Source organism: Echeneis naucrates, chromosome 13 (assembly GCF_900963305.1).
Source record: "Echeneis naucrates chromosome 13, fEcheNa1.1, whole genome shotgun sequence".
In the NCBI taxonomy this organism is placed as follows: domain Eukaryota; kingdom Metazoa; phylum Chordata; class Actinopteri; order Carangiformes; family Echeneidae; genus Echeneis; species Echeneis naucrates.
Window position 1 is genome coordinate 17,434,615 of NC_042523.1, and position 288,358 is coordinate 17,722,972.

At 40.2% G+C, this 288,358-nt stretch overlaps 13 protein-coding genes and 5 non-coding genes across 29 annotated transcripts in view; 13 read left to right on the top strand and 5 right to left on the bottom strand.

The window, feature by feature from the left end:
* The window catches only part of alkbh8 (alkB homolog 8, tRNA methyltransferase), a 9,006-nt gene extending 246 nt beyond the window's left edge, over positions 1–8,760 (bottom strand). Inside the window, exons 1-12 of the mRNA XM_029517498.1 lie at positions 8,620–8,760; positions 7,835–7,968; positions 7,659–7,759; positions 7,357–7,488; positions 6,928–7,023; positions 6,455–6,559; positions 6,037–6,107; positions 3,677–3,783; positions 3,347–3,498; positions 2,608–2,888; positions 913–1,062; positions 1–734 (exon numbers count right to left, since the gene is read on the bottom strand). The exon at positions 1–734 is cut by the window's left edge and continues 246 nt beyond it. Of these exons, the coding sequence (XP_029373358.1) occupies positions 1–734; positions 913–1,062; positions 2,608–2,888; positions 3,347–3,498; positions 3,677–3,783; positions 6,037–6,107; positions 6,455–6,559; positions 6,928–7,023; positions 7,357–7,488; positions 7,659–7,759; positions 7,835–7,968; positions 8,620–8,757 (2,201 nt within the window). The 5' untranslated portion in view covers positions 8,758–8,760. The remainder of the gene's footprint in view (positions 735–912; positions 1,063–2,607; positions 2,889–3,346; positions 3,499–3,676; positions 3,784–6,036; positions 6,108–6,454; positions 6,560–6,927; positions 7,024–7,356; positions 7,489–7,658; positions 7,760–7,834; positions 7,969–8,619) is intronic.
* Positions 8,761–13,847: 5,087 nt separating this feature from the next.
* sln (sarcolipin) lies at positions 13,848–15,033 on the top strand. Its single transcript, XM_029518042.1, has 2 exons — positions 13,848–14,056; positions 14,527–15,033. The coding sequence occupies exon 2, from the start codon at positions 14,631–14,633 to the stop codon at positions 14,724–14,726; it is 96 nt and encodes a 31-aa protein (XP_029373902.1). The 5' UTR covers positions 13,848–14,056; positions 14,527–14,630; the 3' UTR covers positions 14,727–15,033.
* A 1,429-nt stretch (positions 15,034–16,462) lies between these two features.
* kbtbd3 (kelch repeat and BTB (POZ) domain containing 3) lies at positions 16,463–19,788 on the bottom strand. Its single transcript, XM_029518112.1, has 8 exons — positions 19,623–19,788; positions 18,878–19,060; positions 18,527–18,700; positions 18,132–18,422; positions 17,607–17,849; positions 17,230–17,520; positions 16,974–17,123; positions 16,463–16,585 (listed from the first exon to the last, which is right to left on the bottom strand). Exons 1-8 carry the CDS (start codon positions 19,782–19,784, stop codon positions 16,463–16,465), a joined length of 1,617 nt encoding a protein of 538 aa, XP_029373972.1. The 5' UTR covers positions 19,785–19,788.
* A 2,722-nt stretch (positions 19,789–22,510) lies between these two features.
* On the top strand, positions 22,511–48,179 carry fam168a (family with sequence similarity 168 member A). The gene is made up of 8 exons (XM_029517933.1): positions 22,511–22,677; positions 37,203–37,310; positions 37,946–38,037; positions 40,333–40,413; positions 44,284–44,429; positions 45,193–45,379; positions 46,031–46,157; positions 46,393–48,179. Exons 2-7 carry the CDS (start codon positions 37,249–37,251, stop codon positions 46,141–46,143), a joined length of 681 nt encoding a protein of 226 aa, XP_029373793.1. The 5' UTR covers positions 22,511–22,677; positions 37,203–37,248; the 3' UTR covers positions 46,144–46,157; positions 46,393–48,179.
* A 13,140-nt stretch (positions 48,180–61,319) lies between these two features.
* On the top strand, positions 61,320–74,463 carry p2ry6 (pyrimidinergic receptor P2Y6). 6 transcript variants are annotated; one of them, XM_029517342.1, is made up of 5 exons: positions 61,320–61,499; positions 62,012–62,303; positions 68,529–68,595; positions 71,101–71,513; positions 71,848–74,463. In XM_029517342.1, the coding sequence occupies exons 3-5, from the start codon at positions 68,590–68,592 to the stop codon at positions 72,512–72,514; spliced, it is 1,086 nt and encodes a 361-aa protein (XP_029373202.1). In that variant the 5' UTR covers positions 61,320–61,499; positions 62,012–62,303; positions 68,529–68,589; the 3' UTR covers positions 72,515–74,463. The 6 variants fall into 6 exon arrangements, with proteins under 6 accessions (XP_029373202.1, XP_029373203.1, XP_029373199.1 ...); XM_029517343.1 differs by lacking the exon at positions 68,529–68,595; XM_029517339.1 differs by lacking the exon at positions 62,012–62,303.
* On the top strand, positions 67,776–67,848 carry trnaa-agc (transfer RNA alanine (anticodon AGC)). The gene has a single exon. It is a non-coding gene; the product is annotated as a tRNA-Ala (tRNA).
* A 3,035-nt stretch (positions 74,464–77,498) lies between the features above and the next one.
* arhgef17 (Rho guanine nucleotide exchange factor (GEF) 17) lies at positions 77,499–131,985 on the top strand. Its single transcript, XM_029517156.1, has 25 exons — positions 77,499–77,784; positions 77,818–82,766; positions 114,038–114,115; positions 117,421–117,603; positions 120,862–120,978; positions 121,768–121,860; positions 121,967–122,143; positions 122,435–122,485; positions 122,727–122,836; positions 123,032–123,117; positions 123,296–123,414; positions 123,799–124,006; positions 124,215–124,288; positions 124,424–124,507; positions 124,625–124,728; positions 125,129–125,235; positions 125,319–125,432; positions 125,517–125,784; positions 125,945–126,031; positions 126,239–126,306; positions 126,630–126,778; positions 126,917–127,091; positions 127,315–127,410; positions 127,501–127,698; positions 127,839–131,985. Exons 1-25 carry the CDS (start codon positions 77,499–77,501, stop codon positions 128,039–128,041), a joined length of 8,184 nt encoding a protein of 2,727 aa, XP_029373016.1. The 3' UTR covers positions 128,042–131,985.
* Positions 119,272–119,344, top strand: trnam-cau (transfer RNA methionine (anticodon CAU)). Its single transcript has one exon. It is a non-coding gene; the product is annotated as a tRNA-Met (tRNA).
* A 1,360-nt stretch (positions 131,986–133,345) lies between the features above and the next one.
* Positions 133,346–156,708, top strand: relt (RELT TNF receptor). 4 transcript variants are annotated; one of them, XM_029518425.1, is made up of 12 exons: positions 144,664–144,682; positions 144,841–144,964; positions 146,188–146,262; positions 146,431–146,523; positions 147,056–147,240; positions 147,582–147,634; positions 147,742–147,996; positions 151,556–151,636; positions 152,287–152,365; positions 153,667–154,050; positions 154,572–154,657; positions 155,086–156,708. In XM_029518425.1, the coding sequence occupies exons 3-12, from the start codon at positions 146,221–146,223 to the stop codon at positions 155,208–155,210; spliced, it is 1,383 nt and encodes a 460-aa protein (XP_029374285.1). In that variant the 5' UTR covers positions 144,664–144,682; positions 144,841–144,964; positions 146,188–146,220; the 3' UTR covers positions 155,211–156,708. The 4 variants fall into 4 exon arrangements, with proteins under 4 accessions (XP_029374287.1, XP_029374285.1, XP_029374288.1 ...); XM_029518427.1 differs by lacking the exons at positions 144,664–144,682; positions 144,841–144,964 and adding an exon at positions 133,346–133,575; XM_029518428.1 differs by lacking the exon at positions 144,664–144,682 and having other exon boundaries at positions 144,691–144,964; positions 154,572–154,697.
* Positions 156,709–157,204: 496 nt separating this feature from the next.
* Positions 157,205–160,903, bottom strand: p2ry2.1 (purinergic receptor P2Y2, tandem duplicate 1). The gene is made up of 5 exons (XM_029517622.1): positions 160,798–160,903; positions 159,284–159,637; positions 158,671–158,839; positions 158,001–158,346; positions 157,205–157,927 (listed from the first exon to the last, which is right to left on the bottom strand). The coding sequence occupies exons 2-5, from the start codon at positions 159,618–159,620 to the stop codon at positions 157,748–157,750; spliced, it is 1,032 nt and encodes a 343-aa protein (XP_029373482.1). The 5' UTR covers positions 159,621–159,637; positions 160,798–160,903; the 3' UTR covers positions 157,205–157,747.
* A 2,415-nt stretch (positions 160,904–163,318) lies between these two features.
* On the top strand, positions 163,319–210,351 carry fchsd2 (FCH and double SH3 domains 2). Its single transcript, XM_029517247.1, has 21 exons — positions 163,319–163,339; positions 166,762–166,859; positions 175,428–175,473; positions 183,770–183,849; positions 184,040–184,184; positions 184,322–184,455; positions 185,008–185,062; positions 185,259–185,387; positions 189,454–189,576; positions 189,917–190,012; positions 194,581–194,697; positions 194,812–194,916; positions 199,776–199,865; positions 200,026–200,088; positions 206,060–206,194; positions 206,525–206,608; positions 206,702–206,879; positions 207,879–208,099; positions 208,827–209,019; positions 209,095–209,189; positions 209,735–210,351. Exons 1-21 carry the CDS (start codon positions 163,319–163,321, stop codon positions 209,825–209,827), a joined length of 2,301 nt encoding a protein of 766 aa, XP_029373107.1. The 3' UTR covers positions 209,828–210,351.
* trnat-agu (transfer RNA threonine (anticodon AGU)) lies at positions 172,896–172,969 on the top strand. The gene has a single exon. It is a non-coding gene; the product is annotated as a tRNA-Thr (tRNA).
* On the bottom strand, positions 173,394–173,466 carry trnam-cau (transfer RNA methionine (anticodon CAU)). Its single transcript has one exon. It is a non-coding gene; the product is annotated as a tRNA-Met (tRNA).
* trnat-agu (transfer RNA threonine (anticodon AGU)) lies at positions 174,296–174,369 on the top strand. The gene has a single exon. It is a non-coding gene; the product is annotated as a tRNA-Thr (tRNA).
* Positions 210,352–213,264: 2,913 nt separating the features above from the next.
* On the top strand, positions 213,265–221,993 carry LOC115053563 (NACHT and WD repeat domain-containing protein 2). Its single transcript, XM_029518379.1, has 10 exons — positions 213,265–213,508; positions 213,593–213,681; positions 214,623–214,730; positions 214,828–215,025; positions 215,536–215,674; positions 215,746–215,885; positions 216,312–216,635; positions 216,848–216,949; positions 217,070–217,802; positions 218,386–221,993. Exons 1-10 carry the CDS (start codon positions 213,415–213,417, stop codon positions 221,520–221,522), a joined length of 5,064 nt encoding a protein of 1,687 aa, XP_029374239.1. The 5' UTR covers positions 213,265–213,414; the 3' UTR covers positions 221,523–221,993.
* Positions 221,994–222,685: 692 nt separating this feature from the next.
* Positions 222,686–232,619, top strand: LOC115053392 (probable E3 ubiquitin-protein ligase HERC6). Of its 2 annotated transcripts, none has more exons than XM_029518045.1 (23): positions 222,686–222,938; positions 223,621–223,777; positions 223,921–224,003; positions 224,243–224,470; positions 225,112–225,203; positions 226,021–226,148; positions 226,235–226,389; positions 226,560–226,615; positions 226,765–226,856; positions 226,957–227,016; positions 227,103–227,199; positions 227,396–227,579; positions 227,832–227,983; positions 228,365–228,484; positions 228,631–228,729; positions 228,902–229,072; positions 229,624–229,764; positions 229,944–230,110; positions 230,288–230,354; positions 230,435–230,505; positions 230,833–231,016; positions 231,465–231,567; positions 231,711–232,619. In XM_029518045.1, exons 1-23 carry the CDS (start codon positions 222,719–222,721, stop codon positions 231,941–231,943), a joined length of 3,060 nt encoding a protein of 1,019 aa, XP_029373905.1. In that variant the 5' UTR covers positions 222,686–222,718; the 3' UTR covers positions 231,944–232,619. The 2 variants fall into 2 exon arrangements, with proteins under 2 accessions (XP_029373905.1, XP_029373906.1); XM_029518046.1 differs by having other exon boundaries at positions 227,402–227,579.
* yif1b (Yip1 interacting factor homolog B (S. cerevisiae)) lies at positions 232,419–237,487 on the bottom strand. Of its 3 annotated transcripts, none has more exons than XM_029518048.1 (8): positions 237,351–237,487; positions 236,213–236,315; positions 235,747–235,876; positions 235,536–235,640; positions 235,291–235,427; positions 234,920–235,075; positions 234,552–234,645; positions 232,419–233,858 (listed from the first exon to the last, which is right to left on the bottom strand). In XM_029518048.1, exons 1-8 carry the CDS (start codon positions 237,385–237,387, stop codon positions 233,703–233,705), a joined length of 918 nt encoding a protein of 305 aa, XP_029373908.1. In that variant the 5' UTR covers positions 237,388–237,487; the 3' UTR covers positions 232,419–233,702. The 3 variants fall into 3 exon arrangements, with proteins under 3 accessions (XP_029373908.1, XP_029373907.1, XP_029373909.1); XM_029518047.1 differs by having other exon boundaries at positions 237,342–237,479; XM_029518049.1 differs by having other exon boundaries at positions 235,747–235,885; positions 236,240–236,315; positions 237,342–237,402.
* Positions 237,488–263,327: 25,840 nt separating this feature from the next.
* LOC115053029 (HHIP-like protein 1) lies at positions 263,328–278,454 on the top strand. Its single transcript, XM_029517585.1, has 14 exons — positions 263,328–263,908; positions 269,098–269,362; positions 269,563–269,842; positions 269,928–270,053; positions 270,134–270,277; positions 272,000–272,112; positions 272,281–272,421; positions 272,844–272,918; positions 273,330–273,456; positions 273,614–273,759; positions 274,464–274,545; positions 274,933–275,015; positions 275,252–275,590; positions 277,626–278,454. Exons 1-14 carry the CDS (start codon positions 263,597–263,599, stop codon positions 278,357–278,359), a joined length of 2,967 nt encoding a protein of 988 aa, XP_029373445.1. The 5' UTR covers positions 263,328–263,596; the 3' UTR covers positions 278,360–278,454.
* The last annotated feature ends 9,904 nt before the right edge of the window (positions 278,455–288,358 follow it).

A 288,358-nucleotide genomic window follows, 5' to 3' on the forward strand; every position in this document is an offset into this window, starting at 1 on the left:
ATAACACACCAGTTTCCCTGGTCATGGTAGCTTCTGCATACTCTGACTCCAGCCACCTGACCACACAGCTGCTCCAGCTCTCCCTGCTGGAACACATGGTAGTAACGATGGAAGACAGGCACTTGGCCATTCTCAGGCTTGGCCTTCAGAATCGTGTTGGATGTCTTTGTAGTGTCATGGCTTGGCATGGACTTAAAATGTGGGCCATGAGTGGCATCACTGGTGTCAAGATCTGAGCCACAGGACATGCTTGGACTGGAGCCAGGGTTACAGTCTATTCTAGTTTTGGAACTCATACGACAGGGTGAACAAGAGTTTCCTGATGTCTTTTTGTCCTTTTTCGTGTTCTCTCCTGAGTCTTCCTCTCCTTGTTTTTTTCCCTCTTTCAAATGCCAGGGAACCAAAAGATCCTGGGTGTTAAAGGCTGTGCGGTTGGTGTGCACACTAAGTTTGCTATTGGTCCCTTTGCTAATATGTTGCATGCTGTCAACAGCCCTGCATTTGTCTTCTAAATGTTCACTGGTGTGGATTTGGGATTTCCCATGAGGCTCTTGTAGGTCATCTGATGTGTTGTTGATTGGGCTGAGGTTCTGACGATGCTCTTTGATCTGCTCTTTAAGGTATTTAGACCTCTGTTTGTTATATTCTTGTTCAAAAGCCCAAACGTAGATGAGTGCTTGACCTTTAGGCCTCAAAATCCTTGTCAGCTCTCTTACTGCTGCCAACCTCCGTTCCTACAGCACATAAACAAAAACAACCAAATGTCAAGAGATGCAAATGCTAGATCTGACTGAGATTGGGTGTTATAGCTTTTTAAAAAATCTGAGACAACATTTTTTGTCCTGTGACAGGGGTGATTGAATCAGTATTGGTTCCAGAGATGGAAAAGGAATCTCCTGAATGGCTACATACCGGTGTGGAAAAGTGGTGTATGACCGCTATGGAGATACATGCATCACAGGAGGCCGTTCGCAGTGGGACGCTGAGCGCATCAGATACAAACGCCTGGAAACCTCGCTCTACGCAGATTTGGACAAGAGCATTACTACGGTCACAGCCAACCTGAAGAGGCAAAACAAACACACACACAGTATCACAAAATTATCACACTACCGCAGAAACCAGCTGTCATTTTTTTCTTCAGTCTTTCAGATGAGGGTAAAAGTACAGAGACAGAAAAGGAAGCGATGAATAAAGAAGAAAGGGCTAAAATAGAGAAAAGAAATTAAGCAAATAGAAAAATGTACAAAATAGGGAAGCCGAGAAGAAATGTAAACAGAAGTGAAGAAAGGAGCAAGCAGCAGTTATTATATCTTTCAACACATTTTGTTCCAACCACTTCAATCAGGCTTCACAAGTTGCAACTACTTTTCCCAACGCAAATAGAGGTGATGAGAGCCTGTGAGACATACTACAGACATGCACAAGAAGACAAAACTCTGTTAGTGATGTGCAAACATGAAAAAGGTCAAGCCCTTTTCATTTCAGTTAACACAGGGAAGGTTAACAACGTTAATCTTCAATAAGAGAGGGAATGAGTGGGAGACAGAGAGGACAAACATAAGGGAAACTAAGTGCAGAGGGAAATAAATTTGAGGGAGAAAAACAGACAGACAACCCAGAAGACTCGGCTTGGAGAGTTTATGTGCAGCCTGATCACAGTGTTCTCAGTAATGATTTATCACGGTAACATTCAGAGTCAAGATAAGCTGCTTACACGCACCTCCAAATCCCAAACATGAATATCCAAGTGAGTATAAGTAAGCAGAAATGGGATATTACCATGAAAACTGAGCTGATGCAAATAAACAACCAAAATTAGAACAATTACCACAGCAACAATTATTCTTCCTTAGTACATTTGGTAGCTCATTTAATTTTGCTGAGTCTTTTTCACTGTAAGATTAAAGTAAACAATATGCTAAGGCACCAACCATGTTACTAGTCTAGTCTGTGCTAATGTCTAATGCAACGCCCAGAACAAGACTGAGAAATCAACTCAGCTACTTCTTTTCATTTTACATTTAGGAGCAAGCTAAGCATCGAAGGCTGTAACCTTTGCAATGTCGTTTTCACTGCAACTGATGGTTGTCAGCTAACAAACTGTTGCAGCAGGTAAACACCCCCTAAAACCATCAAACATAATTTTCATATTAGATAAAATAAAAAAGATAGACGGTTCATCATTTGTGTTTCCAACATGCTAAGTTTATTTTTCTTTTGTAAGAGCCAGGCTAGCTGTTGTGTCCCCATTTCTAATCTTTATCCTTGACTAGGATAAACGTTGTGGCTCCATCTCTGTACCTAATGAACAGAGCGCCTTGTCACAACAAATGGCCTTGGTTGGTTTGTGCTTCTGCCACTGTAGAGTGGCAGCAGAGTTGGTCTTCTGCAAATGATTCAGTTGTTTGCTATTTTTACCTGAAATTGTGTGTATGTGATTAGTGACTTCTGCATATAAATGCTATCAAAATGTGTGGCATTTCATAATGATGATATTCCAAATACGGTGACAATCAAAATGGAATTAAAAACTAAATTTCCCTACAGGGTTCACTTAAGCGTTGTAGAATTAAAGACATTTATATAATATATGATGGCACTCACAGTAATCAGCTCTGGGTTGACACCCAAGTATTTCCCATTTCCACAGCCCACATCAGCCAGCACACTGCCAGCAGGGAGCAGGGACAGGAAGTGGCAAACGCTTGGCCAAGGCGAGTGGCGAGTACTGCTGAAGTGGGAGGCGATGGCATTGTACACCCGATGCACATACTCCTCCTCCAGACGGGTTGCGTCGGCATGGCAACAGGGGAGTGAGGGGGGAGATGATGGAGAGGGTGAGAATGCTGAGGCAGCTCCCTGACTGTCACAGGTAGAGGGAAAGGCTGGAAACAGAGAGAGAGAGATTCATCTGAGGTGCAGCTGGAAATTTCCTTACAGTAGTCAGCCACTAAAATAGATTATTAATTTCAACAGTTCCCCAAGAAAAACCTCATCTTCGCTTTTATCGTGTTAGTCAAGCAAAAGAAGCAAACTGGTGACAATACTGTGGCTTCAGAGAAGATGTGGATGGATCACAATTAGTTCATATTATTTAAATGTGTCAAAACTAAAAACCACTATTTAAAAATTAAGTTGCAAAATATGTCACACATTCCTTCACACTGTATGTCTTTAACAATGTTACAATGTAGAAGCAGCTGTCCCACTCTGCAAATACCCTCAGGCAAGCTGCAGTTATTTAGACTTAAGATTGTGTCCGCAAAAATGTTTGTGTAAACAAACTCGACTAATGGTTGCAATGCTATATGTCTGTTTTTGTTTACATTTGCAAGATTCTCACCACAACAACAGGGTTCATGTCTGATCTTGCGGAAAGTGAACGAGGTGCGGGTGCCCCGCTTGCTCAAGGTGAGATTTCTGTTAGTCCCGAGGTCAGAAGCAGGAGAGTGTGGGCTGCAGGCTGGCACCATATCAAACTTCCGAGGAGTAATCCTAAGAAGTTAAGAGACCGTTGTTGTTGTAGTAGTTGGTTAGATACAAATTGACAAATTGTATGTAAGTTGAATAGCAGAAGATCTGAATGAAACCAATCCCTGAACCTGTCACTGGTCCTTTCTACTACTACAACAAAGGAAGAAAAGTGGTACTTATCTAACACTGTCAAGCTCACCCATGGGTCCAGAGGTATCTACTCTCTCCCCTCATCACCAGAAGGCTGCGCCCTGGCAGCACCACAGGAACAAGACGACCATCAGGATGGCGGAATTCCATCACAGTCTGTAATTAAATCACAAAAGCCATGATTTACCACAGCAACTTGATAAAAAGCTGTAAATCACAGAGAGGAAAAGAACTGAATTGTATAGATCATCATGGATGCGCCAATCTGACTTTCTCCAAAAGTACCAATTCTATGATCCCAGCACAGAAAGGAAAGGAATGAATTCATAAAAAATATAAATATAAGCAAATGAATGTGACTATGAGAGAAGCACAGAGTTACATAATGAAGCCAAAAAAAAAAAACCCCAAAAGTAAAAACAACTGTGGATTGGTCACATCTCAGCCACTATCCAATTTCATTTGACATCACCATTCAGCAGACTCAGCAGTGTGTGTTCATATTTAGTGATCTGTAGTTATTATAGCCATCGAACTGCTGATAATAATCACCAAGTCTTCGATTTCCAGTCATAAAGTGTCCAATCAAATTCTCACTCTTGCTCACTTAAATTCACCAGCATGACTTATTTCAGTTTTGCCAATTTTTTCTGTATTTCACTTGTGCTGTTTTTTTGCAGTTGTTTAACTTTAATAAAAATGTACTGATTCTTCATCTCAGTTTGATCCTAATGTTTCCTTACAATGCATAACAGCACGTGCTCTGCAGGGAAATTACTTGTACACAATTTCAAATTGCATCTCTCCAACCACTGACAGCAAGAAAATTGGATTTTGTGAACTAGAGAAGCGTGTTTTTCTGTAAAGCAGGCAGAGACAGAGATACAGATATATGTTTTTGTGTAACTGTGAGTGAGTAACGTACGGGTGAAAACCAGCAAATTATCAGATTCACCCTCCAACCAGAACTGAAATATCTCTCTCTCGCAAAAAGAAACACTAACCCACACACATATACACGGCAGCATTAGCCAATCAATGAAACCAGTAGAAAGTGATTAAATTGAATCTGTTGCTGGTGAACACAAGGTGAATACGTTCAGTAGTATTTTAGTGTTAACTTCTTAGTTGTTAATGGGGAGTCCCGTGTTTCTGTCATAAAATGGCTAAAAAGTGAAACCTTAAAGTGAGCCTTAAACCTGAATTCTACTAAATGTTATCAGGAGGAGATGCCATTGAAAATTGCTCTCACCTGATATATATCCTCATTAAACATTTACCTAACGAGATTATGGTCTCTAGTTTCAAGTCGTTGTCGTCTTCTTCAAAAAAGTAAATTTTTCCAAATTAAAAATAATAATAAACTTAAACTTACCCCCCTAAACATAATTTCTTCTGGTTTCAAAAGAATTGACATGGCAATGGTCAAATAACGAACTAGAGGTTCCAAAATGGCAGATCAAAACCCAATGGGGGACATGGGTCAATGGGACATGTCGTCCTCTTTTGTTTCACTTTTGCAAAAAGTATTTTAAACATAATTTATATTATTATTTTCACCATATTTATAGAAAATTACTTCTCAGTGCTAAAATATTTAATCCCATTGATAGATTTGTGGATCATAAAACCCTTTCTTCATAATATTGCTTTCACCTTTTCCCCTCAGCACCTTATAACATTCATTTTGCCATTTATGCAGCACAAAGCTAGATTGAAGTTCTGGGACGAAGAACACACTGCACTCCCTTGACACATGTATGTCAGTCAAACTGGCTGTGTGACAGATGCTGTGACAGATGCTGATAGATTGTTGCTAAAAGAGCCCCTGCATTTTGAGCAAGCTGGGACAGATGGGTGTTCATCTCCAGCAGGCACTCTGCAGAGACTAATAAACCATTTCAGCACCAGGCCACACCATCCAGTCACACCTAGAACAGTATAGGATTCAACAACACCTAGTGCACTAAAAAATGTATTGCAAGCAGGGTAAGGATGCTTCTAAATAAAATAAAAGGCCACCAGCAGCAAGAGAGGTGTGATAGAATACAAGTGTGTTAGAGAATAATGAAGCAAGCGAGGTGACTAAATGTTCTCAGTGAAAACACACACACACGAACCACATTGGTCAGTGAAGTGACCAGTATCGGGTCGATCAAAACAGAAAGTCTTTGGAAACACTTTTTTTTTTTTTCTGGTAAGTAGTTTTTTAATGCAACAAATAAAATAGTTTGATTAAGTCTTTTTCATATTCCCTGAGTCATGACTTTTCATTTCAAGTACTGATAAATGCACATTGAGTACCACTTGTGGTCATTGGTGACACAAGCTGATAGATTAGTTCTAAGTTTGGGTATATTAACAACTCTCAGACTATCTCAGGCAGCTTCAATATTTCTATGATCTGACCTTTGCCCCCAGGCTCAGTGATATGATGGTCTCCTCAAAGGCAGAGTGCGTGTCCACATGAGGAGGGATTCCTGAAATCATTACAAACACACATGTACGATGAAAATCACAAGAACAAAACCTCATCTTGTGTTTTGGGTTCAGCGGTTTTGAAAGAGGTCACTGGGACCAACTGAACCATTACTTCAAGTTAATGTGTGTGACCTTAGAAGCAAACGCATTGAATAATAACTCCTTTTTTAAAAAACCTTATTCCAGCCTGTAAAAGCTGTATGAAGCAAGGGTGTGTGCTGCCATCTTGTGATTGATATTAGTCATCTCCCATCATGTTGCCTTTTTAATTTGACAAATGTGAATTGTCTTGAGATCTTATATGTGATAAGGTAAAGTCACTGGAAACAGAAGTGGAATGACTCACCCTGCCCAGACTCATACTGGTTCACAGTGAGTTGGTCTGGCATGATGCTGATGAGACCGCTCTTCACACAGCGTTCCAAAACAGGCAGACACTCGTCAGGAAGACCTTAACACACACAAAAAGTAGGTTCTCTGTTAAATCTTTCCAATTTTCCTCTAAGATTATTTTGTTATTACAATGAGAAGCAGCTATAATGTGTCATTTAATGGTCCAGTCATGGAGGAAAATGGAAACACAGTGCACATTTATTATGAAGGGGGAAAATAAAATTCATAACTAATAATAAATAATTACATTTCCAAGCAGAAAAAAAAAATAAATCTAATCATGTCATGTATGCCATAGCAGGGTAACAATCAATATGCATGTTTTTTAACAACTACCACCAGCAACCCATATGAAACATGAAAATATAAATAAAAAAACTTAGAATCTAAGAAAAAACAATATCAGGTTTTAGGGAGTAAAATTACCTGCACGCAATGGTTTGTCCTTATCCACATTGTTGTTGTCGTAGCGAAATTCAAAGCCATAGTGTTTGACTCTTCTATGCTTCAACGATTTTTGGGCTAAATTAAAATGAAGTGAGACACCAGTAGAATAATTTGTAAATCAAGATGGTGCTAACTCAGACATGGTTATGACTCATTCAGACTGAAGGTGCAAAAGTTGACACCTACAAGAAGTTTTCAACATAACTGTACATGCCTGGTTTTAGAGATTATAGCCATGACATCAAATACATAAAATTTTCATGTTCAGTTTGTCCATTAAAACTGACGAACAGAAATTAAGTTCCGCCTTCAAGACAAAGCCTTGTGTTTTTGGAGAATTTTAATAAGTATTTAATTCAGAAATGAGTCGAACACAAACCACAGGAAACACGTGACACACGCCCTCACCAGTGACATCTTCATTAGAAGATAACCAGTCTATAGCAGCGAGCAACACAGCTTCTTCATCTGGAGACACAAACTCTTCCACCAGCACTAATCCCTCTGGTAAAGGAACAGACTTCTCCTCCTCAAAGGTCACTATACACAACACATACAGTAACGATCATACTTCTGGCTGCAAAAAGCTGCTATGCTAATACTTCTCATAAGACGTGCAAGCATGCCAAATCTTCCAAAGTTCTGCATAAATGTGGTTTAACTTTAGTATTGCAGTATTGTGTGCACAGGTCAGTGTTCATGGTAAGTACCTGAGTTAACATAGCTGAGGTAGAGCGTGATACTGTTCTCTTCAGACTGGAGCTTTTGTCCATTAAGCTGGGTGAGGGCTCTCCGAGCACTCTCCACAGACCTGGAAACAAAATGAAACAAAAATGTACTAGAGTGATAAAACAAGTTTGTGATTTGATCGATGCACTAACTGTACCTGTATGTGACAAAGGCGTAAGGCTTGTGTGGGGGCATGAACAGGGATTCCACCTCCTCCGCTTCTGTCAGCACTGACAAAAGCTCCTCTCGACTAACCCCGTTCCCCAAGCCACCGTTGGCCACCACCACGCTCTGCAGAGGAAAGATGGGTAGGTAGATTTTAAACATGAATGAAAGACTATGTCCTAATGAAGCAGTGCAAACATTACAGCTGGAGATCATTTATTAAATCCATCGCAGTGTACCAGCCATCCAACAATCAGCATTAACCTGAGTGAACTAAATGAGTTAGTTTATCTACCGCATCCCATACAGATCGATGAATATCCTAATTTCTAATATTTTACTTGTACCGCTTTTAAGTTTTACCGGTCATGATGCAGGGGAACTATTATTTCATTATCAACGTATTCTTTATTTTTAAACTTTTTTTTCCAGAAATGAATCAACTTATCATTAACATGAAACTTTGCTGACTCCAAATAGTCCAAGACAAATATACTCACATGACATTTTTTCCCTTTTTGTTTACTTTTCACTAAATGTTAGGTCCATGAAATAATTTGAACTTCCGCTTCATCACTAGCACATTGGATAAATTCAAACAGATTTGTATTTGACGTTTCATTAAACCCAACTATAAAAATTCAACCTTTAAATCACATTTCTGCGTATAAAAATGTGTTTAAAGAAGTACAGAAATGCACAGGCAGCTACAGCTTCTGAAACATGTCCTGTTTTGTTTTTCTGTTGTTTATTATTATTATTATTATTATTATTTACCTCGGTCGGGTGCGGTGTCGTGCTGATGCCTTCATGTTTCAGTAACGTGTGACTTGCTTTAATCTGTTTTCGGATAACTTTCTTCTCCTCTTTGCTCCTTTTAAAGGCCTTCACGTTGCGTTCCTCAGTCGGATCCATAGTTCGCCATTTTATTATGTCCGGGTGAAACAAACGCAAGAAAAACCGAGTTCCCACCTACCTTCCTAATGTGCCACGGCATTCTGAATACATCCACGTTTGTATATAAGAGAAATATATGAAAAAAACCAACAGATCAATTACGACTTATTATACTTTTACTCTATTTTGTGTTATGTATATGTTGACAAAAATATTTACTGCAGTCTAGTAATATATACTATTGAAAATAATGTGTAACCCATGTTGCCAGCTGAACAGTGCAGTGTCATACTCTAACGTGATGCACAAAAGGACAAAAATCATCTTTATATTTATCATAAACAGAAAATATATTTCATATATCTCCATGACAAGTTAAAAAACAAAATAATTCATTTCAAATTAATACCCCAAATATATAACGTTACATGAAAGTAGACACACCTAAAAAAAAATAAAAATAAAAAAATAAATAAATGAAAAAATTATAAATGAATCCTTAGTTGCGGCTACTTTGACTAACCATAGTAGAGGAAACACAGGTGAGGAAAATAACATTGACAATGGATGTGCTCCTACAATTCAAATACAATATAAGTCTAGTTTAGACTAATTACATTGCCAAAGGCAGTAACTGTGTTTGGCAATGTAACATGTTGAGTGTCTTTTCAGCTGTTCTGTTCGACATGTTCCCTCTGGTTATGTGTTTTTCCATAATATGTTTAAGGACCACTGAAATAGGGTGATATACTTTTGTTGCTCAGCTGCGTGTGTACTGTGAAATGGGTAATCTATGCTAGTTATTGTCTGTTGTAAAACATTCCTGCTGGGTCATATTCTTCTTCTGTGGTGTGTATCTATAGAATCATGCTTATCTCTTTGTCTAAGCGCTTCACTTTCTTGTTCTAATGTTTAATTCTTTCTGACGACTGCTGTTTTACCCCATGGCTCTGTTATATAGGATCTAAACCCTGATAGTTGATCCATGCCACATGCCTTCCTAATCTCCCAAGAATGGATTATTCTATGGGCTATGCTAACCTGATGCTAAGGGATAAAATGAAAGTCTGCATTGTGGAAACTATTTATAGGCTAGTTCTATTTTCATTCATCATACTCTCCTCAAAAGTCTGCAACTGAGGATAATCTTGTTTCATTACTCACATTGAAAATATTATCACAATTGTCAAGATTGTGTTTTTCCTCTCTATTATGTTCAACAAAACACAAACACAAGAAACAGGTCAGAACCAGATCAGGTTCAAGCACTCGCATTCATGGCATGAGTGTTAAATTGTGTTTGAGTAATACTGCGTATTGTGTTGTTAGTGCAGTACCCACTCTGGCTGCTGGTCTCTGTCTGCTCCGTCCCTCAAAGGAGCCAATTAGTTCAGATCCTGTATATGAATTCCTCTACAGCCGGATTAATGACTTTACAGCCCATTTGTGAAACAGTCTGTATGCGTCTGTATGTGTGTGTCTGTGGCTGTGTGTGTGTGTGTGTGTGTGTGTCTGTGTTTGTGTGTGTGTTTGCGTGTGTGTGTGTCTGTGTATGTGTATGTGTGTGTGTGTGTGTGTGTGTGTGTGTCTGTGTATGTGTGTGCGTGTGTCTGTGTGTGTGCGTATGTGTATGCGTGTGTGTGTGTGTATATGTGTTTGTGTGGATGTGTATGCGTGTGTGTGTATGTGTTTGTGTGTGTGTGTCTGTTTGTGTGTGTGGATGCGTGTGTATGTGTGTGTGTTTGCGTGTGTGTGTGTCTGTGTATGTGTATGTGCGTGTCTGTGTGTGTGTGTCTGTGTATGTGTGTGTGTGCGTGCGCGTGTGTGTGTGTCTGTGTGTGTGCGTGTGTGTATGCGTGTGTGTGTGTGTCTGTGTATGTGTGTCTGTGTGTGTGTGTGTGTGTGTGTGCGTGTGTGTATGCGTGTGTGTGTGTGTCTGTGTATGTGTGTCTGTGTGTGTGTGTGTGTGTGTGTGTGTGTGTGTGTATGTGTGTGCGTGTGTCTGTGTGTGTGCGTATGTGTATGCGTGTGTGTGTGTGTGCTGTGTGTGTCTGTGTATGTGTGTGTGTGTGTCTGTGTGTGTGCGTGTGTGTATGCGTGTGTGTGTCTGTGTGTGTGTCTGTGTGTGCTGTGTAATGAAGCCCTCACCTGTCCTCAGTCATCTCAGTAATCACATCAGCAGGCAGAGCTGCTGGCCAGTGGGAACTCTTCGTTGTCTTAGCAGCACGCTCACTTTAGTCCAAAAAACAACAGCTGGTCAGGAAGGAGAGAACACGGCCGCCCTCACTGACACGAAAACCACTCTCTGCTCCATGTTGTTTTTAATATAGACAAATTTAAACTTCACTCTTTTAAATATTTTGGTTGGCATGCCAGTTTTTGGCGGATACACATTTTTTTCTCAACACTTCCTTCTGCATGATTTTTGACAAGATGAACAAACTATCTGAACACAGTTGATTTAGTTGATGATAGGTGATCCAGCAGCTGATGACAACCATGTGATATCATCAAGAGCTGTACCTTGTGGTATGATTTGTTACTCAAGCGCTGTTTCCAGGGTGAAAGACTAATTTTGAACTTCTAATCACGATAATTATAAATATCCATCTCAAAATTGCTCAACCATTCATGAACCCATGAAGCATGACTGCAAAAACTCAATCCATGTTGCACCATGTGGAAATATCACTTCACGGCTATGAACTGAAGATTACAAAAATATTTCCCTTGCCAATACTCAAGGACAGCGTCACCTCACACATAAGCCAAGCTCTGTAGTGGCAGTATGGCGTTGAGAACCCTCTAAAATTCAAGGCCAGTTGCCAGACGCCAAACTCCTGTTGCTGGCATCTTTGTATTGTAATTGCCTGAGACAGCAGGACAGACGTGCAGATAAAGAAACCAGAACCTACTTTTCAAATCGTGGCTCTGAGCTCTGCTGCTCTCTTGGGTCAGATATCTGGCTGTTATTGGAGAAAGAAAAGAGCCATTAAATGTGTAGAGATGTGGCATCAGCGTGCCAGTGCTATTTATTTATTTATTTATTTATTTATTTATTTATTTATTTTTGGTGTTTTTTTCATGAAGATGAAGCAAGAAACAAGCTGAATTAAATGGTATAGTAAATATTCTCCTAAAGAGATATATATATTGGATTTCCAAAGTCTATTTACAGTTGAAGAGTGGTCTGACAACACAGATGCTCATATGAAATAATTCCTATTTCTTTCATATCTTCCTTCTAGAGACTGACATGTGAATTGATGTTCCCCCATTTGCAGTTTGATGATAAAATGGATTCAGCTCAAAAGTCTAAATATGTCAAAGATTTCCCTATCTTAGGACAACACCTAGAAGAAGCCACAATTTGTCTACTGTATGCACTCTGCTGTAAAAATGAAACAAATGTTTTATTAGTGAGCTTTAGTTGTGTTCATAGGCAGATTTATATTGTAAATCTAAGATAGTGCAAGCGAAAAGCTATTATAAGCTAAACACTTCACTTATTGGCATCACATGCCCCGTTTTATGTCTAAGATCAATTCCTCTTTGCTGAATATTTAATATTGGGTTACAGTGAGCAGCTGATCATCTTAGCTCAGGGGAGCATGATGGTTTGAAAAAGAAACTTTTTTCCTTTTCTTGTTTTGTTTTGTTTTGTTTTTTTGAACGTTAAACAAACAGAGTATAGATATTGCTGAACTTTAAAAGTGCTGGAGTGTATCGGTCTAATGACAGGCTTCTGAAGGGCAAGCTTCTCATCTTTCTTTTCTTAATAGTAAGCTAAGCTAGCACCTCGCTCAAAGCTAGCATCCAGACATCAGAATCATTGCTTATCTGAAGATTCATCATTTGCTTAGTATAGTATGTAAACTGCAGAGAAATGTTATTGATTATCTGTTTATTTGTTTTTTAATTTTGTTTGTTTATTTGTGCTGTATTACATTGTCATTACACTGTCGCTCTCACTGGGTGTAAAAGAGTATGGACACACACACACACGCACACACACACACACCCAGCTGTCTGATTGGGCCGTGATCCACCCTCAGACAGCAATGCCTGCACACCTCGCTCTGCTATATTCATTCAAGCGAGCACTGGATCTCAGTGATAATGGGAATTCGTGGGTGAAATAGCTTTTGATGAGACACTGGCAGAGCTGCGGGGTGATAGAATGGCATCCTTTTTGATCTGTAGTATCCCCTGGGAATGACCTTGGAATCCAGGGATGGAAAGGTACATTGCAGTTGTGGTCATACACACTTTGTCCTGTCACAACCCTTCTGTGGGTTCAAGAGAAAGTGTGTGTCAGGGGGGTTTCACACTTGTTCAGAGATAACACTGTTCTAAACAACTGTCAAGTTAGAGATGAGCTGACAGGGTCCCTGTCAAAACCTTTTGCATAGCACCAGATAAAGGAAAGCAATTTAAAAATGGGTGTGTACACTCACCACAAAGCTATGCAGCTACAAGAAGCAGTAAGTTAGGTCTCCTGTAGCCTATAAAGTATATTTGTCCACGGCCTCCCATCAGCTCGTTTGCACTCCTCTAAAGCCTGATTGTCTGTCATCCCAGTCTCTGACTGTTCTGGTAAATATCAGTCAACGGGATAAACCTTCATAAGAAGCCTAGTGTAGTGCGACAATGTACTGCATTGTGTCATCATACTTTTCTTTGGGTCATACAAGTCCCTGCACTCATAAAGAAGGCATGGAGTGACAGGGCATGATCAACTTTGGCATCAGGTGGTTTAAATCCATATATTATTTGTTTATGTGCATATGTGCTCTTTAGATATTGAAATTTACTGTTACAGTTTCTTATATTCAGCAAACAATAGAAATATATTGTAATGAATAACAGAGATCCAACTAAAATGTGCACTAATGTTTTAGAAATAGCCTGGACTCACTCCCTCTTGCTTGTTTGTGTATGAGAGAGACAGAGAGGGGGAGAGAGAGAAACAGAGAGATGCTTTTTATGGTTTTGGATGGGAAACTCTCCAGTGGGCAAGATTATGGAAAATAACACACTCTCTTGGTTGTTTAGTTGGTGTGTGACATCAGTCTGTGTCTATGTGAACCATGGGCGGTCCGCTGAGAATGGCTACTTTAGGAGTCATGCCCCCTGTGACCAGCCCAAGCTGGACAACAGAAAGACCAGATGCTCGGAGAAGAAGAGCCACAACAGGATACTTTCCAGTGAGAAGACAAAGTACCGAATCAGAGGTCAAGATTTTTTAAAAAGCGGACGAAAACATCTGATTCGGTATCTTCCAGTTCATCCTGAGATCACAGCCTAAAGAGGAAAGGTAACAACTGCCTGACAGGATGTGATTTGGACTCTCACTTTGACTAATGGTGTCATTACTTTTGTAATCATTTCGGTTACCAATACCAATCCAATTTTCTGCAACTTTAATTTGAGGAATGAGCTCGATGCATTTGATCTTTTTGTGGATGAGCTACTTTTACTGAAAGCAATTTCTCTGTCTTCATTGTTTGCATGTAGTGTATTATGGGGTTATGTTTGGGTTATGTCTGTGTGTGTGCGTGTGTGTGTGCGTGTGTGTGTGTGTAAGGGGATATATTGGGTTGGCTCCTTGTTGAGTGATGGCCGCAGTGAACAGATGCAGCAACCCAATTGAGAAGTGACTGATCCCTGTAATCCATGATAACAGAGTCAACATACATACTCATAGGCTTTTACCATTCCTACATCTATTGGCATGTGTTGACTTAAAATGTTGTGTGATTTCTCCCCCCTCTCTGCCCCCGCCAGGTTGTGGATTAAGAAGCCACATCCATCTGCTACGCTTCCACCTTCTTTCCCCTCCTTCAGTAGGTCCCTCTGCTTCTCACCAGGCTACCACCAGTGATACCACCATGGACCGCTCAGCACAGGAGCTGTTCCTCAACTTCATGATCGTCTTAATCACTGTGCTGCTTATGTGGCTGCTGGTGAAAACTTACCAGGACTGAACATGAAGCAAGAAGTAATGAGATCAATGGGAGGCAGAGAGGATGGAGATATGGATGTGGAGGGAAGCCAGCATGATTACTGTAGGACCTTGTCCAGACACAGTGTTTACATCTTTTCATTCTTTTAAACCACACTTACTGGTCTGATCCAGCGCTCTAGTATCTATCTGAGGTCAGAAAATGATTGTCCTGGAACCGAGCTCGTATTCTGAGATGTTGTTTGAATGCAGCCTTGAAATTCTGGCAAGAGCAAGATGATTAAAACAGATTAAAACAGATCATTAAACGGAAAGTGAATAAAAATGACCTTTGAGCGTCTAGTTTTTCACTGTGAAACCACCGTGAAAAGTAATTGCTATAAAACAAGCAATAAAATAAAACAATGCCAATATACCTATTAGTATAACAGTAACCCATGTCACTGTGTCAGTCATAAGACCTTCCATACATTGAACTATTGGTCTGTTTCTGCTAGAGTAATGAATATGTCAAATGTTGACACTGTATTTAGACATGGACACAAAAAAATGTATCATTATGTTTATGTTCACTTTTTGCCACAAAGCAGTCTTTCATTTGTTGACTTCTACCATTTTTTTCACAGCACCAAAACACATTCATTATTCACAATATGAATCCCATATTTTCCTCCTTGCATTTTCCTAAATACTTATGGTCATAGCATGCTTTGAAGCTGCAGCGTGTTTCGTTATGATTGGCAGGTACAGATAAAGCAGCACATTGGCATCAACCAAGCATTTACAGAATAAGATCAGGTGATTTATGTGTTTTGACAGCTGTTGCGCTGGTGTGTGTGATAACCCACGTGAGGAGAAACAAGGCATGCACGTAGACATGACAGTGAAACAGAACAAAGGCAAGTGAAAATCCATCCAGATAATTTGCACAGTATTGCTATGAAAGTATATCGCTGAGTTGAAAATTTTACATGCGCAGATCTCTATCCGATAGAAAAAAGAATTAACCATGAGTTAAGAATTAATAAATAACTTGCAAATAATTAAAATAATATGTAAAGAAATATCACAAATTGCAGTCTTTTCAAATCTTTGCTGTTAAATAAATGAAATGGCATTCAGATAGGCAGGTTAATAGTTTCCAGAGGTTTACAGAAAAAAAATAATCTTCTGAGTGGAATATGACCAAATTTGGTAAAAAAACAAAACAAAAAACAAACAGGCCAAATTCTTTGTGATGACTTTTAAATGTAGTCCAAAGCTGTTACATAATAATGTTTTTTGCTTTAAGAGAGCTGATAAATTTACATATACCGTGAGTTCTTCTTTGAGTGGATTCTCCACTTGAAACATTAATCGGACAAGAAAATACTTGTGTACTAAAATAGGATTTCTAAAATAGTTTTCTGCTCAATAGGGTTCCTCCATGGGAGTGACCATATTTAGATTGACACAAAAACAAGCTGATGACAGCAGGTGTTTCACATAAAACTATTTAAACGATCAAATCTTGAAATAAAAAAATAAATAATTTGGCTCAGATGGTCTGTGGTATGATGAGCTATAAGAGGAGATGTGATGTTAGTTGAAGACAAACTCTTGATTGTCATTCTCTCTTGAGGTGTTAGCTGTCCATCATGCGCACGGGTTGGAAAGGCAGGGGCGACTCGTGGGGAGTTGCACACAACATGTAACGCATGCACATCCACTCGCACTCATTTGGTGTGTGGTTGTGCATGATTGTGTCTCTGCTGTGCATCATGCTGTGTCACCCCACGGGTCTCGGTATCTATTGAAGCTGATCAGCTGGCAGTGGAACTCAGTGAGCGCCTTGGGCATGGGCGCCACTTCCTCCCATTGACTCCTCCCGCTGTAATACACCTGCACACAATACACACAATGAAGCACTGTAAGGTAATACAGCGTAAGGATAACGAATAAAGTGCTGCCCATTAGAGAAGAATAGTTAGAGTTACTTGACAAATTTTGTTTAAATTAAACTGAACTACAGTTACTATCGCTGTAAGCAGGATCTAATTTCAAATCTCTATTTTCACAACCATTTATCACGTGATATCATCATTTCCTGATTTTATTCAGGCCTGGGTTTCTCTCCAATATCACCTTTCTCAAAGCACACTCATGGACATCTAATAGGGCCCCATTAAATATCCAGTGTGAAAGGGATTCTGCTGCTTTAACAGAGCCCGATGGAAAATTAGATCACCACCAATTAACTTTTGTGGATGATAAAAACATTTTTTCCTACCTGAACTTCATCGGTGATCTCATCAGGGGAATAATCTCCACCCAGAATATAGATTCTGTCCCTCATACCAACAGCTCCGGCATTAAATCCTGCACACTCAAATGAACCTTCACCCTTCCACACACAGGTCTCTGGACAGAAACTGTATACCTGGATGGGCAAAAGGAAACGCTTAAATGACACTTAAATAACATGATCCTGGTTACTATCTTCAGAGAACAAACAACGGCTGATTAATGCCCCTCTAATGCTACACCTTATAAGTTGACAGGTCACAGAGATGCAGTGTGTTGTGAATGGACACCGCCTTGACGAGTGTCGCATGGAAGAACTGGCCAAACTCTGCCACCAGACGGCTCCACTGGTCCAGTTGAGCATCATAGCAGAAGAAGCAGTCCAATGAGGGATTGAAGGAGTCTGTGAGTTCCACCTCTGATCCAAGAGTATAGATAGCACTCCCACAAGCACTGGCCTCAGGGTAGAAGATGGCAGTAGGCAGGGCGCTAACTGAGCACCAGGTCTTGTTCAGGGGGTTATAATACTCCACCTGGAATAGAAGAAAAACACAGACTTTGTCCAGCACATTTCACACACAAATTTGGTCACAGTTGTATTTAAATGACGATTTATTACCTCCAGCAGACTGGGAGCCCCCCCTCTGGGCCCCTTGGAGCGTCCCCCGATGACATACACTCGGTCCAGACAGGCCACCGCTGTATGCATGGTGCGGGGCTTCAGCATGACCGGGGCAGGTGTGCAGGTAAGGGTCACAGGACAGAAACACCAAACCTCATCTGTGGCATCGTGAAATGGCTCTGCCACATGGAGACGTATCGCCCGGCAACAGTTTCCACGACAGCCACCTGTAACAAACATCTTATATCCAGAAGAAAGAGGGCAAGGTGGTGAAAATCAACAAACTCTCCTTGAACATCTCATTCTAATTTTAAGGATTTGAAGGTGTTCAATGTGATTTTTATTTTTATTAAAATAATTTTTATTTTATTTGTTTGTGAAGTTATGAAAATGACAATAGATTGCCTCTATTTTGTATCATCACATTTATTCATAGGAATGGTTCCAAAGAGGTTAGTGTTCCTTAATTTTAATGTGGGAACTCCTGTTCTAGAGAGAAGCCCTTGTAACCCCAAACCTTACCTTCTCACCATAGCTGGTCAGGTATGATCCCGGTGGATCTGGCAACGTCGTCGTCTCTTCCCCATTTCCCAATTCCAGCTCTTTCCACTGGTCTGTTTCCAGACAGTAACAGAAGGTGTGGCGGATCTCTCCGTTTTCCTCCGTCTTGTGGATATAGATGTAGCTCTGCACAGTTGCTGGCCTTGCATCAGTGAGGAGGCCATTGTACTGAGTGTGCCTATTCTGGGCCTCTGACAGGAGGACACGACAGGACTCATCATTGCAGATCAGGCTGTCTGAATCATGCAGAGTCTGAAAAACAAGGTAAGGGGGAAGCAGCATTCGGAAGGATTAGAGAATAATAAGACTGGAGCTGGTATGAAAGCCCAGCTCTGACAAATGTAGGGTGTTGATACCTTTAATGCAGATGCAGGTAGATGATGCAGTCTGGTTAGAGATAACAATCCATGAAACAAGTTCTGTCGTTCTGGGAGATCATGGTGTATCCATCTGAGAAGTGACAAAACCACTTCCTCCTCACTGGGCATATTTAAATTATCTGACTTTAGGCATGTCTCCAACACATTTATCTATAAGACACAAATAAGACACAGAATGAGTCCATCATACTCTTACTTTGAATTACTTTATCTAATCTTACACAACAGAAGAAGGGCCATATTTTATTAATTCAAAAATGTCATCTATAGTCATCATAGCAAACGTAGCTTCTGTAATAAAAAAGAGACTTTGCTCTGAAGCAGCACCTGCATATCCAGGAAGTCCTGAGTTTTGGAGAGTTCAGAGAAATTCTGAACCACAAACTCATTAGCACTTTTAAGGAGAGAAGCCGAGCCATAACCCTCAGCAAGCGACAACAGGGATAGACAGTTACAAAGATCCATGGTTCCTATCAGGAAGTCACTGCATGCTTTGGACAAGACTGATACCTGAAAAAAGCAACAGCATTGGGGAAAATATAGACATGAAATATTTGAAATATATATCGTACACAGATAAAATACCGCAAGTTTGGATTAATTCAATTCAGTGAATTAAAGTTGAGATCCGCTAAGACGAGAACCTGAGTACTACATTAAGCCTTGGTCTTTTTTTTTTTTTTTTTGCAAATATCTATCACTGTTAAGTAGAGTTTGTGCTATTATAATTCACAGTAGCCTCTCCTCATATATGAACTGAACTGATGACAAAATGGCTGCCAGTGGAGAGATGTGCTTGTAATTATACAAATAATGATTCACAATTTAAATGCAGGATATGGTCTAAAATTCATTGAGATATTAGCAGATATAGTGTGACAGCTTAATATGTAGGAATAGATTTCTGGGCTAGAGTTTGTAGTTTTGTGTATTCTGGTGTATTTCATTTCAAATCATTTCAAGTAGTTAGTCTTGACCATTTATCTGAGGCTGAAACCAATTTAGTTCTCTTATAGACATGATGCATGTTTGAGAGGAATAAAAGGGAAATTATATATGGTTTTATTTCTACCTGTAGAAAGGAGGCAAGCTGGAACAGCATATCTACATTGCTTTCAGTGATGAGTGCCTCTCCAGAGTACGCAAAGTCCAGGAATGAACCCACTGCAGCTGGACACAGATTACCCAGAGTAACTGAACCGTCACCACGTTCTCTCATGTCCACCTCAAACATAGCCCTAAACACAGAAAAATGACGCATTGATAGATCGATGAATAGTAAAATAGATAGATAGGTAGATAGATAGATGGATGGATAGACAAATAGATACCTGAAAAAATCACTGCATGCTGCAAGGACGCAGCGATGACAGAGAAAACTGCGTTCCTGAACCTTAATGGTGAAGTCAAACAGTAAGCCTCGCTCTCTCAAGGATCTTAACACACCCAGGAGCTGCAATCCGTGAGACTCAGACACCCGCAGCAGGGTCCGGTGCTCAGGGGCCCCGTTGCATTGTGGAGAACTGCCAGGTCCAATACTGGGAGGACTGTTGCTTGAGTTTTGGGTTGTGGTGGTGCAAGAGGATGACTCTTGATTTTCATCCATTTTCCCAAATTCTGACAAGAATAAATTAAATAAAAAATTTCTCTCTCTCTCTCTCTCTCTATATATATATATATATATAGAGAGAGAGAGAGAGAGAGAGAAAGAGAGAGAGATAAAATATATATATATATATATATATATATATAGTCATCATGCATTTCCAAAAAGTATAGTGAATCTTAGCCTATATATGTGTGTTCTTCTGTTACAGGGAGGTGAATAGCATAAATATGTTACTAAGCATATCTGTTGCCCAATTCCATGCTACAGTATAAGCATATTACTGAGAGCAGTTAAAGAAAAGAACATGATATCTGTCTAGGCATTATCAAGCAGTACTCTAGGATGATGCATCGCTGTTAGAAGTCAACCACATGCAAATATAAGAACAAGGGTAAGATATAACATACCGGTATGTTCAGATGCAGGGCAAGCACTACTCACAGTGTCAGCACCTCGGACAGCTCTCTTTCTCATGGCATTCCAACTTCCGGAAACGTAAAATCACGCGATGCTTCGGAAACCTTTTTGTTTTTTGTTTTGCTTTTAGCTAACGTCGTCTTCATCTCGAATTTTCTGTTTTGTCTTGTATAATTAAATTCTTCTTCTTCTTCCTCTTTTTTAACTCCGTGGAATTGAAGCATCGAATGAGCATACACACTTCTTTGTCTGTGATCAAGGCGCAATGGCCGCTGGGAAATGCAGTTCTTTCATATTGGTCAGCTGAACGCTCAGATCTCAGTGTCTGGGTTAATATAATAACTACTTTCACCACAAATAGGTTTTAATGAGGCTTCCCAAATATGCTGTAATAGGTTAAGTTTAAATTTATTGTTCAACTTGTTTTATACGTATCGTAATGACGGAATTAACTAAAGAGGGGCGGCATGGTGAGATGGTACATCACGGCAGGAAGATTCCAGGTTTGATTTTTGGGGCTCTCTGTGTGCAGTTTGCATGAAAAATACCCAATTTAGAGGAGTATGGACACTACAGGATACTAACCAGATGTGCTAAACATGGCAGTACAAGAACAGGCCTTTAACATAAGATCAATAGAGGTCACCAGGCAGGTCACCAGACAAGACCCTGCAAAGAAGCCCCTGAGACAATCCAACATATAACAGCAGAGGGTGTGATGTTAGCAGGCAAGGTGCACATCCAGTACAATGTTAGGACCATCATAACCAAGTAGCTGGCATAGAGCAAAGAGAAAAAAATGAGGCAAACATGGGCTGGAAGTCCCAAGGTCAAAATTAGATGTGGAATATGAAAGATCCAGACACAATATAACAAACGGGTGATAGCTGAGCATCACTGTGTGCCAACCATGGTCCAGACTGAAGGAACGTGAACAGAAAGAGAAAGGTTGTCAAAAGTAAAGGCTGTTGTGGTAATGGAGAAATGGAGAGTGAGTCTGCAAGAACAACATCCAAGATCCACTCTGTTCAGAAGACTCAAGTCCAAGAACGGTTAAAATAATGCGCAGAGCCGTCACACTTAATATATATCTATATATTAATATAGATATATATTTATAGCGTGTATGCTGCAAGAAACAACACATATTTTGAACTATGTTAACTCAGAAAATTCGAGGCAGCATGGTGTAATGCATGTTGTCACCACTGGGTGGCGCGGCATCGCTGTGAAGCACAATTTCTTTTTGAAATTGATTGAGCAAGTCTGAATTGGTGAAAACGAGCTTCTGGTTTTGCTGCAGTACCGTTTCACCACCACAGAGCCGCTGGCAGCTGCTGACCAAGGAGCACTCTCCTGCCTGGAAATGTTGATTATAAAAGAAGATGCATCGCAGCAGGCCTTCTTACACATGCGCCAATACTACTACAGTACGAAATAGCCCCGGGATTAACGAGAATAAAAATATCCACATATAGACAACAGCCTACTGGTGCTGATCTCTCCTCGACGCAACTAGGTAGTCAATTTTGGAGAAAAGTGTTCAAAACACACACACAAAGAACAAAGAACTAACATCGTGGGTACGCTACATTAGACAAATTAGACTATATTCCTTCATTTCAGTGGGAGACTCATCCATCAAGTCGATTTATACTGACAATAGATGCGTCATTACTGAGCGAATGAGAGGAGTCCATCTGAAAACAAAACCCGAGACCATTTTAAGTGATGCGTTGTTTTCCAACTGGTTGCACTTCAGTCTCCATTAATATTATTATCATTGCTATAATTATATCTTAGATATAGTATGTGATCGGTGGTCGGGCCCCCTTCTCTCTGCTTGCATCCCTGCATCTCTCCCTCCCTCTCTCCCTCCCTCTCCCTCCCTCCCGGCAGTGCATCCCCATCCCCCACACGGCGGCCGTCTCTTCGGGTGAAAGCTGTCTTCCCAGCGCTACTGGCCCGACAAAACGCCGCTGTAACAGAGCCAGTCCGCACCGACCTGAGCGCTGCAGACACAAGGGAGAGAGCACGTACACACACACACGCGCACGGACAGACGGGGAGTCTCGTATTTTACTTCGACCGAGTGGCTTTGGTGAGTCCCATTTGTTGTTTATTGCGGAGGACAGGGATTGTCCATGTGTCGACTTGCTAGTTGTTCGGGTTTTTTTTTCCCTTGTCTTTTTTTTTTCCTCCTCCTCCTCCTGTATCCCTTCAATTGTCCTCCGCGGTGGAGGCTACACTGGGTGAGCTAGCGGGCTAAGCTAATTGGGCTAGCTCAAATAGCGGAATCTAACCGATACTCGTTGTCCAGCCGGTGGTAGGGCTTTTCTCGCTTGTTGTTTGGAGGGAAAGTGGTGTAAAGTAGCCACCGCTGGCGTCGGTGCGGTCTCCTTTTGACCTTCTGCGTGTGTTTTCATTCCCGTTTGCTAATCTCGCCCCAGCTAGCTCGCTAATTAGCCATTTGAGCAGCGTGTGCAGAGGGATGCAGGGGATGCTACGGCGGGTTAGCTGGGGTAAATTTAGGCTAGCAGGTCGAGCTAAGCTAACGTTAGTATTGTGAGAGCCGCACCGGATTCCTACACGGCGGTGCTTGGGAACGGTTGAACGGCCGTGCTAACGGTGGCTAATCCGGTGATAATTGGCAAGATGGCATCTCGGAGTTGTTATGCAGAAAATCGGTGGATTTTCAAAATGGTGTCTTATGCTTGTTTGAGTGTGACCATTTTTGTCCAACCATGGCTGTTTTGGCTTTGCTGTCTATCTGAGGAATGCAGTGCACCGTCAGTGCATGCCGTACTCTGATGAACAAAACTACGTACTTCACCACCAATGTGATGGTAAACGCTTCCACACTGTCCTGATCCCTCACAGACTGCAGCTGTTTTGGAGTGGAGCTCTTTGGTTCTTAAGTTTTGCGAAACGTTTTGTTGACACGCACTTTCTGCTCAAAATGAGAGATGTCGAGTATTCTGTGTATACACACACACACACACACACACACACACACACACACACTTAGTTTGGGGTATTAATACTAGGTTCAAAACAAACATGTAGTTCTGCCAGGTCCACTCACACAAGGATCCCAGCTACTGCCAGGGGAACCACTGCACAGGGATTTACCTTGGGATGGTTAACGTTGAGACACAAATGATCAAGAAGCATAATTTTATGATTAATGAAGAAATCTGTTAGTCTGTCACATATCAGAAAACAGAATATTCTCACCTCAAGTTCACAGATTCTATGGTGACAATTTCAAATCCCACGGCATCCTAAACATGTATTCAATATAAAGTAGAAAAAATAGAAGACGCCAGCAGTGGTCGATAAGCTGCTAGGTTATCGAAATTCGTCATGGGTAATTTTATGTCACCTTATCTCAGCAGTACAGGAGATTTAATAGTCTGACAGGGTATCACTCCAGTATATCTAACTGTCATAATACAGGGGGCTAAATGCAGCCTTGCATAGTGCCAAAGAAAGGATTACACACTATGCTAAAGGCATATTTTCATCTTTTCCCCTTTTCCTTATTAATGAAATGAATCCTCTTTGCAGTCATCTCTTTTTGGGTTAGGGATTACTTGCTTTAGTCATTGACTACAAATCCCATTTAATTCAAGAAGCCTTATCACTCTAAAGGGATTTTAGATACTACTCTTCTTGGCCCTCAGCAGAGTGACACTGTAAGTAAACTGTGTACATTTCAGATAATGCTTCCACACTCGAAGTAGCGCACTGCTCCATGTATGGTGCACATTCGCTGATGTAATGTATTTTTAATTAAAAATTTTTGAATTATGTTAAAATTGGATTCAAAAAAGTGTATTGCATTTGATAATTACCTCTCCTTTCACCAAGCTGAATAACATAGTGTTTCCACTGGATGAAATAAGAATACAGTCTTGGCTGTGATGACACTGCTCAATCTTTGTCACACTTTTATCAAATCAAGAATTGCAAACAGTGCTACAGTGGTTCCCCTGGCAGGATTGCACCCCCATAATGAAATAATTAAATGCAAGGTCAATGGTCAACCTTGACAAAAAAAAAGGTCAAATTTGTATTTTGGTTGTATTACAAAAAAAAAAAGTACTTTTTTGTAGAACAGAGCTAATTGTAATAAAATTGGGTGATATTGAACTGAGCTTAATATTAGTTTTTAATAAATTGCTATTTTAATTAAATATTCAGTTTAAGGTGACCCCTTTCTGCCATGTTACAGAAAAAGGAGTGGGCATTTGGGTTTTGGCATGCGTTGAGTGTAGACTCAAGAGAATGGTGGGCTGCACAATGAAACCATAAAACTGTCATGCTATTGAAAGCTGGAGTCACTTAATGTTACGAGACTCGGTGGTTCTATAACAGACTGTCTTTCCACCACTTCATTCCCGCGTGGTTCAAGCCCACTTAATGAGTTTCTCATCACAGATAAGTGAACAAAACACATACAGACAACATCTTCCAGATTCCCCCTCCCCTCTTTAATCTTCTCTTTCAGTTAGTACCTCAATTTAATGACCAACTTGTTTTTGTGGAGGCTAGCAGATGGGAACATAATGTTGCTTCATTTAAAGGTTAATACTGATGAAACGCTTTAAATTACTATAGTTCATTAATCAAACCAGGGATGTAGCTAGTTATTGTTTCCATTTGCCAGTTCATCCATCTAATTATTATTTTGTTAATTGATTTGTAAATCATTTAAACTAAAATGCCAGGGTAAGCTACTCATATACTAATTTTGTTGTTATTAAAAAAGTAAAACTTTTCCCTTGATAAACAATGATGACTGAGCAATAGATTATCAGAATACTATCAGGTCCATTTTATGTTGATCAGCTAATTGATTACTTGACAGTTTAATGTTACCTTAAATTACTGTTATTATAGGGATGCACAAAAAAACTAGTAACATCAAAAATGGTAGATTGTGGTGTCAAAAGACCAGAAAAGTGATGCTTGGTGCCAGGATAGAAATTTAACAACGGCAATGGTTATTGTCAAGAGAGATATCACTAACGCATCAGTGTTGTTCTAATTAATTTCTATTTTTAGCTCTGCCTCCTTTATTTGCCCCTTGACAGTTGAAATAATAACTTTAATGTGCAAAAGGATTTATGTTAGTTCTCTGAAATGAAATGCATTTCAAGACTCTTGTAAATGAATACCTTACACTATCTTAATTAATGCACGATAACAGACTGCATTAAAAAAGTAAAAACTGTATTTTTCATATCATTTGTTAGATTACAGTTTTTTTTGTTCCCCTCCCCCCCCCATAAAGATTCATGCATCAAAGGCCAAATGGCCTTACCAGTAAAACGTGAACTTATACAATTTTTAAATACCACTTTTTTTTTTTTTTTTACGGCTGCTGTCCACACTCCTGCATGCACACACCACCATATGGTCAGCGTACCAGCAGTAGTTTAAATTGACTAACAATGTGGCTACTCCATGGTGTGAAAAGTACCATTTACCATTTAAAGTCACAGTACCAGTACCTCCAACATTTATTACTTTAGAAATAGTATCAGAATTAAACAAGTTTTCTGAATTTTGCTACCTAATTGTTCCTGAAGTATCAGATCCTGTGACATCCCCACTGGTGAACATTAAACATTAAATTAACTGGGATATTTGGGGTAGCAATTCTGTTATGCATACATTATTTTTCACCTCGCAGTCTACATCTATGCTGTGCTGTTGAAGGTGATATTTGTCTTGTTGCATCCGCCCCGTCAACTGAACTTATTGTGTTTAAATTGTCATCAGATCAGTTAATGAAATGCTCATGTTAATGTGTAATATCTTCTTTTTGTGATTGTAACCTTTTGACTGCATACCAATTATATGATTTCCGCAATTCAATAGATTCTCCATTGTCTTGCCGAACTTTGTATCTTGCCCAATAAAATGAAAGTACAGCTGTTGATGGAGTGATGATGTATATTCGTAGCGCTCTGTAGAACAGAGGAGATTTAGTTGGTTGTGTTTATTCTGCTGTTTGTACAGGAATGCTGCTGGAAATATTTTATGCTTACATGTTCCAAAGAAGGCAGTTTTCCTTCTTCGTCAATCTACCTTAAAAACTGTTGATGAACGTGATGGAGGAGCACAGTTTCCATAATCGCAGTAGGGGATTATAGAAATCAGATTTACTTAGGAAGATCTCTCCTTGAAATTTTATTTATGTATTTATTTTGCCTGCCAAGTAAGAGTTTCTGATCAGCCTTTTACAGGTATACATGTATATGATGGGAAAATTGTCATCACTGAAGATTTGAGTATATACTCGAGAGATAACGGTTACCTATGACCATGGGGACCAATTTATAGTATATTTATTTTATTTAATTTTTGTGATTTAGTGATCTGTAGTGCTACAAAATTAAGAGTGCTTTGCAGTGTTAGTCTACGCCATATTTGGATGAGATGAGTTCATTGTCTAGCTACATCTTGATTATTGAACGATTTCAGGTGTGTGTGTGTGTGTGTGTGTGTGTGTGTGTGGGTGTGTGTGTGTGTGTGTGTGTGTGTGTGTGTGTGTGTGTGTGTGTGTGTGTGTGCTCGTGCGTGCAGCTAAACATTTCATGGGGACATAAAAGAGTTGCAGTTTAGTTTGTGTTTTATGTTTTGGAAGATTAAGACTCTGCTTTCTTTATTTTATTTTTTTTACAACCTTGCTATATCTGATGAAAGGTTAGTTACTCATGGGGCCCAATTTGAAAAGGCTCTTGACACGTCACTGTAGAAAAATCATTATGAAAATAAAATGGATGATCGCCACACTTATTTATTAATTTATCTATTTATTTTCACTTACATGGCCATGCTATTATGCGTGCAGGTTTCCTGCTACACTGTGATGGCTTAATGGGACTAAGTCAATGTAATATCTTTGCTTTTCCAACTGTAGCTCTATGTAACAACAGTAGTGTAATATGATTTACTGTTGGTGTTGGCCTTACTTTTTTGATCACTAGAAGACAAAATGGCTTCAAAACATCATAAAGGACTGATGGGTCTCCCCCCTGCATATTTCTGCTGTCTACTCTTCCTTGACTTTCAGGCCTCCCACTTGTGATCCAATGATCAATACAGTAACCTTCACTATACTGCATACTACAGCAATGCCTGTTTTTCCCCTTTTCATCTTTTCACAAACTGTCTGTCCTTTGTCCTCCCCCTGCCCCCCCACCCCCTACATTAAGTGTCGTGTAGCACTGCATTGCCTCACAAAGTAAATTTCCCTCAAAGATTGATACACTAGTTTCCAGGGAGGGCTGGTGATGGTCACAGACGTGTATGTTTGGCTGAGACTAAAAGTGCATCAATCTCAATGCATATTTGCACTTTTAATCTTGGGGCCAAACATTTTATTTACCCTGCGGACAAATGCAAAGAAATAAAACATTTGGTTTATACATTGTGTTTTGTTTGGACACCTGCCTACTAGGTCAACAGCAGATCTACAGGCATTTATATAACTTCATTTCATTTTCAACCGCTTATTTGTCAGGATTGCACCCAGCTGGCCTTTTGGGCAAGGGTGGGTTCCACCCTGGATTCTCACACTCGCATATCAACAATTTAAGGGGTCACCAGTTACCCTATACGTGCATGTGTAGACTGTGGGAGACAACCCACTCAGGCACAGGGAGAATATGCATACTCCACACAGGAAGGCTCAGGAATCCAACCCACAAACTTTTTACTGTGGGGCAACAGTGCTAAGCATCATGTCGCCCTGCCCCTCCTGCTCAATATTTATGGTAAATTGTGCAAAGGAAAATCTTTCCTCTGGTGTTTGCTAAGGATGTAACGATGCATCCGGAGCCAAGTAGAAATTGATAGACTTGCTCCCCCCCCTCTTTTTTTTGTGCCACTACTCGATAGGACAGCTTGAAGAGTGACAGGAAATGGGGGCGAAATAAGAGGGGAATATCAATCGGCAAATGACGCTGGCCAGAACCAAACCAATGTCGCTAGGGTTAAATCCAGGATCCACAGACCAGTTACAAAACGGAGGTGTGGCAGTATTTTCTCTTGAATTTGTTGAAGATAAGAACATGTATTTTGTAGTATTCATATATTTAAATGCATATATGTTTTTTTTTGAACATGCAATCAAAATATACAAGTTTGTGTTTTGCAGCTACACCCAACCTCAGAAATGCAGTGGTCTTTGTTTGAGACATAATTAAAGGAATCTTTTCGGTCATAATTTGTCTGCAAGCTCATACCATTTATTAAAAAAGTGTAAACCCAGCATCTGAAGTCATATCAAAATGGAGTCGTGTATCATTGCATCCGTAGTGTTTGCCACAACCCACCTCCATAAGGGGACAATAATTTCTGTCTGCTCTTAATATCCCCTGGTATTATTAATTGTTTATTTTGAGTTTAACTGCCCAGATCTGGGTTATGAAGCTGTTTGCTTTTGTGTGTGTGTTTGTTAAGAGTTCAAGCACATTGCTTAGTGTATGGGGTTTTTTCTCCCTTTACTCTCCTTAGAATGGGCTAATTTACAGGAGCTAATTTTCGGTATATTTCTTCAATTAGTTGTTAAATTGTTGTTATGCCCAGACTAATGGCAGACTTATTACCTATTACCCTATTATTTTTTTTACAAAGCAATTTTAAAAATGTTTAAGTGATTATAAAAACTCAAAATCCAACTCATTATCAGTTTGTGCCTTAAAGTTATTTGCCCAAGTTATTTTCGTTAATGACATGGTAATTTGTTAGTTATCACTAATTTGGCCCACATTTTGAGTTTTATGCTTTCACTAAGTGTGCTCTGTGGTCAAACATACTGAAGGTTACTGCTTCCAGCCAGTACTACACAGAGTGGAGAAAAGTCTTACGCATATTGCTGCAATTACACAGTTTTTCCTATATGCAGCTGTGCCACTGTTGAAAATTTATTTGGCTCATTATTATTCCTCACCACCACCACCACCACCACCTCTACGGTCTATATTGTACACAGCTGAGTGGGGTATTGCAAAGCAAAGGGGGCCCCCACCTCATACCCAAAAATAATAAGCAAACAGCCCAGTAACCATTTATAAGGCCAAGATAGATTGTTCACCGGTCTTTGTGCAGCAGCTGGCCAATTCCTTCAGGAAAAACTGCATATGGTGACAAGGTGGAGTTCCTTACCTAACCCAAAGGAAAGTCGTTTACTTGAATAACCTCTTGGCAAGTAAGAAGATAACAGAGTTGCCAGACTTAAGTTAAACTGTTCAGTTTTTAGATGTACATGTATACTTGCAACATTTCATGTTAATTGCTCAGCTCATGAATCCAATGAAATGGATAGGATGCAGAAACATATGCCAAAGACAACATTGCACATCTGTGAAGCGAGCCACCCAAGGGATTGCATCTATAAATAAACCGTTTCAGTGTAAGGTAAACTAGAAAAAAATGTCATTGAGCCATTTTAATTGAAATCTAAAAATTGATTCACTACCCTATTATCATTCATTTGTGCAGAGAATTGCACATGAGATTTATGTTATGTTTGTTCAATAAGAATACAAGTTTTGTTTGAGGCATTTCTTTCTCTGACATTAATTGCTACTGCTATGTTGGCTTACACATGGGGTTGCCCTTGAAGTCTCAGAAGGTCCTGGTAAATTAAAAATTTACGAATTTTTCCACCTGTCCTGCAATATAATATTAGTCTGTAAAATAAACCACTGATAATCTTTAAAGTGCAAGTAGAGCTCCACTATTGATACAGACCGCTGTAGAAAATTCACCACATGCTATCAAGAACCCTTAACGGTTCATCTGGTTTTTTATACTCTACTCGTGCTCTGCCACATTTCTTACATAATGGGTCTTCAGGCTAATTTCAAGGACTCAAGGAGTTTTTATTGTCATTCCAGTTGCATTTACATGAAATGGGAGTGATATTTGTGACTTACGACCTGGCAATTGCCACAAAGACAAGCGTTGGTTAAGTTCAACCATTAATAAATAAAATCTAACAAGATAAATCGGGGAAAACTGAAAGATTCAAGAAAGAGAGGCTAATATTATTAAACTAAACGCAGTTAGAGAAAGTAGAGAATATTACTATTGCTAAACTAAACACAGAGAGAGACGAAAAAAGAAGGATGAGGAATTACTGAGGTAACCCAGTAAGTAACCAAAACACAGTACGTCACAGTATAACCTGTGAAGTGTACAGCAGCAGAGTGGTAATGTACGAAGAATGATAGTCTGCAAAATGGCTTTTAATAAGTACAGTGTACATTTGGGTGTTGTGAGTGAGGTAGAGGTTTATGGATTTTGTAATAGATACATTAGTCCAGTTTGTGTTGTTAGTGCACGCTATCCATACCCCAGTGGGGAGCAAACTAAAGAACACTACTAGAGCAGAGTTGGCAACAAGAACGGCAATAGTACTGGAAGCTAGAGAAGCCGCTGCACCGATGAGCATTACCATTTTACTGCACCTTTCATATGCTACCTGTAGGCATTTCTAGGCAAGCCTATATAGACTTTGCTAGAAAGAACAACTGTCTTGCTGCCATTTCTACTCCTTTTATCCTCAGTGAAGGTAATACTGGGATGTAAATAAAACTGTTTCAATGTTTGTTACTTTTACCCACTATAAATATCTGCAATTTTGGACTTCATTTTACACCAGATCATTCATGATAGCTCAAGGTCTATAAAAAATAGAAAAATTAAGTGCTCAATGCTTTAACCGAAATTATCACTACTCTTTAATTGCCCAATTATTTCTGAATTGGTTATTACGCTCATGAAGACCAACAGATGAACCTAAGAAAACTTGTTAAATTTATTTCATACATTTTATTCATCCTCATACATTGCCTCTAAATGTGTGTTGGTAACCAGGGACAACAGCACATTTGGAAATCTCAGTAAACGGATAATGTTGAAGGTATATCTTTGACGGTATAGGCACTCCATGTATGAGAAACATTCCCATTTTCACTGGGCTGGCACAGGGATGCAAACCCATGAGGTGTGCGACTGAGATGATTTTGGAAAGGAAAATAGAAGATGAAGTCAGCTCGGAGAAAAGGGGAGACGCTGTCCCAAAGTGTATAAAGCTGTCCTAGATCAAAAATAGCCCGGAGCTTTTTGAGGCTCATTGCTACAGGGCAGAACTGATTGTATAGAAGGGAGATTTCTGATTCTGATTCCATCACACTGGCTTTTGTAATTGTTGTAGGTTTGCGTGTGGTCCTTGTCTTTTTATAATTATGGATGTCAGGTCTGTTTGTCAGAGAAGGTACAATTAGTCTGTCATTTAGGCCTTGGGCATTTTTTTTTTTAAACTCAGCATCATGCTGTTAATAATGCCGTCCTATATAAGCACAAGAAAAAGTTCTAACAATGTCTGAAACACATTCACATTATTCCTGCTAGTTCGTCACAAAAGAAGCTGGTCAAACCAAAGGACAGGAAAAGTTTTGTTGGTTTTCATCTTTTTCTTTTTAATTGTAATGTGTTTAAATGCAATGCCACAAGGACACTGTCAGCCGAAGAAAATTTTTACCAGATTTTGGTATTTCCTATTAGCAGAAGTCAATGAAGATCTTCATGTAGGCCAGATCGTGGTCATCACATGTCAAAAACACGTTATAAAACTTTTAAGAGAATCCAATTACCTTCTCAATTGACTAATGTGATGTAAAATAACAGAAAATAATGAAAAATAGAGATCAGGATTTTTCCAAGGCCTCTTTTTTTCAGACTAATAGTCCAAAATCCTAAAATAAGTCGTCATTGTATGAGATAAATAAAACATTTTTATATTTGACAAGTGGGAAGCATTTCTGCTTCAAGTCTGACACTGTTAACCATTCCTGATTAAATTTTTTTTCAATCATTTCAGCCAATGCTAAAATAGTACGCTATAAAATGAAGTCCTTCCAATGCAAAAAAAAAAACAACCCAAAACACAATTCTTTCTCTAGATATTTCAAACATCAATTGGTCTGTAAGAAAAAAAATTCTAATCACACACCACTTCACACTCAGCAGTTAATTGTCTTACGTTTTTTCTTTCCACTTCCTTTTCATATGGCCCAAGTGAAATGCTGTCGTCCTGGAGGATTTTGTTCAGTTCTATTCTCTCCTGTGTGTGTGATAACGCCCACCAGATTTGATTTGTAGCTCAAAGAGTAGATGCCTGGTAAGGTATTATGTGGGAGGATAGTGTCGGCGTGGGGTTTGTGTTGCATTGTACATGTTCTCCAGGAATGGGGGCTCTTTGTGTGGTTGTGTGTGTGTGTGAGAGGGAGAGAGCAAGTGACTGAGAGGTCTATGCTTTCAAAAAGCATCCCTCCTCCCTCATTAATACCTCTTCTGCTCCCCCAAGGCTGCCTTCCATTAGAAGCAGATTAGAATGAAATCAACATGATTGTATTGAAACACATTATTATAAACACATAAATTAGATATGTTCCCATTAACTTGGATCTGATCTGAAACAATGCAAGGCTGTCACATTACTGCAGTCACACAAAAGTCCCCGCAATTCCTTTTAGTATGCAGGAAAGCAGTCTGTTTTTGTACCATATCCTTCAGGCTATAGCTTATTCGAGTTCAGCTTGAAATGAAGTCTCACTAATAGAGTTTAATCTTAACAAAGTCCAGGAAATAGCTTGGGTTAAACCAGAGAGCAGTAAGGTGTCCTTAATAATGTCAGTCAGTGGTGAGTAAATCTCTGCTGTGTGTGTGTGTTCACGTGTGAAAGTGAGTGAGGGAGCACCCAAGAGAAGTACTGGCAGTATTTGTTGGGTAGCAGTACATTTAAAATTTTTATTTGGTAACTTAAATAACAACTAGCAACTATATTTGAATAAGCCACATTTGTTTCGTTTTTTTTTTTTTTTTTTTACATTGGCTGCACTAGTTTTCAAGGTAGAGGAGATGATTTTTAAGATAATGTTTTTGTACAGTGATGAAAACTGGAGTTAACTATTTGTCAGCGACAAGGCTGCTATTAAAAGTACTACACTACTCAAAACTAAATTTCTCATCATCCTCTATACACTAGTGTACCGCACTCTTTGGTTGTGTAGCAGTGACGGTTTTCAATCCAAATCCAATTTTCTGATAAAGATGGATGCAGAAAAAAATGGATAACCAGCTCAACGTTAGGTTTGCAGGCTGTTATAGACCCTAAAATGGTCAGTGCTTTGATTGTCATGACCTACTGAGAGGTGTAATAACTGTCAGCAGAAGTGAAAACGTTTCACATCACATGCAGTTTTATCATCACTGCCAGAGTCCATGTAAGTAGCTGTCCTTTGACTGACGGGTCTGCTACACTGCTGCTAGCACTGCAGTCTTTGAAGTCAGGTATGTTTTGTGTCAACAGGAAAGTGTGAAAAGACAGATAAATCATTAATCAAAAAGTTGTAATAACATGGGCATGAATTCTAGTGCAGCTGATCTTAAAAAGAGCCTATTAATCTGTCCAGTGTTAAGTTATTTTGCTTTTGAAAATATAAATTCCCTAGTTTAAATACTGAAATTTTCTGGTTTCTTCTTGAATTTACGATATTCAACATTCGGTTTTGTACTGTTGCTGTGCCGAAATAAGACAGTTATGGCATCAGAGAAATAAGAATATAATAAAAAATGTGTCTTATTAGAAATGCAAATCAATAAATCAAGTAAGTGACAAATTACTCAATAATGAAAGTAACTGTACATAAAACAATACATTTTATTTAATTACATTTCAGATAATCAAAATATTATAAATATTAGTAGCATCGCCACATTTCATTGTTTTCATTGGTTTATTATTATATTTATGAAAATGGCAGATTGTTTCTTCTAATTGGCAAAAAGGATAATAAAAACCTGTAATTATTAATATATTGTAAGCACACAATCCAAACCCTCTGCTCCTGCCTGGCAACAGTCGCTGTTTGCTGATCTTTGTCAATGAGCAAGAGTGGATTTGTTTTTTGTATTTTCAGATATCCAGCATTGTAATGTGTGGTATATATTTCTTGTCTTTTTCTTATGAATGCTGCCAGACTTTTGAGTAGATATGTGGGCTGGCTGTTATCCTTCTTTACACTTTTCCCTGTAGCTAAATGCATCTTTTTCCCTGTCTCTGAATGATGAATATCCTCACAATCATAGAGTGCTCTGTTGAACAGAAGGTCTTCTGGTTAGAAAAGAGCTTTTTTTCTTTTTGAAAGCAGGAGAGCGTCTGAAGCGCCCCATCATCGCCTCCCCTGAAAACAAAGGGAGTCTGGGTTAGACACTCCTACCCGTCACATGCATTACTCTCTTTCTCTTTTCTATGTGCACACCTTCCTTTTACACGTTGTGGTGCCTCTCTTGTTCTCACCCATTTACTTCTGATCACGTTTGCATATATATATATATATATATATACACACACACACTCAAACTGTTGTTCAGGCTGAAACAGATGAACACATGTCTCTCTTTATTCAGTCACAGCTGTAATTGGGTATGTATGTGTTTGCAGCACAAGACCTCAGGGTTAGCTTAGCCACCTGTCTGTGTTAATAGGCATTTTCTCACTCCACTCATTATGGTAAAATTTTCTTAATGGTAATATGATTTCTTCATCTTAATGCTGACTTTAAAAGCTAATGTTACTTTTTATTCCTCACAGGAAATTCTTGACCTGACAATAGATTTTGTGCCTTGCACTTGATTGCGTTTCTGAATAAGGAAAAGCACTTTAATGTAATGTGATGCATGCAGACCACAGACCTCAGACGCACATGAAAATGTTATATCGGTGTCAGGTCTAAATATAAAGATCTGCAGATTGTATGTGATTGTCCAGATAATGAAACAAGAAAGAGATAACATGCAAATACCCGTAATAGTATTATTGTCCTGAAACAGATACAGGTCAGCTATGGTGAAATATTGAAACTCGTAATGTTAACTCCAAACGTCACGGTTTACATGAGATGTGGCATTTTATGTGGCATTTGCAGTAATCTTTTGGGTTTTGCCTTAATCTTGGTATTATCAAACAGCTAGTTTGCTTGTAGAGATCCCAATTAACTGAGGTGGAAAAAGCTAATGATAAATTAATTGAAGAAGAGCAGCAGAGAGGAATTAAAAGTGGGAGGCACAGAGGCTAGAGGGAGGAATTAAAGCATAGCAGATTAATGAGGAATGTACTGTGAGGTGTGTTCAACAATAGGTTAATCAATTCCTCTGGGACATTCTTTTGTTATGAGATATGAATTTGAGCAATGAATCACAGTCAACATATCTTCTTGTATTGCACAACCAAAGACACAAAGGTTTTCTTTTTTTTTTTTACAAATTTTTTGAGGCAGCCATATGAGTGTTTTAAAGGAATTCATGCACAAAATGACTCAAAAGCAACTGCACCCACGTGTTGGTGCTTGCATTCAGAGTCTTTGGGCATTTGACGTCACTGTTCCTGGACGATACATCGAAATGCTTCCCTGCCTAATTTGAAGTGTCAGTCGGTGCTGTTTGGCATCACCACTGTACAGTTTAAGCCTGGGCATTATGACAGTGAGGCTGTAATCATGTAAAGAATTTTAACTGGCTGTGAAATACAAACCCCGAATGGATCATTTCACATTTAAGCTGGAAATTTGTCCTTTCCTAACAATCCAGTTCACCAATGTGCATGGTACAATGTGTGGAATTGGACTATTGACTTATACACGGTGAATGGCTCTGTGATATCCTTTGCACAGATACCCTGCCACAACTTATTTATATACATGCATTAACATCAGCACTCCAGACCAGACAGAACTGGCCACTGCATCACACACGAAGTGCCATCTCTTTCAAAAGCTGAAGTAAAAAGCAGCACATCACTCTCACTCACACACACACACTCCCCCATTTAATTCCTCAGCTATTCTGCTGTTTGTGCAACACTCTTGTGGTTCTGACCCATGTATGTACTGGATCATGCTTCGCCATAGCTCAGCACAAGACCTTTTTTTTTTTTTTTTTTTTGCTTTTTGCTTCTCCCCCCCACTATATATATATTTTTTTTTAATTTTTTCTTTTATCCTGTTGCTTTACTCCGTTATTTGCCCACTTGCTGAGTGTGTGGAGCTTTCTCATTGGCTTGCTTTCCTGCTTGTATAGGATATTTTCTGCAGCACACCATATGTATCAATGAAAATTCATATGAATGCTTCACTTTCACTTGGCTATATCTGCATCATATGAATAAAATACAATTTATCAGCAGGTACTGCTAGAATACAGCTTGTCACATATACAGTTGATTGTATGAGATTTTTGAATTTAACAAAAATAACTAGTTGAACTGCTTTGTATTTAGCTTTTTTAATTGATTTTTGGTGGTTAAAGACACAGCATTTTCTGCAACCGCTCACACAGACATTCTGTCCTAATCACTGTCTGCCTGCTGCTATCACTAACCATTTGTTGTTGCACTGGTGCTTGCTTTTTTGCAGTTTTCAATTCTTCGTTTTTTTTTTTTTGTTTGTTTTGTTTTTTTTTTTTTTATTTCTCTTTTTTTTTCCCCTCCTTCTTTTTTCCTGTGTTCGTTGTAATCATGACCTCTCGCTGTTTTAATTTCAGATTTGCATATCCACTTCCACTTCTTCCTCATTTGCATACAGCAAGAATGGCGAGCGGGCATCCCACAGACAAATTCAGTTTCATGTATCAACCAGACACGCACAAGAGGTACGGGGCACGCATGCACACACACTCACACAAATATACAGTTTCCCATGCCCATATTCTCACCAATCAGGTAAGTCAAATAATAATGGCGCACTTGAGGTTGTTTCATCCATATTGTGAGGCTGGTGATGAAAGATGCCTAAAGGGGGATGTAGTATAGATCGCTCTGTTATCAGGCATCTTTGACCTAGCAATTTCCAGCCTTTGCTGGAAGCCACTCCTCTGTTCAGTCCTGCAGTTGAAACCAGCTGGTAATCTTTCTTTTATTTTTCTGTGCAGTAGCAAAAACAAGACAGATGTGCAACATTTGAATAGCTCTATTTAATGTCACAGAGGAAATAACACCCATTATTTTCTGTGGTTCTACGCGTTTTTGTGCTTTTGTCAGTATGGCTTTTGTTTATTCCAGCTCCACGAGGCTGGGTCTTTGTTGCATTATAGAAAAATTCTTCAACTGGATGTCGCACAAGAATCTTGAGTTTGAGATTTGTGTGTGATGAATGTGTGCATATGCTTGATAATCATAACAATTTTCGTTCCAATTTACAAGGCTTGTGTCTCTTTCCCCCTCCACTTTTCCTCCCACTCCTCTTACACCCATCCCCTTTCTGGCACATTTTCTATTTTTCTTCCAGTAAGAACAGGTTATCTTCAGCTATGAATCCAGTCTACAGCCCCGTTCAGCCTGGTACTCCATATGGAAACCCCAAGAACATGGCTTTTACAGGTAAAGCTATAGGCACAAGGTCATTTACTAACCTCTGTAACTTACATTTGTTCAACACTGCTGTTCCCAAATGTTACTGACTTGAGCAAATGAACAAATGCAAAAACAAAAAAGGCAATGTATGAATAAAAACTACTGTTATAGTGTCATACTCGGCAAGAAACCCCTTCTTTTTATAGATGGGTATAGACAGAAAATAGTTGTTCCAGTTGGAAAATAATAAGGTTAAAAGAGAGTATGCAGAGTGTGGTTACTTTGATTGACATGTCTCTCTTGCATCAGGTGCTGAAGATTCTGTTCATTTGTTCTCTTGTAGTCTGTACACATTGATTGAGGACTATTTTGTTCCTCTTCTTTTTCTTGGTATTATAATTAACGTCAAACAATGTAACCTAGCTCTAGTGTCACAAAACACTTACAACTAAATGTATCAGAAATCTGTTAAAATGGTAACAGAAAAATAGGCTAGCTAGGCTGCACCAAGTTAATGGCCACCCACTCACTTCACTTGCCAATGGTTGTGGGACACCTTATTCTTAGATAAAAGATTCCCATTTCTGGTATTTCCAGTAAAAAATTAGGTTTGATGCAGAATAGAGGGTTTAGGATAAAGCAAGAGGAAAGTCATAGATATTAGTCAATTTTATTCATTGGCCGAGGTTACTAGTTCTATGAGATGCACCAAGAAGCAGGAAGTACGAAGAGTAGCAAAGAGCTGGTCAATCACTAGTGAAGAGATATTTTACCTGACAGATTGCAGTCTACAAGTTGTGGAGGATGTAGATCAATCAACATTAGCTGTCAGTAGAGAGCAGGAAGATGGCAGGGAAGCGCAACAGCTTGGTAATTAAGTTTATAGTTTATGAAGACGTGCTGATATATCTCAGGGAAGACATCTTTTACAAATCCAGAGAAGCAAACCCAGATGGGTACATTTATTTGCAAGTGTTCCACATTTTGACATCCAAATAGTTTGGCTAGATTTGTTACACTATACTGTAATATGGAACAAAGGACAAAGGAGTTCCTATCTATTGGCATGTTTTTAACCTGAGGCCAAAGAATGACGCTGGGATAATTGATCTGCTCCCTAATGTCACTTTACCAGCTACTCTTTGTTTTTGTTAATATTTTCATATTTTCCTAACTCTACGCACACGGTGGCCTACTCTCTATCTGATACTGTTTCTCTTTTCTTTTTAGAAAAGAAAGTGCAGAGGTTAAGCTGGGGGCCAGAGATGGCACCAACAGTGATGTATATTTAGTTTCTAAAGTTTGGTCTCCTGGACCAATTGGATTTAAAAAAAGAGACATTCAATTAAAAAATGTTCGTCTGTCAACTTTATATTTCCATTCAAACTATCAGAGCAGAAGGTGTTTGTGGGAATGGTAGTAAACATTTCTCATAAATGACACTGAAATACACTGAAATAATAAATTTGTTGGGTGCCCTCTATCTCAAAGATGTGACTATTTAGTGTAGGGAAATGAGAATGAACTGAAATCAGTGGCAATAGTGAAATTAGATGATACGGGAAGAGGTAGTTTTTACCCATTTTAACATGGACTTGTTTAAAAAAAAAAAAAAAAAGTTAATTTACAAAATTAGTCATTACATTAAAATTAAATTGACTTGACTTTTAAACTTTTTAACCATTACAGCTTTTATCTCTGCTGTGGCGTCGATTGATGTGGATTTTTATTAGATCCGTTGCATCTAACTATAGCTGCACCTAAAGCAGCAGACAGCAGCCAAACCCACCTACAGCAAAGGCTCAAGGCTACGGAGGAGATAGTCAGAGAGACTGACTGCCAGTAATAGCGAGCAGTGAACATCACCTCACTCATATACACGCTTTCTCTTAGCACTGCTGACTGTCTCGTCTATTCCTCCCTCTTTACATCACTTTGTCGCACTTGCACTTGCACCCTTCGCTGTGAAAGCTTTTTCTCAGGTTAAAATCTACTTTGTTTGCTTGATGTGTAATTGGTGATGCAAAACAGCATGGGTGGTGAGAGCATTTGCCCCCTCGCATGAGTGTGTTGCTAATATTTCTGAAGTTGTTCTCCACCCTCTCCATATTGGCAGGTGTGTCCCGTCTGCTAAATTGGAGTATGTAAGGCGCATTCAACCGACTGTGTTATTGGTGCAGACATGTTTTTTAATGAGTACCATCTGTGCACACCTTACACTGAACTGAATATTGCTCTACCTGTGAGGGTTTAACTGTGTATCTGTGGGCCTCTGTTAAGCTGTGACTTCTAAAAATGTCTGTCTTTTCTGATGTCCTGTAGGCTATCCAGGAGGGTACCCTGCCACGGCCCCCACCTATACACCCAATCTCTATCAAACAGGCAGTCCTGGGTATCCACCTGGTGAGCCATCCCGTGCGCACACACACACACACACACACACACGCACACGCACACACACACACACACACACACACACACACACACACACTCTGTTTTATGAAACTGTTTGTGTGACACTATTTTTAAGGTAATACCAAGGGAGACATGCTGTCATAACAGCCCATTTTGTTTCATTTTGTCTCTTTGGAGTTAAATGGGTTTTATTTTTGTTTGTTTGTTTTTTTTGTTTGTTTTTTCCCCCAAAATTTTTCCAAGGAATTAAAATAGAGATAAATATACCACTAAATGGAAAGTTGTTTCTGGAAACTATTGCAGATGGTACATTTTATCTTTCTATGTGGAAATATGACTGGCATTATAAATATTACAGGTCTATAACTTGTTTAATGAAAGTACTGTGTTCGGCAATTTTCAAGACAAACGAGATTTTAATCACAGTAACAATTCATTGATTTTAGTTGTCTGGCAATGATGTCATGCGGTCCCTGTTCATCAGTGTCAGAAGCTGTGTTCATTTATTCATTAATTAATTCACCTTCTACCACTTATTGGTTTCCGGGTTGTGGGTGGACCCAATCCCAGCTCACATATGTGAGGGCGGGGTCACCCTGGACAGGTCACCAGTCCATCACAGGGCCAACACACGGAGTCAGAGAGAGACCAACAACCACTCACACTCAGACCTACAGAAAACTTAGTCACCACTTACACCAAACATGATGTCTTTGGACTGTGGGAGGAAACCCACACAAACACAGGGAGAACATGCAAACTCTTCACAGAAAGGGCCTGGGAACCAAACATGTGACCCTCTTGTTGTGGGGCAACAGTGCAAACCACTATGCTGCCGTGCTGCCCCCAGAAGCTGTGTGACCGTCAAAAACCCTCATCTAATTTCTGATTGTTTTATTAAGTGAAAACTGCTGTATTTGTTGATTTACTGTTTTTAATTCCCCGGTACATTTCTTATGGAGAAAAGGGAACCTCTTCATAAGTTTGCAAAAAAAAAAAAAATGTCTAAACAAGTGAAGACAGCAGTAAAACAAAAAAATCATCTGTGCAAACCTGGACAAACTTTTTTTTTTTATGTAAATTATTAAAAAAAAAAAAAAGTAGTTTTTCCAGTTTAACGACCCCACTAAATTTAATTTAAGAGGAATTCAAGTTTTTAAAAATGACGCTTCCTGTTGGATCAAATTTAAATCTTAAATCAGCTTAAATATGCAGAATGTTTCTCTTGAGTAATTAACAGAAATATTTTAATCTCACAAAGTAACCAGCTCACACTCTGAAGGAACACGCTGCGCTGATTAAATTGTGCACTGATAAAATTTTAATTTCGAGTCCGAGGATCCATTGCTGCTGTTGCTCTGTAGTGTTGCATTGCATGTATGTGTTTATTATGCACACTGAACCGAGAGCAAATGTTCTTTTCCTACATATTTAATAATTGTATCCGTCATGTTTAGTGAACATCTTGTTGTAAATCACATATTGGTAAAATTTAAGTCATATAATGACAAATGCAGTGAGATGGTTGTTTAGAGCTCAACATAGGTTGCAGTGATGTGACGGCAGTATAGATTAAATGGTTATCTCAGCCTAATGGGAGCTGTGATCAGAAGTAATGGGAAAATTGGCTGGGAACAGCTGCTAGCAGCCATGCAGCAGCAGATATGTACTTATTCATAGTCATTCAGCTTGTCCCCCACAACACATAAAAGTTGTCTCAGTGCTTTTCAGATATGATATAAAGATGGAATGTATTGATCCAAGTTAGTGTGTTGGCTTAAAGACGCAGTCCAGACTGGTCTCACCAAGGATTATTCTGTCAAACCAACATTGTCTGCATTGATTGGTGTTATCTAGAGAGAGATAAATGCATTACAATGAGAAGGTTTGATTATTTCATAATAAGTAAGCTAGAGACAGTTTACATAAAATAACAATTTTCAAGGACATTGCGAACATAAAAGGAGATTTTTGTAAGAATTTGAGGTACTATAATAATCTAGAGAAAGTGCATATTGAAGTGTTAAATTGTGATTTTAACAGTGATTATAGAGAGTGATGGTGACTTCGTTTTATTATTTCACTTACTAGAAAAAACAATGGCCTTTCAATGGTCTTCTGTTTGAGTATGAAAGGATGTCTTAACATCTTAAAAATGTTTTTTCTTAGAAAGCATTAAGTGCATTATGCTAAATAACACACTTGTAAAGTATCAATTCCTATAAATAGATAAAATAATACATTTTCTGAAAAGGAGACAAATTTCTGCTTCCATTGTTCCCTATTCTCTTTAATCTTAAATTTCTTAACAAGCACGGTGGGTTTGTGGAGTTCATTTGTACTGCTTTTGAAGCCCCTCTTCTCTGGCCCCCTCCCCCAGTTTGGTTGTGTCTTTTGGAAGTCTCATAAGTATCAGGTATTCACTGGAAAGCTTTGTTGCAGCAGACGACCTGATTATCATTATGGAGGCCATTGTTATTTGAACTTTTTTTTCTCCATGCATTCTGCAGTGTTTAATGTATGATGAAATTAAAACGTTTAGGTTTTTCGGACAAGCCGGCTTTGGTCTGATTAAAACCGTCTCTTGGTCAATGTCATTATGTCTCAGGACCATTGAAAAGACAAACTGTCTTCTATCAGCAGGGCTTTTGTGTAATTGTCACACACCATTGTCCTCTAATGCCCTGCATGCATGTTAGAGCAAAGAATGTGTGCGAGAGTATGTGCGCACACACTGAGACACACACACTTTTAGAAGCACACAGAGCAGCTCCAGCATCTCTTTGTTCCCTTGTCCTTGTGTGAGAGAAGCGCTTTCATAAGCGCTGCAGCAGCAGCAGCAGTTAGCTAGTAGCATGTTTGACCTTCAGGCTCCTCTGAGTGGCCATTCGAAGGTACTGCGCTCAGTCCAGTCAACAGCAGCCATGAATGCAGTTAGTCTGAACCAGATGCCTTTACTGCGTCTTTACATTCAACCTTTGTCGTCTAGTGTCAGTTGAACAATGGTTTTGAGAAATTGCCATTGAATGGTATCTTTCTGTGTCCCCGAGGTCCATTTGGTTGTCATCAATACAGCAGTACAAACAAATGTACTCCATATGCACCGACTATTTGCACAAGGCGAATGTGCTGCTTTCAGCTGCTTCCTCAGACAAGCTAAATGAAGCATTTTAAGACTCATAAACCCCTGGGCTGTATTGTCAGGAGACTTCCCCCAAAATGTGCCACCAGTCCCCCATCTGGTGGATCTTCTAGGAAATGCAAATAATAAACTAGATGATTGAAAGTCATCACAGTCAAAAGGATAGAAGAAGGACATTGGCGTGACTGTGTGTCCTAATCATTTGGTTGGTACTGCTCTGTGTTCACAGCTAACTCATATCAACAATGAATGCATTAATTAAATGTCGAGTATTGCTGCCTCACGTCCTCCACATGCTGTATTGCAAGAGAATTGCCTTTCAGCTCCTTACAGCTCATTGATTTGGCTTTCCTGCCATCAGTTTTAATAATTCAGTTCCCTCTTATGTCTATGATGATCTGTTTGTGACTGGGAGAAAAACTCAACAAACCATGTGCAATATGTAGTGCATATATGAGCTAATGAGCGAAATATTTTGGTTAAACAGAAGAAATTTTGGCTTTAAAACCATCATTTCCTCATTTCTGGCAGATGAGTCAAGAAACACTGTGTAAAACATGCATATAAATATAGTGGTATCTAAGCCAGTGTTGACCATTGCAAATTGAACACTGCGGCAAAAACAAATAATCTAATCTCAGCAATCACACAATATAATGTATTTCAATTCACTTCTAATGCCTTCTTTCTTCCTTGTATTTCTTTATTCGACCTAGGATATACTCCAGCAGGCACCCCATACAAAGTGCCACCCACTCAGTCAAATGGAGCACCCCCTCCTTACACCCCAAGCCCCACCCCATACCCGACAGCTATGTATCCCATCCGCAGTGCCTACCCTCAGCAGAACATATACGCACAGGTATGGACAGAGAAACCTGCATTAAAAAGTTGATCAGTTTGCATATTTTTCTGCTAGTTATTTTAGTAAATATGTTTGTGGTGCTTAGCCAATCAATGACACTTCACTGTACAGAAAATAGTTAATTGAGTTTATGAATATCCTGTCATGACGTAGTTTCAACGTGACAAATGTTTAAGCATTTAGCAAAAATCAGCATCTAATAATATTTTATGTTTTTATTTTAATATTTTATCATATTGCTGCTGTCCATTCTGTGAGTGACACCACCTGCCGAAACCAAATTCCTTGTCTGTTGTGAACGTACTTGGCCAGTAAAGCCGATTCTGATATTTCTAACTTGCAGGGAATTAGCTTTGATTATGAAGAGATTTAACATATGATGCTTCCATTTACCAAGTAAAACCCTGTTTTGACAAAAGATTATTAAGGTGTGTTTTTGTTTGAGATGCAGGTACACACAAGACAACAACAAGGCAAACAATTTTTCATGATTTGGTGCTGAACTGTTTTGTGCTGGTTAAAAGGCAATTTTAAAAAGTGCAGACATGAGGGAGAAAATGGCAGAAAGGAAATATGGTGCATGGTAGTATTGATCTGTTTTGTTTTCTCTGTGGAATGTGGAAATATAAAAGACATTTGGGGGGAGGGGGTGTAAAGAAAAAGCTTCAATTATCACACAAACAATCACATTTTCAGTTTCACCCTTTTTTTTTTTTTCTCCCCCCCTCTCTTTTTTCCCTCCATGTGTTCACCCTGACAGGGAGCATACTACACCCAGCCAGTGTATGCGGCCCAGCCACATGTGATCCATCACACCACTGTGGTGCAGCCCAACAGCATCCCCTCCACAGCCCTCTATCCTGCCCCTGTCCCTGTACCTGCCCCTCGCAACAACGGCATGGCTGCCATGGGAATGGTAGCCGGGACAACCATGGCTATGAGCGCAGGTAATACCAGAGCCAAGGACTCAGTTTCTATTTGCAAATGGCATGCTGAATTAAAGCATCAAAATCCAGACTACAAGTGTAGCTTCCTCAAATGGTACAAATATAGTTAGTCCCTGAATATGGGTTAAGTATTTGACATTAATATTTTAGACCTTGTGTGCCTGGCACGGTTTGGTCAGAAAATCATCAATCTACAGGTGATAAAAATTACAATTTCTTTATAAATTTCCTTTTTAAAAAACAAAGTTTAAAAAATGTTGTGACATATGAATCCACAGATGACATAAGCAAATGAAACAATTAACAAAAACAAAATACTCAAAAGTTTGAGTCTGACCGTTTATTCATCAAGCCAAAAACGCTGATTCTAGCATATGTGCGATGTGTTGACTTTTCCTGAATCAAAACAACAGTGAAGAAAATATTTAGCTGTTAACTTAGCAGAGAAGGATTTCTTATATTCATGCAGCCATGTCATTGGCTTTGTTCAGGGTTAACTTCAAGTGTACAAGGCAGGTAAAACTGTTATTTTATTTAAAGTCGGCATGAAAGCGTGTCCAATGACACATAACTAACAAGCCTTGGTAGCTGTTGAGCAGCTGTATCGATGAATAACAAAAGCTCATTAATGGCATTGTAAACTTCCTGCAGGGACCCTGCTCACAACGCCCCAGCACCCCCCGATCGGAGCACACCCTGTCACTGTGCCAACCTACAGGCCCCAAGGGACACCTGGGTACAGCTATGTACCACCTCACTGGTAGAGCCCACACATCATGTGAGTGTTGCCCTCGGGCTGTTTTTTTTTTTTTTTTTTTCCCCCTCCCTGTCCTCTTTCAGATGTGATCTGTTGGCCTCCATCTGCTTCCACCTTTGTCCTGCCCTCCTTTCAGTCCCCTGTCCGCCCTCTCGCACTGAAACAACTTGTGCCGGCTCATAGTTCTTCCTGTTGATTTGTTTGCCGTCTTTAAATCGCTCACAAATGTTTACGTCTGCTCCTCCTTTCCCACCAGATCTGGAGTCCACCATCGTATGCAACTGCTCAAATCTTACACGGGCTCCCACTGGTAACCATGGGAACTCTGCACCTGTCTGCAAGAACAAAACTAAAGTGCAACAGCCACTTTACTATTATTATTATTGTTATTATGCGACATTCTCTAACGTTTTTACAAGAGCTGCTTTTATTTTTTATTTTTTCTCTCTTCATTGCCAACCAGTCATTACTTTGTTTTGTATCTTTATTTTATTTTCGTTTAAATTTTTTTTTTTTTTTACTCATTTTCTTTTGCTGTGTCTGTCATTGGAACTCCAGAAGCACTCTTGACCAATCATGGGTGTCAGTCGCTCCTGTTTCTATGTTGTGCTGGTGTATGTGGTCCTGCCTGCTGCTGCTCAGTTGGCTGGAAAATATTGGGCACTTATTCCTCACTATCATCTCCATCATTCACCAAAAAGATTTACTGACTTATGCTGCCAAATTTTCTAACGACTAGATATCAGCACAAAGTTTTAACATGATTAGGATGTTTTGGGTTTTTTTGGGTTATTTAATTTTTTAACATTCTTATTACTACACAGGACTGAATTGCTTAACCTTTTCTTATAGATTTTTATCTACCTATGTTCTTCCTTTCTCTTCATTCTTTTTTCCTTTTTTTTTTTTTTTTTTTAATCTCCGTTGTATCATTTTGATTTAATCTCAATCGTCTTCCAGCACGTAGATGTCTGTCCAGCAGTAGTCTGTCAGTCATCCCTGTTTTTTCCATCTTTAAGTAAGTTGCTGTGTTGCTATGAGCAGAGCACTTGCAGACCATCACCCATCATGCTGCGTGTGCCACCATGTCCACATTAGGATAGCACACACTTAAAAGACAAAGTCATCTTCATGCCACATACTATGCAGGCTAGTATGTCGTGACACTATTGAAAGCTTAACCTAGCTAGAGAACATTTCAGGATCATTTGGGTCCTGTCAGCTTTTTTTATGTGGTTAACGTAGATCAATACATTAAGAAAATGTAAAAATATTTATACTAACCATGTCAACAGCATGGGTGCTCATGCACTCTTTCACACATAATCACATACTCACACATACATACAAAAATACAAACATGCTCCTGTGATCACTCAATGGCACTTACAGTACAGTAACGCCAGTTCTGTCGTGAACTGATCAACTCAGACTCATACAACCTATCAAACACACACATGGATTTCTAGGAGTGTGCATGGCAGACACAGCCAGCAGAGAAGGTGTTTAAAGGGATTGTGTTGGCACTAGGCCAGGATAGAAGTACAAGGCAGGGAGAGCCGATGGAAAGGGGAGGAGACGACATATTCACAGTTTTTCCATTTCATGTCAAGGTACAAGACATTTCAGTAAGTGACATCTTACTTGCAAGAAACTGCACTCGTACTCTGCTATTTTTGCACTACATGGATTGTACATTGATTTCTCTCTGTGATTATATCGTCTCGTCCTCGTTCTTTCTTCCAGGCCAGGACTAATAACCAACACTCTGCAAAAAGAAACCCAGTCTCTATACAGTTACAGTTGTATAATGGACCTGTCAAGTAGATGTGCTGATGGTTGATGATTCAGTGCTGTAGTCTATTTGAAAGTGCTGTGAGTGGTTTAAAAAAACCCAAACTAATGATGTAGATGGGTGCGCACCACTTCATGACAAAAATGTATTCAGTCAGAAGGTGACCTGGTCCATTTCTTAATAACACTTTGTAGTTCTGGTGATTTGGGCCAAAACTATAATCTATTTGGTAGTGCCACATCAAAGTTCAAGAGTAATCAAAAAAGTTACTTTTTTTTTTTTGCATTCATGGCAGTAGTGCAGACAGTGTCTCTTCACTACCTACTAGTGAAGCTCTCCTGATATAGGGAAGAAGAGCAGCATAACCTCCAAGGGCCGGTAAGAGACGTGTAGACTTTAAACCAGTATTAGGAAAAAGAAATCATCCATTTGTTTACTGAAATAAATTAACACACATCTCCTCAAAACAAGGAGAATAAACAGCAGTTTGTCATTGGCTATGCTTCCACCATATAATCCATCTTCATCAGAGTCTTCGTTTATTGGTCCTTGGCTGGAGAAAATTGGGTTTTGGGTTTGCAGTTGTGGTGAACAGAGTTCAATATTTAGGCTAACATCCATGGCATTTTTCAGGATTTAAAAAAAGAAAAAAAAATCACAACTTGATGATCTGTTGAATACAGATTGGTGTAACAAAAGCATTTACCGCACGGGTATGTAGTGGAAGTGATTTGATATTGCAATAAAACAAGAGGGAATGCCTCCAGCTGTTAACATACAGTAATTATTTTATCAGCGTTTTGAATTGATAAAAAAAAAAAAACAGCTTATCCTTGTAATCTAAATATGGAACACAGGCTCTATACGCAGCCTCCATTCAGTAATTATTACACTTACTGGTAAGAAGAGTAGGACATATCAAAAAATCCTGGGGTATTCAATAAATTTGAGGAAATATTGCACAACATAAGAAAACTTGATGACTACAATTTAATGCTAAGAAACAGGTACCTAGGCTTTGTAGTGCAAGAGGGAGGAAAAAGCAATTTATATTGTAATTAAAAATAAAAACAATAAGATCGAGTGTTTGAGGTATTCTTAGTTCAGATGTTTGTACTCCAGTAGGTTAATTCTCAAGAAAATATTGCATAATGCCGCTGTCGGATGAAAACCGTATATATCTTTGAGCCTTATTTTTAAACTGACCCCTGTATTTTAGATGAGACCAAGTGGATGTTCTTGGCATGAGGGTCATGAAATGTTCCCACCATGTAAGGATCTGGAAAAAAATACAGAAACAGGATTTTCTTACGACAGCAGTAATGTTACTTGTTATTAAGATTTATTTAACCAACCACTACTTCTGTCAGTATTTCTCAATGAAATCTTATGGGTATTTTTTTTTTTTTATCTTTTTTTTTTTTCCTTTTTTTTTTTCCTTTCCCTCTGGTCAATTAAGCATAATGGGTATGCATAATATTCAGGTGTATTTCAATATAGCATTGGATCTCTAAGTTAAAAAAAAAATGCAGTATATTTATACAGCAAGTGGTACAGTAATGTATTTCTAGCTAAGCATGGTTGCATCAGTGTGGCAGCTACTGTTTGTGCTTTTAATTTAATTTTTTCTTTTTCTTTTTTTCTTTTACCTCTTCTGCATCTCTGTCCTCTACATCTGTCAGTGAGGGGGGGGAGTTAACACAAGGTCTGTAAATACAGTTAGGACTTTACTCCCATCACCAGGTCCCCCCCCCCCCCCTTTTTTTTTTTTTTTTTTTGGGTTGTTTCCTGAAATTACAGGAGGTAAAGGATGAACGACAGAGCTGAAGAGAGAAAGGTTACCATGATGCTCCCAGAAGCCTCAGAAGCTGTCCCTGTCTTTTCTAGTGGGTGCAAAGATGTATCCAGTGATGTCTTGAAAACCTTCAGCTTCTATGCCCTTTGCTCTGTGCCATATTTCACCAACTGTTATTCAGTAAATATTAGTTTCCTCTCCTAAGTAACTGGTGAATTCTGAGTCCTTGTTATGTCTAGCTTCGTGTGAATCTGTGTTTTCCTATTGCTGTCCTGTTTCTCACATTGTTGTTAACTTAATGCATATTGTCTTTTTCACTTTTTTATCGTTCTTCCTGTATTCTCTGTTTATCCTGTTTTCACTTTGTGCCACAATTCCCTTTTAGAGGCCATTTTGCATCCCTTCCAACACCTATTTACTTGGGCTTCAATCGGGGATGCAAAATGATTTAAAGTTATTCGCTCTGCTCCCTCCCTTCTGCTCTTTCCTTCTCATTTAACCCTCCGCTCTCGCACCATGTTTCTGGACTTCATTCTCTTTTAGTCTGACCTTTGCTACCCTCACCACCCCATCTGAACAGCAGTAATATTGAATCACAGGATGGTGATTAATATTGTGTTATTAATAGTATGATAATCAACTTTCTTTTGGCATTTGTTATATTCCACTGAGCCTTTCTCAACACTAGATGTCACCAGTGACAAAGACTGCAAGTGGCAATCAAGCCAACATGATGAATGAGTCATTTATCACAATTGGGTGTCACATTTTCAGCACTGAGATTATTTTTGAGCAGGCATGTTTTGTTTTTGGTTTATTTTTGGGTTTTTTTTTCCCCAAACAAAATGTTTTTTGTTTTCCCTATTTTTCTTTTTGCTTTCTTTTTTGGGTGACATTTTCAGAAATGCCATTTTAAATAACAAAACAAGACACCAAATAAGATTTTATTTGTTGTCACAGGATAATTTTTATTACCTTTATGGGCTGTGGACCAATGCTCTCTAAAAAGTTAAAAAATAAAAAATAAAAAAAAAAATTTAACTAACACTGTTTTGATGTGGCAGCTCCTTAGATGAGCTGACACACAGAGCATTTGATAGTTGAATGAAAGACAACTCTCACAGAGCAGTTTTGTTTTTCATGGCGGTGAAACTGTTTGCTTATTTCACTTCATTCCTTGCCTCTCATGAAATTTCAATTTGCACTTAATTGAAAACAGTTGAACACTCAGATGTTATAGCGGGTGAAATGCAAAGTTGTCTTAATAATGGGTCTTTTATCATCCTTTTACTGACATTTCCATTTACAGACATTGAAAGGTGGTAACTTCACTGAAGATGACTCAGTACTTTCTATTGAACTCTTGCGCTTCTTCACCTCGATGGTGAAAAGGTGTCCCGAACCATTCACATCTCCACTACTCTCCTAATCTCTTCCCTCTCCCCCTCTCTTCTTTTTGCCTTGCAGTTGGTGAGTCTTAATTTTATTTTTAGTTTTATTTTTTATTTTTTCCCCATGAATATAAATCAAAACACTACTATCACAATGAATAGTAGGCTCTTAAATGTCTTCGGTGTACTGCTGCAGCTTTTTTCATTTTAAATCGTCAGAGATATCTTACTTTAATTTGACACTAAATGTGATGCAAAAAGTGGAAATTCCTTGTCTTCCAAAAACAAGCATACTTGTATCGTCCCCAGATCAAGTATTAGGAACAACCCCATCTTTGGAAGTTTTAGTTTGGTACCCAGTTTGCACATGCTATGGTATATCTGTTACCGTAAGGTTGTGTTTGAAACTGAAGCCCAACGTCTGTTCAGCGTTGAGAGAAGTGAATTGTATGTTAGCTATTTGGTCCAGAGTGAAGGACCTGCGTCAGGCTTGTGATATGAAGTGTAAATCTGTTTTTAATTTGTTTTGGTTTTTTTGTTTGTTTTTGTTTATTTGTTTTGGGTTTGGTTTTTGTTTTTTTGTTTTTTTTTTTTTGTTTTTTTTTTGGGAGGTTTTTTTTTTTTGTTTGTTTTTGTTTTTTTTTAAGATCAGTTAGTGATCTTAGTACTATAACTAAGCCAAGTTTGTAATTGTATATTTACTGTAAAATGTAGAACATTGAATAACTATTAAAATTTTCCTATAAAAGGAAGATTGTCGTGTGTGACCTTATTTTAGAATGATTGTATTTCTTTGTGTAGTGAATGTGATTATGAACAACCCCATCTTTGGAAGTTTTAGTTTGGTGCCCAGTTTGCACATGCTGTGGTATATCTGTGTTTGAAGCTGAAGCTGTTGCTGGACTAACACACTAATAAGTAACACTAATCTTGTCTGACAAACTGAAATGCCCTAAAAGCTGGGGTTCAGAAAATCTTTTACCTTCATGTACTTGGAGGAAGGTTGGAAAACATTTTCAATTTTCTGCAAGTTCACACTGATACTGTTTTATTCTGCTGTACAAAATTTACCACAACAAAGCGTTTACTGGAAGGCTGAAACACTAAACCAATACGTCAGAGCCTAACCTGTGACTGCAGGGTGAGTGGGTGAGATTGGTCATCTGAAAATGAGTCACAAAGCAGATTTCTAGTACAAAGGTGTAAAAAGATTTTTTTTTCTCTACAGTTCTTACAACTAAAGTAACTCCTCTTTTGAAAAATGACCCCCTCTCCCTCACAAAAAAAAAAAAACATGTAAGAGTGCAGTGACTGCCATGTGATCTAAACTTTGCACCACTTTTGTTGAGAATATTTTCTGGCTACAGCTGAAAACTTTCAGAATTGTGAAACTTTATCAAATGATGACTGTGCTGCATTTTCTGTATTAACACAACAAACATGGTCTACATTAAAAGAAAAACCCAACAGTTAAACTGACAACAGTCACACTTTCTATGCTGTCCATCAACAGTAATGTATATTTGAATATGAAACAATTAGTAAAGCATTTTAATGGTTAGTCAGCAGAACAACTGAACTTCAGCTACTAAGCTGCTGAAATGATACAAATGCTGTGTAATAACAAAATAAAACCAAAAAAAAAAACAATTTCACCTTGACTTATCAGATCAAGACATGTTTTACAGGGCCGAGTCTGGTACTGCTGCAGTGATTGTGATACTTTTTGCTCGCAGACCAAGTAGGACAGCACTTGCGCTTTGATTTCTCCCTGGATCCATCATGTTAGTGCTGTTGGTGAGAAGGAATAAAAACACTGAATCCCAACTAGAATTATGAATGCAAAACAAAGAAAGACATTTTGTATTTGAATTCTACATTACACAAACAAACTCCATCATTAGACAACTTTTCGTTCACGATAACTCAAGCCGTCTATTCATACATTCCAGATGTCCATCACAATGAGAACCAGGATTAATAAATCAGTGCTTGCTGAGGTAATTTTTGGCGTGTACCTGTGAGGTGTTTGAATAAAGAGAAACACAAATTTTCACAAAAAAGTGCATAAAAATTTTGAAACAGATTAGATAGAAATTACAATTTTTTTAACAAATAAAACAAAAAGTGTAAAATTAGGACAAGAAAACAGCAAAGACAGAAAAGATCAGTCTTTGTATGCGTTCCAGGTATACCAATATTTCACCTGACCATGAAAAAGTCACAGAACAGAGAAATGAAGGCATGTGAGGCAAGAATGGGTGTGTACCCACATACAACACAATAAAGACGATGTCCAAATATACACACACACACACATATATATATATATATATATATATATATATATACTTGGCTAAAAACGACACAATCATTTTCAGTTTTGTTATTGATGGATAGTAAATCCTTGAAATGCAAGAAATTGAATTATTGAGTGAGGGTACTTATATACATCTTTTGTTTGTCATGGTGTGAATCTTTGCTGTATTTTGTGTAACTCAAAAATTTGTATGGATGAGACTGAAATTTTGCTCCATATTTTTTTCCATTTCCATCTATATTGAATGGAAACAGTTCATTAGAGAAGGAAAACTGTGCAAACGTGCATGACCCTGTCATGCTGATCTACACATACATATGTAAATATAAATACATGCACATTTGGGCCAAATGAGCTCTCACAGATGAAGTGCATTACACTGAATGTGCGATAATTCAGACATTTAACATTTCCACAGGCTAATGTTTCACTGTATTTGTAAAACAATAAGTTTCTACGAAGGGTTTTCAATCAGTTAATAGACCTGTCTCTGTTGGCATTGTCATACTTTGAAGGATATGTGGGACCTTTTGGGATGCTGTATTATTTCAGCAGAACCACATAATTGCCATGACCGGATTTGTACAGGGAGCATTATTAGTCTTAGTTGGAAATGGATTACACAGCTACAAATGTTAGGAAAGTACCTGCAGGTAATCCACACACGCCCAGTTGCTCCACCTTGCTGTGATGCAACAGGGCCTGTGATCACCAAGTCTCCTCCAGAAGCAGGGAGAAGGGATGGGCCTGTGGGATGATCTAAAACAAGATGGTATGAAGCCTTTTGTGGCGGAATAAATGGTCCGTTATAGTGAAAGAGGTTGAGCCATATGTGGATACGTGTTTATTCGGGGACACAGACACAGGCTGCAAAGTAATTACATAAACATTTTTACTCACTCATCTTCTTTTTCCGTTTCCGGGTCACGGGGCTGCTGGAGCCAATCCCATGTCACATCGGGCGGGGTCACCCTGGACAGGTCACCAGTCCATCATTCACAGTATTCACACCTACGGACATGATGGAGAACACGCAACCTCCACAGAGAAAGTCCCCAGGCCAGGAACCGCACCAACGACCTTCTTATTGTGGGCGACAGCAACAGCACTAACCACTACACCGCCAAGCTGCCCCTTTTTTTTTTATTTTATTTCTTCATTTAATTTTACATTTTTACATTGTTTTCATTTTCTTTTTCTTCCTTTTATTTTTTTTTTGTTTTTGTTTTTTCTTTTTTTCTTTTCTTTTCTTTTTTTTCATTTAATGTATTTTTTTTATTTTTTTCATTTTATTTTTTATTTTTTTTATTTTTTATTCTTTATTTTTTCATTTTATTTTATTTTATTTTTTTTTTCATTTTATTTCATTTATTTATTTCATTTTATTTCATGTATTTATTTCATTTTATTTCATTTTATTTCATTTATTTATTTCATTTTATTTCATTTATTTATTTCATTTTATTTCATTTTATTTCATTTATTTATTTCATTTTATTTCATTTTATTTCATTTATTTATTTCATTTTATTTCATGTATTTATTTCATTTTATTTCATTTATTTATTTCATTTTATTTCATTTATTTATTTCATTTCATTTCATTTATTTATTTCATTTTATTTTATTTATTCCTAAAAAAAAGAACACACACACACACACACACACACACACACACAAACACAGAGAGACTATCCGTCTCTCAACTCAGCACCTGGGCCGGAGCGCTACACTCCCAGATACTTCCAAATACTCCTGTACTTGTTCTTCTGGGCGGCGCATCAGGACGGGCTCAGATCGCCTGGTATGATACTGAAGCCCCCACCGAGTGAAGCCTACCGATGAGGAGGTCCCTCACCGACAGACAGCCGTCGGTGACTCTCAGGTCCAGGGCTGTAGTCCGTACACGCCGGGACCCGAGCGTCCCCCCGGGGAACCAGAGCTTTCTCCTCAGCTAAGGGAGAGGAGAATGAAGAGGACAGAGCTCACGGCCCCTATTTATACTCCCTGAGGAGGGAGGGTGACGTCACTGCCCGTCAAAGTGATGTCTTTTTGGACGATCGCTTATGATTGGTCGAAAACATTGGAACTCGCACCTGATTGGCTGCTGCCTTAAATGCCCATCAAACCGGGATGGCGCGAGCTGTCGGAGGGAAGGAGGGAGGGTGACGTCACTGCCTCAAAGTGATGTCTTTTTGGACGATCGCTTATGATTGGTCGAAAACATTGGAACTCGCACCTGATTGGCTGCTGCCTTAAATGCCCATCAAACCGGGATGGCGCGAGCTGTCGGAGGGAAGGAGGGAGGGTGACGTCACTGCCTCAAAGTGATGTCTTTTTGGACGATCGCTAATGATTGGTCGAAAACATTGGAACTCGCACCTGATTGGCTGCTGCCTTAAATGCCTACCAAACTGTAATGGCGCGAGCTGTCGGAGGGAAGGAGGGTGACGTCACTGCCCGTCAAAGGGACGAGGGCGGGATGAGGGAGGTTACGTCATTGTGACTGCTGAGTGATGTCTTTTTGGACGATCGCTTATGATTGGTCGAAAACATTGGAACTCGCACCTGATTGGCTGCTGCCTTGCTGCACTGTACTAAAGGCAGGAGTGTTCACTACAAAAAATGAAAAATAAAACACAAATTAATTAAAAGTAAGCAAAGTCATCCAAAAATGCATCTCAATAAAATGATAATAATAATTTCAGTGCAACCTGCTGGGAGATCAGAGGAAAATGTTATCACGCAGCCTGAAAAGTTTGAAGTCAAACCTGCTAAACAGAACATAAACGATAGTGAAAGTATGTAAAACGTCCTGAGTCACTCGGAGAAAAACTACTTGTAGATTAAGTTTAATTGTTTGGAAGCGCTTTCAAAAAATGGGTCCGTTGACAGCAACAGCAGAGAGAGTTCTAGGAGTTTACAATGCTGTTGTAACGTGACAGTAAAATAAACTATATAGAAGCCTCTCAGTCTCCTGTATTCAATCATTAATCTGACTGGGTTGTGCAAGAATACCGCGCCCCACCAAACATACACAAAGCTTCATATCGTGATGTGCGGTGGCAGTGATATGTCTGAATAGGCTTCAGTCACACTTCAGGTTGGAAAACTCACATTTGTCATTAAATCTTGGTGGAGAGGTGAAGCTCGTTAGCCACCTAAATTCTCAGAACCATGCAGTTATTGAGCTTTGCCAGAAGAGCTCTGAAAGTAAAACTATTCATATCATTATCTGATGAAACTGTTTGTCCTGACTTTAGCCTTCTGCTTCTGTTGTAACAAAAGTTTCCGTTTCAGAGCTTTCAAATCCTGGCAACACATTTCGTTTACTCTTATCACCTTCACCCTTTCACCTGAATCTCTCAACAGGCAAAAGAGAGTTTGCACTAATAAGATAAAGTGAAAGGCATGGAAAATGTCAAAATGCAGTGACAGTAATGAACGCTCATGATAATGACCGCAGCAGTCCACAGAGGTCCATTACTAACTAACTAATGACTTAATTTGGCATCTTGTTTCCTTCGCCCTCTGCTGGGATCCTGCAGGACAGATCGCACAGTAACATGGGGACGTCTCACCTCGAGAGCAAACACTCGTTGAACAGAGGCATCAAGAAAGGAAAACCTTTGCCTCGTATCTGATGCCAGATCAGTTTCTTCACCGTTTTTCTCATCTAATGGTTAAGGACACATGCTCGGGGTTTTACTTCCTAGCTCCCAATAATAGGCTACGCATGAATGAACACCACATCCTGCAGATTCACACCTGGTATTTATAATGACAGAAAACGCAATTGCAGAAATTGAATCAGGCTGATATTATAATAAAATCTTCTGTGTCTTTCCCTTTTTGTTCTCCAATTTAAGATAATTCCCGGTCGTTAACTGGAGAGCAGAGGCTCCAAATGCGCACACTGTGGGAATATTCACTGTCACAAGCATTTGTATTTTCAGATGAGACGAACAAAATACATAACGCTTGAAGCAGGCATCAGCTGGGTTATGACATCCTGCTACAGATAACTTTCAAACGTGAACTCCTGGACCGCCTGTGCACACACATATAATCAAACACAAGTTCAGCTGACATTGTGTGGATTTACAAAAGAAATGCAAATAATAAAGCAAAAAATATTCTCAAACTATCAGTGACTTGAATTCTGAGGAACTTGCGCAGCCACACATCACAAAATCTGCCAGGAGGACAACTGTAGCTCAAGTGCCACACGTGGACTTTGAGGTCACAACTAATGTGTCGCTTTGGCGCAGATTGTTGGAATAAATTGCTGATAAACTGCGCCACTGCAGCCATCAAGACCAGTCCACTAGTGACTAATGCAAACAGATGCACATTTATGGGGTGGGCTCTCATCAAATACAAGTGTTGTGAAGCAGAGATACTTCGGTTTTCAGATTAGAGCTATATTGTTTATTTAATTAGCATTCCTGAAATGCTCAACAATGCTTTAGGTCTCTCTTTCCATTGGAAGTTAACACCTAACTAATCCCACTCCTGAAAAGGGCCCTTTGGATTTGACATATTGAAGCAACACCACTCATTGAGATGTCATTGAAAAGCTGTTGCAGAAGCAGGGGAAAAAATGGGTGGAGGCTGTAAATGGATGTTCTTGGATTAGAAAGGCTCTCACAATCATAATGAAATATGCTGATTAAGCTTTGAGCAACTTGTTTCTAAAGCCAAATCGACCCCACTTCCCTGTCTGCACATGTCTGTTTCAATATGACAAATGAGCTAATACAAAAAAAAGGTCTGCTGGATGTTGGTCAAGAGTCAGTCGGATCTTGCTGACTGTTTAGAAATGCAATCATCTAAGTGACTATATCCTCTTTCATTTTAGTTTTCTCTATCAGTGCCAGAGAGGCAGTTAGAAATGACATTCTGTACTTACACAACGCTCGTTACAGTTCTCATCTGGCATTATTTTTCCTTAAAATCAATTTTATTATCATCCTGACTATATTTATCTTATTTCTGTTTTGAACTTTTTTTTTTTTGAATTGTGTGTGGTCAGGAGTGAAGCCAGCCAATTTTCTGGCCCGGTGTTTACTGATGCTGTATAAGCACCAACAATCAATCAACTTTTGGTGTTTCTTTTCTAAACAGTGACTAAATCCTGCAAACACTAAAAATCTGTTAGAGGTGACTGTAATAAACACACTTTTTTTTTTATCCCACACAAGGATTCACACTCCTAAAAGGAACCTGATAGCTGGCAGCATTTTAAGATTTGTTAGTATATATGCTGAAATCCGGCTCATCAAACTCTCTGTATATATAAACACTCAGTCAGCTGCCAAAACACTGACAAGTTTATCTGCGGCTTTGATAACACAGTACTTTACAACAATCCAACATAATAATATTTGCAAATGACACGACTAAAAAGGTTCTAAATGATTTTCATTTCAACGCACATGCTACCAAAAAGCACTAGTCAGTTGTTGATAGTGTTACAGCTTGCGCTCAAATATTCAGGCTTAGCTCTGAAGTATTGTTTAAATTATTCATATTTGGGAAGTCATTAGTTAAACTGAGGTCCAGTGATTTTCTGATATTGATGTATTCAAAGGTATTAAATGATTATTCCAGACGTAACAAATGGATCGGAAAGGACAAGGCCATTACAAATTCATGGTCATCTGACATCTGGCATTAAGTTGATAAGATCTCTATGGAGGAGGATTCATGTAATCATCACTGACTGGCCACAACACTGAAGACAAAAACAGGAATACAGAACACAATATCATGTTTTGTGCGATTTCAAGACATGGCCTAGGAGAGTGGTTTCTTCAGACCACAGTTTTTAAATGTTCTTTTGCTGGAAAAGGGGAAACAAAATTTTTTTGGTGACATTTTTTCCGTATTTCTACTTGAAGAATCTGGATCATGGCATTGGCCAGGTTTAACAGCAAAACTAATCTTTGTCAAGAAAGAATGTAAGATGTCTGTTCTGTCGTGGGCACAGATTAGAATATGGAAACACTGATATTTCATTATTATTATATTTCATTTCATATAATAGCATGTTTCATGCTTTCAGTTTGTTCTGTCCTTTCAAATGAATAATTTGCCCAATGATGGATGTGAATGTAGGACAGGCAAAAACAGCTATTAACCCTTATTTACACACATTTCTAGAAGTTCAGCCTGACCCTTTATGAATGTCAGTGAAAGTATTTTCATTCATTAATCATTTGGTGCTGTCTCACACTGTATTTCTAGAATATGTGTCCAAAAATAGAGGAACTCTGTTGCGGCTACATCTTATCAGATGTATTTGAATGGAGACTGGACTCTGAACAGGAAATGCTATGTTGACTGATCAATTTAAGAGAGCAATTAACGTCTTACACAATCTCAATGACTGGGCATGTAAAGTCAGTACAGTTCAGTTCGGCTGCTCTCAGCAATGCAAACAAAAGTTTCCAGCATTTGATGAGACTGACACATATTATAACAAAGTTATAATGAGCAAAAGGTGGGAAAAAGCATGGCAGGTAGTGTTTTGTCTGATGGCCGTAGCAGTCAAACTTACAGCCACTCATGGCTTCAGGCTCAGTGACTACAGTGTTATATATTGAGGAGGCTGCATTGGGACAAGACCGCTGCTGCAAACTAACACGCATCAACAAAGGTATAACAAATACGTACAATCTTTTCATGTTGTTTACCGTGATTTTGTTTCTGTTGAAAGACTTCTCTGCAAGTTCATTTCACTACAAACTACCTGTTAACAAGATCGAAAATTCCCATGTGAAATGACCGCACCCAGACAGAAAACAACAACCAAGATAAACAAAATAGCTACAAAATGAGTCAAGGCATCAACAAAGAGATGCAATCCCACCCAGACATATTAAAAACAAGCACAGGCACAAAAATTAACATGAACAGATGCAAAACCAATGAGTAAAGATTCACAGCTACCACAAAATGATCTCGAGTGCAGCATGATAAAATACTACAAGAGGCACAAAACCACAAACCGACAGACATTCAAAACAACCAGAAATTACATAACACCAAAAAGAGAAGCCCTGAAGCAAAGGAGATGCTGAACCAGAAGAGGAAACAGGATGCAGGAGAGAAGACCTCAGGCTGGAGGCGATCCCAGCAGACCTCAGACTGCATACTAAAGATGGAGGTCGCCTAACAGGCACGTTTGACTTCAGTTCTCAGGAACTGTTTATTCCTTAGCCATATTGTCCAACAATAGACAGGAACAGAATCTTCTAGTTCCTAGTAACTTCACTTCAGCACCGACTGGCTCCACCAGTATGAGTGGAAACTGAGTGACTTCGACAGACGAGTGTTTATCTCACCTGTAAACGTGACAAGCTGTCAGTTTGTCATTTATACATGACACAAACAACGGTTCACACTAAAAGGGCATTTTTTCTTTAGAGTTTCCAAACTAATACTGAAATAAATTTCCAATAAAATTAAAATAACCCTTTTTTTCCCCAATTTGGCTAAAACACTAATTGGTTTTCTCTTTGCTTTTCATTTTTGCTTTTGCTTTTCATTTAGTCCATAAAGGGGAAGATGTGTGTGTGTGTGTGTGTGTGTGTGTGTGTGTATGGGGGGGGGTTATCATGTTGACCCCCCCCCCCCCCCCCCACCACCACCACCACCACTTTGCCTCCTCCTCAGTCTGTGGTTTGAAAAATGCACCTGCTTCATCACACCAACAACTATCGCTCATTATAAGTGGTATAACTGTTCCGATGTTAAAACTTCACAAACGAGCAGCTCCGACATCTTGGACTGTTCCGAAGAGTCACTGCGCGTGCGTCGCCAAGCTCAAACGCGAACGCGGTTGTGTTATGGCGCAACGTTGAGTGTGTGTGAAGTGTGTGTGTGAAGTGTGTGTCTAGCCGCTGCAGCTCGGACCGGGACAGTTTAAACTCCGTCCTCGGCGGGCTTGTTTTCCTGCTCCCCACGGCTCTTTGTTGTTTCTGGAGAAAGCAGACATCATGGCTCGGTCGCCAACGTGTTGATTTTGCCGCTGAATATCTGTCGCAGTCTTTTCGGGGTAAGTCTGATCAGTCTCTTTAATGCATTTGGCGGCTTGGCCGCGTGTTTTCTCGTCGAGCTCCGAGACGAGTGTATTTGAAGGTGTTTAAGTCAAACCAACAAACCTGACCGTCCTCTCAGCTCTGGAGTTTTTAGTCAAAGTAAACTTTACTGTCAGTCAGACCATACAAAAAGCAATTGCACAGCACAATGAAATTGCATTTCTCCACACTCCAATGTGCTGTTTCTTTCAGAAAAAAACAAAACCAAACAAACAAACAAACAAACAAACAAAAAAACAAAAAACAAAAAAACAAACAACAACACAACAACATTTACCTAGGCAATAATTTACCTAAAAAAAGTTCACATAGACATACAGTATGCATGACAGACAACAAAAAGCTGTTGCTGAGTCTGGCAGTCCTGCTCTGCATGCTGTGGTAGCGCTTGCCAGGCAGTAGGAGGGTGAACAGTTTGAGAGAAGGGCGGGTGGGGTCCTTCATGATATTAGTGGCTCTGTTTCTGCAGCGGGATGCATACAAGTCCTGGATGGATGTTTGGGCCCTTCAGATGATCTTCTCAGCTGTCCTCCTCACCACTCGCTGTAGGGCCTCAGTTTGCCATACCAAACTGAGAGGCTGCTGGTAAGGATGCTCTCAAAGGCACCCCTGTAGAAAGGTCAGCTCTCCTCATCCGTCGCAGGAAGTGTGGGCGTTGCTGTGCCTTCTTGACGAGGGAGGTGGTGTTGGTGGACCATGTCAGGTGGTCTGTGATATGCAACTCGGTGCTTTTCATTCACTACACAGCGCTGCTATTGATGGTGAGTGGGGACTGTGGTATGCTTTTCTTTTTTTCTTTTGGTTTGTCGACATTTAGGAGGAGATTGTTGTTATTGCACCCACTGATGAGTTGTGTCATCTGTGAACTTGATAATGTGGTTCGAGTTGTGTTTGGCATAACAATCATGGGTCATCAGCGTGAACAGCAGGGGGCTCAACACACGGCCCTGGGGGACACCAGTATTCATGATGGTGGTCTCAGAGGAGTTTTTTCTTACTCTTACTGTCAGTTCAGTAACCAGTTGATGCCCGTTGAGCCCAGTTAACTAAACAGGTGTTGGAGGATAATTGTGTTGAAGGTGGAGCTAAAGTCAATGAACAGCATACGCATGTGTGACCGTTTGTGTTTTCCAGATGAGCCAGCCTTAGTTGAAGTACAGTTGCTGTGCCATCGTCAATGGAGCATTTTGGGCAATATGCAAACTGTAATGGGTCAAGTGTGGTGGGGAGAATGGATGTTAGATGGGTCTTAACCAGCCTTTCAAAGTACTTCATCGTGATGGGAGTGAGTGCTATGGGCCGGTATTTGTTGAGTGACGTTGCTGGGGACTTCTTAGGTTAGTGGTATGATGGTGGTGGCTCTGAAGCATGTGGCTCAGGGAGATATAGATCTCCCAGAGGACATCTGCAAGTTGTTAAAGACATCTGGACCTTTATTATTATTACAGCCAACAAACATACGGTAAGATAATCATTTAATATGTCCTCAGATGAGGAGATTCTCAGGCACTGAATGAGATAAAGCAGATATACTGGATAAACCAGACAACTCAAACTGAAATAATAAACAAACACAACAAGTCAGCCAAATCTCTGTCCGTCATGACGGAGGCAGATGTGCGCCATGTGTGCAGTTGAAAAGAAGTTAATGCCCTTTTGCATCGAGCCAGCATGGAAATTTCACGTTAACCTTGGAGGATAAAATACTAGAGCCACACCTCCTGCAATGCACGAACTAGATGCAAATGAACCTAAGCCAGGCTGTGGACACAGTTCTTATGATGCATGTGTTGAGGTTTTGCAGAGCAGCTCAATAAAAATGATGCCAAACAACTGGGATTGCTGATGTGCTGAACATCTTGCACTTTAAAAACATTTCATCCTGAGAAACTATACACTACACTGTCATGTGCAGTTCTTGGACATATCTGAAATGTTAATAGTAGTACTATGACATCTTGTGATGCAACTGCAAAAATCAGTTTCTCTTTACCGGGATCAACCATTTGGGAATACTCTCAATAGATAGAAGACAAACATGTTTGTACTTCCCAGAGAACGAATACACCATCAAAGTGGATGGTACAGATAAAGAGATTCCACTTGTTCATGCACGAGAAACCACAAGTGAAGACAGTCAGTTTGCTGAAGTGAAAGTTACATGTTACAACAACTTCACTACTGAGTAGATACAGATACTTCTTGTCAAATATTACTCCAATACAAGTAAAAGTAGCCTTGTCAAAATATTGCTTAAGTAAACGTACATAAGTATTTGCTTAAAAAATTACTTAAGTAAAAGTATAAATTTATTTATTTATTTAAATTTATTGTCATAATACAATACACTCATGTGATTCTGCTACAGACATCTTTATAGCTCAAAAATGACTTCATTTAAAGAGGCCCTACAAGAACCGGTCTGTAGAGGGATCAGGTCTCTCGTCTGTACAAAACATATTTTATATGGGCACAATAAACAGTCTCAAACTCCGGCAGGTCTGTTGGGGCCAGTCACTGCTGGTTGTGCTGTGTGTTATCTCGTGTTGTTGTCTCTTCTAGTCACCTTGATTAATAGACTGTCCTGTGTGCTACATGTCTAGTTCCTCTTCTGCCTCCTTTTATGATCGTACTTCTTGTCATAGATTCAGGATGACGACAAAAATGGAGGCGAGAATTTGTGAGTTAGAGTCGCGGCTCCGCACTTTAGCTAGCTCATCTTATGCTAATGTAGCTAGCTATAAAGCTAAGTATGTTTCAACTTAGCTTGGCACGTTGATGCTGGTAACCATGGTAACTAGCACTCCGGGCTAATTTCACACACGGAAGAGGAGAGGCAGAGGAGTTGGACACATGGACCGGCTTCATTCAGCGCTTTTCTTCCTTCCAGCATCACAACACGGTACTTTTATGAGTTTCATCACACTGACAATAAATTTTACAGCAGCTACAGCTGGCGTTACTTCTCACACCATTCACTGTAGAGAGGGACAAACACGTCCACACAACACAATGTCACACATTACCCACAAGGCCACCTGCCAAAAGGGGAATGCTCAGGCCGGTCACACTGCGCACACTATTATTTTAATACCACAATAGTATAGTATCTTAAACCAGTGAGAACAAGTCGTGACATCACAGGATTACTAATTTAGAGTCAGAGTTTTCATGTGCTCTCAGATGTGAAGACTTTTGGCATATGTAGTGTGGATTTTAGAAGAAATTTCCTTTCTACCAGGCAAAGGTTGCGTTTTTATTTTCTCCCGTGTTGAGCAATGTAATTCTGGTTTCAGGGAGTCACTGAGCGAAAGAGAGCTGATAGCAGGGTAGAGACAGAAACAGAAACAAGGTCAAAGTTGTTTATAGGATGAAGTTAAGTGCACAGCATTATCTTACAGTGGCAGCTCACTCAGCACCTATCTCAAAACAACCGGCCTGGCTGTTAAATTGGTAATGTGGCTGTCTAAAATAAAGCTGCCTTCCCTAATCTGATTAGGATTCAGAGGCTAAAATGTAATGTATTGTCCTAATTGTAAACCAGAGCAACTACATAAAAAAAAAACCACTGCGAGACGCTTTGAGGAGTCCGTCAGTGAAGTGTCATCCTGTCTTTGCTCCATACTAACTCTGTCTTCATCAGAGCTGCATTCCCATCCCTCCTGCACCACAAAGCCAGGAGAGCAGCCACCACAGAGCACGTGCCACTTACTGCACTGTTAAGCTCTTGATTAGTTCTTTTTGCCTGACGAAAGGTGCATATCAAGCTGTTATGCTCATGTTTCACAAAACATGTTTGTTTTTCATTAACAAGTGGGAACCAGTACTAATTACCTCTCAAAAATAGAAACACAAGTACCTCAGCACAAACAAAACTTGAAAAATATTTGCGTGTGTCCCCAAGATATTCATGCGATATTAACAGACTAGATTAAGAAACTTCTATCATTGTAGTGATAGGCGTAGGACAGACATTCACAATAAAAACACTGCAAGAGAACAGATGCGGGACACAGACATGACAACAGCAGGTGCTCACAAGTTTGCTAAAAACAGAACTCAAAGGAACAACTAGAACCACTAAAACCTCAGCTCAAAAAGCACAAAAGACGAATAAATATTTTTTCATAAATATGTGCCAAACATTGCTAAGCTTTATTTATGTTAATGATAGCTGCTGAGTCAAACTTGTTCTATTTGAGAGTAATGCAGCTATAAAGCTTGTTGTAAATATATAGAAATAACAGCCATCCTCCAAGTGCAAGGTGCTGGCTCTGAAATACCCATGGTCCCTTTTTCGAGTCTACTCTATCTTTCTATTTTTTCACGTTTCATTTTTACTAAAAATAATATTTTCAAATTGAACACGCAGAGATATTATTAAGAATTGAGACGTCACCTTCTACCTGAAACAGAAATTAACTAATATTAAGCCAGGCGTCATTAATTACATTACATGGAACAACAATTCGGTTTGATAGTCATGCTAGAAGGAACCTTGTCTTATATCCGCTTTTAGTTTTCAGTAACCTACAGTCCTACTGGTCTGTCTGTTTTACTTATTTCATCCACATTCACTTCCCCTTTGTTCGGTAACCATCTGACAACAGCTTGGAGTGCTGTCCAATAGTCTGAAGTCCTCAGGCCAAATGCCTACAGCATCATGCATCCCTCATGTTTTTGTCCACAGATCACAGCAATTATTTCCAATAAAGCACTTCATATTGTCCCTGTCAGACGTGGTATGTGAACTATGAAACCTTTAAAGACATTCCTGTCCAGTTGTGTTTTAAATTCTATGCATGTTTTCTGTGGAAATCATATTTGAGTACAAACAAAATTTTTCAGGTGATCCAACTTGTTAGTTCAGATTGATGATGGACCATAGTCAGGTGCTTTGCAATGTGTAATAATTTTATTCCCCTCTTAAGCAGTGTACTTGTAATAAACGCTGGCCTTTCCCATCACCCTTGCATCTATTTATGGAGCACTTGATTGGTTTAAAATGTGCCATCCGTGTTGGCCACAGTCCATTTACCAAGGATTGATAGACTCATATTTGCCAGCCCCATAAGAGATAAATTAATTTTTAAAATGTTTTTTTTTTATGTTTAATTTTTTTATTAATTAGGAATAAAAGCTTTAATGTCTATAGGATGTAATTGTGTGTTTGCATGGGCACCTGCATCTGTCTCTGTTGGGAAAACATTTATTATTTATCCACACCAAAGAGGATGCGTATATGTTTATTGCTGATGTGTATATGTGTAGATACGTGAGAAACAAAAAACAAGTCTTTGTCCTTGTGTAGGTGCGATGTACACGTGGTAGTCTGTGTGTCTGCAGAAGTGCAGATAGTGAGGCGCAGTGGATATGAAACATTGATCAGCAGAAGGGATCAGAAATCAGAATGGAATTAGAGTTGAATTATTCCCTGCTGTGTCGTCTCAGCACAGCGTCTCTCTGTTCATACACATCTGCTGCTCTGTGTGCACAGACAGAAGGCAGTATTTGTCTTGATGGGCCCTGATCAGCCAGGTACCAGCACATCAGATTACCTAGTGGGGAAGAATATAGCCAAATATACAGTAGTGTCTGTCACTGGCACTGAATCCACATTATCTCGTTTCTCAGTCTCAGTATAGTAGGAGTGGTTTTGCAGAGGAGTGTTTATTATTTTTGGATGTGTGTTTAGTAATAGTGAAGAAATTAATTGGTGTATAATGATTGTGTTAAGTGCTCAAATAATTCAGTTGCTGAGGCAAAGAAAAGTGACTTTTATCAGTCGACTGTCAAACACTGAAGTGAGCATTTGATCATATCATATCTTTCAGGTCTTGGAAATTGTAAAGATTTAATGTTAAACTGTAGAGCTGAGTCTTGTTACATTTGTGGTTGGATTTCCAATAATCTGCTTTATTTCCATTTCTCTTATTGCTCTGTGGAATAATCAGAAAAAACATCTTGTGAGATTTGACATTTATGTTGAGTTGTTTTTTTTTTTTTCCTTCCCAAAAATATCCTGAGCTGCAGTCAAATTCTATCATGGTTTGTAAATAATCTTGAGTGATATTCAGCTGTGATTTCTGGCATGCTTGAGGGCAGAAAGTATGTGTCTGAGTGAGTGAGAGTGGAGAGGGAGTGATCATGCCACTGGCTTGTAATGTAACTCCTGACACAGGATCATGGGCGGGTAGTGTTGTTCTCAGTAGTCTGTCCATAAGAGGCAGGCAGGGGAATTAGCTCAAATGGTAGAGCGCTCGCTTAGCATGCGAGAGGTAGCGGGATCGATGCCCGCATTCTCCAATAGCCTTTTTGACCGTGGCTGCAGATGAGTGCAATGCTCTGAAAGGTAAGACAGTTTCTTAAGTCCATCAGTAGTTTCTGGTAAAGAGGAAGTATGTTGTTGAGCACATTACACAATAAATAACTGTTTCTTTTCAGAGCATCTAGATATAGTTATGGATAATAATCACTGCTCAGACAAATGCTTAGAAATAATTTGATATTCGTAGTGTCAGAACCAAACAGTTTGAAATGACAGAGAAATCAAGCTTTCCCACTGAGTAGATGTTAAAACTATGTATTTTGTACTATGTGTGCCACAACTTTTGAAATGCTACATTGAGATCAGGGTATGTTTTCCCACAGCGGGAAGGGGATGGAAAAGCAGAAGATGTATGGACATGTTTCAGGGCACCTGCCAAAATATCACAACTATGTGAGCAGATTAAGCCGCTCTGAGTCACAGGCCAAAAGTAAACTGATTTCTTCATGCCCACAATGCAATTTACTCGATTCATTGGCTGGTGAGGTCAGTGAGCTGTGTGTTGATTAGTGTTTGCCATCAGATGCTCAAAATGATTTCACATTCCCAGCCACATGTTTTACATGCCCAGTTGTTGTTATGTGTTCTAAAAGTATTTAAACTATCAACCAAACTTGCCAACCAGTGTGTCGCTAATTTGAGTCATTTGTCATTTCAGAAACACCAGGTATCTGAGACGTCTCTGTAAACAGAATAAATCCCAGTTGTCTGCACTGAGAATGAAGGCAAGCTCATTTTACTTGTTTAATTAAACACAGTGTAAATGAACCAAACAAGTTATGCCACAAATTTGCTGACAACAAATATGGAGGCTGGGGTCAGTTCTGGTAGTGAGACTCTTGTAATTTTGCATTGTTTTTTTGGGAGGAGTTGTTTGGTGTGGGTCTGATTTTATGTCCTTTACTATGTTTATTGCACATACTCTCTTGAGGGTGTCTGAAAGTTGAGAGCATGACCATTTAGAAACACCCAAACGCACACACACACACACACACACACACACAGAGCCCTATTTGTCATGTGTTTACTGTATACTGTTCACGTAACAGCAGGAAAAAAATATACTTGGTCACAATGAAAGTGCCAGGAAAATAACACATTGTATTACTGAAATAGGATTTAGGTGGGTATAGTTTCTTCTTTCTTTCCAAGTATTTAAATTAGAATCCACTCATTTTCAGATTTGATTCAGCACTAAATCTCTAGTATTTTCATAAAGTGTTTCTGAACAGAATGTGGTATATGACAACAGAGCAAATGACGGGTCGGCATTGCATCAAATAGACTGGAAATTTGTTTTGTGTTGTAATTGCCCGTCTTTTCAAGTTTATTTAAAAAAGAAATCTTCATTGATCTTCTTCATTGACATGTGAATAGCTCCACCACAGCACCAGTGCTAATGAGAATAAGCACTGTGCCTGTTCAAATTTGCAGATCTCAGTTGTTTGTCCTGTTGTTCTTTGGAAACCAATGATTTGCATGTCAGGGCAGGAGGAATCAACAATTTTCTTTAGCCTTTCACTGAATAACATGTGGTTTCATGCCATAACTTGTGCTTTGCTCTTTACAGCGCATACACTACAATTATGAATACTATCAAGCACAAAGTACTTTGACTTCACAAACAGGATGGTTAGGACACGAGGCCTTATTGTTCAAACTACACCGCACTGAAGACATACCCAAAAAATTATGTTGATGACACGAAGAACCTTGAAAATGGGCTTGGTAGTTCTTTTAAAGGCAGGCCTACACATGCAACTGCCTATTAGGGGAAAGAGTGCCTCCGCTTTTTATTTTTGACTGATGTTCCTGGGGTAAATCGGACATGATCCATTAACATGAAAAGCTAATTTGTTTGAATGAGGGGCGTTATATCAATGGGCTTTAAGACTGCCTAGAGAGTTGTGGTCATCCACTTTCTTGTGAATAAATCAGTGAGCCATTGGCAAATAAAGCAGACTGCGGTGCACATTTCAAAAAGCTCTGATGCCTACTGTTTGGTTTTACTGTGTACTGGCACTCTGCTCCCTCCACCCCCTCCTATCCTCTCCTATTACTCTATAGAAATGATGAAATCATGTGTCATTGTTGCTGGCAGACACTCTTAAAAGCACTCAGTTTTCTTTATAACAGAGCGTGTATATACACACACACACACACAGACACATGCACACAAATGTACACACCCGTGCACACACACAGAGGCTTTTTGGCTGATGGAGTGTTAGTTGTGAAATGCCATGAGTCACAGTCTGACAGGGGTATGGAGGACGTTGCTAAAGCCAATCACTCATTCACACGCCCACCACGAAGGAAATGAATAGGATTGATGTTGGCGGTGGGAGCAGTAATTAAGAATGTGGATTTATCTGTGTGTGTAAAAGCTTGTTCCAGACATTGCGAGTTGTGAGTGAGAGACCAGACAGTCTGTGGCATCTCAAAACTTAGATCAGCTCATCTTGTATGTATTAGCAAATGATGGAAGAATTAATTTACCATAATTTAATAGGCTCTTATTTAAGTGCTGTTGTGTATTTTATTGAGTTTTTTTTCTTGAAGCCACCACTACACTAATACGCAGAATCACAGATGGAGAATAAAAACGTACTGTATGGTACTCTAGCATTTTTATTTAGTACTTGCAACTTGTTTTCACAGGTAAGAAACACTAAATATTATACTAAAATGCTCAACTTCAATTCCTTACATCATGACAAGATTGTTTCCAGTTTATAGATGTGACAAGAATGTGAATATGCAGTCCTTTACTCCATTGGCCAATGCATATTTTTTACATAAATGCATATTGAAATGCTATCTGCTTTACTGGTTTTTCAGAGCGGGCCATGAACTGCTCCATTTTGGCTATTTCTATGCCAAAGTATTTAGGCTTTAACTGTGTTAGTCGTAAAAGAAAGTAACTCAACAGTTGGCCTTGGTGATGACAATTATGTCTTAATCTGTTTGAGTCTTGAATGAATCCGGTGTTTGCAGGGCTTAAAATGACTGTTTCACTGTGAATTTTGAGCTGTTGAGTGTATAAATCAAAGAATATTAATCTCTTGTGCCCTCTTGTGGAGAGGCTCTGTTTCGCTTGCTCTCATTTTCATCACCCAAGTATCCTAAATTTCATTTTTAATGGAAAGATCTTGCTGTTTTCGTTCAGTTAAAACAGTAATATTAATGTCGCCGTAACAATGGTCTGGTTTCTGTCCCCGTCTCTCCAGGATGTGAAGATGCCACTTTCTGTTTCTGAATCTCTGACCTTGTCCCTGGACCTCTTCTCCACCAGTGTGAACCCAACCGACCCTTACACAGTGGAGAGCGCAAGTAACACCAGCAACGTCAACGGGATCGGCCTCCTTCGCTGCACCTATAAGGAAGACTTTAAACGGATTTTACTCCCTGCTGTGTATACTTTCGTCTTCCTGCTCGGCCTTCCTCTCAACACTGCAGTCATTCTGAAGATATGGAGGAAAAGGCCCAACCTGTCCAAGAACAACATCTATATGCTTAATTTGGCTTTAGCTGATTTTTTCTATGTGATGTCGCTTCCCCTGCTCATCTATAACTACGGCAGTCATGATTACTGGCCTTTTGGAGAATTTGCCTGCAAACTGGTCAGGTTTCAGTTCTACAGGTGAGATACTTTAATGGGCATTGAAAGATCTATCTCTGCATGCAGCTGTGAGAAGTCGATCCTGTTTGAACTGTAGATAAATGAGCGGTCTTAAGTTCTCTTTACAATTTAAAGATGGGAAGTTTTTAGACCACAGATAGTGTTTACATTTGTCTTTACAGATATTATAAAAGCTGTCATGAGGGAAAGCCATTCATGATGACTCAAACACAAAATGTGGCTTAATTGTGAGAAAAATTAAAAGAGCGCTACAGAGTGAACTTCAAACTGTATAAAAATGGAAAAAAAGGAGCTGCCACTGTAATAATATTTCTCTTCTGTTTTCCTGTTTTAGTAATCTGCATGGAAGCATCCTCTTTCTCACCTGTATCAGCGTGCAGCGCTATGTGGGCATTTGCCATCCTCTCGCAATGTGGCACAAGCAAGGTGGTCGCAAGATGGCGTGGTATATCTGCGGAGGGGTTTGGCTGGTGGTCATCATCTTGTGTGCGCCAACGTTTCACTTTGCTGCAACAGGAATTCAGCGCAACCGCACAGTGTGTTATGATTTAAGTGAGCCAAAACGTTCAGTAGATTATTATCCTTACGGCATGACTCTAACCTGCCTTGGCTTCTTGTTGCCTTTTATGGGTGTGATGGTGTGCTACTGCCGGATGGCCCAGATCCTCTGCCGCCCAGTATCCTATAAGGGTGTCTCCAAGGCGACTGGGGAAAAACGGGACAAGGCGGTGAAAATGATCATTGTGGTGGCGACAGTCTTCTGCATAAGCTTCCTGCCATTTCACCTCACCAAGACATTGTACCTGGTGATCCGCACTCGCGCGTCCTGTCAGACGAAAAACTTGTTTTCAATTATCTACAAGAGCACCAGGCCATTCGCCAGCATGAACAGCTTTCTGGACCCTATTCTGTTTTACTTCACTCAGCCACGATACCGCAGGAGCACCAGAAAGTTTGTGCTTAGAGTTACCACTTTAAGGGACAAGGGCACCAGTGTGTGAGGAAACAAGAGGTCATAATCTGCAACAGTGTTTCTTACTGTCTCGTTGGTGCACCAGAAGTAGAATTTGCTGCAAAGTGGTATGTTGAGTATTTGTTGAGTACTTCTGACACTTCCTCGTGTTTTTGTATTTTTACTTGCAAGCTGTTCTTTAGGCTTTTAACTGCAGAACTGCACCTTACTTCCGATTTAACAGCACTGCTATATCTATAAGCCCTCTGAAATAGTAGGGAGAAATTTTGTTGAAGTTGAAAAGGAAATAATTACTTTCTTACTTTATCTTGAATTGGCGTCACCCAATAGAGACTGAGTTTATTTTCTTTTGGAAATTCTGGCATTTTTGACACGATTATATTTTATCTATATATAATCATTTTTTGGCTGAGAAATCCATGCATTGATTGTATCAGTTACAGATGCAGGAATTTACATTATGCATTGTTCTCCGTGAAATATTTGCTTTCAGTCACTGTTGTGCACTGGGGAGCACAGGAGAGGCATTTACCTTTTTTTTTTTTTAGAAAATGTATTTTTCTTTTCATTTTCGTTTCACACTGTGAAGTGTACAGAAAAAAAGAGGTTATGTATTACCTTGTATGGAAGATTAAGGTGATGCAGAGATATCGTTGAAAGAGAAAAGGAAAGCTCAAGTAGTTTATTATTTGGAAAAATATCCAACATATTTATAAAGAATGTTAATTGCTCCAAATGACTGTAAATGTTTATGGCTGCATCTTGGAAATGCAGTAAATACTTATGCATGGAAAATATTTGGACAGAAAAATTGTTCACAAACACAGAATTGCATATGTTTGTGCATTTTACTCAAAGGAAAGTTAAAATTTCATATGAAGGTTTTTATCCCCCTGCAAATGTGTTGTTTTCACATTATCCAAGCTTAAAGTCTTGTTGTTGCATGTTTTCACCGCTGGGAGGTGTGAGCACCCCAATGCTGGCAGCATACCACTGCTGACTTCTGATTTATTTACATCTTATCCATTAAGGATGAGATGTCCTCTGCAACAGTTACGGGTAAATGCCAACGAAACTGTTGAATGATCATAGCAAGTAAATTCAACCATGAAACCGTTTCACTGAATTCTCAAGTAAACAAAGAAAACCCATTTATTTTATTAGCTAACAACAACATTCATTTTATAAATCTGATCAAATGCATTAGATGCTCAGTAGGAATATTATAAAATATAAATTCTGAACCTTTGGTGGGTTCTTAATTGAGATACAGCTGTACTGTTTTCCACTTCCCATCAGGGTGTGAATCCAACTTATGACATAAGATTTCTTTTCCAAGAAGGCACCTCTGATGACAGATGTTCGTGTTACAGAGGTGATTGAATGGTGGAGAAATAACAGTGGGTGGAAACAGCTGTGAAAAGAAGCTCTGTGCTCTTCAACTGCGTTGTCCTGTTTTAACACCTCCGGGACTGTAGTTTGATAAACTTTAATATTCATGAAGTGAATATGTATATGGATATTGTTTGAAGATCTATTTTATTTGTATCTGTATTGTAATTTAATTGCATTCAGTTTTGTATGTCTTTTAAAGCACCTTACCCACCAACATTAGAAAAAACAATAGAATAGTTTTTATTGGTGCCTTCTCTGTTCCTGTAACCTGTTGATGAGGCCCAGACAAGGCAACCTTAGTTTGATTTGATTGCTGCATTCCCAAGTGCATGCCTCTGGGCTGCATGGACGCCGCAGAGACCTTAATCCCATAAGAATTAGGCATTTTTATTTTGAATTTAAGCTGGTTTTGCATTGCACTGATCAGTAATTGTAGCATTTAGATAATAGTTACTATTAATATAAATGAAACTTGCTCCTGAGCAGCAGGGTGGCATAGTGGTTAGCGCTGTTGACCCACAACAAGAAGGTCTGGTTCCCGGCCTGACGCCTTTCTGTGTAGAGTTTGTACGTTCTCCCCGTGCCTGCGTCCAAAGATGTTTAGGTTTATTGGTGACTCTAAACTGTCTGTAGGTCTGAGTGTGAGTGTGAGTGGTTGCTGGTCTCTCTCTGTGTGTTGGCCCTGTGTGACTGGTGACCTGTCCAGGGTGGCCCCCGCTCTCACATATGTGAGCTGGGATTGGCTCCAGCGATTGTGAAACGGATAAGCACCAGAAGATGAATGAAACCTGCTTTTAAAATGTTTATGAAGCGGATGGTTGACCGAAACTGTCTCAGATTTACAGCTGGATCTCCCACCCTGAGGATCAGGATGTCATGTTTATGTCAAAGATTAAATCATTTTAAGTTTCAAATTAAACTAAAATTACTAGAATTATATTCAGGCAACTTTACTGCCTAAACAGTACAACTTGTCAAGAGTTTTTTTTTTTTTTCCCCAGCCACGAGGGAAATATTGCTGTATATAATGGTTTAATGTAGACATGTAATTTCATTTTCATTTTAACCGCAGCATGAGGTCACATGCTTCTTACAGTGTGTATGTCTGTTCAGAGAGCATAGTCAGTGATGTAGTAAATAGTAAATTGTGGTCGTGGCTGCAGCAAAAAGGGACTGCACACATAGTGTTGTTGGTGTTACATCTGTTTGGTGATATTTTTGCGATATTTCATCTGATTTTTTTTTTTCCACTTTCTTTCCCACATACTGTAGTTCCCTGCAGTGTATTGCGCCTGTGTGATCAGTTTCGTTATCCAGATGTCTGTGTACTGTGCCAACATATTTTTATCAGTCAGTATTATTTAGAAGAATTCTTATTTTTGTAATACAGATATAGACTTTATTTTTGTTATGTACAGATAATTGTGTTGATGAAAAAGTGACTGTGTTTTACGTTTTTTTGCTCTCACCAAGCAGGCCCCACAATTTTGCTTGTGAAAAGGTTTTGGTTGTTGGCACAAAATAGAACCAAATGTAAGCAGCCATTAAAAAGTCTGAACCATCATGAATGCCTTTTCTTGCATTTCTTTCTCAACATGAACCCTCCGACCATTAGACTGAATTTGGAAAGAAACTAACAGCATTTTGAGGAGCCACAAAATGAAGCAAAGCTATTGGTTTTGTTGTACTAATTAATTCTGTCACATTTATGCTGTGCAGTTCAACAATGATAAAGGATTCTTCTGAATTGCAACATCCTACAATTCAAAGGCCTAACTTTCCCTTTTGCTGTTGGATTAGCAGGGGCAGCTGTTTACTTTCCAGTCTGAAGAGATCTTGCAAAATTTATTTCTTTACACTCCACAAGCTGTCTCTGGAGGAAAGCAACACCAGCATTTCCTTTTGGTTTCTATCATGTCTTCTAGTGAAGTCAGTATGTCAGCTAGCCCCAACCTGGCTCAGTTTCTGATGTTGTGACTCACTGTAGTTGTGAGCCCTGCTGGGAAAATGTAGTTCTGCTGAAAGGGCATGCAACAGTCTTTGTTTGTTTGTTGTTTATTCGTTGTGGTCTTGTATTATGAAGACAGCAATGGCTGAACTCATGTTAAGTGAAACACACCAACACTCACTTATAGCAAAAGAAAAAACCAACAACAACAACAACAATATGCTTGGTGGCAGAGGAAATTCCCTTTCAAGGGTATTATGTGCTATTTCTCCTGGCAAGATCAAATTAATTTGGCAAAATTCACATTACCCCAACACCTGAGTGTCAGTGTTAAAGCTGGATGAATATAGTAACAATATACGATATATATATATATATATAATTTTTTTTTAATGCTGCAGCAGTTACACTGGGTGAGACTTTCAGCCCAAAAGTCCCATCATACTAGAAAAAGCAGCTTCCTCTGAGCAGGACTGAGGGACAGATGCTGTCAGGAGCATGTGCAGCAGTTGCAGCCTGCGGAGGTCGCTGCTGTTTGCAGCTGCTCTTCTCTGGGAGACCAACACAGAATTCCCCTTTGGAACAAAAGGACCTGTTAAGCAGACGGCCACATGGGAAGCACCACAGAGGGGTTATTGTGTGTGAGTGAAAACTTTTTTTCTTTGCCCCCCCCCGCCCACTCCCCTTTTAATGCTGACACACTAACTCACCAACACCATCATAACACACTGTGGTAAAGAGGTATTGCTGAATGTGCAGTTACCAAAGCGGTGTGTCAGGCATGTAGGCCCAGATTAAATCAGTGTGTATCATTCTGTCAGTCTTTGCGCTAAAAACCGATACAAAATGACGTTTGTCCACATTATTCTGAGGTCATGTCTTCCTGGAGGTGTTTGTTAGTTTATTTTTTATTTACCTTTATGCCTGAAGTCTAAATTTAAGCATGTAGTGTCACCCCCACCCCCACTGTCTGTCTGTTTTTTTTTCGCAAGGGAAAGGACTATAATTGCATCCAGTTTGTCCACAGTATCTGCCTTCTCCTATCAAAACCAAAAAAAAAAAAAAAAAAAAAAAAACAACAAAAAACTTTTCCTCTCAACCCCCGAGGGGGCTATGACAGCCCCTACACCCCAAGTCCCGCCCACCCCCTCTGCCCTATCTCAGCCATTAACATGCAAAGAAAACCCAAAAAAACAAGATAAGTGAAGGAAAAGCATGATCATGTCAGAATCAGGGATCTCCAAACAGTCTTTGGGAATGAACAGAGGATGATGCGTTTTTCCCGAGCAGAGGGGACATCAGTGGGAATGCTGTGCTTGTGAACAGGTTGGGATTTTTTTTTTTTTTGGGTGGGGGGGCAAAAAAAAAAAAAAAAGAAAGAAAGACAGAAAAAACTCATTTCCTCTTTGAACGGATGAGGTTTCGGGGAATCGACCAGCATGTAAGTTTTGATAACAGCAACACTCGCCTACAATGTGAAGTAATTCCCTCAAACCAGAGCAGTTTGGTGCCAGCTTTTTTTTTTTTTTTTTTTAAATTATTATTATTATCATTGTTTTTGGGTTTTCATGCTGTTTGGGAGGAAGGCAGAGATGGACCACAGCTTTGGATCTGTAATGTCCATGGAGTAAAATGTGTGTGTGAAATTGGACAGAAAAAGACATGAACAATGGCCGGGAGGGAGAGGAACAATGCGGCTGTGTATCGCAGCGTCTCTTTCAAAAAGTTGGGCTCCTGGACTGAAGACCGGCAGCACAGCTCGGAGGATCTGCGGGCAGCTGGCGTCGCCCTTCCCCCGGAGCCCGGCACAGCGGAGCAGCCCTCCGCGGCGACCGATGTCAGTGTGTCAAGAAAAGTTTCCAAAATCTCCGCCGCCGCCACAGCGGGCCTCCCAACCGCAGAGCCAAAGCTCTCCATTTCTCCATCCATCCGCCAGCTCACGGAGAAGTTCAGCGGTGGAGGTGGAGGAGGTGGAGGTGGAGGAGGAGGAGGAGGAGGATCCGGCAGGACGCGCCGAGCTTCGCCGAGAGACGCTGCAGCAGTGACGCGGGGGCGCAGCGCTCTTCCCCGGGCCAGAGGCTCCAGGAGAGACGGCTCTCTGTCTCTGAAGTCTTCTCAGGAGGACATCAGTGGCGGAAATTTCCAGGATAGCTGTATTACTACTACTGCTGCTACTGCTGCTGCTGCTGCTGCTGCTGCAGAGACTCTCGTAATCAAAGTACAAAAGTTTCACTCCGGCACGGACTCTGTGTCCGGCTCCGACTCCGAGAAGACAGCTGACAAACGGATTTATGCTCGTTTATCGACCGACAGCAGCAGCAGCTCCGGTAAGAGAAATTTCTCTCACATCAATGTCTGTTCTTCCGATGCCAAAAAGACTTTGACTACAGATGAGGAAGAGGATGGTAGTAGTAGAGTGCTTCCCCCACCCTGTAAATCCCACAGAAGTTATATCTCCTCACACCACTCCGACTTTATTCCCCTGCACTCCGACAACTGGCCCAGTGTCACCAAAATTAGACAACTTTTTGATGAGAGACAAAGCAAAAGTTCAGAGCTGCACAGGGCTGACACTTATGAGAGTCTGAAAACAGCCTGCCACGGCTCCTCTGCTCATGATGCCAGCAGCTTGCTTTTACATGACAAATGCATGCATGAAGCGCAGAGCAGAGAAAGTAACACTTCCAGAGAGACATTTTGTTTTGGGATGGACTTTAATTCCAAAAGCGACCATCAGCGCTGCTCAAATGACGAGGAGGCTGACATAGAGGCGCAAAGTTCTAGTTCCAGCAAAGTTTCTGGAAGAAATACTTTACAAAGCTGCAGCTGTAGTAGTCGTAGTTGCCGCAGGACTAACTCATCGTCATTCAGATCTCATAGTCCCAGAACTGAGGCAGAGGCAGCCCATAAGACCCCTGGGACTTCAGGGTTGACATCTGACCCCAACCCTGACCTTCAACCCCCTGCCATTCTGTCTTGGAGTCAATCGCTGGGCTCAGACACCTCCTCCTGCTCCTCCTCTCTCCAGCAGTCGACAGTGAGGGAGAGAAGGGATAGACAGGGGGTCGGGCTGCCCAGGGATAGTTTACATTCCTCACATAGCTCCTCTAGAGCACTAGCCCCCACCTCCTCCTCCTCCTCCTCCCCCTCCTCTGCTCCAGCTCTAGATAAAGCCATTACCTCCTCCTTCTCAACTGTAGCTCCCTCCACTGAGCTAAGAGCTCCAGCCAGAGTTTCCTCTCCGCTCAGCTCCCGCTGGAGGTTTAGCTCTGGAGACGAAGAGGAGGAGCACACCAGGAGAAGAAGAGGAGGCGGAGGAGGCAGCCAGAGCGTTCCCTCCGGCCTTACTCACTCTCTCTCCTACAGAGGAGAAAAGAGTGCCGCAGAGCAAGGAGGCAGCTACTTTTCCCGAAGTAAAAATGGCTGGTGGGGAGCCAAGTGCATTGGTAGATCTTCAGGCAGCGAGGAGGACAGCCCTGGTTCTTTAGGCCCCCACAGTCGAGAGGCAGTGCGACGCCGCTCGCTGAGGAAGAAGAAGAAGGTCAGTGGAGCTGCTCCAGCAACAGGCCGTGATGATTATGACAATCATGATGGTGAATCAGAAGACAGTGATACTGCGATGGCCTTGACAATGGAGCACTTAGAGAGACACCAACGACAACGCACAGGCGGGGAATTTTCAGGGACAGTATCTCGGAGCCACTCGGCAAGAGAGCCCTGCAGTCACAGAGCAAGGGTGCAGCAATGGGAGCGCATCTCTGCACCTGTGACCTCTACAACACTCGCTGGGGTATCACGAGTGTCAAAGGTCAATATACCCTCACTTGTATCCAGCCCCGGCGGCTCACACTGCAGCAGCCGGTACTCCAGCACTGAGACGCTGAAGGAGGAAGGCCAGGCTAGCTGTGCCAATCGTGCAGGTCATGGGATTTTTAACACAGGTGAAACAGGAAGCAACACCAGCAGACCTGCGTCTTCATCCATGCTGAGTAAAACCTACCACGGAAATTTTACCATGTACCGCTCTCCAAGCTTTGGCCATGGTGATAACTTCTCTCGTACTCCTGTGTGGGTGCGCCCCAAAGTTTTACCCGTTGTAACCCCCTCACCTAGTGCACTTAGTAGAGAAGGTGGGCTTTGTGCAGGGGTTAGGGGTGGTGAGGCCAAGACATTAAGAAGGACAACAAACAGGGATGGGGTAGATGATAATAAAAACCGAATATCCATGTCCAACCCTGATATCACCTCAGAAACTATGACACTCCTGAACTTTCTGAAATCTGACCTGTCAGAGCTAAAAGTACGCAAAACAAGCGGAGGGGACAGATCTGGGGTCATGGAGGGGTCATCGGTGTACAGGATGGGCTCGCGGACTCACGGTGTGCCCCTTTCACCTTCTGGTCGCCGCCCATCACTGAAGGACCTCACTGCCACTTTGCGGCGCGCAAAATCCTTCACTTACTCAGAAAAACCCACACCAGCAGTCAGATGCTGCTTGGCAGGGGGGAACTCAAAGAGGAGCTCCTCTGAGCAGCAGCTTGACTTGGATGGAGAGCGGGATGGAGGGAGGGTGACAGTGTCAGACAGGGAAGTAGAAAGTGATGGAGGGGATTTTAGGGTTGGGAGAAGACAAAAAATGCACGATTATGGGTTTGATGATGATGAAGAAGTGATGCCAACTCCATTGCAGGAGAGATACGTACAGGAAGCCAGACAGGTCATCCGAGATATATGCCAAATGAGCAATAGAGAAGAAGAGGAGGATGATTTAAATGCAAAGAGAACTGTTGATAACTTGGAGGAGGAAAGCTTCCATGTCAAGAAAATAAATGAAGCAAAGGATAAGGCAGGAATGAGCATTAAGGATGAAGTAAGGACAGATCAAGAGGCTAAGTTTAAGAACACAAAAGACAGGGATAAACATGAGAGGGAGAGAGAGACCAGGGAGCGGGAGAGGAGCGAGAGGGATGGACCAAGTGTGCAGTCGGAGAAGCTAAACAGCAGAGGAACAGAGTACAGGGAGAAGGCAAAGAGACCGAGCAGAGAGACACAGACAGCCTTACTGAAGGAAGACTCGGAAGAAAGCATGTTCTGTGATCGCTCTGTGGATGAACTTTCAGGCCACGAGTCTAGTTTAACAGATGAAGGTATTGTGACTGAGCCAGAGACGGGCCCCAGTGAGCCCTCCGACAGGTCGTTCATGAGGTCAGCGGGGGTTAATTTGGGGTCTCAAGTACCTAGGGACGTGCTGGGGCAGCCGGTCACTGTATGGAAGCAGTCGGCTCTCCATGAGGTGGAAGGCTTTAAGCCGGAGAGAGAAGAGGTGAAAGAGAACAGTGTGGGAAGTACAGACCTGGATGAAGTCAGCATACCTCGCTCCTTGCCTCTTCCTGCTTGCATGGCTGAGAGTGACAGCATTATCATGGACATGGACTCTGCTGGGATGAACAATGTCACCTCAACCTGCGACAATATCAACACAGATATTTCAGTGTCGGTGGGGTCACCAGCCCCCGCAGGAGGAGGAGGAGGAGAAGGACTTGAAGCACCTCCAACACCAAGCGCTGTTCGGCGGAGGCGCAAGTTCTCCCCTTCTGGTAATAACAACACAGGCTCTGAATCCAGTAATGGCAGTAGTGCAGAGGCAACAATAGCAGCTGTTGGAAATGGGGAGTCCACAGTCTACCGCTCTCTCAGTGACCCCATGCCGCAGCGATGCTGTTCTGTGGCAGAAGAAGGAAATAACAAATTTTCCTCTGTAGATAGCAACCTGCTAGGATCCCTGTCTGTGAAAGGAGGAGCGGCCGTGGAGGCCTCTGCTGCGGCCACCTCGTTGGAATATAAGGGCAGTGTGGCGAGTGACTTGTCAGTTTACAGTGACGGTGGGCTTCGGGATGATGCCGTCGGTGACTACAGTGGGGTGATCAGGAGCATTGTAGCTGAACCAGGTGCAATGGACAGACTAATGACAGATGACCACAGTAATGGGAAAGTGCACAAGAAGAAATCATTCAGTGACCCCAGTCGCCGTAGTGATGCCCCTTTAATCTCCCAGATTGGCCCTCAATTTAAAAGTCAGTCCAGCAGCACTCAGCCAATCAGCGAGCTGGATCAGTCCAGCCAGATCCCACCTTCTAGCAGTGAGCCAATCCTGAGCGAGCAGAGAGAGGAACTGTGGAAACTAGAAACTAAGCCTAAATACGAACATGCACTGCCCACAGAGCCGCAACGCCTCGCAAACAACAGTAATAAAGTCAAGAAAGTTCGATCCAAGTCAGAGTGCACCCCCTTCTCTGATAACCATGATAATGATGATAACAACAGCACTGACCAAGGCAGAGAGGAGAGACAAGAGGAGGTAAGGAACTTTGACCTCAAGCTCGCTGAGGTTCTGTCTCCTAGAATGATACGTCGGCCATCCAGGAAGCGCCCAAACAGGCCGGTTCACTTTTTCCCTCACGAGGACCCCTTTGAGCCCCCGGAGCAGGCTTCAGAGGGTCAGGAAGATGACAGTGACCTCACCCCTCCTCTTCCCCCTCCCACACTCCAATCCAAACCCAAAAGCAGGCCTAAGCATGTCCGCCATGCCAGCGAACCCACCACTTTTATCCCCATTTACCCGCCTTCCCAACTCCAGCCCCTGAAGGAAGTTGACTGCGTTGTCTCAAAGCCTGCAAGGTCTCAAGCCTCAAGTAAGCCTTCAGGAGAGGAGGCCCCATCTCTGGAGGATGTAACCCAGAAGTATATTCTTGACCTGAGCACCCCTGAGGGCCTGGGGCCTTTTCCAGCACCCAGAGATGGAACTGGAGGTTCAGGGCCGGCTACAGAGGGTCCTGGCGAGACCAGCGCCAGTGGAATTACAGAAGCAGGAGCACAGAAGAAGGGCACAGAGGACACGGCATCTATAACCCCCCCCCAGAGGACCAAGCCCAGAGTGGTGAGTTCAGATTTTTATTCTGTCCTTTTAGCAATATCAATGTCATGAGTGATGAGAGTGCGAAGGCATTTAAAGTGCTCTCTTTTTTGAAGCCAGAGAAGTGAAGCTGCTGTAAAAGTTCCACCTTTTCTTAGTGACCGATATAGTCAGTGAAAAGTATTCAAAAAATACATGCTGTCAACGTGCTTCGTATGGTCGTAAGTTTGGTTTGTATTTGAGTGTAAAAGAAATTTGGACGGATGTTCCTTGTCATAATTGAAACACAGATGGGTTTTCAGTTCCAACTTGTTGTCTTAAAGCCGTCTTCTCCTGTACATCTGGCTTGCTCTTTGTGTTTCATACCTTCACATTGCATGGATCTGTCTGTGTTTTTATGAAGTGCTGGGAATCAGGACTCGTATGGTTACTTTCAGACTGCATTTGGGAGCAGCACTACAATACAGAAGCCATTAAAGGCTGAACAGTGTTAAACAAACATCAGAGGATGTTATTGGTTTGATTAAACAAATCTTAGACAAAGAGCATTAAGGAGTGGACCAAGGCTCTGTGTGTCTGTGTGTGTGTGTGTGTCTCTGGTTGTGTGTTTTCATTTATTTTTTTCATTCAATGTCAATTGCCTCCGTGCAGGATTATAGAGAGGGGCTATGATAAACAGTTCACCCAGAAACTGTTTGTGCGTGCGAGTGAGAGATGCTCCACTTACTCAGTAGTGTCTAAACACAGGCCCTGGCTTGTTATACAACAGTAAAAAGGTTAGCTCATTGCACCAACAAACTATATCACAAGTAAATGGGTAAAAACAAAGAACATCAGGCTCTCCAGTCCAGACATGAGCAGTGTCTTTCCACAAAAGTACAGAGGATACGATCTGACCCAACTCTTTCTCCATGCTCAGCGTGAGCTCTTCCCCGCTGACACTCGACAGCACCTAAATGCGAACTCAACCGTTTTAAGAACCTTTCTTTGCCCCCCTCACTCACAGAAAGATTGTGCAGTTTTTATCACTTCTGTGAATACCTCTGAGTGTGAGATTCTTTATTTTACCCAATACATTTCTATAATGGAATCATTTTTCTCAGCGTTTATTAACCTTGATGCTATATTTTAATATGCCGTTTTATGGAAGCAGAATATGTGGGATGGTTATATAGAAATGTATCTAACATTCAATACAGATAAAAACACACTCAAAATTTCTAGCCACTTCTGTAAAGTATGGCAGTGTTGTGTGTTTCCGTGTGGATATATTATTGCACTATACGCCTCTGAGCGTAATGAAAGACTGACAGACTGAAACTGGAAAAAAACTATTTCTTGATGATTTACTTCACATTGACCCCTTACTATTAAAACACCCCCTAGCGCAAATACACACATGGCCTCTCCTGTAGGTCTTTGCGTGAAATCCAAGTTGGTCACATAGTCAAGCCAGATGTGTGAAGAAAGTAAAAACAACCTGGCAATAACAGACACAACTAAGAGGCTTTGATTACATCACAACTGTTTCTTTTGCAGCGCAGTGACCATTTTCAGCCCTGGACTTTCTCAGATCTGGCATGGAGGCCAAATGGTGTGTGTGTGTGTGAAAGCGAGTGTGTGAAATATATATATATATTTCCTTTTGGGTTTTGTTCCTTTGCCCATTGTCCTGACTTACCGCCATAGTGACAGTAGTGGCAGCCATTAAGTGACCTCACAATGCAGGAAATGAGTTTAGGGTAATCGGAAGTATTTGATGATGTCCAGTACTGCCGGTTGGTGTGTGTGTGTATGTGTATTGCAGGCGCTCTGTTGTGTTTGCTATGTGTCTGTATGATAAACTGATTTCCTCTTTCTTTTTCTTTCTGTGTGTGTGTCTATGCATTTGTGTGCATATTGTTTGTCTGGAATATATCAGTGCCCTGTTCAAATGGTTAGGAGCCAAGGGTTTTGCCAACAAACTGTATTTGGAGCAGCAGTTCTAGTGCGGTGCGTGTGTGCAGGAGAAAGATTTGGACTGACTATAATAACACCTATGCCAAGCTAAAACAGAGTATAGAAAAGTTCTGAAGAAAGGAGATGTGAGTCAGTGAGTGAGAACTTTTTCCTTTTCAGGAGACAGCAGTTTGACTCACTTTGCTTTTTTGGCTCAAGCACTTGGTTTTCACTTTCTATTTTATTTTATTTTTTTTTAACTTTTCTTAAAATAACAAATTTTATCATTCATCCTTCTCTGGCAGCATGGCGCCAGAGTGGTTAGTGCTGTTGCCCCACAACATGAAAGGCGCAGGTTCGGTTCCCGGCCTGGGGCCTTTCTGTCCCGAGTTTGCATGTTCTCCCCGTGCCTGCGTGGGTTTCCTCCCACTGTCCAAAGACATGCATGTTTGGATTAATTAGTGGCTCTAAGTTGTCTGTAGGCCTGAGTGTGAGTGGTTGTTGGTCTCTGTCTGTCTCTGTGTGTTGGCCCTGTGATGGACTGGTGACCTGTCCAGGGTGACCTCGCCCAGTGTGAGTTGGGTTTGGCTCCAGTACCCCCTCAACCCGGGAAACGGATAAGCGGCAGAGAATGAATGAATGAATGAATGAATGAATATTTATTGTACTTTATTTCCCTTTGCCTGTTACCCCTCCCTGCCCCCTTATATATCTGAAACGCTACCAGTATGTTGGGTTTTCATTACGTTTTCACCCCATTTCCGTCTGTCTTTTCTGTCTCCTGCATTCCTCCTTATGTTGTCTTAATTGTTCTTTTTACTGTCTCTGTCTCTGTGTGTCTGGAACATTTCAGTGAAGTTAGGTCATAACGTTTGTCTTGGTGTGAGCTGTGCTGCCAAGCCAAATGTCAGGTAGAGAGAGAGAAAGAACGATGGGGACAAAAAAAGGAAAGAGCAGGAAGGAAACACTTGCTGGCCAAAAAAATTGTTACAGGATCGAAATAGAACACAGAGAGCTGAAGAATGAAGCGGTGATGGAGGGAGGGGCAGCGAGGGATCGAGGTGTGATGGTAGAAGTTGCTAGAAAATAGTTAGGTTTGTACTTCTTGACTCAAATTTTTTATTCCTGTTTCATTGTTTTGGGTTGATCGGAACAGTTAAGCTGCGTTTCAAACTTCACCAGGTTTGGTGTTTCTTGTGAAATTTCTGAAGTTATGTCCAAATTCTGAGGTTTCTGTCAAAATGTCACTATACAGAGTGACAGTTATCATCTTAACATGAGGATATTACAGGTGGAAAATATAGGCACTGTCTTTGATCATCTTTTCCTCAGCTAGTCTGCTAAATGTGTTAACTAGCTCAGTTTGTATTGTCAGAAAAAAACACCTGATAGAGACAGAACTGATTTCCATTCAGCTTCAGACAAATACTGCTGGAAAGTATCACTGAAAACCACCATGTCTGTTGGTTGAAAAAGACACATAAGATACAAATGTTCTTTCTTCTCTTGGACCTGGACGGTTTTGATTCTGTGTGTGAGTGTGCATGCGTGCATGTGCGTGCATGAACTGCCCCCACTGTTTCAATCGTTTTCACTTTAGCAGGCAGCAGGAATGTGGCCCGTCTTTCCTTCTCCTCTTGTTGCATAACAGACTTCAACTTCCCAAAAGAGATCTCATGCGTCCTTACTTTCATACGGCATCATTTGAGCCTCTTCATTCATAACACAGTAAAACGTTTCAGATATTCTTTAAAGCCTCTTTGTTTGATGCAAAACAATGAGCAAAACTGCTCAATTGCATCAGCGATTACGTTTATCTTAATAGAAGTAGCAGCACAATAACTTCACAAAAACTGGCACTTTCTATGGTGACAATTAAGTAAGCAAACTATGAATGTGTTCAGTCATCAGGCTGTGTACTCCTTTATATGTCGTAGACATAAACAAAGCTCAGGTGTCTCTGTACCACACTTTTTTCTGCCCTATGAAGTAATTCATAATCACGTGAAAAGTCCTTTGAGCTTTGATGCTATTGATGAAATCAGTACAGGTTTGGAGAGGATGAGGAACAGGACACCAGGAGAGCTGGAGAGAAGGAAGGAAAAGGGGCAAAAAGGTTGGTTTGTGCTCCTCTCTAAATGGATTAGGTCTAAAAGCACAGTGTTTATAGCTTCAGATTTATGACTGACATTGTTTTATCAGGCCACCCAAGTAGAATCAAATTCTTTCCCTCTGCCCAGTCTTTTCCTTTTACTCCCCTGTTGTAAGCCCCACTCCCCCCCAGATGTGGTCATGCTGTGGAGGAAAAGTAAAGGCAGAGATGTGTAGATATTGCAGCAGTAAGCTGGATTGATGTGGAGGTATAGGCTTCACTTCACTTTAAGAGGTAGAATTTTTGGTATTCTTTGCCCTTTACAACAAAGACAGCTCCAACAAAGGTAAACTTTTAGTTTTGACTGTTGTCTAAAGGTATGTCTGAAATACTCTATGGAGAGAGGGAGGACATTGATGCCTCCATGTTAACACGAATGATGTGGCATTGGTGAATGTCGACTCAGTCCAGAAAAGTAGCTTTAAAAAGTCTTGGTGGCTCTTTTTTTTTTTCCTTCTTCTTTTTTTGTTTGTTTGTGTTGTGGGCCAATTTTGTATGCCCTCAATCAAGTTAATGATGATAACATGAATTCAAGTGATCAGTTTCTGTCCAGACCTCATTAGTAACAGTGATTGCATGAGTTGCATGATTTAATGTCACTGATTAAAATAAAGTACTTAGGCATTGGTGGGCATGCGGGGCCATTAACCCTGATTATGGCATTTACTTACAAATTCACTGTGTGATTAAGCAAATATTCTAAATAAATAAGAATTGCGCGGGCCCCCCAAAAAAAAATCACTGAAGCTCAAACTAATGGACAGCCGTTCAGTTGAAGGGAAAAAAAAAAAAGCACCAGCACACCCTTTACTTTGATCTGTGGAGTGGAAGCAACTTAGCCCTTTAAAAGCAAACTTAAAAGTGAAATGAAAGGACATGTCACACGCAGGATACAGTGTCAAGGGTCTTTTTCAACATGTGAAGGTCAACACAGATTAGGTGAGGCCTGGAAAGTGAGAGATGCTGAGAGAGGAAACCTATAAAGGAGATAAAAGGATGAGGATGTGGCTTGTTTTGGTTGGAGGTCTCCATGACTCAGCAGATGAAAAAGAAAAGGTGGGATGAATCAGGAGATCAAAAAGCCACACTGCAGACACATCATTGCTGTCAGACTCTGGTGGTAGATTTTTCTACTTTATCTTATGATGGTAGAGGTAAAGGGTTTTAACCGGGTTTTGTTTCCTTCTCCTATATGTAGCTGGGGTCGCAAGAAAAAAAAAAGAGAAGTATGGGAAGCACACATCTGCCAGCTTTGGCCATCGTGTTCTCCTTTCACGTTCACACACTCAGGATACTGTGATAATTTTTTTGTTTCTGCCTCTCCTTCATGATGCATACACACATCCTGGTCTATTGGTTTTGGGATAGGCACAACAAAAATGTTTTGTGTTCCTCTGAGTAAGAATGTGTGTGTGAGTAGGCTGATTGGTTTCATGGTGGGGCCTCTTTTGTTTTCCTGCCCGATAGAAATGCTATTGTAATTGAGTTTTGATGAGTAACAAAGACAGAAATATGATTTTACCTTTTACTGACTAATATGACTCTCCAGCTTGTGTCATGTCTGTCCTGTAAATAGCTGCAGGTAGTTTAGCATAAGGACTGGAAGCAGCTGGCCTGGCTCCGACTCTCGAGCTCTAGTTTATGTAATCGATAAAAACGCCTCACAGAACCAACATGGTGGCTTTACAGGGGGTAACGAGCAGTAACTTTCAACTCCAGACAAAGAAATAGTGCCCTGCCACTTTGGTTTTTCTAAGTTAAACAGAGCAGACGTATCATGTTCATTTTTAGACATGGTAGATGGATTTAAGTTCCATTTGTTGGGCCTATAAGCTAATTGTAGCTTCATATTTAGCATTAAGATATTTTAATAGTCTCAGCAGTAAAACAGACCAGTGCACCTTTTCACTTTCGTTGGCTTGGCTTTCAATGGCCTTCACTTGATAGTAAAGGCTTTAATGCGTCATCAAAACCGTGTGCCCAACAAGCATGTGAATAATCTAGTTTTACTGACATGTCGCGTCACCGAAAACAAATCACACCATGAGGCGCAGTGGGAAGAAAACCTCTGTGGGAAAACAGCTCTGGATGTCCTTGCCCGTGGTTGGTGACAGTTGTGATATTCGTAGAAAAGCTTCTCCTTTTAAGGAGACAACCTGTCATTTTAAATTCACTGTAGCTCATCAGCAAAAAGTCCTATCAGTTTAGACCCGTGAACAGTGGGTTCAGTTACCTCTGCTATGTTATTTTCCTCTTTGTTCTGTCCATTCCTTGTCCCACTTACTTTCCTCCTGACTGTCCCTTTCTAACTCTCTGCCGTTTCAGTCTGTGTGGATCCACCCAGTGTAATTACAGAGCAGTTTGCTTATGTAAGGAAAGCCTCCTCTGAAACAGCACTTTCTAGCAGAGCTGCTATTTCAGCTCTTTTGTGTGCATAAGCAGATTTCAACATACTAAAGTGTGTGTGTGTGTGTGTGTGTGTATATATATATATATATATATATATATATATATATATATATATATATATGAACCTCTTTGCATCTGACATAAATAATAGGTTACAGTTTCACCTGCTTTTTTTTTTGTTTTTGTTTTTTTGCCTCTTAAAAAACAGTTCATGTGTTGAAGCTTGTGTGTATGTGTGTGCTGTTATGTTGATGTAAGGTATAGCTTTGGCGGGGTTTTGGTCTCCCCTGTAGTTTTCTGTTTGAGTCATACATCTTCAGTCCACGTGGACACAAAGATGTCTTATGTGACACTTCCAGTTTTTACTTTGTTGTTGGTTCTCCTCGTGCAGAGCTGCTCTGTTGACTTATATGGCATGGTGCTGTGGAACTGCACACAAATTGAAGAACTGTTTGTCATATAATACATGTCTGGGTCGCACGGCTGCCCAGTGGTAGTGGTTAGCGCTGTTGCCCCACAAGGAGAAGGTTGCGGGTTCAGTTCCTGGGCCTGGGGCCTTTCTGTCCCAAGTTTGTAAGTTCTAGATGCACTTGCGTGGGTTTCCTCCGGTTTCCAAAGACATCATGTTTAGGTAAACTGGTTAGGTAAACATGCATGTTTGGATTAATTAGTGGCTCTAAGTTGTCCGTAGGTCTGAGTGTGAGTGTGAGTGGTTGTTGGTCTCTGTCTGTCTCTGTGTGTTGGCCTGGTGGTGGACTGGTGACCTGTCCACGGTGACCCCGCCTTTGTCCATTGAGAGCTGGGATTGGCTCCAGCACCCCCCCACCACCCAGAAACAGATGAGCGGTAAAAGATGAATTAATGATTGAATTTAATGAATACAAGTCAAAGGTCAGAGACAGGACGCTCACATAATCTCCCTATTTCATAAACTTGGACTGATTGCTGTGAACGTGTTGCCCTCGCCTACCACAACTGCTCACACAATGGTGCAACTGTATCATCCACGCACTGTGTAGGTTAGCATAGTTTATGGCGTGGTCGGACACACACACACACACACACACACTCTACAGGGTCTATGTCATGGTTTAGCTGTGGGTTGGTTGGCCCCTTCAGTCATATTCTCTTCCTTGTCTCTTGTCGTCCAGAGAAACATGACAGTAGAAATACTCGGCTTCTTCCTCCCTTCTCTGTGTCTCTCCTTGTCTTCCTCTCTCCCGCTCCCTCAGTTGTCTTATGGCATCAGTCCGCCGGTTCGGGTCATGCTCTAGTTGCCAGTTGAGAAACTCTTATCAAAATGGAAATGGGAGACGCTGGAAGTGTCGGAGTGCTGTTCAGGAGTGGCTGCTGGGATCTCGGATTAAGGCGCAGGGAGAGGAGGAAGATGGATGGAAGAGACAGACCGGAGCTGGGAAGGCCAAAGCAGACTCGCAGGCAGGTGGAGTTGGTCCTCTGTGTGTTTGTGTATGCACATGATGCAGTGTAAGACTACTTGATAGAGTCTTTTTGGAGTCCTGTTTATTCTCTCTTGATATTTTTCTGGAAGCTGGGTGGGATTCAGTAGAGCGGTGCGGTATGTTGAATTCAGCAGAAGCTGAAATTCTGTCTTTTAAATTGAAGTAAAAATGGGAACTCATAATTGTTTGACAGTGAATTCAACCATATCATGCGGATATCATCTCCATGATGCTACACCATCATTACATCATCCATAGTACATGGATGATGCCAATGTTTACAAGGTGGCTGTGTTTTCCAGCCTGTCAAACTTTTCATAAAATGTCCAGAAAAATGGTACTAATTTTATCCTTCTCCACTTTTCCTTTGTTGCTAACCTGTAATATCGCATCTTGTGTTTTGTTGGCTGGTAAGATTTTCTGCCAGCACAAAGTGGTACATTGTGTATTTCAATGGCTTGTTCGTGTAGACACAATGAACCAGATAGGTTTTAAATTATGAATATGCGTTTATGTGAATCAGTCGTATATTATTTAGTGACTTTATGAGATACTTTGATGGTATAAAATGATTTATACTTTTAATTAACTTAGAATATAACAATTGATTCGCAAGCCTTAGTTTCCTCAGTTGTTAAGACTGACTGTACCAATCACCCCGGACCCCCCAGGTTTTAAATGTAATTGATATCTGGTTTTAGGGTTAACTAAACTCCCATAAAAGTGACTCATTCCTTTCCGCTGCCCCCTCACAGGTGACTGCTGAGAGACGTGATCTTTCTGGCTGCTGCCAACCTTTGTACTTAAGAAGTAAAACATTTTGTCCCAAGATGAGTTTTCACAAAACTCTGAGTCAGCCTGAAAATATGTTGACCTTACCTCACCCGAGAGAACTTGGACGTGTGCGTGTGTGTCATAATGTGAATGAGAGAGAGGAGGCAGACGTGAGGGCTGTGTGTGTGTGTTTCAACAACATCTTTGATTATAAATAATATCTCGGAGAAGATTATAAAGCTCCTCTGCCTGTCTCTATTCCACTCTCCTGTTGTCACTCCCATGTGGTGGCTGCTCAGGGAATTAAGTCTGCGGTAAAGGCAAAGTTTTTTTATGTACACAGAACTATCAGTACCAAACTCAAACTCAGTGGTTCCCAATCTGACTTATCACTCTTTGGATTATGTAACCTTTTGAAATCATTAATTGAGAAAAGTCACAAAACAAACATTTGTGTAATGGAAATATGTTCCTGTGTTTAGTGTGTGTGTGTGTGTGTGTGTGTGTGTGTGTGTGAACTCAACTTTGGGTTTCAGGGACTGTGAGAAAAAACTTTTAAGTGATAAGAAGCAATTAAAGTTGACTTGAGTCAAAATGTCACCCATCGGTCCGTCACGTTTCTTTGCTGCTGTTGTGTACTGTTTGTTTTGTGTATATTGAATGGAAGTTAACGAGGGTGTGTATGAAAGTGTTTCTCTCACAGGGCTTTTTAAAACACTCATTCTTTTTTTGTACTGAAGAAATAAACACAATATTGGATATTAATCATTGGGCTTTAGCTGTGCTAGCAGGGGATTTAGGAAGCATTCTACGGACGGCCAATTGTCTTTGAAGGAGCAACTTGCCGGTCTTTGCTTGGATCATTTCACCTCCCCATTCTCTATAAAAGAATCTTAGAAGAGGACATCGCTATGGCTGAGCTCATGAACTTATACTGTGGGAAATTCAAAAAAGTTATCCTTATTTAACAGCCGTAATCAGTGTGGCAATAATGATGGTTAATGATGATTGCCATCTATCTGAAGTCTTTGTGCGTGTGTGTGTGTGTGTGTGTGTGTGTGTGTGTGTGTGTCCAAAGGTATGCTTGAAGGGCTACACAAAGGTCCCATCACCCAGTGACAGGCAGGGGGTTGTGGGTAATCGTGTCTGTTATTCCTGCAACAATGTGGTCCTTCTTCACTCTTCAATAGGCTTCTTCTTTCGAACCCTCTTCAAACATTTTATTCACCAGTTGGCATTTCAATTGTGTGGTTCTGAAATGTTATTGTGAAAGGAGGACAAAAATTATTTAAGGTTCACCAAGAGATGCATTTCACATTGATTGTAACCAAAGTGCATATTGTCAGAAAAAAATGTCAGGCCTAAATCTTGGTTAATGATCTTCAGTGTGACAAAATCTGCGGGATCTTTAAAAACATTGTTGTGGTAACATTTCAGGTTCAGAAATCATTATCAGGTCATCTTCTTCATTTTTCCTGTCATGTTGTTATCAAGAGTTTTTTTGTCATCCCAATACATCTAAAACTATCGCCTTAGAAGTTTGTGAATGAAGGCCGCGCAGACAAAACGTTCATAATTAGTAGATGCCAATTCCTAAAAATAGCTCCAAATCTGTCCTTGAAGTGAGAAACCATCTATCGAGGCATGAAGGGAGTCATGTATCATTGTAGCCAGATAATTTATTTATTTATTAAAGCTCGACAACATGCCCTTTGGTTTTAGAAGTTGGCTTCAAAGGGAGAAAAAACATTTTTATGAACATAACTGTAAATTAAACATTAAATTTTGCATTTTTTTTCAAGTTGATCAAACAAATGTGGCAATTTTTCAATCTTTCAGGCAGACTAGAAAAACATGTTTGTGTTTCAAAAACATGCGGCATTAGCTTTTAATCTGATAAATGTGTGTAGAGGTGAAAACAGTATGGATCCTGCCTTTTAAGGAGCTATCTTCTGTGTTATCCTTTTCACAGGAACCATAATTGTCTTCATTCAGAGGGCAGGGCAGGAAGTGGGTTTGGGGGAGGCACATTTTGACCATTGCGCACACACACACACACACACACACACACACACACACACACACGGCATCACACAGCTGTCTTAATGTGTTTGTTAGAGCAAAAGCACAGCAAAGACTGTGGGAGTGCTTCAAGCAACCAAATTTAGGAATTTAGGACAGACGGTGATTGACTTTTATTTTGCCTAAGAAAGATGATGGTCACCCCTATGTGTATTCATTTGTGTCCTTGGCAACCGTGTGTATGGGACGGGTGTGTGTGTGTGTGTGTTGCTGGAGGAATGTGGTGACATCAGAGGGCCTTGTGTTTCTGTTTGAGAAAAGAGAAGAAGAAGAAAGCGGAGGGAAGGAAGAGCTTTGGGATCAAAAAAACAAACTCACATCTCATTCTGTTCGACCCATCTCTCTTTCTCTCTCATGTGTTTATCTTTCACCTTTTCCCCACTGAGATCATTGTTTCAACCTCGGCCTCTCTTGCTTTCTTTCTGACCCCGTCTCCGTCTCTCTTTCTTCTGTCTCCTTCACCTCTCCAGGTCTATTTTTATCCCCCTCTCCCACTGAGCTCACATCTGGATCTTATTGACGGAGTGAACAACCCTTCAGCCATAAAAGACTCTGGACTCTCTGACTGTAGGCGTGTATGCGCCTAATGTGCTGGTGTGTGCCTGGCAAAGCATGGCAGATTTAAATATAAACACACCTCAATAAGAGAATATTTCACCAAAAGCACACGGTGTGTGAGCATTCACCAGCAGCTGCTGTGATTGGTGCATTTTTCACATAAGCAGCATGTACTAAAATGTCATCTGAATGGGATGAAATGTAATCTTAAGAGATATCAAATTCATTTAATTGATTAATATTATCATCTGCTACAAATGTAACCCACTGTGTTGTGATTGTTCTATCATCTGGCAGTTTCCAAGACTTTAAGTCATGTTTAAAAGCTAAAATTTCCAGCTGTAATAATGATCTGTCTCAATTTTACAATTAAGAGCAGGTTATATTTCTGTAAAAGGGGGTTTCATTTGTTATTTGTCATAATAAATACAACTTCTAATCACACAGGCTTTGTGTTTGATGCCTGGAACAGATCTGCAACGACTGGCAGTATTTGTGCTCCTTGCATAAACTATCCTCTCTGAGCAGTAGTACTCATAAAGATAAGAAGATTAACGGTGTTGTTTTTTAACAGTAATCTTGTGTGTCATGGGAGAGCGTGGCTGAGGATGTTGCCTCTAAAAGCAAAAAATTTGGAAAGCCTGTGAAAGTCCACCTGAGAATGCCTGTTTTTACCATAAATTGTCGATCTGTTTCTCTGTGAAAACTGGTTCTACTTTGGGTCTTTCAACAACACGACTCCCTGGAAGGGCCTTAAACTCCCAGTAGACCATAAATCAGCTGCCCCAGGTGCTGAGGTCAGCCCTCACCTCTGTATCAGCTAAACACTACATGCATTAACCAGGTTAACAACCACCTATCTCAATAATGACCAGCTGCAGTCATGTCCTAAAAAAGGGAGAACAACAGACTTGTTGGTGTCACTCTGATACTCAAACAGCTGGCTGGTGAGTTTGAAAATATGGGAGTTGACTGTTGGGAATAAGGGAATCAGGGAATAACTCAGGTTTGGGGCCCAAGTTCAGGCGGATAGATGTTGACAGTGATTGAAGGAAAATAGACGACATGGACTCACTCACTGTGACTTTTTCAGTAAAATGTCAGCAGATGAAGTAACTTCTCATTTTTTTATCGGCTAGACGCAACCTCTTTGGTCATTATAGTTACTTAGTTACTGTACATTTTTGGTGTGTGTGTGTTTATGTGTGTGTGTGTGTTCTCTATTAATAGGGAGAGGAATGGTACAGGCCTGGGAATGTTGTCCTCTCTGGAAAAACAAACTTTGTCCCCCTCCCTCCCACCGTTCTCTCTCTCTTGCTCTCTCTTTCTCTCTCTCCATGTGAGATGGGAATGACACAAAGGAGGAGGGCAAAGAAAAATGACAAGATAAGGGAAAGGGGGAGGAAGATGGCATGAGAGGAGATGAGGGAAGGGAGGAGTTTGATCTTTTCCTTCAAGCGGAAAAGGGATTTTTTTTTTTTTTTTTTTTTGGTGGTTGGATTTTGCTGCCACTTTTGTTTTTCTTCTTTTGGGTCTCTTCAGCCTGCTGTTGTTGCTGTTATATAAATAATTTGAATCCATTCTTTACCGCCAGACACAAAAGAATACATGAAGTATTTCAAACTTGATGTCATCATCATCATATTGTTCTTTTCTTTTTTATTTAGCATTTCTCCTCAAGGGTGTTTGAAGTGTTAGGCATCACTGAAAGGGAAATCTGTTTTATGTGGATTGCAGTTACCTGATTAATTCTGCATATGGCCAACAATCTGCTTGAAATATGAATCAGCTGTGTTTGTATTTTGAACTCTGCAACTTCCCACATAGCTGCAGGCCTGTTCAAAGCCCCAAAACAAGACTTTTTAGGGTGCCTTGGGATCATGGAATAAATTTGCAGTGATGATAAAGCATTTAATTTGCATGCGGCATCCAGTAATATAAAATGTGAAGCTGTGTTACAACCGTACATTTTTAGTTGTGGACGAAAGACGATGAAAGCATGTAAATAAAAAAAAAAAAAAAAAGAAAATGTTGAAACACGGCAAACAGGATTATTATAAATGCACAATATGTTCCCAACTTTAAATGACCTGAAAGTCCAACAGCTCACACAGTTCACTGAAGGTTTATATCTGTTTATATATTTCTATGTGGCCTCTGCATCACCTCACACAGTATGCGTAGATGGATGCAATGCTTGTGTGTTTGTTTTTGCTACCTGGACTCATGCGTTCTCGTGATTTGGGCTCAGACAGGCCGTTGTGGGAAGCAGAATGGTGCAGGAGGGAGACAAAGAGGGAGCAAAAGAAAAGAGAGGAAGGATGACAGAAGATTTTGGTTCCTCCATTTGGAGGCACAGATCCTGAGGGTTATTTTTGTCCCTTCCGAAGAGTCATAGCCATAAATTGTGATGTAATCTCAAGTGCTTTTCTTCTCTTCCTCTGTTCTCCTCACTCTTCATCCTCGCTTGCCATTTTACTGCCTCTCAAATAGTATTACTTTTAATTTTTCTTAAATGTTCTTAGTTTTTCTCAAATTCTATTTTTTTTTTCACCAAAGGACAGAATACCTGGTTTCCATGTGCAAAAAAGAAAAAAGACACTCTGTTCAGCTTTTGTTAAATTTACCTCAACAGCTACCACATACATGATTTGCAGTAATGTCTACACAAAGTATTTTTTAAGTGTGTATTGGAAATTGTAGACGTTGTTACAGCCCCTTAGTGAGTGAGGCCTTTTAGAAAGCAGTAAAAATTGGCAGCAATGAACAAATGGCAAGACAAGGAACCTTTAATTTGAGTTTCACCAGCTTGTGTTCACTGATCTAATCGCTCCCACTGAGAGCAACTCTGGGATGGAGCCCGCATCATACACACACACACACACACACACACACACACACACACACACACACACACACACACACACACACACACACACACAGACACAGACGTACACAACACTGCCATATAAGGAGAGAGCGAGAGGGAATCGGGCAGGGTCGAAACATGGGGTCTCTTTTTCTTCTCTCCCTTTTTTTTTTTTCCATTTTCTCTTCCTATCCTGAAGTTTGCTGGCAGCTCCCTCTCTCTTTCTTTATTCATGCTATCATCTTCCGTTTTAGCTCGCTCGCTCATCCACACCTCCAGAGACTGTCTCTCGTCCTATTAAAAGATGGTACACACTCAGTTTTTGGAAAGCTACCATTTAAATATTTTCTGTCCTGCCTGGCTTTACTCATGAGTACACATTAACTAAATGTCCCTCCGCTCACCAGCCCCTGTTCAAATAGACCATTGATATTAACCCAGTCCAAACACATGGTGTACAAGAGGGTAAGGCCATTAGGAAATAAGTTTTAATCTATAGTTTCTGCAAACAAAGGAGTGCTTCCACTACTGCTGATACACACCACAAACACAGCTGCATATCGCTGTCATTGACACTTAACTGCAGAGAAAATGCTTTTCAGACTGAGACTGAGCCCTGCAGATGACCCTGTGTGTATTTGACTTTTCATGATGTGTGTTCAGCGGCTTGGCTTGACCAGCGAGTTGTAAACCACTTTGTGCACTTTAGCAGCTGATATCAGTATTTGGTAAAATGAGGTTCCTGTGGTAAACCAACAGCACTCTGGCTGAATTGTTGAATAAGTGTCATCTTTTACTGTAAATTACCTCCAAAAAAAATGCGTTCGCTCTGGCATTGACCCTTTCGGGGGGGGGCGTTGGTTGTTGGTCTAACCTTGGTTTGTATCCCAGATTATTGTTCCCTGCGGTCAACTCTGTGACATCCAGTGACAAAGTTCAAAGTGACACTGTAGGTGAATATTTTGATAAAGAAGCAAAGCTGTGGTTAATATGTACAACAGAGATGACGGAGATCACCCCCCGTGGCTTCTGTGAGTGTGTGTGTGTGACTCTATATACTGTAGTGGAATGTGACTGTTGCATGTGAGCAGTTATAAACGGATCCAGTTTCCTGGGAGTATCCGGCGTCTGTGTGTGTCTGTGTCTGTGTGTGTGTGTGTGTACGCCTGTAGTGGAGATGGAGAGAAAGAAAATGTTTCCCTTTTTTAGTTCTGTCCCACTGGGAGAACGACACGTCCTCGATCGGAAGTCCACATCTGTTCATACGGAAGATGAGCACAAAGGAGCTTGTGTGTCTGACATCTCCCTTTCATCACACATGCTTGTGTGAGCTCACCTGCAGCTTGAACATGTGACATTTGTCATTATTGCGGTAAACGCCCCCCACCCCCCCAAAAGAAAAACAGCAAGAAGAAAAGGGATTATGTTGATGTTCTGTTTTCTTAGTTACTTCAGCTGGATTTGTAAACTACCCAACCATTGTATTTGGTCAGCTAACTGTTACCCAGCTGCTGAGTGATGTGCACGTGTGAAAGACATCCTTGGGTGTGCTACATGTTCAGTGATGTTCCTGAGGTCACTGGTTGTTTCATGCCGCCTGGCTCAGGTGACCCGACCAGGGTGGATCAGTCCCTGGCTTGTGTCTCAGCAGCACCGGCATGCAGATCACTCCTTTTCAGCCCCAGACATCTGGAGGTCCATTCGCTACCTTCATGGTAGACTTGATGGCTTCCCTCTTGGCAGCCGCAGTTAAATCTTTCCCTGTCGATGAATGATGATGAATAATGTGTTTCAGTTACATACAGGGGTAACCTTTGAGAGCCTACAGACTGAAGAACCTATAGATTTTAATATTGTAGTAAAACAGTTGCACACTAAATGAGGTGTCCATGCATTTTATCCACAATATATACAAGTGATCTCAGCGCACACACACACACACACACACACACACCTGACAGATTACCATCATATTGAGTACAGGTATTAGGAACATGACTGCCTGGGAACAGAGTGTGAGTGTGACAGCAAAAAAGCAGTTTCATTTATCACAATAACCCAAATTTGGAAACCTTCCTACCTTACCTGGCACCTTTTCCTGCAGCAGTATTGAGTTGACCTACATCCTGATCAGTTTTTTAAAAGCTATTTCTGTGCTGATTGTTCCAGTCGGATTTATACGACGGTGCCAGATGTTGTTGCTAGGAGATCTGTGATGCAACTGAAAAGCTCCTGTAATGTAACGCTGTGGACTGGATGTTTGTGTTTTTGTGTGTGTGTGTGTGTGTGTGTGTGTGTGTGTGTGTGTGTGTGCTCTGTCCTGGTTGGTTTTTCTCATTCATGCTTTCTCTTCCATTCAAATGTTTCTGTGGCAACTGAGGGTTTGCATAGCAACTAACCGGCCAATAACGGTGCTTCATCTTGCTGTTTTCACTTACTGGTGTTGCTCCATCTTTTTTCTCTACTTAGTTCACCTGCCCTCCTGTCCAAACTCAATAAGTCTCAGGCGAGGCGCTCTGCAGCCTCTCATTACACTGTCAGCTGACACTGATCCTTAAAGCCCTTCTCAGGGGGGAAAGTGGCAACCACAACTGTTGATCCTGCAAAGTAGCAACAAGCAGCAAAGGTTTCACATGGTCAAACCTGAGCATTGACAGATAAGTGAAAGTCTGTGCTCACTAATGCGGGCAGCTGGTGTTGTGTGGTAAAAGGCTTTGACTGAACAGAGAAGAGGCAGCATCCGGCTTCTCTGATCTCCAAATGCCCATATACTTTCTCAAATTAGTTATCAATGACCATTTAAGAGGAGCAGGTTTATTAATCGACTTGGTGGACTATCCTAGGAAATTTCACTGCACTCTACAGTCACTTTCACTGCACAGCAGGTAGCTGCCGTCAGGTGTGCATCAGAGAGTTTGTGCACGAGGCGCCGTTCAGACAAAGACGACATCATTAGTAAATTAAAACAAATCAAACTTTTTTTGATTACTGAATTTATGTAATAAAAATGCCCGATAATTTGCTGCTTCTAGATGTTTAGATCTGCTCATTTTATGCTTTTCTTTGTTATACATGATAGTGGACATAATGTCTTCGCACATCACTTTCATGTCCAGTTCAGAAAAATAGAAGAAATTCTTCTGGTACAGTTCCCATTGCAGACAAACATTCTCCTTTCTGAGAACTTGGCGTTCAAAAGGATTTCATCTTCTAAGAGTGGCCTGTCTCTGTGTGCAGGGACTAAATCTTCAGGGAGACTTTGCTGGCTTAACTGAAGTGAAAAAGATATGGCTCTTTTTTTTTTTTTTTTTTTTTATTTCTCTGTGTTTCAATAGCTTGTCTCCACCTTGTTTTAGCCTCTCCTGAGATACGGCATTGTTATGGTGCTTTGTTGTGTTGCTCACATGTTTGTGCATGGGAGTGTATGCATATTTTATTCTCTGACCTCATCGGTTGACATCAGTTTAGCTCTTTGGCCGCTTGCGGTGCACAAATATGGTGCAGACATTCTTTTTGGTCCCAGCATTTGCAGCGTTTGAACATTTTAATTATTGTAAAGCTACTCAAAGCTGCACTATATCCTCTGACACCATTTTCCTGGAAAGGTTTAGTTCCATTCAACCCTTTCAAGAGCCCGGCACATGTTTTGATTGCCCAAAGCTGTAATAAGAAACTTCATTTATTGTAGCTTTACTAGCCAACAAACCCACCCACCCACCAACACACACACACACACACATGCAAGGGCCATAAGGGGTCAGGAATGTCGAAAGAAAGTAGGATAAAGAGGGCAAATGGAGAGGAAGAGGGACTAGAAAGGGCAGTAAAGAAAGTGAAAAGTGAAGTTTGAGGTAGAAAAGAGAGATTTAATCTGCAGTAGAGGGTTTAGTCATGGCTTAGCTCTTGTATTAAAAGTACAAACTGCTGAAGGCATTGGTGACTGACTGATCTCGTTTTAAATACCTCTGCTTTTTGCCATCACCATAATTCACCATCACCCCCCCACTATCGTTAGCGCTTTGTGCATCTTCTTGGGATTCCAGCAGACGGTCTCTTAAAGTTTCGCAATATTCCTGGTGGATCTCCTGAAAATTAGGATCTTTGTTCTTTAGATTTTATGAAAAGCAGGAAGTGAGAGACCTCCAGTGAATTTCTTCAAGTTAACAGAGAGAGAAAAAGAGGGTGGCAAAGGGCGGCAGAAAGGATAAACTGGGTGGGAGAGGCAAAGAGACAGAAGGTATTTCCGGAGTGGTGTTTGAGTTAAGACTAGTCTCTGTGGCTGATGGCTATCTCTGGAGTGCAGTGTATTGTGGGATAGGTTGCTGGACAGGAAGTGGATGGGATGTCAGATTACAGGCTGCGGTAGGACTTTGAACGGAGGACAGGGATGTGGCGTGAATCAAAGGCTCCTCCTGGTGTGTCATCTTAATGCCTTCAGATTTTGGGGCCTCCCTGGAAGATGTTGCTTCCTGTGAAGGTGACTGCCACAAAAAAGCTTTACCATCCTGTTCCTTTCAGAAGGCCCAGTTTACATTCAAGTTTGTGGATATAAATAAATTGATCATACACTTAATCATCACAATTTTCTACAGTCCAAAACCCAAATCTATTCAATTTAATACAATGCAAGCCAAAGAAGTGCAACATATTTTGCAGCTGGAACCGTCAACTGTTTTTCATCAGTCCCATTTATTGTCTGCCCAAAACACTGATGCTATAACAGAACCTCTGTGTGTGTGTGTGTGTGTGTGTGTGTGTGTGTGTGTGTGTGTGTGTGTGTGTGTGTGTGTGTGTGTGTGTGTGTATACTATATTAGCCAGTGGTCGGCTGCAGAAAATGCCAATCATGTCCTCACTCAGCCTCACCTCTCAGGGAAAAAGGATATTTTCGCATTTCTGTTTCTTTCTCCTCTGTCTTTCCTTTCATTTCCTCTCTAAACACGCACTAATCCACACCTTCCTATAATCCTATAAGGGCGTTTTTGGAGCACAAATATATCTGGTTACCGCTCTCTCTCGCTCTCACGCACACGCTACAGTTTCAACAACAGTCATAGCTCTGTTATATAAAGGATGTTGTCAAGTTTGCTGTCACGTCTGACCTGAGGACGCTGTCTGAACGAAGGAACCTACTACGTCCGTTATTACTCCATTATAATTGTTTCTATCTTCCCAGACTGGACCTCTTCTGTATTTATCCTGGTATACAGGATGTTTACATTCACCATGATGTGTGTGGTTTATGGATGATTTTGTGAATTCCCTGTGTAGAGATTTTACCCTGACCCTGAGGAAGGAAAAAAAAAAACAAACAAAAAACAACCACAAACACTTACTGTAATGATTTTTCATTTTGACTACTGCCCCCTAGTGGGCCCTGTTTGTGTATATGTGCTGAGCATACTGTAACATGCACTTACGTCTTTACATGGTACACATTGATTTGACAATTGTAATCCCCCAGTCCATCTAAAGATCATTGCTAGTCATAATAAACTGCAAAGAAGAGCCAGATAGATGGAGAATAGATGACACTAGTAAGGATGGACTGGAGCACAGAGGCACAAAGGGAAGTGAATTGTGGGGATAAATCGATAAAATGGATTGAATATGGACAGACATTGAAATCTTGACCTTCAATGTTGTAGCTCGAAGTGTGAATCATCTCTTTTGTGGAATCGTCTGTCATTATCCTATTACCCAGCACTGACAAGTAGAGCAAACTCCTTGCACCTGGTGCTCTCACATTCACACAAACAAACACACACCTGAATGACTCAGGGTGTTAGTGCATAACACAATTTCTATTTTGTTGTACTTCATTTATTCTGTCTTTTAGTGCTGAGCATGAGTCTGAGTGAACAGCATGAGGGTTGTTGTGATAAATACCAGATGGATAACTGGATCTGACTCTATGTGTGCGCGCACACACACACACACACACACACACACACACACACAAAGGCTCAGATGGTTAGATGGTACAAGCGAGCTATATCCAACTACAGGTGTGTGATGTGAAATCTGTTTTGATCTGTTTGAGCAGTCATGCATCTACCTCTTCTAAGGTTACTTGCCTTTGCACTCTCTATGTCTCTCTCTCACACACACACACACACACACACACATGCACTTGTGGACCAGTGGGCATGTTGACAGGTGTCATCAGCTCTCAAACATGTTTATCTGTAGAACGACCAATATTGGCCCATCAACTGTTGAATAGCTTTTGGTAAACGTCTCTGTAAGACAGAGCAGCTGTGTAAGAATTAAACCACATACACATTTCTTAGCAGGGTGGAAAGGAAGAAAGGGAGTTGAACCACGGCTGCACATTCAGCCCACTCATGATGAGTAACGTATGTGTGTCTGGCCTGGTTCTCCAACATCTTTATTTGTAAATGCTGTGGACTGTGTTGATGCTTTAATATACAGTCAGTTGAAGTGTTAGTTTTCTTTAGATGATTGAAGGAGTGTATCAGACCACAGATTTTATTTTTTTCTGGTGAATGTGAACAGAGCCTGGCTCATGATCATTGGTGTGTTCGATTCATTCCCCTTTTAGTCGCAATTCACTGTCTCTGCCTATCTGCAACGTATGAATAAGAAAAGTGCTGTAATATTTCTTAGAAAGAGAGAGAGAGCTGTTCAGCTGACCGAAAAAGATTGTGTGTGTGTGTGTGTGTGTGTGTGTGTTACAGTTATGAGATGGTAACTCATTCAGGGAAAACACTCTATCCCCAGGCCCCCCCACCCCTTTTTTTTTTTTCAACGTGTCTACATGTACACGGATGGAGAAACACACACACACACACAGGGTTTTTTTCTTCACTACCTAGCAACTGTATTCGCCCAAAACTAAACAGGAAATGCTGGGGATATGAGCTCTTTGGGGTTGCTACGGAAACCAAATGCAAGGATGCTGTTCCAGTCGAACGATGATTGTGACTCGTGTGCTCTCATCATAAGAGGCTTGTGCATCTCAAAGGATGAGTCTGACAACATTTTATACATTCAAACCCATGAAGTGAACAGGAACAGCAATTATTGGATTTGATCCTAAGAATAAGCGTTGCCATAGTTTATTCCTCTCTGCTATTGAGCTCCTTTATTGTCCAAATCTATTAAAATGGATCAGTGAGTCACACTTTTGCAGTGCAGTTTGTTTTGAGTTCATCCCACATGCATCATCCTGCTGCTGTAAAACTCACTAGCGCAAAAAGTATATTGAGCCAGAGCTAGAAAAAACCCAGTTTTGATTTAAAAATGAGTTGGAGATGGATAGGTTCATATGGATTTAGAAATCTGAGCAATGCAGACATGCATTGCCAACAAACCTGAAACATGCCTGAATGATTGTCATCTGTGATCTGTCACCAGACCTTCAAAAGCCATCTTATTGTTCCTTTGGCAACAGGGATTAAAGGCCAATTTCCTGCCACGTGTTTGACCTTTAAATGTCCTTTTGTGACCTTTTTCTGTTCTCACCATCTGATCTCTGTTGGAGAGAAATAGTCTGTCATCTATTTGACTTTATTGCTTGCTGACTGCCAGGCACCATATGCCTTAAATCTGTACTGAGCTGATTGACATCAAATCACTTCAGGCCTTTTATTTGTGTTCATATCTGATGGTGAGAAATGGATGTTATAGCTGTTCGCTTGCTTTTCAATCTGCAACTTTTGCATTAAAACTGCATATTAGTTTTCGTGCACTCAGGATAATTCTTGGACGGTGCTGCCATCAGGCTGATGTATACATCAACCATCTGTGCGTGCAAACCAAAGAGGTGTGCATGTTTGTTTGTGCACTGTGCAATGTTGATGCACAAGCTTTATTAAATATTAGAGCACCGCATTTTCTGAATATTTTAGGCCATTAACTTTATATCAGTGCACTTGTGAATAAGAAATCTCTGCCCAGCTGCTGTTAAGATGGAAAGCAGTTCTTATTTTTAATATGTGGTGATAAATAACTTTCATAAAAAAGTAAATGCATGCATAAAACATTACTAAACAAATAAAACCTGCAAATCTTGGATCCATGCCTTCTCAGCAAATTTTTGTATTGGAAACTAATGAGATAGTGCCAATGCTCAACAGGTGATGGGTAGGTTCCATATTTGGGAGTTCGACTGTATTGGCAAAACAAGTAATGTCAAGACATAACCACATAAAAACACAATACAGTACGCATTCCTTGCTTCATTGTGTCATTCATTAAATAATATCTTGATAGCTTGAGTGCGGCCTGGGCGACTGAACATACAGGCACCCACAAATTTACATAATTTTCAGTTGATGGGCTAAAATATGCGACACACAGCAGATGGGTTTCTCTTGGATGCTGACATTCGGTGCTCTCGGTGGTCTGCACATGAACAGGTCAGGGTTTCCTATTCAAATCTGTGCTCTTTGGGAGAGCTGTAAATAAAATAAAATTTGACTTCCTGTTAAAGGAGCTTCAGACAACATTGTCATCAGATATTTAACACTGTTTATTGCGCACAGCAATAAGGAGAGGTATGGCTGGACCTCTCTCCCTCTTTCATCCCTCACATGCCTTAATCGATTATTTGTGGGGGGATTGGTCGAGTCTGGCTGAGTGAAGCAGAGCTGCGCACTGTGAGTGTCTGCCCTGCCTGCTGTCTCTCATTATACACACCATTATACACATGGGAGGGCCATGGCACACACACACACACACACACACTTTCTATCTCTCCCTTGGTCCACACACCCACCTCGACGTGTGCTGGGATCTTGCTTACATCATCCATGCAGTAGAAACAGATCAGCTGCGCGCATACATGCTGAAGCGCTCTGCTTTGCCTTCCACATGCGGGGTGTGTGTGCTGCATGACACACACGCAGCTGAGCCGTGTACCTGCCGTAGAACTGACACACACTTTGAAATGCCTTGAAGGCTGAATTTGAAAAAAGAAGACTATTTGCAGAGAGGCTGCTTTCTAAGGGGCTGAATTATTTAAAAAAGATTTGTTGCCAGAAGAGAAGAGACAGGAAAAAGAAAAGCAGCTGGGAGGAAACATGTTTATTTCATGTTGTGAATGAGAGGAAAGGTGGTGATTCCTTCAGCCCTCAGGTGTGTCTGTTTTTCCTTGATGTGACGCTCTTCTGCTGACATGAAGACCGAGTTTGTGTGAGTAATCAAGCTGATAAGGAAAACCATCACAGGTTTTGTGCTTATGTGTCAGATTGAGCGTGTGTTGGGGCACAAGCACCGCGCCGTATGCTGCAGATGGTTCGAACCCTAGCCCAGTTCAGCATCGCTCTGGAGGAAATGAATGAGAGCGGGGAGAATACAGGAGATGAAGGAGGAGGAGAGAGAGATGGTGGTGTAGGGGGAGGAGGAGAAGTGGTGATCAGAGATGCTGTGGATAAGTTCAGAAACAACAGGAATGGGAACTCCAGCGGGAATTTGAATGGGAATGGACTTTGTGCTGGAAGCCCCAACGGAGAGGTAGACAAAAGTTTTGTATTTCTTCATATTTTTCAGTTAAGATGCGTTTTGTTTTTGTTTTTTTATGCACATATGTTTCATGCCTGTCTTAGACCTGCATGTCCAGGGCGGTCTACATTTCACTCCCATCAGTCTACCCTTCCCTTCTCTACTTTCTCTTTTGCCTAAAAGTCCCACAACTCCCTTTTCTCTTTTGTTTGTTTCTATTTATTTCCATCTTTATTATTCTTTCTTTCAATATGCTTATCCTTGTGTTCAGATCCTCTCGGCTCTCTCTGTCTCTGATGCCTGTTTATAATAGAATTAGAGCTGAGTGAATCACACGATTAGCTCCAACACCTACTGTCACAAACACTCACAGCGCTCCCTGTGGTGTGTCCTTCTGTGCTACACAATCTGTGTTTTGACCATCAGTACCTTGGATAGGTTTTGTTGTTAAGGTGTTTGTTGTAGCATTTCCTTCTTGTGTGTGAAAACCTCATGTGTCTGCTTACGTATGGGCATAACTAACGAACATGCTTTGGATTTGCTCCACACATGTACGTAGTCACACACAAACTCACACATACTGTAGACATAACACAACCACATTAGTTCTGCTAATCTTAACAGCCAGCCAGTTAATCCACAACCACAAGGATTTAAATGCATTTATATGTTGTTGTCTGTTACAGCTTAGATATAAGTAGCAGCAGGGCTACTAACACTTTCTTTTTTGCACAGCTACAAATATCTGTTCATTTGTCTGCGACACTTTGCTAAAAACTTTCCATATTCGTATGCATGCAAACACAGAATAACGGTTTTCTAACTCATTATAGTTGTTACATCGTATATTCAGCTTTGAATGCTTCACATGAGGTTAAATTGTTGTTCATTAGGGTGCCCTATCACATTTTCACGAAATGATTATCAGGCGCAAAAGAATTCACAATACTGATATTATTGCAGTATCTATAGAAAAAAATGCAATCACAGCGAGCCTCTTACAGAAGTGTACAAAAACAGCAATTACACATAATAGACAGTGAAACACAACCAGACCGCATGAGCAGATGTAGAACGCTTTATCTGCAATCCTCATGTTAATGATGGCAACAGAATAGCAATATTTCATTTTTGAAATATCATGGCTAATGTAAATACCCGTATATTGTGAAAAACATGCCAGATATATCTGTCAATAAACATTTATGACAACCTTAAATCTGCTTGTAACTGCCTCATAGTCCGCCTATAGTAATTTTCCTCATGTTTAGTCAGCATTTCATCTCTCCTGAAAGAGATGGCGGGAAATGAATGACGTAAACAAAAACCTCTGCAATTTGTCTCATATATAACCACCATTTCACTGTAGGTCCTATAAAATGCAAACATTTTTAAATCAGCCCATCTGAAATAACTTATATTGTATTACTTATAATATTGTGAATGCTCCTGGTACAAAATTAGTTATTTCAGATGGTTTGATATGATAGATGATTCAGAAAAGTTTTTACCTGTTTTCAATGAAGAAATACTCATGATTAAGTAATAATCATAATAATAATTGCCTTGATTGGCATCAATAGTCATTGATGTCACTTAAGTAGACAATTAATGGGATAATAGTTCAAAGCACAAGTACAAAATCTGTTTGTGTTATTAATCTTCCAAGATAATTTGATCAGCTGATTGTGTGAATGTGAGGATGAGAGAGAAGAAAGGAAAAGAATGGAGGAGGCCATGAGGATGGAGGAGTTGGGAGGTGAATCGATAGTTTGTGCGTGCGTATCTGAAAGAAAGAAAAACTATTGATCACTGCAGAGTAGGTCAGAGCAGTCTGTGGCCTCTGAATGGCAATTAAGGAGTATATCGAAATACAGACACACATTCATCTGCATGACAGAATCACATTTGCTGAAGACTCAGAGCTGCCACCTCCAAACACACAGGATGTGAAAATCTTGGGCTTTTCAGCGGTGGGTATAAACAGAGGGAGATAAAGGTGCTGAGGATGATTTCTATTTGAGCTAAGAGGCTGCCTGTTGCTGCTTTCGCCAGGCAGTTGCCAGGGGATACAGTCATCAGGGAGGGGAGTGGGAGGTGAAGGCAGCAAGGGCGGAGAAGTGTGACGACAGCGGTGAGGGGAGAGAAAGAGCTGCCTTCCCGTCATTGATGCTTTAACTTGAGTTCAGACCCACAAACGATGTAGAGGTCGACATGCTGTGCTGTGTGTGATTCCAGGTTGTCGGGAATAAATTAACAGAAATAATTTGAAGAAGTATGCAGGCAGCACAGGGGCATAGTGGTTAGAGCTGTTGCCCCACAACAAGAAGGTTGTGGGTTCGGTACCCAGCCTGGGGCCTTTCTGTACCGGGTTAGCTTGTTCTCCCCGTGTCTGCGTGGGTTTACATCATGTTTAGGTGAACTGGTGACTCTGTGTTGCCCGTGAGTGTGACTGGCTGTGTGTCTCTGTGTGTTGGCCCTGTGATGGACTGGCAAATTGCCCTCGCCAAGTGTGTGCTGGGATTGGCTCCAGCACCCCCCACGACCCAGAAATGGATAAGTGGTTGAAGATGAATTAATGAATTTGAATTATATTCCCTATTTTGCCAGCAGAGACTCCAGGTGACTAATAACTGGTCACAGCGGTCATTTAGATCAGCACAAACCCCCTGTAGGTGGTTGAACTGTCATTCTTGCATTTTGGTTTTTGTGAGACTAAAACATTAAATTGTATTATTCAATGTGGAGCTTGTTGGTATATTATGTTGCATTGGCTTATTGTCTCCCCGGTTCAACTTCTCATCCAAGTCTAAGTAAAAAGCCAAATAAGCATATCATATTTTAATATTTGAAAAAACATATAGCTAACTGATACAAAACAAAAATACAGTGAAAAATTATCTTTCTGATTTGAGAGAAGTTGTGTTCCGTCTCTGCCCCAAAGTCTTTTTGTTGGTGGTTACTGTCACAGAAAGAACGATGTGATCTTATAAAACATTTGATAGCACAAAATTGAAGCCAGCTGTACATTGTCAGAAAAATACCAATTTTAGTCACACAAACGACCAAGGAAGTTACAAAACAGAACAGTTTTATACTACTCAATACAAAATCTCTCTTCAGGTTTTGTGAGGTCCAGAGAGCTGTTGAATGTTGTGGTTACACTGGCAGTACAATGTGACAGCGACTGGGACAACATACGGTCAAAACAGTGCCAACAAAGACAGAAATATGGTGCATACGTCGTAGATAAATATTATGCGCTCTGGTACATGAAACCACAAGTAAAATCACGTCAAGTCAAGGAGAACAGCGGGAAGCGCTGCTGCCCTTGATCTGATTCCGGGATGTGTTGTCTTTATGTTTCTGCTGTAATGTTTGGCTGCAGTCGTGAGGAATAGCTTACTTTATCGACCCCACGTGTCCACACCATTATGAAGACGGGGGGGGCCTGCAGAGGGGCGCACGAGGGCATGCTGTACTGGTTTCACACACTCACATTTACACGTGTTCAGATTTCTCCCCCTCAGAAACACATAAAACACACACACACACACACACACAGAAAGTTCCCTTTCAGTAGTAATAAGTGACGGGCTGAATCCTGTGAGCCATCCATTCAGCCAAATTCATCACTGCACAGACTCCGGCCCTGACTGTAAAGTCACTGAGAGGAAAGAACAACAGTACGCTGAAACCAGGCACTTGCTGCTGCACTATTTGACACTTTGTGTGCGACTATGTGAATTCCATCTCGAATGAAGTGAATACGATGTACAGACTTGCCTCTCTAAATAGATCTTACCTCGGCTGTTTTGGGCTGATTATATTACACAAACACAGACCAGCTCTCGAGGCCACATCATTCCTAAGTAAAAAAGATCAACGTTATCTGATTACAAATAATTCAAAAATCTGATGTCAAGGCCACTCCTGAGGTTTTTGAAGGACATTAAATTTAGAAGATGAGACACAAGAATTTACTTTCTCCTTAAGCTTAAAATATTACTTACTGAAGCTCGATTCTGAGGATGTGTAGGCAACAACATGTGCGACGTAGTTAATGCTATAAAAGTAATCCAAAACAAGGAGATAACAAGTTTCAACAAGCAACAACACATGGAAGAATAAGAGTCTTAAGCAAAAATATTTATTTGGATATTCCTCAAACATTTCACCTCAGTAATTGAATCCTTTTCTGTGAGCAAACCAGGCAGGTTTGACCTGATGTATATTTAGTGAGTCTTTCCCACATCCTGCCATCGCTCCGTGGACAGTTGCCTAATATTTGTTTACAATTCATGTTGAGTGGAGCTGGACCAGGTGCAGGGATTTTAATGTTGCCCTGATACATTTGGATCATTAGAGCATGTTAAATGCAGTACATTAAAACAATAACAACGTGTGCCTTAGTGCTGCCATCTCTGTTGTCAGCCCCAGTCTCTTGCTTTCGTATGAGTTTTTCCCCTCTTGGATATTCATGTTGTCAGTGGTGATAAACAACCATAGCCATGAGCTATGCCCCTTTTATACTCTGATGGCCATGTCTTCTTGGACAGCGCACAACTACGTTTGAATCCAGATGTTTGATGGAGCATGGAGTATGTTCAGCCCTAAAGACAGAGAAGACCTTTCTGTCAGCTGAGCAGATGGGTCTGATCTGCTTCTCATAGAAGGGCAAATTTCACAGTCAAGTAGAGGTCAATTGAATTTTGTTTTTACAGCAGGATGATACAAATCACAATTTGGCCTCAAGGGGTTCGGCTATCTATGCAGCGTACAAAATCCCCCATCCAAAGGTCTTAGACCCTGATATGTTTCAACTGCTGTCAGACAAGACATGTCTGTGTCGACATACTCTTGATACTAATACGAATCTAAATCATAGATTAGTGTGGGTCTGATGAGCTGGACGCAGGAAGCGCGTCATCGTCATGGTAAAGAACGTCACAGTGTGCCACCATCGTTGTGTTACATCACTTCAGATGAACTTCGACCTGTTGGCTGCTGTATGAGACCGATTTGTCCTGTGACCATTCAGCCTCTCAGCTGGGGTTACTATGGTAACTCCAATAGCAAAATGAAGCTAGCATTCCTCACATTATTTCACCATGTCCTTGTGTGTGTGTGTGTAATGTAATTACATGTAAGATAAACAGCACAGAACTGGAGACAATACTGTCTTCAGGGAAGTTCCCTTTAGTTGTACCTCACTTTCAAACACACAAACACACACACACGCCACTCCCAGCATTGTTATCAGCTTAACAAATCTCAGGGGGCTAAATCATTCCTTTGGTGTGCACCTTCATTTACCTTTGTCAATTTCAGATATTGTTTTTGTTCAAGTTAACATCAAACACTTAGTGCACTGAAGCATACAGTTAGAAGAAAAAAAATCATAAACTTTTGAGCATTATAAATAAGATGCGATTTGTGTAACACAAGAATTGAGAGCCCGGTGTGTTTGTGTGTGAAATAATCATTCTGATCAAGAACCAGACTGACAGAAAATGAAGTGAAACATGAGAAACAACATGAAGTGCTGCTTGTACATGATAACATATAAGTTTTGCTTTTTGGACTGTTAATTAGACAAAATTAGGAGTTTTTAGACACCACCTCTTAAAATTTGTCAGGAATAGTTCATTGTTGACAATTTATCACATATTAATGGAGCATGAACTGTGTAAATAGACTGAACAGTCCTGTATTTATTCTAAAAGGACACTGAACCATAACGCAATTTCAATAGATTCCAAATTGAATGGTAATTAAGGAGTATACATGGATGATTACTGTGTTACTGCGTTTCCCTCTTAAGGCATGTTTAGCCTCGTGTTTACACAATCCACTCCACTGTGTTTGTGTTTGTATGTCAGGGCAGCATATACTCGGACCGAATCCTCAATCAAGGAAAGACTGATGATGCAGATTTTAGATATTTGACAAATGACATGACAGGCAATGACAAATGAAAATCACCCAAAAATAATTGTTCCCCATCGTCCCCCTTTCAATCACTGTCATTCACTCAGAAAATATCTTTGTCTCTCTCTCATGCAGTCACACACACACACACACTACTTTACTGACACACCACACCACTTCTGGTCCTCTGGTGGTTGCCCACAGAGCCCCTGGGATCCCTCCAGATGCCAAACACTAAATATGGCCTTTCTGGAAAGTTATTGTTACAGTTATTTATGTGGCACTGGTGGCACAGCGGACCAGGGGAATAAGGGGAAAATCTGTGTGTGTGTGTGTGTGTGTGTGTGTGTGTGTGTGAGAGAGAGAGAGCGAGAGACTGTGGTTACCTTAGGTTTAAGGTTTGCCTGTGGCTCAGTCTGATATTTATAAATTATGCATTGTACTATAATATTTTAGGACATGTCTGACTTCTTCCATGATCGTTATACTGCCTTTGTTATTATTTTCCCACCTTTCTCTCGCTCTCTCTCTTTTTCTTTGTCAAGCAACAGACGTCTTCTCAGCTCTATAACCTGGAAGAGCAGTGGATTACACTCCTGACTTTCTTTGTCTTGCACGCCTTTATGGTGTCACTTTCCATCGTGGCCTCAGTGTGTTGGGTTTGTACCCCCCCCCCTCTCCATCTTGAGTCATTGTTAGGATGAACTACTGAGTCATGCTTTGGCCAGGAATCTGTGACAGTTCTGACCTCTAATCTGAACCGTGTGTGTATTTTGGGGGTTTGTTTTTGAGTTTGTCAGGTATAAATCAGTGAGTATTGTGAAATCTTTGCAGTCATTTGATGACTGAACACAGCAATAGTGCCAAACTAATATTTCAGTTCAACAGTTCCAGGAACTCAACAATAATTTCATTTATTTTGATTCTCTGGGACCATGGACATTAGGTAAATTAGATTGTCTACTGAATAGAAAACAACTATGTGGTTATAAAAGTAAGCATTCAAAATGCCAAAAGGACACAAGGCCCATCACCAAAGTGTTTTTCATTAGTTTTTTTTTTTTTTTTTTTTTCCCCCACTTGAATTCATATGGGGAAGCACAGTGGCCAGTGGTTAGCGCGACAAGAAGGTCACGCAGTTTGCATCACCTCCCCACGTCTGTGTGGATTTCCTCCCACAATCCCACAATCCAAACTCATCATGTTTAGGTTAACTGGGGACTCTAAACTGTCCGTAGGTCTGAGTGTGAGTGGTGGTTCGTTTCTGTATGTTGGCTCTGTGATGGACTGAACACAACCACAGATCTCTTGTTTTCATCATTATTGGATCACAAACAGGATACAGATAGAAAGTGGAGAAATTGCAAGAGATGGGTGTGATAGCATGAAACAAGAAGACATTGTAGTTGTGACGTGCATCTTAACCAGAAAGCTTTATTATTGAGATTTTTTTTTTTTTTTGTAACTGCTATTTGTGTGTCATAAAGTTGACCTCATAGCCCAAATATGTCTTTGGTTGTGTTGCTCTGTGTCTGCAGTCTCCATGTTTTTTTATCCACAGTATGTTGTTGCTTTAGATCTATAATGAACCGTATTGTAAGTAGTGATGAGTGTAATGATGCTGACTGACGTCCTCTTCCTCCTTGTCTGTACAGGACATGAGGAAACATGTGATGATGACCCTCTTGGACACAGAGCAGTCGTATGTGGAGTCTCTCCGCACTCTTATTCAGGTAAACGCACACATGAACATAATATCACACGCTCGTACAGGAAGGCAGACACACCACAAATAGCTCTCCCTCTTTCGTCTCTGGTCTTAGTAAAGGAGCCGTGTTCACTCACAGACTATTTCCTCTTAAGAGCTGTGAGATCAAAAACAGATACACACATATACACATAAAAACAATCACACCTTTTTGGATTTACAGATTGTTCAGGATGTGAATAACAAATGTAGGTAACAAAGGTGTTATGTAATGCACTTATTGTCATTCATCCTGTCAGGCTAATCTGCTAACCCCACCACATCTCCCTGTCATCAGCATTATCAGCCCACACACACACACCTACTTTATCCTATATCCTTCACTGATCACTCTTCCAACAGCTAACTGACCTTTACCCCAAATCTTAGCCATATCCCTCCATCTGACTCTGACACAGTCTCACAACCACGCACACACTAATATCCTTGCCTCCCCTACCTGTGATCACCCTACACTGTTGTATAAAATGTAAAATGGCATTAACTGCTATTGCTTTTGTGTGTGTATGTGTGTCCTTGTATGTTTGTGTTACTCCAAGATGTGAGTTTGTGTGTGTGTGTGTGTGTGTGTGCATGGCCACAAAGTGAAAAAGCCTGGGCTCTGTTCCCATGGCGACACAGAAGAAAATTAGTGTTACCCAGGGACTGCGGTGAAAGTGACAGCTGGAAGGTTTCTGTATAACTAAATGACTCATTATTGATAAACACATATCATTTTCGATCAGGTCAGTCATCTGAGGTGTCAGTCTGGGATCGCATACCTGGTTTTGACATCAAGAAAACATTTTAGCTGTAATCAGTGTTTTTGTGATTGCAGTGGATCTAATAATGCAGTGTAGTTTGAAAGGGTTCGCTCATAGTGATGAACTCTTCAACTGAACATGACTCCAAATGGATCCCAGTGTTGCTCCCTTCTTGTGTCCTGTGTAAACAGGAATTTTTTTTCTCACAAGTAAGTTCCTAACGTAACTTAGCACTGCATCCTTCATAGTTGAAGCTCCATGATCCATGTCTGAGGGTGCAGCTCCACAAGAACTCATATTCCTCAAATTCAAGATGGAAAAGACATTTTCTCTCTCTCTTCTCTGGGCACAAAGTGAAGTTTTCTAAGATCCCTGACTCCAGCTCCTTTTGTGGTTCAGCTTCACTGAAGGGGCGGGGAGCACTGGGTTTAACAGTGGAGCAAGCTTCGCTTCTTAAAAGGGACATTTTTATATCAAATGCACACATGATGTGCACACATGAGACACGGGAAGGACTAACTGCTCTGCAACTCCCAGTCCAAAGGTGAAGATCTCATATCACTCCAGTTAATCCAGCTGTGTGACTCTCAAAACTTCTTCCCTCACAGTACATGAGCATGTAATCAACACAGGCGCTGGTCCTACCTCAACCCCCCCATCAGCCACCAATTCTTACTCCTGCTTGAATCCAGGTTGTTGTGCCAACTGTTTCTTATGATAGCTCCCTCTGCCTGTGTCACATCCCTGACATATGGATAGTCAAGATTCAGCCGTCGTGCCTCAGTTCACCGGACTAACTGTATGAACTGTTTGCCCCCTGTCCTTGTACCTGCCTCTTTAATTTGGGGCCTGCTAGATGTGCCATTCTTTTACAACTACACCTCCATTTGCAGTGATTTTATGAATTTAAATTGCCTGGACGTTTTATGGCTACTCAAGCATAGCTCCCTCCAAATGATACCATCTCCATAGATGAGTTTTCCTCTGATGCTTTTCTCATTTTCATCTCTCTAAGTGTTTGGTTTGGGTTGGTAACGCTGTGATCCGTAGATTACATTTCTGAGTGCACATTTGTGTCTTTTGGGTTTGAAGTTTTTTAATTACCTGCCCCCTTCGTCTGCTCTACATATTTTTATATACTTTATAAGCTAAATGATTCTATTCAGTTTTTTGAGCGCCTCTTATTAACCCCAAACACAAAGGAGTGCTGCTCCTCAATGATTGTGACATTATGCGGTCTTGTCAAAGCTTTCAGTAAGGATCTGATGATGTTAAAAGTGCTATAAGGTGATGGATTCTAAAGGCAGCATTTAAGATGTGGTCCTCATGAGGGGTTTTTCCAGTCATAAATTAGAATCTTGATTTTTTTGCGTCTCAGATCAGATCGTTTTTAATGTTTCCTTATCTCCACCTATGGATAAGGTTTGTGTCACGTGTCCCCTGCCAATACATTCTGTCTTGTTTTGTTCAGCACTTTAACCTGGCAACATTTATGCAGCTAAAGTGCTTTGAGCTAATTTTTTTTTCTTTCATCTTCTTTCCATCCTTCTTTCAAACACCACAATGCTCGCCTCAAACAAGAAAAACTGTAATCCTTTTCCATTGCACCTCAAAAAAAATATATCAAAAGCCAAATTTGCAAGGAAGGCAAGGTCACAGGTTTCCCTTTGACCTACAGAAACATTGCATAGTCCATTAATGTAATGAAATTTAAGAGGCAAGCCTATTTTTATTGTTTAATTTGGTGCAACCACCAAAATGTCCTCATCAACCTTTCTTATTTAAATAGCTGGACATCTCCAAACTTTTCCAGGCTTAATGATCACAAAACAGAAATTGTCTTGTTTGAAAGACCCGATTCATGCAGTCAGAAAGATGTAGTCACCAAATAAAGACAGCTGTTCCTGTTCCTGTTTACTTTTAAAAGGAAAAAATTATTTGTAATTGTATATTTTTTCAATCTTGTTTTGGTACTTTTACTCTTGCAAAAAATGAGTATGTATGCAAGTATATTCTTTATTTTGTATAATATAGTATATTCAATATATTGTTGACACTAAGTTGAAGGGAGAACGGATGCTGGATATATACATCGATATTATAATGTAGATAGATTGACAATGGAGGAGATGTACAGGATTTATTTGGACATCAAATGCGTGAATGTTTGGGTTTGTGAGTATGCAAGCATTTGTGATGAACTGTCACGTCTTTGCAACTTTTTCACCCACAACTATCCACCACTGCTTGTTTATTACAAACTAATTTTCTGAACACACAGCAAAAAAAAAAAAAGAGTGGAAGGTGTGTGACTGAACAAGCTGCGGTGTCGCCACTGGTAATTAAAAAAAAAAGGAAACATTTTGCTTGGAGTGCATATGTAAGCAGAAGGAAGGTTTAGCAGCAATTTTCAATTTGTGTTAGTTCTCATTCATCTGATTCCATTGATTGTTAGTAGTTCAGCATTAGTCGCCTGAACTGCTGCTTTAAGATGTTTAGTCACCACTTGGTGCTTCTGTCCTTCCAGGCCTACATGCGTCCTCTCAAACAGCCGGACAGTGGCTCCATAGTGGACCCTCTGCTCGTGGACGAGATGTTTTACCAGATACCAGAGATCCTGGAGCACCATGAAGACTTCCTGGAGCAGGTTGCCGGCTGCGTTGGCCAATGGCACGACAGGCAGACTGTTGGAGACCTCCTTATCCAATCAGTGAGTAGATAGATATAACAATACATGGGTGGCATTACTTCCCCATGATTGCTAGTTGTGTCTATAAATCAGGCTTAGGGTTTACTTTCTAATTACAGCCAAAACAGTAGAATTGTTACAGCTGAGCACATATCACTGGATTTCTGCTTGTCAGTGATATCAAAACAAATGTTGGCTGACTATTAACAAGAAATTAGAAAGGAATAACCCCAAATTTGAGGTAACATGGCATGAAGCAGTTTTTCCACTGAAGGTTATATTTCCTCAAAAATATTCCAAATAGCGAATATCTTGCTTTTTTATCTCGAATAACCAAATTTCAGGGATTGTAAGCAAAGAAGTACACATTTTTATTGGTCGTGTTAAAGCATTAATCTCTGTTGGGATATGTGGCATAAAACATCCTGCTGTCTTTGCTATATTTCTATATATTTTCATGCAGAAAAAACAATGTCTGTGAATAAAATCTCCATATGTTGTTTCATTTCAAGTTATCCACTGTCTGTCAGGGTTTGGTTTTGATACTGTGTTTTGTGCTATAGGAATGCATTCAGCATGTTAGCATTGTTAACGCCTACGCTAAGAATTTAGACTGACAGTGTGAGATACTTAACCTCTGGCAGATGACAGTGATCCCCTGAACTCTTCTGAACTAACTCTGCCCCGAGAACAAGAACGCTGGGGTGTGTGAGAGACCCGGTGTTTCCTAAAAATCCATTTTAAAATGTAACATGAATTACAGAGATAGGTGTAGAGTGCGAGTAGCAACAATAAATCACCAAGAATGATTAGAAATATTCAGTCTGTGGAAAAGTCTAGCTCATTTTTCAAACAGCAGAGAATTCGAAAAATCGGAACACTAATGCAGTTGACTTTGTTTCTCTGGGACAGTTACTTCTTTGGTATATTTGTTTTGTTTTTTCCTGAAACTAGCTGTAATCCATAAGATTCAATAAGGTGTAACTATTGAGTGATTTTCAATTGCTTTGCCAGCTATATTAAAAAGGATTTTCTCAATCAGACATAGAAACACATTTTCATAAAGTTATATCCAAAGCTGTCCTATAAATTAGTCTTAAACTTTAATGTTAAACTAAAGTGCCTGTTCAGACTGGACACAAGGTTTATTTTACTGGAGGCAAAAGCTGGAATGATAACCAGACTTAAAGCATCACTGACAGAAGGTCAGTCTGAAGAGATGCCGATTCATTGAGAGATGGTCTGTAGTTATTGTTTGTTTTTTTTTGTTTTTTTTGTTTTTTTTTAACTGACCTCTCTGGCACATTGAAAATTTCAAATGACCTGAGGTCGGCTTTCTGCGTAGATTTTAAATACCATTGCTGTGACGCTAAATGTCAAGTTTTGGTCCTTGTGAGAGAGAGAAATTAGTTTCTATCCGGGTCGACAGCATCACAGTTTTTTTTTTTTTTTTGGATACCTCTTGAGATATTCAGAAATTCATATTAAATAAACAGCTGTGGTTTTAACATATGTATGAAGGGTTGGCTGTCAAGGCAGAAGAAACCTACAGTTATAATGGGAGATAAAGTAGCTGAAATATGAAAGGTGAGACTGGTGGAGTCTCTTGTGCAGCTGCAGCAGTTCAGCTCCCCCTCCCCCTCCAGTCGCTGCAGCTCTTAAACCTGCAGCAGCGAAGGGGAGTTTCAGGCCTCGTTGGCGCAGTAGGCAGCGCGTCAGTCTCATAATCTGAAGGTCGTGAGTTCGAGCCTCACACGGGGCAGTGTTTTGTTCATGGTGCTTGCTGTTTTCAGTGTTAAACAGTTTAAAGTGTTTAGCTGAACCTCTTTCCCAGACTATGTAAAAACATCATGGGCTTGAAATTCATATATGTTACATATATATATACTGTGTTTTTCTATTTTACAGTACATTTTTAAATCAGACCTCTCCATTAGTGTGTGTGTGTGTGTGTGTGTGTGCTACATTTATCAGATGGACAGAGGCACTGAAGGTTCAAGGTTCATTTTTGTTAACAACCCTCCGTCCTGCACACCAGCACTGCCACTAAATGAACATAGGCAATAAATGAAGCCATAAAATCATTGATTTAAAAAAAATCAAGCAGCAAAACCTAGTATATATTTTTATATATACATAAAACTGAAATATAATTGAATTTAATAGTAAAAGATGCCTTAAGTGTATTTTAGGATTACTTCTGTGCAGCCTCCGTATAATTTTCATCTGAAAGGATGAAGCATTTAACACTTTCTTAACTGAAAGAGCACAGAAGTGAGTAAAGTCTTTAACAGAGCAGAGCATTAAATGTCACTTTGTATAACACTCTTTTGTACACTCCTCTTTCTGCCATTTCTGTCCTCTTCTCCAAATAATCCTCCCAGGGTTGGAGGGAGAAGGGAGGAAAGGCAGTAATCAACAAAACATGGTGAAGTTTGTTTTATGAAAGCGTAGAAAGCAGGTTGCTCTGTGACACCTAGTGTTTAACATGGTGTCTCTCTCTCTGTGTTGATCGCCTTTTTTCCCTCATCTCTGTCAGTGTCTGTCCCTTCTCTGTATTTTAGAAAGGAAACCAGGTCAGGGTGATTCATCTGTGTGTATTTATGGGTGTCTTTGTCGGCATTTGGACAGAAAAACTCTTATCTTTTTCTAATGCCAGCCAAAATACACAAAAACTACTCCCATACTTCAGAATTTATTATCATTATATTGCAGCAAGTGCAGTGTTTGCTTAATGTCAACAGATAGTAAAATGTAGCAAAAATTTAAATAGGTTTAGTCTTTCTTCATTCTTTAAGAAGAATTGAAAATACCTTGAATACAGAAAAAACAATGCAACAGTGGAATATAAAAATTCTATATGTCTCACAGCTGGTGCGAAAATGTGATATTAGACTTGTTTCATAGATCCAAATGTAAACACTTTAAGTTTAATTCACGAGTTTAATTCATAGATTTTTATTTATTTATTTTTTTATGTAACGTTAAAACAGTTTCATGTTACAATATACAGGTTCATGTTACCAATAACACAAAACTCAAATATGTTAAAGAGCTATTTTTAACATAACGTGTGGCATCCTTCCTGATTATTTTCTGTCGATCAACTCAATGTAGATCTGTAATTAGTACTGAATAGTAACTTGTTTGGCCACTTGTGAGAAATCACTGATTAAGAGTGAAACTCTTATTTACTCGGGATATCCGCCAAAATGAAATAAGTGTCACTCCATTAAATTATGCCCAACTGAATTGTCCTTTTCTCCCCCCTCTCTCCAGTTTTCCAAAGAGGATCTTGCTAATATGTATTCAGCGTACATAGACAACTTCCTCAATGCCAAAGATGCTGTGAGGATTGCCAAGGAGGCTAAGCCAGCATTTCACAAGTTTCTGGAGGTGAGTATAAGATTCAAACACAAGATGTCTGGCGTTGTTGTCTGAGCAGCTGCTCTTATATGTCTGTTCGCAAAACTACAAGCAAGCGTAAAAATGTTTCCTCATCTGTTGGCAAAATTCTGCAAGTAGTTTTTTAGAGTTTTTAACTCTTAACCAAAGCATATAAAAGCGACATTTCAGAAGAATTGATGGCTGTCTGTATAGGTTTTCCCATCGTCCTGTTCATAGTTGTCTGATGGAAAGGTGTGAGAAGACGATAACCTGGCAAGGGCTGACTTAAAATCAGGTTTTGTTTCCAACATTGTTATTTATTAATGGTAACTAATTAAATCAGACATCATGTGTCTTACACTGCTAAATTAAATTTTATATTTCAAGGTCACTCCAGACACAAATAACTGCCTATGAAAAGTTCTGCAAACTATCTCTTTCAACCAACTAAACAACTTGATTTAAATTTAAAGGCTCTGTAAAGAGTCCAGTTAAATTTTGTGGACAATCAGTGATACCTACTGATACTGGACCTGAACGTGAAGGGAAAAGCAGCAAAACTTGGCTGAGCTTAGATACAAAAAACCACAAAAACCTGTCATGTCCTCATCCTGTTCTCAGTTTACAACCTCTGAGCTTCATGCCAGAAGGGGTTTCCACTGTGGAACCACTTCACCATCTGCTGGTGGAGACGTGAATGCAACACTGATCTGATCACTGAAAAACGTGGAGAGCGAATCTGTTATTTTCTCACACTCATTTATCTCCATCCTCCTGCTTTTATCTTCCCTTCAACAGCAAAACATGCGTGAGAACAAGGAGAAACAGGCTCTGGGCGATCTGATGATTAAACCGGTGCAGAGGATTCCTCGATATGAGCTGCTGGTTAAGGTGACACACATAACTATTTTCTATACACTTTAAGTAGCCTTATTCTGTGGCTAAAAGCTGTTAAAGTAGATTAACACACAATGTATTTGTGTTGTTTTTCATGAAGGATCTGCTAAAGCACACCCCAGAGGATCACCCAGACCACACTTTCCTCCTCGGTGCCCAGCGGGACATCAAGCGCTTGGCTGAGAAGATTAATAAGGGACGTCGTTCCGCTGAGGAGGCGGAGCGGGAAGCCAGGGTCATTCAGGAGATTGAGGCACATATAGAGGGAGTTGAACACGTGAGATATTTAATGTATAGTCTATATTAGGAAGACTCAACAGAGAATTACTTCAACAATTAAGGGAAATTACCCGTCATCGCTGCTGCACCCGTGATGCTATCAGATGATTAGCTCATCATCAAAATAGTTCAGAGCTAATTAGTTTTCATTTATGTTTCTGTTATCCAAGAAGGAATAACCAAGAAAAAAACTGTTATTGCCAAGTTTGCCTATCTTAACAACAGTTAATGATTTCTCATTATTATTATTTTAGTCATGATTACCCTTCTGTCTTTGTGTTTGCGTTAGATTCTGAACCCCCAGAGGAAGTTCTTAAGGCAGGAAATGGTTATGGAGGCGGTAAGAAACACTTTGTGAACTGGCAAATGTAAACTCAAGTGGCATCATTTAAAGATTTGAAGCCAGTTTGTGGAAAAAAATATTCAGAGAACATGCATTTGAACAAACAACATTATGAATTATCCTCCTACTTTCATTCCAATGTATTCAGTAATAAATGCACTTTCATTGATTAAAATTTGTCTTCATCTATGATGTTTTCAAACATTTTGAGCTGCCTCTCTTCCTTCTCTTTCTGTAGAAGACCGTTGGTGGGAAGAAGGACCGTTCTCTCTTTCTTTTCAGTGATCTGATGATCTGCACCACTCTCAAGAGGAAGTCTGGTTCATTAAGACGCAGCTCCATGAGCCTGTATGTAATACACACACACACACACACACACAATCAAAATGCAGTGTCCAAACCGAACTATGCCCCCTGGTGTTCAACAATAGACATACAAACGATATCTTTAAGTGTTTGACAAACATTGTCTTAATTTTTTATTTCATGTTTTTTTTTTCTTGTGATCTTTACCTCTTTTGTCGCTCTCTCTCTCCTTCTCAGATACTCTGCTGCAAGTGTGATTGATACTTCCAGTAAATACAAGTTCCTCTGGAAACTTCCTCTGGAAGATGTGGAAGTGGTGAAAAGTAAGACTTTTATTTAAAGTGGATAAATTGTTTTCTGTATGTGCCCAGTATGTTTTCAGTAGTAACTGCAGACATCACTTATGTACCAATATATATTATTCCAGCTATCAAGATTCTGTGTCAGAATTAAAAGACTTTAGCTTAAGACTGTATTGCTTTGTGCACTTTCTTGCACCAGGCTCCACTCAGGCAACAAACAAGGAGAGCATCCAGAAGACGATTAGTCGATTAGATGAGGATCTCAGCACGCTGGGTCAGATCAGCAAACTATCTGAGACCCTCAGCTTCCCACACCAGGTACTGTGGACCAACATGCACATGCAAATAACAGCTACATGTCTTACCATCACCGTTTTGTCTTCTTGTGCATTCGTGTGTGTTCCACTTTTGGCTCCCTCACCTGTCACAGTTTGTGCACAAGAAAAATATTTTTGGTTCAAACCCTCTTCGTCTTTTTTTTAAATCAGTGTTGTTGAAAACACCCATGCCTTTACAAACTTTCATTTTCTTCTGTGTTCACTGTCATTTTTTTAAGCACTCCTCCTTCCTCCTGTACGCCACTTTATCAAAAATCATCTATCCTAAATGTTCACAGCAGACTGGTAATGGCAGGAGCTGCAAGGAGAAGCTTGTTGTTTGTGCAAATCTTCGCCTGTTCTCATTGAAATTCGTCTCTTTCAGTCTCTGGATGAGGTGATAAAGGATCTGATGGCATCGGTTCACAGGGAGCTGTCAGAGAAACAGTCTTTGGCCTTCAGTATGACCTTCCTGCCTACAAAGCTGGAGTTCATGACAGCCTCTGCTGAGAGCAACTTTGTCTTTGAGTTTACCTCACCCGATGCTCGCTCCAATTTCGAGCAGGCTTTTGAGGAAGCCAAGAAGAAACTAGGTAATTGAAAAAACTTTATTAGACAAAATGTTAATGACTATTCTGTATCCTGGAAATAATAATAAGACCATAAAGGCAGAGTAGTAATTTCCTATTCCTTCTTCAATTCAAAGCTTATTATTTCATAGTAAGTGAATCTGACCTGGCCTGGAGCTCATTTATTTAAACAGGCTAATTTCCCGCATGTTTTTTTTTTTTCTTTGTTAAGCTATGAATAAAGACCAGTGGGATCCAGAGTTTCTAAAGGCAATTCCTATAATGAAAACCCGCAGTGGAATGCAGGTGAGAGCAAACGAGAAAATCTATTGAAGAATCTTTGTTTGAGTAAAAGAGATTTAAATCATATAAGTTCATACTGTGACGTCCACGAAAAGTAATTTCTTCTTCTTCTTGATCCTTTTTCTCTCTTCTGTCCAGTTTTCATGTGCCTCTCCCAGCCACAGCTGTCCGGACAGTGGCTGCGAAGTGTGGGTGTGTAACAGTGATGGATACGTGGGACAGGTGAGGACAGTGTTGTGTTATGTGTCCATAATTAACTTGGGCTGTTTATTCCAGAAAACACATTATATGAATTTTGCCAAAACTTTGGTTGATGTGACTACAATACTTCTTCTGTAGGTTTGTCTGCTGAACATCAAAGATGAGCCCACAGTGGAGGCCTGCATCGCTGTCTGCTCAGCGAGGATCATCTGCATTGCTGCTGTACCAGGACTGAAGGGACGGTCAGTAGACACGTGTTTGAAGAGTGAACGATGGTTTGACTTTTTGTGGGAAGTCTTGAATTCAAACTGTAGCTCTAAGCTACACAGATCTCGGTCAGTCTATTATGTTTGTTTCTTTCAAAACTACATTTGTTTCCTGTGGACTGCCTTGGATGCTTCATCTGAGGAAAATAATTATTAGTAATAACTGAATTGAATTATTGGCCTAGTAATTCATAGAAGTAAAATAAATATCCAATTCTTTTTAGCCGCGGTCTGTATTTTTAGTTGAATTTCTAAAAGATGAGTGTATTCTTTTTGTAAAGATCAGTACTCACAAGTAAACAGATAACTCACTGACAAGTTCTGTTTTGATGTATAAACTGGCGTGTGAATTTAAGTCATCACTCTTGGCTCTCAGGGAGCGTGGATCGGAGCCTGTCCCAACCCCTACATCCGCAGCACCCGGACAGCAGCTCCATATATCGATCTCTCATTCATCTCTTGAGCTGACAGAGCGACCTACAGGTTTGTCCATAAAGATATTTAAAATATGAGAAGCAGCAAGGGTTCCTACATCAACTGATGTAACCGGTTATTTCCAGGACCAGGGGCGGAGCTGGTTCCATTTGACAGCGATGACACGGATGACGAGGACTCACCCAGTCCTTCTTCTACTCTACAGAGTCAGGCCAGTCACTCCACCATTTCATCCAGCTATGGCAGTGAGTGAAAACAAATGCACACATACAACATCACTGCTGCGTCTTTGCGGCCCTCACACTCACACTCTCTTATCTCTCTTGAAGATGATGAAGGTCCAGGCTCCAAGGACATGGCTACAGAGACCACCAGCAGCGAGGAGGAGCAGGAGTTCCCAGTTGCAAGCTCTTACGGTGCTCCGGGGATGTTGGGAGTTGGTGGAGGAAGTCGAGCCCAGACAGAGAGTCCCATGGATGGCCGTGCCATGCGGCGTTCCTCTCGGGGTTCTTTCACCAGGGCGAGTCTGGAAGATCTGCTCAGCATCGACCCAGAAGCCTACCAGAGCTCAGTGTGGCTGGGCACAGAGGATGGATGGTGGGTGGCGTAGCAACACATACACACGCAAATCAACAAGAAAGGGGTTTCCTTCAGGCCAGAGCCCAAAAAGAGTTCTCACAAATGAACGGTTCTCTGTGTTACTACAGCTTCATCATCATAGTTAATCTGAATTTCCTCACGCTTCTGTTTCTGTTAGCATCCATGTGTACCAGTCCTCAGACAACATTCGCAACCGGAAAAACAGCATGAAGATGCAACACTCAGCTTCCATCCTCTGTATACTGTGAGTCTGCCTTTTGGCCACTATTATTGCTTTAAATAACACATATCACTGGAATCAAAGCTGTATTTGTTAAAATTAGCAGAGTTGGAAGTCATGGATGAAAAGACATCCGATGCAGCTGGGTTCAAATTGTTCTATTTTTAATTTCATTTTTACTGTCCTCCATTATTCATTTTTTAACCTTTGTCCTTTTATTCCCCTCTGAAGTTATTTGGACAATAAAGTGTTTGTCTCATTGGCCAATGGAGAGGTGATTGTATATCAGAGAGAAGCAGGTAAGCTGAAAGAATGGATATGACTGGGGAGGGGAAAGGTCGGAGGTTTTCCTTCTTCACAGTTTTATGTTCAAACCTTCAATGTCTTACATATTCTCCACTCTGGGTTCAAAATAATGTCATAAGTGTGTTGGGATTGATGACTTTCAGCCCCATCATCTATCTTACAGACTTCTGTACATGAAATGTGTTATTACATCTGAAGCGCTGTGTTAAAGAGCTGAGACTTTAAAATTAGAACTGAAGGGCCATATGCTCTAAAGACAATATGTTTGTTCAATTTACCCTCTTCAATGGCCGTTAATGACTATCTCAAACTACAGGTAGTTTCTGGGACCCTCAGTCTTCTCAGACGTTAGTTTTGGGCTCGCCGACTAGTCCTGTCACCAAAATGGTTCCTGTGGGAGGGAAGCTTTGGTGTGGCTCACAGAACAGAGTCCTTATTATCAACACAGCTACACTGGTGCAGGAGGTAAGAAGAAGCAGATGGGTAGTGTGAAAATGTGAACCACACAGTTTGACCTCAAAATGGTGGAGTACAATTTGCATACTTGCATAGTGATGAGTGCGTATAACACTTCCCCCCATCCTTTCGCTCCCTTCCTCCCAGCACTGGTTCCAGGTGGGCACTGACAGCAGTCGATGTGTGACCTGCATGGTGGCCTACGGTCAGGGTGTGTGGCTGGCGTTGCAGGGAAGTGCACAGGTCAGACTGTACCATGCTCAGACCTGGGAGAGCCTAACTGAGGTTGACGTCGCGCCTGCTGTGCACAAGATGCTTGCAGGTACAGATGAGGAATAGGAGCACAGACACATTGTTGGAGGGGCATACTTACACTTGCAGATACAGATGGTAGAGCTCTACACAGGTAGAAAATGCATTGTGAAAAAAAGGGCTCATCAAAGCCGGGTGTCAACAGCAGCACTCTTAGTGCACCTTAAATTTGACGTTTTCCAACGTTCTGCCACCTTAACAACTTGCAATGCTCCTGGTTCTTCTACATTCAGGTGCCGATGCAATTATCAGACAGCACAAAGCCGCCTGTCTGAGAATCACAGCATTGCTGGCCTGTAAGGATCTTCTGTGGATTGGCACAAGTGCAGGTAAAAACATTGAAATTTGAGTAAAAATGTCTTATTATTATAAAAAGAATCAAAAACAAAGATGAAAGCTGAGTCAATGTTCCTCCACAGGGGTGGTTCTGACACTGGCGATCCCAGCGGTGAGCTCAGGAACTGGGGCTGGGACACTGAAAGCTCCCCTGGTGCCGATGGGCTCGTCTCATGGACACACGGGCCATGTTCGATTCCTCACGTCAATCGAACTGCCTGAAGGATTTGACATGAACTTCCCACCTCCAACAACTGACCCCACAGGTTTTTATTGCCTTTGTAGATATTTTCTTCTCAATTAATTATTTGTTATTATGTACGCAAACAACCTACACATATTGTCCTTGTCTAGAAAAAGAAATTGTCATATGCACTCTTTTCTCCATTCGCTATAGAAAGCTTCTCTTCCTCTGTCTTAGGCAACCAGAGTGGCAGCACAGTTGATGGAAACCTCCAAAGGCGTGACTCTGCACGCCGCAGGGCCTCCGCCCACATCCCTCCAAAAACAAATCATCTAGTCATTTCAGGCGGTGATGGATATGAGGATTTCAGACTGACCAATAGCAGTGAAACAGTCGGACGGGACGACAGTACTAACCATCTCTTGCTGTGGAGGGTCTGAGACAATCGATCGCGGTTTTTAACAACCCCCTTCCAAAGAACCGCTCACAAGCCCCAGTCCTTCCCCACCATTTGACTTCTCTCTTTGGGTGTTGTTTTGGTCTTCTGCTCGGTCTGCCAGTCTCTATGTGCATAATATGGCTGTGAGCTCCCTCATGAACCTAAAATTAGTATGGTCACTTCAAACCCAGTTTTCTTGTGTTAATGTTTCTGATGGTGTGCGTTGTTCTTCACTGAGTGATGTCGGTATGTGCGTATTACGTTTTTGGCAACTCTTGAGTATCATCATGAAACATCTTTATAATTCAGTCAAACAGAAGACATAGAATAAAAAAAAATGAAGTGATGACTTTTCTAAACTTTCATCGATGGGTGGATTTTTAGACTGAGAGTGAAGGATGGTGGCAGATGAGGACTTGGACTTTCCAGAATGCCGTTTCACCGAAGGAGATTTAAGGACCATTTGTCCGGAATGAATCGTGTAATTCTGTCCTTTAACATTTTGTCAAATTTTTCTTTGGGACTTGGACTTCACCCCTATATTCAGTCATCACTTCATCTTAACCTGAATTTCAGAAAGGAAGCCTCATGATCACAGAAACTAAAGTGTTCAGTATCTATGAATGAATCCAACGCAGATATTCTGAGTTAGTGTTAATTTTCTGCTCGAGTTCAAACCTTGTGGAGAGGTTCAGTTTACATCTGCGGGCTTCTAAAGGAATAAAAGATACCATATTTTGTTACTCAAATTTGACTGGCCAGGACTGAACAACAACAGAGAACTGTAACTAGATCTTTCAAGCCCCGGTAGGGATGTAGTAATATCTCCTCCGTGATTATTGCCTATAGATTTGACACTTCCTAAATTCTTTCCTGTAGATTAAGAATGAACAAGAGCATAATTTAAGTGCAATATATGGCAAGGATATCTCACTAAAAGAATATAATCACAAGCATACAGTGGCATACATTAATGCACAGCCTTCACTCGCTGAACCAGAAAAACATTTCACAGATAATCACATTGTGTCTATTTTTCTTATTTAATTTTTGCTGCCAGTTTAAGATTGCATTAATACAGATGAGGAGGTGTCCCACTACAGTTCGACGAATACAAATTCTGCATGATTCATTATGTGAAGTCTTTAACGTGTTTGACATTACGGCATCTGAAAAGATTTCTTTTGCCATTAAATTTCCATTTATTGAGTGTCTGGAGGGAACGAGGATCCGGTATTGCTGATTTCTGTCGTAGAGACTTTTGCTCAGCTGCAGTAGCAGAAAAAGATAGTAATGTACAGTATTTATGGTTTTGTTTTTAGCGCCTTCTTTTACAGCACTTATTTATAGAAGATGCAGCTTTCACTTCTTCTTTTGTCTTGAAGAACAAGGGTGTCCTAGCTTGGTTATCAGATTACATATGAACCAGCATAGTTTGGCCACAGACATCACACTAGAGCGGTTGTGATACGGTCCACTTTTGGTTGGTATAATACACAATGCAGGGTTCTTGTTTTGGAGTGGTTTGATTGTATAAGTGACTCTGGATGGGGAAAAAAAAAAAAAAAATTCAGCACAACACGTACCAGACAAATGAATCCAGTCCTCAAATAGATTTTAATATGTTCCTGCACTCAGCTGATAGACTGGATAGAGAATATCATTACTATTTTTGCCTGTTTGGGTGCCAAATGCCAAGATCTTCTTTTTTTTTTTGTTGTTGTTTTTTTAGTTTGTTTCAGCTCAGTGGTCTGTTTATGTGTATTTGGAACATGTAATAGGGCGAATTCTTTTCCACCCCTAATGCACAAACTCAAACACACATTTCAGTATTGGTTGTGGAGAGTGCATGGTCAGATAGAGCAGGTCAGAAGGACAAACGCAGATCACAAGCACGTGCCTTCAAGAGGCTATAAGTTAAGCCATTTTACACAAACACACACACACAGCACAAAGTCTGCTCCCTTTGGACTTGGAGCAGACGTCCGTTGAAGTGAATGGTGACTCTGACGTCCTTGCACACACACGCAAACACACACACAGTTTAGCCTCAGGCTGTTGGCCTAAGCAGTAATTGTCTTTGATCCCTCCAAGCCTAGAAAACCTCACTGCACCTTAACCAGCCATCTGGGCTCTTCGCCTCAGCTTTTCACTCCCAAGTGCATCCACTGCCAGCAGGCTAACGGCTAAGAAGATTACCTGGTCAGTGTGATAGCTGCTAACTATCTCATGAGAGCACCCTGTCTCTGTCTGTGTAGGCGTGTATCTGTGGATGCTCAATAGGTGGCCTGATATTCAGTTTAAAAGTCTGAAAAAACAAAGTCACTCTTTTGCTCATTTCTGCCTAAAATTTTGGCAAAACTCCAGTTAGCTTGAGGTAGCATGTGAAGACGACAGCAGATGTAATGAGACTTTGTGCGTTCATTTGGTTTATTGTTGAGAATTGGGTGATAAGATTGATGCCAGTCACGCTCGTGTTTGTTTGTTAAATGTTAGGCTACAACCAGGATATCATTAGCTTAGCTTTGCATAACCACTGGAAAGAGCTAGCAGAGCAAAAAACCAGCACTTGTAAAATTAATTAACCATGACATCAGGCAAAAAACAAAAAAAGTAAAGCTTAAAACACCAAAAGCCCAAAAACAACATATTTTACAGAGGGCTGTGGTATTTCTTGATAGTCTTCAGTGACATTTTAAGACTTTGTGAGCTGTATGGCTTTAAGTAGATCAAGGGCTTTTGAGATGTGTCACCTTTGACCTGAGCCACCCGAGCCATGCTAAGCTAACAGTATCCTTGTCATAGCTATCAATTTACCATGTAGACATGAAGACTGTATCTATCTATCAAACTTTATTCCATAGTGTTAAAGTAGCAAATGTAAGTGTGTGTTGATGTTCTGTATGATTCACAGTTAAGTTCATGTTTGTGTTCTCACTGTCAGGAAGAGACAGGTTAGTCTTGAAAATGCTGTATATCAATACTGGCTGTAGAATGATGGAGAGCTCCTGCAGAATGGAGTCGGTATATTGATTCTGCTGGAAACGGCACATTTCCAAAATGGAGTTGAGCTGCAAGAAAAGGTCAAAACTCCTTGACCAGTCCAGGACCCGACCTGACAACTATTTAGTTTGATAGCTCCATTCATGGATTTTCTTTGAAGTGCTGCCATAGTTGAAATCAATAACTTTCAGACAGTTATATTTTCTTTGAAATCTGCCTTAAGAGTATAATTTCCACAGTAGTTGTATAATAAAAATGATTCAATAATCTTATTTCCAGCGGTGCAGTCTATCAACGTAGACACTTCTAAACACAAGCATGCGCACAGACACGCAAACACACTACGTATTAGATATGAAGAAAAACTCAATGCTAATTTGACGAGGATTGAGAGAATGAAGCATGTTATGTGCCAAGAAACAGAAGATTCACACATAATTCTCACCATCACATCGAGCTCATCTATCATCACTTCCAGCAACCTCTTATTGTCTGTATGTGAACAAAGTCTTTATTGATGTAAATATCGGTATATATTGCCTTTGTTTCTGTAAATAGTGCACCCACGGTCCTCAATTGTTGATATGAACCTAATGGCATATTTTTTATATATTTGTGTAAGTTTTGTTTTTGTTTTTTGTTTTTTTTTTTTTCCTTCCCTCTGGCATGCGCTGTCAGTCTGGTTTTAAATTATAACTGTTGTAGATGTTTGCAGAAGAAGACAAGGTGGCTTCTCTTGTGACCGGGCTGACGGAAATTTTGGAGACGTTGATGTTTGTCTTGTGACGGACTGTTTCAAGGAGGAAATCAATCAACTGGTCACGACTGTCTGGTCAACATCTTGCAGTTGTCATGGTTACAGTCTATCAGAGTTTCTTCCTGTAAGTAGCTGTTCTTGTTTTGTCACTGTGGGTTCCTCTGTAATTAAATAAGTTCACTGGTGCCATTTTGTACCTGTTTTTTCTTCGACTGGTGTGGTTGTCGGTCTCTCTAAAGTGACAACAAAATAGCTTCAGTGAGGATATGACACAGCTCGAGTACGGTGCAACTTTGCATGAATTAGATGCTAATTAAAATTGGCAACATTTTTGACAAGTCATTTGTTTATTTAAATATTCATAAGCAAATAATCACTTGTAGCTAAATTCACACATGAACTCGAAACCTTCAGGTCCAGTAAATAGAATATGTCACTGCTGTGTGACGCTTTGATGGTTTTGTCTCATTTCTTTTTCTATCAGGAACTGAAACAAGCCAAAAATAACGGTGGTGATTAACACATAACATAAAAGCAACAATCTGATTAAAAAGTAACTGTATCCATGTATTTATCCTCTATGACGCCATTCTCCCCTCTCAGAACGCTTCACTGTCACGCCACTATTCATTTTATTTTAACCCACTGAGCCACAGTGAAGTTTACTGTGATATATTACTCTGCTGTGAATAGGGGAAAACTGTGTGAATACAGACTATTCAGGACAGACACACAAGCTAGGAGCCACATACATCCACCCACACACAGTATTCAGACTGTAAAGACAGCAGCACAAAGATTCATCTGTGTTTCAGCAGAGTGACTGCTTGATATAGTGAATCGCTTGCTGACACTGAAACTGTCTGATGATTCTTGCCAGGAAGTGAGCAGGAGTTGTCCCAGTACACAAAGTTTAGTGACTCACAAGAGGTGAAGTTCTGATGTGTGCAATTGATGGAAGTTTAATCTTGGTCATCATCCGCTTTATCACATGTCATCACGTTTTCACCAATTCAAAACATTCAGACATGTCAAAATAGGAAAATAACAGGGCTGAATACTAAAATGAATGGCGGCTCGTGTGTAATACTTTATTGAAACAATATTCATGCTGTTAGGCATGCTCTGCTTCTCCTGCATATGCTTTGTGTAATTGATTGTTGCACATAGTCTCATTTTCTATACTGTTTTACTTTAATGTCTTTTATTCTAATTTATTATATATATATTGGGTCCATATATTTACTTTCTCTAAGAGCAGCAGTAATTTGTGGACCTAATCCACTAGGTGGAGGAGCAGCAGCCGACAGAGGGGGTTCACACACACACTCACACTCACACACACACACACTCACACTCACACACACACTGACACACTGACACACACACACACACACACACACTGACGGGGGTTTCAGCTTGCAGCGGTGACGCACTGTGAGCTCACTGAGTCACTTCAGAGTTTGTGTCCTCTTTTCTTTTTCCACACACAGAAACACACACTGACACACACACACACACTCACTCACACATGGACGTAGGCTCACAGTGTAGCCTGAGAGAGGAGGGGACCTCCTGAACCGGCTCTGTGGTTTCCAACTATCCTGACGCGTTTCCGTTGTTGTTGGTTTTGGGTTTCTCTTTCTCTTTTTTAGGTTTGTTTTTGTTGTTGTTGTTTTTTTATGTTTTTTTATTAATTTTACCAACACGATCCACTACAGCGGACGATGCTCGTTTCTCAACACTGATTTCGACCACGTCCACTCACCAAACCGGTAAGTCTGCCAACTTTTCCTCCGCCTTGTTCTGAACTTGTGTGAATGGCCGCTGGAGCCGGCATGGAGGTGAAGTCAGTGCGGCTCTCTGGCCGTCATCGGACTCCCACCGGCGGCTGTAACGCCTTCACATCGGCTTCATTTGTTTCTGGCACATGAGATGGGCGGCTCGGTTTCCCTTCTCCGGCTCAAGACTTTCCATGAATCAGAGTTCATTGTCTGTCTGTGCGCGACTTTGTGGCTGTCGATTTGATTTTCACGGCAGAGACTTTGCAGCACTTTGCTTTAATAATACAGACTGGTGCAGTTCTGCTGTTTTTTTTTTCTGCCACGAACAAACAAACACCCGTGGCTCGGTTCAGCGGAATAGCTTTATTATGGGCATCTGTGTGTGATGTCTAATGGCAGATGGAGCAGATGGAGCACATGCCTGACGCACTGCTGTGGCTACGTGATGACCTCATAGTTCTGCGATCCTCCTCCTCCTCCTCCTCTTCTCTCTTTAATGAAGTGAAGGCTGCTGTGTGTTTTTATCATGTAGATGGCACTAAGTCCGTTCAAGTCACCAGCAATGCTGCGTAGAAGGCAACACAGATGAGCAATACTGCAAACCATCACATCCTTGCTGAGGTTTCGACAGGATGCACTGCTGCGTAATGCGCTCAAGCACGTCCACAAGATGAGACTGTCATTTTTGGTAGAGGGCTTCCATTGTCCATGTCCACATTCCTGTTCGCTGTTAACAATAAGAGTGACTTATCTCTCTCTCTCTCTCTCTCTCTCTCACACACACACACACACACACACACACACACACACACACGCTTCCACCGGAAGATGGCCATGCATTGCTTCATTGGGACGCATCTACACAGTTTATGAAGCTGAGGAGGTTATGTCACAGCTCAGTGAACAGAAAGTATACACTACAAACCATTTACAATATCTGACAATGGTTAATTTAGACAGCCTCAAATAGGCCAAATACATCAAACCTCCTGTTTCTTGTCAATACTTTCACTCTTTCACTGAAAACTTGACATGCGTGCCTCCAAATATGTGTCTAGTCTGAGGGGGCAGATGTGGAGCGATATCCTCAGGCTTCTTTTGGCTTGGCTAAGGCACGTTTTTAATGAATTAGCTGTTTCTGTTTGTTTGTTTTTTGGCGAGCGAACATATATTCTTTCTTCCCTGGAAAGCACAGAGCTGTTTATAGCTGCCATCTGTTGGACTGGATTGTAGCCGGAAGATATGTTTTCCAAACAGCACAATGGTATCATTACAGTCACGAAAGTATATAGGTCTTGCGAGAATAACTACATAGGTCAATTTGCCTGATCTCACAAATTTGTGAATGGGTAATAATGTGTGAGTCCTTTTTAGAGATTTTTTTCTTTCTTTTTTTTGGGGGGGGGGGTGAGGGGCAGGGGTTCCCAACAGGTTTTAACTCATTTTTAACTGCAGAATCACCTGACAAGTTATCATCTTTAGGGAGACAAAGACCAGCTCTGCTGTAACTGTCTGCGAAAGGCTCACACATGAAGCATCAGCAGATGGAACCCCCATTTTACACCCCACCCCACCCAGTGTTTACTGTTTGTATTTCAAGTTTTGGTTGAAAGAGTGAAAAGAAAAGGCAAAGATGAGGATGATAGAGTGCAGAAGGAAGAAAAATACGCATGTTTTAGCTTCTGGCTGATAACATGATTAAGAGGGGAACTTGACACCGACTGATGCTCTGCTTCATGCTCTGCTGGAGCATCTGCATATGTGGAAATCAAAGGCTTGATTCAGCTTTAATTAGCCCATCAATCCTTTCATATGTCCATTCGTTCAACCGGAGTACCTGGGAATGCCGCCCAAACCTCTTCCGTCCTCGTGCCCAATGCCAGCGAGGAAACTCTGTGCCAGAGAAATTCCCACAGCACTGACCGCAGATCCCCATCCAAGCTGGCTCAGCACTCGTCACATGCAAATTGGCAAAGGATGGGATAATTACAGGGGCACGAGCATGCAAACACACGCTGTCCTGACACTGACATACACTTAAGACATGAATGCACTAGACACCCAGGCTTAATTCTAAGTCGTTTCTTCAATAGTAAAGCAGGTTTCGGTTGCCAGCAGCATCCAGATCACCATTTCCCTGCTTCTGTATCCTTTCCACTGTAGATCAGTGTGTTGCTTCTTTATTCATCTGCTTATGCTCCTGCTACACTCTCATACCAGCAAGCCAGCAAACTGCAAGTCATGCTGCGGAGGATTTCTGTTGGTGGAGCTCATTCTTTTCAAATGCTGCGTCACTTCCCAGATGTCTTAGTTCTTTTGTATCAGAAGTTTACACAGGGATGGATGCTGCATTGTCGTGTTTTATCCCTAGCTATTATTGTCTCAGGAATTGTGTTTTCTGTGTAGGCTGTTGGTTGAAGGGAAAAAAAAAAAACAGAGCTGAAGCTACTGTACATAAAGTTGGGATATATTACTCACTGCCTGGGAGCAGTTTACTTTTCATTCAAAAAAATATGGATTGTGTAACTCAGCATTTCCAGAATAATAGAAAATAACCAAGTACATACACTCAAGAGCAGTTTCTTGTACTAACACGTATCTCCATTTCTCATTGGGTAAAAATGTGTAATTTACGGTGGATTTCAGCTGCAATACTCAAATCAACAGACCAAAACCTACAGTAAAGCTGCTGAATCAACTGTCAGATAACCAAGACACACAAGACGGTCTTCAAATTTAAAAGCTGGATTCAGAGAGCTTTATTTCTGCCTTTATTCAATAGTGACACTAAATAACACCACCTGGATCCGAACCAGTGTTACTGACACAGAACTTGCAGCGTCTTGTCTAAGGACACACGCTCTACCCACTATGCCACCACACCCCTGAGCTTTTACTGTTTTTGTTTAAAAAACGATAATAGTTGATGCTAATTTTTCTTCTGAGCTCTTAATAAATACTAGATTAATTGTTGCAGCTTGACATGAGTGTCTCCATTTTATGCCACTCTGTACTCAAATAGCCAGTTAGAAATATTCTACTTTTTACTCAGTTCAATTTAGATATGACTGACTTTGGAAGGGTTTTCCTCTAAACATGTGATCAGTGTGATTCACTCATTGTACTGATTCAACTGCCTTAAATTGTATGAAGCAGTTAAAATAATTAGTTCCAACTTGACCCCTCCGCCACAACCATAAAATACACAAGTAGTTTATAGTAAAGCCTCATTTTTGAATGCAGTTTTATTTTTAAGAAAAACAAAGAGAATTTTTCCACAGCTGCTCTTACATTATGCTGGTGTGCTGTATTTGAAATGTGGTTTGCAGCTTGATGGTTGCTCCGCTACGATTTGCTTCTGTCAAGGGAAAAGCAGGCAGCTGTAATCTCACCCCGCTTAGTCTGAGTTCATGACCTTTCCCCTCCGTCTCCTCCATATGGCCAGCTCTATCCCTGCTGCATGCTGTTTAATGACACCCTCTTAAAAATACGTTTTGAGAAAAAGAGGAGAAAAAGGCTGCAAAAATTTGCTGCCCCCAGACGCCAACTCTGGAGGAGGAAATCTGAAAGCAACCGCAATCTGCTATCTGCACTCGCCAGTAACCAGTCACTGGCTTTAGGTTGCCAGAGCAAATCACAAACCAGCATGTCCGGCTCCATCTCTTTGTGACGAGGCACAAGTGAGTGACTGTGCGTGTGTGTGTTGTGTGTTGTGTGTTGTTTGCGTGTGAGTGTGTGTATGTGTGTGTGTCATGTTTTGGAGAGGATCCACACAATCCCTCATGCGAAGTGCTACAGACATGTCCCGTTTCAAAACAACCGCTGAGTAATGACAACGTAGCCAACAAAGCAGGAAAATAACCTCTCATTTGTAGCAGCACTTTTATAGAGATATTGAATACAACTGAAAACACAGCATATTTAGATCCATAAAAATATGTGTATATCATTGTGCGTGTCTGTGGTTTGGTTCGCATGTTGGGGGCAAACTGCCGGGTTGCAAATCATGGTTTCTTGCTTATCTGCACATATTTTTTTCACCTGCAGCCAGACAGAGCTTCTTTTACATCCATGTACAGATGATTACAGTACAATCACAACATATTGAGTGCTTTAGCATATTTAACATTCCCAGCTGTCTGGTTAAAACGGTCAACGTTTGTTCTTTCTGGCCTCCACTTCTCCAAAACAGGGATGCCTGCTTTGGACTCACTGACCTACAGCAGATGCTCATTAATGTAAGGAAGGAGGAGGAAAAATGGATATTATGATTCCATTAAATCTGCCCAGGCAGGCAGTGAAAAGCTGAGCTTAACTTCGAAGAAGCCAGAGAATAATTTTTTGTCACTAAAACAGTAATTAACTAAATCCTCTGTATTTGCTCAACAAATAGAGATGACATATAAAGGCTTGTTTTTACATGTTTGTATTTGTAAAATAGTTTGATTATAGTGTGCAGGCATGCTGCTGACTTTAATATAGACCTGCTTTGTATGTACCGGTTGTGAATGATAATCAAAGGTGTTGGATCATAAGGAATCAATTTACATCCACTGATTATGATTGTGGTGATGTCATGAAAAACAACTCTTTCCTCTCCAAACTCATAATCTCCCTCATCAAAACAAGGAATTTGGGTTAGCTAGCTATCCAAGCACACCTTGGATTATTTTAAGTGTTTCTCTTGACCAGAATAGTTTTTTTCTGTGATTCCGCCTGAGTTAAAGTAATACCATCTTGCCTCTTTTCTTTTTTAAATCCAGGCATATTTTTAATGAGGGAGGTATTAAAATCTAAATTGAGCAAAAGCAAAGTGGTGCTTTCAAATTGCAACTTTACAAAAATCTTTACAGATTACATTCACAAAACTCATGTTGCCACTTCCATAACTGAACAGTTGGTTGGGACAAAGAGTGTAGTGGCGATCGTGTGTGAAACATTTGAATTCACGGCTCCCCATAAGCCATGGCATCTGTTTCACATCAACAAAAGCAAAGTAAACATTTCTCACGAGATTCCTTTTCTTTTTTTCCATATGGAATTTGTGGTGGATCTGGGCGATGAGGACAGTGCAGAGTTGCTCAGCTGCATTGTGGGATCTCCATTTGCTCAGTGGTGTAGCTCTGGTGGTGTCACCGAGCTATCAGCAAACCGAAAACCTCACTGCATGTTCTTCCTCTGACCCTCCGCCATCTCAAAGTCTCTTGTTCAAACATAGTAAGGCCTGACGGACACTGCGCTGCAGAGACACAGGAGAGGCCCGTACAGTTTCTGCTGGTGTACAGTTCCACTGGAAAAAAAAAAAACGGCATCACGTCAACCCAAGGGCCTACAGGAGGAATGACAGACGTAAAGAGGCAGTGAGAGAAACGCATCCGCAGACATGTGTCGAGGCGACACCTGCACAGTTATCAGACATGCTCCCCATAATGAGACATTGTCTGAGCCTTAACGTAGAAAGTGTTGGCGTAAATCAGCCTTTCATTTGCCGATAATGGGCACCTCCATTAAGTCAAACAGAGGGTATGGTTGTCCCGATCACGTCGTTGTCATAAACGTGCACATTATCTGTCAGTCCACGAAATGTCTGATGGACAATGGAGTATAATTAACTTAAACCTTTTTCTTGCCGGCTCAGTTCTTTTCTATTGTATTTCATTTCAGTCCTTCGGCCGGAAGATAATTCTCATGTGCATCACAACGAGGTGTTTCCCAAAGCTGGACACACTATGTGACCTAATTGGCTTAATAGGTAGCCATTATCGACACGGGAACTTGGCGGTTGACTTCTTTTGTGAGGCCTCTCAACCTCATAATGGACGGGGATGCCGGCTTCTTTTCAAGTGCTTAAAAAAAAAAACACAGAGAAGTTACTTTAATCAGCTACCTTTGAGACACCAAAGTAGCATTCGGTGTTGCTTCGTTTCTCGGTCCTCACTGAAGGGGGACGCTTAATTTTAACCTTCTTAGATCTCAGGTCCAGGGACAAATTCTTTAAAAAATCAAAAAAAATGTTTCAAAAATGGTTCTGTCTGGTGACATTGCCTTTCTGAGGTAATCTAATGGATGTCTAAAGGGTTTATTGAGCCTGAAGACTAAGAAGGATTTCTCAACCAAAAGAGCAGAGAATAATCCTTTGAACTTATCTGTTTTTTGCTGACGATGCATCACTATACCTACAGAGTGAAGAGGAAAACTGATGATATGTACAAAAAGGTGATGACTCTGTAGGCTGTCATCGTTAAATACTTTTAGGACACAAGACAAAGGTGTTTAGTTCTGTGCAGCTTTTGGAATAAAGAAGCAAAAAACTGTGACCCTGAGCTGGTATAGTCAGACCAAGCCTTTTTAAAGTAAAGAGGAAATAAGAGAAGATTATGAGGTTTCACTAAAGATTTGGTAATTTAATGGAAGCAGCTCATCAACTAGTTGCAAAAACTAGTACAACCACTGAACTTGCAAAAGAAAATATTTCAGATATGTTTCTTACTACTGTATGTTTTTAGTGATCACAAAGGCATTCTAAGTTATTGGCGGTAGAACCATCAGTACGGAGTCATTTTTCTGTTCGTACAGGTTTGAGTTGAACCAGGGACTCTGGTATATGTGGCACATGCATTAACCACTTGGCTACCTGCACTGCCAGGATATGATTATTTGAGGTGCGAGAGAAGTGGAAAATCAAGAACTAACACAATGCAAACTTCTGGGATTTTTTTACTTTTATTTAAATTTTTTTTACATAGATCAGTCAACTAAGCCAAAGAGTTTGAATGTTTACCAAGCAAAAATTCACTTTTGATTTTTGCATTTTGTTCTTCCTGGATAGAAAAACAAAGCAAAGTTTTCAATTGCACAGGCTCATTCAAGAATCCTCTTTCAAGTCGCAGCCCATCAATACAGCCACTGAGTCAGCAGGTGGCTCAAATGTGGTTTGAAGTCTTCCACCTTAAAAGTGGAAAATATGTAAGCATGACTACATGTATTTTTCTGCCTGTACATCCAAAATACATTTGTGGCATTAAAATAAAACGGTGTCTTATCACTAACCAGAATCTTTGTGCTTGACAAACACGACTCACTATCTGGAAGCCAATAAGCGCCTTGACCCCGTTGATCTCTTCTGCCTCTCAGTCACCTCAACCTGAAAACGGCGTGGAGTTCCACTCAGTCCTGTGTTTCCTCTTTTGTGGTTCCTTCAAAGCTTCATCCAACAGGATTTCTCAGCTCAAGCTGCTGCATGACATCAATGAGCCAGAAAAAGCACTCAAATGCATGAGCTGTGACTCCAATCCTCACCCCAAAAACCACCACAGAACAGAATAATGTCCATGTTTTTGTCATGCCTTCGCCATTGCTTCTTTATTATTGCTATTTTTAGGCCCATTTGAACAACACAGAAGATGTGACTGGTCATCTGATGTTGTCGCAACTTGTTATTTTAATGTGTCAAACAACACCAACCAGGGTTTTGGGTAATTACTGTTTTACATGGTTTAGAAAAAGTCGTCACGCTCCTCTCCCTTTTAATTTTGCATCACATGGTGTTGTTTTCCTCCATTCACATAAAATGTTGTTGTATGCGGGAGTATTTGGATAGGTGTTTATGTTCTTTATCCTCTACTCTCATCTTCCCTTCCTTTCTTCTTCCTTTCTTTCTTTCTTTCCCTCTGTCCTCCTTGAACCCATATGTATTTGACTGTAGCCTCCAAGCCCAAGCACAGCATGCGTGAAGTGATCCGGTTCATGGAAACAGTCAACAATCAAACCAATCAAAAAACTATTTAGAGACAGAAAGGGAAACGTCCATGAGCTAAAAGAAAAGAGACATAACAGTTTCGTCAGGCAGACAAAAACCTTTCAGTGACTGGGTTTGTGGAAAAGCTCCACTGAAAGAGGTTCCCTAGGAAGAAGTTACACGGTTCTTCAGCACAGCTCGCATATGTAGCCAGTTCAACTTCAGGTTGTTCTCTTCTTCTGAGTTTCTCCTTTACGTTCACTTCACAGCCGTGGAAACAGGGGAAGAGCTTCATACAATGCAGCTATTGAAGTCCATTGATGATGAGGGGTATTTGAGAAGCAGTCGTGGGTCCATATGTCCAGTGGAAGTTCTTCATGTGGTGGTCACCTCTGTCAAGATCACCAAAACTCACAGGTTTTGAGTCACGGTTCAGATCATTTTTCAGATCAGCAAAAAAGGGGGAAAAAACAGCACAGGTAATAAGATGCTTTTTTATTTTGTACAATGCTTCAGAATACTTTAAACATTGACAGATAACCAAAGAAAAAAGAAGAGATCAAAAAGAACTTAACCCATCCGGTGTTTAAATATTAAAAATACTAAAATAGAATAAAAATAAACAGTAAATACTTATAATGCATAAAAACAAATTCAAGAAGACTTGCATTAAAGTATGCCCTGGACAGGTTGCCAGTCCATCACCGGGCCAACGTACAGAGACAGAGACGGACAACCACTCACACCTAGAGAAAAATTCTGAGCCAGCAGTTAACCTAAACATGTACCTGGAGGAAACCCACGCAGACCCCGTACAGAAAGGCCCCACGGGAAATGAACTGCCGTCCTTCATGTTATGGGGCAACAGCGCTAACCACTATGCCGCCGCAATGCCCCTTCTCAAAAAGGAAAAGTAAAGCAAAGGAAAGAAAGACAGAAAGGCAGCCCTGAATTTACAGCTTGAAATTCTTTTTCAAAAATACGAGGTTGTCTGGATTGAGAGTATGAATACTCAAATGGATTTAATAATATTCTTAGCCCAGTCTGATCCTGCAGGAAAGGGCTGCATAAGTGCAACAGTGATGAGAATTTGCTGTGTTGCCTTTCTTTCTGTGGTCGTCACAGGCTCGGGTGTTGTCGCTTCATGTGGGTGGCCATACTTGAATGACTTTCTTGCACCACAGTGCCAACACACCATGGCAGTTTTGTCTGCTGACCTTCTTCCATTGTTACTGTAGAAGATAGGGAAGTCAAAGTGCTCCTATACAGCTGTTTTAAATGACACGGGTTGGCTCTCCAGCTCTTCTGCTCCTACGCTTGTCATCCTGTCACACTGCACTTGTAAGTTTGACATGACCTGCTCACATTAACATACAACTGGCTTTTTTTCTTACTCAACCAATCATCGCGTTTCAGAGTAAAATGCAGCCAATCCGCTGAAAACATGTTCTGAATCGGGGGTGGGGGTCAATCTGTACGGATCACGGATCAACCGTGATCCGTTGTGCCACTACTAAGTGGGTTTAAGTGTGAATGCAGGGATAGCCTGGACTGCCTGGCTGTAAAGGACTGGCTTCTTAAACGTGGTTAGAGCGTAAACATCCTTTTTGCACAGGGTCTCTCATGCATTTTGTATTTGAAGAACATTTTCACTGCCTGTGTTGCTGCTGCATACACTTACATTTTCATTTGCCTGTGGATAGCCAGGAGGTCAAATAACTGACAAGATTATATCATGTTGCAAGTTGTAATCCAAGTTTAGCATTAACAGTTGATTTTACTAGTCTAGAGGAGATTATGTAAATTGCCTGTCTGGAGTGATGGACACCAGCGCTCTTTTGTTTTTATCTTTATAACATCTTTTTCCTGAGTGAAGATAGCATGCAAAATCAGATTGAACTGTATTGGCGTGTTTTGATACTAACTGTTGCGTTTACTATGCCTTGAAGAAGTAGAGCATCATATCCAGTAACTCAGTAACTCAAGCTCATGGATTACTGAGTGAAAATGCTGGCACTGCTAGCCTTGGCTATGTAGGATTAGAAACATTTTCAAGTGACTCCTTTAATCCAACCAACCACCAACACTGTGCTGCTCTGTTACCATGATTTCGGATCCTATGCATTTATCACCTCATACAATCGTTCCACCTTGCTGTTGCTCTGTTGGACTTAAAAGTACAGTTGTTTCAGTGACTGCATTTTCTGGAGGTCAAGCGAGGTCCTCTGCGGAAAGCAAAGAAATTCCTCATCCGCTCTAGCCCCGTCCAATTTGTTACTTGACACTTTCCAAAAAAAGTGGTACTTAATTGTAGGTCCCATTTTTGTTTAGCTCTCTCTATAATTGTCGTTTTATTGATTTTTCTTCCCCCCCTTGTTTTCAGCTGTGTGTGATCGTGTGTTGTGTGCGCGACTGGGTATGTCTGCATGTGTGTTTAAGTGCATATATATGTGTGCATGTGTGACTTGTAATTAGCCTCTTGCTCTGGTCTGTATGACATTTTAACAAATACTTCTATATATGTCTGCTATCAGGCTGACGTTTTTGCCATCTCTCCCACTTTGTCATCTTTCCATCTCTCCCCCTCGCTCTCGATTTTTTTTTTTTTTTTTCCTCCTCCGTAGCTTGATCAGACTTCAGACTTGTGTTCAGACTTGTGTTATTTTTTCAAACCAGTGGTTTTTCTATCCTCACTTTATCTTTCACTTCCTCCCTGAAATTATGCCTCAGAAGCCTGTTATTGGCATGAAGGCCTTGCAGGACCAAAATCATAAACTGGTTATATTTTTTATTTTCATTTTTGTACAAGGCACCACTTGTTGGCTGGATGGGACCGTAATTCGAACGTGTGGGCGTACATACATGTGTATGTCTGTGTGTCACCTGCATAAATAAACTTTAGAAATAATATAAAGTATATTACTATTAGTAAATGATATTACTATATAAATTGTATTGTAAAGGCCATCACAACACTTTGCACAAACACACTATCGCGTGTGTGTGTGTGTGTGTGTGTGTGTGTGTGTGTGCGTCTGTCTTACCTGACCGCACATAGTGAGAGAATAAATGGGCTTGAGGAAAGAAGGGTAGATTTGCTCGGTAACTAATGTTTAAAATATTATGTTTTGCTGTGTGGTCAAAGGTGAAGTGTTGCAGTAAAGCAGCCTCACCCTCACGCACATACACAACACAATACACAAACACACATGCACACACACTCACTGTTTTAGCTGTGATGGAAGGGGCATGTCCTTAGGACATCAGGGGTGTGCCTGTGGTCACACTGACAGTATAAGGCACAGGCAGGTACGCTGAACTCCCCATTCAGCTCCACAGCCTGATTTTTGTCACTTCTGGGTAACTTTTCTAGTTGTATTTTAGTGTTAACTTGTCGATCTTTGTCAAAAGCGAGATTCTATTTCAAGTTCAAGCAGTTTAATTATTTTGCTGTAACATTCAGGAGTCATCTCTGAGCTGTTTGTCAACAGTGATCTGGTGTTTGTGTTGTTTTGTAGCAGGTGTAGGAAACTTATAGTAGCCGATATAGTTTGACTGTGGTCCTGACTCAGCATTTAGCAGTATACACAGCATCCTCGTTGAGTTGCCAAGGCAACTGTGTCATTCAGCTGCAAGTCTGGGGTAAGTATGCTGCTCTGTCTTTCTCCTATCTACCTAATTTCTTATTCTGCCTCACACTTTCTCTTTCTCTTACCATCTTTTGCCCCATCTTACCCCAACTCTGTCTTTACTTCTATACTTTCTTCTTTTTGGCTGCTCCAACTGAACGCTCCTGTGACTCTTTCGCTTCTTTTCTTTGGTTTGACATATCCCAAGTACCTCTTAGCAAGAGAATGAAAGGGGTTTGGGGGGGATTAGATTTAGATTTAGATTTAGATTTACTTGATAACAGTTTGAAACTGTGTGTTTGAGTGCATGGTCAAAGGTAACATGTTACTTTGGTCAGTGGCTTTTTACCTTTAATCCTGAGGTGGTCCACGACTTGACGTGCTAATGATTTTCCAAGCAAAGCTTCTTCCACAATTTGTCTCATCCTATGTGAATTCAGAATCTTTGTTATTGTGGCCACAGTTTGGAGTACAACAACCAGCAAACTATGCACAACAAACTTTCTGCATGGAGTTTGGCTGTTTTTAGATAAGCCATCAAATATTTTCCAACTGCCAATACTTAACTTTAGACATGACAGCATTTGTTTGTTTCACTGCATCACAGTAAGGTAGTTGTTGGTTCACAACTTTAAACTATTGACCCATCACTGTCAACTCAAATACTTCCTAATTTTTCATATGGTCTCTATCGTATCATATCCCATACTTAGTTTTGCTTACATCCGTCCACAAAACAACTTTTTTTGTGACTCACCAGGAGAAGCTAGCGCCAAGTGTTGAGAATGTCAGCACGTCAGTAAATGAATGTGTTGTAGCATAATAATTGCTTTAAATGTGCATGTGAGTACATATTGGCCAAAAATAGCCATAGACAAGCCTCGGTCCATTCAGACCCATCTCTAAAAAGATGCTGACTGGTGTTAAATGCTATTTACAACATTGACAACTGCTCCTTACCTCCCTGTGACAAGGACCACTGCGCCCAGGTTTAGTCGCAAAAAGTGACTCAGATGTTTTTTTTGTTTGTTTTTTTTTCCCCCAATTTTTTTGTTGCCATGTGACCATGTGTGGTTTTGGGTGAATGTGCATACTCACTGTATTCATGTGTGACAAAATGAGAAGGGTGGCACATGATGTTACTTGTTACGTAAGTGACAGCCTTGAACCTCAGTGTTTATTGCACACTCGTGTTCTGTGCAGTTTTCTGATGTTCCTGTCTTCTCTCTGCTGCAGATCATATGTACATAGAAGAATACATTGAAGAAGATGAGGAACCACCTTTGCTGCTCAGCTCTCGTCCTTCTCACGGTAAATATGTGCATGCGTTGTGTTTATCCACTTGTAAAAATGTGTTAGATTGACTTTGATTTCTTACAGGCCTGCTGACATGCACAATATGATGATGATACAATGTGTGCGCCCAGTTTTATGCAAACCACCGCCTCATGAGCTTGTATGTTTATATGTGTATTCCAGGTGTTTGGCTGTGGTGGGACTGCAGCGGCGCAGTGTCGGTGGGGGGAAGGGTGTCTGTGTCTGCAGTGCCCTGCAGGCAAGGAGCCTTCCAAGGTGAGTTTGTTCAGTCAAATAAAACTGAGTTGAAGTTTGAAGTTTTTAGTCCATTGTGTCTCTGCTACTCCACTCTCTGTGCGTTTGTGTTCTTTCTCAGTATTTTGTTACAGACTTTTACGCCATGTTCTATAAATCAGTGTTTTATTATGTGAGACATTTACATCATTGTTTTATTTCCCATGGGGAAGTCCTGTCAAGGTGTATTATCGCAGGCTATCGCGTACATCTGTCGCGCGTTGTATTTTTGAAGTTGTAGTAGATAACATGCACTTACTCGTACACCAAAACCACCAGCCATTAGTGTGTGTTCAAGACTCGATGTTTATGTGAATAATGTGAGTAATTTATTGTTGTAATTCCACTCATCACTATGTCTATGTTGTACCGACTTAGAGTAAAATTAAACTCTGCTTGTTCTTTAGAACCACAATTTAAGTTTTTGATTCAAACCTTTCAGCAATGCCAAAGTGGATACTTCGTTTGATACTTTTGCAGCCTCTTTAGCTCGAGTTGATTTCTGTCTTTCCAGGATTGTGGACAGGTCCAAAGTCCAACAGAGGAAGTGCGATGCCAAGTGTGCCTGACTGGAACCTTTTCAGATACACTTGACTCCGAGCTTTGCCGTCCTCACACCTCCTGCGAAAGCCTCAGCCGAAGGGTGGCAACCCCTGGCACTACGAGCTTAAATACCATCTGTGGAGACTGTCTGCCCGGGTAAGGACTGGCAGTATGTCAATTTGGTGACCTACCTGCTTGGTAGTCCACCAACAGTTGATTTTCACAAGGTCTAACATTCGAAGGAATTTATTCCAGAAAGTAGGGTTAGGGTTAGGGTTAATAATTTTTTTTTTTTGTTCTAAATAGAGTCCTTTCTTTTTCTCTTTTTTGGAAGGTGGGGGGGGGACAAGAAACACCGAGCACCAGTAAACATGACATGCTACAGACTAGAACCACTGATTCATTCGTTCATGATAAAGAGAAAAAAGCCCTTCTAATTTTCCTCTCCTTTATTGTCTAATTATTCTGTTTTGTCTTCTTGATCTTTCCATTTGCAGATTTCATTCTGCTGCCACAGGGGAAATTTCCACCCAGAGACCCTGCATTAAAAGTAGGCATGCTTTTGACACTTTCTTAAAAAGTGTTTCTTCTGTGTGTGTGCCACAAATCCATTATTCATTTTACAGTTTTGTCACCTTTGTCATCTTCCTTTCTCAGCCACCTCCCACGTCCGAACAGTTCGTACGGTGGGTAAAGGTCCCTCCGCTGGAGCTGGAGGACCTATTAACGGCACCGTGGTCCGCAGTGCTGAGGAAAAGACAGCAGAGTATGCAGTTTTTGCTTTGGTGCCCATCTTCTGTGTAATGGGCCTGCTGGGTATCCTCATCTGCAACATCCTGAAGAAGAAGGGATACAACTGCACTGCTGAGAAGGAGGGAATGGACGAAGAGGCTGCTACACCCCAGAAAGAAGGTGAGAAAGATTAGCTTGTAAGAACCACAGAAAAGGAAATAAAGAAAAAAAAAAATCAAAGGAGAGAAAAAAAATGTTGAAGTGAGAGGAAAAGAAAAGTGATCTGTGGAATAGGCATTTTATCTTTGGGCTATTGTCACACGCTCGCCAAAAAAATTTCCAGATTGGCACTCGAGCTTGCACACAATGTGGTCAAGTGTTAAAAAGAGTCAGTACAAAGCCACAGGATAATGTCTTTGTGTGCAGCCACAGTGCATGTATATCTGTGATGTGGCTGCGCACAATCCCACATGGATGGCTTTTTATCTCTTGAACTTTGACCTCGCAGGGGTCACTACGTGTCACACATACTGTGTTGGGCTAAGCAGGGACTGTTATTCTTGTAATTTTCCTGAAAAGGAGTAAAAGCATTGCTATCGATGTGCTCGCCCCAATAACATCAGAGCAAAACTGTCTTGAGTAAACACAGAAAAAAGGATAATGACAGAGTGCAAGGGAGAGGAACAGAGAGATGTGGACAAGGCTGATATTAATGGAAATATCAGATAACAATATAAGTAAAACTAGAGTTTAGCAAAAAAGAGAAAACAGACAGACTCAGAGAAATCAGGCAATAAAAGTAGTGTTGTGTTACCACACCCGTTCTATGTGGTTTGTACAGTCAGGAGTAATATGAGTGCTCTTTATTCTTGTCTTTTGTAACGGCGTACATTTGTATTGTTCTGGAGACCTCTTCGTTGACCTGAGCAGTTTTTTTTTTTTTGTATTTTTTTTTACTTTGGCCCAAATGGAACCCATTTTTCTTTTTCCTTCAGTCTAGAAATTATTGCTCAAAAGTAGGAACTCCTTTGTGGCACCTGGTCTGAACTGAAAAGATTGTGTCTCTTTCTGCACAGTACAATGTGTGCACAATTTAAGAAGTACGCTCATATTTCCTTTATGCCTCTATTGTATTTGATGTAACTGTACTGGTCTGTTTCTCAGGCTTTGTAGCATGTAAAACTCTCAAGTCACATGGGGTTTGTTATCTAATGTAGCATCACTCAGTTTAGTTTTTTAACAGTGTACTTTAGGACCCAGTTACAGTTACACACTGCTCTCACCAGATATTAGCTCTGTAGTTGTTTTTTTGAGGGTCTGTATAGGTTTCACTCAAATGCAGCAGACAGCAAACATGATTAGCAATTCGTCATTTGATGCATAAACTTAAGCGGATTCGAAGGCTAAGCTGGCTTTTCCTTGAAGCACCTGATGTTGTGAGGCTCAGAGGAAAGCTGTGCGACAGCCGGTTAGCCGTACACGTTATAAGGCAATTGTGAGCATCACAGCCCAGCTGCCACCTCAACAGATCCAAATCTCTGGCAGCGGTGTCCCATGGTCAGCCACCAAAGTCATTTATGTCATTTCTGCCTCCACCTCCATAAGCCAAAGAAACAAGCTTTCACTTCTGTGGCACCAAGCCCTCACAGCATATGGGCTTAAGCCTGTGTAGTGGATTATGTGAGGTCAGGGTGATCCAGAACCGACAAATCTGGTTAAAGCCCCAACAGTTTTGGTGATGCTATCTTAAAGATGTGTGTATGAAGAATTGAAGGAGGATTTTAGACATTAGCATCCAGGGTCAATGATCTCTGCATTTTGTTTTCAGTGTTGCCTTGGTCTCCTCCTCTCCAATCGCTCTGTTGTGAAATTTAAGATATCCCTGCACCGAAAGGGGAACTCTATGAACTCCCACCCCCCTGCAGCTCTCTTTATCCATCTTTCTACTCTCTATTCATCCATTTTCTTGGCTCTCAAACACCTCTACTCTTTCTCATCCAAACATGACCCTATCCATCCATCTCTCCTTTCCCAGCCAGATCAATAATTCAATCAGGTCCTCATGCTTTAGGTCTCCTGTTTCTCTCTCCATGTTCCTCTTCTTTAGACCTCTCTGAATTATTCCCTGTTCCCCACTGATTTTTTCCTCTGTCATAGACTGAGTTGAGCTGATTTAAAAAGTGAACTGGATTATATTTGTTAAGTTTTTAGACACAGCACATTGTATATTTTTGATCACTTCCGAAGGCACAAATCATTTTTGTGTTATATTGACGTGCAAAATATAGTGTTGCTAGGTTATGTTAAGTGGTCTGATTTTAGGACCCCGTATCAGCTCCACTCTTTTTCTCCTGCTGCACAGCTTCAAATACATGATGCATTGGCGCATAGATAAGTACACAAGTGTGTCTTGGTGACTAAAACAGATAGAGGACAAGAACCAGAAGCATTGGCTGTGTGTCAGATGGAGTTATCATCTGCAGGTGGAAGAGTCGAGTGCTCCCTTGGAGGCACCCCCTAACCCTTTTTCCCTGGTATTCTTACGTAACAATCCTCGTCCGTCTGTCTGCTGTAGTCCTGACTGAGCAAAGTTGAGAGGCAAACGTCCTACTCCAGCACTTTTCTTGTTATGTCCAGTCCAAGGGAAAACCCACGGGAGTGAATTACAGCCAGGCTTAGCTCGGCAGGGATAAAATGAGAATTGGCTGAGGTACTCTGACTATGCAGAGCTTAGAAAGGTTTGACTCAATGGAGAGCTGATGGCAGGGAAACAGAGAGGGCAAACCCAAGGTCGATAAGAGAAAAAAAAAATCATGAGCAAGAGTCAAATCTGCAACTCGTGAAGTTCAGCCTGTGCCGGCACAAGGTCATGGGGCTGCAGTAGACTTTGGGATGTTGACATGATCAGATTTTTTTCCTGTGTAATTGTCAAGTCAAACATCAAATGGAAAAGAGAAACTCAGAAAACAAGAAGTTTGAAGACAGCTGTCTGACTTTGCTGAGTGAATAAATGGATAGATTGACAGCCATACTCTGAAATGGATACCGTTATCTTCACATAGCAACAGCCCCTGTGGAGACGGAGGCCATTGTGTTCAGTCTAACACTGCTAATGCGGGAAAAGACAAAAATACACAAACACACACACACACACACACACACAGGCATAAATACAATGTATACTGTTTTTAGCTTTTTAATTCACAAGTGGGCCTTGTCACCTGGCACTGAGGTCTGGTACATTAAAACAGACACACACACACACACACACATGGCTTTATGTATATCCGCTGAATGGTGTGTGATTGCTGACTGAGCTATTCTGGATCCCCCACGTTCTCATTGCTCTCCTCTCAGCAGCCTCTCTGTGCTAAGCTATTATGGGATGGTTGGGGGTGTTACCACGGAGGCATATCTATTCTTTGCTGTTCAGTCATCCACATCCATCCCTTCAGTCCCACCATGTACCGAGGCACAATGTCCCTGCTAGTTTGACAAAGTGTCTCATTCACTCTCCTTTGGACAATATGGTGTGGAGTTGATGGAAAAAAGTTATCTCAAGCAAACCTGCCTCTAGATAAAGAGTTTATCTGCATATATGATCAGTTTTTTTTAGGTACACCAGGCTAAAACTGACAAAACTGACTGCTTTGGATGACCACTCATCCCAAAGCCTAAAATACCAATCAATCTGCATGATTTCAAGTTTTTTCTGTGCCATCTTGTCTGCTCGCTCTAGGTAACAGTTGCCCCTACATATCTGATGACCTGAACGAAGACACCATCAGCGTCCTGGTGCGCCTCATCACTGAAAAGAAAGGTACGTGTCCAGTACATACCAGCATTGATGTCACTGATGAGGCTGTGGTTGGGGTCATTTCATCCCTTGTGGGTTTAGAGGGGAACACAAGCCCGCAGTGTCGCCACAGTACGTCACACACAAAGACAAAGATGTGTCTCTGTTGCTGCCTACTCAGCAGCTGTTTTTCTTTCCATATCAGATGGATAGTTGATATTAGAAACTGAGAAAAAAGGTGCAAAAGTGCAAAGTTTGAAGTTGCATTTCTAGATTGTAAAACAAAAGATAGAACTTAAAGATCTTTGGCCGGCCATTAGCACAACCATACGGTACAATATTCAACAGTAACAAATGTGTTCAACTCTATGTTTATATGCAAAGTAAGGGATATGCATCAGTACGCACATCCATCATGGGAAAAGTGAGAGGAAAACACGATTTGTCACATAACTACATAAAACAAACACTAAATCCTTTATTGACTATTCCCAGAGAAATTAACATTACCCATTCAGTCAGCAGTTAACCCAAACATGAATGTTATCCATAAACTTCCAGCACAGTCTAAAAAAAAAAATTGGACAGGAATTTATTTCATTGACAAGAACAAGATCAATCATCAAACACTGATAGCGTGCTTGTGTATTTGTGTGTGTATGTGTGTTTTTCAGAAAATGCAGCTGCGCTGGAAGAACTGCTGCTGGAGTATGAGAGCAAACAGATGTCCATAAGCAAAGGCTCCTCAATCAAGTATGATACAAACACACACAGAAGCACACACACACAGAAATTATCACAAACTTTCCCTCAATCATGCTGCTTGTGCTGCATGAAGTCACAGAAATTTTGCAGGAGAGGAATAGAAGTGAAAACTTTAGGCCCTCACCCTGACCTTACTAAAGTCCCACTAGATATACTTTATACAGTATAAAACACCATGACAAAGAATTCATGTATACCTTCATGCCAAACAACATTGTATAAAGTTTGTGTATAGAATAACAAGATAAGTAAGTAATGCAGCATTTTTCAGCTTTTATAAAGAGAGAAATGTGTTCAAAAGTCAAGTCCAAGAAGCACACATCAGGCCTTTGACCTGACTCACTCGCACACGTCTGAAGTCAATATCTCACACAGTTGTTTATTGAGTCATGGGGCTTTAACACTCTGTCACTAATCTCATCGGCTGTCACATAGTTTGATGTCACAAATTTTGCATGAACAAGTGCAGTTGCGGTTGGAACATGGGTTGTAAGTCGCTGTCATTAGATTTGCTCTAGTAGTCAGTAGTTAATCTGACAAGCCCAGTAACATCCAGCTTTATACCACAGTCCACCACGGTGCCCTGAAGACTGTTTGCTGCGCTGACCCAGCTTCCCCCCATGGCGTCATTAAAGCTCGTCTTGTCTGTCAATATCGTATGATGGTAACTAGATACGATGCAGCGGGTGAGCCGCATGTACAATAGTGAGAGGTCTCAGGGGCCTCTGGCAGTGTGCTGCTGCTCAATGGGCTGCTGAAACAGAACATTCTCCCATCCACACAATTACAAGTACACAAGTACACAATTCTGGAAACCTGTGTGTGTGTGTGACTGTGTGATGGGAGGATTTGCAGACGTTATGTGGGGTCCCTAAAGGTCACCTGCACGCTAGAATGCACAGCTGTATTCACCTCTTTTGCTCTGTTTTTCTACACACAAAAGAACAATGGAAATGAAAATTCAGAAACTGAAGAGCTGAACCTGCACTGAGCTTAACGCTGAGAGAGACATAGTACTTTTCAGTATAGTTTTCAGTTTAATTTCCATTTGCACATGAGTTCAGCAAAAGATAAATAAATAAATGAACTGCATTGCAACCCAACTTTCAGTTATCTCCATGGGGGACTTACTAGATATTTCAGTGAAGTTAGTAAATAAAAGGCCCCAATGTGTCTGCTAGGATCAGTATCCTGTCACGGAATTGGAATTTATAGGGAAACTGACCATTTGTCTTGGTGTAGAGTGAGCGAGTAACCCACAGTTGTTTCTCGACTGCTCTTCCTACCAGGTTCCCAATGCTGTCTCCCCTGTCACCCTTCCGCTCCCTTCCCAGGCTCTGCCCCCATCAGTCCCACCTTCATACCATCTCTGGCCTCTCAGGTCTGGCCCCCAAGCATGGCTACCGCTGCACCCGCTGTGCACAGAGAAAGTGGCCCCCAGTTCTCATACCTCCTCTGGATTCCCTGAAAGATCCCCTGAAGCCCCCCCAATCCCTCATCCTGGCTTCCCTGGACACATCCACCGACCAGCAGAAGAGCCCCCTGCTGGGGGGAGTGTGTGTCGACACCCACCATTCACAAGCTGTCGTGCCAAATACTGTAAAGGAAAAAGTAGACGGGAATGAAGTGAAGGAGAACAAGGAGGGAGAGCTGACAGTGTTGTCAGTGGGGAGGTGAGAGTTGTTTTATACTCAACACACAACTGACACGTGGAATAAAAAAGCATAATTACTTTTTCACAATTTCATCTAAGGTACTGTGAAATAAATGGGGCAAAATTCTTTCTATCAGAAATATTAAAACTGAAATTAAGGACTTTACGCACAAAGCATATGAGCTAATAAAATATGGTGTCTTGTTCAAGACAAAAGAAACCAACGCTGTAATAATGATTTTTAATCATCATCTTCTTAACTACTTAACAAGATACTTGAATAAGATCAACTTTAATAAGTTAAATTAAAATATCATATTTGCCATATAATCCTGTTTTATCAGTTAACCACAGTCTACTGATTGCAGTTTTTTGATGCTGCAAAGAAAAGCTCTGCAGCAAAACATCAGAATCAGAGTAATTAAACTCTCTGACAGCTGCCATCTCCTTATCCGTGCAATTTGTATCGTGCACTCACATGATTATGATTGCCATTTTATCTGGGAGTGAGACCGATTATGGCTTTCGCACAATTCACAGATTTCAAGTTGCTCAGATTCCTGAGCAGAAGCCCGTCTCCGTGGAAACCAAGACACCATCCCAGGAGCAGAGGAACTCGCTGTTTGGTGGGAAACATTTCTCCTCTTCATCCTTTGGCATGAGGAGGTACAATCTCCAAAAACATAGATAAAATAACTCTCTTCCCTCAGCTATCATTTTCTCTTTTCCATTCCTCCCTATTTTTTCCTCACTCTACATGGATTTTTTTATTGCATTTTTCTGGCTAGCACTGAATAATGTAAAAAAGTAGATTGACAGGCTGAAGATTTTCTGAGTGCTCATGAGTGTCTAGTCTTAACTGAGTCAGAGCTGAGCCAGCATTACTGCAAAATTATCTAGTGTATTGTGAAAACTGTACTTTTACCATGCTTTTTTCTGTAGCATGTGGAAAGTTATGCCTCATAATCAGCCAGAATGAAGAGAGATATCTCTGTGACGAGAAATGTCGTGAGATAATAACAATCTTAAAATCTCTTACGACTTCCTCTTTTAGATGAAGAGACACTGATGCTGTACGATGATGCTACCTCAATGAAGATGACCTCATCATCCGCTGACAGCTTCAGGGAGAGTGTTTGTACACCACTGACATCAGGAAACAGGGCCACTTCCTGCTAAACGAATTTGTATATAACTAAGCAATAGGAAGAACTTAACTGTATTTATTGTTGCGTTACAAAATGTTGTACTTAAGAGTTGAGAAACATCATTAGGGCACAACTCCAGCGGATTCACTGTTCAAATCCAGAGAGAAACGGTGTTGAAAACCTTGTTAATATACACAGGGACAGTGGGAAGACTTCTTTTGTAGCCTGTGAACAATTATCTATTACTGACTGTAGACTGAAAGATGACAGGGGGAACACGAGAAGACAGGAGATTTGAATGGAAAACAAATGCACTTCAAACCCAGTATTTGTGCTTCCATGCTAAAAATATGACACTGTAAGAAAGAAATGAAACACAAACAACCTTGAGAACACGACAAACTCATGCAGTAAGTTTGTGTGTTAGAAAAGAAGGAAACACCAAGCCAACTTGTCTGAAACCAAGTAAACTATGAACCAGCTGTATAAAGGTTTTCGCTTCCAACAGACTTAGCAAATGAAAACCTGTATGAATTTGGGTTATATGGTACTTGATTAAAGACTACAGTAGCACTATGAGAAGTATTACAAAGAAAATATGTTCAAAAATTCAATATTATTGTTGCATTTTCAATGACACTGCAGCCCAATGACAGTCATAGCTGTGGTTCGGGTCCTGGTGTGAAAACGCAGACTTGTAGTTGAATCTCATTTTTGTAGAGTAGAACATGTAAATTAATGTACATATGTAAATATGGGTGTCTATAGAGAAATAGACCATACCTGGCTTTTATAACTTCAACATACAGTTGGTTTGAGGTGATACATTAGCTCTCTTGTTATGGCCACATTACACCAGTAAATGTAATCTGTCAAAAACATGAAATATCTAAATTTTCACCTGTTGCAAGGATCAGTTTAGTGAAACTTTTACATTTTTCTACTCTAATAATGAACTTCTGAATCGTAAAGTCCTACACCTACACACAAACACAGACAGAATACACCTCACTAGACTTTGTTCATGCACTCCAAAACTGTAAAAAACAACTCGCGTACACACAAAACACACACACACTAACATGCACAGTTCTTCTTTATAGTTTCATTATATAAGCCATGTAGTGGCTGCAGAGGATTAGTGGTAGAGATGCCTCAAAGTTCACTTCGTTTAAGTTTACATCTGAGCGGGTTTTAGAGAGTGTACTATAATCATAGAGGGATTTTTAGCTGCTCATTTTCATATTTTCTCATTATGTTGTCTGGAGGACTGGACATTTATTGACTGCAGTTACAGTTACCTGTTATTATTTAAGCTGTTTTTTTAAATTCCTCTCTCACTACTACTACTACTACTACTACTACTATTATTATTACTATTAATAAATGTTTTCAAACTGAAGTGTTGTGGGTAGGTACGAAGGACAAAAGGAAATTCACTTCATCAACTTTGTAGATTACATTTCTAAAATATTGCATTTTCTGTATGATGTTTTTACTCTTGAAATAAAGAAGGGATGTATTTTAAACACTGTCTTCTTTGCTTTGCCTGACATAGAGTTAGGACTTTTTTCTCGCTCTTTGTTGATGTTGCTAGTATGCGTCTTCTTCGTTGGGCATTGTCGCCCCCTACTGGTGTCTTGTGTTTGTTAAATCGACGGGCTGATGGTGCAAAACGAGCAGACAAGCAGTAATGGCAGACTGGACAGTGGCTCACCTAGACTGAACCTGGGTTTACTCTTACCACACATGACACCTGTTACTTCCCAGACTCATAACTTTTATCTAAAGACAGTGGTTTCAAACACCACTACCTTCTGAGACAGAATAAATAAAGTGACAGCAAAGGGAAAGCAAAATCTCCCTGTTTTCCTGAACAAATATATTATAGACTAACAGTAATACCCATTCGGTTTCTTGGCTAGCATTCATTAACTATGACTGGCTTCACACATATTAGATTATAAGTTCTGTATAGTGAGAGATTTAAATAACAAAAAAGTTTGACCACAACCATGTGAAAAATGTGTACATTTTTATTATAATGTATTATTGTTGTTGGTATTATGATTACTATTAGTTTCTTCTTTTTGTTCCTTTTAGCAACCAAAGTGACAAACACATACACACAGACCCATACTTCTCCAGGACAATCAAAACAAAAAGCATAACGTGCCCAAAGAGAGAATTTGGTCCTACACAAACATACAAAATGTGCTATAGCTGTCCAGTCAAAACAACACAGTTGAGTAAAACTAACATTTTTCTGTTTTTTATTTGTTTGGAGTAAAAGGTCTAAATAAATACTATGCCTTTACATCTTTGTCTGTACCCATGAAATTTATAACGAAGAAAAAGATACTTTCCTAAAAGAGCATTATGTAAGGATTAATTAATTATGTCTTGAAAACATGTCTGTTTCTTCACAGAGAGATCGCACCGTCAGAAGTCTTGTGCTTGCCAAACAGGTAACTGGCCTTTTATAATGAAAAGTCCCCTTGTGAGCATCACAACTACTTTTTCTATCCTTACAATGATAATTTCAGGGATTGGATCAGAGTTTTGTTGTCAGGCATTGGTTTGTGCTTGTGCATTTTTTTGTGGGCGACGTTTCTTCTTGGTGAGATTACTGCGAATTTCCTGCCCAGCCAGGAAGTAAAGGATAGGGTCCACACAGCTGTTGGCACTGGCAAAAGGTCGAGTGACTTTGTAGGCAATACTGGATGCCTCCAGCAAGTTACAGCTGACCTGATGAACATATAGAAAAATGACATGCGGAACTTTTCAAGCCATCATATGAAAGATATGTGTTTGTTCTCACCTGTGCTGGGTCGACCTGCCTCAGGTATCTGAAAGAGTAGTAAAGGCTCCTGGTGAGGTGGAAAGGGAGGAAGCAGAGCATGAAAGTTGCCAGCACGATGATAATCATCTTCACTGACTTCTGCTTGCATCGACGCCCTGCCAGGCCTCCCCTCTCACTTTCAGCTCCCCTTTCAGTCCCAAAGCTAGGCTCTAAAAGCTTCCGCACCATGAGGCCATAGCACACCATCACCACCATGAATGGCAGGGCAAACATCAGCACTGACACGACTGAGCTGTATACCAGGAAGTCATCGAAAAGCTCTGGGCTGGTCGTATCGTAGCAGATCCGCTCTGTGTCCACATCCCTGGCAAGTGAGATAACATTACAGTAGTTTAGGATAATTAAATCCAATTTCTACCTAATTTGGCAGTAAACCAAAGAGGATGATAGAATTGTTGAAAGAAAGGAGATAATGTGTAAATGTATTAGCTGAGGGGTGATTCTTTACTCAAGTGTATCATTAAAGCAGCCTGTGATAAGGTACTTGGTAAAACTGATGTGCCACAAAAATCAATAGTCACAGTTTGATACAGACACCTTCAACAGAATGCATAATGATAAAAAGTAAGTAGGAATGGAATGAAAAATGAAAGCAAGGAAAGAAGAAAGTTGTGCAAAATTGCATCACCTAGTTCTTGAGAAGTAGAGAACAGGTGCCTGACAGAATAAAACAATTGCCCACACTGCCATAGACACCTGCCGGGCCCGGCGAGCATTGATCCAGTAAAGGGAGCGGACTGGATAGCAGATGCCCACAAACCGATGGAGACTGATACAGCACAGGAACAGTATGGAACCTACCAGAGTGAGATTCATCATTAATGATTGATTATTGTTGTACATTGTGTTTAACTTGTTATATTTTGCCATCCGTTGCTCTTATTATACTAATATATCTTATATTGTTGTTTTATAACATCATGTGTTGTAGAGTGTCGCTTCATGTCTCATTGTGTACTATTAGTGTTATATTTTGTTATTTTGTTCTGTATCAGTAGTGTAAGTATCTTTTTGAATTTCATCATTTTACGTAATTTGATATTGTCATTATATTATTATTATATTGTTATTATCAAACCCCACTATGTCTATGTGTATTACAGTATTTTGTATTTACTTGGATAACTAATATCTCATATTCTCCATTATAATAGATTGTATCATTATTTATTACCCTGCAGTCATACAGACAAAACTGATTAGATGTTTGTGTATGGTGCTTCACTATATCGAAACTGTACCGTATAAGTTGGCATAAAACAGGAACCGTATAAGCTTGCAGAATGGCTCACTGAAGGGCCAGTCATTCTCATCAGCATAGTAATAGACGAGGAAGGGCAGAGTGAAGATGTAGAGCGTGTCACACATCGTCAGATTGAACATGTAGACAGTGGATGGCTTCCAGCGTTTTGTACGAAATACAATCACATACAAAGCTGTGGCATTCAGTGCCAGGCCGATCACAAAGACCAGGGCATAGCTGACAGGAAGGAGAATATATTTAAACTCTTCGTCAAATTTACAGTAGAAGTCACTGACATTGCTTTGGTTAGGCATGTTGCTTGCAGAAAAAGCCATCCTGATTGTTGGAACACCTGGAGAAATGACAAGAGCCAAGTTTAGGAATGAAAACGAAATGAAATTAAGTCCAATCTTTCATCATCCCATTTGTTCGAATATCCAAATTTAAGCATACAGCATGTAGTCTGTCAGTTACCGTTGATTCAGAAACAGAGTGCACTGAATAAGATGTGACTTTATCGTGTATATATTGTCTGTCTGTCTGTCTGTCTGTCTGTCTGTCTGTCTATCTATCTATCTATCTATCTATCTATCTATCTATCTATCTATCTATCTATCTATCTATCTATCTATCTATCTATCTATCTATCTATCTATCTATCTATCTATCTATCTATCTATCTATCTATCTATCTATCTATCTATCTATCTATCTATCTATCTATCTATCTATCTATCTATCTATCTATCTATCTATCTATCTATCCTGCCTTCGGATCTTATATATATAACAGCTTGTACTGTTTACCATCTACCATCTAGTCCAACAGGTTCATCTTATGAGTCATGATAAACTCTTGACATTTCTAAAGTTGTCTCAGCTTATTGTACTTTCCCTCTGCAAGTCTCTTAACATATCTAAGTCGCACCTTATTTATTTTGGGTTTTTTTTAACTAAATGTTTCAATGCAGCTATGTTCTAATGCAGAGAATTCATTTTGGCACTGCATGTCAAAATTTCCAAAATCTCACAGCAGAGAGAGGGAAAGACAGGAGAGTAACTTTTTAACTCAAACCAGACTTTGTTATGAGAGCCTGTTTGAACCTCACTCTCTTCTTCTCTTTGGCATGCAAATTACACTACGCTATACTGCTACCTCAGTCCGTTTCTATAATCCTCAGTAAATGTGTTTATCCACACACTCAAGTTCAAACCTGTCACAAAGCATCCGAGAAATGGCACCTTGAAAACTTCACATGCAAATTAGACGATAGATGCTCGACTTATTTGTTTCCGAGTTTACAGACTAGTTCACCTACAGTCCACTCTTTTTAATAGATAACAGACATCAGACAGAGTGGCCCCTTTTGTACCCCCCTCTGAATACTCCTGACTTGCTTCATGCATGCCATTCCGCACTGACCACTTCTTACTTTTTGGCAATAATTAAAATGGTTTCATATTAAAACTACCCTACCACAAACACAAAATCCTGCCAAAAATGTTACTTACACTTGAGAGCTCTTGTCTTTCAAAGACTGTCATGAAATGACCATCCTGTAATGTATCCTCATTCTGAAGAGTTACATAGATACAGTGCGTATTTGGCAGTGTTTATGAGAGCATGCGCAACTCAGATACTTGAGTGAGTGTAAAACCTCAAGGTGTGTCTGTCTGACGAGCTGGAGCCTGTATACAGCTGCTCATTTTGGCCTGAGGCTCACTGTCCCATTGGTCTCTTCGTCAAATGGACAGGAAGCAAACAAAGCTGTCATTAACCTACTAAAACATTCAATTTTTTAAACTTATTAAGGTATTATTCTTGATTGTTAAAGTACAAAAAAGATGGTTTTAAATCACGCATATTCAAATTTTATCCAGACATCCATCAAGCTATCTATGTATCTACCTACCTATCTATCTACCTACCTATCTATCTATCTATCTATCTATCTATCTATCTATCTATCTATCTATCTATCTATCTATCTATCTATCTATCAAAGAAAAATACCTTTAGAGGACTTTGTTATTAGACTTTAAAGATATCTAAAACAAAACAAAACGAAAAACCTCTTAGCTCTCCTCGGGCTGAAATTCAGACACTACTAGGTCAAATCATAGAAGAGATCATAAACTGTAAGCATTTTGGCAGGATCCAAACAAAAACAATATGACTAAACTATAACTGACAGCCATTTTCTCCTGTGCTGCTGGCAGAAAGTTATGTGTATGGGTGTTGAGAGATGCATTTTTTTTCTGTGTGTGTGTGTGTGTGTGTGTGTGCATCTAAAAGTTCCTAAATTTGTGTGCTATTTTAAAATGTTATACCGACAAGAAAGGTGAGAAAGAATACTTAATGGCTTACCTGCTCCAGCGACTATGTGTATTAATGATTACACAGTCCTTAACCTTAACCTTGGCCATGGCACGTAGGAGACATGAGATGAAATACCTGCCCCTCCAGTGACTGTTATATGTCCAGCCAATTTGTCAAAAATTCATGCGTGGGGTGGGGGGTGGGGGGGTTAATATTACCACTCACTCATTTGCTTACGACATTACTGCTTTGAACTTGTCAACCACATAACTATCTGTGCTTTGTTGGCATTACTGGCAGCAACAGTGTGAGCACTTGTATTTCTGGGCAACAATAACATTTACTTAATTTTTTCCCAGCATTAGCCTTGAGAGGTCTATTTGAATTTATTTGATTTTATCTTAAAATTCCAGTTTCACTTTTGTGGTAACCCAAGGCCAGTACAGTGGTTTATTGAGCTGTGTATTGACTCACATCCTACAGCACAAATATTTCAATGCCTGATTACCATTAAACCATGAGCAACCACATCCAACCCAGACAATCTGCACATGTGCCACTATTACAAAGCGGCAGCTGCTGCTGGGAACTCATTACAAGGAGTTTTGCACCTAGTCTGCTGTAATGGATTCCTTTAATTTTTCACCCATCAGCTGCACACAGTCCATATGAACCCAGAGACCCTATTTAATCTTGTCACCTCCCTATTATACCACACATGCAAAAAAAAGAAGATATATTTATCAATCCTTTATATATATATATATGTATGTGCATGTGTATGTGTATGTGTGTGTGTTGATATAGGCTGAAGCCTAGTATCTTTTTGTAATAATTAACATTTTTCAAAACAACACTTGTGAAATGCAGGATGTGTTTCTCCCCTCTATTTCTATCTTCTTCTTCTTCTTCTTCTTCTTCTTCTTCTTCTTTTTAAATCTACTCCCCGATCGATGTTTCTTTGATCGACTGCGGTTTCTTGTTGCTATGCAGGTCTGCAGGACGCAGCCTCCTTCTGTCACTGTCAGACTTTCACATTTTCACAGAGAAAGGCGCTGATGCTCGGTGCTTAATCGGTTGTTTTTATTTTTCTTATTTTTTATTTATTTATTATATATATATATTTTTTTGTTATCCTTTTTTGAAACTGGATGAGCGTTCATGGTCGTTTCTGAAGGAGGAGATAGGAGAGACAGAGAAAAGGCTCCCCTTTTTCTGCAGCCGACGTTTGTTATCTTGTTATGAGCCACAACGGGGCGCCGTTGGACTTAGTGTCTGCCGGGGATCCCCGTTAATACCTCCCCATCCCTTCCTTTTTGCTCGTTTTCTTTCCTCCCCGCCTGTCTGCTGCTCTACAACAACACAGTACACACCAGTGCCTCTAGTAGTGGCAGAGACTAACACGAGTGCGTCCAGCCTCTCCTCGTCGCGTCAGTTTTCTTGCTCTGTATAAACTAGCCATTTATCATCAATCATGGCCGCCGGAGTACAAATCTAACTCCACTCTTTCCTCCTCCCTGTCGTCTTGGAGGGGAGGGCTTTTTTTTTTTCTTTTTTTCTTTCTGTTTTGTTTTGTTTGAGGATACAAATTATTAGTCCCACACTTTTCTTTTTCTTTTTTTTTTCTTTCTTTCTTTTTTTTTTTTTAAATTAGGAATTTCCTCTTGGAATTACATCTCACAAGGGAAATAACATTCATGTCAATACTCCAAAATGCAGCCGCCGCCGAGGAAGGTGAGTGATTTGAGAGCCCGTAATGTCTAAAGACAATGACAGATAACTGTAGTTAACCTCACATGCAGATGTCGTGTTTTACCAACAGCGTCTGATGCTGAAGGCTTTACAACATTAAGCTGTGAGGAGGTGGAGGTGGAGGTGGAGGAGGAGGAGTAGGGGGGGGGAGAGGAGATACATTTGTTAGCCAACATTAGCAGCGTTTGCTAGCTGGGTTAGGCTGGTAACCCGGTGACATTAATCTGCATCTGTCCAGCCGTTGGCCCGTCAGACGTCAAATACCGCTAGCTAGAAAGCGCTAGGTGGGCTAACATGAGGCGACTCATACTACAAGCACCGGAACACATTAGAAAGTAAAAAAAAAAAAACAAGGAAACCCAACACAACAATTTTTTTCTGGCCGTTTAATACGTTGTGCTGTGGAGACACAAGTTTGAATGGTTAAAAAAACAAACAAACAAAAAAACAAAACAGAAATCGCACGTTTACTTGTGACATTAATATCGTGGCTAGCAGCGGTCCGGTGATTGTTCATACAGCGTGTGGTAGCGTTGTGCTCAGGTGCTGATTTTGTATGTTGTAAAGATGAGGCATCAGTGTCTGACAGCACAATGAACGCTGTCTCTTTCTCCACGTTGTGATGCTTCTTGCCTCAAGGGAAGACCTTAAATCCATCTGTGGGCACATCAGAGGCTGAGCTGGCTAAAACAGCAAACACACACACACACACAGAGGAGACGGTATTGATTGTGTATGGGCTTAGAGGAGACCACCTAGTCCCCTATAGCTGGGGATCCGGTGTGTGTGTGTGTGTGTGTGTGTGTGTTGGAAGTTGCTGGTCCACTGGTTTCTATATGTGTGTGTCACACGTCCTGAAATAGATGCATGAGAGCCAATTACCCTGCTGTGAACCTCAGTGCCGTTTTCTCTTAATTACTACATATTCCCCTAGTGCCATTTATGCTCTGGGTTTCTAGACATAGACTGGCCTTGGAACATGTCATGTCATGCCTGTGAAACAAACATGCATGCAGGCACAGGAACACACGCACACACACACACACACACACACACACACACACACACACATCCTGGAACAGGTCCTTTCATTACAGAGGCTGAAGAGACCACCTCCATGATTCTTTTGTTCCACAATGGACAATCAAGCATATGGATTTCGTAACTGTCATATGTCAGCTATTCTTATTCTTCCCCATACAGTTTGCCATGAAAATACTCCTAATAATAAGACAAAATAGCCACATACTGACCTTTTATCCCCTGCCACTGTGGCTGGTGCTCTCATTACACTCCACACCACCACAAGCAGAGTATGCCAGGATTTGGCTGCTAGAGACTAATCATTTCTCCTCCAGCATTACACATACAGCCAACGCATATATTTGTGTTAGAAGGCTTAAATTAAGTAAGGGCACAGATGAGGTTGAAGAATGGAAACCAAAACATTTATAAATATCAGCTATCAATATAGTATATTTATAAACTAAACTATAATTTATATTATTATATTTATTGAAAAAAAATTGCGTAACAAGACACAGTGGCTCTGCATGGAAGATGTGTAAGCAACAACAAAAAAACAAACAAATAAAAACCACACCATTTAAGAGGATACACATTATAAAACGTGAACCCCAATACAAAATAGCTACAAAATAAATGCATTGTTAAACCTGTTAATTTATCTTGGTATAGATTTCTTGACATCACCTAATTAGTTAACTGTTGATATTCTATTAGTATTCTTCTCACTCACAGTTACATGCACATATTTTACGTTGGATGTTGAATTCAAAAGCATAAAAGATTCACATCCGTTCCCTGACAGGCTCCACTTTCTGAGCAGTGTTTCAGAGCTACCTGCTGCATCATCTATCACGCCACCAGCTGGACCCTCCAACATGAACTCTAGTATGCTGAATTTCGATTCCACTCTGACTCATAATTAACTTCTCCATGTCCGATCTTTTTCACGGTAGTGTTCATCTTCTTCCTGTCACTAAGTATTTTTTTTCCCCACCCATATATCGCTCTGTTCCTTCTTACTATTACTCACACTTCATATTCTTCACCCTCTCTCATACATAACATCTCCTCAACCATAACCGTACTTCCTGTCACTTTGTCTCCTCGCCCGCCCTTTTGCCTCTCTGCTTCTCCTCTTCTCTCCCTGTGGTTTCTGATGAGTGATAGTAGGTGAAATCAAGTGAAGTCACTTTGCCCTGATAATGTAATGAACCACTCCCTCCTTATCTTCAAAGGCACAGCACATGAAAAAAAGGACCAGTGTGTGTTGCTGTGTGTGTGGGTGCCAGTTTTGCCCCTGTTATGTTGTTGATTGTTTTGTCTGAACAGAACAGTCATGAATTTACCCACTGTTACTCTGGTGAAAAGCCGATGGAATTCACCCGACAATACACAATGACCTTCACAGTGACTCCGTGTGTGTTGGCAGGAGGTGTGGTTGTGTGTATGTATGCTTGTTTGTTATCTTATAAAGCGTGAGCTCTCTGTCTGTTTTGTGCAAGACAGTGTGAGTGCGTACAGGTTAGAGCCTCTGGTCAGATCAACCCAAAATGTATTTTTGTGCAATTTGCATCTCTTCCTAATGTGCATGGACTCAGTCACCCCTAACTGCAAAATGCCTCCTTCAGCAATAGACTGACTAAACCCTGATGCGGATTGTTAACACTGTGGGATTACTGATGGGGGTGTGTGTTTACGTATGTATTTCTTCCACTTCAATCAAGAGCTGAGCCGACTCAAGATAGATGACAAGTGATTTTTATTTTATTTTATTATTATCATTTGGGTGGGAGGGGCATTGTATGTTGGCCACAGTGACTCTAGAGGTGAGTATTTTTTGATAGCGAATAATAAGTGAAGTAAAATCAAAACTTGTACAATCCATTCGTTGAGGACAAGAAAAGTCTGTGTCTGATTTTATCTGTCAAATGTTTAATCAGAGACACAACAAAGCAGTAATGATGAAAAAGTGGTCTAGTCTTTGACGATGCATTTGAAGGCCCAAGGTCACTATTTTTTTTTAGATGTTTTTTTTTTTTTTTTTTTTTTTTTTTTTTTTTTTTTTTAAATCAGACAATTGGTTAATTGGTTGATATAGCCACTGAAATTGTTACTGTACTTTGGATTTCATGCAGGCATTCATCATTCTCTGAACTCTTCTCTGACAAGGTGGCTCTACTTTGGCAACTAAAATCACATATGATGGTTTCATCTCATTAGTGATTTTTATGATTGCATCAATACAGAAGGACTGATGTTTTATTGCATATTGGGTTTACTGTAGGTGAATGTGAGCCTAGGGTGAGATGTCTGCAGACCAGAAGGCTGAATGAAGAACAAATTTTTCACTTGACGTTTCCTTTCATTTCCTCCAGGTCAAAGTGACACAGGAGCTGAAAAACACACACACGGAGCAGATGACAAGACTGCACTTTAAACACCAGACCGAATGTGATCTGCTGGAAGACATGAGGTATGAACAAGTCTTGTGGTCATGCACTTCTTGTACAGACACAATCTTAATCTCATCAACTGAAAAGAAACTCAGGAATGTGCTCACCATCTACGGGATGAATTGAAATCTAGTCATCATTACTGACTGCATGTACAAATATACACAGCCATGCAAAGAAAAAGAAACAAGTAATGAGTCAGGGAGGAGTGGTATGAGAGTGGAAAAAAAAGGAGGAGGGTATTGTCATATTTCAGTTTTTTGAGGAGGACAAAGGGTTGGGAAAATTAAGGAATTTCCTGCTGCCCTTTTCCTGCTCTCCAACTCCTTCGTTTCTGTCTTCCTCTTTTCCTTATTTTCCAAATTTCAATCCGTATCTCTGTCTGTCATCGTTTCCTTCTCCCTCAGTTCCATTTTTGTCTGTCTCTTTCACTCTGACTATCTTTTTTTTAATCTGCCTCCCTAGCTCTCTTTCATTTTGGCTGTGCTCTGTTTACTCATGACGTGTGAGTCTGGCAGTTTTCCCTTTTGGATTTGGCAAAGGGAGGAAACCCTTGTTCCTTCACACGCTCTCATTTTCTGTGTTGACTAAGCATTGACTATTTATGACAGCAAACTCACTAATGCTCTCTACTTCCATGTCTGTTTTACTCCCTGTTTCTCATTTCCATGCTTTCTCTACCTTTTCTCTTTCTGAGACTTTTTGTCTGCTCTCGCTCTCACTCTTGGGGGCAGCTCCAGCTGTTTGAGAACAGATTTCTTTGTTGCTGCTGGGTTTTGGAGCAAGAACAAGGCCCTGGTCTCTCTCTCACTTGTGGGGACAGTGAAAGAGCTGGTTAAGCATATGCAACCACAATGTGTTAGTTCTATTAGTCAGTAAGGGATGGAGATAAAGGCCATCAGGTAAAGAGGCCCCTCTTGACTTTGTATCTTTTATAGTTGAAAGACGCTGCCTGCAGTGTTTTATCAGTATGCTCCTCTAGCCATTAATGATTTGTAGTCATTTCTGAAGACCCGATCCTGTGTTTTTAAAAAAAAAAAAATCAGAAGCAGCAGGGTGGTGCAGTGATTAGGGAGACTCAAACTCGTGCCCCTGCAGCAACAAGCATCTGCTTTGTCATTGTGTCCTTGGGCAAGATACTGAGGGTGTATTTTTTCCCTTTAGCTGATGTGGCATTCATCATACTTAGAGATCACAAGGGTTATAAGATATGAAATTCACATCAGAAGCAAGATGGGCTTTCACTGTGCATGACTCTGACTACTGTTACTCTTCACATGTGAAAAGAACAACAATGAGCAACCAAGTCAATCTATCAGCAATTATAGATCCTTTGTCAATAGATTTGATTGCCATGTGCTTCTTTCCTAATGTATATTTGAAAAGGAAAATGGGACTTTGTCTTGTCTTGAAAAGGAAGTGACAGCTGTCTAGAAAAACATGGTGGGGTTTTACAGAAGTCTGTGTGGTAGGACTGGACAATAATTCAATCAATATATATTATGTATTAAACATTTCAATAATGGCAATATGGTTTTTAAACACATTTCCCATATTTTGACATACATTATTTAGAGCATCTGTCACTGACTTTGTTCATTACAGGGTACTGCCATCATTTCATTATGTCACCACTGGCACATGATCAGTAGATTTAATTTATTTGACTGTGATTAGTTTCTTGTTTCTATATGAAGGCTGAATAAAAATATGAATAAATATATATAAAAATAATCTACTCACAGTTTTTATATTTATACAACTTTTGCAGCCGACATGATTTAATATTATATTAAATATATTAGTTTTATAGGCGAAGGTTTCATAGACGCCTTGTGATGGACTGGCAACCTGTCCAGGGTTTACCTCGCCCCTCGTCCAGTGTGAGCTGGGATTGGCTCCAGCAGCCCCACGACCTGGTAACAGAAAAAGCAGTAGAAGATGGATGGATAATTTAAAACTAATTTAAGTTTGTAAGGATTGTCATCCATTGTGAGCATTCATGGTATTTTTATAAAAATCCATACCAATATTGAAATTATATCAACTAAAATTAAAAGAAAATATATTGCGATTTTGGCCATTTTGTCCAGCCCTACTCTGTGGTTGCCTGTACAAATATGAAGAGGAAAATTATATTGATCATATCAATCAATTGTTTATATGGACTTAAATTGCATCCCAAAACATTTGCTGAGGTGCTGACATCATCTTTAAAATAGCTGGAGCCTGGAGGACAGGACACTTGTCGGCCATATACATATGACATACAGAAAAAAGGCACTCAATTTCCTGTGTAAAGCCTACAGTAGATTTTAACTCTTAAATCCAAAAAGCTGCTCTTAGGTTATTTACCCTAATTAATCCACAGGCTGGCTTTAATCAAAGCACACAGTGGTAACACTTACACACATTCACAAGTCGCTGTAAGGAATTCTGCTATTTAGCTACGTCTTTGACTGTTTGTCGGAAAACTGAAAGAAAAAGGGACCATACAATAAAACGCAAAAGGAGCACATCACAGATGGAAAGACTAAAGAATGAAAGAGAAAGGGGAGTGTCTTTAATCCTCTGAGACGACATTTTAGCTGGAGTAGCTTTAGGGGAGGATCAGAGAGAGAGGAGAAAACTATGATGTGTTGGTGGACTCAGGGAGTAAACTTGATGTCCTCAATCCAGCTAAATCCTCCATACCCTTATGTCTGCCTCAACAAACAACACACACACTCAAACTTGCAAACATACCACCGCCGTCTTCAAGCACCTTAAACCAGACCAGCCTGTATTCATCTTCACACATTTAGTGATATTGACCTGCCTTTGAAATGGACCCTGTCCGTCACTCTTGCTTGATAGAAGATGAGCAATTTGAAGAATTGCAGTTCTCTTGTATTGATTTTAACTGTAGATTTGGATCATCAAGACATGATCCTTTGCCTTGCAGCACAGTGTTCTTCTCATGATTAGCAAGATGATGTGGAGTGCCTTTAGAATAGTCCACTCCTTTTAAGAGTGGAAACTTGTAGGCAGGTTGTGATGTAAAATCAGTTTCATTGTAGAGTACTTAGAGTAAAAACTGCAAAGAGCATCATTAATTGTGTAGATGAGGTGAAAAAACAAGGTGCTACTTTTTATGGCTGCTGTCAGGACTGGTGTAGAAAACAGAGTTTTTTTTTTTGTAGCGCATTTGCTTGGAATGAATGGAATTTGCTTTTTGCTCAAATTTATTGACCAAATCCTAGGAATTATCTGCAGATATCATTAAAACATAATGAGTTCTCATGCTGAGTAGAGAGATGAGCCTTCCCAATTTGAACCCAGAATGCTATCATTAATGATTTTCTCTGCAGCCTACATAATTTAGAATGAGGAAGAGCAAGGAGTCATCAGGAAACAAAAGGCCCAGATTAATGCAATGCTGATTCACGCCCAGCTAATGTAATTAGGTGGCCTCAGTAATTGGTTAAATGAAGGCACAGACAACTTCTGCTATTATTCTAAATAACAAGAGTATGAGAGGCTGAGATGGCTGAATGATGACCGTATTCTTTCTGTCTCAAAATGAGTGAAGTGATCCTTTCCAACTAAAGGAATCCTCAGGTAATGGCGAAAGTAGTAATGGGTAGTTTGTGATGAGGTTGTTTTGGAGTATGTTGGTGTATGTAATATTTTCTTAATAAGGTAGTATTTCTGTTTAGGTTTTTTTTATCGTTATCTGTGCACCATAACGGCAGTTTTTAGGATTTGTATGATGTGTGACATAATGCTCAATTAGCTTTAGTCCCCGTCACAGCAGTGTCAGCAGATATAATTTCTTCTGATTATTTAGCCATGATGTGGCTCTAAGCAGTCCTTCGGGGTAGAAGCTTTTTTTGTGTAACAGATGCAAGTATTATAATCTCAAATTGTGACATCTACGAACTACAAACTGTATTTTGACTTGAGGAATGTCTATATGTCACCACAGAGAGCTTTCTGACTTCTCTTTTAAAAGCCACAGCTGATCAGAACAAGAATTCCCTACGATGTTATGGCCACGCTCCTTTATTTACAATGAGAAGGAGCCTTTTCTCTGACAGCTATTTCTGCCCCTGTATCCATTTCTGATCTGGTCTCAACATGATAATAAAGATCCTGTGCTGAGATTCTTTTTTCCCTTGACCTCCGCCTGATGGAAGTCAGAGCACAGAGTACGGCCTTTGACATGTACTATCTTGTTCTTAAGCCTGACACATATGCCATATGTTAAAACTGTCTCTTCTAGGTAAAGCAAAAGAGAGCAGCCCATAAATACAATCACTCAATCTTACCTTAACTACTTTCTTTTCTTTCTATCTTGTCGTGTGTGGAAGTACAGCGATCAGTTATAGCTTTCTTACCATCTGCTTAATAATGTATGTGTGCCCCTCTATTTGCTGGTAAACTAGCCCTCGTCTCTCAAGGACCCTACTCGACTTCTGAAGGTGTGCCTTGGTATCTGGCACTAAGACGTGAGCAGCAGATCCTTTAAGTCCTGTATGTTGTGAAGTGGGACCTTCATGGATTGGTACCTAATTAAATTGAGATCTGGGGAATTGAGGGTTGAAGTCAACCTCTGGTAGGATGTGTTTGCATAAAGGTAATACCTTAAACATGAGCATAAAGTATGTCTTGTAACATTTTCTTAGTTATAACATTTATTAAATCTTTATTGCTCACAGCTTATTTTTTGCTTTACTCTACAATTAAGTAAAACTGTTGATATTTGTCCAAATGTGTGCTGGAGTTTGCAGAGAATCTACTCTATTATGCCTTGCAATGAACACAAACTGTGAAAACATGACCACCCTCCTCTGCTTCTTTCTGTCTGTGGCTCACGTTCCTTATCCTATTGTGACTGATCTCGGTCTGTGTTCTGTAAACCATTGATCTCAGCTGTTTCCCTATTTTGATTCTTCCCTCTCTCTGTGCCTTTTAACCCACTGCCCCCTTTGCTCTATACACAACAAATACATTAAAGCACACAAACAGTACACACTTAGTGTCCACTCTTAAGCACTTAAGTATTTCCTGTCAGACGTCAGACACACACTATATCTTCATGTCTGGGCATTTTTTTCTCTTCCGTTAGGGTATCATGTACAGCTGATGCTGACACTACTTTTTGACTCATTCATTATACACACAGGACCATATGCACCTTTGGGTTACGGTTTTGTTTTTTTCTTTTTTGTTTTTTGTTTTGTTTTTCTTCAATGCACACAGCTATACAAACATCCAGAATGGGATTGTGATATTTCAAGCTGATAATTGGGTTTGCATGTTTATGTATGAGCTCTCTGCTATAGTGTAACCATGGCAGCATGAAAAGCGAGACATGTCCAATAATCCCAGGGATGATGCGTTGTTACTGTTTGTCTCTGTCTATGCTCATATTGGCTTGAGTTAGTGTCAGAGAACTGCCATTCATATTTGGATTTGCACTGCATGTGTGTGTTTTGGTGCCAGAAATAGAGTCCATGTATAATATAACTGCATTGGCATGAAAGAAGTTGATACAATTAAACATGGCTTTTATTTTAAATAAGTAAAACTCCTTTATCCAAAGTTCTGACAAGAACAGCGTTCAAGTCATTTGCTCAACAGGTCTTTGAACTCTCTTCCAATGTTTCATAAGGCAGCAAAGATTGACTCCCAGGTGTCAGCTAATTATCATTGACTTGTGTGACCATGAAACTTTGCCGTTTTATAGTTTCACCAGGTTCTAGCAGAATAAGGGCTCCTGCTAAAAAAACGAAAAAAAAAAAAAAAAAAAGAGGTGCCCATCACAAATCACTGAATTAAAGGTCCTATCACGAGGATTTATGACAACACCAAAAACTTATTTCTCTGTAAAGATAGAGTGGAGTCACAGTTTCCTGGTGTGCTCTGACCTGAGTTTCTTTGTTGTGGCTAACCAATCTGAGAAAAATACAGCTTACATGATGTCAGCTCTAAATTTGTTTTGCTTCATGCGGCGAACACTGGACCTGGGCAGGATGGGGAATGACAGCTGATGCTGATTGGTGGTAGTCAGGGGCGCTGTGGCTTAGTTGGTTAAAGCGCCTGTCTAGTAAACAGGAGATCCTGGGTTCGAATCCCAGCAGTGCCTTTTCCATTGGACAGGCATAATGTTTTATTGTTGTCCCTTTGTCCTTTTGGTATGTTCAATGAGGATGCATTTCATGCATGATTTAGACAAGATAAAAGGTTTGGCACAATTCACATTGTCCTGGCCATTGGCAGCCTGATGAATTTTAGTGCAGGTGACTATGGTTAAAATACATGGGGCACCTGGGTTTATATCCCAGCAGTGCCTTTTTATTTTATAGACAAATGAACTAATATCAAAGTGATTTAATGTTTTCTTGGTCCCCCTTGGCCTTTCAGTACGTGTCTTTTCACATTCGTACCATTATCAGCAAATTTGTCTCATTTTGCATGACTTGTATGTTATAGATATATTCATAGACATCACGACAGCATTTCCTCCATCCTCAAGTCCTTTCCTGATATTAATAGTGTTTCAAAAGACTTGCCCCGTGTGAGGCTCGAACTCACGACCTTCAGATTATGAGACTGACGCGCTGCCTACTGCGCCAACGAGGCCTATAGAGTGCAATCAACGTGTGTATTCTAGACTGCGTACTCAGTGCTGAAAGGTGGGGGTGGAAGTGCCTGTGTTGGGTGGAAGGAGCGTGTCATATTTCAGCTGATATGCAGTGGGGGTGGAGTTAAACACCAAACATGTGCTCCAGCCTCTCTCAGCAGATAATACTTTTTTTTTTTTGTTTTGTTTTGTTCTGTTTTTTTCTTCTGTGCAGGATTACAAAGACAGGTTCAGTCATTAAATTTTAATTCTTTACACCCAGAAATCTAAAGCAACCTCTGTTTACAAAAGCAGATTGAACACAGCAGCTTTTACTGAAATGATGCCTTGGGAAACATTTGACAAGATGCACTACGCTATTTGTTTGGGCTGTAATTAGCAAAGAGAGAATTGGCACTAATTATGCTGTCCATGCTTACAAGTGTTGTCTTCCTTTCTGCAGTTACCGCTACTGTTTCCTTTCACTGTTGTTGCTTAATTGTAGTTGATAACTTCCTTTAAAGTCTGTTGTGTGGAGTTTATTTTAAATAGCACAGGTTTGGTCAGCTGCAGTTTGAATTAAATTTGCTTCTGCAGTTTAAAGCATATGGTTTCTCATCATATATACACTGGACCTATCTTTTGGGCACATACAATTTATTCTATGCTGCTTTAATAAATCATTTAAAAAAATCACTGAGCATGTTGCCCAGACCTACTGCAATAAAACATTAGATTAGGTTTGTTTGGGTTGTTATGAGATCTATTTTATGTTGCCGTGTTAGTTGTTAAAAACTAACGCACCAAAAAAAAAAAAAAAGAAGAAGGTATTTCCTTATTTGCAGATGTGGCACTGTGGCTTAGTCGGTTAAAGTGCCTGTCTAGTAAACAGGAGATCCTGGGTTTAAATCCCAGCAGTGCCTTTTCTGAAGGTCAGCAATGATGGTACAAAAGTGCCAATGTGATAATAAGGCTGTGTACCAAATGTAGATTGAGTACAGGTTAATGTGTGTGTATCCAGTCAGTAATAGTGTGTTCTCAATGCCATTTGAAGGACAGAGCAAACAAAAGTAGCTTTTTATAAATCTCCACTAACAGTAGTGGCACAACCGCAATATCTCAGCAGCACCGTAGGGGAAATTTGTCAAATTTAGTATTAATATTAAATTGCAAGTTTTTTTTCCTGACAATCTTTCCTGGTCCTAAGACTTAGAGCAATAATCACTGTTTGCCAATGTGAAAGACATTAGTTGGCATCCATTCAATTAGACATATTGTACAAAGGAGCACCTTATTTAGAGGGAAAACATGGTGCTGAGGCTAAGGAGGTTAAAGTGCCTGTCTAGTAAACAGGAGAACCTGGGTTTGAATCACAGCAGTGCCTTTTCTGAAGGTCAGCAATGATGGGCCGCCACAAAAGAGGAATGCCAGTGAACCCTGAAGTGCTGTTTCTGTCCACTTCTCTTTGCTACCTTCAAGGCATAATCGTAATATGCTATAATTATTAAATTGAAATATATCATGCTTGCTTTGTGATCTCAGCTTAACGTAGACACACGCTCTTTAGTGTGTAAGTGTTAAAAAAAAAATGGTTAGGCTTAGGGTTGTGTCAAAATGTAAACATTTCCTTTATGAAACCATGTTACATGATTGTCATAATTTAACAGAAGTAGCTACATTTATGCTACAATATTTGGTGACAGGTGACATCATCTCTAGTATACATGCTTTGGTCATTCAGCACAAAGCCAGTACTTATATCTCGCTGTGCAATCGCCATCCAATGTTATGTTTTTCATTCTACAAATTCCAAGGCTATGATAAGAACTTTTGCCCTCTCTGTTGCCAGGATGTGCATGTTGTTGGCCAGACCTACAGCATCTGTAAAGAAAAAATGTGTACATATATATTTTGTTTTTGTGTCTACTTCTGAGATGTAAACCAAACACTCAAACAAATCCCTGTCTGTGTGACTCTGTAGGAGCTACGGTCTAAAGAAGGGACAACTGGAGAGGGACTATGCACAGGTAAGACTGGCTTGACTCATGTTCAATTTGTGCTCAGCTTCATGTGTACTGAAAGGATTGCTATCTGAGATCTGAAATCTTGGAGAATGTGAATGAAGGAGTTGCAAATGGGAAATACTGTCATTTCCCTGAGTAACTACTCAGACATACCAGCTTCTAGCCCTGCTGCAATATAGGTGCCATAAATTTGAGGCTCACTGGCAGCGTGAATGTTCCGCCTTTGATGGTGGAAGTTGAAATAATAAACAGAAAAATATATTTTTAAATGTACTGTACACTTCTGATTTCCACTGCGGTTGTACATCATGTCTTGGTACCTGCTTAGACCTTAAAACTGCCTTTATGTGTCAGTCAGAGAAACAGCTCAAACGTTTGCTTTTGTGAAATTCTGTTTTGAATTTTTTTTTACTCTGAGATTCTTTGTGATAGTCCATTGATATGTTGCTGTGGTTTAGTTGGTGGAAGCACCAATCACAGGAGGTTTAAATTCCATCTGTTTCTTATTAGCAGTCATTTGCTTGCATTTGGGGTCTTGTGGATAAGAATAGGCTTCCAATAATATCAAAATGAACTGAAACAATTTCTGCTCTTACTCCAATAAACCTTGTTCTTTCTAAGAAAAAGGGAATACATTAATAGTGGTACATTTAATGACAATTTAATGACATTTAATTGTGCTTGTTTACTTTAATTGAATTCAACTTTAATTTGTTGCCGTTTTAAAGGTGGCTTCTTCTTAGCCAACCTTTGATTGATACAGTTTTGTGACCTAGCTGTGTCGCTTTAATAACCTGGAGATTCAAATCCCAAAATGTACAAGGTTGAATTTAGATTGCTTAAGTGTTATATTAATGTGCAAATAAAGTAAATGGTTTTTGTTTCAGAAACCCTCCATAGTCAGTGCATAGACAAACCAACCAGAAAAAAATAATTAAATAAAACTTGATAAAATGTTCAAATGAAGGTCAGTAGTTCAACCCAATCTAATTTGCCACAAAGCTTTTCAGGGAAAAGTTGGCCCCATGTGAGGGGTGATGTGTTTTGTCAAAGCGGAGCTGATAATTGGTAAACCCCCTTGCAATTAAAGCACTGTCTATTAAGATGGCACACTTAAATTCCTTTTAAGGCTTTCGTTGAAGGGATTGGCAGAATTAAATGGTCTCACGTGACAAACTCACCGCTATTATCTGGACATATTTTAGTTTAATGCGTAAGAACTTAACCAATCCTTGTGACTCCTCTTTAAATATAACACTTAAGTGAAACTGTAATATAGTTGTAATTAACATTTTTGACATTTAGTCCTAATTCTTAACAGGACTAAATATTTTTTAGTGCTGTAAAGAAATATTATCTTGTAAATGTGAAAATGCCTAGTACACATATAATTTGTTCTGGAAACACAACCTGTTGTGTACTTGTATGTAGCAACTCTTCCTGGGTGTTGGTGATAGTGGGAAGTATGTTTGATCATCTGACTGAGCCCAGTGTTCACCATGCATTGATGCATTTCTTTGGGCCTGTCACCATATCAACAGTTTTTTATGCTTTATCACGTATTCCTTGTAGGGGACATCAGGTAGCTTTTGATGCAAAAAATACAGCATAAGCCATCTGACCTTTTGACTATGACATGATCCCAGTTGATATCAATCTCTACTACATTTTTTGTAATTTAAAATAATATAAAATGTATAAGAAATACTGCATCATTGCACATTCACTTTGCAATTTTAAGAAACATGTTTGCCTAAAAAAAGCATCAGTTCTACCTTTAAAACCATTTGCTCAGTGGGTGAACATCTGAAACGAAGGGTGAGTCAATACACTTACAATGCTGTGAACACATTATGCATGGCACATTAGGAAGTGATTCCTGGCCTTGGAGACACGAGGAAACATGTTCCACTTCACACACTTGACAAAGGTCTTCCCAGAATTTGCCGCCTCCACAAATTTTGGCAAATGTAGTGCTCTATACTTAACTTCGTTGTTGGGATGTGGCTCAGTAGACCTGCTTTTCTTTTTGGGATTGTACTCTTCATCCCCCCAGGTGCTCACCTCATCATCATCACCATTGGACCCCTTTTGATTACCTGCATCACCCTATGCCTGGGACAGCATTTCCTCAGCCAGTAGCAGCTTAGAATCAAAGCAAAGTTGTAAAAGTCAGCTTTGCTCAAGTCACAAGTCAGTCACAAATCAAAAGGGTCAAGTCTCAAATCAAGTCCTAAGTCACACTATAGTGAGTCAGGTCAATCTTAAGTCACAAGAAAGTCTCAAGTCACTCCTCCATTTTCAATTTAATCTTAATTCATCAAATTTGCAACCCAAGTCTGACTTCAGTCCAAGTCATAATGACTTGAGTACACACCTCTGAAACAAGGTACAGCATCTTCTCTTTGGCAGTTCTCCAGAGGCCTGGTGGTCTGACCTGTGTCATCCTCTGAGCTTTCAGTACCCCGCTCTACTGCCTGGCCATCTTCCTCCTCAACCCCTGACAGCCCAATGTCTGACTTTCCCTGAATGATTGCCAACAGGATCTTTTCTGACTCACTCAGTGCTCTGTTTACTGCAAGTCTTTCTGTCCTTCACAAAGGACATGGACTAAAAAGTATATTTTAAAAGGTTTAACATTATTACTTACCTCTGAAATCTTAGTAATGATGTAGTTAAGGCATTCTCAACAATCAATGTGATTTTCCACAGTCGTGTGTTGGTGGACCCTGTCTGTCTCTTTACTGCCCCTCTATGTACGTGCAGTGCTGTCATCATTATTTGTTTGACACAATGTGAAGCAGTTGTCATGAAGCAGCCAAATAGGAGAATTACACGTTGTGTGTATAAGTATGTATGTGTATCCAGCATAAAAGGCTCACTAAAGGAGAACTACAAAATATATATACAATATATTAAAAAAATATTTTTTTTTAATTAATTCTTCAAATAAATAAAAATTCACACATGCCCCGCAGGCTACATTTGGTTTCCCTTTAAATATTCCTGCCTGGGTATTCGCAGTCACAGATGTTTTTCTGTTTTTTTTTTTGTTGTTGTTGTTGTTTTGTTTTTTTTTGTTTTCTCACACTTTCTGTTTGTCATCAAGGCATTCTTGCTGTTTTCAAATTTATAATATGCTGCACAGTAATATTGAATCCTGAAGGTTAGAGACAGCAAAGGGTTTCTGCATGTAAATAACCAACCAAGTAATGATGTCTAAACTCATTCACGAACTCTTTTGGGAGATTTATTTTTATATTCATTTATACGTATAATAATAATCATTAATTTACCCCTTTCAACTCTGCTAGTCCTTCTACCAAATCAAGAAAAGAGTTGCTTGAATGAGCTGCTAAAAATGCTGGTCTTTTTATTGTAAAATCTTCCATTTGAAGGCATTGAACCACAATTGCATTGTTGTAAAATAATAATATATTGATATTGACTACCTAAATCGTTTGAAAATCTGAAAAAAAGTGAATGGCTATAACATCAATGTTCAGACTTGAGGAAAAATATTTGGAAGAATTTATATTTCTAAACATGGTGTGAATAACTGAAGATTGACTGCTTCCTTTGCATTAAAAATATTTTTATTTCAAGACAGCCACCTTGTAGTTTGGTGCAGATTTTTCAGGGCACAAAAAAACAAAATACATTTGCTAGTATAAGTCTGCTTCAGAACACTCATCTTATGTCTATGTAGAAACCAAGCAGTGTCTGTTGCCAACAATATGTCTGATTTCTATTATATTGTGATGCTGCTGAGTTCAAGCTCCTTTCTCACACACACACACACACACATATCCATAAAGAAAAATGCTCTCAGCTGCAAAATCCTCCTGTAGGGTATTGAAAAACATTCTTATAGATTATCCATCCAGCTCTTCGCTACATATTCACTCCATGCACTCATCCACACATTTAGCTCATATTTGTATATCTGCATGTACATACACACAGGAATATGCAATGGAGAGAAGGTAGAAAAGTGTGTTTGTGAGCGTGTGTATCTTCATTCACATGTGGTTTGAATGATTAAGTGTGCATTTCCTGTGGTCAACCTCTCTAGTTTGAGACACTCATTATCTCCCCCACTCCCTCTCTGTTTTGTTCTCTCTCTATCTCTCACTACTTTCCCTCAGCACTGTCTTGTTCACCTTAGAAATAGAGGTTGCCTAGCAACAACCTCTCTACTCAGTAGGACAATGGATTCCTTCCTAATTGTAGGTGTGTTCACGCATGTGTGTGTAGTAGCAGTGTGAGGGAATGTCAGAGCAGTGATTGCCTTTGTAGATGCTTTTTTCTGCCTCCAATACACAAAGTAATATGTTGGTTTTTTGCTTTTTTTATCACATTACAATAGCATCATATTCAATTGCAATATAGCATCGGGTATTGTAATATAACATCTTGTCTCTTTCTCTCTCCACTACACTCTGAGGTGTTAAACCTATTACAGCCACTCAGGCAAAGTCATCGCACTCTGTGGCCTCTTTGTAGTGGCACGTCGAAATCCAGTCAATCAGCTCTTCCAACATAGAGACAGAAAAAGAGAAATCGAAAGTGTTGGGATAAACTGTATGGACACACACCGAGACAGAGAAACGTACATACAAAAAGCATTTAACAAAACAGAGAAAGCCCTCATAAAAAGAGCAAAGTGGTGCTGCAGAGAGGACAACAGAGAGAGAAAGAGAGTGAATATTTAACCTTTGTCCTTTTCGCTTTGTCAGACTAGACATCTTCAGTGAAGGAGTCAGATGTAATTACCAGCTGTCAATCAAAAGCTCCACGTTTGTGTGTGCATGTGTTAGCATGTGAATGTTGGCTTTTGCTCCTGTATTCCCCTCCCACAATCAAATCAACATTACTGAAATAGTTTTGGGCTGGGGTCAAACTTCACTGTACTGCCCAAAAAGGCCAGCCTGCTGTGGCTGTCGCTGTGTGTCATGTCCCCCTGCTCACCCGCAGTGCACCGTGACATGTAAATCAGCGAAAACAGCTTTAATCTCTGTAACACAATGATGAATTCTTTGGTTCAGGGTCAGAACTGGAATATTCCACCAACAGTAGACAATCTACAAATGGGAAACATACAATCTTTGTCTTTTCATTAGCTTTTTTTGCTCTCTTTACCTCCTTGCTTTGTGTTCATCTAATCCTTAACGTGTAAACATAATCTCTTTACATTTACAGATTGTGCACCATACAACAACACACATGCAATCTTAACCATTCATTCAGCTCTAATCTATCCAAAATTAAACCAATGTTGGATTTACACTAGGCAGGAAATAAGTCTGAGAGCACAAGAGATGGTGATGAAGAAATTGGAGATTTGCCTCCTATCTTCTTTCCCGTCTTCTTTCACACAAACACACATGCAATTCAGTTTTCACACATAAGTTATTGCTGTCTGATGCAATCCTTTAAAAAAAAAAAAAAACAATGTCTTCGTCAACCAGTCATCCTCCTCTCACTTATCTCCTGACTTAACCATAGCTTACTATGCATATGTGGTTGACAAAGACAGCCTAACTTAACATACACAGAAGGAAGTTGTGAAAGTAAGGGGGTTGAAAAGACAGACCCACAAAAGAAAGGGGAAATCAGAAAGAGACAGCAACAAAAGTGACGGAAGCAGCTACAGGAGAAAATATGATAGTAGATGAGCAAACTGAACAGAAGGAAAAAAGTATCAAAGGAAATTTCTGTGCAGTTGTTTGGCAGTTTGAGTGGCAGAAAGAAAAGTGACAAACAAATGGAAAGAGTGGAAATGCAAGGAGGAATGAATCATAGAAATTGACTGACAGTCACTAATAGATAATGACTTTAACATGTCCTTAGCTTTCAGGACTTCTGTATTTCAGTAAATCTTCATTTTCTTTTTATACAATGCACAAACCTCCCAGTTGCATTTGCCTTAAAGAAATCATCTGTTGTTGATTGGACAGTTCAAACGCATTTTGGATTTGGAAAATAAAATTGAGATAGTCGTGAGACAAATTAACTTGCAGAGACTATTATACAGTAAGGAAAATAATTACAGACTATGATCTTAGACTAAGCTTAAACTGACTATGCTTAAACACAATATTCAGCATCATTCAGTTGCTCTTCCTGTTCCGTTAGCTTTTTCTCTCACCCCCCACCCTTCTCTTTGTCGCTCTCTCTTATGCACACACTGGTCTCCCCAGGATATCCTGCTGTCTGGGTACCCTGTTTGCCTCTCTGATCGCAAAAACAGGAGGTATGCGTGTGAGTGTGCCTGTTTTCTCTGGCTGTATGGGTATTACAAGGAGCATTTCCACCTTGGCCAGACCACATACAACGGGCAGATGGGTTGCCATAGAAACATAATATTCAGGTTCTTTTCAGGTGATGACAGCAGGGAAAGAGGGATCGAGGCATGAGATGTCCTACAGAAAATAAAACTGTGCCGAGGAGAGATGAAGATGAGGAAAAATAGGGGAGATACATGGACAAGCAGAGATGGACTGAAAATGGAAAGAGGGAAATCTAGAGGGAGGCAAGAATGAAAAAGCATCAGAAGTCTGCCAACACCACTTCAGTGACTCTGCGTGCATCTCACCATTCAGTCATTACTAAGTTTAGCTGCCGTTGCTCTTGCTCAGACTGCAGACTGCCTGTCACTATAGGCTGTTCTCAAGATGTTTTAAGTGGTGTGCTGGCACAAAAAAAAACATTGGAAGCCTAAAATGCTTAAAATAGTTATTAGTCAATGTAATTATTATATTATTCCTCCTGTCCATCTTAGCTTTGATGTGACTTCTTCCTAAGCAAGATTTAAGACACAAGGGTCAACCAGCAATAGAACCCACTGTAGATTCGGCACAGAGGCAAATGTTGTGCACTTCATGATTGTCATCTGGTTCAGTGGTGGAGTTAATGATAGCCATGGCCACACCCACTTTTTCATCCACTTTCAAAAAAAAAAAAAAAAAAAAGTGTCTCATTTTGACTATTGAATGTTTCTGTATTTTTCATTTATTTTCATTCATTAAAAAAATATTCAAATTACAAGGGAGCTTTGTGGTGCTGAAGTCAATCTGTCAAATCAATCCTCCTGTCAGCCTGCCAGCCCGCATTCAGTGTCCTCGCTTAACCCCCACCCCCATCCCCCATAGGCACACACAAATGCATGCACTCACAGTTTATGCGTAAAATGTATTAAAATTATTCATGTTTATACTTAAGAAAGACAATTAAATCACTGGCATTTGTGTTGCATTGCTGCAGCCCTCGTTCATAAACAGTCTATTTTTAACAAACATGCACACACGCTTTCTCACAGTCACGCCCCCCCCCCCCCCCTTTTTCCTATAGAGTGACACCAAGGGAAATTGACAACACGTTGAGCATTTTCTTTGTATGTTTGTGTGTGAGAAAATGTCAGTGTGAATTTAGTCATATTTTTCCCACACTGATGATTTTATAATACTCTAAGGCACCATTTACCTCAACTTCCTCTTTGTTTTCAACTTTGATAAATCAGTCAGATTACGCTATATTTTATTTTGCAATTATACTGCTTTGCCAAAAAAAAAAAAAAAGTGAGGAATGGAAATTTGAAAATACAGACCACCAAACATCTCGACATGAGATAGAGGGAGAGGATGAGGGTACTTGTAAATTGATGTTAATGTTGTAGGGGTGAGGCAAATAACAGAATAACAACTGGAAAATCAAACTATGAGAAGCTTAATGTTTGAAATGGAAAGTTAGTATGGAAATTGAGAGAGACATTAATGGAAAGTGGATGGTTTGGAAAAACTATTCACAAACACAAAGATCAGAATTATGAGAAAGTATGATGCATATTAGTGTCTACCTAAGATCTGGTGGCGCTGATTGGGTTGTTGCAGTTGTTCTTGTTTGTTTTATTGATGAGAATTTGCTCTACCACACATTTCTAAACATGCACAGTCATCCAGACTTGCAGGCACACAAGAGCAAAGTGTCTGCAAGTTGTCACTACTGACACAGTGACCCAGTCCAGAAGATGTAGGTTACCCTTTCTTGCAATGCCCTCGGGTTTCTGCTCATACACACAGGAGGTGAAAGGAGATTCACTGTTGCTGACGCAGAGGTTTTATACTGCTATTGTTTACTGAATAAAAAATTCCAGATTTTGGCTGTGTGCTTCAAAGAGAAAAGTAATATAGCAAAGATGGAAGAATGAAGTCTAATGTAAATTCACCAGTCCACCCCTCAGATACTCATGTAAATGTAATTTTTTTTCACTTATTTGCTTTTGCTCTTGTTCTTTCAGGCTCTGCAAAAGTTAGCAAGTCAGTACCTAAAGAGAGACTGGCCGGGAATCAACCCTGATGACCAGAGAACAGACTATAGGTATGTTTGTCTGTATGCAGCCATGTTTCCAGTTGCAAGTTTCTGTAACTAAAGAACCATTTTCCAAAGAAGGGGATTTCAAAGAATTGTTGATTTTATTAAATTTTTTTTTTTTCACCAATTGCTCTTGGGATTATGAATTATAGAGCTGCAACCGTGCAATGTTATCGTCTCTTTGCTCCCTAACTAGGAATGTGTATGCAGTGTGGAGGTCCTACTTAGAAGGTACAGTGCAAGTGAGCCAGTCCAGGCTTAACGTGTGTGACAACTACAAGAGTCAAGTATCAGATCCTGCTAAGACAGTTAGACTCTACAAGGAACAGCAACTCAAAAAGGTGGGTGAATGTGCAGATGAAGGGAGTTAGTCATAGTTTCCTGAAACAATCTTTGTTCTTTATCCTGTTTACAGCTTCCTTACATGTTGTCACACTCATTCTTTAACAGTTTCTCCCTAACAATTTTCCTTTCACAGACAATAGATCAATTGAGTGGCATTCAGGCAGAGCTGCAGGAATCAGTAAAGGAGTTGGCCAAAGCCAAGAAAAAATACTATGACTGTGAGCAGGTTGCTCACGCTGTTCGAGAAAAAGCAGACATTGAGGCCAAGTAAGTTCTCCACAGTATTGCCCATACTGTATGTAGCATTATGTGTATGTGTGTGTGTTTCAGTTGAGGAAAATAGCCATTTGAACATAGAAAGAAAATAGCAAAAGGCAGAGACGCATACAATACACATCACAAATGCACTTCAGGTCACCAATGTAATCAGACAGCCCTATTGGTTTCTGCATTGGAGATATGTGAGGTAATAAAATACACGTGGCCTCCTCATAATCACGTAAACTTGGCCAAACAAAAAATTAAGAGCAAATGAGAACGCGCAAACAGAAACATGCATGCACGGATCAAGTTGAGAATTACTGGTGTCAACCTACAGTGTGTTCTGAATATTTGAATCAGAGTTTGGTGGCCGGAGTGAATATGTTGAAGAAAAGCCTGTATCTATCATCTCCTCCCTCCTTACCTTATTGCATATATATTTTATTCATCCATCAATGCAAATAAATCAACTGTCAATAGAGTTGTCGAAAAATAAAACAATATTAACAACAACGTGTATTTTACAAAATTGTTAAAGCTTATAATTCCATTTTCCAGGTCTAAACTGGGTCTATTTCAGTCAAGAATTAGTTTACAGAAAGCAAGTGTTAAGGTAAGAGGCTCGCCCAAAAAGACACAAACAAAACATCATCTTTGCTGCAAAGCCAGATTCTTTTAACCAAAAACAAAAAAGATTCCCTTTTGTTCAGGACCTAAAAGGGGATACATGTACTCCACTTAAAGCTTAAAGCTCCACTATCTCTCTCTGTAATACAGTTACAACATCATGTGCCTTTCTTTGTTTTCAGTTGAAAGCTAAGAGGAGTGACTGTAACTCCAAGGCAACACAGGCCAGGAATGACTACTTGCTAACATTAGCTGCTGCCAACGCTCATCATGACCGCTACTACCATACAGATCTGCTACACTGCATACAGGTATGTACAGAGAAACGGAACTGAAGTGTGAGATTCAGGCACTAGTGATTTATGCTGGAAGATTTTCTTCAACTACAACTAGAAAGGACTTAATAATCGAACAAAATGATGAAATTGTGAGGGATTCTCCAGGAGAGCGGATTTTCTGTTTCCAAAATTCAAAGTGGGCAGCTGCTTTGAATCAAACCTCAATTTAGCCTAAAATGTCTTTGCTTTATTGTTGCACAAAGTCCAATTCCTTTTTAACACCAGTGAGCTAGTTTGAGGGGGAAAATCCAGACATGAAAAAGTAATGATTTCACAGTTTTGAGTCTTCAAAGAGTTCCCTGGATTTATGATTTGAAATGGGCTTATGTGAAGAAAAATCTTGCAAAATGAGCTATTCTGATGTCTGCTCTTACCAAATGATCAGTAGGCATGAAATTCTGATTTTCACAATGCTGAATGAACTGCAGCAATGCCAAAGGGAAGCCCATCAGAAGATGTGGAGTTAGCTTATGCATATTTTTTTTTTCTTTTTGTAAGAATACAAGATGATCATTGCAGGAAATATGCAAATAACTCTGCTGCATCAGTGATTTTTTTTAATTCTAATTTAATTTGTACAATGAATATTTGTTTTTAGGCCACATAATCAGATCAGAGACCTTCCTATGAAATGCAGCTGCGCTTCACTTTAAACTTGAATGTAGTAAATATCTGTTAATGTGTTCGTGATGTGGTGGAGGTTTTGTTTGGTTTTATTTGGATGATCATTAGTGATATGTTATTACACAGATTCTATTTCACTATTATTAATCTTATATCTTCAGTGAGTTCAGTGAGTTTTTCAGATTCATATCAGTGTTAGAAAAGCTGCTGTTTGGGTGTACAAACACCATGTTCCATCTGGTGCAGCATGACCTTTCTAGCACTTGCACACAAATGAAAATTGCAACAAAAAAAATTCTAGGTCTATTGTTCAGTAATGCTCATGAGCACAGGTAATCATCAAACCTTGTGTTTATGTATTTATCAATGTCCTTATATTGAAAAATCCTTTAATTCTTGACATGCATGCAGACACACAGATTCTCAGTTCTCAAACTTTTGTCTCAGTGAGAAAATTAGAAGTGGGGTTCATTTAAGTTTCTATTGCCCCTCTTTTTCTTCAGTTTTCCACTGTATTTTCTTCCTTTCTGATTCTGCCTTTTCTCCCCCAATTTTTCAGCTTTTTCTTTCAATCTTTCCTACTTCTTTTACCATCCCACATACTACGCCTGAGGCATGAATGAGCATCTATAGCACAAGGCCATTCTGAATAATAGATCCTTAGCCCCATCTTGACAGAAGGACAGGACTGCGGGGACACATGCATGTTCACAAATACATGCACGCAAACACACAAACAGAATGAGGGACATTGCTGGAGGGAAGCAATATGCTCATCCTATGTCTCTACTATGCCGTTTGTATATTTGTGGTGTATACAGGTCCTCACCTGGAAATTGTTGATAATGGCACTCTCAGCTGAAGTACCAAAATGCATCATGAGAAACTCAGTGCTCTTTACTCTGGCCTGAGGTGTCTTTCTATCATAAAGCTGTATCCAGAAATACAGTCCAGAGAGCAGCACCAGGGCAATGGTCAAAGTTCTAACCAAATGAAATAATTATAAATACAATATATTTCTGGCCATATTCTGAAATCAGCTGCGCATGGTTACAGACAATTGAATCTACGGCGAGAAGAATTCATCAGTACTCTTTGGCTAGACTTTGTCTGTCTCTGATTTTGACATTAAAAAACCAGAATAAAAGATAATCTGTTACATGTGGGAGTGATGCATGTCAGGCAATGTCATGGTCTCCTAAGGATAATGGATGAGGAAATTTGAAAATTGATAGCTTTGTTTAAATCAAAAGTCCACTTTAGAAATACTGACTGCATTGTGTGCTCTACCAGGATGCAGCAATAACATGTATCTTATAATGAGTGGTGCTGTCCTTGTCAATGCGACAGTAGTAGCGAAAGGGCAGAGGAAGTATAGACTGCTCCACATCTCCCTCTGCTGTTGGCAATTGAAGCTCTTGTCACTGCCCGTCTTTTAAGTCCCCTGTTGGACTAACACACACACACACACACACACACACACACTCTGCTGCACTGTCTGCTTCTTTGCTGTACTTATTGTTCAGGCTGATGCAGTCATTCAACCAAAATGGACACGCACACACACACACTGACCATGATACAGGGATGGAGCTTTTTCTGGAAGCTGACTCACTTCTTTTCAGTACTACCGTAAATGGATGAAATGAGAAGGGGAGGAAGGGCAGAAAAGGGAAAGAGGAAATGAACATATTGATGGGGGAACATTTAAAGAGAAGTCAGCCAACAACCCACCCTCAGTGACATAATTTCCTTATCAATACCTCATTGTCTCATAAGTCTGTGTCTTATGTCTCTGAGTCTTAATATTACTTAACAGTGTGGATGTGCATATTTGCTTTTTTTTTTTTTTAAAAGGGGAAAAAAAAAAAAAAGATAGATTGTAGGTGCTTCCCTGAACAGCACTGAATGTATTCATGTTTCGGTGGGTGTGAACTTTACAGTAGGACTTTATCCAGGGGTAGTGAATGTGTGTTTTAGTATTGGAGTGTTGGGTGTGTGTCTGCGGTCTCTGTGTTTTGTTAAATTGGAATCTGAACCCCTTCACCTTCCCCTGCAGCTGTGAGAACAGTATCCAAATAACACTTCTCTCACACACACAAACACACTTCTCCCATACACTCACTTTTGAGTCTACTTCGCTTTCTTACTCTCATCCACTTGTACCTTTTATGTCCTTTCAAATGCCCACTCTTCTCCTCCTCCTCTTCTCCATTAGCCCCTCTGTCTCTCTGTCTCGGTCCTCTCTGTCTGATCTGTCTGTTTGGCAGTGTGGTCTACAGCTTGGCAGCACTATCGCAGCTCCCAAAAGAAAGGCTCTTCATTTGGACTACATACTTCATTAAAATATCTGTGCATCAGAACATTAAATAACAAGAACTGTCAAATGAAAATGTCTTATTTGTTTCATGTCCTTTGTTTGACTTTCTGGTCATGGTCTTCTCATTGTTTTATTTGCAGTGTCTTTGCTTTATTTTTTACTCTTCTTTAGTTTAGTTTACTTTTATAAAAATTGATGGTGGACAAGAATTTGGTTCAGGGGTAGTTGCAATGTTGGGTCAGTGGTTAGGTGTGTGTGTGTAACAGCCGACACTTAATTATTTAATTAAATTTAAATGCAACATCACAACAGCTGATGAGGATTTTTTGGAATAATAACACAAATGTATATTGACTAAGAATGATGAAAGGATAAATTATCATCCCCAAAATTGGGCAACTGAGAGTGTGAGAGAGACTTTTATATCACAGTTTGATGTGAGACAAAAATGGCTGTCTTGATATTCTAGAAAAAGATTTGACAACTTGCAAAATGATAAAAACTTTGCTTGTTGTCATTTAAATTCATAGCTCTGCATCAGAAGATTACATGTTGCGCCTTTTTGTAAACATTAATTTGAATAGTCATTCATGCCTCCCATGGATTAAGCCTTGAGCCTTAATGCAAAACACTGTTAAAATACAGCTCTCTTGTTTAGACCTTGCCTTAAGTAAACAAGTTTGGTCCACTGTATAAATACATAGCCCGAAGGTGAAGTGTTCCTGCAGGCTTGAAAATAACAGAGACAGGAAGGACACAAGCATTGTTAGGGTCAGGCTCCCAGTTATAGAATAGATTAGGTTAAATGATTGCTGTAGGTTTGAGAAATAAAGCACTGTTGCACATGGTGGTGTGAAGGTCAAAATTTAATGAGCCATCAAATCTGAATGTAGAATAAAAATTAGTGTTTGTAGTAGCTAGCTTCATTCACCTCCTATCTGACCTTTCTTGTCTTTTCTTTGTATTAGTCTTTCTTGGTGTCTCCTCCTGATTCCCCCGGACTCTCTATTTTATTAGTAAGGATTACATTGAAGTAATCCTTTCTTGACTTTAACCTCGGACCCTTCTCTATTTCTCTCTCCCTTTATCCTCCAGGCTTTGGATGGCAGGATCTATGAGCATGTGAAAGACTACCTGGTAGCACTGTGTCGCACAGAGCTAGAAGCCTCCCAAGCTACACACAACACCTTCCAGTTCCTGTTGGACAAATCCACCAGGGTGAGTAGGCCAGTAGCGTTCAAAGACATTGACTTTCTGTGCTCATTTATTAGTCAGTATTCATAGATATGCTATGTTCTTCAGTCTAAGATACTGAACAGATAGCAGAAACTTATATACGATCACTCCTTTAAAAGAACTTGTAGTGACTGTAAACCATTTAAATGATATTCGATACATCAAACCTAAAATCTGTGGATAAATATGAAATACTTACCCATACTTGAAATGCAGCTGTTGAATATTTGTGGTTTGCTTCTTCTCTCAGCAGCCCAGGTTTCCCAACAGGAAAGTCACACAAATACATCAGATTCACTGTCTCCTCCTGTCTTTTTATTAGATTATACAAGAGTTCAACCAGCAGTTGTTCATGCAGGAAAATCCAGTCTTTCACAAAGCACATGACTTCCAGTTCCAGCCTAGTGAATGTGACACGGTGAGACGTGCAGACACACACACACACACACACACACACATCCATCCACTGTACTCGTATCCATTCACATGCAGCATTGCGCTGTTGAGTTTCGAGATGCTTGGTCTTGAACCTGTGTTGTTTGTGTGTACACACACGGCGAATAATCAACCTCTTTTGTTCCCAAATATGGGCTTTTCCGTGCTTTACTTTATCTGATCCCTAGTGTTTTACACCTGTGTCTCAACTCATCTCAGCTAATGAAACAGAACCCTTCGTCATCACAATTTGAAGAGAATGGTATTCATACATCCGATGTTGAGAGGCTTAAAAGAGGCAAAGCTCTGATCATTCTTATTCTGTCAAGAGATCCTTTACTTTAATGTCTTCTTGATCCTTCTCAAATTCATTTTATGTTAAGAATTCAGAATGGGGTTGTCCAATCCAGTTAACTGGTGTCTAGTTGATAGCATGATAGCAGCATGGATCTACTCTGTGTTCTAATTCTTGTCATTTTAATAACAAATGCTGTGTGTCCATTGGGAACTTCTCTTTGCGGTGTCTAGATTTTGTTTTATCCTTTAGGCAACTTAATGTTGGCCTTTTTTCAAAGCAAGTGGTTGCTGAGTGTAAAAATGTGTCACGTCATGTTGTTGATTGGCATCTTGGTGATCATAATGTAGCCGTGGGAATCATGCTGTCTCAATCCTCCAGGGACTTGTTAAGTATTGCTGACAAAATAAGAGAGATCTCCCAGTGGACACTGGCCCTAATTCCACTATACAGTAGCTCTCCTTTTCGCCTGTGTCTGAGTGATGTTGTGCTCTCTTGTTTCTCTGCCTCTTTATACCTTCACTCTTTCACAGCACCAATTTCTCTTTTCTGCTCTGATGTCTTTTTTTCTGGTATTCTAACATTTTTTTGTCCAACAGTGTGCTATTCCTTCCCTTTCCTGATCCTGTTCAACCTTTGCTAACAGTTTTTCCCTGAACTTTTTTTCCTTTAACCCCTCCTTGTATTTGTGTGTCTGTGTGCTTGTATTGCTGCTCTGGGATGTGTGGGTGTGTGGGTGCTTGTCTGGGTGTATGTGTGTGTGCCAGACTCTGAGCTCGGTGCAGCAGTTGGTGGACATTGAGCCGTCACCCGTCAGTGCCATGAGAATGACCCTGGCACAGGTAGTCTTAACTATTGTTAGCATTCCTACTTTCATTCCTGACACAAACCATGGATCACCTCCTCCATCCATAAGTCAACAAGTTAATAATTATGTCTCTGAGTTATATTGACTTGAAGAGGAAACACTTATCTTTTTATAGCATGCATGTCACATGCATGTTATATTTGCTGTTTACTTACTTTTAAAGTGGTGAGATCAGGAGCACTTGCTTACCTGACTTAAACCTGACTCACTGCAGACAGTGTGTTCAACTGAAACCTTCACATCCCAATGATCTTTGCTGAGAAGCATCATTGACCCACCCAAGTCCCTAAACAGAACATGGAGTAACCATTACAGCATGTCTAGCCTGATTCAACACAAACACACAGGGGACAGTCAGCATGAGCATGCAAAACATTTGTGGACAGAAACACTGAGAAAGATGTTCACAGAACATATAGTCTTATTAATGGAACCTTTTTGTGTTCTGTAAACTGTTTCTTTTTGCCTTGGCGCTTATTGTTTTGCCTGCAAGAGCCCTGTGATTCATCCTTCATATGTTCATATGTTGTGATAAGGTCCATAAATGCAGACAAGATGTATCTACAAAAGTAAAAATTGTTTGTCACTATTATATTATCATCACCAGGTTCTGGCTACAGTTAAACTTAAAACATTATAAACAATGCTAGACAATTATGTTTGACTCATGATAAATTCTTTAGACTTATGACTGATGTGGCTTTCCTTTTATGCTTCTACAGAGGAAACTGATCAGAGAAAAGAAGAGTTGTAGTGTTTCATTTTTCATATTCAATGCATCATATAAACTCAAAATTCTGCTAGTCTATTAGATATTTTCCTACCTACCCGACCTTGTCTATTTTTCATTAGCCTAAAGCCTACAAATGGATACATTGTGAGATGAATAAGACGTCAGATTTCAAGAGTAAGATCAATTCTCTTGTACCCACTTATACCGTACATTTTTATTGTTGCGCTTTAATAATAAATAGGCAGATGCATTTTCTGGATCATTCAACGCTTCTTATGCCAGTGACATCACTGCACTTCAATGCTGTGATGCTGCCATGTGCTGATGAACAACACAGTTGCAGCAGCAGATGATTCAGTAGATACTGTAATCATGTTGCATCATCTGTTGAAATGTCACTGCTCTACCATCGCCTTCATTTGCACAGATGAGTCAAATGTGGGATTTTCATTTGGCAAAATAGGTTAAGGTGGTGAAAGGACTTGTTTTTCTTTTTCTTTATGCTATTTGTGCCACCACCAAAACCAAGTAAAGTCTCTGAATGTAAATATATGAAAGTCCAAATAATAAAGGCGATTCTTTAAAATATTCTCTAAAATATCAGCTTACGCACTCAGCACCCTCTAAATTGGAAATTGATGTCATCAATCATTCATCTTCTACTGCTTATCCATTTCTGGGTCATGGGGTTTGCTGGAGCCAATCCCAGTCCACTTTGGATGAGGACGGGGTACACCCTGGACAGGTCGCCAGCATATAGAGACAGACAGAGACCAACAACCACTCACACTCACACTCAGACCTATGGACAACTTAGCAATATGCTGCCGTGCTGCCTGATAATGTATTTGAAAATACAGTTTTAACTCATGCTTAGCCAGATGGTCCTCTGTTATATATTAACAACAAAATATTTAAATAAGATACAAACATGCCCATAGATTATCTGTAGAAATTAAAGAACTGCTATGCTTTAAGAGTAATGAGAAACTTAAAGGAACAATCCACGGAAAGGCACTTAAAGGTAACATGAAAAGAAGATCAAGTAGGGTTGCTTGGCAGCTTTTACAGTTTTCCTACAACATGTAGACACTGGTAAGGACATTTGAAAAATGCTATTTACTCTAGTCCATTGATAATACCAATAGGTTTTTAAAACTATCAAGACACAAATTAGCTGAGCCCTCTCCATGACATGTCAGCTTAGAGTCACTGTTTAAATCTAGTTTTCTGCCTCTCTGCCTTAACTCCCTGCCATGTTCCCTTGCCTGAATATAATTAAGCTGTAAATCTCCAGTGTAAAGCTCTTGGTTTCATACCTATACTTAGCCAGATTTATGCCCTCTTGTTACTGAAGCAGCACATAATTAATAGATATGATATGCATGGAAACTTGCAATTAAAATATTGTGTACTTTAGTGCAGCTAACACACTTTTATTATCAGATTATTGTAACTCCAGCCTCTCTGTTCTGTGACAGTCACTGTATTTAAATCCTGAGGATCAGTTTATTTTTTTCTACCAGTGTCTTTACTTTTTGAATTGGCAATTAACTGTATACATCAAAAATTATACTAAGAAATTATAAATGTAAAGGTATGTTTTTCATTTCCACAAAGCCCTGTGTGGTTATTATCGATGATTGACCCAATGAAGAGATTGTATATGGTTAATATTATGAAAATGATTTTAACAAAAAATTTGGATCTCATAGTCTTTAAATTAAGTTTATAGATGTGTATTATATATATGTACGTTTCTAAATTTAAAGGATTGAAGCACTATGCTTACATGTTTCCACCTCTTTCTGTCTTTAAAACACCATATTTTAATTTGTGACATGGAAATAAGCTTTCTGCATTACCTGTGTATTTCTTAGCGTCTGATAACTTGGCCTTAGATAAAGATTTTGTGTGTGTGTGTTATTTATCAAGAATTTAAAGTGTTTGTGTTTGAATGTGTGTGGTTTGATCAGAGTTGAATTGACAGACAAAACAACACAAACTGTCATCATTCAATTTACATATTGCTAAATTCTGATTGATGCACACTGTGTGACCTTACCTTTTTGCTAAGTACTGCCCATTTCTAAATAACATTTATTAAAAAAAATATGAAAATTAGAAAAAAGAAACATGCTAAACCTACTGTGCCTTTTTGCCCTATGTGCCAAGTTCATCACATTACTCAGTAAGAGGCTGATTGAGAGGTTTTTCAGGTCTTTAAGAAATTATGTTAAAATTTAACTAACTGATTTAAACAAACAAACAAAAAATTTGACACTTTTAATTGATGAATGTTTCATTTAGGAAAAAAAAAACATGCCGATTGTTCGACAGGCCCAGATATGTGTTTTGGTAGACACTTTCAGCTGCAGATATTTTCAAACTATAATCCTCTTTCACATGTGATTTTAATAAAAGCTAGTTTATTCCTAGAGGATAACAATAGAACACACACTTTCTTAATCATGTGGAAAAGAAACACTTTCTCACACTTTCCATAGCTTAATTAACAGCATCTACATACCAAACACCTTTGGCTGTTACAGCTGATACTGTACTTATGTATACCCTTGTGTATGTGTGTGTTTGCCTGCCATGATGGCATACGTGCCTGTCTGGAATGTGTGTATGTGTGTTTGTCTGTCATAGAGTCGTCAGCTGGAGTCGGAGACGGGGACGACAGAGGAGCACAGTCTGAACAAGGAGGCCAGGAAATGGGCCACCAGAGTGGCCAGGGAACACAAAAATATCATTCACTACAAGAGAGTAAGATGGGTGCAAGGGACATGCACTTATGTTTGTGTATTTAGCCATTTTAGACATGTCACATCTGAAACAGATACATAGTCTGGTTCTAATCAAGTTATGTTTTGTTTTCAGTCTCTAGAGGAGTGTGAGAGCCACGGGTTGCCTGCCACAGAACAAGGAAGACTAGATCTGGAGCTGAAGATAGAAGACACCAAAGAGAACGTGCGCAAAGCTGAGGTCTGTTATGTAGATTAACAATATTTACTTTTTTTGGTGAAAGGTTATTATAGGGATTTAGTATAGGATTTTCCTTTGTGCTGTTGACTGAGTTTGAACTCAAACCTTTCTCTGGGAGATCTGCATATTCTCCCAATGGGTGTTCTCCGGGTGCTGCATTAGAATTTGAACATGTGGTTGTCTGTCAGTGTGTTGGTTTTGTCGTGGCACTGCAGCATTACACTAACAAAACCCTGTGTGCCAGTGAGAGCACAGAATTCAGCCATGTCAATATTTCTGCAATATATCCACATAGCCCATTACTCTGTTACTGTAGGTGGCTGTGTATGGGTTTGCCACTTTCTGTTCAGATGTTCAGAGATGTTTTTGTAGAGTCATGTCTGTCTCTGTAGCTTAGGGTGACAGTACACAGGTTTTAGTTTTATTATTTATGAAATCCAGCATGATGAGTGTCAAATTATTTTTTCTCTTTTTCTTTTCATACTTACACTTTTGACTTTTTCATCCACCTCTATACTTCCCTCAGCATCTCTGTCTTCACTTTATGCTCATTTTTCTCTCCATGCCTCACGCCTCTCTCTTTCCACTAGCAGAGCTATAGATCATTTCTTTATTATTGATTCACGCAGACTCAGTGTGTCACATTATGAATAAGAACACTATATCATCATCATTTCTGCCCAGGTTTTCAATTTCATTCTCTTCTTTCGTTTTGCTGATCTAATGTTTTCTCTTTACCTCTCCACTACCTTTCTTATCAGGCATTTGCAAACCTGGCACCCCCTACTGTCTGGTTTGGTCATAATGATCTAATTCCTGATGTTGACTGTGTGATTACAATATGTGATCACAGTGTCCAGAATCCAGCTGGCAGTCTTCACACTGCAAGAATATTTAAGCACCACTATCACTAACATGTGACCTCACTTGTTCCAGAATATTTAGAGTTTTTTAATTGAAAAGTGCAAGCCTGTTACCACACCTCCGTTTTCATACCAATCCTCTCTCTCTTCCTCTCTTCTTTAGCCTCTCTTATTCACACTGTCTTGTCTGCAATTCTTTGCTCTTCTCGGCTACCATTACCTTCAGTAAGATGATGAATATTTTATGAGCTCATTTGGTACAAATGGCTTCATCACAGAGCTCGTATCACAGAATTATATATGCGGAGAAGCAGTACAAAATACAGTAACCTGGGCTTGATTATAGCATTATCTGGATACTTGTATTCCACTTCATTTAATTTCTTTTACAAGATGTCGCACTTTTATCTAATCAAGCATATTGCAGTAGATATCTCAAAATTTTGTTGGTAAGAAAATGGATTTAGATATAATATAGAAATTTAAGGAAGACAGTCTATATCCAGTGAATGTATCATATTTGTTGATCGAACATGTATTTTAGACACCTTTACTCATTGGAGAACTTATTGATGATGGAATTTCTGGATAATAATCAAGATTTTTTTTTACTTTATCTACTTTAATATAACAATTGATTCAGACAGTAGCAGCCAGTATAAGAGATTAATAGCAGAGTTTGCTATCATACCTGTGCTGAATTTCAGAAATTTCTCAGTTTCATTGTGACAACGACAAATATTGCTGAGTCAATGCACCCGCTGTACTAAAACTGTGAAAGTCATTTACAGCTTGTCAAACTGCAGGCAAGGATAATGCAGGTTTCAAGTTTGAAGAGACACATTTATTAGCAATCTTACTCTTACTGCTATTCAGAGTTTATTTTAAGAACATCTTAAAGTGCCAGGGAGGCTCTTGACTTAGAAGAGTATGGGGTGTTAGCTGTAAATGTAATTCTTATGATATGATCACAGAAGATGAAAATAAGCAGCGCAGACCTTTGGAGTTGGACTGCTGTTTAAAATCTTCAAGGGTCTGTAATTGAGTATTCAGCACTACGCAATTCGGCTTTAAAAACCTTTCTTTTCTTCTCACCTTATCTTGAATGGAGTTGATAAAAAAGAAGCAGCAGAGTATTTTATCTTCTGCTCTACAGATGCTGAGCTGATTTTATGGTCTCTATCTGAGTGCTTGATAAAGCACTGTGGATAGTGGAACTATAGATCATGGACGTATGTCTATAGTCATTACATAGTTTCAGAAATGCCACAGCATGATTAAGTGATGCATACTATTATAAAAACTCAAGTGAAACTTAAATCGCACTGCATTACGTAGTCTTGTGTATAAATATCATGACTGTCCCCCCGGCTTACACCTCTGCTCTTCTGGAGCTATTGTTATTAATTAAACAACCTGCATTTAACATAAAGGGAAATAAAGCAAAATAAAGGATTAGAATAACTCTTGAGGATCTTTTGAGCAAGAATAAATCTAAGATGAAACTGATAATTTCTTACTGTATTTTTACTATTCTAAGTTTAAGACTTAACTAGATCTAGCACTAGCTCAATGGTGTCAGACGAAGTTTGAAGAACTGGGGCAATTTACCTGACATACGAGCTAAGTTGTATTTAGACAGTATCTTTGCATAGTTTCTAGTTAAGCATAAATCCAAAAATTTATTCTCCATATTAAAGTGGTGTGATTATTGGCCTCTGTTTCTTCTTTCTAAGAGGTTCCTAGAGGATGAGAGAGTGAGGATATTTGAAGCAAGAAGTTGTCTTCATTCTAAATGAGCTGTTGAAGGCTATTCTTTTTTTTTTTTTTTTTTTCCCCAAACTGCTTCCAAAAGACAATCTGGGCTCATTAGCACATGGCATCACAATCAATCACAAGTAGAGGCATTGAGATGGTGCTTTCAGACACTCTACAGTATAGCACAAGCAGCCAAAACTAATAAGGACTGGAAAATTGATTGGAAATACCCTTTATTTTATTTGAACTGACAAGCTAGTCCTTATGATAAATAGAACATAGACACAAAGGTGTCAGAACATGCACCAAATCAGTTCTCCGAGTTGTTGGTATTTCTGCTACTGTATTGTAAAACAGACTGGGATACAGTACATGCTTGTGGTCAAGGCCCATTTTCAGCTTAAGCTTTTTAAATTCTAGTTCTAGTCTAGCAGGTTCATGTATTTAAAAAAATCAGTTGACCCCAATATTTTTTTGAAGGGCATCAGATTCTTGACATTTTAAATCTGCCAAATTTCATAATTAATTTTCTTCCTGCAGTATCTCTGCAGCCAGTTGCTTTCTTTTTGTCCAAGTTTGTGCATCCTTCCACCACTGCTCTGTGCTAACACCACCAGTTGCTTAATCTGTTGACTTCCACGACTCAACGTACTGATGCATGCTGACTATTTTAAGCATCAGTGCCTCACAGTGTATCTTTAAATATTTTAATTTTGAATTAGCATTTTAATAGTTATACAACATCAGAGGCAGATAAGTCTTGTGCATTCCTCCATTTTAAGTTGGGTGCTTCTGATGGAAAAAAAAAAAACCTGTGGCATTTAATGGCTCAGGTAATTTATTGATCAAAACTGGGCAATCTGTCTTGAGAGTGTATCTGTCTTCCTCTGTAAAAAGGAGGTATCAGCTATCAATCCACTCTGTCAGCTTCAGTGAGAAAGGAAAGGACAGATTAATGAAGAAGGGAATTGATGAAAACAGGGAGAGACAGCAAGAAAGAAGAGAAAGGATCAGAGATGAAAGAGAAAGATGAGGAGGCAAGACAGACTGAATTTTAGTCTCAGAGGTCTCCTGACTGGTGGTTATAGCCTCGTCATATTATTTCATTAGCAAAGAACACAGTACGTGTCAAGCGTTCACAGCTCATTAAAGCAAATGCAGCAAGGCTTGATAAGCTACAAGACTTCGATTCAGCACATTTTGGGGGATGCAAATATAGTTCACATCCTTGTTCTGTCACTGAACTATGATCAAATACAGCTAAAAGCCAAAAAAACAAAAAACACAAAAACATCAAAATATTTTTCTTCAAAAGTTTTTCCAGTCAGGGTTATATTTGAACAGGGTTCTGAATGATCTTTTATATCCTTAAAGGTTTGTGAATTTTTAAGAATTAGAGCCACAGTTTGCTAGATACCACAAACTCTGCTATCACTGTATCACTGCACAACTGAGAACACATTTTAGTCTCTTTCTCTTTTTAATTAATGCCTTTGAGCTGCCTTGTAGTTTCAATATAAAACAATAATTCAACTTAAACAAAGGGCAATGAGAGAAGTGTATGGTCACCAGAGATTGGGGTATATCGTAATAACTGTTCTGACATACAGTTTCCCCTAGGACATTATGCATGCATTAGTTCAATGAACCCATTGTATGTGAGAAACTGTTAATATAGGGTGCTTACTGTTTATAGAATTGCTTTTTAATAACTAAATTGTTATTGTCTTGTGTTTGGGATTTTTGTTTTGTTTTGGTTTTTTTTTCAGCATCTTGATAGGAAGTGCTTGTGTATTTTTGTGTACAAGTGGGAGCTCATCTTCCATCACAGAGGAAGAGGTTGCCACTTGTGAATAAATATAAAGCAGACAGACTTGTACAGCCTGGAGACCAAACTGAAACCGTAGTAGTCCTGCTACAATTCAACCTCTTGCCTTTGATTTAAATTAAATGTTGTACAAATTCTTATATTCATTGTTTTGTCCATTGATGGTAGTCAAGACAACATTTTGCAAGGAGGATAAATGTACTAATGCCGGCACGCAGTGCCTTTGCAGTCTAATAATTAACAAAGGTAATTCAATGTTTAAAATAGTCCTTAAAACTAAGAATAAATAGGACCTAGGAGCCAATGATCAATAATTGTTTTTTTCTCTTTTCACTCATAGGAGAAAAGCTGTTTGTGAGACGAGTATATTTTTATGTTCTTAAAATTCTTGTCTTTGTCTCTTTCTAAAGACAATAAAGCTGAAAGCTGAGGCTCGGTTAGATCTGCTGCGTCAGGTGGGTGTTGCTGTGGATACCTGGCTAAAGAGTGCAATGAACCAGGTGGGTTTCATCTGTAACTGGAAAAATATGCTCTGTGTGTTCATTTATAACCTTAAAGTCAGAAATTAGAAGTTATTTAGAATACCGCAGTATGTCTGTAGGAGTGTGGTTGCAATATGCATATAATCCCCCCTACCCACTTTCTCTGTGCATGCTGTAGGTGATGGAGGAGCTGGAGAATGAACGTTGGGCCAGCTACACTTCCCACGATCCCTCACTCTCGGTGAGACACCTCCCTTCACTGTGTCTAAATTGCTGCTTTCTTACCAAGCCAGCAAACTCATCGTATTTTCACAAAAACAGAAAGTTTATTGATGGAATGTGAGAACAATGGAGGAATGAATGAACAATAAAGTTGCGGATATAACATAAAGCTATGTCCAAATGCTACTAAAACTATGTCAAAACATTGCAGAGTATATGAAAAACTATCAAAGATTATATTGATTTGGCTGGAAAGCGCAATTCTCACACAGAGTTAGAAGAATACCCCTTCACCATGAAGCATAAGCTGTAGCTGTTGTGTTGCATGGAGGCCTCTGTTTCCCACAGAATTATGTCACTGTATGTTCGTCATATAACCGCTGTTGACTTGTCTGTCCCTACAGTTTTCCTTCCTGTACAACATGAAAACTACGCTTAATTCAGCACATCCCAAAAGTGTTATAATACACACCAAGGCCCAAACTCAATGCCATAGACTTTTTTATGATTTCATTATGAGTGAAAGCCACACAGCTAGAATAGTTCTCCAGGCAAATCACATCGTGGATGATGTAAATTGCAAGATAATTGACCTCAGCCCTGCCGCCTAATCATCTGTCACGCAAGCTACAGCCTCCTAAAACGCCCGCCTTCCCCTCTAGAATACTGATGCAGTCTGCTCTCAACTTTCAAGTTTTGAGTTTCTACTTAGACTGAGTACAGATCTGATGTCTGAAGGGACCTTTGGTCTTATGAGTGTGAGTGAGCTCCAGGTAGTATCATAGCCGCCTTCCCTCATTACTGGCTGTAGCAGTAGTTAAATCTTTACGATTGTAAATAGCATTTCACCTTAAACAAGTATTTTGACATGTTTAGTAGGTGTTTTCTTGCTGAAACTATCATAGCATTCTAATCTTTGTGAAAAAGATTCACTAATATTTTCTGTGCATTAAATAAAAAATATATGTAATATAATGTCTTAAAATGGGGGCTTGGCAGATTCACTTCCCTGGCACAATGACAGGACAGCTATGCATCTTATTTCCAGTCTTTCTTCTAAATTAAGAAAGCTGGCTGCCAGTTGTAGTTTCACATTTATTGCAGAGACGTAAGGGTCCCTTCATTCAGCTGCTTGCCAAGAAAGTGAATAAGTAGACATCTTAGAATGTTTTATTATTTATTAAACTAAGTGTAAGGTTTAAAAATATAGGTATTTATGAATGTTGCATGCATTTGTGTTTTTCCGTCTCTGTGTCATTGACTAGAAGTTTATCTTTGGGTGTGTGTCTATCTACAGCACTAAACATACTCAGTCTTGTACACTGGAAGCACTTGGCATTCTGCTCACATGATATTGCAGCTGGCAGCTAACACCAGAGGGAAAGAAAGTCTGTCGAGTGAGAGAGAGAGCAATGTAGGAAGACAAATGGAAGGAGAAGTAGGTATGGTAGGAGTTGTGCGGTAAGAGGGACAGGGAGTGGTAGCGTGACAATTACTGAAATGTGATGGAAAGAAGGAGAGAGTTACTTGTGAAAGCAGGTGTGAGGTGGTGTGATGTGGAGGAGAGGTGAGGAGAGAGCAGCGTCAGAGTGATAATGCTGAAGTATAATTGGATGTGGAGGTGACAGTCATGGGGGGACTGTGGAAAAACTGCACGAACTTACTGTCGAACATACATAAATCTCCAAAGACAAAACAGCCACCAACTCAATCAGATTTACATTTGATCACTGTGTACAAACTTGCAATCCAACATTTACATTTCTAAATTCTTAACACACGAGTGACATGATGGAGAACACGCAAACTCCGCACAGAAAGGCCCCAGGCCAGGAACCAAACCTTCTTATTGTGGGGTGACAGCAACAGCGCTAACCACTACACCGCCAAAATGCCCCCTTTTTTTTTTTTTTTTCAATTACATTTTTTTTTACATGTTCTTTTTAAATTTTCTTTTTTTCTTTTCTTTTCTTTTTAATTTTTTCATTTTTTTCATTTTTTTTCTTTTTATTTATTTATTATTTCATTTTATTTTTTCTTTTCTTTTCTTTTTTTCATTTTCTTTTCTTTTTTTTATTTTTTATTTTTTTCATTTTATTTTATTTATTTTTTCATTTAATTTTTTTTATTTTTTCATTTTATTGTTTTTTTTTTATTCTTTATTTTTTCATTTTATTTTTTTATTTTTTATTTATTTCATTTTATTTCATTTATTTATTTCATTTTATTTCATTTTATTTCATTTATTTATTTCATTTATTTATTTCATTTTATTTCATGTATTTATTTCATTTTATTTCATTTATTTATTTCATTTTATTTCATTTATTTATTTCATTTCATTTCATTTATTTATTTCATTTTATTTTATTTATTCCTAAAAAAAAAAAAACACACACACACACACACACACACACACACACACAGAGAGACTATCCGTCTCTCAACTCAGCACCTGGGCCGGAGCGCTACACTCCCAGATACTTCCAAATACTCCTGTACTTGTTCTTCTGGGCGGCGCATCAGGACGGGCTCAGATCGCCTGGTATGATACTGAAGCCCCCACCGAGTGAAGCCTACCGATGAGGAGGTCCCTCACCGACAGACAGCCGTCGGTGACTCTCAGGTCCAGGGCTGTAGTCCGTACACGCCGGGACCCGAGCGTCCCCCCGGGGAACCAGAGCTTTCTCCTCAGCTAAGGGAGAGGAGAATGAAGAGGACAGAGCTCACGGCCCCTATTTATACTCCCTGAGGAGGGAGGGTGACGTCACTGCCCGTCAAAGTGATGTCTTTTTGGACGATCGCTTATGATTGGTCGAAAACATTGGAACTCGCACCTGATTGGCTGCTGCCTTAAATGCCCATCAAACCATGGCGCGAGCTGTCGGAGGGAAGGAGGGAGGGTGACGTCACTGCCTCAAAGTGATGTCTTTTTGGACGATCGCTAATGATTGGTCGAAAACATTGGAACTCGCACCTGATTGGCTGCTGCCTTAAATGCCTACCAAACTGTAATGGCGCGAGCTGTCGGAGGGAAGGAGGGTGACGTCACTGCCCGTCGAAGGGACGAGGGCGGGATGAGGGAGGTTACGTCATTGTGACTGCTGAGTGATGTCTTTTTGGACGATCGCTTATGATTGGTCGAAAACATTGGAACTCGCACCTGATTGGCTGCTGCGTTAAACGCCTACCAAATTGTAATAACCGGGATGGCGTGAGCTGTCAGAGAGACTGAGATGTGTCGGCAGAAAAACGCGGTGGGTCCTTAAGCAGCCCCGTTAGCAGTGGCGAAGTTAGCCCTTTTTGGCGGAGGTCTTAAGCCCTTCCTATCGTTTAGTCCTCAAATCCTTTAGCATTTGTTCGCAAAACTGATTTGTTTGGAGGATGGGGGAAATGGTAAAAGGCTTATGCATGAGTGGGCGCCTCCTGTAGAGGCGGTGCAGCTGTTAGATCCACACGAATGCAGCACAAATAACCAGGTAAAGATTCATTCATTCATTCATTACGACTTTGACATAATCTGTCAGATGTCTATTAAACGACACTTGACCACAAGACGATTTTATCAATGCCTTGTCATGATGATGACGATAAACTCGGGCGCTAGGAGCTAGCGCTAGCTATTCAGTTGCTAAGAGTTAAACTTGATATTCAGATATGAAATGTGACGGTGTGAAGCTGTCTTTGGCTTTAGTTAGAAAGTCTGACGGAAGTTACTGGACAGCTATCGCCGAAACACAGGTGTTTTTTTATATGAAAGAATAAGTAGAAGGAAGTTAAAGTTTTTTAATGATTGTTATTAATGTCGCTATGTGACTGTAGACTACCTTTTAATGTGTTATATAGTCCGGCCATATAGTTTCAGATTTAATATTTAGAGATTGTGCAAAAATGGCGCATATTATATGTTTTTAAATATTTTTTATTTTTTTGTTTTTTTTTTTTGTGCATACTCTGGCCAGCTGCTTCCTGGGGGCCTAGCCCCCCTAAAAGTCAGATCCTAGAATCGCCCCTGATCTGTTGACCTTCATTTTTTAATGTCCTATTCCTCTTTATGAGACGAATCTATCAGAGGCTATATGAAATATTCAGGCATTTGACAACAGTTGAACAACCTTAATTTATTGGAGTGCACTGGAGCCTTAAAAGATTGACATTAGGGGGAAAAAACCAGGCACAGCAATAAAGAGGTACAGCAACGGAAATGAAGCGCGATGGAGGAGGAGGATATCAGTAGGAAGGATTGTTAACAGTAGTTTACTGATTACAGAAAGGTTAAGAGTGGAACAATGGTGAACGATAGAACGAAAGATGTATTATAAATATTAATCTGTAGAGGGTTCCAAAGAAAAACAATGAGCCTGGAGCAGGCTCCTCCCTCTGCCATTTTGTCATCTGACTCTACTTTATTAATACAACGATGAAATACAATAAGCCCTGAACCCTAAAGTCCCTTAGGCAGCCACCACCTTCATTATAATATCACTTTCACAGTTATTACCTCCAGGACCAATAAAATCTGGTTGCTTGCTTTGTTGGTTGATTGGTCTACATTTCATGTGTATTAGTACGCACACTGAGAGATGTGTTTTTTTTGGGTTGTTACTGAAATACATGCTGGTCATTTTACTTCAGGGATGAAATTGGCCATTAGACTGTGAAATGTGCTTTTAAATCAGTGCAGTAACGTGGACAAGGATTACACAACAAAACAAATATGCATAAACAACAAAAAATACAGCCTTACAACCAGATCTCAAACTTAAGAACTGGACATCAAGTTCGCCTATTCCCGCAATAGAGCACAAATGGTTGTGTGCACAACTTTGTACTTTGTACTTCACTCTATACTTTGTACAATACTTTAACTTAACAATCCAAAAACACAACATGCCACTTTCACCTGATCCACTACTTTGAAATCCCTGAGAGAAAAAAATTGTATTTCTGACTTTGCCACCAGGGCCGCAATATTAAAATTTGTGACATAGTATACTAACTAAACTGGTGAGCGTGGAAAACATTATATATGCCAGTCATTAGCGTTTTAGCATTGCCATGGTGATTATGTATTATGTATTATGTACCCTGCATTTACATCTGTAAAGCAAGATAAGCGTGTGTTTCAAATTCCTTTTTGGCAGTCAGTCTCAGAGGAGATCTATGACAACAATTAGTTAATTTTTATGAACCTGTTAGGAGTAAAACAGAAGGTTATTAATTCCACGGAGAACAGATTCTTCTGTCCAGGAGACTGATATGGGAGATCAGCTCATATACAAAAGCACACATCTGTTTTGTCCTGTGTGGGTGTAGAGTTTACTGTGTCAACAGAAATCTGATGACTAAACACAATGATTTAGGAATAGAGTACACACACACACACACACACAAACACACACACACACTCTTTTGTTAGAGACAAGGCAGCTTGCTGTGTGTAATGGATCTTTCTACCAGCTAGATCACATGACCTTCATATAAGCCAGTGAATTTCTCATGGAACAAAAGAGGGAGGGGTTGGATCATGTGAAACATTAGTCCCTTCACACCTGTTTCTAAAAGCTGTAGGTCGCCACATTCAACAGGAAAAGGACTACAAGGTAAGGAAGCATGGTAAAGAAACCAGCACAGAGGACGGAAAAGTTCAGGATAGGCAACCAATGAATGGAACCAAAAAAACAGAATTTGCAGTTACAGTCGAAATTGGAAGATATTTCAGATAATTTCACATAATTTCACATAATCAACTATGTAGCCACACTATAAAGATTTCAGTATTTTTATTTTCTGGTATAATATAGTCAAAATCTGATTTTGGAAACGTTTGCATTTGGACAACTTTTTGTGCATTCATTCTGGAACATTTTGTTTGTATTTTTATTTTTTTACTGAAGAGTTTTTTTTGTGAATAAAGCCTTTCTTTTTGACCTTGTTGTTATCAGAGGTTTTGACCTTATCTGGCTGTGTTAATGTTTATTTTATTGAAGGGCACAGTGGACCTGGAGCGTGAGGAAGGCGAAGAGTGTGAAGAGAACATGGAGGTTTTTGATGACAGCAGCTCCAGTCCCTCGGGAACCTTAAGAAACTATCCGCTTACCTGCAAAGTCCTGTACTCATACAAGGTATGTGAACAAACACAGAGTTAACTCGTGAACAGCTAAATATATCTCGAAACAAATCAAGCTGGGGAGAAAAAAAGTACAAATTATGACCATTTTAAAATGAATTATTAATGAGGAATTGAGTCTTCAGTTTATAGAGAATTTTCTTCACTAACTTTTCCAAGCTATACACAATAAATGTCTCAAAAACGAGTAAAGTAAATGAATGTCATGTACTGAATCTCATAGCTACATATATAGTTTCAGTTATCAATATACGTACTGAAGATGATGCAAATGCAGGGATTTTTAAACCCCATTTTGTTTTCCTTTCTTTCCTCTCTTGTGCAGGCCTCTCAGCCAGACGAGCTAACTATTGATGAACAGGAGATGTTGGAAGTCATAGAGGATGGAGACATGGAGGATTGGGTCAAGGTGCACAAACGCACAACAAGCATTAACTCATCCATTCGATTGTGCATTTTTGAATTTGTGACTGCATTTCATTGTGTGTATGTGTTTTTCCAGGCACGCAATAAGACGGGTCATGTTGGCTATGTCCCAGAAAAATACCTGCAGTTCCCTACCTCCAACAGTCTGTTGAGTATGCTCCAGTCTTTGGCTACACTTGACGCCCGATCACACACCTCATCCAATTCAACTGAGCCAGAATTGCTGTCTAGCTGTATCAATGGAGACACAAACAGTAAGCATGCTGTCAATTAGCTAAAGTCGGCTTTTTCTTTGTACTAATTAACCTGCACACCAAGAACTGAAGTGAACACACTAACCACTTTAAATGCATTTGATTATTCCTTTAATGAAGTTATTATGGGCCACTGAGAGTGGCGTTTTTCTTTTTACTGCTCCAATGAGTTCCAACTGAGTTTGCTGATTAGGATGTATTGTAATAAGCAAGTGCAGGGGTAGTCTACTGAACAAGAAACAAAGGGCTGAAGAGAAACAGATTTCCTTTTTAACTTGTTTATAGTTCTCAGTTTTGAATCTTGTTGCTCTTATTCCATTACCTCACTGACAGGAGACTAGGGTAGACCGATTGTATGAAATTAAGCAAAGATTACTAAACATCAGTAGTTGGACTTGCTGGGCAATTTAATAAAATGGGCATGAGCAGCACTTTATCACAAACATTCATTCTCTCTGGCCTCACTCTTATCTCTGGTTGTATCCAAACACATATTGAAGGTTGACAAAGCGCCAGCATGGAAAAAAGCAGTCGAAGTGCTGCTTAAAATCACAATAGTTTAATTTCACGATGGCTGATGAAGACTGTTAAGACAGAAAAGAAGAAGATGCTTATGCTTTAAGAAATATTGACTAGGCTTGCCAGACTGACTGATTTACATCAAATAATTAAAACTTCATGTTCCCTTCATGTTTCCTTCCTAAGAAAAAAAGAAGGTGAAATTACTTCTGGGTTGTGCCACTATATTGCCTTCTTTGTTGTTGAAAATACTGAAATGTATTATTCTTCTTTCCTAACCCTCTTTGTATTGCCATGTGTTTGCTCTACATTAATATACTTGGATGAGGCACATGAGAAAACCCTGAAATCTAGTTATCATTACAGTTCACGTATCTTCTTCTGTCTTGTTCAATGTATGATCATCAGGAACTACCTGGAAATAATATAATTTTTTTATGTATCTCTTGCTAATCTCTTCTCTTTCCTCTTCCACTGCAGCGGTGTATGTCCGTGCACTTTATGACTATGAGGGCCAGGCGGACGAGGAGCTCTCCTTTTCAGAGGGAGCAGTGATCCGTTTGTTGAGCCGTGACACTCAGACCGACGACGGTTTCTGGGAGGGAGAGCTCAATGGGCGGGTGGGCGTGTTCCCCTCCGTACTGGTAGAAGATTTCACTGAAAATGGGGAGACCAGCGGGGGAGGGCAAGGTGATATACAGGTACATTAACACAAGGCATGTGGAGCTAAATCTCACAGATAACACACGCAACAACATTTAACTCAGTAGGAGAACTCAGAGAAGTGGAGTTAAAATGAAGGCATAACTCTTGCTTAAGTAACACACAAGACATTTGACTCCTTATTCCTGCGCTAAGCTGGAAATCTGGCCTTATCCATTTTTCCTCAGGGCACAAATACCGAGAATAGAGTCTAGTCTACTATGCCACTTTCTGCCCTCTCTCCCCTCCCTTCCTGCCTGTTGTTCAACTGATCTATCAACAGGGCAGAGTTCACAAACACTGGATCAGAACTGCCATGTTCCTGCAGAGCCCTGATAAAAACCCTGCACTACAATCACAGAAGGAGGTCTTATCTGCGGCCCTTAACGCTCCCCTATTAGAGGTTCAGCAACAGGAAGGATACAGCCTCTCCCTTCCTAAAAGCCTGCAGTCATAACACAAAACAACTCTACATGTTTTTTTTTTTTAGTTTGATCAGTAAAAGATAATCAGAATCTTTAAAGGTTGGTGGAGGAGGTCACACTTCAAACTAGTAAATAAACATTATTTCTTGATCATTTTTCAGCTAATTTTTATGAAAATGAAAAAAAAAAAAAAACCCATACAGATCACGAGACTCAAAGTTACACACTCAGTGAACAGAAATATATCCCTAGGAGCCAAATGAGCAGAATTATTTATTCCAGTCTTTGCTTCTTTCTGCAGATATCTCCATCTCTGAAGTTGCCATCTTCTCTTCCACCACTTCCCCTATATGACCAACCTCCCATCAGCCCTTTCACCAGCCCCGAGACCTCCACCCCGCCTCCTCTTCCACGCTCACCCTCCACTGCACTTAACGGGGAGCACAAGCCTCCTCTGCCTGCCTCGTCACACAAAGGACCGCTGTCCACTCACAGTAAGACACACAAACGTGCTGAAGTAGTTGAGAGAGGTCATTGTGACTTTTTATTAGAAATCTCTATCTTCATAGATCAGAGCTCTGGCAGGAGTCCAGTGTCACCAGGATTTCCTCAGTCACAACCACAACGATTCACCCCTGAAGGAGGCCCAGGAAAATTACGACCTGTTAGTATGAAAAATTTTTCAAAAGCGTGCAAGAAAACGTATTTGTTTGCTATGGGGGGAAAAAAGCATTGTGGTGATTATATGTAGTGTAATTAGACATTTCAATATAACAAACCAAATTGCCTCTGTACTGTGTTAACCTTACGATTGGCTTGCAGAAAATTTGTTTATGTAACCATTTTGATAATTGAGACAATATTAAGTTGTTAAAAACCAAAATAAAACCATCCCTACTTCAAGACGCATACAGTGTGTGTTGGTCAGATGAATAGAGCAATTTGAATGTCACCTTGGGCTTTTTTCCATCCTATAAGTATTAATTACTTGCAGCCTAGTGTTGTAGAGCTAGAATACAAACAGTTTGATCACTTGTTGGCTGTGTTGTTCTTGTTTTTTTGTCTTTTTTTTTTTATTTCCAAGCAGGGCGCTGTATTAATTACAGAATAACCACCCCTTTTATTGTGTTAAGTGTTTTTATCATATGGCAGAATATAAAAATTACACAATTAGGAAAATCATGACATTAATGTTTTTCACTGCTGTAGGTTCGAGCTGCTCCTCCTCCGCCTAAACAGCACTCCAGGAGACAGCAGGAGAAGAGCGACAAGACGGAGGAGGTGGAGATCACACTGGTGTGACAGGCAGACAAGTTGGTAGTCGTTTAAGGAGACTCCAAAAATTAAAACAGATGATAGACTAATCCCAAGGCTGAGGAACGGAACTGCTCTGAACTGAAGTGAGCTGAAATAAAATGATGTGAAGAAAAAAGAACTGAACCCCATCAACCCCTCCGGCCACTTTGCATCTTTTTTCCCCCTCAGTCTGAAGGGGAGAGAAGAGAGGGGAGGTAAAGGCAGACTATCCAATGAATTAATGTCCATTATTAATGTCTGTTCATTAGTAGCTTCCTAATGAAGTGCAACATCTCTGTCTGCCGCCCCCGTCTTTCCATTCTCGCCTTAAAACTTCACCTCATTGGACAGCAAACCAGAGCACAGTAAAAGGAGTGGCACAGGAGGGAGGCTGTTTTCGAGAGGAGTGAGTGACAACTAAATGATGGCTTTGGCAAGTTTTCTTTTATCTTTTTAAGCTTACTTCAAATTTTATTTCCTTGTGCAGTTGTTTCCTTTTTTCTACAGCTTATAAAAGGTTTTTGGGTTTGTTTGGGTTTTTTTTTTCACTTGCAAACAAATAATTATGAAGCATGAGAAAGGCCTTGGAGCCATGACACCAACAAAAGAAAGTGAGGGTATCAAACAAATAGAAGAAATCATTGATTATTTTTTGGCTTGAAATACAATTAGAAAGCAAAAGAAAGGTAAAGTAAATGATTTAATCTATCATTGGTGGTATACAAAAAAGTTTTAAATATGTTATATTTTTATATAAGCTCCTTACAAAGTAAGCTTAATGAAAGGGAACTAGTCAAAACTTGCCAAGTTTGTCATGTTTAAGAGTGGGGGGTCAGGGTTGAAGTAAACGGACAGAGAAACTGGGTCGTATGTGTGGACAGTGCCCTCCTCCCCAGCCCTTCCCTGGCCATATATAGCTCTTATTATTATACGTATTCAATGTGTATTAGTACAGTACAGTACATTACTGTTATCATAGGAATGTTATGCACAGCGTTTCACATAGACTAACTCAGCTGAATGGATGGCCATGTCTGATATGTAGTTGAAGTTCTCATCTTATCCAGAAAGGGCATTGTAAATACAATATGAAGCAGAGTTGAAAAGTAAGAGGGGAGCGGAGAGTGCCAGAAAGAGAGAAAATGGAGGCTGGATCCTTCCTTCTGCTCTTATCTTCATTTCTCTCCCCTCCCTCTCTTCTCTAATGTCTGTTCTGTCCATTTGCAGTTGGTGTGAATCAATAACTATCATATACACGCAGGGTTACACAATATTACACACACATTGCTATATCTTCCCTCATTCTGTGACCCGTTCTGTGTTTATGTCACTGATTGGTTCAGGAGGAGGACGATGGTGCTGTCAGAGGCGCTGGAATTGTTGCTATTCACCATTCGGTGAAAAGAAAAGCTTTATCTGAGATGATATAGGCAATGAAAATTATTTGGGGTCAAGAGATTTTAATAATCACAGAATGAATACTATGACTTTTATCCCATACAGATCATATCTCCTCTCACATTGATTTTATTCACCTATAACATATATCCTTTTTTAACTGAGATGCGCTACATTTACAGATATTTTTTCTCTCTGTTGTTTTAGTGTCTCCATCACATCACTATGGTAGTTTTATTCCATAAAAATAAACATATCCGCAATATTTCCAAGATTTATGAAATAGATACATTGTGCTGAATGGGCCGAACCAGCAAGAATCGCTTTTTTTGTTTGTTTAGTTTTTTTTTTATTCAGTCTGTACTCAAAGTCAAGGAAAAAGAAAAAAGATTTCCCCCTTTACATACCTATCAAACCTTTAAAACTTCTTACCCAAAGGGCAACGTAGCACTTTTATTTATTTGTACCTTCCCCTGAAAGTAGCAGTACCTTCAATTAGCAGGAGGATGTGTAGAAATGACTCACTGAATTGAATCATTGTAGTTACAAACAGCAATCAGAGTCATTCTTTTCATTGTAATGCTGTGTTGGATCCTCTTTGTTTCAGTGTGACTGATACTTCTATTTTTAAATCTCTGCTCTTCTAAAGAGACGGAGAGCTAATCGTGGACTGTGTAATTTAGTGTTTTCCTTAACTTATAAAGAACAAAGAAAAAATTACAGTCTTTTGAATGAAAATATGGAGAAAATGTGTGGTGTTCTTTTTTTTTTTTTTGTTTTTTTTTTTACGTGTGATTGTTTATCAGAGAGAGGAGGAAAACTGACTGACTAACTGGTCTGTGTTCAACTCTGAAGATGTGCCCCACTCTCTTCCTACATATTTATTTTAAGCTGCCTCTGATTTTGTTAAATGCTCAGAGATATGAATAGGATAATAAATGGATGAACATTTATCAGTTCTTCTCCAAAATTGCAGTATTTCCTGATTGATTGGTTAAAAAGTGCACATTATGTAGTATTGTGAGTATGTGAAATATGTGGGGACACAGCTTGAGGCTTGGGCTCAAACTGATCGGTCTATAAAGTGGAGGTGAGATTGAAACAATATCCGATTGATACAAGTGAAGGCGGAAATTGTGAAAATATTAAAAGAAACAACCTTAATAGTTTTTGCATCATTTTTTAGAAACAACATTTTTTGTAGCATTCCCACCTAAGAAAGGATAAGGAAGCTGGAGTTAAAGTTTAAGCTCCAAACCTCTGCTCTTCTGCTGTTGTAGGAAATGGCATTGACTTGTAACAGTGTGGTCAAGGCGACTTGAACAACAGCCTCTCCTTGATCTCTCTGAGATCTTATTTATACTGGTTTTCAAACTTTTTTTGAAGTTTATGGTTTACAGCAGCATCCCACAGAACTTCCCACCCTAAATGCTCAAACAGTCAATGTGTCAAAATGTAGGATTTTTTGTTGGTAGCTGACAATTTGAACATCATTATTTATCCTTTTTTAACAGTCCCTCTCATCCACAACAGTGTTGAATTTTTTGGTATGAGCCGGTTTTTGCTTTTTTTTTTTATGTATTACATAATTCTATATATTTTTTGTCCTTGAATTTGGAGCAGTTGCAACGCCGCTGCTGTTATTAATGATGTGGTGGAACAACTGGCCTTCTCTCTCTTCACAAAGTGTTGCCATGGTGACAATAATGAGAACAGGTGCAAAAGTCTTTCTGCATATTATTATTGGCTGTACAAAAAACTAAGTTTGTATTTATTGTGTACAAATGTTAATTAATAAAAAAAACATGATAAGTTGTTTATGGGTCATTCAGGGTTGTTGTTTTTTGTTTGTTTTTTTTTTTTTCCTGCTATTTCTGTTCTTCTCAGTGGTTATGTGTGTGTTTGTAAACACCTGTTGTACAAACTTCAGTCATGTGTCAGCTACATGTATATGTACGTGTGTGTGTGTGTGTGTGTGTGTGTGTGTTACATAGATGTGCCAGTCACTGGGAGTGGGTGTGATCATGATAACACACTACAAACAACTGAAGGGAGGATTTCCTGAGTGGAGCAGAAGGGAAAAGAGAAACATCGCGGAGGGAAAGTAGCAACCCAACTTAATTTGGACCAACGACAGCGCCACACTAACTTTTAGATAAATTTTTTTTTTTTTACCAGCAGCAGTTGATGTTTACATGAGCCCCATGGGAATACGAATGGATTGGGCCCCTGCAGATGCCACCTGCCGCTCATCCTGTGTGAAACTCTATCTGTGCTCTAACCCGGATGGTATGTAGATGTAGATGCGTATGTCTTTCAGTCATGTCTATTCAGTTGTTGGTGATGTGTCGTATTTGTTTGCGCTCTGTACAGACAGCGTTGAAGAGCGCAGAGCTCTGAGAGAGAGTGTTTTCCCCAAACTTAGAGAGCAGTGCAGAAACACAGTGGGATTGGATTTCACAGTGAGTACACACTCCACTGTTCACTTTAGTATTTTTGTTGCTGTGCTTGGCAGGGATGTACTACTTTATTTTATGTTTTATAATCTCTGGCTTTATCATAATAAACATAAACAAGATGAGGCGATATGCACTTTTTATGTTGTTACATTAAAAAACAATACTGTTTTGTCATAACCACTCAAACGAGTAATAGCTTTTAGAAGGAAAGGGAGCAGTTAGCTGTGGCCTGCTGGAGGAACCAACTTCACTTTCTTTTATTATTTTTTTAGTTTGGAAGAACAAAGACACCAGCAGGGTGCCTTTGTTCTTTCAACCAGAAGATCCACTGAAATTTATATTACGCCTTTCTCTGAAAGGAGCAACGTAAATCAATAGTGTGTGTTTGTGTCATCTAAATTTCATCTTAACTTTTAAATCCATAGATTACATAAATTGTTCAGCTTTTGTATTTATAAAATGCCAAATACAAAATCAAACATTGAAATTGCGCTTTTTCCCTGGCAATAGTCAAAATCAAATCAAACTGAAGGCAAAGGGGGAAAAGAAAGAATTTTCTCTTGCTATTCTAGAAGAAAATAATTTAAATTAGCCATAACAGAGATATTGCACCGATGTGCTGTCATGGGTGTAACTGGGATTGCAGTCAATTCCCATTACATTTGCCTGCTTAATTGGACAAAAAAAAAAAAAAAAGAGCAGCAGTGTTGTGATGATGCACAGTGTTGTAGTTTGTGTTCATATTTTTGTGAGGGTGTCAGATCCCCTCAGGGCATTTCAGTCACCACACTGCGCCAACTTTATTCAGAAGCATGTGTAAGCTGGAACATGATGTATTATTTAGCCACTGCAGGGCCAGTTGTTATTACACCTCACTTTTCATAAACTGAATTACCTGCCATCTCCCCTCAAGTTGCTCTGTTAACCATTGTTGTTGTGAACAGGTAATAGATCCATATGAGTCCAGTGATCCCAGTCGCTGGCCAGATGAACACACCAGACAGCAGCTGATTAAAGAATGCAGAGAGAGCTCAGCTGGACCCTTTTTACTGGTAGATAAATCACCAGAAAATCTTTTGTTGCTGTTGTTGTTGTCGTCATTTTTATTAATACTGACGCTCTCTCTGTGGCTACATGGCGACACTGCAGGCCCTGGTAGGACATCAGTATGGACCAGCCAGTCTGCCCCTCCAGGTGGAGGTGGCAACCTTCCAGCTGCTGCTGCAGGAGGGCCAACAGGCAGGCGTCAGCACCCAGCAGCTGGAGAGGCTTTACCAAAGGGACGAGAACAGCATCCCTCCCTCCTACCGCCTGAGGCCTCCCCTCGCATTCGCCTGCTCTGCTAAGGTAATCAGCAACTTAGCATTTATTCATTTACTGCTGAATTACACTTGATTAATTTAATTTATCATGATTTTATCTTTAATTTATGACTTAATTTATCTGATTAAGCAAACACAATTCAGTTCAGACTTAGCTCCTATTACAGCCACAATTTAAATCTGAATAAATATATGTTTCATCAGTAGTGACAGATTTTTTTATTAATAAAGAATAAACAACCACAAAAAGTTTGATTCAATTTCCTTCCCAAATTAGAGCTTTTAAAATGACATTCCTGATTATCTTAATGTGGATATATCATTTAATAGTCTGAAGCCTCGATGATGTTGATTTTAGTCCTTTCTCAGTAATCTGTTTATCAGATAAATCTGTATTTTTGGGCAAGTGATTATATTTTAGTGAAAATGTGTTTTTGTATTTAACTGGATAAATAATATTTCTAATTAATGACAAAATACAACTCATTTAGTCTGTGGTGTCGCTTTCTGAAAGTATCTGTCTTTTGTTGAACAGAAAGAGGATAATGAAGAAGACAACAGCCGGATTCAGGCTAAGGAAGAAGAGCTTAGGAAGATAATTCAGACGATTGTAAATCTGTGTGTCCACAATGGACAAATGTCGGCAGAGCGAGCCCAACATTACTATAGATCAGGTGAGAAATACTCTGTGGGTCTTGTTTCTCTGTGCGCTTGTGGGTTTAATTCAGCGTACTGTCCTCTCCAGCCCTCGACACAGATCTGCGATTTGCTCTGGACAACCGTCCCGATGATGACATCATCAGACGCTGCCTGGTCTACGTCCACAAGGTCATCAATGCGAAAGGAGAGAGAGAGAGAAGACAGATGAGTTTACAGCTGCAGGAGGTAAAAGTCATCGACCATTTTCTCATGAGCTTCTATTTATTTGTTACGGGATGACCACCCATTCAAGGGGCACGTATGGGTTAGTACCTATCATGAATAAAAGTCCATTTTCTTTTCCTGGCTATGAATGACTGAAATAAATTTGATCGCCTTGCCTTCCTGCCCGTCACTCACAGACTTCAGGTCAATCACTTGGAGATTTTAAAGGCTACAGAAGTGGATAGCTGAGGTTTGCCTTTACTGGTCCCACATTGAATACAATATAGCTCTCTCTAGCTCTCAATAACCAGTTTTTGGCTCAAATAGTTTTGATTTTTTTAGGAACAAAGAATATGTTTGTAGTTCAATAGTGAATTAATTTTTATTTACTTCAGATGCAGATCGTACCAAAGTGAACAACTTTGTTTCCACCTCTTGTCCTTTAAGGCTGCGATCTCTGACCTAAAGACAGAACTCACTGATGCACAGCTACTCTCAGAGCTCTGTGACGACTTCCTCCCCAGTCTTATCACTTCTCGTCGACTTGTAGTCTACACCTCCACCACAGAGTGTGACCATCGCCATGGTTACACCACAGCCAGGAGGCGGAGCTACGCTAAGTCTCTGTGTCAGCAGGTTTACTCTGACCTTGTTGGGCTGATTGACCGCTTCAGCATGTTCGATACCAGAGAGGAGTTTCAGACTGATCAGGGCGAGCTGTGTGACGCTCTGTCCCGACTCTATGTTGTCATTCAACCAGAAGAGCAAGAGGTTAAGATGAAGTTGGTGTCTTCAGACAAAATGCACAGGATTAAAATGTTTTTAATATTTATTTGACTGAATTTTATTAACTGACCAATAACTTTTATACTTTCTATATTTTTATGTTGTGGAATTTGTACAAAACTCAGTTTATTATATATGTAATATTATTTTTAATTATTTGTGTCACAGTCACTGAAGTTTTCTTTCTTTGACGTCAGATCAGAGCCTATGTAAGGGATAGAGACAAACACTGCCTGCTTTTGGTGACAGGAGGGCCGTGCACAGGGAAGTCAGTGCTGCTTGCACACTGTGCTCGACAGGTAAGTGAACTATAGCGACATTTCTTATTTAATTCTATTAAAATGGCATTTCCTTCTATTGCTTTGGCTTGTTTTTTAATGATCTTTCAGTTTAAATTGTATTAATGTCTGTCTCCACAGATTAAGTTGTGGCTACCAGAAAGCGATCCTGTAGTGATCCCTTATTTTTGCAAGCTGCAACAGGGTCTGTCCTCAAAGCACCTGTTGTCCAGCCTGTGTAATCAAATAGCCAGTAGATATCAAAGGGACTCTCCCAAGCAGCAACCCAGTTTTGACCTTGGCCAGGACCAGGAGGATCTTTGTTGCACCACAAACTGCAGAGACAACAAACGTGATTCTAATATTGACCTTGTTACCAAACAATGCCCACATCCCACAGGACCTCAGATCAGTCTGTCTGAGCTTAAGGAACATTTCTCCTCTCTCCTCTCCCTTCTGCCTTCTCCCAAACAGCCACTGGTTCTAATCCTTGACGGCTTTGATCATTTCAAAAATGACTTTATTTTTCCTCAGATTGTTGAGAGCCTCCCATCTCCTCTCCCTCCCAGTGTAAAACTAATCCTCGCAGTCTCCTCCAGCCAAGCACGTGTCCTGCAGGCTATCAAACTACAATACCCAAAATGCAGTCCACCCCACTGTCTATCAGAGAGCGATAAGGAGTGGGGATTTATCCTTGTACAGTTGGGAGTGGCAAACAGGAAAGAGTGTGTGAAGATGTTGGCATCACTGCTGATGAGTTCAGGAAGGACAGTGACATCAGGACAGCAGGCTCTGGTGAACCAGGCATTGGCTTCCTGTTGTCTGACTCTCTATGCTCGACTGCTACACGTGCATACCTCACTCTGGTACTCCGGTAAGACTGATACAGTAAACAAAAATACAGCTTATTAAAACAGATTTCATTTATGATTTTGTATTTTTCTCATAGTCAATAAATCCCATGAAAACACCACAGATTACATTATTCTCTCGCTTAATATGTTCACATGACGTTAAAAAAAGAGTAAATCGTTTCTGAGTTGGGGACAGCAAATGCTGAAACTCCAGGCTGAAGTAAGTGCTGAATTAGAGGATTTAGGGGACTATTTTCAAAAAAACATATGAAACTGGCTGAGACTGAGAAACCTATGGTCCATCTGTATGCTCAGCTTGACTTAGTATTCTTCTGTCTAAAGACAAACCAGAAAAGTTATATAGGGTTGTACAGTACAGTCCATACAGGGTTACCACTGAACTGCTAATCTTTTATTTTCATCCTGTTGGTGCAACAACGTGTGAGCAGTTGATTTGTTTTTGGACAAACGATAGCGTTCTGCAGGTCAGGGGAATACGCTACAACGTTTCATTTTGGAAACTTCATGGAATTTGTGAAACCTGAAAAATCTCCAGACTGACGCTTTAAAACGTTGTCCCTCTTTCTTTCTTACCATCATCAGATTCAGATGTGACTGAGTCATCTCTCCCCAGTGGCGTCCATGCCTCCATTTCTGCACTCCTGGATCACCTTGAGCAGAAACACGGCTCCTCCATTGTGGCTCGTGCTGTCTCCTTCCTCTCTCTCTCCAGGACAGGACTCACTGAGGCTGAGCTCGCTGATCTCCTGTCCAGAAATTACAAGGTGCTGTCCGAGTATGTCCAACAGGGTGATAGCCCTTCCTCCACTCTGAGGGTGCCGCAAGTCGAGGTGGAGAGACTACTGTTGGATTTGAGAACCTTTCTAATCAGAGGGACGTTTGCGGGGTTGCGTGTTTTGTTCTGGATGAGCAGGCATTTCAAGCTGGTGGTGGCTAAGAGGTATTTAGGCACTCATGAGATGAGGAAGGAGATTCATTCAGAGATGGCAGATTATTTCAGTGGCCAGGGGGCTTGTGGGAATACCAAACCATTTCTTGTTAACCGGAAACCAGGACCAAACAGGGACGCTGGCCAAACAAAAATTTGCACAGACAGGCAGCCATCCAGCAAGCCATTTCTCTTCACATCTTTGTTCCAAGATGCAGGTCGGCTTAATTTGAGAAATATCGTAGAATTGCCATATCATGTACAACAAAGTGAGAAGTGGGAGGAGTTGGAGTGTGGGCTGTTAATGTCATTTGAGTTTCACCAGGCGATGGTTCAAGCTGATCTTCTGGGTGATCTGATAGCCATGTTGGAAGTTGGCCAAGGGTCATCAAAGTTTACATTTTTAAGAGAGAGGCTACTCCTGGCAAGCATATTGAAGTTATCTGCTTGCTTACTGCAGCACACACCTCTGCAGCTGCCCATTGTGATGGAATCTGGCCTTATCCTTTATCTGGACGTATTTCCTGCACTCAAAGGTTACGTGAGAGAGATCAGACAGAGGAGGAGAAAAAGAGCAAATGGATTAGGAGTATTGCTTTGTTCTTCTCCTTCCTCTGTTCCTCCCATTCATCATTTAAAGTGTGACAGCAAAAGCAAGCATGTGTCTGTAGCAGAGGCATCTGCCACAGACTGTGGGATTGTGGCAGAGGTCATGGATGATGGCTCTGCTTGGATCTGGAAGAGTCCTGGATGTGGTGTAGCCAAAGTGTCAGGGAGCTGTGAGCAGAAGGAGCTGAAGTTTGCAGGAGTGAAGAGTAGCAATCATTTTCTGCTCCTTTCCACGCACTGCAACAAGCTCTTGTTGTGGGATGTCACAGGCCCAGAGATGTTTCTAGAGCTCAAAGACCCCTTCAAAACGAACCAAAGAGCACCAAACAAAATTCGAGGGTTTGTTGGATGTCAGAAAAAGTTATTTATGTGGTTGGAAGGCAAGAGTTTTGTGAGCTTGTTCACAGTCTCCAGTGAGATCCTGATGCAGTTCGAGTGTCAGAGCTCTGTGACCTGCGTAGTTTGTTCCTCTAATGGCGTTTACATTTACTGTGGGCAGGACGAAGGCACTGTATTCATATTTGACACAGACTCCAGGCGACTGGTTGGCACCTGCACAAACTTAAAGCACAGTGCAGTCACATCAATAATCCTCTGTGAAGACAAGAGGGAGATGGTCTGTGTAGACAGCAGTGGGAATCTGACCGTATGGAGTATTGCAACCAAAACGCAACCCAGACTTGTAAAAGAAAGACTCACTGTAGTTGAGTCCAAAAACATCCTCAATACAGATTACTCAAAAGAAATTCAATTGCTACTTGTGTGTCAGTCTAATCAGGTTATACTCTGGGATACAAGTGAGTGGGAGCTGTCAGACCACTTCCTGGCTCCAAGAGGAAGAACTTTCATCCAGGCTGTGCTCTCCCAAGATGGCCACCATTTCCTTGCTTTGCTAGATGCCTGTGCCTTCATATTAGTGTGGAGGGTTGACACGGGGGAGTGTGTCCTCTACCTAGAAGCAAACACGCAGCCTCACGCACTCCTCAAAATGGCTTCAGATGTGGTTTGTGTCACACGTGACGGCTGCCTGACAGTGTGGGATTGTGGCATGATCGACTCTGCAGGTTCAGCTCCGAAAACAGGATGTGCAGTGAAGGAAGTGGTGTTCGAACGGACGGGGGAGTGGTTCTACACCTCAGACGGATCAGAGACGGTGTGGAGATGGAGTTTAGAAACAGGCTTTCCATGTGCAGCCTTCCTGCATCATGGTCCTGTGCAAAAACTGTGCCTTTCTCCAAATGACATCCACCTTCTCACACTATCAGCAGGGGACGTTTACGTCTGGCTGACAGAAACATGTCAGAATATCCTGCGTATCAAAGGCACCAGAGCTATTGACATCTTAATCACCCCTAACGGTAACTTTGGGGTGAGTATTTCCAGGGCAGGATTGTCTCGGGTGTGGAAGTTGGCAAATGGGAGTGTCATATGCAGCATACACCTGTACCTCTCTAACGCCGTGGTGTCACCTGAGAGCACCTTCCTGATTGGCTGTCGTCATGGTGACCTAATAGCTGCTAGTCTGTGGTCAGGCTCCATCAGCAAGCGATTTTCCTGCGTGGAAGCCTCTGAGCAAGTTGTCGCTTTCCACGCACTGTCAGAGCACCCAGACTTCGTGATGGTGATGACGTCATCCGGAGCCATGTACACCTGGAAGGTAACAGAGGAGACTGTGTGCAGGCACTTTCAGCTGCCGCAGTCCTTTCAGTGTCAGCTACAAGTCTTCCAAATGTCCTCCAATGGCAACTATGCACTGCTGTCCACAGACAATGACACCATCAACCTCTTGGACCTGTCTCAGATCAGGCTGTTCTCATTTAAAGCTGAGGGTCCTGTTATTAAAGCCTGCTTGGACAAAACTGGACATTTTGCCGCCTACCTCAGCTTGGAGAAACTCTGTGCTTGCGACCTGCTTGTGACACACGTCCTCACAGTTGTGCGCCTCAGCGATGGAGAAAAATTAGGCAGCGTGTGTCTGTCCAAGAATCCGTTGACTCTGGCTGTGTGTAAGCAGCAGTGTGTGTTTGTGGGTTTTGAGGACGGATCTGTGGGTGTGTATTCTGTTTCAGAGATCATGCTGAACAGGGAAGATGTGGCCAGATGCAGAGAAAAACAATGTCCCTTTGAAAGAGCACCATCCAGATGGTTAGCTCTACCAACCCCCAATATTACATGGTCTTAAGTAGTAGTCCATATTATTGGAAAAGGTTCGGTCTGGTCTGCTCTATATGGAAAGTGCCTTGATGTAACTTTGTTATGATTTGGCGCTATATAAAAAAATCGTGTTTGATTTGATTTGGAAAGATTGTGCTAAAAAGCAGAGATGATGAAATTGCATATTAAGAGTGTTCTTTGTTTCCTGCAATTCCCACATTCACGTGATGAATTCTCAACAAGACAACACCTACTGTATCTAAATATAACTGCACCTATTTATTTTCATTTTAGTTTCAATGAGTCAGAGATGAAATATTTTGATGACACTACTGTACACCTTAGCAGCTTTCAAACACTTTAGTTTCATTTCTGCGAAACAAAGACTAATATCTGACCAGTTTGTTTGGTTCTAATATCGTTTGCATCTTAATGAGTCTTTGACACAAAGGCCATCTTTTCATGATGTCTTTGAAATAAAATCTTATTTTATTTCTTATTTGTGGCTGTGTTTTCTATATCATAAGTCAGTGGCACCAAAACATCACGTTTCATATCAGTAAATATGCCTTGTAGTCTGGACTACTGCAGACTATCCTGTCTGTGAACGGTTCAAACTCTCAATCACAAGCTTTAACTGTTGAGTCAGCTTTTTTTTTTTTTTTTGGTATTGCAGATACCAAAACAAACTAAACGAAACTGACACGTATGACGTGTGTGTGTGTGTGTGTGTGTGTGTGTGTGTGTGTGTGTGTGTGTGTGTGTGTGTGTGTGTGTGTGTGTTACTATTCTTATGATAATAAGAATACAATGTTATGCAGAGATGTATTTATAACATTTTTGTAGACAAATGACATTATGTATAGTTTCTTCGGAGAGTGTGTATGTGGGGGGTATTTTCTTCTTTCTAGGGGGCGTAACAGAAAATAATTGAGATTAATCTCTCATGCTCCCTTCAAGTACCGTAGAAATTTGGTCACTTCTGTCCACACCCCAAAGAAGTTGTGCTTTTTTTGCCTTTGCCCAAACGCCAACTTCTGTAAACACTATAACCTACTTGATACTTTAACTGGCCACAATATTCTGCACTCACAGAATGAGCGGCTGAACATTTGACGGTCACGATACTTCCGACAGCCCCTGAAGGCAGCATCCCAGCTGATTATTATATAAGCAGGTTGTATTCATGAACATGCATCATCAGCTGGAGCTCTAATTGGAGACATGGTACAGCTTTACTGCTGGGGAGACAGCTCCAGCGGCCAGTACGGTCCTCCTGCAGCCCTAAGCCCGGTGTCCTGGTCTGTCCCCGGGGTCATAACCAACATCAGCTGCGGGGAGCAGCACACTTTATTCCTCAGCAGGGATGGAGGAGTTTTCTCCTGCGGACACAACTCACTGGGACAGCTGGGCCGGAAGAAATCTAAAAATGGAAGGACACCTGGTTCGTAATAATGTTGTTTTTATTATTATTATTATTAGTTTGTTTTTTCAAAAAGGCAGATAAATTGTTTTAAAATAGAAAACATTCATAATTAAATAAGTGCCTCTCTGTTAAAAAAAAAAAGCCTGCAGCACTTTTTCCTTTTCTTAAAAAAAAAAAAAAAAAAACTGTTCAAATTGCTCTTTAAACGTTTAGTAAAGATTAGTTGGGTGTTTATTTTGGTACCACTTGAGTCGTCTCCGTGAATGTAACTGAGTCAGAGTGAATGATAAACTTTCAGTTTCGTTTCCTTGCTGAGAGTTCAGGACACGAAAGTTAACTTGAATGTAAGCAGTTCATTCGGCTGTGGAGGAGTCTGACAGTGGTTGTGTTAGTGCCCACAGCTGATGGCGTTGATGTTGCAAAAGATTAACATTTAAAACATTTGACAGTAAGAGGTAACAGAGCAACAATAAGATAGTTTACCTGCAAGGCATGATTAAACTTTATTGAAAAGGACTTATGATGTGGATTGGCCTTTTGTTACATTGTTATATGATTACTGTCACTATATTATAAGAGGGAAATTTTTTGTTGAACTTTGTAAGAGTTGTCTTCGTAATCATGGCCTGCAAGGCAACAGTTTAGGCTTAAGCATTTATAATGATGTGGAGTGTGTGTGATCTCTGTCATCCTGTGAAAGGTCGCGTTGAGGGGCTGGGTAATGTGGTGACGATGGCTTGTGGACAGGACCACAGTCTGGCTGTTTGTGCGGCTGGACGTGTGTTCTCCTGGGGGGCCGGACAAGATGGACAACTGGGGATGTCACTGGGTCAGTCCCGCTACAATCCCAGACCAAGGCAAGATCTCAGTCTTTGGAATATATGAATGTACAGGGATGCACACTGGATGATGGGTTATGGGTTATGTGTGTGCTTTGCACATGGCGTGTTAGTTTGTTTTTGTTTTTTGTTTTTTTTTTCATCATGCCATTAATTCGCAGTTTGGTGCCGATACCACTGCCAGAACCAGTACCAGTGATTCAAGTTGCCTGTGGAAACTCCCACTCTCTGGCACTGACTAAAGGTAAAACTCACTGAACACACTGATGATAATTTTATACGGGGCAGTGCCAACTCCAGATTCAGCAGCAGTTCAATAACTTGAACAAGCAAGCTTGATTTTGTCAAATGAAATCATGATTTATTTTTCTTCATGCGATATTGTAGTTTGGCCACAAATAGATGATTTGATTTGGGGTTTTTTGTCACCGTTCGGGACTAAAACTTAAATAAAGAATTTTTTTCTGTGCTCTTCCATTGCAGGAGGAGACGTCTTCTCATGGGGATTGAACAGTCACGGTCAGCTGGGTCTGGGGAAGCAGGTGTCAGTGCAGCACAATCCTGCACCGGTGTGGGCTCTCTGTGGCGTAGCTGTGACTCAGATTGCAGCTGGAGGAAATCATACCCTGTTCCTCACCCTCTCAGGCCCGGTTTACTGCTGCGGGGCCAACAAATCTGGCCAGCTGGGACTCAACAGGGTGGATGAGAAGGGTACACCATATTTTCCTAAACTCACTCACACGCTTACTTTCACATTTAGCAGATCGTCAGCGAAAGTGGAAGTTCACTGTCGGATCAATGAGCACTGTCCTCTGCAGGTGATGACTATTACAACGTTTGTGCTTTTGAGGCTTCTCATCAACACTTAAAATGACTGTGCTTGATAAAATGATCATCATACGTAAACAACAATCTGCATGCTCAGCAATTAAAAAAAACATTATTATGAAAACAAAAATATAATATATAATATATATAATAATTGTTTGAATTTCACACTGTGAAAAAGCTGCTTTGAAAAAGTAATTTTTCCAAGTAGAAGAAATTATCATTCTGCTTGTTTTGTATCGCAGCAAAAACATGAAGGTAAGGTTTTATGGAATTCAAGTGAAATTAACAATAACAATAGCATCAGAATAGAAACATGTAAGTGTTTCTGTTAGGGCTCCAGCACTCGACAGTGCGGTCACTTCATTGGCCTTTTGGGGGATTTTAACATATCCCAAACATCATGAAACTCAGACAGCATGTCGGGAATGCATAAAATAAAGATACGTATCAGAATTTCACAGCAGTTGAAACTGACATAAGCGTGCAGTTTATATTTTTCATTTTCTCTCCACCGCCATCAGGCAGGTTTAACATCTGTGTGGTCCCTGCCCTCCGTCCTCTGGGTGTCTCCTCCATAAGCTGTGGGCAGACACACACTGCTGTGTTGACGAAGGTACGCAGAGCGCAGTTAAGCCCCGCCCACACTGGAGGGCAAAACAGTCATGAGCGCTCCATTGACTTTGTATTGTGTGAAGGTGTTTCTGGTCACTCTCTGTGCGCCAGCAAACACACAAATGCCCCAAAGCTGCTGTGTGGTAGGGTGAACCCTGTTCCAAGTTTTTATAAGCTGCTGAACAGAAAAAATTAGCCTCTAAGACCAGAGAAGTGGATACAGGCAGTAAGACGAGGGGCGTCGTGGTCGTGCAGTCAGAGTCGGCTGGTTTATGGTGGATCACAACTTGGATCCATTCACTTACAAAAAAGAATTATGAGCACCCACAGATCTGTAATTTCTCATTGTTGTGTGAGTGTATATTCTGAACAAAAAGGGAGATAAATAACAAGCAATCAGCCCTCACTGGATCCTCTGCTCATGCCAAGCTTTTATTAGAATATTTTACAACATAAGGCGGGTAATGTTACATTTTATAACGCTAATAAAAAGATAATAAAGCTATGTGCATTAATTAGCTCCAAGCTAATGTTGCTGAATTGGCAAGGCTAACTGTTGGAGCTGAAGCTAACCAAGGCTAACGTACATCCGCCCAACTACATTTTAACCCAATAAAGTGGGGCAGATTTGAAATGTTGGGTTAAAAAGCTATTTTAAAATGATGATGTAGCCTAACTTATAGAAGACTTTTTTTTTTGGGATGACTGGGGCACTTCCCCCTCCAGTGTGCGTCGTCTCTATGTTACAATCTTCAGCCGGTGATTAAATCGGTGAGAAAATCTCCTTCAGTGTTGTTTTACAATGTTGTGATTTTTAGGATGGGAAAGTTTTCACTTTTGGAGAGGGAAGTCGGGGTCAGCTTGGTCACAATTCAACCGCCAATGAAGTCAAACCAACACAGGTCAAAGGTCTGGACGGAGCTGCCTTACAGATTGCATGTGGCCGGTAAAGACATATCGATTTGCACTATTAAACTATATATTTTTTCCAGATTGGCTTAATTTATTTTGCCATAATTATGTGTTTCCTAGGTATCACACTCTCGTTTTGGGCTCATCTGGCCAGTTGTGGGCTTTTGGGAATGGAAACAAAGGTCAAATTGGGACTGGAAGAGCAGAGGACAGTCTGAGTCCAACTCTGGTTCCCCTAACATGGACTGGTGACGGAGCAGCAGCCTTCCCCAGGGGTACGTCCAGTAATGTTTGTGTTGGTGGTGGTTGGTGGGATGTAGTAGAGTTCAATGAGACCCGACGGGCCACACGCACACACACAGGTAGTTCAGCTTTATGGGGGTTCATATTACATACAACAAAACAACAGTCTTTACCTCTTAATTAATTTTTTGTTTATAAGCAGACCTGCAAATATCAGCTGGGTGGAATACAAACTTCACTTTTTCCTCACCTGCACAGGTAATGTGTGAATTTTTTATGACTTGTTTTCACTTTGCTTTGACTGATATTCACTTGGCTTTTGTGCCACAATAGGTCAAATTTGTAAATCAAAAGTCTATTAAGATCCTTGCCTTAAAAGTTATTATGTGTGATTTGCCTCTTTTAAGGATCGAGGACAAGGACAGATAAATGGGCGGCTCGATAAGACGAAACTGCAACGTTGGATCTCAATGACTCATGAAAATGCAGAGGCGAGGAGGTAATGCTTTGTATTAATGTCCTTTCACATAAGAAATATAAGAAAAAAAGTGATTGTAGTTTTTGGGCTTCTCTAATGCTCCCCTTTCTTTGTGCAACAGAGAAATATCCTCAATGTTTTTGACAAGTTCAAGTCTTGTTGCGAGTTTCACAAAATACAAGTAAGTCCTCTTTGTATTGGCTGCTGTTTTCTGTCACATTCCAGAATCAAAAATCAGTTTTGAGAATTGAAAATTTGGTTTGCCAGTGTGCTTTTAGACAAAGCAGGTGACCTCACTGTGGACCTTGAGGCTGCTGGCCAAGCCTTTGACCAGCTGATGACAATACTGTGGATCAAGGAAACAGTTAAGAAATGTTCTCCGTAACCTCCTACACTGATGCCATTTTCTTTGTTTTCTGCTTGAGACATAGATTAAATGAATGAGTAAACTCCTTCTGGAGTCTTAATATTTTATATCATGATTATCACATGTACACCAATATATATTAATGTATTTCTCTCTTGCTGTTTCCCCTATATATATATATATATATATATAGATACAGGTTAACCTAAGAACATTGATTGACTTGTTGCTTCAGTCGATGACCGCACTAAAATCTCCAGAGGTGCTGCTGATCCTGCTGATGTGGCCCCTCTTTCAAGAATCCCACCACATGAGAGAGGTGTTGCACCTGGCGGTCATTATCGGGAACCTGAACGAAAAGGCTCTGAAATTGCTAAGTAAAGAACTACAGCAAACTTTCTGTGTCCAAAATAAAATTAATTTTGAATTTTTACACTTTATTTATACATGCTTTGTTTTGAAGACCAGTTTATATATATATATTTTTTTTATATGGCTTCTCAAACAACATTTGGAAATGTACACTAGATTAAACACAACAAAGGGACCTGGTCACCTGGCTAATATTGTATAAGTCGCACAGTATGTTTTGAATGGAGTGTGAATTAAGCGTGTCTTTTGTTCTGTAGGAGGCTGGTGGTCTTCTCTGACACCCTCCATGCTGATGAAGCACATCATGATCTTTAAGAAGACCTTGGTCTTCATGCTAAAAAATGGCCTCTTGGCAACCCACAACCCAGGAGTGAAATATCTGCTGGAGGCCCTCAAACTACTTTATAAAGTCAGTGCCATGTTTTTATTGAAATCGTCAGTCATCAGGATTTAGTGTCAGTTCCATTTCATTTTTTGGTCTTGGGATCAAATTGTTTATTGATGGAATAAGGTCGTGAACACAAAACTTGACTCTCTGTAGTGTAACAGGATCAGACTGTCGATTTAAGGATGTACAGACGTATATTCAGTTGGATGATCAGAATTAATGCTGACAGTAAACACTGACATCACCAATTGTTAAGTTTTTATTTATGAAGTGTTGCTTAGGCTATTAAGTTTGACAGCAGGTAAATGTGTCTTGAAATGGAGTGCAGTGACAAAGGTGAGATACATAGAACAAAAGCTTCATTTCGATAAAAAACACTTAATGTATTTTTTTTGTTTACAGGCCAACAGAACTGGAAAGTCTTCCAAAGTCCCACTGAGCACGTTTTATGTTGAGGAAATCAGTGAAACCGTGCATCCAGTCCAGGACGTCAGTTTTTGGATGGAATTTGCTGAAGTGGAGGTAAAATCATTCAGTACAGCGTACTCAGTAATCTTCTGTTTCTGAAGAACATCCTGTATATTCTACTTGAATGGCTTCTAATTTTATGTTTAGCTTCTTATTATTGAAATCATTTCTAAGTAAACAAAACAAATATTTTCTTAAAGGATAATGAAGCTACACCTGCCATCTTCTGCCGCTACCCATTCCTGTTTACTCTGGTTCGCAAGGTGGAGGTCTTTGAAATCTATGCAACCATAGTGAAGGTACACTCTGTTTTACCACATCATTTTACTGAAGGCCTGTTATTACGACAGGCTTCAGTGTGGCTTCAATTTCAGCATTCATTTTAAAGTCGTCACGCACTGTGCAATGCTATCAAAATTAGTTTCCATCCGTTTGTTGATTTGTCTTTCGATACACTTTTTGTAATTACAGAAAGCACACCACCTCATCCATAATGTGGCTTTGTGGTGTCCCAATGAAACAGGGCTGGACTCAGCCCCTCCCCCGGTCTTCCAGCTCAGCCTGAGACGAACTCACCTCGTCGAAGACACCTTCAGACAACTCAGCGCGGCTGACGACTCTGCCTTCCAAAGGCAGCTCTTGGTAAATGTGCTGTCAAAATATTCCACGCTTTTGTGTTCGAACTATAAATGTGGGGACTTTTGTCTCCAGGGTGAGATCCTCCCCTGGATGGACCCCAACACCCAAAGACGAGGACAAACTTGCAGCAGTAGAGGCTGAAATGTTCACAGTTTTAGTCCATTGTGTTGGTAGAACTTCAACATTTGATTCTGCATCTCACAAAATCCAGTCTACATCAATAAACCCGTAGCAAACATTTTAATCAAATGAGCTGAAAAATCTTTTTTGAAACAAAATTAATAAGTGTATTAATAAATAAATAAATAATAAATTAATAAATAAATTAATAAATGTAATATTTTAGTGGCGAAACCCTCCATTAGGAACGGGAGGATGGTGTGAAGGTGATCTGCCAGAATTATTATTCAGAAGTGAGGAAGGATCTGCATTATTAAGTAGTTTTTATATATATATTACTATTTCAAGTAAATCAAGTTTGGAGCTTGGATATTTATCATTCGAGCTGATTAGTAAAGCTTGTGTTGGATCCATTTTGCTCCTATCCTCCGTAGGTGCAGTTTGTCGATGACAGAACGGTGATGAATGTCAACAAACATGACCTATTCCTCTATGTCTTTGAGGAACTCGTGTCTCCTGAGTCTGAAATGCTCATGTACAACGAGAGCCAGACTCGGGCCTGGTTCCCTCCCAGGGTAAGGCCAGTCCGTTTCAGATGAAATCAGATCTCATTCAATCTACTCTTTTGATTAAAGCCAGCCCAAAATGAATTTTTAACCTCTTTGTATCCCATCTCATTTAAATCACTGCCTTATATTAACTTGCACATTATGTTTTTTCTTAGTTGTTACTTTTTTGTTCACCAACTTAACAGCCAAAAGTGGAAAAGAAGCGCTACTTCCTGTTTGGCGTCTTGTGTGGCTTGGCCCTTTACAACCAGAACATTGTCCACCTGCCCTTCCCTCTGGCTCTCTTCAAGAAGCTGGTCAGAGTCAAACCCTCCCTGGATGACATGAAGGAGTTTGATCCTGTAATGGGAGAGTAAGACACTTTTCAAAAGACAAAACTGGCCTGATTTATTTTGCAAGAAAAGTACAAATTCAGGAGGAAATTATTTAACCAAAAACTAACATAAAAAGGGTTAAAGCAAATAATATACTCTTTAAATAATGATATCAATATATTTTAGCGAACGTTACCCGTTTACTGTGCCTTCAGGTCTTGGCGTTGCATTTTGGAGGACTACAGCCCTGATGACATCGAAAAAATGGACGCTACTCACACTGTAGGTTCACTCAGTCACAGTGAAACTGACTGCCACTCTTCACACAATATTTCAGTCTAAATCTAATTATTTAAAAACAGGTTTTCTGGGGTGGAGAAGAAGTTGAGCTTGATCCCAAGGAACCTGGAAAACCTGTCACTTGGTCAAACAGGTGAGTTTGTCCAAAATTACTTTGGACACGCAGATTTAAGCATCTACTTCACAACGTTTTGATGTATGTTTTCATTATTATTCTTATTCTCACTGCCTTTTTTATAATGTATAATTTTATTTAAATCTTAAATATTGAGCCCCGATTTGTAGAAGAAAATGCTGCTTTTGCTGCCATCTAGCAGCTGAAATCTGTAAATGGGTGTTTGGTTTAAAAACCACCTGGAAGCTAAACAATATCGCGTTACTCTGAGAGGGAAATCACATGTGAAGATTAACTACAGTCACTTTTGGGCCAACTAATTTCTTTGTTTTTCTCCGTTCATAGGCAAGAGTTTGTAGCTGCTTTTGTCAACTATGTCTTCAACAAGTCAGTGGAGAGTGTGTTTGAAGAGTTCAGGAGAGGGTTTTTCAAGGTGTGCAACATGAACGTGGTGGACTTCTTCCAGCCGGAAGAACTGCAGGCAGTGATGGTGGGCCAAGAGGACTATGACTGGGAAGTGTTCAAGCAGGTCTGTTGGGAACTGCTAGTGATTTTTCACACTTGAGGCGCGTCAGAAATGTAATAGAGTCAAAGCATTTACGATTTCTGATCACAACTTTAAGCACATGCTTCATAATTGGATGTCATGAAGGTTGTAAGACGTTAAGATGCTTGTTTTGCAAAACAAAATTTTTTGCAGGTTTGTAACAGAACAGCTGATTGGACTTTCCTCAATTCCGAAATTTACACCATTCACCAGAATTATAAACATATTTATATATTTATTATATACATATAAATGTGCATGCTTTTCAACATCATTGTGACAGGGAGAGAATAAAAAAACATTTATTTATGAATCTAATAACATTTTCTGCATGCTTTAATTCTTAAGGATCTGATCTGAAGTGAAACTCTTTAGATCAGAGCCCTTGGTGGATTCCTATTGATGTAGTTATTTGTATTTTTGCAAACAGAACACGCTTTATGAGGGAGATTATCACGCCGGACATCCAAACATCATCACCTTCTGGGAGGTGTTCGACAGTCTGACAGCAGAGGAAAAGAAGAAGTTCTTTCGTAAGTACCATATGTGATCGTACTTATTATTTATCAACTCTGACACTTTCAAATTAAATTAAGAGCAGAGAAAAAAAATGAAATCTTTGCATGTTTTAATTGAAGATGTTAATGTGTTTTCTGTCCAACGTTCTCGTCTGCAGTGTTCCTCACAGGCTGTGACCGTGTACCTTTCCTGGGCATGGAGAAAGTCCGGATGACCATTGCTGTCTTGCCCAATTCCTCTGAACGCCACTTACCAGAATCCCTCACCTGTCATTGTCTGTTATTGCTGCCCATCTACCAGAGGTACCCAGTGGAGAGGACGATGCAGAGCCAGCTTCGTCACGCTATAAATCACAACAGAGGCTTCTGGAAGAAGGACAATCGAGGCTGAAGTAACAGTGGCGATTTTATCTTAGTTGCTACTAGATAGTGTTTTTGTGCCATATTGTAAGTTGTAAGTCAGGAGCCTAAAACTGATGAAATCACTTAACCACCAGTAGCAGTCAGTTAATTGAGCACTACCACTTTTTTCAGTCACTGCGACACCTCACTCTTTTAGCCCTTAACATAAAAATATTTACATTATCTTACTTTTTCTGTCCAGCTGATACGACTTTGGATATTTGGCAAATGTTTTTGCTTCAATTTCTGTATATCATATAAAATATAGTAGAGTGTATGCAAACCAAAAATCATTTAATTTCTCCCGTTTGTAGCTTGATAATCAAAAAAGAAATCTTTTCTGTCTTCTAGTGAAATGATGAAAGTTTAGTTGGAAGCAATTTCTAGGTTCACAACTGTTTTCCATATTTAGCTAAAAAGAAAAAAACAATTATAAGACAGATATGAACTCACACTTGGGCGTCTCCGTCAGTCAGACTTTATTGATCAGTGGTTATTTCAATTGATTCAGCTCTATTCCTTCGGCACTTTGACAGTCAGTGGTTGGATCCATTCATTACCATTTTTTTTTTCAAATGCATTTAAACAAATAGAATTTATTTGCCCTAATGTAATGTGATTCATTACATCAAAGTTCACAGTTCTATTAAAATTTGAACCTATAATCATTTATCGCTGAAGTGGGTTTGTTTTAGAAGACCACAAAAATTCTGAATTTTGAATGTGAATCTTTGTGAATGTGAAAATTTTAACTATGAATCCTTCCCTGGTTTCACTCAATTTAAGCTACATAAATAAAAGCAAAGATAGCATGTGTCATAGTGACACTCAATTATACACAAGCACATTAAAGCACAGTTGACATTAAAATATTTCAAGTATCTCAAGTTGGCTAAAACAGTTTTCACAGAACAGACCATCTCATCTCATCCCTTTCTTTATTCCATTACTTTCAATATGAAAAGCAGTAAATAATTTACTCAGTTTTTAAAAAGATATCAAAATCATCTCATCGTGAGGTGTATGCCTTAATATCACTGAAGCTGCTGATATTTCTCTCCTAAAGTTTTCAGGCAGCAAAGCTCATACAAAAAGGATGAAACAGATAAAATGGAGGTGGCAACATCCTCACTTACTGACTAACCATCCAAGCAGAGACAGTTGATCACTAATGAACCTCAATTTGATCTTTTTGTTTACATTAACTGGACGGTTCATGTGAGGTTAGTGTGCTTCTCTTTCTGACGGCTCAGACACATCATTTTTGAGATTTTGAATAATACTGTTTGTACACACGCACACACATTCATACTTAAATATTCCTAAAAAAGAAACAAAAAAACTCCCATAATTAACAAATAATTATCCAGTATAGAAAAACAACTTAAATCCATTTGCTCATGCTACAAAACAATAAAGAAATTACATTGATAAAGACAAAAAAAAAAAAAAAGAAAAGAAAAGGCGATACTAATGAGACAGGCTGTGCTGTGAGAGAAAAGGCATCAAGGCCCTGCGTCTTCTCTAAATCGTCTTGTTGCATGTGTTGATTTGGTCCATGCATACACGGACTGAGTCTTGTCAATGAGTTTGGGGGGTTTGAGGGAGTGATGGGATATCCGGAAAACTGTTGTGTGCTTGATCCAAGTTCCGGTTCTTTGATGTGTTATATATTCTTAACTTTTTTTCCTAAAGGGTGAGATGGCATTTGGATAGCCAAGTTCATGTGCACGTGTGTGTTCTGGGTTTTATCTGATTAGGTGGTAGGTGAGCCAGTACATGAAGATGGGCTGTGCCGCTGCTATAGACATGGTGAGGTACATCCTCAGCTGATTTCTTGTTCCTCTCACCAGCCTTCCCTCTGCCGCCGCCTCAGATAACAGCTTCAGACGCAGAGTGCGAATCTGAGAAGAGAGGATATTATTGGTCAACCGGGCAAAACACTTGCATGAAGGGAAAGAAAGAACTTCAGCAGTTGTGAATGATGCCTGAGAGAAATAAAAAAACTCAATTAGGCTGATCTGATGAGAAGCACAGAGAATGCTTATGACAACAACTGAATGTAATCTGTGTAAAAAGAATTTGTGAGCTTGACATCTTGTGCAGGTACAGGTGACGTTATTTGCCCTTCTGCATGTTATTTTTGATGCAGATTAGAAGCTCAAAAATCAACGCAACTTATATAGAAATTGGACATATTGGAATGAGCTGTGTACTGAAAATGTTCAAAATCTCAAGAGGGAAATATCCCTGCCAACAATTTAATCATAAGACATCTGATAATATAAAGCAGACAGCAGGACTGTGACTGACCCTGAAGGGACCTCCGCTGTCCTAACTTAGTGGTTTCAACAAAGTTTGTGTTATTTCCACTAGTTGCCACTGCTCTGTTGGACTGCACATGTTTTGATAACCTAAGTTATTAAATGTAGCAGAAAGAGAATGCATTAAAATAAAAGTTTCCCAAAAAAGTTCCACTGCTGGAAAAAACAATCCACCACTAAAGCCAACATGTCCATTAGTTTATACTGTATGTGATTCATATGAAATGGAAAAATATGTTAGTTTAGATCACCAATTAAAGTTCTTTCACTCACCATGAAGACAAAGATGGCAGCACAACACCAAATCAGAGAGAGATAATATGCTGATCTCCCAAACAACAGGCCTGCCACCACACCAACAATCATCCTGAAGAAAGACAAGTTATTGTTATATATATATATATATATATATATTTATATTTATATTATAAATATATATATTTAATATTATAAATTATATATTTATTATAAATATATATATATATATATATATATATATATATATTTTATATATTTTTTTTATTCCTTTGAAAGATGATTTAACCGTATCAATAATTGAGCAAAAATATAGACATACAAATAGCAGCAAGGGCCTTTTGGTGAGGAAAATGTAAACAAAGATAGAAAAATGACATACATACCCAACATATTTGTAGCCAGAAAAGGCCAGCAGGTCTATGGTTGTAAGGTCGGTGTTTACAGTCACAAGGTAGAGTGACAGCAGGACTGCCAGGACCTCCATTATTAACCACACCAATGCTGAGCTGGCCTGAACACCCAGCAGCTCTGGGGAAAACCTGACAGGTAGACAAAATGACAGTCTCCATGGAAACACAATCATCGCTGAAGAGGCCTCTCATAGTAATGTATCTTTCATGATTGTGAGAAGGGCAACTGCTACCTACAGCATAAATAAGATTAAATCTTTACAAAGCCTTACATTCCTGTCCCATCTCCAAATCAGTTTAATGGGGAAAAAATGTCAGTAAGCCGATTATCGCTGTGCATTTACCTGTTTTGTGTGCCAAGTGCCAGTCCAGCCACCAGGACATATGTGATGAAGCCCATGGTAGGAATATAAAGATCGGGAGCGTTCACGTCGAAGCGCGGAGCCACAGGACTGTCCTGCTGATAGCTCACCTCCCAGTTCTACAACACATATTTACACACGTCAGTGTGGGGCCGGCAGCATGTATTATTTCACATCCACAGTAAACTTCTCAACTCTAATGCTTAAAGATATCTAAGCAGACTTACTTCGTGCATGTAAGGGAAAACTAGAAGGCCCAGCTTCTTCCCCACGTACACTGTGTCCACAGCAAAGTAGTATTTAAGCTTAGAAATTGGAATGAACCTGTCCAGCTGAAACGAGCAAGCACACATTATTCTTTGCATATTTCTACGAAGATGCAGTTATTTAAAGGGGTTTTTTTGTTGCGGAAAGAAAACATTTCAGAGTCAGTCTTACATTCTTGTCCACCATTTCTCTCCCCTGGGATGCCAATGAGCTGCCATATGCCATGGCCAAGTTAGACATGGGGTCTGACAGGAGCGATTGGCCGGAAAACCCTGCTGCTTGAGACCCGCCTGGCTGGTTCCTGGCAACGTAACAAAATAATAATAAAATAAAAAGCGTTAGCTGGAAGAGCATTTTAGAAGCTAAACTAACAACTAACAGAGCTAAATCTATTGTGAAGAGATGACACAAATTGTAGAAGCTAAAGAAACAGAGAGCAAAATTTGACTTGTGCGGCCAATAATTTGTTATTAATTTGAGAGGGTATGATCTGACTGACAGATAAAGAGCGCTAGATGTTTCCACTGCCAAATGTTAACTTTCTACCCCTCTAGGATCCATAGTGAGAGTGCAATCGTGCTTTGAACTGAGTTGCTCCTGCTCTTGTCAGCAGTTAAATGTCCTGCAGGGCTCCCACCTGTAGCCTGTCTGTGATCCAGATCCTGCTCCACTTGTGTCGTCAAACAGCTGGCTGCCATCTGAACCATCCATGGAGCTATTTCTCAGGCGCATATTGGGCTCTGGAGGACATGAGAGAATGGAAAGAGATATGTTTAACTGAGGTGTATTTGTAAATGTTGAATCAATCTTTAGACTTTTGGCTGAGCCATCAATTTGACAGAATTAATAAATCAGGCAAATGCCGCAAAACTGAAAAGATATCAAATACCAAATCCCTTTTTAGTCAAAGGGATATTCAGATCAATAGACATTTAAGTCTACTAAATCACAAACACTTGGTGCTCTATGAAAATACTAATAGCAGAAACCACATGCGTTCTTCCGTTTCCCTTTTTTGCAGTCTTGTGAGTTTTTTTCTTGTGAGTCTTGTAGCTACTTTTTCCAATCAAACACAGGCATTAATGGTCACATTCAAATATGCTTTCCTGAAATGGAGATGTGTTGTATTGTTGTCCAACACAACACTGCGGGCATCAGTGTGTGTCTGCAGACACACAAGGAGCTCCAGTCATCTCCCCAAGCAAGTAAATCACGCACTTATCACAAGAGCGGATTACATCATCGTCCAGAGCCACAGACACTTTTGGTTTGCAGCTGGTTTCCCTGACAGATCACTGGAAAGACGAAGGAAACGACACAAAAGCTGCAGACAGAACCCCCCCCCCAAGGCTTCACCTGAGGATACAACTGCACAATGACTGCATCATCTGCACAATTTACAAAGCTGCACAACAATTAGTCTTAAATTTTCTTTAAAACCCCCAAAGAATGGCCTCACGAAAACCCCAACACATGATCCAGGCGACGTAAAATTAGCTTGTTGGTTAGCATCATGCTTATTATTAGCATGCGGGAGAGCCATCTACTCCTAATTATAAATTAATTAAAAGCAACACAGTTTTATCGGGTTGGCAGACTCAATTTTCACATCTTGGTGTTGGTGTTTTAGCAGCTCTTTGACGTTACTCGCGTCTATCAGCTGAACGCAGAGAGCTGGCGTCGCCTGCCAGCTTCATTTCGGTTTCGCATCGAAGAGCTAACGAGCACAAACAGCAGAAACGGATTGAATCGATGAAGTCACGTACGTAACTTACGCTGTCTGAAGCCTCCCGGACTCGCGGTGTAATCCATCAGGACGGATTTGTGGACAGCAGCAGGCTGACAGAAAAAAAGGATCCACCGAGTTGGATCCAGTTAGCCAGACTCTCGGGGAAGTTGTAGTCATTCATAAAATTTACACGGAAGTAAACGCGTTCTTCTTCTTCTTCTACGGTCATCGACGTTCTGAACGTTACGTCACTGCCCCCCTCTGGATTTCCTCAGTATCACGTCTCTGTCACTTTTCTGTCCATTACGTACATTTTTGTTTTACCCTGCACAGTTATGTTATATACTCATAACTAATAGTGCTGTCGCAACGCTATTGTTTGATATATGACTGATTCAATCTTTAAAGATGAAGGTAAAAGTGCTGCAAGCGTGCACATCAAGCAGAGTAGCATATTTAGAGTAGTTTAATATTGACAGTCAAACTGAAGTTCACACTTATGATAAGCTCATGTTAAGGTGACATTTTGACTAATTTAATTTAATATGTAAACTAAATAACACACTACGCTTGTTTTGTAGCTTTTGATCCAGAAAAAAATCTGAATAGTGCTGATTGGAAGGACAGGAAAAGGGGACAAGTGCATTCTTAATAGAGAGGCTTTTAGATCAGTGGTGTCTCCACATTTTATCACTTTATCCTGCCTTTTCACAACAGACTGTGAAAAGGCAGGAGGGGTGATGGATGCAAGGTGTCTATTATCGACACACCAGGACTTCATGACACATACTATGAAGACGAGCTGCTCAGGAAACTGAGAGAGTGTGTTTTTGTATCGGCCCCTGGTCCCCACATTTTTTTGGTTGGCATCAAGTTGAACAAATTCACAGAGGGAAACAGAAGTACATGGAACATTTGCAGATGATGTTTGGTGACAAAGCTGCTGAATATGCCTTAGTTGTGTTCATTCGTGGTGAGAGGCTGGAGCGCACAAGAATCGAACATTTCATTAAAATAAGTCAACCACTTAAAAACGGGCTTGACAACCCCTTCATCACATTTGCCATCAAACTGTATGACTCCAGTCAGGAGGAGTGGCGGTTGGGGGGAGGATATAGAGCTTAAACACATCTTAAACACTTTTCCTTTTTATTTATATTTTCATTTATATTTATTTATTATTTATTTATTTATATGCCCAGTGCCTTTTGTGTATGTCCTTTTAATTTAGATTGTGTTTTTAATCTGTGTTTTTGTGTTGTTTCTTAACCTTGGTGCTGTACTATTGCTACAAGCTAAATTTCCCTAAAGGGAATTCTGTTGAGGGATTAATAAAGTTACTATCTAATCTAATCTGATCCATATGTGAAACGCTCTGATTCGATAGAAAAAAGAAAACAAAATAAAAAAATAAAAAAACAACGAAACGTATTTCCCTCTGTTTCTTCTCACTCTCTCTTTTGTCTACAATGACGATATGTCACTTTGCCTGCTGACAGCTGGACTGCACCTCAGGAAAAATGACCGCTTCAGTTTAAGTAGACAGTCCTGCGCACAAAAAGAGCAGCAAAGCAAAGCAGCTTCACCAAATGTGCACATGGCTACATACACATATGTACATGTAGGGTGCATAAGTGCAATGCCATTTTGTTGCTCTTACTTTTAAAAGTGCACACACAAAAAGCAGAAGGGAGACTATTTTTAAGGGGTTTTCTCATGCAGTAGTAATTGTTCCACAATAGAGGTCTACAGTTAACAGCTTGGTGTGCTGTGACACTGGTGACACATGAGTGGCTTGGGGTGAATCTGTCTGCCGAGGTTAAATTCAACAACACAGGCACGTTCATTCCAAGCACAAACAGGCATGAATGTGTTTGAGCAACACTGAATATTGTGTTTTATTATATGGGGTATCTGTGTATGCTTTTTTTTTTTATTTTAAATCTTCAGAGCCAATTTGTATAAACGTGAACATCCACTTTGAACTTAGCCAAAAGTAAAAAAAAAACAGACTGAATATGTCTGAGTAGAAAAGCCAGATATTTGGAAAAACGTTGAAACATCAAAAAAATAGACGCTAACAGCTGAAGATGCTAAAAACAAAATGCATTTTTTAGCAATATGGTCCCATTATCATGATCAAACTGTAACCACAGTTTAGAATATTTTGGTGGAGAGTTTTTGAGGACAGTAAACAGAAACAGGAACTGTGTCCACACATATGAGGTGCCCCTCACCCATCACATGGAAACACACACATAGCCAGATGGATAATGTAGGTTAAGTGGCTCTGCAGAAGGATATCTTTGCTCCTATTCAACTTCAGCATGAACCCCCACTGTGATTAAACGTAGTTTTTCTGGGGCTGATGTAGAAATTAACCATTTGCTGGTTAGTAATAAGCACTTAAAAAAAAAGAAGAAAAAAAGACACACACAAATGTATTAAAGAACAAAAACTGAAATATCACATGGCCATAAGTATTCAGACCTTTTGCTCAGGATTGAATAGAAATGCCCTTTGGAGCTAATACAACCATGAGTTTTGGAAATGATGCAACAAGTCGGGCCACTCTGCCATAAAGCCCCACAGTGATGGTTGACTTTCTATAACTGTCTTCCATCTCCCCACTGCATCTCTGGAGCTCAGCCACAGTGATCTTTGGGTTCTCCTTTCCCTCTCTCACCGAGGCTCTTCTCCCCTGATTGGCCAGCTCTAGGAAGAGTTCTGGTCGTCCCAAACGTCTTCTGTTTAAGGATTATGGAGGCCACTGTGCTCTTAGGAACCTTAAGTGCAGCAGAAAGTCTTTTGTAACCTTGGTCAGATCTGTACTTTGACACAATTCTGTCTCTGAGCTCTTCGGGCAGTTCCTTTGACCTCATGATTCTCATTTGCTCTGACGTGCACTGTGAGCTGGAAGGTCTCCTATAGACAGGTGTGTGCCTTTCCTAATCAAGTCCAATCAATTTAATTAAACACAGCTGGACTCCAGTGAAGGTGTAGAACCAGCTCAAGGATGATCAGAGGAAATGGACAGCAGCTGAGTTAAATATGCGAGTGTCACAGCAAAGGGTCTGAATACTTATGGCCATGTGATATTTCAGTTTTTGTTCTTTAATACATCTGCAAAAACGTCTAAATTTCTGTGTTTTTCTGTCAAAATTGAGTGCTGTGTGTACATTAATGAGGAAAAAAAACTACTTAAATGATTTTAGCAAATGGCTGCAATAATAAAAAATGTCAAGGGGGTCTGAATACTTTCCGTACCTACTGTATATTTATGGTGCCAACTTTGGGATTAAAGATAGTGGTAGCAAGAAGATATGCAGGGAAGCAATGTCAAAACAGTTTACGTGTCAAAGCAACTCCAGCATCAATAATTCTGTATGGTCTGCCTGACATTCATCATAACAGCATACACATTGATACAGAGATGAAGAAAGCCAGAGAGAAAGCGAGAGAAAGAGAGAGAGATGTGCAGAGTGAATAAAGTCTCCTATGAAGCGTGAAAAGCGTTCATTGTGTCATTATGTAGCACATCCGCAATTGCACTCATCCAGTGAAGCCCAGCAGTTCAGTATCAGTGAAGCTCCTCCATACTCCTTATTTAATTCTCCTTTGCATTGCTCTGCAGAGCTTCCTTCCCCAACAAACTGTAATTCCTTGACACACAGCCCGACAATCATCGATCCAAGGATAATGGAGCTCTCACTAATGGCAGCACAGGTAAGGGAGTGGAAACATTTTATCTATTAAGGTCTAACATTTTCGGGACTTTCAGGGAATAATGTTTTGGTTTTTTTTTTTACTAAGGAGGAGTAATGTGCTGGAATACAACGTTGATTACAGTTTATCTAAGGTCTTGAGCAACAAATTAGTTGTTTGTACTAAGTACTGTAAATTACTACAAATTTTAGTACTTTGAGTTTATTTACTGAGTGGTGTTTTTAAGAAAAAAATAATTTTTGACAATATCAGTGTTTCTTGGCTTACAAAAAACTAATTCATCTCACAGTTATCAGGAAACTACTACTACTAGATCATGTCAGATAAAACATCATGTGAGGTTGGTAAAGAGCTCAAACAGTGCAAATGCTGCAGGGTCTATTTTTATCATCTGAAGAATGCAAAGGAAAGGATGAGGGAATGAAATATACTGTAGTTGCATGTATTAAGTTATTTGGGTGGAAGCAAAGTTTTAGTACATTTATGAAGCACATTTACATGTTATCTATATATCCTCAGTGAACACATGCATAAATGCCTCAGAAACAGACTGTGCAGAGGCAGAGTAGCCAGAGAACTGCAAAAACATAAATTATACAAACATACGTTGCATTCAGTTGAGAGCGGTTTTTGCTGTTTACCAGGAAAGTTTTAGTGATTTGCATCTCGGTGTCAAACGAGTTGTTGAACTTTTGACGAGGCCTTCTGCACTTGACAGAGACACATTTTTTCAACTCGAATATTCAAAGTACTTACGGATATATTTTGAAAGCAATTACTGCACTAGAGCTTGTAAGTATAAGTGCATTTGAAGTCCTACTTTCCCTGCATGTGCTCTTTCCAGCACTGAGTCACTGTTGCTTTACTGCTGTTTTGCTGCCACACAACATAATGTGTGATCAGCTGATGATGAGAGCTGATTTTTACAGCTATGAGTAGGGAGTTTTAATCATGAAAATTTAATGACTAAAATGTAAAAGGCCTTCTCCTGAGCAAATTAATTTATGATGTAACAAACAATAAAAGAAAATGTAAAAGCAATATTAAAGAGAATAAACAAAAACGGCCTATTTAGCATAATCTCACTCGAAATTTCAAGTTGTTTTGGGTGGTGTGGAAATTTACCCGCCCTCTCCCCTGAAATGAAATTTCCTATTATTGTTATTATTTCCTAATAATAACATCTGCCAGGGCAGGGAAGGGTTATTACATCCCCTTCTGCTACTCAGTGAGCCAGGATGCTGTGACGATGTGCCACCTGCTGGTAGGTAAATAATTTTTACCTTTCCCATTCCCATTCTTGCCCAGCAGCTTGCGTTTCTTTTCCCGTATCAACTAAAGTGCACCAAGAGAGATTCAACAGCTGAAGAGGTCTTTCAATGACTGACATCGGTCAGTCAAATGCTTTCCCACACAACTGGGTAGCTTTTCAAAGTCTTTCTGAACATCCAGCACAAAAAGCTGATTCAGTGGTCCTACTTTCTGGTTTCTGGATAAAGCAGTGTTCCCCTTTAAGTGCCTGAATGTTGTTACTGAGCTCGTCTGCTCCTGACGTGAACCTTGTCTGGCTGAAGGAGTTTGATGGAAAGCCTCATCTGATAGCCATCTGTTCTCAGATAGTTAATCAGGTGTCCTCAATATGTGGTCCTTAATCACCCCACGCCGTCTCTGAACACTCTGCAGTGATTGCATCAGAGCTCTTGAAACCACGTACCTTTGCTTTTAAACACAAAAGGAGATCAAGAATATCTGTATGTGATTGGATTTTACGTAAAAATATTAAATATTTAATGAACAAGGACTACAAATATATTTTTGATTTCATATCAGATTTTGGTCACTGACAACATGTCTGACTGACCTTGGATTGCTAACAGCACTCTCTCTCCCTCTCTGTTTTTGGGCAGTGACTGCTAGATGGGTCTAATTAAGTCCCGTCCATCAAAGTGAGTGTGATGGAGAGCTAGGTCAGTTTGTCATCTGTTACAGCTTCAGCTTCTTTTGGAGCAGAGTGGCGTCTGTTTGTCATCGAAAACAAATATGATACATTGACACAAGGAATTTTCATCTTTTCTGCTCCTGATTAAAACTCTTAAAAGAGTAAGATCCTCTGTGAAGTTTTAGATGTTTTCCGATTTGGCTTGAAAGGCAAATTGTGAGCACTGAACTGCTGTTTCTCACTTTCTCGGTTTGCTGAAATCAGAAGAAACTGTACAGCTGGCAAAGCTGAGGATGAATTGGTGGAGGTCTGATCAGCTCTGTACTCTCAGGTTGTTGTTTCCTGAAATAGGAGAAAATAGTTTGATACAGAAGCTCAATATACCCTGATAGATACACCCTCTGTACCACCTTCACCAAGGACACACAGATAAATATATATTCTGCAGTTTTTGTTTTGTTTATGGATGGATTAGATGGTAAACCAGTCTTTGCACAGACTGTCAATCACACTCGAGCCATGCCCTCATGCATACCATTTCCTCTGTATTTAGCGCTAAACAAAACCAGAATTTTATGATATGACCATCGTTGTATTGAAGAAGACATAAAATTGGAGACCGGGGCTACAGACACCGTATAAAAACAATCTACTATTGACTCTGTCCAAACCAGCAGAGGGTTCCCTTCAGGGTCATTAGACACCCTCACTTTTCAGGCCTGGAGAGAACATCAACTCTCACTATAGTTTATGGTCTACATTAAAATGCTGGAGAGATGTGCACATTATCAGTAGTCGGCATAGTTGTGTCTGTTCTGTTCAGTTTTTTCCAACATAGAGGGTTAGGGTTAGATGTTAGCGTTCAGATGACTTTGCAATAATGACCACCAGAGGTTCAGTCTCCTCTGAACACATTAAGTATACAGAGGGATGACTCACTCGTAGCACGCACAATAAAATCTCTGTGATGCTTTACTTATTCTGGGTGGATCGCATGACAGATTAACATTGCACACACACATACACACACACACACACACACTTTTATTATGTAAGATAGTCGACTGTCAACCCACATCTCACTTTTGGATTAGTCTTAATGAAACGATCAGCAGCCCTGAAACTTGATTGTGTGGGCTCTTAGAAGCCAACCTATAAATTTACATATCTAGAGAAACAATATCCGAAAAAGCTCATATCAAAGATGAGGATCTGATGGTTAAATGGATGAATTGTCATCCAGGTCAACGTGGCTCTTGCTGTTGAGGCTGACTAACTTGTAACCCCGTTACATCAACGGTGTGTGAATGATGGTGAACTTCCATTGTACATTTAATCCCGTAGATGAAGCTTTAAATTTGAAAATGCAGCAACCAGGTCAGTTGTTGTCGGGGGAAGCATGGCTTTGCAGTGTTATCTCTATGGCAATGTGAGATTTTTCGGTTTATTAGAGGATTAGGATAATCTCTTTTACACGGCACGTATCATTTACATTCCAGTACAACATAATACAGCTACACACAAACGACCACATTTGATTTCATGCTTCTTATGGCACATGTTGCCACATGAGAAGAGCTTTTGTAAAACTCGGATTTTGTGCAGCTCACTGTGGTTCGTCTTACTTATTCCATTGTTTCCCTGCAATACTTAAAACTGGTCTAAAGTCACCCAGTGTTTCACTAACTAAATGCATTTAGCACAATGATACGCTCCCTGTTTTCAAATAGTCTATAGTCATAGACTATATGGAGAAGAGATGAATAAACGTAAATCATTAAGTTATTATTCCACTGATTAAAGTGCTGTCACTTTTGCACCCCGACTTGTTAAACAAATAAAAAAGACACAGTTTCACTTGGAATGGCACCAGAAATTACAGTTTTTTTATGAAGAGCTTTAGGAGGAGGAGGCAATGACGCGTAACACACACCTCCATGCCATTATTTGTCTGCCGTACAGTAAATAATTCTCCTTCAAAACTAAAGCTGATGACAATAACAGAGAGTTCATTTCTTTGTAATGATGGATTCTCGATAATTTACAGTATTTTTTTATTTAGATTAGATTAGACACATGGGTACCATTGTTATTAAAAGGCAGTTTAGATCATCAAGAGAATGTTTTAACTGATTATTTACGATGCTTGATTACGTGCCTATAAATCAGAGTATTTGTGTTTTTACTGTATCTTGACGTGTACACATATGGGCCTGTGTGTGTGTATATTTATGTGTTTGCAACACAAATGTATTATGAAATCTTTAAAAGGTCATTTAATGATGTCAGTGACTGCTGGTCTTTGCCTGTCTGTCAGATCTGAAGCCCCTTTAGCTAAAGTAAGCCTAACCAGCCATGAGAACAATCTTTCTTTCTTTCCTTCCTCCTCTGTCTGTTGCTCAGAGGCAGACCGGACACCTCCGCTCTCGCTCTCTCGTTCTCCTTCCTGGTATTCTTGCTCCCTCTATTCTTGTCACGTCCTGACTGGGCTCAGGTCTCCTCCGGACATCCTCCAACTGCAGTATTTTCTTTTAATCACACAGTTCACTAACTTGGAAATTATTTTCAGCTGCTTCTACTTTTTGATTTAGTTTGCGCAGGGTCCATCACTTCAGGGCAAAGATCATCACCTCTTCGGAGTTGTTTCAACTGAGAACACTGTTACATTTATTTTTATTCAAGACTGACTGCCAACAAGAGTTAGTAACTCCTGGTCTGTTTCAAACATGCAATCAAATCATTTTCAGCCACGTAAGCAGTGTGGTTCTGGGACTGAACAGTCACTCAATTTTGATCCTGACTGAATAATTTTGGCAGCTATTATGTGTTTTTCAGATATTCCTGCTCTCAGAAAAAAAGGAAGGGCTAAAGTCAGAAATATTGCCCACAATGAGGTTATGAACTGGATTTGCATGAGATCACCACACTGCTTTTAACTCAATAGTTGAACTCTTTACAAAATTATTTGCCAAATGGTTGACAGAGATCAAATATGCCAACACACACACACACACACACACACAAAGCAAAGCAAAAAAAGCAAAGCAAAAGTGAAGACAAAAAAAAAATAAATAAAAAAAATCTCTGCCTCTGTCCATCTGTATTTGCGTTCCCTTCTTCACTCCCACTCTGTCCCCTCTTTCAGTTTTCTCTTTCTATGACAGATGTTTCAGACATAAGAGGAACAGCTGGCTGCTGTGGGGCTGTTTATTCACGCCTTTATTTCTTTCTCTGCTGTCCTCACTCCTTTTATCCTTGTTTTTCTGTAAAAGCTGCCACAGATGGAGACCCAAATTTCAAGCCCTAGAAATATATATTTGCTCTAGAAAATTGTGGAATCCAATCTTTCTCTTCTGTGTGAAGTGTGTTTCCTGTGTGTGTGTGTGACAGTTTGAGAAAGGCTGAAATTCTTTCCTCACTCAAGAACAAACATACTCTAATAACTTGTGAGTCAAGCCATTGTTTGGCTTACTCTCCCCTGATTTTTGTGGATTAGTTATGTGACTGATTTGTGAATGTGCGTCCTGCTAAGTTTGCGCGTGCAATAGCGGGTTTTTTGTGCACGTGTATGTGTGTGTGTGCATGAGTCAGTGTCTTTGATCACCAAAGGCGGTTTCTGACTCTTTCCTTCAGCCTCCTTCTCCTCTGTCACTTTCTTGAAAACGCATACATACGCACATGGTTGCATCCAAACAGATTCACTGAAGGCTTATATACAGTACATACAAGCAACACACACACAGAGGCAAAGACATGCACTTCCTACCTCTAAGCCCCACAGGACTCGCAGTCACAGATGGGAACAGGAAGCAGTCACATATGCCCACTTATTATACACAAAAGTTGCATTGTGCATTTGATACATTATGCAGCAAAGAGTGATGATTTGCAGTGGCGAGCACAGAAAGTGCAAATGCAATATGATTGTTTTTCCAGGTGATGACAAGGAGACAAAATGTGACAAAAGAGAAAAAGGGCACGAGAGAGGTTGCAGTGAGGACACGCAAGAGTGTAGAGACGGTGATGCAGCGAGAGAGCGGTAATGGAAGGATAGTGTTAAAGAGAAGTGGATGATAGAGATGGGCTAAATGTTTGGATATTGTATCGTGAAGAAAGGACAAGCTGGAAGAAGATTCAGTGCTGGATTTAAAACAGGGTGACAGTGCAGGCAGAGAGAAAGGTGACGGACAGGACAGAAGGATGGATTATAGACAAAAACAGCTGTTCAGAAGGAAAAATGAACACTAGAGACGTGTGAGAAAAAGGAAAGGAGGAATGACTGACACGATGAGAGAAGGAGAGCACATCGCATTCAGCTTTGTCCTCTGATCACCCCGTCTTTCTTTTTTTTACGCTCTGCCCTCTCCCCGCTCTACTGTATATATATTTTTCTTTTCAGTGGAGGTTGGTTGCTAATATTAGAGTAAATGGTGGCAACGGACAATCCTTCTAATTTAGCTTAGTTTGTTGGTGTGGGAGTGTTGGAACATGGAGATAAGAAAGACCAGAGCCCAGGAATGTGAAATCTACTTCCTTTTTTAGATGGGACAGCCTGAGCCTTAGTAAGTAACGTTGTTACCAATCCAGCGAACAATAACATTAAATTAATGTAAACTTTAACACAACCAGAACCAAAGCTTTTTGTTACACAAGCTGGCTACTGTACAGCCGTGCATTATTGCAATTTATATCCTTTTCATTCATCTGGTTCCACTGCATTGGGAAAAAAACCTGCACAGAAACAAAGTGAAACAAAGTGCTCAGTGTTTCTCTCCTTAACATAATGCTGCGGAAAATAAACTGTCGAGAAAAAGGTGGATATTGGTACTTTCTGCAGGACATTTAAGGGAATCTGTTTTTTCATCTGCGGCGAAAGACACTGTAAAAGTAGCTCTTCCAGCACAGCCTGTGCATGTGCATTCATCCATAAATACAGACACATGCTCTGAATATTCCTACAGGACACACACATCAGCGTGCATACATGGGCCATCCATGCACGCATACACGCAGGTGCGTACCATGTGAACACACATGCATGTGCGTAATACACATGTATGCAGTTACTTGCTGTTACTTGCACATCCAGGTGATTTACCAGGAACTAAGTTGAACACTGTGTGGTCAATCAAAAGCTTTTTGTCGTTCTATTTATTCATTCTCCCCATTGCTCCTTCCACCTGACACATTGTTTCCATTAAATAATAAAATTTTCCTGTTTTTTTTTTTTTTTCCTGGTTATGGGAGACTCTTCAACTTAAACTATTTCCCCACCTGACTGAACAGAGGCACCAATTAGAATATTCATCATTACGTATTTGACCAGATGAATCTATTTTGTGGGACTGTTGCTGTTATAATCAACACACAAATCCCCGGCTCAGCTGTTTCAGAGAAAACTCTCCTCTTTGCTGGGACCTCCCTCCCTCTCTCTCTCTCTCTCTCTCTCTCTCTCTCTCTCTCATATGGTCTCTCGCTCTCATGAAGTGTGGCTGCTCTCTCTCTGGATGCGTTCAGTCTAAGTCAGAGTGTGTGACGGGACAGACAGGGACTGATCTCTTTCTTCGGAAAAAGCCAACAGTAGGTATACATCTTTGCTATGTATCTCTTGACTTCTCTAAAAATAATTTTCTCACTGTCACACAGCTGTGAAAAACATCAGTCCTTGTCTGTTTGTCTCAGCGTATATGCTGTAATATTTACTCAGCGCTTTAATAACTCCATCTGGAAAACTTCTTGAATGCTGTTTAGATTTGCTGAATGGGACATCTTTCTCCGCTGCACGAGATGCGGCACAATTACTGACATACCTCACGTCTGCTCTTCACACACCAGATCAGTGGATGAACTTTGAACTCACAGATAATCTTTAATACATTTCTGCGTGCGAAGTCTTGCATGAGCTCAGGGAGCTGACATGATACCAGCAGTCTGGTACTTGCTCTTCTGTTATTGCTGTGATTTCTGGTGGCATGAGGCTTATTTTTTTTTTTTTTTTGTTATTTGGGAATAAAACCTGGGCATCATAAATTTTTCCCACCAAACTTCCTTTTTTTTTTTTTCTTTACTATCCTGAACAACTTAAACAGAATTCTTTATTTTATCCTATCGTAGTTTTAATGTAGTCCGGTTGTATCTTAAACTTAATATTAATCCGTTCTCTTGGCACCAGAGCCCTGAACAGGTTGACTGGCTCTTTGACCAACTTTGTGTGGGCTGTAACACAAATTACTGATGCTTAGTTTTCTGTGACTGTGACTTGCTGGTTTGCCAACGAAAGAGAACAGACGAGTTGCTTCATAGTTATGTCGGTTGTGTTAATTTCTACTCTTGTATTCCCGATGTCCAAATCAGCTCAATGTATGCATTGAAAAAAGTTTAGAGGAAATATGAAAGGACTTTAGGGTACACTAGTTTCACCTTTCAAATATTTGAACCATTCAAGTTATTGGTGCCTATACTTCTGGGGAGTACATGGAGCATGACTGAGTAAAAATTTCTCAGAAGCTACTTTGAAGATATAAGTTTTCTTTCATTAATTTTTTTAAGCCAGGATCATGAATATGGGCATTTTCCATATATTTGGTCATAGTGAACAATAATTCATCAAAGGTTGGAGACTGCATATCAGAAACGCTGAAGAGGAACAGTGCGTCTGGACAGATGGTTGAGTTTCTTTGAGGATCGGTGTTGACATTCAACGGAGTGGCTGTAACCTTCATCTGTGCTTCTGTATGTGTACAGTGTGTGTACGTAGCTAAACCCCCAACGCCCATTTTTGTTTCTGACTTTGAGTCTTTCTGAGGAAATACACGATTATTGTTTGTCAGACAGCGGTTGGTCATTCGTATTCAAGCTCAATCTTTACCTTTGCTGAATCTCATAATCGAAACTTCCCTCCAGACTTTATTAGAAAATGCTTAAAGTTGATGTCTGGGGCTCAAGATATAACATGGATAACAGTGTGAACGGCAGCGCATCTTAGGAAAAATGAAAAGCATGTCAATTCATCAACGACACTTCAGACAGTGTATGCAAACTAATCACTAACATGCAAAATTGCAGTTGAAGCTATGAGCATGTTTATGTTCACTGCCGACTTACTCTGGGGCTTTTTGTGAAGGGAAAGGTTGCAGCGCACAACAGGTATTCAGTTCTCTGACTTCTCATAACAAATTCATTATCATTTGGGTGCTTTGTCTTGCAGGCATGTGATGGTTTTTTTTGATGACCTTTCTGTGCAGAACGAGAAACAGCTCGTGGGCAGAGACTTTTTCAGTGCCCCCATTCCTGGAGAAAGTTTTTGTTGTTGTTGTTGTTGTTTTTTCAGGTTAGGTTGTAGATTTTCAGTTCGGGCAGTTGCATGCTGGGTACTTTATGTTGTGTGCTTCCAAACCATGTCCCTTGCTCTCACTCCTGAAAACCCCTTAGAGGCAGTTTTAATTAAATATACATATTAAGTGGCTTATGTGAGAGCTCTTATAAATTATGCTGCCGTATCTTAACGGTTGCAACATTTTAGTTTGTTTTTTTTTTTTCTCCACACAGGAGGAATGACTGCACGCACAGACACAAAAATTATAGTTATCGGTCTCACTGGATGTGATGAGACAGTTATTCATGAACATTAATGCATAATGGACCTTTTGGTTAGTCTCTATGTGATTGTTATGTCGTTCCATACGTTTATTTAGCATATTTATTAGCATATTTACATCTATATCTTAATTTGTTGTTTTGTTCCATTACATTTGCATTTAAGATTAAGAATCAAGATTTTGGAGCATGAGTTCTCATCCATACATTATAAAATACCTTTTCTAGTACAAGTTTGTTATTTTAACATCTGTTCCTGTCTCCTTTGGGTTGTGTGTTCAAACCACACGCTGAATAAATGGTATAACCCTTTGCGAGGTCGGGTCAGAATTCTTGTTGACCCATCACTCAGAATAAGCGCGTAAATTGAATGCTAACTTGTTTCATTTGGGTTAAGGTCTGCAGGAATGCGTTTTAATTTGAAGACCCAATTATAATGCTAATGGTGAGCACAAAGTGAGCTTTATTTTGGAGGTGTCATTATAGGTTTCCACAGTGAGACTTTTCCCTGAAGTCACAGCTGCAGTTTGAGTGTAGATGAGGACATGAGACAAGCCTCGGGGACAAACTGAACCCGATGCTTGAAACATCCCAAAGTGAAAGTTGAAGGAGAAAAACTGATCTATTTACAATCACAGACGTTTAAACTCAGTTGCACGTGCACTGACACACATAGAAACAGATAATCATCACCTCAATGAAAGCTCATTTTACTAAATACATTTTCCAGCTTCTCTTCAGTTTTGCTCTGACATGTTTTGAAGGTCTCTTTATGACTAAAATGTAATGATAACCGAATATAGCACTTAAAATGTGTCATTGGGTTCATTTTCAGCCTCCCTCCCTATAATATACATTTTACTATCAACAAACTTTCTGCACGTGGTATTTTTAGCGGAAAGTCAAATTTGACTTCCATCCTCTTTGCAGTCAGGGCAGAGGTGATGCTGTTGAGCAGCCACTGAGGATTAAAAGGTCAAACTCCCTTGGCCATTTCAGCTGTCAGGGTCAAAGCTCGAGTGAGTAATTGCCCTCACAATGTTTGTTTCTATCAAAAACTTCGCACACTCTACAGTCTATGGTTTGCAATCACAACACAGCCTGTGTGGTTATAGTTTTGTTTTTTTGTTTTTTTAGCTTTGTCACAGTGATCTTGTGTGAAAAGTTACAGTAGATTAAGTTAACACACTTGAGTTTCAGCAGCTCATCTGCGAGTGTCTACAGCACCTGTAAGCGTTGCACCTCTTGAATACAGCGCCGACAGCACCACAAACAAATTAAACTTTAAGTGGTGTGTGTTGTGCGGATTTTATGTTGTTAATTAGTGGAGGTATCTCCGTATGGTTTGGCTGGATCGCTTTTGTGCGAGGAAAACCCTCAAGGGACAAAACACTTCCGTCTGAGACTAAAAGTGAGCTCATTATCGGTCTCTTGCTATTCCTGTTCTTTATTCTCACCCTCCATTTCTGTGCCTGTCTCTTTCACTAGATGTGCAGCATGTGTCACACTTTGTTAATATGTGTCAGAACGAATCCCTCTGGGATGCTGATTCCTCCTCATGTACATTACAGCTGTCCTGAAAACCAGGCACAGATGTGTAATTTACCTCCCGAGCAGAATGTTATTGTTATTGTTCTTCCCGTATGGTTCAGTTCACTTCGGGCTGAGTGCATCAGACTGACAATATCAGCAGAATTAAAATATCTCTTTGAATCTGATAATCTGATTGATCGGTTTTTAATATTAAAATACTGTATTCCAATCCATACAGAGAAAATGTGTTGTAAAACAAAAATAGTTTGTAAAGACTTTAATTGTTATCCTCTCTCTCCTGACAGCATTTCCCGGCTGTGAGCGGGGCCTTCATGGATTCTCCATATAATGGCAACACGTCCTTGCAAACGTCCACGTCCAACCTCAATGCCAGCTACTCTCGACCCTCAGAAGCAGAGGATGATGGGAAAGTGTCCAGTGACACTATTTGGCTGTGGATTGCTGTGCTGGCAACTATTGGAAACATAGTAGTGGTGGCTGTGGTTTGTGCCTGTGCCTTCTGAAAGCAAGGCTGCCGTCTTGGATAATGGGAAATCTTGTATGTCTTGAAAATATATTTTTTCCTCAGCAGTGATGTATAATAGCCTTACTTTTAAACTGACTTTTAGTTTGAGTTCTCTGCCTGACGTCTGTCATGGCCAGACTTTTGATAATTAAAATTATATTCCACTCAAGTTAAAAATCTGAAAAATCTAATGATTTATTTATTTTAAGCCACAAATTAAGGCTGGAAATATGTACAATAAAAACATAACATACCACTTCAATAATTCAGATCTTACTTTGATTCCTGGCAAAGCTCAGACTGGCCAAACACACACAGACGGATACTATGCATGTTGTACAATTTATAAAACTAATCAGTTAGAAACCCAAGCAAGTCATATTTCCCATTTTGAATTTTCATTGAAGACAGTCCTCTACATTTAATTTATTAATTCCTTCATTCCGTCTTTCATTCTTTTTATCCGTGGATATTTGAATTTAGTTTCAGGGATTTCAACCAGCACAAACACAATCCCCAGAAAGTAGGAGCCCACATCCTGCCATCATTAGCTTTAGAATATTGTTAGATAGAAATAGATAGCGATCCATTACAACACATGATAATAGTTTAAGTTTGCTTTAGTTTTTATGACTAGCTTCCATCCAGTTAGGATGAAATAAACTCAGATTTACCTCTCCACGGGTTAACATGGATTTTATTTTAACCTCCACGTGAGCTGAGTATGAGCATCGTTTTAATGAGCATTGTCCCAGAGCTAAATTCTAAATTTATTCATTTTGGATTCCAGGCTGAGAAAAAAAAAAAAAAAAGCTGTCGCCTTAACATAATAGCACTTTGCTTGCCAGTGGTCAGTCAGTTATGCAATCCAAGCTGGTGTTACATAAACCTGTTCGGCCCCAGTTACACCACAAGCTCAGTAGAGGTCGGGTGCCAGGACTTCAAGGGATTTGAGAAGATCATAGTTTAATCTCTTAGTGGGATCAGAAGCCAGAGAGAGATCAACAGCTGCACAAGATTTTGTAGTTAGAGAGGTCAAAGGTTCGAGCCCCTTGACAGTCGCTGTCCTGAGGATGCTCGATGAAAGCACCGAACTCCAAGCTGCATTATCTACATTATTCTTTTCTATTCTGTTGTTTCTAGTCTTACATTTTTAACACCATGTGTATTTCCTTGACTAATATTTGACTTACAGAGGTACATCTACTGTCATGATTTTTGAAAAACAATGTGTCAGTGACATCAGAGGTTTTAGCAGATTAGCCGGGCAAATTTCAGCAATTATAAGATGACTTAAGTCTAATTGAAAAGAAACAACAAAAATGACACAAAACGTATAAATATAGCATTTGCGCATGATATGGTGATATAAGATTAGGTTAGGTTGCATTATGTTAAGAAAGAAAATCTACATTCAGTCAGTTGATGAAGAAACTGAAAGAAAACTAATAAATCTAGAGTGTCTAGAGAGACAATTATAATGATGATGAAGAAAAATGATATCATTATTAATTCCAAGCAGAATCCTGGTGAGCTGCTCAGCTTTTATTGTTGAAAAGGGCACAGGTCTGATTTATGCATAATATGAAATAAAAGGCTTTTTAAATGAGGAATAACACGTGTTGGGACACGCAACAGACCACGTTATCCCATAAAATAATACAGCATGACAATTTTTGGCCTTGGATGTAATGCTCAGTGACAACAGAACAGTTTAGACATGAGTTAGACAGGCATGTAGACACCTACATTGGACCAGATAAAGACACTCACTTCCTTACTATTTTGCCCTGTTGTGATCACTTCGCTTACATCCCATTTCCGACAGGCCTGCTGTGCCTAGTTAGAGTTGCTAAGCTGTGATTGGACAATTTCTCATTAATTTTCTCCTTTAGAGGCAGACGCTCTGTTATGTTGCCCCCATGCTGTGACTACAGCTTTTCACTATTTGATGCATCAGCGAATTCTACTCTTTCTGCTCCCCACAAACATCTACTCTAATAGGTAGTCAGAAAAACTCCAGCTCATCTAATACGCATGTCTTGCGTAAACTCAAGGGAGCAGGGTGAAGGAGGGATTGAGCAGTGACTTGTTGAAATTTAACAAGCCAAAAAAAAAAAGGGTCACACAGAAGCATTTCTGTCAGTGTTGAGCTACTTATGTCCATTAAAAGCATAAATACATCCTTTAAAAAGGGTTGTGCCAGTAAAGCTTGCTTCAAATCAATCTTGTTAGTGAGGAGATAAAATTTCATAAAGCTCAAAGGACAAAGCCAAATGAGGTAGACAGGGAGGGAGAAGAAAAATAAGGGGGCGAATGATGATGATAGATCAGGTCAGGAGAGGTCGAAAAGTAACTTCATGAACTGGAGCGCATCGTATCAAAGCTTGTTCTTCTTCATCCTCCTGGAGGTAGCTATCTGCTGTGACTGTGTTACGCTGATGGGAGTGGTGAGAATGAACTGAGCTGACGCTAAGCTGAAAGCTGAAATGCACAGCACAGTTCAGGAAAGACACAGTAAAAAAAAAAAATTAATAAATAAAATAAATGAATCCATTATAGCCATGTCAGAGTCGCCTTTCCCACCCTGCTCTGTTTTGTGTGCCTGACCTGAACCCAACCTTCAGAGGCAGTTCATAAAGCAGTGTTTTGTGCCACTTTTGGAAAAGAACATAAAAGTTACATTGATGCTCATACTGTCCTTTCAAAAATAATGCTAAGCCTATATGTGTCATTGTTAAAGGCCACGGGCACACAACCTAGATGGAGATGGAAAGTGCTGCCTATATTTAGTCCATATAAATGAAACCAGTCAGCTATTAGCTTGTAGCTTTGAGAGAAGTGATGTTGAATTCTTAATACGGCTATTCCGTCTCAGATGATTTATCAACATACTCCATGAAGACGTTTTAACCCAATCTAGTCACAATGGCTCATACAGCCAATCTCTTCCGCTGCACATGTATTTGTTTATACATATGCGTGTGTTTAGACACATCTCAACATCTCTCAGAAATCCAGCCTGTGTGAACTGCGTCATCATCCTGTCAGTCCTCTGCAGAGTAATGAGCCCTAATGCGCCTCTGTTGCTCCCCCAGCCTGAGCCTCCTGACGAGTTTCCCCCTTCTTTCCTCCCTCACTTGATGTCCCAGAGGGAAATGTGTCCCTGGCCCTTATTAAGCGGTCAGAGCCGATCATATCACTGCAGCTGACTTTTACTAGACGACGATTTTGCAGACTGCGAAGGAGTAACATCAGTCGTCAGATAAAGAAATGAACAGAGATGAGAAAAAAAAAATTAGTCACCAGAGATGGCAAAAGAATGACACATGAAGTGAAAAAGGAAGACATGGAAGAGAAGGATGAGGGAAGATAACGAGGCAGGAAACACTCATTTACATTTCAGCTGTTAGGAAAGAGGTCTTCAAAAGTGGCAGTGAGGAAATGAGTTGGAGGGGGAAGGAGAGTGGAGTATGTGAGGAACAGCAGAGCGGAGAAAACAGAATGAGTAGGACAGTGAGTGAGTTAGGAAAGTAGAAAAGTCTGGAGGAAATAACTGAAGACACTTTGGTTTCATTTAGTGCAGTGATTATACTTTCTTTGATTTAGGGATGAAAAACACAAACCCACTTGGCAAAGGCACGGCAACATTACTTCAGAAATATTTCAGATATTGTCTGTTTGTCATTTGACTCAGTGTGAGGTAGGATTGGCGCCTGCATCCCGCGTGACCCGGAAACGAAAAAGCGGTAGAGGATGAATGAATGAAAGAATGAACTTCATAGTCGCTGCCTGCAACCTCACAGCCCAACACCCCTCCAGAGTGTGTTTGCGGTCGTTGTTTGGTCAGTCGTGTCCCCCATTCACTGCCACTTGCATTTTGTGCGTCCAACAACTTCCCCCATTATCCAAACAGCAGCCAGTTTCTACAGTATCAACCCAAAGGATACAGCGTGAAGGAGCCGAATCTGTCGGAAGTGACTATGGACTTAATGAAAAACAAAAGCAGGCGCACCATTGTAGCTGTTATTCTGGATGGGACAACATACACCACTTTCAAATCCAGACAGCTACCTCTCCACATAATCATATGGAAGACCTCCTCTCCAACTGCAGACACCTATTACCAGCCCGGTAACCTCTCAGGTGAGGATAAGGCTGATTGCCGGCTGCTTGGAATGAATTTTGAACTATGAATTTTTTAGCATACATCTGCACTGCGTGCGTCATGCTCACTTTGCTCACTCAGTCTTCTTTCTCCTCAAAAAGACGAGCCCGTCTGTAGCAAACATTAGTCATCAATGGGTTTTGACTCATCTGAGGCATCATGCTCCCCTCAGGCAGGATTATTTTTCTCTTGTTTAAAATGCATGGAGATAAGGCATGCTGAATTGAATACAGGGCACTAGCATGCATACATTTTCTGGGATAAAAAAAGAGACAACACACCCACAGTTAAAGTTTACTAAATTAATTATGTAAAAGTCATTTCTGTAATCTGGATGATATGCATTGAGACTTTGCATCATGAATATTTGAAAGCGTAAAAGAGGTCTTTCAAGATGTGAACTGTTTTGCCTCTTTTCTCGTGAAAGCTAGAGTATCAGCAGTTGCTCAAATTGCAGAGTAAAAACTCTCCACACTGGATATGAACCCAAGATGGCAGCATATCAAACTGAATGATCCAGCCAGCTGAGCTGACAGAAGATCTGAGCAGCAGGGAGTTCCTCCACTCCCAGTGTGAAAGCATCGAGTCTGGAAAGTTTTATTTAAGTTCAACTTTCTTTTCTATTGTGAGTCCATGCAGTTCGTCCCTACCTCATTCTAGAAATATAAACAAATCATATCTTATATTATCAGCTTTTACATCATCCTCTGCATCTTACGAGGTGCAGAAACATACTACGAACTGTGTTTGCTTTGTCTCATGTGTCACGTTATGCCTTCTGTCATCTACCACTTCCCTCCTTTCATGCATGTGAGGCACCAGACCGTGAAGGCAACTTTGTGAAACTCTACTGTATACACACACACACACACACACACATGCACACACACTGTCCTCAGCAGACCTCTGAGAGCTTTCATGATGTTTATGTAAGTCCTCATTTACCAGCATGGTATAACCTGATTTCAGCCTTTGAGGAAAAATGCGACATTGGTCTGATCAGTTTGCAGACATGGCTGAAGGTGATTCCTAAGATTGGGGTTTTAATCTTTGCTTCACATGTCTTACATATAAAATTATCCTCAGTATCTTCGGTAAATGATCACAGTAAAAGTTTTAATGTCTAAACTTGTTCAACTGTTTTCTGTGTCTGTACAGATCCCGATCTCTGACCTTTGTACAGCAGGAGCACTGAATGCAACTTGGAGGGACGACTATTTGACCTAAATAAGAGGAAAAAAGGACTTTGTGGCACTGAGTTCATTCTGATCCATTTTTCCTGAGAACAGACTGGGTAGTTTTGTTTTTTTTTTTTTTATCTCATTCATTGCACAGAATGGATACGCCTGAAGAGACAATGCAGAGTGGTGACTTGACAGTCTGCTGACAGTCAGGTAGCAGAAAAAGGTTCACTGTTTAAATGACATCACATTTCCTACGAAGATTTATTCTGAGGGCAATATGAGGAGGACAGGAGGATACAGCTGTCCAGCTTGTCTATTTCAAATGTAATGACGTGACAACAAGGCAATATGCTTGTGCTCATCGCGAGGAGGCTCAGAGACTTCACTGTGAACATTGTAAGAAGGCAAGTCCTGCTTACATCCTACAGATGGCTCACTTGTGAAGTGCATACATACACATAAACACACTGAGAGGATGAATTGGATGTAAACAATGAGTAAGTGAGTCTGTTTCAAATGTTGAACGCAGACAGTAAGAGTCTAAACACCTGCATGTTGAGCGGGAGAACAATGCTAAAATCCAGCTCCATGTTATATAGCTACATTGTAGCATGCTATTGTTTGTCAGCATTGTGTGTACTGCACTTGACATGCATGGTCACGATATTTCTCTTTTTCTCTTAAGCGTCTACATGCTTCGTTTTATTAGTTAATAAAAAATTACATGCACGGAGATGGCTTTACAGTTGTTAATCTTTTTTTTTTTTTTATCAATTTTAAGTTTTATTTGGGAATACTTTTTTTGTATATTTTCAATTGTGTCACATGCCATGTTTCTCTACCTTTGAAGAGAGTTGTGCAAAGTTAAAACTTTCTACTGTATGAGTCTTATAGTACATTGAATCATCTCTGATATAATTTCATTAAATTCATAAGAATGGGACATGATCATCTGATTCATCAATTTTTCTTACAACGGTCAAAATCTACACGTGAATATTTGTTTAATATTTAAAAATTTGTCTTTTTTTTTAATCCTATTAACTGAAGGTCATTTAAAATTGTAAAAAAAAAAACAAAAACAAAAAAACAACATGTGCCACCAGTATTTCAGTGGACTCAAGGCAGTGAGACAGTAAAACACAATTTTTTAGTGTGCAGGCTGAGGAGTGACGAAGTCAACAAAATTGTAGAGGACAGACTTGTGAATTATGAATGACTTTATCTGTCAGACTACCAGCCATACATTATTTTACGAATGAAATTATGAATTCACTGTCAGCATGAAAGGACAGGACTTCATCCGACCACAGACTAAATGCGTATTAATAGTACCATGGCGTCATCTTCATTCAGTGACTTCGGGTCCAGTTAAAATGATCACAGGCTTTCCTGTTTTAAATAACATGACTGCAGATCTATTATACAGATATCAGAGGACTTTGTCATCTGCCCACATGTATCATAAAGTGGTCATTTTATCTGGCCAGACTGTTGCCTCCCTTTAATATTCAACTGCATATTAGGTTAACGAAGCACAGGGAAGTCAGTTACTTGTTAATCATGGAAATTATGGAATTAATTTTTTGCATTTTGATAGACTGAATCGTGACACCAAGCACTTCCGAGACCACAGCTGAGGCAGAGTAAAGGCCTTCCTTCCTTCCTTTCTTTCTTAATCTTAATGGACTGATATGATTTTTTTTCTGCCTATGAATTTCATTAGGCATTGTATAAGTGAGTGGTACAGTGCGCATCAGTCTTGTGTGTGTGTTTGCGTGTGTGTGCGCGTGTTTGCATGTGTGTGTGTGCGTGCGTGTGTTAGCCCTTCAGGCTATCCCAGACACTCCATCTGTAGTCCTGCCAGGCTTGGCTGACCATCTTTGGGGAGACAAGAGTTGATGTAACAAGCACAGATGAGTGAATTCATGCACCCACATGCAGAGAAATCTGTTCTACACACACACACACACACACACACACACACACACATACACACACACAAGTATATGACTGTCATGACTGACTGTATATGAAATACAGCAGTAATGAATGTGAGCAGTCAGTGTGACCATCCTCACTGGAAAAAGGGAGGAAATCTAGATATCCTATCACTGATTACCCTGAACAGAGAATCACGCTGTGCACAATTCTGACATTGTCCTGCCAAAAAAGTCTGTATGTCGGTCCAAGGTTATAAAAGCACAAATCTCAAGGAAAACCCAAATTACACACAAAACAGTGCTGGCAAAGTTAAAAAAATCTTTCACATCGTGGTCGCATAGACTGTTTTGCCAAAAATAGTGATCACTGGCCTTTTTGGCAGAACATTTAATCAAGCACAGGGACTGGGCCAGGAGACGAAAGGAGAAAGATACAAACACAGTGAAGGACACAGCAGACTGTTGTGGGGAAATGATTTGACAGACGTGACAACTTAGCCAAGGATAGCCTGACCTGACCGACTAATCTGTGAGATAAACAAGATGTTTCCCTCACAATGGAGATACAGGTTAGAACACTGTCTGACAGATGCTTGAAAAGTCAAAGATAACCTCAGACCATGTCAAAGAACTGAATCAACTACTGACCAATAATCTGCACGGTGAAAATATTCTAAATGATTAAATGATCTTTAAATAAGTGTGGGTTGTATTTCCAGGAGTGAAGGATGCATTAAATATACGATAATATAATACAATATAATATACAACTGGCCTCTGACACATACAAACCAATGTGTTTTTCTTGAATAGCTGTAGCACTCACAAAGATGCCTATATATGGAGTCAGCGGGGCCGAGGAAAACAATGATGTAAACCTGGCTCCTTTACTTGTAGTTTTTCTTGGCAAACTGGAGCTTAACTTTTACCTCAGCAGGTCACTGTCACTAAACAAGTCAAATCTGCTGGGAGGCCAACAAAACAGTATTATTTGTTTGAATAACAATTGTGGCAGTGAGACTTGTGCTATCAAAGTGTTGTGTTTGCAGAGGATTATATTTATAACGTGTGTGTGTGTTATCATTACAGTTTGCTGCCTGTAACAATCAAAGTATGCCAACTTTCACCACTTTCTCATCACAATTAAAACCTTAAAGGAAGAAATAATTCAAATATGTTGACAGGAAGAGTAGCAGAAGTTGTTGAGGTTGTAATCAATTACAAGTATTCTGTTGTAAAGGTGTAACATAGCTAAGAGAGGCAATTTCTGAGTCTATAGATCCTTTTGATTGTGTCTGCATGTGTGTGTATGTGCTTGTTTACGTGTGTGTGTATGGGTGTGTGCGTTTAAGCAAATGTCCTTTAAGTGAGATCTGAACGATATCTACTCATTTGCAATGTCAAAGCATAAAACAAAGATAAAGATAGACAGTTGGTGCGCATGGTTGCTTTCACAGTATGACTAAATGTTTGTGTGTGTGTGTGTGTGCGTGTCTTTGTGCGTTTGTGTGCCTATTCCAGTAAAGAATGACTCACAGGCTCATTCTAGTCATTCTAAAGATTTGCAAATTTTACAAGCCAAGTTTAAATTCTGACTGCCAAAATGTTGTTTTCCTCCTCAGCAGCTAGGCGGCACAGGTCGCATCATGTCGTATCAGATCTTTGTACATTTGTGTTTTCTGATGTAAACAGCTCAACAACCCTCTGAAGCTCTCCTGGAAGTTCACAACAAACAAAAGGTGAACAGCGCTGTTGAGTGTTGATGTAATGATACAGTGATCTAGATAACGCCCTATGATGCCAAATGTGATTAAATGCTACTTTCCAGTTTCCTGTGATGTTTTTTTCGGTACTGCAGAATCCATTCTAATGAGTAAACCATACATGCATGTATGAAACTATATTTTGGTGCAATCGTGTTAATGAGATGGCTAAAGCAGCTTTAAATTAATTTAATAATATAAAACATAAAACTCTTAGAAAGGAGTAGTTTAAGCAGAGAAAAGACAATAAACAGTCATTTCGGCGTGGAAGGTTGCGCTTGCGTTTCAAATGAAAGAATTTCCATTTATGAGCCGATCAATTCACCTCAATTGATCTATAAAGACTATGATGATTAATGATGTTACATAACATGATGAAATGTTCATTTATATAATTAATCCACGGAGCGTCTGGCTGCAGCATATGTTCCTATCAGCAGGTGCAGAGTGATAAAGTGTCCGAGAGCCAGAAAAACATGGCAGTCACATTCTGGCCTGAAAGGCGGCTGAACAGCAATGAAACACACATATGTCTACACACACTCACAGACACACAAACACACATAATCCATACAAACATAAACACACACTCTTTGTCCTTCATTCCAGTCAATACACAGTGACATCTCAAAAAAATATTCAAATTCAGCCTAACCAAGAGTAATGGAACTTCAGAATCTACAAAATGTTTAAGTTTGTCTAGTGGGGATGTGTGCTGTTTAGGAGGAGGAAAATGCAGCTGCAATTACTGGAGAAATGACAGTTACAGAAAACAAAGGTTGGCCAGTTCTGCTCTTTAACATAAGACTTGAAATCGTGCCTGGAGAATCCATTGGTCTCCTCTTCCAGCACACGTCCTGATTCATCTGGCCACACACACATACACACAGCAGTGTGACTGTGTCTGTCTGGAAACGGATGAGACAGAGAGGAGGGCCGAGAATGCTGAAAGTGGGGGGAGGCCAGAGGGAGGAGAGGTGGAAAGTTGCAACTTCAGGGCAATATAGACCGCATACTATGAGAAGGAATGCATGTGTCTTTGTAGGGGAGAGAAAGAGCAAAGGGAAAGAAGAGAGGTGGAGAGAGGAGGAGGAGGAGGAAGAAGTGAGGAGGGAGGGATCTAAGCTAAGGCTGCAGCGTGGCTCTGTGTCTGAATGAAAGAACCTCTCTCTCTCTGTCCCACTCTCTCCTGCTGTCCGTCTGTATATATGACTTACATCCGCTGCAGCAAGTGAGCACATGTCCAGAGCAAACATAGAGGGACTCCAAGTGACTTCAAGCTGGGAGTAAATATTTTCCAGAAATTTCAGCTCAAGGTGAAACTTTCAACTTTCGAGAAGCTGGATTACTGCGACTGCTTTCTTTTTGGCTGCTTTGCACCCCACCCCCCCCAAAAAAAGTGACTAAAAGATTTGAAAACTTTTCTGCTTTGGGAGTTTGTGCTGTGATCCTGGATTCCTTGGGGCACTCATCCTGCCAGCCAACTCCTGATCCCCTCACAATCAAAAGAACTCACTGGATTTGGATCAGCTTAACTTTAAACACACATCACAGAAGCCGGCTGCCACTCAAGGATGATGTTTACAATATAGCCTGTGAAATCCTGAGCGCTTTGTAGGTCTATGGCCAACTCGCAGGCAGGTGTAATGATGGCTCCGTGTGTTTGATAAACACACATCCACAACTCTACAAACACATATGGCTGCTTGACCCTGCTGAGACCAGGACATCAGATGAAGACATCCATCACTATAAAGTATTATAGGAATTTCAACTTTGAATTTCATACCTGTCTCTGAGAGGTGCTGGCGGGCTTTAAATATATCCACAGGCCACATACAAACTGCTTTGATCGAGGGCATAACTACATCAAGAGCCAAAATATCCTGAACTGAAGGACACCACATTCTCACCATGACCATCCAGTTCTATAATCTGGTCCCACAATGCATCATGCACCCCACTTCCTTCCCTCACCTACTTGTTTTGGCGCTGCTGTTGCTCCTCCAGCCCTGGTGGGGGAGATGTCATCCCCAGTGTTTGGACTACAAGCCTCCGTTTGAGCCACAGCAGCCACTGGTCTTCTGCAAGGAGTACTCTAAGTTTGGATGCTGCGATCTGGAGAAGGATGAACAGATTTCAGTCAGGTTTTACAGCATCATGGAGAACTTTGACCATTCAGGTTTTATCACCTGTGGCAAGTACATCCGCAACATCCTCTGCCAGGTAAGAGAAATGTTTTGGTCATATTTTGATGGCATGGACAAGCATTCATCTCTCTGTGTATTAAAGGAACAATGAGGAATAACATGTACCAGTCACCTGCTCTTGTAAGGAACACAAGAAAAACAACCGTCCCCAGACTTGGTGAACCTAAAATGTCTCTCAAGCAAGTTTGTTTTGTCTGCGGATGTTTCCAGGCCCAACTAGGAAACCTGGTGTTGATGTAATACATCATGATGTCCTTAAGATGAACACAGTGTGCACATTTTCATCCCTGTGGCTTATTTTGCCAGGTAAAAATAATACCATTTATATTCCAGAAGGGGGCTAAATAACCACAGAGACCGCCTGGAAATACAAGTTTGTCTTTCAGCCCAAGGGAAACTGTTGTGTGGTTTGTCATGAGTGAGAACTAAAGTACAGTAACCAACAAAACATGCGGTTTAATGGCTACATGAAGAAATTGGCATTTGTTAGACAGAAGTCACTTGTGCTTAAAAAGCTCAACCACAGTCTTAAAAACTCAGGCTTCATGTGTTTTTTATTGGGTTAGCTTGTAACTGGAGTGAACACGCAGCCAAATGATGCAACTATATCAGAAGGAATTCTTTGAGTTTACTCACAGCATACTGAAATATGTACCTAAAGTTGACTCACAAGTCGATCCACTAAATCTGAAAAGTACACTTTTTCCCTCCCAGAAATCATAAGTTTTGTGTCACAGGCAGGAGGTCGCCATGAGTAAGTTATTTCTCCAGCGCTTGATGCAGAACAGGTGTGTGAAACAAGATTCAGACACAATGAAAAGCACATAAGATATTTTCGGATCCATTCACTGAAATAATCAGAGGACTTTGAGTATTCTGGACATTAAATAACAACCACATTTACAGAGATCTCTATTCTGGCCAATGTTGTAGATGAGAAAACCAAATTAAACTGGATTCTATGGAAATATTAGTGACAACAAACAGTGAGCGTCTTGCTGCAGCTGCCAGATTCAGCACAGAGTTTCTCAGGACTGCATTTCTAAAAAAAAATGACTCATACTGCATTTGGCTAAGTTAGACTTAATATTGTGACAAATTTGATTTGGATCCTGAGTGAGATTCCAATCTTATTTAATGTTGGAGAATAGTGACTTTCTATTTCAGTGTCAGTGCATTTTAGTTTATTTTCTGACCTTGCTAAACTTGGACGGTGGCCCTTAAAGCCAGTCCTGCTGGTTGATTGCATAATACAGGGCTGACTTTGCAATCCAGAAACTAACTACGTGCAGATCGTGAGTGCAAATTAGATGATTACTGCAGCAGGCCTGCCCATACACTTCAGATAAAATCTTCATTCTACAAAAGCCAAAACAAGGCAGCTGAGGGCTACCCCTCTAGTAACACTTTCACCCTCCATTATCAGCATCGAACAGTGGAAACGAGGTGAAAGTCAGCGACAAATCCCCCAACTCCTAAAATATAGGTTTCTAACACAGTCGTAATTATAGTCCACTGTGGTTCTTTCTGAGCAGTGCAGGCCACGTCTGGAGCATAATGACAGCACTGCAGAGCTCATGTGACCTTCAATGATTATTCTAGTTTAACTAAGTTATTGCCAGTTTTTTCTCTTTTTTTAAAGCACAAACACAGCTGTTTTTTTGTTTTTTTGTTTTTTTTAATCTGGTTATGTTGCACTGAAACACGTAATGGGTCTGTCTTTGAGTAATGAATGATTTGTGTTCACCTAAAAATGTTATTTAGCTTTTTAAAGTCTTTTTGGAAGTATTTTTCTGTGGTTGTGGCTGCTCCCAGGTCGATGGTTTGAAGTAAAGGAGAGCCTGGAGGTGGTCAAGTTTCTGCACTGCCAGGGTACTTATCCTGGGTAAACCTGCCACACTAAGGCCCTCTGTTCGAACTGCTCCACTGGAGCTTCCTGATATAAGACACGGGGGAGAAAGAGAGATATGTGGGCAGACGGAAGAGACAAAGAGACACAGACAGCGAAAAAAAAAAAAAATAGTGCATGTATGTGTGTGTGTTATAAGGAGAAAGGGGAGCTTGACTGACTAAACAAACAACCATTTCCTCCTCTGACCAGGAGAGCAGGATATATCAAGTTCCTGAAATGGAGAGACTGACAGAAGAAGATGAAAAAGAGAGAAAAGAAAGAGAAGGGCAGGCATGGAAAGCGAAAGAAAAGAGAACAGTAACTTCAGGAGATGTTAATTTAACATCATTGTGTAGAGTAAGAATGTGTGTGTGTGTGTGTGTGTGTGTGTGTGTGTGTGTGTGTGTGTGTGTGTGTTATAAACAGCTATTGTTCTATCTCTCTCTTTAATCAGTTTTATGGTGAGTAAATACAATATTAAACTAAGAGCAAAAAGTCACCTAAGGCCACTTCAAAAACAATTAGCATGCATTCACCTGAAAAAAAAAAAAAAAAAACACAGAATTTTTTCCTCTGCCATCTTTTTAAAAAGCTCAGATAAGTACTGCTGCTGTCAAAGTATGTTTTAGTCTGTTTAGACATTTAAAAAGGTCCCATGGTGAAGCTTGATTTGCAATAAGCTGCAGATGCTGGCATTTCCCAGCAGTACTTGAATGCACCACACCACAACAAATCTTAAACACAAGGACACTCAGTATCCAACAAGCTGATGGTGTTGTTTTCCTTTTCTTTTCTGAACCACAATTCCAACAACTGAAGTTTAGCATGAAGACGCAGAGAACCCAGTCCTTCTCTTTTCTCTCTGTCTTTACTTTTTACTGTCCCTTTTCTCCGTCTGTCCCTTTTGAGGCGAGGCAAGGTTCAAATTTACACATTTACCAGCCATCTGTTTGCCACGAGGCTTCACTTTCTTGGCTGTAATAAAACACAGCCATGTGGACCAGTGAGTGCAGCACGGGGAGTCAGGAAGATAGGTGCCAGCAGAAAAGGCTTTTATTCCCATTTCAAGTTTGAATCTGTTTGTTCTAAACCGGACAGCGTAAACACAAAATTAGAGCACTTTCAAGTGGCACCATTGTTCGGGAACAGCTGTTAGTAGTTAAAGCATTTATCCAACTCTTTGTTAGAAAGACCCAAAATAAGACAGTCTGAGAACAATGACTGGTTTATGAAGATAATTTGAACCTGTTTTCATAAACCTATCAAGTGTCTTTATGCGAAACGTCAGCATGACTCTTGTTTGATATGGTGTTTTAGTAAATGGTGAAGTAGATCAATCCAACATAGGAATCTACTTTATGTCCCAGTTCGCTCCAAAACCTGCTTTCATCAACAGCGCCAGCAGCTCAGACTGAACTCTGCTTTTGTTTTTCCCTTTCAAGCTGAAGCTGATTCCCAGAAAGACTTTGAACTCTGTCCAGAAATGTACTTTCATTCCACTTGACAAAGCTTCTCTGTCAGCTTCTGTGCATGTTCTTTTAGTCAGTGATGATACTATTTATTAATGCCACCGTCTGAGGGCAAAATTAAATCAAGTCCAAATCATCTTTGATTAAAGTACATCATAGCTAGGTAATTCACGCAATGCCAAGCAAAAACAGAGACCATCAAATAAATGAACTCATATAGCTGGTAATAGAAATAGTTTGTAAACCTCTTAAATAGTACAGATTTAAAAATAAATAAATAAATAAATAAAGTGTTGAGAGAAACATGGGAACATGAATCTTGACACTAGCTACACTGTGCCCATCTGGTGATGAGGAATTAAACAAAATGCATATACAAACAAACATACTTGGGTCTAACTTAAAGGAATATCAACAAATAAATCAATAATTAAACCAACAAAGACTAACAGCAACACCGGCGCATCCAAACTGCTCAAACATATATAACTTTCTTCCTTTTCTGTCTCCATACTATATCTATAATTTATAACGCGTCACAGTTAATGGGGCTTTTTCTTCTTGACATGCACAAAGAAATAAGAGTGAAAATTATTCATAAGCTGACCTTTCAGGTGCAGGCACACAAAAGAAATGTTACATAAATAGTTTGCTTGTTTAAGTTAGAAAGTTTTTTTGTGCCGTAGTTTTCACAGACCAGTCTTTATTATTGCATGGGATTATTAGTATGCAGGTACACTTTCTTTGTATGATAATCAAAAAAACTAATTTTAAAACTTTTGTCCACAGAAGACAGACACAATGTTAAGAGACTAACTAATTCCCTTTCTGTTATTAAGGTATTGTCAGTTACAGAGGTTCATTGTGAAACTTTGCCACAATGCAACAGAAACTTTCCTTGCTGTTATTTCTCCATGGGAATGAAGAGACAGCAGCACATTTCGTTTCAAGGCTCTGACTTCTTCTGATGTGTGCTGAACACTCATCTCAGCCAGCTGTCCAGAGGAAATTGATTGTATGTTTTCTGTAAACTGCAAAAATTCCACAACCGTACCTGCTCCCATGGGCATTTTCAGCACACACTATACTTCGCTGGCAATGTAGCTAAACGCAGTTCGTGCATTGCTTGACCATCCATCTAGTGATGTGCATTACTGCGTTTTTCAGGCTATGGGTGAATAAGTGATGTTTATTCCTTTGGGTCCTGTTTCCTGTCAATGATCTGTTATCTGGCACCAAGTAAAAGAGCACCAGTCGACCACATGATGGTTTGGTTGCTGTGCCTCCCTACAGCTCACCATCCTGGATGTGGACAGCGTGGTTGTGACTTAATAACTGAGTGGACTGTCCTTGTATCCATTTATACCAGGCAGCACTCAGACAGCCCATATATAACCCAGTGTGACCAGTTACAGTTAGGCAGTGAGGTGGTGAGCAGCTGCGGTGGAACAAGAACACACATCCTCTATTTATCTGATCCTTACATCTCTTTAACGACATCTGAGATAAACCCACAACAAAAAACAAGGTTAAGGAGTATAGACACAAAACCCCGTTCATGAAGAGAGGAAAAATTACTGAATCACATATTGTGTTTGCCAATAATGTCATGATAAATTGCTTAAAAAGACAAAACATGTTTGGTATTCAATATCTCTGACAAACATCCATTAACACCCAGACTGTATATGGTTCCTTCTGCTAAAAACATTTAGTACAAACATCTAGAATATACATCCATCTCAAATTTTGTTTGTTAAAAACAGTTTCCATTTAGGAGTCGGCTTCCTCAAAATTCCATCATGTCCAAAATTGTTAACTGTTAAATTTGTGTTTCATTTCCAGGAGTGTTCTCCATACGCTGCTCACCTGTATGATGCTGAGGATGCCAACACACCCATGCGGATCCTGCCTGGACTGTGTGGTGATTACTGCTACAACTACTGGCATCAGTGTCGCTACACACTAAGTCTCCTCTTGGAGAACATGGGGAGCCCGCAGCAGCTCTCAAACCTGACTGCAGCTATAGAAGAAGATCGCAGAAGGTTCTGTGACTTACTGGAGCTGAAGGACAAACAGTACTGCTATCCAAATGTACTGACAAACGCAGGTACGGTGTTGGATGGATGGATGTTTTTATGTTTTATGTAACATGAGACTTTGGACAGACTGGGATTACTGCCCATGTATACACTCAGGTTTTAGTAGTGAAGTCTTATCCTAAAACACCTCCTTCTTTTTGTGCACTTGTAGAAATCCACATCTTATCAGACAACTCTTCCTCTGTGTCTCCTTTTTTTCTGTCCTTAGAGCTAAATGCTAACCTCGGCTTGATGCGTGAAGATCCTGAAGGTTGTCTAGAGTTGTGTTTGCAGGAGGTTGCCAATGGGCTTCGTAACCCCGTGGCCATGATTCACGCAAACGATGGAACTCATCGCATCTTTGTGGCTGAGCAGCTGGGCTATGTGTGGGTGTATTTGGCTAACGGCTCCAGGATTGACCGTCCTTTCCTCAACCTCACCCGCGCTGTCCTCACGTCACCTTGGGCTGGGGACGAGAGGGGATTCCTCTGCATTGCCCTGCACCCGAGGTTCATACTCTCATAGTGCGAGTTATTTGTGAGGATTATTCAAAAAAGGGAGACCACTGACATCCAGCTTTTCTTCTTTACTTAGATTCACAACAGTTAGAAAAGCCTATGTGTACTACTCTGTGTCTGTCAAGAGGGAGGAGAGGATACGTATCAGCGAGTTCACGCTTTCCACACACGATGACAACCAGCTAGACCACTCCTCTGAGAGGTGAGACATTCAAAGAAAATGATGATAGTTTGTCTGAGAATTGTGCGGCTGTGACCATGGATAGTCATCTCTTTGTGTAGAACCATTCTTGAGGTGGTAGAGCCGGCATCCAACCATAATGGCGGACAGCTTTTGTTTGGCCATGATGGCTACCTGTACATCTTCATTGGTGACGGCGGTCGAGCTGGGGACCCCTTTGGGAAGTTTGGCAACTCACAGAACAGGTAAACATAATTTAACAAATTCATGTGAACTAAGCCTATGGAAAAGTTTAACATCTGATCAGTTAAAATAATTCTAATTACAATTATTATTTCACCGTCTCCCTCTTCCATGTAATTTAAAATGATTTACCCAAATAGGATAAATGCAGCCCTCAGGTCGATCTACTGAAAGAGAAATTGCTGATTTAAAACAAATTTAAAAACCTCCTTGAGACTGAGGTGTTTTCAAAATACCAAAGTGTTTCAAAAACCAATCCCTTCTGGCTTTTAGTTAAATAAATTCAAGTCAAATAAAGCTGAATGAAAAGAAGTGAGACTATAGATAATTTAACGTTCCAACTGTAAGAGATAGCTGTTTGGAGAACAATTATGTTTCCAATAAAAACAGCCTCTTAAACTGAACCTCCCAGGGCTGGGAACCTGCTAATCTCTGTAGCGCACTCCTTTACTGAGACTTCAACTGCCAGTTTATATGCCAACTACATTATTCATCAAATTCAGCCAAAACTTACCTTATTGGGTTGGTTTATTGATGGGTAGCAACTCATTGTGCAGTCACATACTGCATTTAAAGACATGTTGTCAGTTAATATTTCTCCAATTATGATTATATAACAAGTCAAGGAGAGGTGGCAGGGTGTGTTTATGCCAAGAGCGGTATATTTACAGTTTAAGGGATGAGATGTCTTAGAAGGAACTGCGGGGCGTTTTTGGTCTTTTACTGTGTTGGTAAACATTACTCACCTCTCAAACCATATTAACTTTAAGTTATAATTTATTTCACTCGTTCAGTTAAGATTCTAGCTGCATCTTAAGGCACTTGTGTATTTATACAGAAACATTATGGGTGAGTGCTGCATGTGGACATGCAGATAGTACTTTGAGTAGTTTTCACTGTAACGAAGGTTTTGTCCTCCAGCTATAAATGCCGGCTGTCATTTTATTGAGTTACTTAAATGTTAATTGTTGCCAAAGGATAATAAGTCAGAATAAGGTCAGAAGTATAAATAACTGATGGTTGTATGCATGATGAACAATAAGCAATGAATGTCATACACAGGAAATTGTGGAGCTGGCAGATAGTTGGACTAAAAATTATGAACCACTGTGATGCAGCTATGTTATGAGAATAAATCACTTTGATCAAAATTACAGCCTTGAACCAAAATGAAGAAAAACCTGTTTGGTGAAGCTAAATCCATGGCTAGGAAAACATTTGTGCTATCAGTCTCGGCAGCAGGTTGATGGCACGGTTTATGAAACATTGAGGTTTCGCTGTGGTGCTGACACCTCTTCTCCAGACAGCTACAGCTAAGCTTTGGAGCTAGTTAGTCTCTGAGGGGTTTGTTGACATGCTGTATGAGCTACTCTGGGAAAGACGGAGGATACGCTCGGCCAAGTCAAATATTGACACGACACATTGCGGCCTGCCACACACTGGTATGTGTAGGGGAGAGAGTGCAGAGCGTGGGACTGGAAAGAGTGGAAAAGGTGTGTAAGTAGGCAGTGATGACAGTAGTAGAATGGTAAAAATGGAGGGCAAGTCTAGACTTTACATGGAGAGAAGGACATCACGATGGGGACTGATTTGTACATTAATTTAAAAGTGACGATCGGACTTCAGAGTTAAATTAAGTGGAAAAGCGGAAATTTAAAGCCAGCTTGGTCTTTAAATTCTGCTGACTCTTTCACACTCTCTTGTCCACTCCTTATATTTGACAGGTCAGCACTTCTCGGCAAAGTGCTGCGTCTTGATGTCGACAACAATGACGACGGAGCCCCGTACAGCATCCCGTCAGACAACCCATTTCTGGGGGACAAAGAAGCACGGCCTGGTATATATTCCAATGACATGGAACAATCTTATGAAGTGACTATTTAAAGCAAATGGCTCTGGTGTGCTCTGTGGACAGTGTTGATAATTGTTCAGTCTTCAAGAGTTATGTGCTACTGCGTATCAGCATGTAAATTTTTTCTTTCTTGTTTTCCTACTTTATTTGTAGAGATTTATGCCTATGGAGTGCGTAACATGTGGCGCTGCTCCATCGACCGCGGCGACCCTGCTACAGGCCAAGGCAGAGGCAGGATGATTTGTGGTGATGTGGGCCAGAATAAATACGAAGAGGTGGACATCATTGTTAAAGGTGTGCTTGTGTATAGTTTGACACAGCATTTCTTGGGAGGGATTTTACTTTTTAGCTTTAATGCACATACTTTTAAGATTTCACTTCAGGTTTTTAACTCACTCAACAGTAAAAGTTGTCATTATCTCCCCATTCACACACTATAAAAAAAAAAATTCTCTGAGAAACGGCACAGTCAGACAGTGAGTCACACATAATAGGTTAATCTGAGACCGCAGTGGAAGTGAATGGGGCCCGGCTACGTTGAGTTCCAAAAGTGGAACGAAATAAACATAAAATTACAAGTTTCTTTAGCCAGACAAACAATAGGTCTGTGAGTTTTATAGAGTAAATTTACTGAATATGGAAGCAACCCCATTAGAAGAGACTGTTCACTGGCTTCTTACATGCTTTAACTAACTGTGTTGACTGGCTCTTTAAAGGAGGCAACTATGGCTGGAGGGCCAAAGAAGGATTCAGCTGCTATGATCGCAAACTCTGCCAAAACTCATCTCTAGGTGAGTTGACTTCCCAGGACACTGTCACAGAATTTAGAGTACGTCACCTGAGTCTAATATTTTACACAGAGGGACACAAAATGGCCTCTGAAAAATGGATGCAGATGTGAGCTATGACATGCTTCTTTTGGGGGGGGGGGGGGTTTCTCCCAAACTCACATTTTACGAAACGCACAACCGAGACGATTTTATTTCATTTATGTCTTCTATTGCTTTTCTGTGAAAGCTCATTTATCCTTCTAACATTTATTCTGCTTCTTCAAGTTTGTGACCTCGGGCTTTTGAGTATGAGGCACTTTGAGAAACTTTGTTTGTCTATGCACCTACAACCTACAGTACGTGAGCAGAATGCTGTCTTACTTTTTATGTGAGCAACAGCGTTTCGTGATGTTTTGTTCTTTCTCTGTGTAGATGATGTCTTGCCTATCTTTGCCTACCCACACAAATTGGGCAAATCAGTGACAGGAGGATACATCTACAGAGGCTGTGAGATGCCCAACCTCAATGGTCTCTACATCTTTGGGGATTTCATGAGTGGGTATGTGTTTATTTGCCTGCTGGTGCATGTGTCACTACAAAATCCCATCTTAGGTATGGGCGCAAAACATAAACACTTAGAATAACACAAAGCACAGTAAGCTGTTGTTACACTGAATAATGTGGATAAGCATGTGCCTCTGTTTGTTTCCATTTAGGCGTCTGATGTCTTTAAAGGAGAATGTCAGCACGGGTGAATGGCAGTACAATGAGATCTGTATGGGAAAAGACCAGATCTGCAGATTCCCCAAACTAATCAACAGCTATTATAAATACATCATCTCTTTTGCTGAGGATGAGGCAGGTAAAGACTGCATATGAGCATCTAGGGGGAATACTACAGCACTGCATGACTAACAAAAAGTAAAAGGTGTAAGGTCATTGGGGTGTGGGAAAGTTTGTTTTTGTTTTGTTTTGAGGATTAAATTTAGCAACGTAATATGATAATGTGGTATATTTTTTGAAAACTTTTTCTTGTCAGTAAGCTTTCATCAACGTGTAATGATGTTATTCCAAACTTGAAGAGCTGGTCACAGCCAAAACCAAACTGCTGTACTTCAAGGTGTTTTTGCATAAAATGGAATGAAATTACATTCGATTTAAACTGATGGTAGATACAGCTGAGTTGTGTGAATAGCTTCACTTACTAAGTTGCCAAAGTTTAGCAAGTGGAGTTCACATGTTAAAGCAGAAGTTTTGGTTTGACTTGGATTAAAAAGAGCAAGCTGCTGATTTAACAGTGAGAGTGTTGAACACATGCTGCTGACCTTAGATTATTTCATCCCTCCCACAGAAAATGCTCCGGAGGAGATTTAAATCAGAAAGTTCAAAGTCCAAACGTCTTAGCCATAAGACTCCTTCCCAATTTTACATCTTCTCCCCTCTATGCTGCTATCTTTCTCCCTTTCTCCTCTACATTCTTCCTGTTTTTCCCGCTGATGCTCCTCTTCCTTTTATCTGTTTATTTCTGCCCCACTCTCTCTCCTTTTCCTCTGTCCATTTGTCTAGGTGAGCTGTACTTCTTATCCACTGGAGTCCCGAGTGCAACAGCCAGAGCAGGAATCATTTATAAGATAGTGGACCCTTCCAGGTAGCTAACCATTCCAATAATTCTTCATGCCTTCAGGAGTGCGTGGCAGGTCTGATCAAATATGAAACAGCTTCTAAAGATTGTTGTTTTTGTCCAGAGGACAGCTGTGAGAGTCAAGTCATGTAATTTTTCATTCATATTTTAAGGATAAAGAGATCAAACTTCAGTAGAAGTGAAACTAGGACTTATTTAGACTAAATATTAGATATTACAAACAGAATGTAATTAAAGTCAGATCAAATCAAACTTAATTGTAATTTTGCAGAGCATTAAAATTTTAGTGCAAGCGGAATGAGATTACTTAAAAGTACTTGAAAAAGCTACAGAGCTCAAAACATATGCAAGTGTCATTTCATTTTATTTCCGTTTTCTCTTGTGATCGCACAGACGAGCTCCACCAGGAAAATGCAGGATCAAGCCTTCACATGTTAAGGTTAAGGGAAAACTGATTCACTTCTATCCCAAGGAAGGTATGAGGATTCTTAAAATCATCCTTTATCATTTCATTTCTTAGATTACTTCTGTTTTAATTTTCTTTGCTTTTGTTGTTGATCTCTGTACATTTGACTCTTACCAACAACTCATCAAATTTTATCTTTCAGCGAACAGTCCACTCTCACTATTCTGTCAATGTGCACGACCGTCGTTCTTTTTTATTTTTTTACAGTGTAAAAATGTCTTTATTTTGCCCTTGATGTCTTTGCAGAGTTTGTAATCAACAAGAAACCAACTACAACAGCAGCTCCTACGACGACCACAAGAAGAACAACAACAACAACGAAAAAAACTCCAAGAAAGCCTATAATAATAATAAAGCCGCCCATGCCGACAAGAAAAACAACACGAAAAACACAGCTAGCACCACCACCTGCAACACCAGAGCCAAGAAAAACAACAGCAAAGCCTACACCACCGACAGCAAGAAAAACAACTGTGAACGCACCAACAATAAAAACAACCCAAGCCACAACTGTAAAGCCAACAACCTTACGCACAACTGTCCGGACGACCATGGCAACAACACCTGCAAAGACCACGCCTTCTGGTAGGCCCAACGGTGCACCCGTTAACCGAGCCAGCTCTACAGATTATCCCACTTCTAGGTCAACTGTTAACCCAGCCACTAGGTCTACTACTCACCCGACCACTATGTCGACCGTTAGGGCTAACGTTAAACCGGCCAGTACAGCAGTGCACACCTCGCCTGGGGGCGAAGCCACCAGGGCTGAACCAGGTGGTTTCCTCTTCTGCACTCTGCTTTTCTTTTACTTCATAACATGTTAATAACTACATTTACATTTCCCACCACCATGCACATTTTCAAAGTGGAGGTTTCTTTTCTATTTGCTTTCATTTTATAAGATCATACCGCTTTTAGAAGAACTAGTGGCAGCTATCATTGTAAAAAAAAGCAAAACAGAACAACAAACTAAAACCAAAGTTGCAGAGAATAGTCACCTATGTCTTAGTTGCTGTAGTTGCATGCCGACTAATGCTGACTCAAGGTTATATGAAAATATAATTGAATTGTTTGGCAGCTAGGTTACTGTAAATATGCAAAGGGGCATTTTTCCATGTTTTACTGTATATTAGTTCTAAATCCGTACTGTAGCACAGATATGAGCTTCTTTTTTTTTACTATGGCATTTTATTTAAAACGTGCTAACAGTTTTATCATAGACAAGAAGAGAAAAAAAAATATTGAGAGCTCACTTGGACCATTTTGAACATTATAAGTTATATATAAGTTATATAGCTTTGAGATATAGTCGACATGTCTTTCTTGTAATGCCTCTAAGCAAGGTGATAAATAGGCTAAATAAAATATCATATAAGTGTAATTGTTAGATACATTTATATTTGTTTTAAATAATTCTTTGCATTGTTTTCTAAGATAGTTAATTAACTTGACTCAATTTCTATAAAATTTTCAATTAAAACAGTTTAAATTAGATGACTTTTTCTCTCCACCTTCTTTGATATAATTTCTTTCTTTTGTATGTGTATCTTCAGTTTTTGCACTTACACTGCAACATCTCAGCACTGGAAGATTCAAAAGAAAATAAACCATAAAAAGTCTTTGAAATTGTGGAAGTAAGAACAGATTAAAATTGTATTCCCAACATTAAATGTTAATGAAATTGCAGTTCAATTGTTTGAATTTTAATATTAACTCCAGCAGTGTGTGGTGTTTTAACTACAGGGTATATTAGTAATTTATACATTTGCCTGTGCGGATACAAACTAGGAGAGGAGCCATTTGCACAAGCTAATGTCAAACTCAGGTACAGGAGAATTAGTTAACATGGCCTTCGGTCCCAATTTTAATTCCTGCTTAAGTGCGTTTCTTTGGCTGGTACAAGAGTCTAAAGCAGGATAAATGGTGCTTTTCTATGTGTTGAGTTTTTGCACTACTTTAACTTAAATCAGTTACATTGGCTTTATTTATTATGAATAAATGGTTCTGCATCAGCTTCAGTTTGGACATTCATCTTTGTGTGTCTGTGTTTATGGTTGTTGTTGTTTTTTTCCCTTTTCCTGCCCTCAAAGAGATTAATTCATAAAATGGCCGTAGGTTCAGTTAAGAAAGATCCTCAGTGCTTCATTCACCACTTTGATGCATTATTTAAAGTAATATTTCCTCATTCAATTTCTTGACAAGAGCTGGATGAGAAGCTCAATACCACTCGAATGTTTCCCAAGTTAGGAACGGAAAGAGCAGGAACGGTGAAGCCTGAGCCTGTAACTGGGGACAAGAATTGACTACTATATCTTATCATCAGATGAGCAGACAGGAAAGAAATGAAAAATCATATATTTGTGGTTTCACAGGGGTTTTATGCTGAGCAATTACAATACTTGAACACTTTAGTTTTAATATGCTGAAGCTTAACATCTTAGTTTGTAAAGGTGGAGGCACATTTTGTTTCCCTTCGTCTTTGTGTTATATGCTGAGCTGACTAGCTGCTGGAAGTAGCTTCATATTTACTGAGTATTAGTTTACAGCAGAAATAAAGTCTTTTACACGTTGTTCATCTACATATATTTAAATAAAGGGGGTGATTCTGTTTCTCCCTCAGGTTATCGCACAACCATCATGACTGCAGTCTCCTCTAGGATTGCTCAAACTCCAGTCATCCCCACACATCCAACCAGGAGAAATGAGAGACCCCTTCACTTTCCCCAGCGTATCACCTCAGCACCACAGCTTCCTCCCTCCGTGACCTCTCTGCAACAAACCCCTAAACGTTACCCCGAGCGTCCTGCAGCGTTGGCCACACCACGTCCACCATATTGGAGCCAGAGAACCACTGTTTCTTCATACAAACCCCCGAGACCACCAATCAGCACGGTCCTGCCTAAAGCACAAGAAGAGAAGTCGCGGGCTGGGGAGAAGCTGGAACGTGCTGGGGTGGACAACCAAATATATAAGAGGCCCAGAGGAAGAGGAAGAGGTGACCATAGAGGAAGAGGAGGGAGAAGGCTGAGGGTCGGCTCGGTGCGGCTTGTGAGCGCCGACGGTTTATCAGATCGAGGCAGAGTGGAGATCTTTATCAGAGGAGTGTGGGGGACGGTGTGTGATGACCTCTTCACCAGCAAGGCAGGCAACGTGGTGTGTCGACAGCTCGGCTTCACGAGAGCTCTGGCTGTGATGAAGAGGGCCGCGCTGGGGGAGGCAGACAGCAGCGTTAGGATCTTTCTGGATGACGTGGAATGTGAGGGGGGGGAGAGGTCACTACTAGAGTGCAAGAGAGCCAGGGTCGGGAAACACAACTGCTCTCATGGAGAAGATGTAGGGGTGATCTGCGGTTAGCAGGGAGGGGTGAAAAGTATGAAAGTGGACAGTGGACTGATTGGGAGTTCTGTCACACACAGGAGGTGAAACCCTTAGGAACAGGCGAGAACAGAATATCGATGAAGGTGTTCAAGACTTCATGTTGAATCAGGAATGTTCAAGTCAATTTGCCAAATTCTTTCTTGCTTCTTTTTTTTTTTTTTTTACTGCCACCCTCTGCTGTTATCTATCTTTATTACTTTGCAGTTCTCACTATTCAATGTGCACAAAGGAGAGGAAAGTGTGGAGGAGGTGCAAAACTTGGGACTTTTAATGACTTATAGTCTGTGTCTGTTTGAAGGCAGTTTTTCCTAAACCCACTCAGTCCACTGTTGTGTAAAAGCACACACAGAAACAAGAATGATCTGGAATGATGTGGTTAAATCACCATTGCTGATTGCAACGATCGCAGCCAAATCAAGAGCTGCAGAGGTGAAATAAATATGCATACTAATTCACATGTTTGAGCATCCATATGTATAAAGTTCTAACTTTCTAACTCTGCTGAGTTTGACTGTTAACTGCTCCACAAAACGACACAGCAACGGGTGGTAAAACAATGTTCCCTTGAAATAACTGCTAACTATTTGGTTCATGACCATGAGTCCAAATAGTCTTTACAACGGTGTCTGTGGCTTCAGAGAATGCTTATTTCAATGAACGACCGGATGCTTTTCACTGTGTGTTGGAAAAGAATAATGTTCTACTCTTCCACTTCATTTCAGACTTTTATCTCATAAATACAAATGTGAATCTACCCCAAACTGATTTAAACGGAGAACCCTGTTCTGTTTACGCATTTAGCAGCAATGGTGTTAAAATACTCAACTGTGCGACATGATGTTTGGATAGCAGGTCTATTTTCTATTTGCATTTTGATACCTTTTTGAATTCATTTTTATGGGTACAAAAATCTGAAGGAGGTCAAACAAGGAAATGCTGGACATTGTGTACAATGAATGTAATAAAATGTTTCCAGTTTTATATAAAGAGATCTAAGAGCAAACTGATTTTTTTGTGATTGTCTTTTATTTTCTACCGAAATTGATAATAACAATGGAAACTTCTACCCTTAAACACATTTTCTGTCCATGTTACACACACTCTTGGAGGAGAAACCTTAAAGGTATGTCAAATATTCCACAACATCCTGCTGTCTGAAACAGCTGCCTGAAATTTAAGGCTTCTGATCATTTTCACTGTCGCTCATAAGCAGCAGATAGCAGCACTTTCTAAAGGTTTATTTTAATTATGAATTCCTTCAATTTACCATTGTTCATAGTATGAACAGGCTTGAATTGGTTGGGACTGAAAATTTTTTTCCCCACTTTTTATTTTTTGTGTTATATTTTAGAGCCAAATAGGATTAAAAAAAGAAAAAAAAAATCAATTGCACAAGGGAAACTTAATGTTTTTCAGTTGTACACTTCCATTATTATTGATAGCATTATTATCCATGTTTTAAGATTATTATGTGATTTGAATCATTGCTGACAGAAAATGACTTATTGTCCTGTTGTTTCTTTTCCAAATTAACCACATAAAGGAGTTTGGTCATCTGACAGGAGTGAGACCGTGTTGGTGAATCACAGATTTTCAACATGAAACTAGAGAAGAGGCCTGTGTGAATGTTTTGATTGAGAGACCCCTGGTGGAAGAAGTAACACACTGTGCTTTTAATGACGTCCAATACAACGTAAAGTTGGAATAAATGAGAAAATGAGTCATGAATTAATTAATTAATTGGTGTGTCTGTTAGAGTCCCATAGGGTGCACCAACAGGAACCTTCTGACTGCACTGAGAGCAAAAATATTTTAGTCTTATTGTAGAGCTGAAGATTGGGGATGGGAAGAAGTCATTGGAGCAAATGAACTGTGACAGATGACAGAAATCGACTGAAGCACAAAATGTTTCCCATGAATAATAACAACGTATGACTACTACAGACAGCAATGTCAAAGACAATTTGGCTCTAAAAGTGGTTTTAAATTCAACATCATTAAGCCTTTCAATGTTCCCCACAACTTGAACAAATGAATAGAAAATAAAATAATTTTTTTTGCTTTTGCCTCTAGACCAGGAGGAGGCAGTCATGTATCAAGTTTTAGCACCATGCAGCGGCTGATAGGTAACAGAAAAGGTAAGTGCAGCAGCCATTATGCACTGGATGTGGTTAGGAGATGCTTTTACAATATGAAATTATGGTATTGCCCAAATAAGACAGCTGAGTGATGCATCTAATAGCCCCAATCAAGCCATCAGTTAACACGTTGTCCTATCTATCTCTCTTAGTTCTGTTCACTGGCTCCATTAAGTCGTATGCAAACTCATGTGTGAAATGTATCATGTATTGCAAAGCAATAGAAAATCAAATCCTACTTAATCATAATCATCGGAGTAAGTGTGTTTAATTATTATGGAATATATAATTCAAATTTTATGCTTATTTATCTCCTGGGATAATTGATTTTCTGCTGTTGACTCAAACATTTGTAAGTTAGCGATAGTCAAATATTATCATTCACACTGTGTGTCAGTCTGGGTGGTCACAGCTGTTCAGGATGTTCTATACTGTGTTAAGCCTCAGGGGGGACATTTAAAATGCAGAATTTTTCTTGCTCTTATTCACCAGAATAAGGCGACTGGAAGCACACTCCAACAGCAGCTACAGCCTCGGGAACAAGCAAGTTATATACAAACATGCACACTCACACCTGAGCAGCTTCAGCCACGCAGGGAATCCGGCCTGCATGCTTTCCCCATCAGATGGGGATCACGGGAACGCATGCAGAAAGGACGCATTCCCATGTTGGAAAACTCAGAGGCAAAAATGAGTAAACATAATAATAGATTGCAAATTAGACTCATTAAAATGTGTTGATTACACACTATATTTACTCACTGCAAACGTATCTTTGATACAGACTATACACAGAGGCAGTTACAGACCAGCCTGCAGGCCCAAACATCAACACAAGGGGGCACCATCACCCTGTGCAGATTATTATTGCGCACTACGGAGGTATTATTACACACTTCAGTGCTGCTGTTCACCCAGATTTATGATGGAGAAAACCATTCGTGTGTATATGTTAAAAGAGATACTTAACGCTTTTACTGTTATACTGATGATCATTATTACAGATTTTGAATTTCCCACACACCTTGCAGCTGTAAGAGTGTCTGTGTGTGTGCGTGGGAGTGTGGGTGGTGGGGAGTTGACATGCTATCTATATCAAATAGACAAAGGCACCGTGATATGGGACAAATAATTAGTGCAGAGAGTGAGGGAGCAGAAAACGATCTCACAAGAGTGACAATAATCTTTACCGGCAGACAATTTAACTGTGACGTTGATTATCTCTAATGGGTGTATGTCTGATTAAGACGATGAACATGCCTGAACTGTATGGGACTGAAAAGGAATCGATAGGGTGTCCTACTGGTCTACAGCAAAAACACTTCTTCTGGAATAAAGAGAGAAGACTGCAATTACGGAAAAGGCAACAAAAACAAGGGAAAAAAAAGGCTTAAATGTGCTGCTATTTTAATTTTACAATTTTTTTCTTTCATTGACTTGATATATGAAGCAAATTTCCAAAGACGAAGCTGCAAACCTTATAAGCCACATTATTTAATATATGAGACTGCAGGCTAAGAAATACTCTGTGCCACAATATTCTTCAATTTTCAGCTCGAAAAAACTATCTAATCTATCTGATGTTGTTTCATCACATTCTGTAGATTCATTGTATCAATAAAAGATTTTTAAAAAGCAAGATGCAGAGGCAATTAAGTAGCCTGCAAGAGTTTTGTGAAGATGCACAAAAACATGCAAGCACATGAAATATACACATGGGCAGACACACACCCACCTACTTCCCCCCAGTGTCTTGTCTTTTGTTCCTAATTTAGCTCCCCCTCCTTCCCACTGTCTCTTTATTTCTTCCTTGATCACTCTCGACCTCTCTTTGTGCAACTCTGCTCTGCTGTTTAAAGTAGAACTTTTCATGAAGGCAAGTTCAGCTTTGTAAAGCGAGGGAAGAGAGAAAGGAGGAAAATATGTCAGACACATGAAAAGAAAGCAGAGTGAGGGTAATGACGCAGCAAATTTCAGAATGAGCAAAACCATGAATGTGCCTGCTGTTTTCCTGTCCCAGTGTATGTCTGTCTGCTGCCAGATGTGCATGTGTCAGGATTTGTATGAATCGTTTTCCTTCATTTCATGTCTCTTTGCTCCTTTTTGTCTGTTTTCTTCAAAGTAAAACACAAAAATCGTATCACCTATACCACACTAATGGATCAGAGTTTCCACATCCCTTAAGTATTTAGTAGGATTAACCACTGTGCCATTTCTGCTTCTCTGTACTGTATCAAATATGTAGAGCGCACAGAGCTGCACGTGGGGTTTCACATCACTGCCTGACCATTGGGGACCTTTAGGACCAGAAAATTTGTGAACCAACGTTAGTAACATCCCCCATGATATCATGATATCATTACATCGATAGCTCACAACGATATTCAGGCCATCTACTAAAATAAAATCTACCAACTGTGTTCTCTTTTCATTTCAATCATCATCATTACATTTAGTAATTAAACCAAATGCCAAAGTTTCATGACTGTGGATTTGTCGACTAAAACACAAAAAGGTCTGGAAGCCTACTGTGAGGTACCTGCCCAGCAACAAACAGCAGGCACATACTAGCTGGGGTTCATGTTTCAGCTGTGTTTGAGTACAACAAAAAAACTAAACCAAACAAAGCAAAACGGCTATCAGCCTCAGTCATTCTTGCACAAATGTACAGTTGCTGACAGCTGCAGACACAGACAACTGACTGGTTTACAACCGAGGTGCCAACCCTGAAAACTGAGTTTTCCCTGACTGACTGATCATCAATTGCCATCACTGAATAGCTGTTGAGGGACCAAGGCACCAGGGGATTAGGGCCCGACCACCTGCTGCAGACAGTGGATCCAAGCACGCACAATATACACCATAAACAACAGAGAGGAACTATAGAAAGTGTAGCTAAACAAGCTAAAAGATCTGAATAACAGCAGACAAAGCAGCAACAAGAACACAAAACGCTCACTGCAGCACAACAACAGCCCCGTTGCATGTTTTAACATATTTAAAATGTGATTATTTTGCATTTTACAAAAGTTTTTAAGTCCATGTTCTCACCAGTGTATGTTGATTGGGAGCCAAATGAATGACTTTCTGACCTTGTGCTGAGCCTGAGCTAACATAATACAACTCGTCTTCAACAGAATAATAATGTTGTGTGGTCTTGAAGGAGGAGAAAACTTATTCGTGCCTATTCTGTGGAATAAATTCTTAAAAAAAAAAAAAAAACATAAATAATTTACATTGCTCCACAATTAGATCTATGCAAAATTTACAGCACATTTTAAAGTGCATAAAAAAAGAACAATTACTCGCAAATGAGATGAGAAAGAGATTTTTTTATGTTATTTACCTCCATGACATAGACAGCGGTAGGAAACAGGAAGCTGCCGACGGCCAGGTGACAAGTTAAGGAAGCGTCGGAGGGCCAAAATAGAAGCACGCATTTAATGCGATTAAAAAAACAACAACAACAACATGGTAATCGATCACGACGGCCATAGTTGACACATAATGCAGTCACTTTAAAATTGCGGAAAAAGTCTTTGTCCTCAAATACATTTATAAGTGATGGTTATTGGGCACCAGTGGTTAGCACTGTGGCCTCACAGGAAAAAGGTTCTGGGTTTGAACCCCAGGTTTGTGATTTCCCATGGTAATCCTGCTACAATCCAAAAACACTCACATTTGAGTGACATTTGTGAGAATGTGAGTGGCTGTTTGTCTCTGTGTCGGCTCTTGGATCAACATGCAGATGACCCCCTCAAACAGATTCTCCTCAAACTCAGATCCAATGTTTATTTTCCATCTCATGCACAGAAGGTACGTTTGCAGTGACTGCACAGGCCGTCCACGCAGACATAAATAGATGGGTATGTGGGCCCCAGAGCCTCCGACACACCTTCCGATGAAGAAGCTGACATCAAGCGGACCCTCAGATGAAACAAATTTACACTGACTTGGCAATTCTTGAGGATCAGCTTTCTCTTGAGAAAATACGTTGAGCAGAAATACAGATGGATTTCTGCCAGCGGTTGGCTGAATTGATGTTTACTGTAATGCAGACAATCTTCTATACAAATAAAGAATCTTAGAAAGAGGAGAGGTGGAGCTGAAACACAACCTGCAGGGTATTCAGTCAGACACACGGGAGCAAGGTGGAACCAGAAGTCAACAGAATTTCAGCTCCAAACCACCAAGTCAGCAAACAATTACCGATAGATGGTAAAACAAGACTATTGGCTTTTTTCCTCAGCCTTTGAACTGAAAAGTTCAATTATGTTGATTTGTTGTGACAGTGGAAAGCACCCAGAACTGGATGGCCACAGAGAGGTTTTCCTGCAAGAGAAGCTAGACAGAATATGCATAGCCTTATGCATTATATGATAAGACTAATCTTCTTGACAGTGGCAGGCTGTGTTGGCGGCATGCTACCAGTGCTCTGCTATAGCTGCCTCTCTAGTTACCTCTGTTTCCGTTGTTGATATGGCTGTTTGATAACGTCGTCATGGCTGATATATGCTTCATCATATTTGGCGTGAATGACATCATATCCATTTTACATTACATTAAAACTCATTTGGAGTCAATCTAACAGAGCCTTTTGGAATCCAGACCTCATCTGAGACTCTAAGGTCTGTCCCATGACCTGGATGGGTCAGAGTTTGTTTTTTGTTTTTGTTTTTTTACGATATTGAGATGAAAGAGCTGCAGAATTTTTGCATTTCTACAAATCAATAATCAACATAACTAAAGTTGCTCTTTAATGAGTTTACCAAAATAAAGGTCTCATCCTGCACAATTTCACACTCCCACACACACACACATGTCCATGCAGACATCTGGCACAGATGGCGGCACTGGGTGATGCTGGAAGCCATAAGGACAGCTCTAACCAGCTCCACACAACACACACAGATACATGTAACAGTTTACATATGTACGCCCTTCCTCCCAACCGAAACACATACAAACACACACACACGCTTTTTATTTGCCTGGTTTCACAAACAGAATTTGGCTGATGCTTGATTATTTGTAAAAAAATTTGGTTGCCATTTGTCAAACAACATTTCCATTTCAAATCTGAATGTTTTTTACACAGCATTTTTGGTCTCTGTGTGTGAACATCGGTGCAGTCATATGAACACACACACCATACAGTCTTAGCAGGTTCCTCCACATGGGAGCCTTAAGTGTTCTGAAATCTGCTGTAGCTGTACTGTGAACAGTGTTGAGTGTAAGCATGTGTAACAAAAACCTTGCTTGGACGTACATTTTTCTGCAGGATTTGTTTTTGTTTTTTCTTTGCGAGACAGATGGGGCGAAGAGAGCGAGACAGTGTGTGTGTGTGTTATGTGTGCATGCATATGAGAAAATATGAATGTACTATGTGTGTATTATTTATGTTTCAGGGTTATGAATGGTGTTCACATGTCCTGGGAGCTTTCCTCTCCCAGAGCCTGTCCACTCTCTGTTCTGGAAGCTTCTCGTATTGAACAAGGAGAGAAAAAAAAAAAAAAAGACAGCAAAGGAGAGCACAAGAGAGAGGGATGAGGAGATGTGATGATGGCATATGGGATGGGATGGTGTTGGGGGTGGGGTTGGCCAGATAACGGAAGGTAAGGTGGGATGAGGTGTGGGGGTGAGGAAGCAAAGGGTGAAAACTGGAGGAGAGGAAAAGGAGGGAGACAGAGAAGGGCAAATATAGAGAGACTAGGTACAGAGAAGGGGGGAGGAAGGGAGGAAAATGAGGGAAATAGAGTGGGAGAGACAGGGACAGGAGGAGGAGGAGGAGGAGGGAGAGAAAAGGGATGCTGCATTTTAGTGATAGCACAGACTGGGGCTGCAGGAGCAGACAGAGGGATGGAGAGAATCGATGAGAGAGGTAGAAATTAAGAAAGAGGAGGGGAGCAGTGCATTGTCAGAGAGAGCACAACAGGATTCCCATGCAGGTAAAAAAGACAAAAACATGAAATAGCCATGAATGAGAGGGTGATTTGGGTGGTGTGGACTAATACATAATAGGAGAGGCCCTTTCTTCCATGACAGCTGCACGAAATCATTTCCTCCATGTCATAGAAGAGCAGTCAGTCCGCCAAACCATTCATCTGTCCCTCCATAAATCCATGTGCGCCCATCTCTCTCTCCCTCTATCCACCACCTCACTCTCAATTCATCCATGTGCCGCCATACACTCATCCCTCATCCCTCCATCCATTCTCTTCATACTATCCCTTCCCCGGCAAGCTCCTCCTCTCGCTTCTCTCTTTATCCATCTTACAATCATCTCTCCATTCCACTCACACACAAGCTTTTCTCCACAAGCTCCCTCGTCCCCCTCTTCTTCACCCTCCTCCTCCTCCTCCTCCTTCTCCTCCTCCCTGCCTCCTCCATATCTCCTCTGCTGTCACTTCCTTCCACAGATCCTGAAGGCATCTCTTTTCTTTTTTTTTTTTTTTTTTCATTTATTCATCTCCACATCCTTCTCCAGTCTTTGTGTATTGGTTCTTGGAGTCTCTCGCAGCTGTTGTACTTTGGTGTTTTTCAGGGAATGTTTACCACTGTTTTATCCTATATTTTTCTCTCTTTTTTCCTCCAGACTGTCACAAATGTGGACTTGAAAAAACAGCCGCAGCGAGGGATTAAAAATGCGGGGCGATGGGGAAGGAACTTGCACCATTGACCACAGCAAGTAAAAAGACATTTTCCCTGCACTGAGAAGAAGAAAAGAAGCTACTTGTTATAAAACTGAGAGATTGTCAGCAGCAGCACGATCACAGAGAGAAGCAGACAAACGTTTGGAGGCAGACTTCTGCCTCTGTGGGGGAAAGTGTGACTCCTTCTTCCTATTTTCTCTCTTTGCTTGACTGTCTATCCACAGGCTGTCCTTCCATCTGTCTCAGCAGGATGTAGAAGCATCGTTTTGGTGGTTAGGACACAGAGAAGTGCTGAACAGATCCCGGTGTGTTGCTAGATAGAGGAGACAGAAAAAAACAGAGGAACATTTGCAAGCTTCTGGAAGGGAAAGGGAGGCGAGAGAGCTGTATGACTCAGAGTACAGCAGCTAGAAAATTGTGTATTCCGCATGCAAGGAAGGAGGTAGAGGGGGATTGGAGGAGCCCCGAGAGTGATATAGGAGGAAAAATAGAGGAAGACTTGATCAGAATTGAGCAGTCATTAGACAGAGGAAGGACAGGATGAGGGCAGAAGCAGCCACACTGGCAGGCGGTGAGTGAGATATAGGCCAAGTGAATCAGCTTGCTACAGGGACAGGAAGGCGAGAAGAGGGTCAGTCAGTGGAGCGTTTGGTATGACTGAAGCCAGTTGAGGGAAGGTTGAGTGAACTTTCGCTGCAGGGTAAAAAGTTGACATCGAACTGCAGAGGACAGAAGGACAGGCTTAATGAAAAACTACTTCAGCAGCCACTGGGGAGAATGTCCTGTGTGACTACGTCTTGCTACAGGGACTGAACATGACTGAAGTTTGCATAGGGGGGTGCGGCGCTGATCGAAGTGAAGAGAGAAAACGGTATGGACAGTGGAGAGGTTAAAGAACAAACGGATGCCAAGGAACTTTACATCACAAGCGTGAGCGATCGCTAAAAAGCCCAGAAGAACAGCCAAACTGGAAACAATACAGACCAGAGGAGTTGTTGCCCAACGCACAACAGGAACAAGGAAATTCTAACTGTGACAGCAACACAGCAAGAGGGTGGTGTTAAATATTGATACCAACTTGTCACTCTCTTGCGCCACAGAGATGGAAGCAGAAAGAAGAAATACTTGATTTTTTTAATTTTTTTATATTATTATTTAAGGGATATTTACCGGACTCTTGAAAG

Coding starts and splice junctions, on each gene's coding strand:
- LOC115053392 (XM_029518045.1), top strand. CDS start 222,719: ATGGTACAGCTTTACTGCTGGGGAGACAGCTCCAGCGGCCAGTACGGT. Junction 226,149..226,234: donor TTACAGATTGCATGTGGCCG/GTAAAGACATAT, acceptor TGTGTTTCCTAG/GTATCACACTCTCGTTTTGG. Junction 231,017..231,464: donor ACTGGGAAGTGTTCAAGCAG/GTCTGTTGGGAA, acceptor TTTTGCAAACAG/AACACGCTTTATGAGGGAGA.
- LOC115053029 (XM_029517585.1), top strand. CDS start 263,597: ATGACCATCCAGTTCTATAATCTGGTCCCACAATGCATCATGCACCCC. Junction 273,457..273,613: donor TTTGGGGATTTCATGAGTGG/GTATGTGTTTAT, acceptor GTTTCCATTTAG/GCGTCTGATGTCTTTAAAGG. Junction 274,546..274,932: donor AAGATAGTGGACCCTTCCAG/GTAGCTAACCAT, acceptor GTGATCGCACAG/ACGAGCTCCACCAGGAAAAT.
- fam168a (XM_029517933.1), top strand. CDS start 37,249: ATGGCGAGCGGGCATCCCACAGACAAATTCAGTTTCATGTATCAACCA. Junction 37,311..37,945: donor CAACCAGACACGCACAAGAG/GTACGGGGCACG, acceptor TTTTTCTTCCAG/TAAGAACAGGTTATCTTCAG. Junction 45,380..46,030: donor AACCATGGCTATGAGCGCAG/GTAATACCAGAG, acceptor AACTTCCTGCAG/GGACCCTGCTCACAACGCCC.
- p2ry6 (XM_029517342.1), top strand. Junction 71,514..71,847: donor GTCAGGTTTCAGTTCTACAG/GTGAGATACTTT, acceptor TTCCTGTTTTAG/TAATCTGCATGGAAGCATCC.
- kbtbd3 (XM_029518112.1), bottom strand. CDS start 19,784: ATGTTTGAGGTGGACATGAGAGAACGTGGTGACGGTTCAGTTACTCTG. Junction 17,521..17,606: donor GGGCTCCCAGTCTGCTGGAG/GTAATAAATCGT, acceptor CTTCTATTCCAG/GTGGAGTATTATAACCCCCT. Junction 17,124..17,229: donor GTGACCTGTCAACTTATAAG/GTGTAGCATTAG, acceptor TTGCCCATCCAG/GTATACAGTTTCTGTCCAGA.
- sln (XM_029518042.1), top strand. CDS start 14,631: ATGGACCGCTCAGCACAGGAGCTGTTCCTCAACTTCATGATCGTCTTA.
- relt (XM_029518427.1), top strand. CDS start 146,221: ATGAGGAACCACCTTTGCTGCTCAGCTCTCGTCCTTCTCACG. Junction 147,635..147,741: donor CCAGAGACCCTGCATTAAAA/GTAGGCATGCTT, acceptor TTCCTTTCTCAG/CCACCTCCCACGTCCGAACA. Junction 151,637..152,286: donor CCTCATCACTGAAAAGAAAG/GTACGTGTCCAG, acceptor TGTGTTTTTCAG/AAAATGCAGCTGCGCTGGAA.
- fchsd2 (XM_029517247.1), top strand. CDS start 163,319: ATGCAGCCGCCGCCGAGGAAG. Junction 199,866..200,025: donor TAAAGAGTGCAATGAACCAG/GTGGGTTTCATC, acceptor TGCATGCTGTAG/GTGATGGAGGAGCTGGAGAA. Junction 209,190..209,734: donor GCCCAGGAAAATTACGACCT/GTTAGTATGAAA, acceptor TCACTGCTGTAG/GTTCGAGCTGCTCCTCCTCC.
- yif1b (XM_029518047.1), bottom strand. CDS start 237,387: ATGGATTACACCGCGAGTCCGGGAGGCTTCAGACAGCGTAAGTTAC. Junction 235,641..235,746: donor GAGAAATGGTGGACAAGAAT/GTAAGACTGACT, acceptor TGCTCGTTTCAG/CTGGACAGGTTCATTCCAAT. Junction 235,428..235,535: donor TTTTCCCTTACATGCACGAA/GTAAGTCTGCTT, acceptor TATGTGTTGTAG/AACTGGGAGGTGAGCTATCA.
- arhgef17 (XM_029517156.1), top strand. CDS start 77,499: ATGGCCGGGAGGGAGAGGAACAATGCGGCTGTGTATCGCAGCGTCTCT. Junction 120,979..121,767: donor CATTTCACAAGTTTCTGGAG/GTGAGTATAAGA, acceptor TCCCTTCAACAG/CAAAACATGCGTGAGAACAA. Junction 126,307..126,629: donor TGTATATCAGAGAGAAGCAG/GTAAGCTGAAAG, acceptor CTCAAACTACAG/GTAGTTTCTGGGACCCTCAG.
- p2ry2.1 (XM_029517622.1), bottom strand. CDS start 159,620: ATGGCTTTTTCTGCAAGCAACATGCCTAACCAAAGCAATGTCAGTGAC. Junction 158,840..159,283: donor GTTTTATGCCAACTTATACG/GTACAGTTTCGA, acceptor TCACTCTGGTAG/GTTCCATACTGTTCCTGTGC. Junction 157,928..158,000: donor GGCAGGTCGACCCAGCACAG/GTGAGAACAAAC, acceptor TATGTTCATCAG/GTCAGCTGTAACTTGCTGGA.
- LOC115053563 (XM_029518379.1), top strand. CDS start 213,415: ATGAGCCCCATGGGAATACGAATGGATTGGGCCCCTGCAGATGCCACC. Junction 213,682..214,622: donor CAGTGGGATTGGATTTCACA/GTGAGTACACAC, acceptor TGTTGTGAACAG/GTAATAGATCCATATGAGTC. Junction 215,886..216,311: donor TGAGTTTACAGCTGCAGGAG/GTAAAAGTCATC, acceptor TTGTCCTTTAAG/GCTGCGATCTCTGACCTAAA.